We start from the raw sequence: 243199 nt of genomic DNA, 5'->3' as shown, positions 1-243199 counted from the left end.
TATTCAATCTTTTGCGGTTCATGTATCTCTATATATATAATATATTACACTCATGAACTCAACTAACCAGAGCGATATATAGCGCAGCCGTGGTACTATGTGAACAAGTAACTATTAGACTGCTTCTTGGCTTTCCAAGAAATTAAGGAATCGCCAATGAAAATGCACAAGCTAGCCAGTCGTGGACTTCCGAGAATCCAAGCAAGAAACTCCAATCAGTATCAGAAACACAAAATCCATGAAGCCTAAAAGTAAAACAAAAAAAAACCCGTACACAAATCTAACCAATGTGTACGAGTCTCCATAAGTTCAGGATAATTGACTTAATCTGTAGTTGTTTTCTGTAACTATAATCCTATCATTGTAAACTTTTTGGCTAAACGCAATTTTAAATAAATCAGTCTCCAGTCATAGAACCCGTCTTGTAAAGAGTTTTTGAATTTGAGCTGTTTACAATCAAAGGAAGGCAGCAATACATTTTCTTCAATTCAGCTTAAAGATTTGTCAAAGTGCGTATATCTCATTTCTATATTACAGCACGAGAAGCTTGAAAATTTCTGAAGCACAATCTCAGTTCATTTTTTATTCTACACACCAACTAACTAACAATTACAGATATCCTGATAGCAAACTTGTTTCAAGTCATCCAAATAAGATATTGGTAAGTCAGTGGAACCGATATGAACATATAGTAAAAATACCTGCCAATCAAAATGATATGAATGAGAACACTTATTTATTCATTCTCAGAGAACCCTATTAGCATAAAAACCATTACAACAACTACTGCTAGTCAAGTAATATCCATGCAGACTTGCAGTTACCCCATTGTTATACAATAAAAATAATATCTAGCAACACAAACCTGGCGCTTCAGAAATCCATTCTGTTGATTGGCTTCACTCAGCTTCTTCATAAGATTTGATCTTTCAGAATCAAGAAGTAATGCCTTTAACTGTTACGGAAGAAGAGCATTAGCAACAAGGTGACAGTGCCACCTACAAATCAAACTTACTGATCTAAAAGGGCTTCCTCAAGTAAATCCTCAGGTTCAGACTCCTCATCCTTAGAGCACTTCTTTGACTGTAGTGTCGATAATTCCTCCTCCAGGCTAACAGGGGTACAAAATACTCTCCAAGGGCCACGGTGAACGGAACCAAAATAAACACAGTTCAAAATTTTCAATCTTTTTGCATTCCATCCGATTGCATAGCCTTCAAATTTACCGGTCTTCCCAGTACTGAAAGGAATATTTTATTCTTTATTTATTTTGCTGAATTGATATTATTAATTTAAGATTTTAATTTTCTAGAATATAAAATCTTGTTTGATTTATTTTTAGATGATAAGATCTTGCTTGATTTAACTCTAGATATTATAAGATTTGTTTTTAATATGATTTTTATCTGTAAGATATATTATCTTTGTTTAAAAGAGTTTTATATCTGATGAAAATCTTGTTTTCATATTTTCTAGAAATCTCTTATGGAATTGATTTTAGATCAAACATTGGGTATAAATATGGAGTGCTTTACAGTCGTGGAAGAGCTTTTCGGTGTGAGTCTTTTAGTAAGGGTCTTCGGGAAGGTAGCAGAGGAGTTCTTGCATAGAAGAAAAATACGAAAGCCGAGCCTATTTTGATGAGAAGCTTTTGTGTGATCGGGTGATCACTTTGTGCAGCTGTTAAAGTTTTCGTGTGATATGTTGATCACTTTGCACAGCTGCTGGTGTTTTTTTTGAAGATTTTCGTGTGAAGAGTTTGTGTGATTGATTCACATAATCACCGTGTTGCTGATTGGTGTTAACGACACTCAACAACAACACGGCGTGAAGTGTTGGGTGAAGAGTGGTTTCGTTTGGTTTCAAGCAATACGATTTTTTGTTTCATACATCTAGTATTTACTTTGAGTTTTTGATGCATTTTAATTCCCTGGAAGTTGAAGGAATTTTGTTTTGTTATTTTCACTAATATTGTTTTGTGTAAACGATTTATTTTTAAGTCCATGAGACGTTGTACAAGTATTTTTATTTGTACATAATTTAAATCTGATATCTATTTATTCATGTTATACTTGTGTGTCAATTTGTGCACTCGTATTGACAACACATGAGCACAACACTAACTTCTGATATACATAATATGTTTATTTCATGTACTTTTATGATCAACATCGTCCTTTCACGTACTTATCCTAATAAGTTAGACAAAACCACCAATACATTCACAACGGACATAGACATTGACAAATAACCGACAAGCTCTATATGATGTAATCGGGTGCTGGTCACCCCATGTTCGATAAACCTTCGATATAGATATATATTTTCATATATAATATAAGGAATAGAATATGATTTCACCCCTAAGTTTCAAAAACTTTCCAGTGTTAATTTGAGCCTCAAATGAAATATTGGACGCCACAATTACGTGGGTGAATAACACTTTCTTTTTTTTTTCAAACAAGTCCCATCACGAACAGGCCGGAAACAATGGATGGATGCTTGAAATAAATTTACAGGACCTCAGGTGATAGCTGCAGATAGAGACTTGAATAAGTGTCCAACCCCATCTAATAAGAGCTAGCATCAACAGAAACGAAAGACAAAAAAATCCGGTATTAATTAAAGAATCACTGGTTAAAAATTGTTGCACGGAACTGCCGATTATACTGTAGCCCATAGTTAAAAAATATTCCTGGAAACCAATAATCAAATCACTAAAGATTATCATTCAAGGGTATTCGAGTAGGTGAACGTTCGAACAGTATTTTAAGATTTCAATTTCATTACCAACACTTTCTCGAGTGAGCATGTCGCACATAGCTTGCCCAATATGGTTTACTTGACTAGAGTGACTATCATGACAGTACGACGGTCTACCCAGCGCACATCGAAGAGTAGCGGCTGCAGATTCTCATGTCATAAAAAAAATTTGTTAAAGATTTTTATTTATTGAAATCCTTAATTATTCATCTCATGTTAGGTTACTGCCTTATTCGCACGAATTAGCACGACATTTGACCATGTAAATGATCATTCTCTTATAAAATTCATTTTAGTATGTTTTAATCACGCTTAAAAAATTATACTAATCCTTCAATTAATTGATCATCAACTACGACTATGTCAAATTTTAATAAACAGTGAATAGTGTACGCGTTGGTTGTGTTTTTTTTTTTTTTTGAAAACTATAAGTTCGATCTAATTTTAACATTCTTAAAAGAAAACCAAACTTAAATTTTGATCTAGTGAGTGACAAGGGCTCACCTCTCCTACTTAAGACACAACCACGTTTTAATGTTAATTACTAACTATTTTCATATAAGTTTAAGCCTATGAAAATAAATATTTATACAATTATCTATTCACAGTACCATAAACATATAAAATTCAACGTAGTGGGTAGACCGAACTTAGCATCAATAAATTTAACTAATTACTTTAATTAGTCAATACATGCTACAATTCACCTCCTTCGTCAAGTCAACTCTTACCCAGTATTTTTTTAAAAAATAAATTTAAAAATAAAATAAAATCGAATACACAACTAGCCAGTAAATATCGCCAATGCCAACTATTCTTCAAGTCAACCATCAAGCGGTATACATATAAGGGTTGACTTAAAGAATAGTTGGTTATATATATAGTTTTAATACTTATATTAGTATTGATGAAGTGACACTCACTTATTAGATGTTGATTTTTTCATTTTTTATTTTATTCAAGAAGTGCATGTTGCCTCACGTAAGTGTGTACGGTGCGTGTGCAATACATCAAAACTATATATATATATAAAAATCTGTCCAAATCGTACCGCGTGATATATATATATATATATATATATATATGTTTTGTTTGAAATATACTACATTTTCTAATTACGGGTTTTTTTAAAAATGTAAAATCTGAGTATCATGATGAAGAAAGATGTTGGTCATACTCAGTGTATATATTCTCTCCCTCTTTGACGCGCAAAGTCATAAATTGTTTGTAATAATTATAGAGAATTTGGACATTCTCTAGGTTGCTGTGTTAGTCAGCTTGTTCTTGTTTCTCTAAATTAAGGGTAAAAAGGAAAAAAACAAATTGGGTTTCATGGAAAAATTGTTGGGCTTGCTAAGGATTACTGTAATAAAAGGGATAAACCTCGCTAAAAGAGATGCCAGAAGCAGCGATCCGTACGTGATTATTAGGATGGGCAAGCAGGTACGGTTGTACAGGTTTTGAAATGTTTCCGGTGGATGGCATTAAATTTTCATATGTATATAATTCCGATTCATTTTCTCTCTCCCTTTGTGCAAAATCTTGAAGGCAAAAACACTGATTTTGTGCATCGTATATTGTTATCGATTATGATCAGAAACTAAAAACCCGTGTGGTGAAAAAGAATGTCAATCCTGAATGGAACGAAGAATTAACACTATCCATCGAAGACCCAAATATTCCAATCAAACTGGTACTATCATCTTAATTTAATTTCTTTGCACACTATCTATCTACAAGTACTTCTTTATATAAACTCGAAAACACGACCTTTTTACCTCATTAACTCTGCAGCTTTAACTCGTAAGTTTCCAACCAAACTTCCAAGAGGCAGCTCATGAGTTCGATCCCACGAATTACCGTCCCCGATTTTATTTTATTAAAAAAACAGATTGAGAATTAAAGTTTTTTTAAACTCATTGCAGCAAGTGTACGATAGAGATACATTCTCCTTTGACGACAAAATGGGGGATGCAGAATTGAGCATCAAAGCCTTTGTGGAAGCTATCAGAATGCGGCTGGAGAGTGTCCCCTGTGGAACCATAATCACAACCATCAAACCAAATAGAGAGAATTGCCTAGTGGAGGAGAGCTCCGTAATATGGGAAAATGGACGAGTTATCCAGCATATGTTTCTGAGACTTCGAAACGTCGAGTCTGGCGAAATCGAGCTCATGTTGAACTGGATCGACATTCCTGGCTCCAAACGTGTTTAGAGTTCGAATTGTTTTTGTGTGTAAGATCGATACATTTGAATATAAAATAAGCTCTTGTTTTGTTACTGTTGGATTAAAGGTGGGCTTCCCAACTGTTGGTGTTTCATCTACCATCTTTGTGTTGCAACTCTGCTGGTTTGCCCGTTGTATCCTGGGAAACAGACGTCCGCTGAATCCTCGGAGCACATACTGGAGGGGGCGAATCTGTTTTAAGGAAACTGTACAAGCTACAGGCCTCGGTTTGATTTAATTAAGCATTATTCTATTGTCTTCCTCAAGATACTGATTTGCTGGTTTTATACATTAGTTATACTCTACTGTGAACAGCACACTTGTTTGGTTTACTGCATATCAGTCCTGTTTTTCCATATAATTTTATCAACAAACTTAAAACAGATTTTACTCATTACGTGATTTAAAATTCAGATATGGCTACTGAATCCAGCGTGCAAAGGGAAACTAGTCATGTTGTCCCTACTGTGCCTACTCAAGTTGTCCCACGTGCTGCTGCGGTTACTGTCCCAGCCAGCCACGGTGAAAAGCCTGAGAAGTTCACTGGTGTGGATTTCAAGAGGTGGCAGCAGAAAATGTTGTTTTACTTGACAACACTGAACCTGGCTAGATTCCTATTCGAGGATGCTCCTAACCTGAAAGAGGGTGAGGAAGATGTTGAATCCGTCAGTGCACTGGAGGCTTGGAATCATTCTGATTTCCTATGCCGAAATTATGTGCTGAATGGATTGGCAGACTCGCTGTACAATGTGTACTGCGAAAAGAAGACATCCAAAGAGCTATGGGAATCCCTTGACAGAAAGTACAAAACCGAGAATGCCGGGGCCAAGAAGTTTCTTGTAAGCCGCTTTCTGGATTTTAAAATGGTGGATTCTAAGCCGGTTATCAGTCAAGTTCAAGAAATCCAAGTGATTCTTCACAAGATTCACGCCGAGGGGATGACGTTGAGCGAATCTTTCCAAGTGGCTTCAATAGTTGAGAAACTACCACCAGCTTGGAAGGATTTCAAAAACTACCTGAAACACAAGCGAAAGGAGATGAGCGTTGAAGAGCTCATTGTTAGACTTCGCATCGAGGAAGACAACAAGAGTTCGGAAAGACGATTGCTTTCTCCTGTTGCCGCTAAGGCAAATGTTGTCGAGCATGGCCAAAGCTCGAAAAAGAGAAACTTCTCTCCCTCCAACAAGAAGTTGAACCTCAGACCCAAAGGAGGTGTTTCAAAGAAGAAGTTCTTTGGAAAATGCTATAACTGTGATAGCATGGGTCACAAGGCATCTGAATGTAAGAAGCCAAAGAGAAACCGAGAGGTGAATATGGTGGAGAACATATCTTAAGAGGTTTCGAACATGAATCTCTGTGCTGTAATATCAGAAGTTAATCTGGTGGGTTCTAACCCAAGGGAGTGGTGGATCGACACTGATGCCACTCGCCATGTTTGCTCCGACAAGGAGATGTTTGCCACTCTTGAGGAATCTATGAATGGTGAAAAACTATTCATGGGAAATTCCGCCACTTCCGAGATCAAGGGACAAGGGAAAGTTGTCCTAAAGATGACATCTGGAAAAGAACTGACTTTGAACAAAGTGTTGTATGTGCCTGACATCCGCAAGAACTCGGTGTCAGGGTCGCTTCTGAACAAGCATGGTTTCCGCATTGTATTCGAGTCAGATAAGGTGGTTTTGTCGAAAAGTGGAATGTTTGTTGGCAAAGGTTATGTTTGTAATGGGTTATTCAAACTCAATGTTATGGCTGTTAAGTCTGTGATGAATAAAGTTAATACTTTTGCTTACTTGCTTGAGTCTTCTTGTTTATGGCATGGTAGACTTGGACACGTTAATTACGATACAATTCGTAGACTAATTAACATGAAAAGCATTCATGCATTCCAAATTGATAAACAACACAAATGTGAAACTTGTGTTGAGGCAAAACTAACAAGATCATCTTTTCGAACTATTGAAAGAAATAGTGTACCACTTGATCTAATTCACAGTGATATATGTGATCTAAAAGGTGTACAAACTCGTGGTGGAAATAAATACTTCATCACTTTTGTTGACGATAGCACAAAATTTTGTTAAGTGTATCTCCTCAAAAGTAAGGATGAAGCTATTGACAAATTTGTCCAATATAAGAGTGAAGTTGAAAACCAACTTAGCAAGAAAATTAAGGTGCTAAGAAGTGATCGTGGAGGTGAATATGAATCACCATTTGCTGAGTTTTGTGCTCAACACGGTATCAAACACGAAAGAACTGCACCTTATTCTCCTCAGCAAAATGGCATTGCAGAGAGAAAGAATCGCACATTGAAAGAAATGATGAATGCGTTATTATTAAGTTCTGGTTTACCACAGAACATGTGGGGGGAAGCTGTTCTAACAGCAAATTACCTTTTAAATAAGGTGCCCCAAAAGAAGCAAGATAAAAGTCCATACGAGTTATGGAAAGGTAGAAGTCCTTCTTACCAATACTTGCGAGTGTGAGGGTGTATTGCCAAGGTAGCAGTACCCACTCCAAAGAAAGTAAAGATAGGACCAAAAACTGTGGATTGCATTTTCATTGGATATGCTCAAAACAGTAGTGCATATCGTTTTCTTGTACATGAATTTCAAATACCTGATATTCACAAGAATACGATAATGGAATCAAGAAATGCTTCGTTCTTTGAACACATGTTTCCATGCAAATCAAAAGAAGAACCAAGTTCATCCAAAAGATTATATGAAACAAATGATGAAGAACAAGAGCTTGATCAAGACACAGAACCTAGACGCAGCAAGAGAGCTAGGACTGAGAAATCCTTTGGTCCGAATTTCATCAATTTCATGATAGAAAGTGAACCTCAAAGCTTCAAGGAAGCAATGAGTTCATCTGAGGGACCTCTATGGAAAGAGGCTATCAATTCCGAAATGAAATCCATTTTACAAAACCATACGTGAGAATTAGTAAATCTTCCTCGGGAAGCAAACCACTAGGCTGTAAATGGGTTTTCAAAAGAAAAATGAAATCAGATGGAACCATAGATAAGTATAAAGCCAGATTGGTAATTAAAGGTTACCATCAACGTGAAGGGCTTGATTACTTTGACACATATTCTCCTGTATCGAGAATAACCTCTATTCGTGTGATACTTGCGATTGCCGCCTTGCGGAATCTTGAAGTACACCAAATGGACGTAAAGACAGCTTTTCTAAATGGAGATTTAGAAGAGGAAGTTTACATGGAACAACCTGAGGGATTTTCTGCGACTGGGCAAGAAAATAAGGTTTGTAAACTGGTGAAGTCTCTGTATGGCTTAAAACAAGCACCAAAACAGTGGCACGAAAAATTTGATAAGGCCATTTTGGAAAGTGGATTTAAATTCAGTGATTGTGACAAATATGTATACATAAAAACCACTGAAAATGGATATGTCATTTTATGTCTTTACGTAGATGACATACTTATCATTGGTAGTAATGATAAAATGATCAAATCCACCAAGAAGTTATTGAACTCTAGATTTGACATGAAAGATTTTGGCTTAGCCGATGTAATCCTTGGAATTAAAATCCATAGAACATCAGAAGGGCTAATCCTAAGTCAGTCACATTATGTTGACAAAATACTTGAAAAGTTCAATAATGATGACTCTGCATTGGCTAGAACCCCGATAGATACCAATCAACATCTATCAAATAATCGAGGTGAAAGTATGTCTCAATTAGAATACTCTCGAGTCATTGGAAGTCTGATGTACTTAATGAGTTGTACAAGACCAGACATAGCCTATGCAGTAAGCAAATTGAGTAGATTCACGAGTAATCCAGGAGTTGAACACTGGAAAGCAATTATCAGATTGCTAAGATACTTAAGGTACACTCGTGATCATGGGCTGCACTATACCAGGTATCTCGCTTTTATTGAAGGATACAGTGATGCAAATTGGATATCTGATTTGCAAGTATCAAAATCTACAAGTGGATTTGTATTCACTTTAGGAGGTGCAGCAATTGCGTGGAAATCTTCTAAACAAACTGTAATAGCCAGATCCACAATGGAATCTGAGTTTATAGCTCTTGACAAGTGTGCTGAAGAGGCTGAGTGGCTGCGTCACTTCTTAGAAGATGTTCCAGGATGGGAAAAACCAGTGCCAGCTATATGCATACTGAAACGTCTACCGTTTTAAAAGTGCGGAAATATATTTTTTTTTAAAGCTCGCAATTACAAAATAACATTTAAAGTAATCGTATTTATTTGCCAATAAGAATAATGCAATTTAAAAATAACTAACGCCATCCAAAATCAACGAAAGCGTAACGTGTAAAAATCGTAATATCATCAACATATAAAAATGTGCAACACCTCTCAAAAGACGTGAATCAATATGCGGAAAAATAATGGTCCTCGGGTCGTGTCACCACGCATCCCGCCTGCCTACTCAGTCTTCGGCACCTCAGGTCCCCTGATCAAAATGCTCACCTGCATCACACACGCCTAGTGAGTCTAAAGACTCAACACACCTGTACCAGTAATAACAAGTACATATACGTAGCACACAGCAGTGAAAAATAGCATAATCAAAATACGTTTCATGAGCTTAAAAACATGAACATAAGCGTGTCGTGTAAAATCGTAACGTGTCAAAACATGTCTCATCATGTTATCATATCATATGCGTAACTGTGACCTGTCAAAACATGGTAATAGCATGTATCATCGTATCAGCATATACGTGTTAAAATCTTAATTTGAATTCCGTTCATTAGCTGTGACTTTCGTATCATCATGTCATCATGTCAGTCGATGGATCCATCTACGTGAAACCGCGGTACCCGGCGGTGGGGGACATCAGCGACACTCTCACCCGTCAACTGAGCCCGAGCCTATCATGTCATCATATCATGTCAATGGAAATACGATCGTCGGGCTCCCTCTGGGGCCTTCTCCCGTAAACGGGCTCTCTCCGGGGCCTTTTCCCTCACGATATCTCCAATCATATCATCGTGTCATCGTGTTAGTCACAACTAAATCACTTCCTTCAAAACGTGTCATCTGTCATCATATTCATCACTTAATAAAAACATGCATAAACGTAACTTTTCTTTTAAACCAAGCATGCACCGTATTTATCATAATTGCGTAAAAATCGTAAACATGATCCATGAAAATTTAAAATATCATAAATTTGTGCTCAGGGCGCTGCCACGACCAAAATCTCACTCCGAGTGCAAAATGACTATTTTGCCCTAGAAGCCCAAAAATTATCGTTTCAATCCTGGACTTCTAAAATTGACCCGAAGCTTACCAAACTCCTTAAAACAATGTCCCAAAACATATTTATAAGCGTTCCTAGACGTAACTCGAGCCCAATTCATCGCTTATCTAATTCGTTTAAAAACTCGATTCGGGGTTCCAATTTTAATACGAATCGATCCAAAATTTACCCAAATCTTCTACAACTTTTACCATATCCTAATAACACTTAATAGGCCCTAAAACACTGTCATTAGGCCCCCAAACCCACGGCTGAAATTTCCAGAACTAGCCAAAACTCTCGGTCCTATCTTATTGCACCACCTCATACACTCATTCTTTTCCAAACTCACGCCACTGCCCACACCTGACGTACCAGCCATGAACGACCTCCCCTTGACCACCTTGGGTCTCTACTTGACACACTAAACCCATGGTTCCAGCCCCATGCAAGCGGCTGTCTTCTAAAAATCGAGAAACAACAAAAGGCTCCTACTGTGACCAACCCGTCTCGCCTTGGCTTGATCGATCGTCCCGTCACTCCAGCATGGTTTGAGCTGTTCCAGACCTCAACTCAGACCCACCAGGGTCTGGTCCAGGGCTGGAGAAGGCCCTCGCACAGCTGGTGTAGCAGGAAGAATGGATCGCGCCATCTCACAACTCACACCCGATCGGCCCTCGTCTATTTCATCAAAACCCAACAAGCTGCGCACACCAGCACTTAAAACTTACCAACCAAGATCTGAACAGACCCTTAACATCATAATACAGCAGCTCCTTGCACCAAAAACCAGAAAAAACGTGAGCCACACTCATAGGAACGAGACCCACATAAAAACCGAAAAGATCTTTCATGGAAATGCTTAGATCGAAACATGTTATGCATGAACACCATAATCAGTATATAACACGGGTATGATGCAGAAAAAATGGTGCAAAGCGTGCCTGATGATTGAAGACAAGAATGATGCAAATGGAGACCCGAAGGAGTTTTCTTTGCAAACCCAAGCCAACCACCGGTGCTTTCAGCTGCTGGGTGAAAAACCCGAGGGTGATGAACTCTGAAAGTGGGGTGTCGGCTGCTAAGGGATTTAGGTTTAGGTTAATGAGTAATTAGGTAGTGATTAAATAGATAAATAGTAGGTGATGGTATTTAAATTATCAATTAAAGGTTTAAAATGCTAATTAAGCCCAATAGGCTTAAAAATGGGCCCATTAGTTCTAAACGCACTCCCGAAAATATTTCGTGATGCAAAGATATTGAAAATATTAGCCGAACTACTAAAAAGTCCCCCGATTCGATAAAATTTGCGTACCGTAAAAATTAAAGATTCTGCGGGTAAAAATACACAAAAATTCCCATTTTGAAAAATACACTTAAAAATGCTTTAGCTTTATTTATAAAAATAAATCGTGTAATAAAATAATTTTTCTGAAAATTCTCCGGTCTCCGATCCTCGTTCGAACGTGAAATGCACCTAGAAACTCTAATGCATGAACTTTAAAATTTCATTAATTAAATCCTATCTTGCATGAATTATGCATAAAATGCATAAAAATAATTAAACGTAAATTAATGAGATAAACAAGCATTTAATGCTTTAAAATAATTAAATAAAATACCAAAGAAATTTAATAACTTGCATGCACGTGGTTTACGTGAACCTTCAAATTTTCGGGACGTTACACATACATTGTGATAGCCAATCTGCGATTGGAAGGGCACAAAATAAAATGTATAATGGTAAGTCTAGGCATATACGTCGTAGACATAATACCATTAGACAACTACTCTCAACTGGAGTTATCTCTGTTGACTATGTAAAGTCAAAGGATAATATGGCGGATCCGCTAACCAAAGGGTTAAACAGAGAGTTAGTTGCGAAATCGTCAAGGGGAATGAGGCTCAAGCCTATAGAATAAATTGGTGCGAAGGAAAACCCAACTAAGATTTGGCCTTATCAATCACCCACACTTAAGCCTTTGTTTGTCCTCGAGCAAATCAGAGAATAAAAATATAATCGAGGAATACTCAATGATTCACCACAAAATTGACACAATCAACACTTTTCAACCTACTAAATTTCGTCACACTCAATCAAAAGATCACACTTTGAAAATCGTAAAATTCACTTTCGTTGCAACTTTAAAACTCAAGCATTCACTAGAAAATATCAAGATAATGAGACGTGTGTAGTGTGGAAGTCAAAACTCATATTCGTCAAAGGTGTTTTAGTTCAAGGAGTGCTCATATTTTCTGAATTTTTTTATTTTAAGAAACTCTCCATAAGCTTGTCTTTCATACCTTTCTCCACTAAATGTTGGAGGAATATGACCAGGTCAATAGGTCTTTTTAAGCTTATAACGTTAGGCCACGGCTCACGGCTACAATAAAGGTAGGGAATTCAAAATGAGAGAAAATAAACAAGTTAATCATATAGCGCACTCTTTTATCTCTTATCTTCCTTCCCTTATGGAATTTCATCATTCATCCACCTATCTTTTTCATCTTCCTTGTACTTTCATTCATATTCCCCCATATTTTCTTTCTCTTCCTCCAGTTTATTTTTTTCGATCTTCAACAACATTCCCTTTTAGGTTTTTCAATCATCACATCAATATTCCTCCTTCCTTTCTTTTTCATTATGTATCTTTTCATCAATCCCTTTCTCATTCTTCATGATTTTTTTCAAACTCCTCCAATTTTTCTTATCAATTATCAACACATGAGAGTTATTGAAAATTTTAAAGCGCTAAAGGGGTTTATTTCTCTCAAAATTAAGGTAGAGGAATATTGTATATGCTAAAATTGGGTAGTTGATGTGGGATTTTGAAGGAATACGAATGATGGCTAATTGTATGTCTTTGACACACTCCATTCGATTTATTATAGGCTCAAAATGGGGTACTAGGGATATAAATGATGCATTGGGTAGGCTCGAAAGGCTCAAACGGTCTAAGGATCGCCTAAATCATCCCTAAGTCATTCTCCTCCGTATTTTCGCCTCGAAAGATAATCAGACAAGTTCTAGATTGTTTCTTTTCTTTCTATTTTTTTTTCATGAGCTCGCCTCTTGCTAATTCACAATTAATTCATATAAGTATGACTCAAAGTGCATAGATGATGTCTCAAAACATGATACAAAACTAGTTTGTGCTCAAATCCTTCGGGTACAACTAAAGATCATCTCAATCAATTCTAGGTGTGATGTAATTTCTTGAGTGTTCAAAAATCTAGAAAGTCAATTAGTGTATCATGGAATCACAAGTGCAGTTTCTCAAAGAATAACCAGAAAAAATTTCATGCTCGAGGATTAAACATTGAAGCACATGCTAAGTGTAGGATTTATTATTTTCTTGATATTAGGTTTTTATTTAATTTTGTTGATTCTACGCATATTCATACGTTTAAAGTTTGTTTATTTATTTTCAGGGATTATCTTACTGTGCATGAGCCGTGTTAGAGGAGAGACAGAATTAGAGCCGTTTGATCCAGAGATTGAGAATACTTTTCGACGGAGACGTAGAGCACAAAGGGAGAAATCCTCAGACTTTGACGTGGAAGAACAATTAAAACAAGAGGAGAAAGTTGAAATAGCAGGGATTGAAGCAATGGAGAACGAGGAAGATGATCGCACTGTCTATGATCTTACTAGACAAGCTACTGGAGGTTATGGTTCTAGTATCACTCGCCCTACTGTGGAAGCAAATAATTTTGAGTTGAAGCCATCCATCATTCAAATGATACAATATCAAGTGAGATTTGGAGGATCGCAGACCGAGGATCCTAATGCACATCTGGAGGGATTTCTATCTATCTGTGACACAATCAAATTCAATGGAGTGAGCACGGATGCCATAAGATTGAGACTATTCCCTTTCTCTTTGCATGGTGAAGCAGCAGAATGGCTTAGAGATCTACCAGCTGGCTCTATTACTACATGGAATGGTTTGGTGGAAATGTTCATGAATCAATATTTTCCACCCACCAAGCTAGCACAACTGCGTATGGATATATCATCTTTTCGCCAGAAGGATGGGGAGACATTACATACAGCTTGGGGAAGATTTAGAAAGATGTTGAGGAGGTGTCCTCAACATGGTTTCTCTTCATCTGAACAAGTTCAGATTTTCTATAACGGAGTAGATCCTTCTGTGCGTTCCATGCTAGATGCAGCAGCCAATGGTAGCTTATACAGGAAGACTCCACGAGTTGCACTTGAAATAATTTCAAATATGGCTAAAAATAGTGCTGGTTGGACAGATATTAAACGAGAAAAGAAGGCTGTAGTTCTTGAAATGGATGTGTTGAATGCACTTACTGCTAAGTTTGATGGGTTGGCCCATCAATTCTCTCAGCTGAAATCAAATCAAGCAAATCAGGTCCAAGGAATAGTCATCGAGGAACAACCCATTTTTGATGAAGAAGCAGTGAATTTTGTGGGGAATCAATGGAGACAACAATCAAATCCATACAGTTCCACATACAATCCAGGATAGAAGCATCACCCTAATTTGTCTTGGAAGAATACGAAGAATTCCCTTAATTCAACACATATTCCTCCACTGCCCATTCCTCAACAAGTGAGACAACAAGGATTATTGGTACCTGCAGCACCTCCAGGATTCAAGCAAGAAGATCAACGACCAATTTATGAGGATTTTATGATGAAAACATATTGTGGGAATGGAGACGAGACTGCAGAATCATGATGCTATCTTACGAAGGTTGGATGCTAAAATGGGTCAAATAGCCAATCAATTAGCAAATCGACCCCTTGGAACACTACCAAGTGATACTGAGAAAAATCCGAAAGGAGTGAATGCAGTGAGTACAGTGATCAAGGCCGAGGAAGAGGAACCAAAGAGGCAGAATTCTACAGATATGGAGGCAAAGAATGATGGAGGAATGAAACCAAAAATGGAAGATGCTAAGGAACATAACACTCAGACTACACGGAAGACAGGTAAGAAAGGCAAGGAGTTTGATTCTAATGATAATATTGATATTAATACACTTCCTTTCCCTCAAAGAGCAAGGCAACTACAATTGGATCAACAATTTTCAAAATTTCTTGAAGTTTTTAAGAAATTGCACATAAATATTCCTTTTGTAGAGGCTTTGGCTCAAATGCCTTCTTATGCTAAATTCTTGAAAGATATTTTGACTAAAAAGAGGAAACTTGTTGATTTTGAAACTGTTAAGCTTTCTGAGGAATGTTCAGCTATTTTGCAAAATAAATTACCTCCAAAGCTTAAGGATCCAGGTAGTTTCTCCATTCCTTGCACTATAGGAAATTCTAATTTTAACAAGGCATTGTGTGATCTTGGTGCTAGCATAAATCTTATGCCTTATTCTTGTTTTGAGAAATTGGGGATTGGAGAAGTTAAACCAACCACTATTTTCCTTCAACTTGCTAATAGATCTATTAAATATCCTAGAGGGGTAATGGAGGATGTTTTGGTCAAGGTTGATAAATTTATATTTCCAGTTGACTTTGATATGCTAGACATGGAGGAGGATCGTGAGATCCCCCTAATTTTAGGTCGTCCTTTCTTAGCTACTGGAAGAGCTCTCATAGATGTGCAAAAAGGTGAGTTAGTTTTGAGGTTGAATGATGAGAAGGTAACTTTTAATGTTTTTCATAGTATGAAATATCCTGGATCTTCTGATTGTTATAGAATAGATGCTATTGATGATATTGTTGAGTGTAGTGTGCATGATACTTTGATTGAAGACCCACTGAAAAAGCTTTTGGTTAGCCCAAAGTCCACGGAATCCAGCAGAGAAGAAGTGGAGGAATGTATGAACTACTTGGAGGGATCAAAGCCTTTGCCAAGATCGGTGAATTCGAAGATTGGGGAGCTTGGACATATTCCAAAATCACTTAAACCTTCCATAGAAGAAGCCCCATTCCTCGAACTCAAACCACTTCCTCCTCATTTAAAATATTTATTTTTGAAGGAAGAAGATAAACTGCCAGTAATTGTTTCTTCTTCCTTGACATGTGATGAGGAAGATAAGCTCTTGAGAGTGCTGAAAGATCACATATATGCCATTGGATGGAGCATAGCTGACATCAAGGGAATAAATCCATCCATGTGCATGCACAAAATTTTAATGGAGAAGGAGCACTCTCCCACCACTCAACCTCAAAGGAGATTGAATCCAGCTATGCAAGAGGTCGTCAAAAAGGAGGTAATCAAACTCCTTGATGCAGGTATGATCTTTCCTATATCCGATAGCAAGTGGGTAAGTCCTGTGCATGTTGTTCCTAAGAAAGGGGGAATCACTGTTGTTGAAAATGAAAATAACGAATTAATCCCCACTAGAACTGTGACTGGGTGGCGTGTTTGTATTGATTATCACAAATTGAATGATGCCACAAGAAAAGATCACTTCCCTTTACCTTTTGTTGATCTAATGTTAGAGCGTTTGGCAGGTCATGCTTTCTATTGTTTTTTAGATGGTTATTCTGGATATATGCAAATCCCCATAGACCCCGAAGATCAAGATAAGACCACTTTTACTTGTCCCTATGGTACATTTGCTTATAAAAGAATGCCATTTGGTTTGTGTAATGCTCCCGCTACTTTTCAACGTTGTATGATGTCGATTTTTCATGATATGGTTGAAAAGCATATTGAGGTCTTCATGGATGACTTTTCTGTTTTTGGTTCTTCCTTCGACTCTTGTTTGATTAATTTGTCAAAAGTGCTAAAGAGATGTGAAGAAACGAATCTTGTACTTAACTGGGAGAAATGTCATTTCATGGTAAAGGAAGGAATTGTCCTTGGTCACAAAATTTCTGAAAAAGGTATTGAAGTGGATAGAGCTAAGGTAGAGATCATAGAAAAGCTTCCTTCTCCCACTAATGTCAAAGGAATTCGTAGCTTTATTGGGCATGCAGGTTTTTATAGGCGATTTATCAAGGATTTCTCGAGTATTACTAAGCATTTAACTAATTTTCTAATGAAAGATGTTCCTTTTGTTTTTTCTGAGGATTGTTTACAAGCTTTTCAGGTATTAAAGCAAAAGTTGACCACCACGCCAATCATTGTCGCACCAGATTGGAATCTACCTTTTGAACTCATGTGTGACGCAAGTGATATTGCTTTAGGGGCTGTTTTGGGGCAAAAGAGAGACAAATTCTTGCATGTAATCTACTATGCAAGCATGACACTTTCAGGAGCTCAATTGAACTACTCCACCACAGAAAAAGAGTTGCTGGCTGTTGTTTTTTCTTTGGACAAGTTTCGGCCATACCTTGTAGGGAGTAAAGTGATAGTCCACACGGATCATTCAGCTTTGAAGTATCTCTTAAACAAGAAGGATGCCAAGCCAAGATTGATAAGATGGATCCTTCTACTGCAAGAATTTGACATAGAGATCGTGGATCGCAAGGGGACTGAAAACCAAGTTGCTGATCATCTATCGAGATTGGAGAAGCCCAAGGAAGGTAAGTATGTAATTAGAGATGAATTCCCTGTTGCTGATCATCTATAGAGATTGGAGAAGCCCAAGGAAGGTAAGTATGTAATTAGAGATGAATTCCCTGACGAGAAACTTTATGGCATCTCTAATTTACCATGGTATGCTGATTTTGTCAATTATTTGTCATGCAAATTTATTCCTTCTCATCTTACATATCAGCAGAAAAAGAAGTTCTTTTCAGATTTAAAATATTATCTTTGGGAAGATCCTCTTTTGTTTAGAATTTGTGCAGATGGCATTATTCGTAGGTGTACTAAAAACTTGACCGACGATTTCTGTTAGGAATAAATCTAGCAAGCGGACTAGGTCAAGTTATAGTATTTGGAGATGAGTCCAGGTATCGTACCCACAGAGATCGATGTTTAATTACTAGAATATGAATTATTTTTCCTAATTTAGGCTAAATAAAGTTCAAATGATGGGAGAGATAGATTAATCAAAACTAAGTTAAACAATTTAAATAAATTAACTAAAGCAAAAAAAATCCAAATTATTAAACTAGACGAAAATTCAAATTATTTAAAAACGACTAAGGCGCACAACGGTACCGAGACAATTTATAATCTACGTGTCAAATTCATATTCAATAAATTAATTATATAATTCACGACGGAATTCCCAAAATTATTTATTAAACGATTCCTCGAATTAATAAACCTAATTAAATCTAACAGTCCAATTATTTCTAACTGAATTTAATTAGATTTAACCGCATTAGATTGCTGTGAAATTCCAGTTTTTCAACCTAAAGTCGCACACTGAAATCGAATACTATTTCTAGTCAATTTAACCATGTGTTGATTGATGTGTGAAGCAAATATTAATCTATCGCCTTCCGGTTTTAGATTAACCAACAAATATTCTATTTAATTGGCCAGATTAAAAGAACACGTGATAAACGACATCAATCAATGAATAAAATAAATAATCTAATTGAATTAAACTCAAAACATCAAAAAATAATATGTCTCGGCCCTATCATGGCCTTAGTCTATAAAAATCTACTCCATAAACTTAAAATAAAAGTGTAAGTCTCTGTTTAAAGTCAATGGAGAAAACATGATTAAGAAGGAATGGAAAGAGATTCTCTGTGATTTGTAGCGTGTGTGAGGAATTCCTCGCTGGTTTTGTCTTCCTTCTTCCTCCCTTCTTTTCTTTCTTCCGCGCTGTTCTGCTATTTCGTCTCCTTCTGTGCTTCTGTTATGGCAGCCCTCTGTACGCTTTTTTATCCCTCTTAATGGGCCTCTCCTTCTTTTCCTTTTTAAGCCCATGTCCAGTAAAGAAAGTGTAAATAAGATATTTATAAAGATTTACATAGATTTTTCCAAGATTTCAATATCATCAAGGAATAAAATATAAGAGTATTTAATTTCCTTTTTTCTGATATTTTGTTCCCTTTGAAATCTAGTAAATTTATATTCTCTATCAATTTAAACACTTTTCACTTTTTATTCAAATCTACAATTATTAATTAAATTAAGCACATAATTAGGGATAAAAAGTCTAGATAAGGGCAAATATTATCAAATCAAATCCCTAAAATCTTTGTAAGATTTGGCCTTATCACCAACCTACGCTGACTGGAGATCCCAAGAACTAGGTTCAATGGGACAACCTAATCGCACTAATTTGGAGAATCACTGTGGGAGTTATCCCTAGTCCATTCCTATTATGAAACAGTGAATGTTGAGGATAAGCTTACGGCTTTTAATGATTCTGATAAGAAGCAATATAGAATCACCTATGTGAGAGAGAAGTGAGGCCGCTTCGAAGGAATTGCAGGGATCAATTCTAGACCCTCTTGCAGAACCAGGCGTGTGTTCATGGCAAAAAAGAACACAATCATGAGAACTTAATAGTATCAGGGAGAGTCTTGTGTGAAGTATATCACCATTCACACAAACGGATGTACAGTTCAAAGACATCACGTCTACTGTCAACCAGTGAATTAATATGCTTTCACAAAGGAAGGTTCAAAGGGTGATACATACCTATCCTATGCAAGACTCAACTGTTGAACTTTATCAGTGGAATCCTTTCGTATAACTTTAAATTCCCATTCATGTGGGGGATTGTTGGATTAAAGGTGGGCTTTTAGGCTTATGGGCTTTCCATGTGAGTGAATGGAAATTTGGAAAGGTGGGTTTGTCCCACATTGAAAAAATGAAGTGGTATAGATAAGTTATATTGTGTTACACTTTATGAAGGTGTAACTATGATTGGACAAGAGGCTCTCTCTCGCGCACACAGGCGCAGGGGGGTGCAAATCATGGGACCGATTTGCAGTGGAAAAAAAGCCTGACTCGTGTGCAAGCGTACGAGCACGACTTGGGCGCATCGAATGTCGGACCGATCAAGGCAAAATTTGTCTAGCAGTCTATGCCATCTTTTGTTATTTTTTTTCAGTTGAGACCTTTCACATGCCCTTGAGATCTTTCGCATGGCATAACTGTTGGTGCTTCATCTCCCCAACTGTTGGTGTTTCATCTACCATCTTTCAGGCAACCTTTGGCCTTTCATATGGATGGTATTGACATGTATAAATAGGAGATGTGCTTAGCCAAGAAAGAAGAGAGAAAAAAAAACACCTGCAAATTCACTTTCCCTGCATTCTGTTTTCCATCTTGCTGTCGTTCTGCTGAATTTATGGTTCTGCTGAATTTCTGGTTCTGCTGAAATTCTGCTACAGTACTTATGCTACAGTACTTCTGCATTGTTCTGCTACAGTGCTTTTGCTTGTTCTGCTACAATACTGCTTCTGCTTGTTCTGCTTCTGCTCCGTCTACTGATAAAGTTCAGGTACTGATTTTGTTCGCTAGCATAGTGCTTTGTGCTGCAACTCTGCTGGTTTGCCCGTTGTATCCTGGGAAACAGACGTCCACTGAATCCTCGGAGCACATACTGGAGGGGGCGAATCTGTTTTAAGGAAATTGTACAAGCTACAGGCCTCGGTTTGATTTAATTAAGCATTATTCTATTGTTTTCCTCAAGATACTGATTTGCTGGTTTTATACATTAGTCATACTCTACTGTGAACAGCACGCTTGTTTGATTTACTGCATATCTGTCCTGTTTTTCCATATAATTTTATCAATAGTTACACCTCCTTTATTCTAAAAATAATAATTGAGGGTTCGCAATATGGCTAAATATTGATAGTGTAAAATGGCTAAAAAATTCACATCAAATAAATGAGTGTCACAGCTAGCCAGATGGAGCACCAACAGTCAAATCCAACATTCGACACACTCAGGTCGCGCTCGTACGCTTGCATACAAGTCAAGCCTTTTCCAGTGAAAATCGGGCCTTTGATTTGTATCCTACCTACGTCGGCACTCGAGAGACCCTTTTGATTAATCATTTTTTTGACTCGATCAATATAATTTTATATATTCTATTTTTATTTTATTACGTGGGACAACCCCACCATTCCCAATTTTCATTTACACGGATGAAAATTTCATTAACACACACTAATATATATATAATCCAATAAATTTTGTTTACCTTTTAATCTTTACTTCAAATTCTTCTCTACCTTCCTCGTATTCCTCGTATCAAAATTCCCAAACAAAGATTCCTAAACATTGAAGAAGAAAAGCAAACACAATGGAGAGCAGTAATGATCCCGAAAGAAAGAAGAGAGGTGTGGAGTAAAGAAGAAGATACGCACTTGAAGAAATGTGTTGAAATTTATGGAGAAGAGAGGTGGCATTTAGTTCCTCTCAGAGCAGGTAACTGATCAACTCATCATAACCAAATGTGTTTAGTTCTTTTGTCACGGTGCCCGACTTTGATAACATGTTATCATATGATGGGCATAAGCCCCGATATTGATGTTGGGTCCACATGACAAAATATCTCTTTTGGGTAGGAGCAGGAAAGAGGCGTCTGATATACCCTCGAGCGTAATTAGAAGGGTTGGAGAAGAGAGAGTGGGAGCTACGAACCATCGCAGTAGCCTTAACAATAACAGGAACGACACCTCTAGGCTTTGTTTTGTTTAAAGGGAATGTCCTCTACTGCCAAGATAAGATTTCGTTAGGTCTTATATCCTTTTGTTCCCTCTCCTGTCTCAGAAGTTTATAGGTTAAAATAAAAAACTAATGCAGATTTACGTGATGACTTCTGCAATTTTTTTAAAAAAAATTTTCAGACGGTTTAAAAACTACTTTTATTGTGATACGTTTGTTGGGTTTCATAATTTACAGGTGATACTCACGGGAAATTTAGGGTCTGCTCCCAGCAAGTGTCACTAGTACAGACGCAGGGTTTTGAAATGATCCTGAGCCTGAAATCACGAAAAAGACCGTTAAGAGGGGGCCAGGAGGGTGTCCTGGCGTAGCCCCTCCGACGCTCAAGTCAGTGACTGAGGATATATGGGGGGAGCAGCTAAGGGGGCTGCTGAAAACAATATATTGAATTTCATATCATACGCTCAAACCTGATATTTATAGGAGAATACCTGGGCCCTTGATGCGCCTGTCTTCCATTTGGGCTTGGGATGAGCCAGGGGTTTGGGCCGGATCTTGATGGGTTACCTGATCTGGATGGGTTCATCCTTGGGGTATCACCAGTCTCCCCCTCCCGAGTCGAACTGAATTGCAGGTTCGAAGTTCGATTAATTGTATTGTCCTCGGTATGCAACATGTGAGTTGTGCATTTTTGCTCTGCTGCTCACTAGTCTCCTCAAAATTTCCTTTGCGTTACATTCAACAATTCTCCTTTGCTTACACATCACCCCGCAAATCACCGCCCGCGCCAACCGCTCTAGCCACCTCGCCCAGCCAGCCTCTCCGCGCGCACGCCTTGCCCAGCCGCGCTCTCGCCCACACAACCCCGCCCTCGCCTGCTCCGACGCTCAGCAAGTCGAGTGCTCGTCCCATTTAAGAGCCCCGCGGGCTCGCCCAGCAGCCGCGAGCTCGCCCTGCACGCTCGCCCACCGCCTGCGTGCCATCTCGCCCCTCGCCCCTCGGCAGCCCTGCACACAATCTCGCCCAGCAGCGCCATCTCGCCCAGCAGCACGCGCGCTCGCCCATCGCACAGCAGCGCCATCTCGCCCCTCGCCCCTCGGTAGACCTGCACACCATCTCGCCCAGCAGCGCCATCTCGCTCCTCGCCCAGCACATAAGCTCGCCCAGCAGAATGCGCGCTCGCCCAGCATGCCGCGCGCCCGCCCTGCACGCTCGCCCAGCAGCGCCATCTCGCTCCTCTCCCAGCACATAAGCTCGCCCACACGAGCCTCGCCCCTGCAGCTCGCCCATCGCCAACGTTCGAGCTCGCCCTTGCCTGCTCGCCCTTCATCCGCCAGCTCGCCCCGACGCCCAAACATGCCCTCGCCCAAGCACGCCCCTTGCGAATGATTGTCTAATTTTCGCCCCCATCTTCAAGGTCCTCTACTAAGCTTTTGAAGAGAAATAGTTTCCACTTCCCCGTGCCCTTGACTCCTCTACTAAAATAGTTCATAGAAGGAAAATAAAATCAACACCTCCATCCTACACCTCCATCCTCTAACTCCTCTGCTAGGCGATGCCTTAGCAAAAAAATAAAATTCAACGCCCCCACCCTCTAACTCCTCTGCTAGGCGATGCCTTAGCAGAAAAATAAAATCAACACCCCCAACCTCTAACTCCTCTGCTAAGCCGGGCCTTAGCAGGAAAAATCAAACTCTCACCTTATCATCTCATAACTCATCTGCTAAACCGGGCCTTAGCAGGAAAATAAAATTCAACACCTCCACCCTCTAACTCCTTTGCTAGGCGATGCCTTAGCAGGAAAATAAAATCAACATCTCCACCCTCTAACTCCTCTGCTAAGCCGGGTCTTAGCAGGAAAAATCAAACTCTCACCTCATCATCTCATAACTCCTCTGCTAAGCCGGGCCTTAGCAGGAAAATAAAATCAACACCTCCACCCTCTAACTCCTCTGCTAAGCCGGGCCTTAGCAGGAAAAATCAAACTCTCACCTCATCATCTCGTAACTCCTCTACTAAGCCGGGCCTTAGCAGGAAAATAAAATCAACACCTCCACCCTCTAACTCCTCTGCTAAGCCGGGCCTTAGCAGGAAAATAAAATTCAACGCGCCCACCCTCTAACTCCTCTGCTAGGCGATGCCTTAGCAGGAAAATAAAATTCAACACCTCCACCCTCTAACTCCTCTGCTAGGTGATCCCTTAGCAGGAAAATAAAATTCAACACCTCCACCCTCTAACTCTTCTGCTAGGTGATACCTTAGCAGGAAAATAAAACTTCTCCTCATCCCCAACTCCGCTCACCCCTAACTCCTCTACTAGGTGATCCCTTAGCAGGAAAATAAAATTCAATACCTCCATCCTCTAACTCTTCTGCTAGGTGATACCTTAGCAGGAAAATAAAACTTCTCCTCATCCCCAACTCCGCTCACCCCCTAACTCCTCTGCTAGGCGACACCTTAGCAGGAAGATAAAGATTCTCGACCCTCACCCCTAACTCCTCTGCTAGGTGATGCCATAGAAGGAAAATAAAATTCAACGCGCCCACCCTCTAACTCCTCTGCTAGGCGATGCCTTAGTAGGAAAATAAAACTTCTCCTCATCCCCAACTCCGCTCACCCCCTAACTCCTCTGCTAGGCGACACCTTAGCAGGAAGATAAAGATTCTCGACCCTCACCCCCAACTCCTCTGCTAGGTGACGCCATAGAAGGAAAATAAAATTCAACGCGCCCACCCTCTAACTCCTCTGCTAGGCGATGTCTTAGCAGGAAAATAAAACTTCTCCTCATCCCCAACTCCGTTCACCCCCTAACTCCTCTGCTAGGCGACGCCATAGCAGGAAAATAAAATTCAACGCGCCCACCATCTAACTCCTCTGCTAGGCGATGCCTTAGCAGGAAAATAAAATTCAACGCCCCCACCCTCTAACTCCTCTGCTAGGTGACGCCTTAGCAGGAAAATAAAGTTCAACGCGCCCACCCTCTAACTCCTCTGCTAGGCGATGCCTTAGCAGGAAAATAAAACTTCTGCTCATCCCCAACTTCGCTCACCCCCTAACTCCTCTACTAGGCGACGCCATAGCAGGAAAATAAAATTCAACGCGCCCACCATCTAACTCCTCTGCTAGGCGATGCCTTAGCAGGAAAATAAAATTCAACGCCCTCACCCTCTAACTCCTCTGCTAGGTGACGCCTTAGCAGGAAAATAAAATTCAACGCGCCCACCCTCTAACTCCTCTGCTAGGCGATGCCTTAGCAGAAAAATAAAATTCAACCCCTCCACCCTCTAACTCCTCTGCTAGGAGATTCCTTAGCAGGAAAATAAAAATTCTTCTCTTCCACTCTGCTTTTCTCATCGCCGACTCTGCTCCTCTGCTAGGCGATGCCTTAGCACGAAAATAAATATCTCCCCCTCACCTTCTACTCCTCTGCTAGGCGATGCCTTAGCAGGAAAAATTTAACTTTTCTCCCCCCCCACTCTTCTCCTCTACTAGGCGCAGCCTAAGTAGGTAAAATAAAATTCATATAATCCTCATAATACAAGAACAACCACGAACTTAATATAAGAACTTGGCTTTGTTAAATATCAACTGATAACGTAAGACAAATTCAGGAACGAAATACATCAAAAATGAAGTAAAGATATTTTCTAAGGTGGTAAGCGTTCATATGCCTCTTTAGAGCCTTACCCAACGCATTCTCCAACTTTCCTCTCAGCTCCTCTTGTACCTCCACAGGACAAAGTTACCCATTTAGAAACTTCTCCGAATGACTCTACAACTGCAAGACTGAGCTCAAGCTTCCATGCGAATGCTCTTGATCTCTCTTTTCTTCTTCCTTCACGATTCTTTCATAACAACGATGTGCGAATTTTTGGTCCCCGCACAGGACTCCAACTCCTCTTCCCACAGGAAACTTAAGCTTCTGATGATAACTGGAAGCTACTGCTCTAAAATCCTTCAGAGCTGGTCGTCCTAGAATTCCACTATACGCTGACGGGGTATCTACTACAGTGAAGACTATCACCTTTGCTACCCGCCGAGGATCAGTCCCCAAGGATAGGGGAAGAACAATCTGACTCAAAGGCAAGATGACGTGTTCTGCAAACCCATACAGCGGGGTGGATACCGGCTCAAACTCAAATCCTCTCATCTTCAGTTGATCCAACGTGCTCTTGAACAAGACGTTCACGGAGCTTCCATTATCAATAAATATTCTCGCCACATCATAATTGGCAATGGTGGTCGTTACCACCAAGGCATCGTTATGTGGAGTCACAACGCCTCGGAGGTCTTCCGGCCCAAAGCTGATGACGGGGTCTTGTGGTAAGTCTGCAACCCTAGATATCTCAAAGTTCTCCAACCTTCTCCCATGTGCCTTCCTATCTCGCCCAGAGTCTCCAGTCAGTAGCACCCCCCGAGATCATATGAATCATTCCTCTCGTAGGGGGGTTATCCTCATTCATTCCCCTCCTCGGTTCGACGAGCTCCTGAGGGACATCTTGACATCGACATTCCCCTCTCTGCTCTCCGATCCTCTGATTTATCCATGGAGGGCCTTGACCACGCGTAGGGGGTGAGCGAGACCTTTGTCGACTCCTGAATGAGGATCCTTCTCGTCTATCCCGTGAAGGCAATCTAGCACTGCACCCAACCCTTCGCGACTTCTCCCACCTCCCCGCGGGCTCCCTCACCTCCATCACCTCGTCCCGACTCCTATCCAGGGGAACATGGGATGAGAATTGTCTTCTACTACTAGTTTGTCTTCCTCTCTTTCTGAAACGTCCTGCCATTTTTATTGCTTTAAAAGTACTAGAAAATTTTTTTTTTTTAAACCTCACTTAGCATCGGCCGAACCATAAAATATTTTGACATCATTTTAAAAATAACCATCCAACTGCTATTTAAAAATCCAAAGGAAAATATTTTAAAGCATAAAATTGTCAAACATTTTACCAAACCTAAAAAGCAATAATTTGAAAAAATAGTCCATACTAAACCTCTCAAAAATCTCTCAAATGCATAAATAAATAAATTTAAAATCTTTAACTTAAATCATAAAGCATAATGCGGAAAATGTAGCGCTGATCCTCGGGTTGTGTGCGCCTTCAGCCCAGTCAAATCACTCATCAAGTCCTCCCTCAATACCACCTGCATCCATCACACCTAGTGAGTCTAAAGACTCAACACACCATAATCTTTATAACGAGTAATACGTAATACAGTCAACATATAACGGTGAAAAATACTTGTACTTAAAATATCGTTTTCATGAAGATGCATAATCATAAACATTTTCGTAAACATTTTCATGATGCATAAAACATAAACATAAACATTTTCATAACATGCAAACATGAATTTCCTTTTCCTCAACATGACATAAAACCTTAAACATAATCATGAACATTTCCTTTTTTTTCCTTTGTTGAATTCAGATCGTTAATTGTGACTTTCCTCAACATGACATGACATAAAACCTTTAACATGATCATGAACATTTTCCTTTTCTTTTTCTCTTTTCTTTTGTTGAATTCCGATCGTTAATTGTGACTTTCCTGACATGACATGACATGACGATGGATCCATCTACATAAAACCACAGTACTGGGCGACGGGGACATCAGCGACACTCTCACCGGTCAACTGAGCCTTGGCCTAACATGATCGAATAGAAATACGATCGTCGGGGCTCCCTCTGGGGCCTTTTCCCATAAATAGGCTCCCTCTGGGGCCTTCTCCCCTCACGATATTCCCATTCTTACCTCAACCTCATAACCTCATATTCGTAATAATGGAAACACGATCGTCGGGCTCCCACTGGGACCATAACCCTCACGACGTCGCCATCATTAACGAATTAGTCACAATCACTTCACTTCCTTCAACATTTTTCATTCACATCACTTTATAAAAATCATGCATAACATAACATTTTATTTTTGAAACCAAGCATGCAACATGTCTTTTAAATGTCTTCCTTAAATCATAAAAATCAAATAGACATTTTAAAAATCATAATTTAATCATGAACATTTCATAAACATTTAAAATGACATTTTAACCTCAAAACATTTACAATAACATTTTGACATGTTAAATTATAAACATATAAAATTCCCTAAACATTTAAAATATCATTTTAACATATAAAATCCCATAAACATTTGAAATATCATTTTAACATAAAAAAAATTTCCATAAACATCCATAACTATAGCAAATAATCATATTAGCACATAAAACAGCATTCAGGGCACTGCCATGACGTTGAATAATTTCTAGGTGTAAAATGACCGTTTTACCCCTGGACGTATAATTTCCCGTTTTTGACTTTTTCTTAACTTCTTTGACTCTAACATGTCTCAAATAATTATTTAAGCCTACAAGAATTTTTCCATATTTTTATTTAGCTTAAATCAAGGACTTTTAATTTAATCTTTAAATAAGACGTATTAGCACGTTTTAATCCCGAATTAAACCAAACCTTAACATAAAATTCCCAAATTAAAAACTTAGACTTATAATAATTATTTAAGCTTAAATATAATTTTTCATAATTTTATAAAGCTCAAAACTAGGCGTTTCAATTAATACGTTAATTAGTGTTTCGTGAGACGATTAAATTCCGAATAATTCCAAAACTCGTTATTTTGATCCCAAATTTTAGACATAACCTTTTTATGATTTATTCTACCCTCCCAAGTCATGAGCCACCCCCGTGGATCCTTGGATTCGTTTTTAGTTCTTTAATTTCGAAATATGACACCTAAGGGAACCACCCGAGCCATCTCCCAAAATACTCGAGCCACGCCCGAGCCACCTCAAACCAAAACCTAGCCAACCCACCTAGGGACCCTACTGTGCAAGCCCAGCCCAAAAACATGAACCTAACCCACTCAACATGCCTACTGAACTTGAACCAATTCTGCACTCCCCTTGAACTCACGCTAGAAGACTCCTAGTCCTCCTAGGTCACCTCCAGCCGAGCCACCCCCGAGCCCAGCCGACCCTAACCTTCCCTAGACCACGCCTAAACCAAGCCCAGACCAACCCAAGTCCTTAAACCCATGTACGAAGCGCTGCAAGCCTGCTGCAGGAAGAGGCAAGGCTGCGCGTTCCCTTGCTACCCTGCTGTCCCCACGTTTTGCTCGAGCCAGCCGCGAGCCCACCACTCCAGCCCCTGGCCCGACCCCTTCCTATCCTCCTAGGACTATGATGGACCACCTAGCCCAGCCCCAAACCCCAGCCGCAGCCCCCAGAACAGCAGCTAATCGTGAGTTGCTTGGGGAGAGTCCCAACTTTCGTGGACTCTTCCCCAGCCTGAACCACGAGCCCTAGCCATGCTAGGACTCTTCCTAGGACCTATCCACGACCCTTAGGACCTAACCCCCAGATCTGGTCAAGCCCCTTGACCCCATGCATCAAAACCACACCCATGAAGACACACAACTCACGGCCCTTCTTGTCTAAACCCATCCTACGGTTCCAGCTTTCCTCTGCTCCTTGTTGCAGCGTTTTAGGGTGATTAAGGACTCCATAAAACATGTAAAAACATCCCTCAACCTATCCTAATCATGGCAGCCCCTAATCAACATAATATTCATGTTTTTGGAACAACAATTCACAAGTTTACCTCATGTACATGCAATATTTCGAAAATATTCATAAAAACCTCATGCTTTTCATTCAAATATAATTTAAACAATAATATGATGTGATGAACGAGAAAATGAGATGTATGACGTGCCTTTGCGTAATTAACGTACGAAAAACCCGTTGACGATCGCGAAGAACGGACGAGAACCGCGGCTTTACTCTCCCTAAGCTTCCACCGAATTTTTCCTTCAAAAATATAGTGTGTGCCGTGTGTTTTTCTTGCTTGGGAGAGTTTTGGTGTGCTTGAAAGTGTGTGGCCGATTTTGTGAGGGTTTTGGGGTGAGGTTTTACATATTAAATACATAAAAATCCACTAATTAGGCCTTAGGCCCTTTAACTATGATAATTAAGCCCATTAAGCCCATTAGTGCTTAAATTAAAATATTAAAAATAATTTGTTTAATAAAATTTGTGAATTTATTAGCCGGGTTGCCAAAACGTTCGAGTTTTTGTTAAAAATCCAACACCGATAAAAATTACGCCCCAGCGTATAAAATCACCTCGAAACCCATTATTTTCAAAAATATGAAAAACCATCAACCTTATTTTAAATAATTAAAATAATTATTTAATAAAAACATTTTACATTTACAGCCTTCAGTTCCCGTTCCTCGATCGTCACTTGAACATTCCTTAAAAATACCATTTTAATGCAACCATGTAGGAAAATATATTTTAAACATGCAAATATGCACAACATAATTAATTCATGCAATTAAAACATTTAATTAAAATACAGTAAAATTTAATAATTGCTTGCATGTGGTTCGCGTGGACCTTTAAATTTTCGGGGCGTTACAATCTCTCCCCCTTAAATTGAATTTCGTCCTCGAAATTCGCTTATCCTTAATAACCCAAAGTTTTGACTTAGTTCTAATATCCCACAAATCCACGCTTCTGCTGCGCTATTCTGATAAAATTTAAGTTCTAGAATGTCCTTACGTCTTCTTGATCCCAATTAATTTTACCTCTAAATCCTTATTTTGCAATTCGCAACTTAAAAGACCCATAATGACTTATGTTGTTACTAATATAACCTCGAATCACAACTTTTCTTACAATTCCCAATATTAAAAGACGGATGACCATCCTTATCGTATATTATTTTCCTTATTTTATACCCAAAATATTCATCAACTTAACAAATTTTAATCTTAAAATCCCAAACACATCCGCTAACGCTTAAATTTTTCAAACCTAATATCGATTCATCCTTAAAAACCCTTGATTAACATTCCTTATAACACTATATCTCAGATATCCCAAGTTTCCAAATATTCTTAAAAAGTCTAAATCCTCGAAATTCTTCTCATTTAAACCATTCAATATCGCTTATTGCTAAGTTCCCAAATTCCGTAATAATTACAAAATCAATTCTTAATTTCCTCAAAAATTATCCTAATTGATCCTTAATTTTGAAAATCCTACGATAAACCATAAGTTCTTGGCATTCTTAATTTTCTTCTACAGGTTTCCCATAATATAATTTCAATAATTTTAACTTATTTTCCCAAAAATCAATTCTTCTATTCAATCTTACTTTTCATCAACTTAAAATCCCGATTTATATATTTTCTCATTCCCAAAGTCGTTGTAATCCTCGAATAATTATTCCTTATGTCTAATCCCCAAAAATTAATTCGACTAGTAACCATGAATCATAAATATTTTCTTAGAAAATCTACGTGTCCCAAAGCATTTATAATATTCTCGATTATCTTATAGCCCAAAAATAGAACGTCAACACTAAAACCCAAATATCAAGATATTCTAATTCCACCACAAAACCAACATGCGTTGAAAAAAATAATTTTCTTATTTCATATCGTATCACGTATAAAAATTCTAATGCATATAAAACATATATCCTCGTAATGCTATTAAAAATGTGACGTGAACATATACTTCATGTAGTCTTGCAGGTAACAACATATAAATCATATAAAGCATGTAAACTTACAAGTTTGAGGCTTGACGACTGGTCTTCCCGACGCTGATGGTGGCACAACCCTTTACAGGACCTTTGCTCTGATACCAACTGAAATGTCCTGCCCTTTTTATTGCTTTAAAAGTACTAGAAATTTTTTTTTTTAACCTCACTTAGCGTCGGCCGAACCATAAAATATTTTGACATCATTTTAAAAATAACCATCCAACTGCTATTTAAAAATCCAAAAGAAAATATTTTAAAGCATAAAATGATGTCAAAAATATTTTATGGTTCGGCCGATGCTATGTGACGTTTAAAAAAAAAAATTCTAGTACTTTTAAAGCAATAAAAAGGGCACGACGTTTCACTTTCCCCCGCACCCCTCTTCCTTCCTCCTTTCTCCGCTCCCTCAACTCTACTTCCTCTGGGCCGGCTCTCCATCTTTCTGTACCGTTGGGCATCTTCCAAGTTTACATATTTCTCAGCTCGAGTCAACAAATCATCATAGCTCAACGGAGGCTTCTTGACCAGCGACTTGAAAAACTCACCTCCCCTCAGTCCTTGTGTGAAGGCACTTATCATGATGTCAAGGTTAGCCGCTGGTATTTCCAGCGCTGCACTGTTGAAACGCTGGACAAATTCTCACAAAGTTTCATTCTCTTGCTGTTTCATCACGAACAGGCTCAAATAATTTTTCTGGTGCCTCTTGCTGCTAGCAAGTCGGTGCAAGAAGGCAGCTGAGAAGTCCTCAAAAGAACGTATAGAGCTGGGCTGCAAAGTGTTAAACCACTGCTGGGCTGACCTCACCAACGTGCCCAGAAACACCCTGCACCTGACTCCATCCGAATATTGGTGCAACAGAGCCACATTCTCAAACCTCCCCAAGTGTTTCTCGGGGTCAGTATGTCCATCGTACTCTCCTACATTCGACTGTCGAAAATTTGGAGGAAGTCCTTCTTCTAAAATGGCTAGTGAAAAGGGACTTCCTCTCTTGGGTCCCGGCGCTCTGCTTCCCAACTGCTGCCTCAACATCTGTATTTCCTTCCACATTTCTCTCATCTCACCAATCTCCCCACTTTGGTGGGGCTGCGTCTCTTCAACCCTGCTCTGGTGGCCCTCAGCATTTTCCTCTTGCTCTTGGCGAGTGGCTTGCTCTTCAGCAAACATAGATTCTTGGTTCCTCTTCATAGCCTCATCCACTGTCCGAGTGATAAAGTGGCCCAACTGCTCCAGGGTCAAGTTCCCCACATTTTCATTAGGACGGGGTTGCTCGACCCTGTTATCTTGACGAGGCTGTTCTGTTCTCGCCTCCTGATGGGGTTGTTCCTGCCTTGCCTCGGCATGAGACTGTTCGGGTCCCCTCTGAGGACGCGATGATGCTGAGGTAGCTCTTCTACTCCTTCTCTTCCCTACCATCTCTACGTCTCAACTCAAATGTTCCCACAGACAGCGCCAAGTGATACTCACGGGAAATTTAGGGTCTGCTCCCAGCAAGTGTCACTAGTACAGACGCAGGGTTTTGAAATGATCCTGAGCCTGAAATCACGAAAAAGACCGTTAAGAGGGGGCCAGGAGGGTGTCCTGGCGTAGCCCCTCCGACGCTCAAGTCAGTGACTGAGGATATATGGGGGGAGCAGCTAAGGGTGCTGCTGAAAACAATATATTGAATTTCATATCATACGCTCAAACCTGGTATTTATAGGAGAATACCTGGGCCCTTGATGGGCCTGTCTTCCATTTGGGCTTGGGATGAGCCAGGGGTTTGGGCCGGATCTTGATGGGTTACCTGATCTGGATGGGTTCATCCTTGGGGTATCACCAAGGTTAAACAGATATAGAAAGAGTTGCAGATTGAGATGGGTAAATTATCCAGTCCAAATATTAAAAGGGGCTATTTTATAGCAGATGAAGTGGATCTTTTGGCAAGGCTTCATAAAATTTTAGGAAACAGGCAAGTAGTTACCCCAAAAAAGGATACCTGACACACGAGCTTGTAACATTAAAGAAAACATGGTTTCCGACAAACTTTTGTAATTTCAATATTTTAAATTGTACGAAAACTTGAACGTCAAGTACAGGTTTCAACCGATCTCCGATCAGCGACACTTATTTCACACCCAACAGTTTATGTAACAATGATAATTACATAAAACCCAAACCTCACAAGATATCACAACTAGTCAAGTCAAATAATAAGCCGCAGGAGCCATTCAACGAAGAGCCACAACAAAATTCACAGTGGTGTAGCAATGTTCTTGACACAGCAGATTAACAAACAAGATCAGTAATAGAATGACCCCATTTTTTTTTCGATTCAGCCTGAAAAATCACATGACGGAGATGATTGCCCCACTGATCCACCTGATGGTCGCGGTGGGGGTCACTTTATTCTCCATGGATTTTTGGAAATCATTAGGATTTGATGATGTTTAAATGTGTGAAATTATTTTCATTTACCTCCGATTATATGTGAACATGAATTCTTAATGTTTTTTTATTCATATTATTTAATTTTCACGTCAAAATTCTTTAATTAACCAGGTGGGGCAAAAAATTAAATAATAATTTCTTATGGCAAAAAAGTAATTATATTTGAATTTTCTTCTTGTTCATGCATGGCTGGAACATACGCAGACACCTTTAATGATAATTTATTTAATCATTCAATTATATTTGAATAACTAACTACATATACGGCAAATATTTATGTTTTAACTTATAATGCAAAATCGATGGCTTCTACAATCTTCATCTCATTCATTACGTCTTAAATTCAGTGTCCCACCATTATCAAAGTTTGAGCCCATCAATTTGACTAATTACTGATACTGATCAGCCAGCGCCAGTCCATCTTCTACGTGCAATATTGGTTTGGCTTGGTCCCCCCTATGCCCGCGGATCTACTAAGAAGATGACGTGTTATCTAATATTGTTGTCACGTCAATACTACAACGTCAAACGATTAAGATTAAAAAAAAACAAAAATAAAGAATGTTCGAGTACAATGTGATTTTCCCTAAACTAGTCATTTGGCTAATTTTTTATTTTTATGTTATACTTCTTTTTAGTAATTTATTTCGATCACTCATCACAAGTAGCATAATTGTATAAATGACGTCCGGATAGGACCACATAAAGAACTAGGTCCATAATGCATTAAGTTTCGTATCTGTCAACCTTTAAATGCTCCCTTGCCTGTGTCTTATTAAACTTCACAAATAAGGATTTCTTAAACATCGTAGAAGAAAAAAAACAAAACAAAATGGAGAGCAATAATCCTGAAGGAAAGAAGAGAGGTGCGTGGAGTAAAGAAGAAGATATGCTCTTGAAGAAATGTGTTGAAATTTATGGAGAAGGGAGGTGGCATCTAGTTCCTCGCAGAGCAGGTAATATTCAATCAACTCATCCTAGTTAACGTTGTTTATATCCGTATGTCTTTGCGTTTGGTCCTTTAATAAGTCATCAAAGTTTGGATTTTATTCACTTTTAGCTTTTTTCCATGACATGTACGTCCTCAGATAATGCTAACATAAGCCTCGATATTGTTGTTGTGTCCACATGGTTTTAGCACTCCGGGGAAATTAAATGGAATAATAGCTATAGACTAAGTTATTAGTTTAATATTAAATTTTGACAAATTACAATATCAAAATAAAAAACAAATGTCGATTTCCATTACAAGTTTTGAAATTTTTCTTTCCAAAATATTTGGAAATGTTGAAAAACAAAATCTGATTTTATTGTAATATGTTTTGTTTGATATCATAATTTACAGGGTTAAACAGATGTAGGAAGAGTTGCAGATTGAGATGGGTAAATTATTTGTCTCCGGATATCAAAAGGGGTTATTTTACCGCTGATGAGGTGGATCTTTTAACAAGGCTTCATAAGCTTTTAGGAAACAGGTAAGTAAGTTATCCCAAAACAAGACATTACCAAATACAGGAGCTTTTAACATTACTATATATAAGGTTTGAGAGTTTGAAATTTCTGGGTTTTTAATGATGAATTCCTCTCTAAATTTTATTGTTTTAAGAAAGAGTTCTTCTATATTTTTGTCGTTTTGCTTATCATTTCGTAGACATGAAGGATAGAAATACAAGGATTTTATGTATCATTTAATTTTGCTTATCGTTTTTGTGTGTGTTACTTTTAATGCAGATGGTCGTTGATTGCTGGTAGAATTCCGGGACGAACTGCGAACGATGTGAAGAATTTCTGGAACACCCACATCGTGAAGATCTCATCTACTCCGAAAACAAGTAAACTAGTTGAGAAAACAAAAATTGTCAAACCCAAACCTCACAAGCTGTCAAAACTAGCCATTTCGAATAACAATAAGCTGCAGCAGCCATTCAACGAAGAGCCACAAAAAAATTCACAATGGTGTAGCAATGTTCTCGACACAGCAGATCAAACAAACCAGATCAATGGAATAAGCCTGTTTTCGATTCAGAACGGGTTGTTTTCCGGCGGGGGAACGATTAAAAAATATCATGCCGGAGACATTAATTTCCCCACTCAAACAGATGGTGGCGATAGGGTGAGTGAATTCTCAGCGGGTTTTTTTAAATTTTTAGAATTTGATGATGTTTAATTGTGTAAAGTTTATCAGTTACTACTTCCGGCCGTAAAAGAAATGAAACCGGTTCAAATCCTCTCCTACAAATTATACCACACTTGACGCTTTAGATTTGCCTAGTACTTGTAATGGATGATGATTACTCATATATAATTATTGCACTTTGTTCCTATATTATGGTAAAATAGTATGTACTCCTTATGGAATTGTATTCAATATGGATTGTACAATAATAAAAAAATTATTGATCCCATTTAATTTTTTATTTCATTTATATAAATTACAATAATATAAGTAAAATTATTAAATTCAAGATTGTTGCTCTAAATAAATAGCACAATATAACCATAATTATATAATGTAATAAATTATATGATCTTTAAGTACTATATTGTCCTTAAAAAAATTTTATGTAATATTGTCCTTAATTGGATACCACTTTAACACCACAAATCGATCATATATCTGATTATTTTCAAAAGTAAATTTTTGGTCGTATCGAATAAAATTTAATTACGAGTAGATCTTTTGTGAGACAGTCTCACGAATCTTTATCTGTGAGACGGCTCAACCTTACCGATATTCACAATAAAAAGTAATATTTTTAAGTTTTAACATAAAAGTAATATTTTTTCATGGATAACCCAAATAAGAGATCCGTCTCACAAAATACGATCCATGAGACTGTCTCACATAAGTTTTTATCTTTGAACATATGTCATGTACCAAAGACGTGTTCAAGAAGAAGTTGATGGGATATTATTTTATATTGTATAATCTCTTGATCGAGCACACACAACACGTGCGTGCATTAATATTACCTTGCATATTCATTGTGATGTTAAGAACAAAAGTCATCGGTTCATATAATCAATAATCTATGTTATAAAAACGAAATATAATATTTTTCAGGAAAAAAATGAAATATAGTTTATTTAATGATTCGACGATCTTTTAATAACGTAACCAACTATATATACAATATACCAATTATAAGTCCAACGGCTAATATTTATGCATATTCACAACGAAAAATCAATAGTTTCTACAATCTTCATATGATCAATCATTATGTCCCACCAATATTAAAAGCCTCTCATTCAGAAAGAAATAAAAAGAAAAAAAAACATATTTCAATCAAATATTAATTGGCTCATCTTTTTAATATATATATATATATTAAAAAAAATCCATTACATTACTATTTTAGCCTTCTTTTACTCTCATTGTTTGGCTTGGCCCCGCATCCGCTGATCTACGAAAACTAGCTAGCTGTTTGGCCAGTTTTATTTTCACTACTTTATTTCGATCGGCCCACGTTGTTGCCACAATAGCCGCAAAGGAAGCCGACCTTATCTTTGTTATGAATTGTTTTCTCGTAACATTCAAGATATTGTTTGAACACTCGTATGATATTAAAAGAATAAACATACATAAGATGTTTAGTATATACCGCTAGTGAATTTTTCACTTAGCTCCAACTAAGCTGGTATAAGCGAACGTAGATCTTGTTGTAAATCTAACGTACGTTCTTCGAGTCTCCTTTCTTCAATCTTCAAATCAGGTCCACGACTGGATTAATTGTTCCTCTTCCAACTTGCACTTGAAAGTATAGAAGGATTTTACGTAGAGATTGATATGAAGTTGTCACGGCCCAGCCCACTTGTGATATTGTCCGCTTTGGCCCGAGAGCCTCACGGCTTTAAAACGCGTCACAAGGGGTTGCTACTCGCCCTAGGCGAAATCCCACATCGCTAAACAACGGGAGAGATGCTTGGCATTTAAATGAGCGAGTAGCAACCCCTTTTGACGCGTTTTAAAGCCGTGAGGCCCTCGGGCCAAAGCGGACAATATCACAAGTGGGCTGGGCCGTGACATAAGCTGACGAAAACAAGGAGAGTGAGAGGAGGTGGTTTTTTCGAAAATCCCTTGGCTTGGAGGCTAGGGTTTCGAAAATTGAGAGTGAATAATCACCTTAACCCTAAACATAATACACACATATATATAAACTTAGGGCCCTTTAATTAAATTAAATATTTAATGGGCTTAATCAATTAATTATTATAGTCCAATTAGTTTAATTAATTAATTAAACTTTTAAAGTCCAATTAAGAACCTTAATAATTTGTATGTTGGACTTGTACTCCTACAAGTCCATTATACATACACCCATTATCTTTAATTTAAATTCTTTATAAATTCAACATTTGAATTTAATGTTTAAATCATAAATTCAACTCCTTGAATTTATTATCTCAGTATTTATATAAATTAAACTCCTTGAATTTATTATCTCAAAGGGGACAAAATAATCCAGTACTTATGTGACCCTCAATGGTTCAGAGATACTGCTAGCCGTGGGTTCACAACTCTTTGTGATTCAGGACATAATCATTTATTCGGGCTTACTCTAATTTGCCTCATTTTATGTATCAACAATTGATCATGAGAATGTCAGAAATCATATTTCTGATTAAACACATCAAATCATGATAAAAGCGTCTAGTAGCATCGTCCCATGATTCCCTAGGTATCACTGATAGTGCCTGCAAGAACCAGTCGGTTATGATTAACGTACAGGAAGGTCCCTTCTTCTAATATATCCTGATCGAATCTGCAACCATTGGTTCATCGAGGGTTACATAAGAATCCGATGACTCTGTGACATATATTTGATAATAAATAGTGGTATCTCATATACAATTGGAGAATTCTTCCCTAACATACATCTTATACTCTGACCGAAATTCCATGCACTATTGTTTCATCAGATCACACAAGATATCAACACCCGTAGGCGAGCTGTGAATTCCCGACTACAATGCACTGGCTCCTACATGCGTCGCAACTGTACCCAATCTCGCCACCTGTTGACCCTTCTGGAGTCGGTAATCGAGTCAAAGCACAGCCCTAGCATATAAAGCATCAGTGTTGTCCCGGATCGTAGGGACTAATGGTGTACAATCATATCCACGGATTTATCCTATCGATGAATGATAACCACTTGGAAAGTCATAGGGAGGGTAGTTCGGTTTAATCATCATATGATTACCCATCTGCATGTTTGGACATCTCTATGCCCGGTACACAACATCACAGATGCTAGTCTCGAGCTCAAGTGACCTTTATCCATGTTTTAGGCAGCTGAATCGACTAGAAACGAATTTAGATTATACAGTGTTAACAAATGAGTTTCAACATCGAATTATGATTCATTTGTATTAAACTATAATCAAAGTCTTTATCTATGTTTATCACATGAGTATACATATAAAAAACTAACAAACCATGAAATAATGAATTATATTAAAATAAAAATTGTTTATTACAATTGAGTCAATAAATTCTCTAATCAACAGTTGGCTTACAAGGTATCTACTCTAACAATCTTGTCATATGATCCAAATTTAAGGCTTCCGCTGTGGTCTTCCGCAGAAAGTGCAAGAGAAAGAAGGCATTCTTAGCATATGGAATACAGATGATATTAGTAAGGTTATATATTTGAACCTAATTGTTTTTAGATCATAAAGTTTTCAATGAGAAGTATCGAGTCTTATGTTTGGATTATATTTAAAACATCAGATTAGTGAGGAAGAGATGTGTTTTTGACAAATGGGGAAGATCCCTATGATGATAACGTTGTTCGTAAGTTATGTCATCCAAATCTCAGATTATTCCTTGTCACTGAAGGTCAAGAAGGTTGCCGATATTATACAAAGGTGTGTTCCTATATCGTGATGATAAATAGTAATACACTTTCATGATATGATGTCATAAGTTTCGTGTTTAAATTTTAAAATACTAATGGTTAGATTTTGAGCCTAAATTATCATTTTTTTTCTTCCAAAATAGACACTGGGTACTTTTCTAGCTTTGTCGTGGATTTTTTTCCAGGAGTTGAGTGGAGGAGGTATAAAGGTGGAAAGTGTGGATAGCACCGGCGCTGGAGACGCTTTTGTAGCTGGAATCTTATCACAACTAGCTGCGGATACCTCATTGCTTCGGTAACGATAAACCAAAGTCTCTGCTCAAGTTGGTTTCGTGAATTTTCTCATTCAAATGACCAAACATACCGGTAGTTTTGTTTACATCTCCTGACGTGTCTGCATGAACAACTTCCCCCAACGGTATATTTCCTTGTATTCTGAATTATGTATGAAATTTGATTCAGTTATGTATTCATGGAAAAAAAGTGTGCAAGAGCGATCGAGTTGGTTCAGAATAAAAGAACTTTACGACCTCTTATTGCCATTTTCCCTTTTTTTTTTCCTCGGTAATAATTTGATTACAGTTTTAACCAAAAGTTGAGAGCTTTACCATTTTTGACTACGAGGCCACGACTTGTAAAATAACTGTAGGTATTATTATATTGTAATCGCAATAATTGATAAATCTCTGACATTTCTGCAATTACAAGGACTCCCGCAAGACCACGATGCCTGACACGGGGCACATGCAATCTTGAATCATCTGCACGACGGCATTGCATGCTCGCTAACATGGGATATGGAATAAGACAAACCTCATATAAATAAAATAGAAGAATCCATAGTCGAATCACTACATGTTATTCTGTAATAATCATCGTATCATAATGTGATATATGAGTTACGCCCCAAGATTTACTGATTCGTTGACCCTTGTCCTAAATACTTAGTTCGAGCCAGTCCCAGCCCTCGAAGTTGGCAAAAACAAATTAAATCGTGCCACTACTCTCAAAGCAAAGATAGAACAATGCAGAAGTATACAATCACATGATATCTAACTGAATCAGACTTATTGACCATTTCTTAGCACAAAGTTTCTCATGTCACCGGCAGTGGAAGTGACAATCGTCATCAAATTCGGCTCCTAGCATGGCTAATGAAAAATGATTGCTCATTTCATTCTTCATCCCCTGCATTTGAGAATTAAAATCAGATGCAGTGCTGTTATAACTTGTCAAAACAGCCTTCTTTCTGCTTAAACCAACTGATTTTTTTCCTGTCAGTAATTTGATAATCTCACGCATATCTGGCCTAAGAGATTCCTCATAGGTTATGCAAGCACTCGCAGCTTCAATTATTTGTGCTATCTGATTTGATTGCTCTCTCGTGAAGTTTAATCGTGGATCAAGCAACTTTTCCACCCCTCCTAGCTGCAACAGCGGCTTCGCCTACAAGGATGAAGGGACAGAATTTCCATTCATAAAGTTGTATTTTGCCACACCATACTCGAGTAAAAACCAGGAGCAACAATAGAGCAATGACGTACCCAAGAAACCAAATTTTCTTCTCCCCGTCCTCTTCTTGATTCAATAGGTTTCCGACCAGTTATTAGTTCCAACAGAACGACTCCAAAGGCATAAACATCGGTTTTATCAGATACTTTGCCATGCTGGAAGTATTCAGGAGCCAAGTACCTATAAAATTCGAGAAAAAAATGGTTCTTGTTTAGAATGGAACTAAGACAAATAATACTTGAAAGTTTTAGATGTCATACCCAAAAGTGCCTTTAACCGTTTTACAAAGGAATGGTACTGAACGCGCTGGAGTCCATGTGGCCAATCCAAAATCGCACAACTGCAGAAATAATCAAGAAAGTTGAAAACTAAGAAAAAAATGAATATAAAAAATCTCTGGTGACTAAAGGTACAAATGCGGATTCAAACCAAAAGGCGATCCAAGAAATGGGGTTTTCCCACACCTTTGGCTTCATTTTGGAGGATAGGACGATGTTTGAGGGTTTAATGTCCCTATGAACAACACATCTCTCTGTTCCATTATGCAAATACTCAATCGCCTCAGCAATTCCCACGGCTATCTTATACCTAACAGACCATTGAAGCGCAGGACAGCCCTTCCCTTCCGTATTCTTTTCTGCACACAGCATTACATCTTGAATCAACATAAACTTCATAAGACACAACATATGCTAATTCTTCTACAATAAAAATCAGGAAATAAAATGCAATCGATATGAAATTATACCGTGTAAAAATCGCTCCAAGCTTCCACCAGAAACATACTTGTAGACCAAAAACATGCCTTCCTCATCGTCAATACAAAATCCCAACAGGGAAACAATGTGAGGATTAAGTAAAGAACTAGCTATCATTAATTTCCTACAAAATGTCTTTGATGCCTCCTTGTCTTCTTTATCCAACCGCTTAATGGCGACTGAAGTTCTAAGAAATCCAACACTTCCTCTAAACACACAGCTCAATGCTCCTTTCCCTAAAACTCGTCCTACCCATACAAAAAATCACACATAATTGGAAATAACAAATCATTTAGACGCACAATTGTTATGGAAAAAACCAATTGAGTACCTTTGGAAAAGTTTCTCGAGGCACGGAGGATGTCAGAGTAGCTGAACCTTATTAAAGAGTGTGACACATGAGAAATACTCCTCTCCAATGACTCAATTCTCCTCCATTTTAACTCCCTAGTTTTAGAATCAGCCAACATGCCATTATCCAAATTCACCATCAAAACAGTAGCAGAACAGCTACTATTTACAGGCATTGATTCAAGCTCAATCTGAGAGCATAAACTGAATCTGAAAGAAGAGTGAACCGAGTGTGGCTCCTCTGCACCACAGCCACCAGGCCCAGCCAGCAACCAAGCCTTGTTGTGCTCCGAATTCTTGCTAGAGCTCCGCCGTCTTCGGCGCGGAATGACGCAAGCTAAACCAAAATCCCACATCATTTCTTAATGCAAAGACTCGAACTTCACTTCGTACTCATCAATTTCACAGTAGTCATGATCCACAATGGGGCTTATAGTCGGTGCAACCCGTAACTGAAAATTCCATTACGGATTACTTAACAACTATCCAAAAGCAGAAGCACGAAAATCCAGGAACTAAAAGGAGAGACTGGAAAAAGCAAAGGTGAAAAGAAAGAAAAAGAAAAGGTGATACCTTTGCTTCAAAGAAGAGGATGGATATTATAAATTTACTTCTCCAGTGAAAAAGGACGAGTCTTGGAATAATGGCTGCGCATGTGCATAAACAAATTAACTGCAAATTTTACTTATAAAATCAGAAGACCACTGGAAATCTGTAATATCTATGGAGCATTAATGTAATGCTTCGAAAGACACCAGCCCAAATATATGATGAATTAAATATTCTAGAGACAGGAGAAATTTGAGTGGCGTGAAGAGAAGAAAGCGGGGGGTGGGGGGTCAGATTCTTGGTGGTGTTAGTGAACAAGACAAACAAAACCCACTGCTTTTATGCATAAAATTTTTAACCCCCATGTCTCTTAAATCAATGTCCAACAATGATTAGTTAGGTGATTGAAACTTGGAATAGACAGTATCAAAATCATATAATCCAATTTCCATAATATTGTGGAGTATCAATAATTCAAAAAAACCTACAAAATCCGAATTTGTACTAATAATAATTTGATGAAATAATTAGAAGACTTGGAGAAGAACATGGACGATCGTGATTTGATAGATCGCCTGCGATCAATCCATTCAATTGAATTCACATAATTTGGACAAAATTTAATTATTAAGATTTTAGGAAAAGGGGGTATTTTAAAGTTAAATGAGGACTTTGGATTATGACTAAAGAATAATTTGATGTACCAAATATTAGCACGAAAATTTAATGATATAGTTTGGTGACCATCCAATTCCATAATTTCTTATCCCTAACAACCATAACCGACAGACGACATAGGATCTATTTGGTCTTCATCAATTTTGCTTATATCTGTTGGCCTCAATTTGGATGTCTTTGTCATGTTTATCAATTATTATATCATAGTTTGTGATTATTATTTATTACATTATATATACATATATACAAGTGTTGGGAAGAGACTTGGTTGCATGCCTTAATCTATTCTGTTGATGTGACTTCTGAATAAGTGGTCAGGGACGGAGCCACCTCAAAGGTTGGGGTGAGCTCCAGCCCAGTCTATATTTTAAGACCTAGTGAGAAATATGGATTGAGTTTTTTTTTAAAAAAAAAAATCTAGCATTGTATTTTCAATTTTTAGCTCAATTTTTAACCTATTTTCAGATGGTTTTCTTTCACAGTTGTCCCCCAAAATGGAAACAAGAGACTGGTTGGAAATTTCACGTAAAACCTGTTGTTCCCCCCATAACCTTCGTTTGCTCAGAGGTCAGGTTTGTTCACATCTCAATACTCTTCCAAAAATGTTCTCCTCACAGCCTAAGATTAAAATATTTTCTGGCTACGTCCTGACAGTGGAGGAATGATTGTTCAAGATGCTTGATAAGCTACAGGCACCGTGTATTGATAAGTTTTCTATGGTTGCATGGGCTATTTGGAAGCAAAGAAATAACAAAATCTGGAACTCTTCCCACGGTTCAGATCGGGATACAGTTGAGGCAGCCTTAATGTTTTGTTCGAGTTGATATCAATAAAGTCCCAGGCGATAGGTAGCAATCCCCAAGAATAATCTCAAATATGAGTTGTGGCAGATGCGACTTTTCCGAATGGGCCAGGGGCTACGGAGTTGGAAATGGTTTTACGGGATGATGCTAGTGCTTTTATTGGGTGCCGTTCTTAATATGCTTTTGTGTTTGAGTTCAATTTTATTATTTGTTCTTAAAAGTAAAAACAAATATGATCTCATGATTCAATTTTGTAAAACAAATATTTTATTTGAGACATTCATAAAAAAATATTATTTTTTATTCTAAATATGAATATAGTTGACTAAAAAAACTTACGAATGGGGTGTGTATTTTTGGGAAACAAATTTGTCGTATTTTAGATACGAAATTTGGTTCATGAGATACGCAGCAATAAATACATATTCCTCTTTCCCAAAAAAAAAAATTACTTCGAATAAATTAAAATCAGAGAATTTATTTCCAGACACAAAAAAATATTCACAAAATGAAAGTAAGAAAGAATATAATGAGGATATTTTGAGCACAAAATAAGGAAAAATAAATATATTTAAACATCGTTTTCAGCTTAAAGTGCAGAGTCCTCAGTCCAGTTCGTCTACCAACAGTATAAAAATGAAAAAAAATATAGTGGCCCTCAAGTTAAAAGCCACAAGATATGATATTTTCCAATATTTCTCCGATATACCTTGGTCTCCAAATAATTGCAAGAACCAACATAATTACCCTTTTGAGTAGAAAAGTTCCAGTGGAAAATGGATTATTAATCTGAGGTCCAGCCATTAACACAGCTACCCAATATTTCAAGAAAACCAAGTCGTACAAAATTTGGACAGACGTAAACTTATCAAGAATCATCCCACGTCACATAAATGCAACGATTATCATATTTGATCACACATCTTGTTTTGACGACCCAAGATTTGACAAGGTTGGACAAATTCCGAACCATAACACTTATTTCGATCAAAAATTCGTAATGGTAGGTCAAGGTTACCTTAAATGTAAGTAGAAATCTACTGAGGCAGTTTTACCAATTGATATGAACTTATTATGTCATTTAAGTTAAAGGCGAAGCTCCTTCTGCCAAATGAATAAAATAGGTGGATGGAAAGTGTAAGGAGAAAAAAAGCAGCAAGAAATACCATCATTTTCACATTCACGAGAATGTTCTCATATAGGAGGAGAAAAGCACTAAGAGAACACAAATAACCGCATCTAACCAACATCCATCATTAACAAGCTCGTACCTAACTAATGATATTTCCACTTCTGTAAAAGTTCTTCATAAACAAAAGTTTTGCCTACTTTTGATAGACTCTGTTTCAACTTCGTGAGCGTGGCCGAGTTTAACTTGATTCCTCTTTCCATCATGTCCTCAGCATACTTAACCGCCTCTGGAACCCGATTCAAATCTCTAAGCCCTGTCACCAACAAATTACCAGTTTCATCCAGATCGGTACTATAACTATCAGTCATACATCTCCACACCTTAATTCCCATATGGGGATCCCCTCCATCAATATAGGCCTTAACTGCTGCACTACAATCTTGGTGCAGAGGTACAAACTCATTCTTCACCATCTCTTTGAATATTGGGATAGCATTTCTTATCCTCCGGTGCTTGATTGTAAAGTGAAAAATTGAATTGTAAGTTTCCGAATCCGGAAATACCCCATAAAATACCATTTCGCCTAACAATTTTTCAGCCGATTCAAAATCCTTTAGATTACAGTACAGCAAGATTAACGATTTATACATTCCAATATCGGGTCGACAAATGTTTTTACCAACCATTTCCTCCCAAATCATTTTGGCCCCTTTCGAGTCACTCTTCCGGACACATTCATCAACAGCAAATTTAAGAAACTTTATTCCTGGATAACAAGCCCTATCCTTCATCGTGTCGAAAATTTTCAATACTTCACGCATCCCGTCAGCACCCTTGAGCAAAGTACACAAGAACGAATCATATGCAGCAATGTTCCTTGGATCCCATCCAATATCAACCACCATGTCGGAGAAAGTCTTCTTAGCTCTACCAACATCACTCTCATTCTCCAAACCCTCCAACAAAATGGCATAAGTTTCTGAATCAAACCTAATCTTGTCCTTCATAACATCCGCATAGTCCTTAGCCATTACAGTTTTCCCCTCCCTCGATATTGCACGCAGCAAGGAATTCAGAGCTGCGACATCCCTAGGCACACCATACTGATCCATGACTTCGAAGCTCAGAATAGCCTCCTGAACGCGAAGGGAAATAGCATAACTACTAAAAACTGACGCAAAAGTAGATAAAGACAGCAACATTTCTTTCCTCATTGATTTAATAGCATCCCACATCGCATCAAACAAACAATTCTTGCCTAAAATATCCACCACCAAGTTCCAAGAATAAGAGCTGTGCTTATCATTCAGTTGGAAACTGGACCACCTGAAAAATTTCACGGCAGGTCCAGGAAAGCCATAGGACAGTTTAAGCACCTCCTCCACATCCTGTTGAGAAACTCGAATGCAAGTATCTTCAAGAACCCTCTCCGCGGTGCCAGCAGGAGTATTAGCAATAATCTCACACAATATTTTCACCTTGGGAGGCAAAGTTGAAACTTCAGTGTAAGAAGTGAATTTCAAGCGCTTACCCGGAAAAGGGTGATGGGAATCGTGATGTGAGACGACGTGATTGCTCTCGATTGGGTAGTCAAGGGCTCTGGAAGAACGGTGGGTGTGTTTCTCGCTATGGTTGATCTTTGACGATGAAGAAGAAGAATCTTCATCGAGTGATCTTTTCCTCGCGTTCCTCATGGAATTTTCCAGTAATGGGGAAGAAGAAGAAGAGGTAATTGATGGATAAAGAGTGAACTTTTGGGAATTCGAACGATCGTCACAAGCCCTAATTTGGGTAAAATGAAGAAATGGCTTTCGAGCCCATCTCATATCGTGCATCGTTCTCAAATCTGTTAGATTTTTTTTTCCTCATTCCAATTATATAATTAAATTTTTGTATTTATTATTATCTTTAATTTAATTACTAAAACAGTCATTTGTTCAATTTTTTTATTTAGTATTATCTTTAATTTAATTACTAAAACAGTCATTTGATCAAAGAAAAAATTAAATTTACTTTTCCTACCGACAATTGCTATCTTATTTGGTGGGTTTTTTTTTTTATAATGGGTTAATATTTACACTTTATTTTGTGTTATTTATATTTTACTTCATTTATAAAATATGTATCAAATTTATTAATAAATATAATGAAAATAACAAAAAAAATTGTAAATATCAATTGTATTTAATATCATATGGGAATGGTCTATATTTGAGAAGGCGTGAATATCCTAAGTGCATTTAAATGCAAGATGGTTTCTCAGTTTTCTCTACTTATCTTTATATATATGTATGTGTTATTATTATTTTAAATTTAATAAAATAATACTAAACAATTAACACGAAATTATTTTCAATTTAGAAGAGTTGTTCAATTTAAAAGGGAAGTTTTGTTTAAATTTATTCCTATATAAAATATAAGTGACTTCAGGAGGTTTTTAATAGGGTAATCATGGAATTAAATATTTTTATATCCTTGGTTATTTTAAAGGTCTCATACTTAATAATATAGTATAAATATCGTACATTATTGTTTTATTTTGAAACCAGGATAATAGGAAGATTACATGTCCTCAAAAACAAGATCCCATAAAATGGCTACGAGAAATGAGATTCTATATACTCTTAGATATTACATCAATTTCTATCTAAAGATAGATATTTATCAATACTATATAAAATTCATTGATTTTTCAGCAACATTAAATGTGTCGATGAAGTGTCCGAATGAAAGTCTGAAATTTCTCAAGTCACTGATACTAGAAAAAAGGAGGAAAATGAAATTTGTGTGGGCAATCGGTCCAGTCCATTTACTATCGTCGGCCCATTAAATTTAAAAACTAAGTTGTTTTTCTAGATTATTTGTCAACAGACCAATCCAATATGGAATGCACTTTACAGAACTTGTGTGGATCATGGATGTCATGCGCAAAGATTGTAGTTACTTGGCACGATATTTAAGAATAACATAATCGACAAATAATAAGTTTCGTAGTTAAGTATAAATCAAAATCAATTTATTTTATAAATATCATAAAATATGATTGTATTTACAACATAAACCCTGAAAACGATAAAAATATGTAGAAGCGTTTACAACTTGAGTTAAAAAATTAAAATAAATTTCTTGATCCATTTTATTACCAGTTCCAAAACTGGTCTTGTTCACGTTCCTCGATTTCCTCTTCCGATTTATCTAGGGAAGATAAAGTAAATTGTGAGTGATATTATCACCATTTAGCAAGTGGGGGCCGTTCGAGCACATACATACCAAATACACATGATATTCAAAATAACATATCACACATAACATATTTCGTATAACATATATCATAAACATAAATGTAAGACAACGTATCATTTCCTACTTCAAGGTACAATGGTTTTATTACAGAGAAAGGGAAGCCAAGTGAGAGTTGGAAGAAAGAATGCCAGAACAATATCGTTACCTCTTCAAAGACCAAGTCAACTCAATTTGGAGGACGAAACATCCCATAAGAAAGGAGAGGTGTAAAACCCGTGAAATTTCAAAACTCGGTGTATTGTTTTTGTCCTCAAAATTTATACTAAGTTATAAAAAAAATTATGATTGTCAAAATTATCTAAAGTGATAGTGATAATTAAATATTTATGCACAAACAATCCAAGATATTCGAACTTTAAATGATATATATCTTAAATTTTAAATAAATACATATATATAAGTCAAATCAAATTTCATATATATTTAAAATTATATATCAAATCAAATAAAATCAAATTTTAATATGTGATGTATTTATTTAAACTTTAAGCTCCATTCCTCCGAATGAAAATATGCATTAAAATATGTTCATTTGCCTGTTATATTGGAATATATGGGGTCACAACTCACACGTCTAAGATATATATGTCTCATAAGTTGTTGGACAGAGGAAAACTAAGAGGCATGGGGCACCAAAGAATAGCTTTTTGCAGACATGAAAATACAAAGTGCCCAACAACTTACATACAGAATAATCAATATTTATGGTTTCACAAACTTTTAAGGCCAAAATATTCAAAAATTATTATTTGAAATATCCCTCAGAAATTATACAAAAAATTTTGATGACCCAAAATAATTACCACTTGGACAATACATCTCGTGCATGCCGATGACATAAAATGATTCGAACTAAAAACATTGATTAAGAGTGGTCACATAATGACTAATTAAATAATACTTCTAATTCACACGACTTCACGATACAATTAATTACATATGGCAGCGTATATCTTAATTATTAGTCTCTGATCAGGTGGATTAAGTGTCCATTTAAGCTATTTAAATAATTAATTACCTGCTAATTATTTATCATATATCGTACGTAACTCTTGAATCTTATATATATATATGCCGACAATATTGAAATTTATCAGGTAAATAATTATTGATTATATTTAATTATTTGGGGGATAAGGCGAAGTTAGTTTGATATAAATGAAGATGGGTTATTTTAATTGATTAATTGAATTAATGTGGAAGGAATTAATGCGTGACAAAGTCTCCAGGAGACAAGGGGAATTGAGTTGCTCGAACTCCAAAGCCAACTTTGATTTCCTCTATCTCCTATGTAATTATTGTCAAAACACATGTGGCTTAAGAATTTGTGTATTAAATTAAAATACTAGTTTTACTTGTACCGCAGTAGTGAAGCACCACATCAACTTGAAAATTTTGTAAATAATAATGATAAAAACTTGTGTGAGACCATATTACAGGTTGTATTTTGTGAGACGGATCTCTTATTTGGGTCGTCCATGAAAAGTTATTACTTTTTATGCTAATAGTATTACTTTTTATTGTGAATATCGGTAGGGTTAACTCGTTTCACAGATAAAGATTCGTGAGACCGTCTCACAAGATACCTACTCAACAATAATTCAATATATCTAGCTTATTTTAGTCGATAGCTGTGATTGATACAGAAATTAAAAATAAAATTTCTGTTTACTTTCACCAATTTTATGAAAGAAAAGTGTGTAATGGTTATCCAACGAGACTAGCTTGGAAATTAATTTATTAATGTTTAGGTAATAAATAAAATGAGTATTAACTTCGATTGATTTATTTAGGTTTCCAAGAAACTCTTTACAAACATATGTAGTTCCGAGACACACATAAATTGGTGGTGCATCACAAATATACGCACGCACGAATCACGATCACAAACATTGATGTTATATTAGAAGGTTGCTTAATTAGTATGTTTTAATTTACTATTCGGGATTAGAAATTGATGAGATGTTAGTATAAGAATAGTATATTCATTTTATATATTTAAAGGATACGATTTTGTAATTTTGTTATGTGTGATCGATATATTATTATAAGGCAAAAAATTGTGTGAGACGGTCTTACGGGACATATTTTGTGAAACAGATCTATTATTTAGGTCATCCATGAAAAAATATTACTTTTTATGCTAAGAATATTATTTTTATTGTGAATATCGGTAGGATTGACCCGTTTAACAGATAATGATTCGTGAGACCGCCTCACAAGACATCTATTTTTATTATAAATCTCATATATCCAAATCACTTTTGAATTATTTGTTGTAGTGAAAGAATACTACCATTTTGTCATTATGAATTCAACCGAGAAAAAAAGTTAATAAGAATATTTTTCACCTGAAATGTGTTTTTTTAAAATTAATTTTCCTCGTTTCTGAATATTTTGGGGAGAGAAATTTTGGCATATATGACTGTTTTATGATTTAACCTAATAAATTTTGGATTTATAAATATTATGATTTTAGTCATCTTAGCGGCACATTAATGACTTAAACGGCCGTTTATTTTTTCAAGTCAGAAATTCTAACTCATCTCTGTTCATCTGCATAATATTCAATGTATAGCCATGGATTAATAAATTTTGTCTAGGTTTTTATCATATTAAATAGGTCTACATATTTATTAGCAAAAATATAATAACCACGAAAAGATTGAAAAATAAAATTATTGTCACACACACATTAAATTAAAATTAACAAATTTCCTGTAAGTACGATAAAAAAAAATTGCAATTTTCCAATAAAAGCCACACATCATGTGCAGTTTCTTTATATACTAAATTAAATAATAATTCACATAAATTCCCGGTTCCCTCTACATGATATATAGAAAAACATGAAAAATAAATACTAATCTAGTATTAATATAGGGTTGAAGCCATCCTTGTCTTCTCTCTACAATCTTGAACCCTGCCAAACTTCCACTCTGCTTCATTAATTCCTTCTCAAAAGATTCATTCAATGGACAATGAGTCAACCTTGGCTACAATCCAAGCTAGTGCATTTTATGAACAATTCTTTTCTGGTCCGTCGTCAGAGGAGATTTTCATGTACGATGAGCACCGGAAGAGCTTTTCTCTTTGGCCTCAAAACCCAGAAAAGGCGTCCAGGCTTGAGAAGGATTTCACGATGAGCAGCCGTTCTTCAGTCATGTCCAGTCCAACTAACGGATTAGGGTTACAAGTCCCTGCTCACAATTTATATGAGGAGGGCCATTCTGTGACAGGTTTTAAGCCTGAGTTTTGTGACTTTATTCACAACGGAACGTTGCTTAACTTTGAGCTGAATAGGAATGTGACGCCGACAAATAATTTATATGCAAGAATGACGAGTAAAGAAGACGAATACAATGGTTGGATGAATTTTCCCATGTGCTTTTCCGTCGATAATATCCTGTCGGAAGCATCCAGCAGCCACCATGCTTCCGTGCCATTGATTGATCGAGAAAATGTAATTAACAAAGGGACTCAAGATCTGGGAAGGCAAGAAACAGGCAAAAAAAAGCGTCCAGCTATGGTAAATTAAATTAAATTTTTGAATAAATTTGATTATTTATTTATTTATTTTCCATATTGATGGATTTGTTGTTATAGGGAGACGGTGTGCAAGAACTTAAGAAACAATGTGTTGTTTCTTCAATAAAGACAAAATCGGAGTTAACTGCAAAGAAGGATCCGCTGAGTATCGCAGCCAAGGTTCAACTCTCAAAAAAAATTAAGGGAAAATATTTAGAGTATTTATTACTTTTCTCCGGACAGTGTAATGGCAAATTGTAATATCTATTATATACTATCAAAATCGATTAACCATTCTTTGTGTCAATATTATTCATGGTTATTTCGATCGGTTCCTATCATAGTCCCTTCATATATAACATTTTCGTTTCTTTGACATATATTTATGTTTTTATGTCCTCAAACTCAACTCCATCTAATCCTTGTACAGACAACGTTAAATATGTATGTAGTAGGTATAGTGTATTTATCTATAAGTACATATTTTTTATTAACCAAAACACTTCACATTTCAATAATCACAGCATGAACCAAATATTTATATTTTAATTAAAAACATTTTATTTTATAGAATCGAAGAGAACGGATCAGTGAGCGGCTTAAGGCGCTGCAGGAACTCGTTCCCAATGGGTCGAAGGTAAAAACTAAGGCATCGAAAAATTTGCTTCTTATTGCAGATCAGCAAAGTTTCTTGAAATTTTCTTTTATTAATAATTTGTCTTTTATTAATAATTTGTTTCTTACTTTTGATTAACTTCAATTTATATCCGTGGAGGTTGATTTGGTTACCATGCTAGAAAAAGCAATAAGCTACGTGAAGTTCCTACAGTTGCAAGTGAAGGTGTGTGTAATGCAATAAAATATAGTACATTTTTTCCCATTACATGAACAATGAAACTTCTATGTATCAATGCATGTAGGTTTTGGCAACTGATGAATTTTGGCCTTCACTAGGGGGAAAAGCTCCGGAGCTTTCTCAGGTAAAAGAAGCCATTGATGCCATTCTTAGATCTTCAAGAAATTAGGGAATAATGTACGAAGAAGACCACAAATTTAACAGCCTTCTCCATGAAACGATCGCATACTTAATAAATTACCTGATACCGTATATTTAGTTTGTCCAAAATATACAGTCAAATAAACTAGTCAATATTTGCTAGTTCATTCGGTGCATGACTGCATGTTATATCTCATGTTTAATGTATGGAAATTAACAAACTTGTTTTTTTTTAAAAAAGGTGAAGTTATTAAATGTATAAGTAGGACTGAAAGTTTGTTGTTTTACCAAAAATTATAACGGGTGTTAATGATGCAACTTAAATATTTTAAAACATACACGTTTCGATTGCTTTGCTCAATATAAACAATTATTGCACACCAAAAATCTCCCTCCTAATAATTGTACTCCTTGTAATCAATAAGAATTGAACCCGTGACTTTGGATTTGATGCCAATTATAGAATCAAGCATTTGTCGATTTACCACAAGTTATAATTAGTGGTAATAATGTAACTCAAAATTTTTAAACAGTACAACGGTACAAACGCCATATTTCCACTGATCCAGCTAACATGGAAAACTATTACAACATGTATTCAGTCGTTCATCTTTGCCCGCGCATGCATGTTAAATCCAACGAAAATCTATTCTTGAGATGAGTTTGTAATAATTAATCTTGTTTCAATGTTTTATATTAATCCTGCCGCATCGCGTATTCGGATACTATACATTGAAAATGAACGTGAAATTCACTCGGCCGAGTTTAGTTATTTCAAACAAATTAATATTTAATATCTATGATGCTAATCCATTGATCCGAACATACAGTACTAAAGTAACTAATTATATGTTCATTGACTTCATTTCAATAACTCGAAGCGCATTGATTGTTTGGATGATTTAAATCAATAAGTACTGTCAAGCAATATAATGAAAACGTGAATTGAAAAATTGACAAATAAGAAGACCAGATTATGTACGTCTGATCTAGAACGGTGTTAAAACATTGAATTTCCCGATTAATATAGTATTATATATATATATATATATATATATATATATATATATATATATCACCAATCATTGAATTCTTGTCATGTCGTGTGCATGCCGAATAATTGATGTCATTATTTTATGTTTCTTGAAACTAATTTTGATAAAATAATCGATCAGTCACATTATTTTCCCCGTCTTCTTTTTTTAAGTTTTCCGGTACTTCTCTTCCGTCTTAATATGTACCTATGTTGTTCATGTTTTTGTTTTTCAAATGTCCTAAATATATAATTCTATTTTTATATTTAATATGTTTTCCTTATCAATATAACTTTATTAATTATGTTTTGGAAAGATCTACAACAATTTCTTAAAGAGTAGGTCTCTTGTAACAGTCTTACGAATTTTTATTTGTGAGACGGGTCAACCCTACCGATATTCACAATAAAAAGTAATATTTTTTCATGGATGATTCAAATAAGATATTCGTCTCACAAATACGATCCGTGAGACCATCTCACACAAATTTTTGTCTTTCTTAAATGAATTCAATGGATACAATAAAAAATTTGTTTGTAAAACTTGCTTTTAAAATTTATAAATTATTTATTAATTTGAAAATAAGTACTTAGTTGGCTGTCACCGGCGACACGTAATTGCAGCGCACATCGTTATTTAATGCAAAAAAAATTAAAAAAAATCCCCTTTAATTAATTTTATTGTTCTCCATGCTGCCATGCCGCGTTGGCACGTGCAACGAGCTACGTGTGTAGTACATGCTTAAATTTTTTGAAACAAATCTTGGAGGAGAAAATAAATTAACCGACTGAAATTCTTTTGAAACGTGAATATTGTACATGTTCTCCATGCTGCGATACCACATTCCTCTAGGTATTTTGCGAAAAATCCTCGACGTTGATCACACGTGAAAGTAGATAGTTAACAGAGATATATTAAACTGAAATTCAAATAATTAAATTTTGTATATACAAAGAACAAGCATTTTGGTGTCGCAGACTCAATTTTATAACTAATTAAACTAGTTGATTAAGCACTGTTACCATCAATCTAAAGTGTACGAAAATGGATTCATTGAAGAAAATAGAAACATAACTCCACGGATCATGTAACCATATAATAATTAATACAACAAATTACATTATGTTTAATTTCATAATTTGAATTATTGTAAGTAAATTTTTTACATTAGAAGTTGAAGGACGACTGCACATCCCAACACAAGAATCACCCTTACTTCAATCGAATATTTTTGTGCGGCGTTTATTGAATATATCTTATTGAATGGATCGAGTGGATACAAACTTCCAGGAGGACCTGTCAAATAATGAAACCTCGGCGGAGGTGGTGGGGTTAACATGGTTGTGTATACGAACCTTGGAGGTGGTGGGCTAACGCATGGTGACGGTGGAGGAGGAGAAGCTGGTGGCGGTGGAGGTGGTATCTGCTGGCTGCATGGATTCACACAAGGGCACTCTCCACACTTGATGTTTCGATCAAGATTTTCATCCATCTTTGCAGAAACTGTGATCACCATATATGATTTGAAAATGAGAACAGTGATCAGTAATGTTTGTGTCCATTTATAGGGTTGCATTTAATTTCTGAACAGAAAAACTGTGTCAAGAAATTGTAAGAGGGAGAGAGGGGAGAGCTATTCAGGTACAGGTGGTGAATGAATGCGCATGAATTCTTTTGGCCTTTTTTGTCTGTGGGAGATTTGTTGGTTGCAAGTTCGAATCTCATACTCAATTGTATTAATGTATTTCAAATCCATGAATTTTAAATATATTCAAATGTTTTTTTTTCTTAGTCTTAGATAACCAATATCATAAACTTCGAATAAAATGAATTTCAAATTCACCTAATAATGAAACAATTAAAATTCATTCTACTTTATGTAAAAATAAGTAATAATGTATGCATTTAAGATTTCATCTATAAAATTATAATCTAGATTCATAGATTTCGAATTCATCTTCCTAAATACAATTGAGACACAATTGTAACAAACCTCTCCTCCACAAAAAATAAAATGAAAAGGAGGGTTAACCATCTCTAATAGCATGTTTTTCACTTGTTAGCTAGCCTTGGGTCAAGGGTTTTGTTAGGCTAGGTCACATTATGTGGCTTTAAACGGGATGGAGACGTGGGTATTGTATCAACGGAGGCTCGTCTTCCATGGTTAAATGAGAAAAGGAAGTGCATGCATGTGGTGGTTTAATTAAGTATGGGGACCTGTTACAACTTTCTATGGTTCTTGCAAGATCACCATACACCAGAAAGAAAAAAGAGGAAGAATAGATTCCCCTTTTTTCTAGTGGTGATCGAACATATTCTTTACGTATGGCCGGCCATCTTCATTTACAAATGTTGGATAAGAGTGTTATTTTCTCTTTAAGAATTAGGCAATTGGAAACTAGTTATTTCGACCATGTGTATTTTTTCATAAAATCTTCGATTCGATGCCTTTTATTTTTCTAACCTGTGTCAAACACAGATTGTGAAGCCAATTTTTTTTTTTTTTTTCGATGAATCCCGTACACGGAGACACATTAAACCTCCATGTAGATTGGCGGAATCACATATAAATAAACACAATTGACGGAATAACTGATCATAAATTTAAGTACTATTCCCTACCCTATAAAACCTGCCCGTTGCAACTCTAAAACAAATGATGGAAACTCAAACTCGTTAAGATAGTTTCGGTCTAATTAATCCATTTAATACTTGTTCTGATGATACGAATAACCATTCTGCCAACATATATAACAGATTCGGCCTATTAAACAATTCTTTTTCTACCACGGAAGAAATGATTTCGCCAACCCGGATGGCGGTTTCCTAAAATAACCACCGGGTACTTGTAAGTTGTAAACTGAAATTTTATCGAGTTAAGTATGAGGCACTAGCAAATGCCCACAAAATTATGATCCATGAACCATTAAACCAGTCGTATAAGTAAAAAATTAGTTACCATTCTTGCAATATTATTTGCTAACTTAGAGTTTAATTAAAGTTTTGAGCGAGATTACCATTATCACACTGAAACGTCTCTTATTTTTAACTTTAAAAATGTAAATAAATAATATTTAAAAAAATCAAATGCATAAAAATCTATAAATCGTCAACCACAAAATCGTACTTCAATTTTAAAATAATTCAACTACTAAAATTCAAAATAAAGCATAAAATCTTTAAATAAATAGTCCTCAAAATCTTTTACTTCAAACTTTAAATCTTAATATAATGAGGAAAATAAAGTCACAGAAGTGTACTCCCGAACTCAATCCACTCAAGCGTCATTACCTCCCTCAAAATCATCATCGCCTGCGACCAATCAAACCTAATGAATCTAATGACTCAGTACGTTTTAAACATACATAACAAATAATATATATACATGCACATGCAACTTTAAAATAATCTTTTAATAAAATAAGCTGACGTAAAAGCTCGTAATCATATATCATATCATAAATAATTAATTATAAATCTTTTCATCATCGTATATCATTTTTGGGTGAAATTTGATCTTTTAAAGTGACTATCTGTAATCATATTACCATATGGTCGACTGATCAGTCTTAGCTACACCAAGTACTTGGGGGCGGGGCGTTGGTAACTCTCGTCACTGGGCCGTGTCCAAATATTAAAATACGATAGTCGGGCTCTCTCTGAGGCCTTCTCTTGTAAACGAACTTTCTTTGGGGCCTTTTCCTTCGCGCTATCCTCAATCATATCTTTTTATGTCACAGTCAATTCACATCCTTCAAAATATTTTTTCTTTCCCTTTTATTTATAAAATATCGTATCCTTAAAAAATCGTAAAATAGCATTTTTCGACAAACATCATACAGCATTTGCATATATCATAAAAATATCATATTTTCATCGTAACCATTTTAAAATATCATTTAGCATGCATTATGATTCTTCGGGACTACCTTTTGAAATTTGATTTGAAATTTATAAATTCAAACGCTAACTTTACATTCATGATTTAACCAATCTCTCTTGCATGTCCTCTCTCATGTGTGCTGACTGCTGAAAGTACTTTATTAGTGTTTGGTCATCTAGAAATCATTTCATCTTTGAGGAAAAGGTGTTGTCGTTTAAGGATATTGTTTCCCAGGCTGCCAACATATGGTGACAATAATTTCTCAGTCAAAAGATGAAGCTGTAGATTGGGTTTTCTTCCTTCCAAAACCATTCCCACGTTTGGAGTGCACCTCCTCCGGGGACAGTTCAGATTAATTGTGATGTTGCGGTTCTTCAAGGAAGTCCTTACATCGGTGTGAGAATTGTTGTGCGGGATGATAATGGGTTTGTTCTTTCTGCTCAAACGACTAGATTACTTGGTGTTTTTTGGTTGATATGGTGGAGTTGCTGGCAATTCAAAAAAAGTAAATTCGCATATCTTTTTTTGTGACCAAATATCTATGTGAAAACAGATGCTTCTAATGTTGTGGCGTCCATCACTAATTCATCTCAATTTGCTATAGAAGTTCTCCTTGTTGCGTCGTGTACGAACATCTTTCGGGCTCTCGTCCACAGAGTTAAATAGCTGTATAGGTTTTTATCCTAAGTTTTTGGCCGCTTTGTGAATTATGACATTGAGGTCACAATATTATGCTATTGAACAGTAAAAAAAAAAAACGTTATTTTAAAATTTTGTTGTGTTTATTTTCGATATAATACGAATTTATTTAATTATTAAAAAAAAATCTAAAAATTATACACGATTGGGAGACGCTTGTGTAACGGCCTCCAATTAAAATATCTCTCCCTTGGACACATGAGTGAGACCGATAAGACGCGCAGTTTAGGTTTCTTGTCCGAACGCATACCTTCCTCCATTGCCCACGCCCAAAAGAATATTCCATTTCCACACCGCCGCCTTACTACCTATCCTCCGACAAAATCTTTCTCAAACAACGTAGCATGAAGCGCAAGAAGTGGTCCGAGCTGGAAGAACAAACTCTATTGTCAAAATATTCCGAGCTCCACAACTCCGGCACGCTATCCAAACTCAAGACCCGGGAGAAAAAATTCAAGCCGATTTCCGACCACGTTAACGCCCTGCACCATCTTCAGGATCCAATCACCTTCCCCTTCAAGTGGTCTTGGCGTGATGTATCAATCAAGGTGCAAAACATGCGGCACCAGTATCTAGGAGTGAAGCAGAAGATCAGAATCAATTCTAGCAACGAGTTCAATTGGGGTGATGGAGAAATTCACTGGGAAAATTTTTTGAAGTACAAGGAAGTGTTTGGAGACATAGAATTATCACCTGATACCGGTGTGATTGTGAAAGATGTTGCTAATGGGGGACACGTGAGGAAATTTGGGGAAGAGGGTGTTTCTGATTTTCTGGGATATGGGATTGAGAGTAGTGAGGATATTGAGGATGAAGATGAGCTGGATGAGGAGGAGGAGGAAGAAGAAGAAAGGGTTGATTTAGGGGCTAGTGATGAGGGTGAGGAAATGAGGAACGGATTAGGGAATCAAGATTTAGTTAAAGGTTTTAAGGGACAAAATTTAAAGATTGTGGGTGCTAAAGTTCTGGAGTTAAGGAATATGATTTGTAGGAGGGAAGAAAAGAGGAGGGACAGAGAGTGGAACAGAGAGGAAATGTTTATGGATAAGGAGACTTCTATGAAAGAGAGGTATATGAAGAGGGAGAAGAGGTTTAGGGAGAGGGAGGAGCAAATTTACAGAAATGATATGGAATTTAAAGATATTGCCATATCGTTGGCCAAGAGGGATTTCGAAAATAGGAGATTTTTGGAAAGGGAGTTTGATGAAGAGAAGAGGCGGAGGATGAAATGGGAGGAGAAGTGGGAGGAAGAAGAGATGAAATGGAGGGAAAGAATGGTTGAAATGCAAATGGAACATGAGAAACAGATTTTGCAAATACATGCTGATTTTTGCCAGAATCAAATGCAGATTCTTGGTGTAATGGCTAGGCTTGTATGCCAGTTCTTTGGGTCGACTAGTGATGGTTTGGGAGGTGGATTGGGGAGTATACCTATACCTCCACAGGTTTTGCAGAATTTGCAGCATCCTGGTGGGTTGGGTGATGGTGGGAAGCCAGATTCAACCTCGCCTTCTGAATTTTTGTAAACTCTAACCCTTTTTTATATGATTCTTGTAGTTGAGGCGAATGCTTAAATGATAAATACTGCAATATAAATGCCACACTGCTGCTGTATCGACACTGTTGTAAATCTTTGTTCTAGTAAATGAAAATTCTCTGATTAAACTCCTGCTTGTGGATGTAACTACTATTTTGAAATAATAGTTCTGTGCCCCTATCTGTCTTAGTTTCTGTTGTAGTGCTGTGCGATGGTTAATATGTGCTGGAAAGCAAACTACTCGTATAGTTTGTTTAGTCTTATATTTAGCTAAATAGCCCGTGGACATTGTCATATCTAGGTATACCCCCTTTCGTGCATGCATTTAAGCAGAAAGAATGCACGTACATGATTATTATACTTCAGAATCGTGGTGATAACTAGTTGATCTTAAATGCAAAGGGCGAGTTTGGTTTCTTGGCTTCGTTTAGAAATGGTGTAGTATAAAAATATCAATGGTTTCAAAGCATAGCAGGTAATCTATGTGGTCGCAGACCCTTTTGCTAGAGGTAGAAGATGTGACACCGGTGTGAAGTGCAGCAACTGATGCATCAGTGGCTGAGTGCGGCATTGAGCCTAACCTGACAATTATAGAGGTAATACTAGATCTTTTTCTAAATAAATATTTTGTATAGTTTGTACTATGATCTCTTTGAGTTTGTCCTACACTATCTTGCCATGGTTACTGTGATATTAGTAGTTAAATAGTTGGAGATAAAACTGGGCTACATCGACTCTACTGAGTAACGAGGAGATTTAGATGAGAAAGGTATAGATATGTACATGAGGCTTCAGCCGGATTTGTATGATATGAGTAAAAGAGTTCGAGAACGGTAAAGAGATGCTTGTTTCTTGGTGAATTCTATGGCCTATGTATCTCTTGTGATTTTTGTCGAATTTAATCCTAACTCAATGTACGACGAGGCTATCCTATATAATGTGAATTAGTTGTCAAGAAATCCATAACCATTTTATAATCGTGCTCTGTCTAATCACGAGGCAGTTCATCACTTCCTGACGCATTAGAAAGGGAGCCTGACTGTATTCTTCTACCAACTATTTCTAGAGGTTGAATTTAAACATTGAATAGCCAAATTTTTGTGGGAGAAAAAATTATCAATCGACAGGGTACCAATCAACGTCTAATTTCTTGGCGTATGATTCTTGCAATTCTGTACACCTTTGTCAGTATATTCGAAAAGGAGAAATAACTTGAAAACTAAACCAACAGAAACTCAACTTGCATGCTTGTTGAGCAGGACGATTCTTTCGACAAAATGGTACTGGATTTTGCACACCATTTTTCTCCCTTCACTGCAATGAAACTACCATTCCGCGAACCCGATTTCGAATTGGAACCCAATCACCTCAATGCTATTGCGCCTCCTCTTCTCTGCATCTTTGCAAACCAAGTTCAAGAACTCTTTCAGCCGCCTCCTCTTCATTCCGACTCTCTTCCATCAACTTCTCGATCTGGGACCTTGGCAACCTCATCTTAACCCGAACCGAGCCAGAATGCGAACACAAAATATCGGAGTTGGATCTTTCTCTCAACCATCATTCGTTTCAGCTGCTCTTCTGGACCACCCATATGCACTACAGATCTTGACCTTCTAGTTATGCCCATCGTTTCAAAAGGAAACTTGGGCATTTCCACTAGAAAATAAATCCTCCTCGGCTTGAGTTCCTCCTCCGGTTGTAACTTAGGAGCCCGGATTCCATACCTTTTCACGGACTCTGAGTCAAGCAGTACGGAACTCGGAGAATAATCTTTGAGCACATCCACGGCGGTTGCAGGCGTCTTTATCTTGAAAATCTCGCCGTCAATTTTCATTATCTTTGCCTTTTTCCTTCCTCCTATGTTGTTCCCCATGGTCCAACAACTCTGTGTCTGACAAAAATTTCAAGAAACAGGGTCCCGTTCACTGTTTTATAGCATGGATTACATGCTATATGTTTTGTGATAAAATGAATTATTTTTCTCGATGCAGATGATTTGGAACAAGTTTGATTAAATATATCTTCCCACTGAGATTAAATCATATGGTGACAATAATGTTATTAAAGTGGGAATATTAATGCCAGTGAGGATGATGTCTGCGTGCGCTGTGGCTATCGTCAATAAAAACGCATTTATTTATCCAACAATGGAAACCATCTTCATTTTTCATCAAAAATTAATTAGTGAAACTGAATTTACATGATAATTGAACTAATAATTCAAATTCAACTTTCCAAACCAAATTTACAGAAAAAAACAGTTTGTCAAATCTCAAATCCAAAATAATCAAACTTAAATATGTAAAAAAAATCACAAGTTTTTCCACTAAGCACCATCTATTATTTGTCGGATGTATTCAATTTAATTTACAAACATAACAAAAATTTCAATTAAAAAAAAAAGCATAACAAAATTTTAATCAAAATAATAGTAATATTTGATATCCAAAAAAACCAATTTGGATTTCATCATTTAATGTGATTTAATTGAGCTTCTTCTTTGCTTGCCGTGAGAACAAAAGGTAGACAGCAGGTGCGACTTTTCTTGATTTTGATGGCCACCCCAGAATTGAAGGAGTAAACATTAGTTTTTAAAGTATCTGATTTTTTTTAGATATTATTACACTGTCGATATTTTTATGAATAAGATGGTATAACTTGTCCATAATACCAGATCCTATCCAAAACTTGTCCGTAATACCAGATCCTATCCAAAACTTTTATGACAAAGCACATCAAAGGTCCATTAGACTAGAAGACTTTTGGCAGTTTGACAAACCCATGGTTCCACGTCGAGAAAATTGGGTCACAACTGATGATCGTGGAAGATAGGAGAACTGTTTGAAGAAGTCGGAACAAAAGCAAATATGAATGAGACGTTGAGACATTGGGTTCTTCAAAAAATAATTATTATACATATTAGCACTTTATGCATGCAATAATTCGAGTGTATGGATTCATAAAGTAATTAATTTTTAAAAAATATATTAAGTTTTTAATTATGATTAACAAATCATTTAGTTATTTTTGAATTTAATAAAATAGATTGTTATAATGATTTTTATTTGATAAAAAAATATGTTTTTGTCTTTCATTAAAATGACTAAGCTAGTTACTATATGATAGTATATATTATATATTAGATTTCTTTTTCAATTTATTTTCAAATGTGTTTAAAAAAAATAACAACCGAATTTAAACATAAAGCTATTATTATCTGACGAAAAATCATTAAAAAAATAAAAATAGTTTTATTTGAAAACGTTGGACTAACGAAAGTACATTTTTTCGTACGCAGTGATGCAATAACCTCAATTTCAAATCTTTGCTTTGAATTTGGCGTTAACTTCCCGGATCAATATCCCCAATCTCGCATTTCGGAGTCACGAATTTGACGGCAACCCGAGGGTCACATCAATTTCTTCATTTTGAGGTAATATTAATACTCGGTATTATATTGTTCTGTATTAGTTGTTCGACCTAGAGATATGCTCGTGGACTGGTAGTTATATGCATCTAATAATTGTTATTATTTTGCAGTTGATTGCTTTATGCTCAAGTTTCCACTGATTGCTGGATTTCCACCCAGACCAATCCGGTATCTTTCCGTTTCAGGTGAAATTTCTCTGTTTATGACAGCTGGTAGTGTTTTTGATCATGTATGTTCACAAATACTTTATCTTTAGGTTATTGTGATCATGGTTTTTGTTTTTGTTTTTTTTTTTTTTTTTGAATGATGAGATTAGGTCTGGAAGGAGCACAAAGCAGTGCGGGATGGCATCTCCACCCATTCTAGCTTTAGTCTTGCCGTCTGATACTGGTCGGGTTCTTTCTATCCAGTCTCACACTGTTCAGGTTTCTATTTCGGCCCTCATTTTTTTAATGATGTTTTACTGCTTGTTGGGGGCTATTGTTTTAGAGTTAAGATCTGATTTTGGCGACTGTAAAAGAGGGGTGTCTTAAGTATCTGTTCTGGGAGAAATATATGTTGGCGATGTGTTAGTGGTTTTAATCTGCATTTTTTGGCAGTGGTTTGCTATCATTTTTATTCGTATTCTTCCAGAAATGATGTTTGAAGATATTGGCTCCGTACCCTAGTCCTTATTGTGTTATTCTTTAACGTAGGGGTATGTGGGGAACAAATCAGCTGTCTTTCCTTTGCAGTTACTCGGCTATGATGTTGATCCAATCAATTCTGTACAGTTCTCAAACCATACAGGCATGCTACTTATACTACCTCATCAATGGTCTGACACCTGAAACATGGTGCAACAGCGTTTGTGAAGATGTGCGTGTTTGTGCTCGTCACTCAGACAACTGTTTCAGTGAACTTAAGTTTTTGCAGGTTATCCTACTTTCAAGGGTCAGGTTTTGAATGGAGATCAACTCTGGGATTTAGTAGAGGGCCTGGAAGCTAATAAATTATTGTATTATACACATCTATTGACAGGTTTCTTTATGCATATCAGTTTTATATTAACAACTGTTATTTTGTTCATAAAGAACTAGCTTAATTGTTCTTGTGTGACTTTGTATTTTAAACTGTGGAGGGTTCATTATTTAAGTTTACTCAAGATATAATTGACAGGAAATGGAATCTTGATATTATAAACTTCTCTCATTATATCATGTCCGTAGTTATCCCATTTGTTTGTTTCAAATTCTATATGAATCTTTAATTTGTTTCTGATAAGTTTTCAGTTCTCTGTATTTAACTTATCTTGTTTTAGTGTTTCATTTTGTTGTCTACTCTGCAATAATGTTCGCGTCAACAATTATTTGCGTATTGTAGGTTACATTGGTTCAGTTTCCTTCTTAAACACAGTACTAAAAGTTGTGGATAAACTTAGGTCTATCAACCCTGGACTCGTATTTGGTAAGTGAAAGGTACAAGCTGTTAAGTTTTTTTATTGTTCTAAGTACGACAAAAATTATTGACTCCTCGCTCTGCTGCAATGGGCATCTGCTATAATTATTAAAAATCCACAAGGCGTGCATCCAGGGTCAAGGGGTAGCGATGCCTCTGCCTTTGCTGTTAAGAGTCATGCCATGGCTCACATCTTTAATGCACACACCTTGGGCTTGCAGCATGCATCTTGGGGCACCTTAAAGGCTCAAGGTGCTTTTTAAGGATGCCTCACATGAGATGATTGTATATTTTAAATACGATCCAGTGCAACTCGTTTTTTCTTGAGCTCTGAAGAACATTTGTTGTATTACTGTTCAATGACTTGTGAATCATATATCAGATACCATAGGGCAAAATTTTCTTCCTATAGCCAAATTTACAAATATATTTATTAAACATGCATGCCCCAGCCACACTCCGAATCTCCGATAAGGTATACACCTTGGCTTGCTTTGAGCCTAGGCTCCATGAACATGTGCGGTGTAATACACATTGTGCCTTTATAACTATGGCATCGACTACTTTTTGCTGAATCATGGATGAGTCTGTGCTTTTCATTGTAATTTTTACCATCTATATTGGACTGGTGTCCATGGGGACTCTATACATTGGGTGTCATGATCATGACTCATAAGTTTCAATATAGATGTGGATTAGGTTTAGAAATAAAATTTGATTTGTTTAATGAACAGACCTTTGTTCTCAGTTTGTGATCCAGTGTTGGGTGATGAAGGAAAGCTTTACGTTCCACAAGAATTGGTATCTGTATATCGGGAGAAGGTATTCTTGTGGTCTAATTTGGAAGTAGATTTTTTAATTTGTAATTTACATCATAGTTATGAATTCCATCCAGGTATCAACCTGGTCATATGATATGCCGGTTCATCTTTCAGGTCAATTTATCGAATACCTGGATCTCAGATTCTGTAATTTAGTGTGAATTGATGATAAACTTAATAAATTAAAAGGATTAAATTTTTAGGTATGACTATCCAGTGACTTTTTGAGTAAATAACTTTTGTTTTGTTTGGGAAGTTGTTGAACTATTTCAAATGGAACACTTGAGGTGCAACTTTATTTTGTATTGCTTTTTGTTCCTTCAAGCGCAGAAGAAAAATGATATTTATGTTTTCATATTTCAACTTAGAAAATAGCCTCTCAATTTTGGCCAATATTAATATCAATCCAAGGAAATTGGACAGGCCAAGTTCTGATATCTGGTATTGATCTGACTAGGTGTCATGAAAAGTTGCAACTACTTCAACTTAAAGCGTCTATGTTCTAGATCATTTTGTCGTACTTTTTTTGTCATTTTTTCAACTTCCTTTTGATGCGTGGCCGAGCTTTTGCTTAACTTAATTTTACTATTACAAAGCACACATTGTCGTGTGAAGTTGATCATTTTTTGTAAAATGAACTTTGCCCTAGAGACTTAGCATGCTGTTCGTTAGATCTGAAATGGGTGACGCTCATATCTGTATGTATGTGGGAAAATTAGGAGGAGAAAGAAGATTCAGATCCTGTCAAATAAATAATCTATTTGACTTAAATTGCTATATCTTTTATTTAGTGGTAGGACATAGTAATGGAAACTTATTATGTTCTCTTTCTGGTTAGGTTGTCCCAGTCGCTTCAATGTTGACTCCCAACCAATTTGAGGCTGAACTCTTGACTGGTTTCAGGTACTAATTAATTGAGGCTTTTTAATAGAGTGTCTGCTAGTCTTCAGATTTCATCTGACTTACCATATTTAATGGGATGAAATTTTGTAACTGAAAAACTTGTGAAATGGAGTTTCTCAATTGCACACTTATTCGTGATAGAAGAACTAGTTATTCGTTAGCCGTGTGTGTGTCGACGGCTGAATATCAGGTCTGGATTGATGAACTGTGTTAGTTTTTGTTTCCCCCAGGTCTGTCTGGTCATTGAATTGTTCTCTTTTTTACTTCTCCATTGGTTATAATCAGGATTGTATCTGAACAAGATGGCAGAGAAGCTTGCAACATCCTTCATACTGCTGGACCTTCAAAGGTTCATATGTTTCTTAACTCTGAGAAAATTTAGTTTTTTGGGTTTTAAAGCATCAAGTCATTGCTTGGTTAATGGTAACTTTTATCAGCCAAGTCGAAATCTGCGGCTTGACTTAATAATATCAATTACGATATCTCAACATAATGTTGTATTCTAGGTCGTCATAACAAGCATCAATATAAACGGGAATCTTCTTCTGATTGGCAGTCATCAGAAAGAGAAGGTAAGGAGAAGTACAACTCTGGTTAAAAATTCTTTTTCTCGTCTGCACGCAAGACAAAATGGATGGAATAACTAGTTCCCTTACTTGTGCCCAAACTGCTGTTGTCTACAACTTGGTATGGTAATTCGCAGTTTGGTTTTTATGTGTGCGAATTTTTTTTATTCAGTTAAGCTTTGATGATGACAGGGTCAACCTCCTGCACAGTTCAGGATTTTGATTCCCAAGATTCCTGTTTATTTCACGGTATGCAGTTGAAACTTTCAAGTTTTCTTGATGAACCTTATTTTTCTCCTCTAGATTTCAATTTTTTTGTGAAAATGTTGTCGTTATTGATTTTTTTTCTTGAAATCTTCTTGCTCTCTCTACCTGTGCATTCCATGTGTGTGGTTTAAACCTGTGAGGAATCCCTATGCTGGTAAATTTTGTTTACAAAGCCCTCGAGCAATGGATCTTATTAGTTTGAGTGAAGAAGTATTAGAATTGGATAATTTTTTGAAAAAACAAAATGCTGATTTCATTTTAGGCCTCCTCGTGGGTACTTGCTTCTTTGTTTTGCTCACTAACTAATTTTTTTATTCTTATGTTGCTTGCAGGGAACTGGAGATCTAATGACTGCCCTGTTACTTGGATGGAGCAATGTAATGCTAGACGAAACTTAGCTTGGGTCTTTTGACTCATTTCATAGGCAGAATTGATTATTTTTTTTTCTCCTTATGCAGAAATATCCTGACAATCTTAACAAAGCAGCAGAGCTCTCCGTGTCAAGCTTGCAGGTAAGTTAGTACTTAATTGTGTAGGCATCATGCTATCGTTGTGCAACTAGGACCATTGTATTCTGGATGGAAAATATACATATATGTAGGTGAAAAGCTCAATACCGGTAGTGAACCACGAAGAAATTTAACAGGGTCTCAGTAGCTAGTATCTAAATCAGAAAGAATGAAAAATAATACAGAAAGAAAAGCATTGGCTGAGGTATACTCGTCTAAGATCTTTTCTGTGGTGCAGGCGCTTCTGGCTAGGACACTGAATGACTATAAAAGGGCTGGACATGATTGCGAGACTAGTAGTTTGGAGATTCGTCTGATTCAGAGTCAAGATGATATTCGCAACCCAAAAATCAATTACACAGCTGAGACATACAACTGAGATTATTCTCGCATTTTTCTGTGCTCATTGTTGATACTTATAATTTCAATATTTTTTTAATCCAGAAGGGAAGAATAATCCCCCTCTCAATTTTTATGGTGGCTTCATTTTCGCATACTTGAAATGCGAATAATAATATTCCAAAATTTACCCTCCAATTTATGTGCTACCAACTCATCGAACCCTTTGGCTGGTTTTATGTTTACCAAATTCTGAGAATGAAGCTATGGATTTCTATTTCATTTTCAATCTCTTTGGTGAAAATAATTCTCTCTCACTTTCATATCTTCTATATGATCATTAGTTTTAGGGAAAATTGTATTTTTAATCTTATATATTTATTTATTTTTAATTTTGGTTTTTTTGTTATTATATTTCAGTTTTATTCTTATATTTTTCGATTTTTGGCAATTTATGTCTTTTTTTAGTGGGAGTATTTACACAAGTTGGTGTTATTTTCGTTTCACATTGAAAAAAGGCTAAAATTAAGGAAAAAAAAAACTGTCAAGCTAGCATTAATGATTTATAACCACTTTTTACGGTATAAGCTCATTTTAGCTCCAAGTTATGTTTGGAGGAGTCTGTTTTCTTCTTAAGCATTGATTCGTAATGGGGCAAGGTTACGGATGGTTCGGGCCAACAAACAAAATTTGGAATCTTTGGTTGTCGTACATGCTCAATCCCGGTTTGGATAAGGCAGCAATATCTTCTTTGCGTAATATCGAGGGTGGAGGTTGGGATTTGGATATCTTAAAAGATTTGTTTTCAGAGAGTGATCAACCATTAATTCTATCTATCTCATTGAGTCTATCATGTAAGTGGTTTTTGCTCCTCAAAAAAAGATGGAAAAAAACAGGTTGCAAAGTACCAACTCCACAAGAAAGAGTGCACTAATCAGGCTCTGATATGTTCACATTATAGAGCAAGCATTTGGGTTATCGTCGCTGAAGAGATACATGATTCTTTCTACCCGATGAGTTGCATTTGGGGCTGCCACTGATGCCTGCACCAAGTTTCTTACGAAACCAGCCGGGGCCTTTTTGTCATATGCGTGAGATATGTAAGGATATTGAACAAGATTGTATGGAATATAAGGTCAGAATTCTGCCATTTTTCCTGTGTTTTTTACTCTTTTCAACGCTTTAATTGGATCGATGAAGCCCCTAACTGTTACCCGGTTCTGTGTACTGTTCACTTCCACAGTTTTCACCCCTAAAATACTTGCACCAATATAATTCAACAGGTTCAGACAAAATCTAACAAACATTTATTTCAACCTCTGTTTGGACATGTACTTTAAAAACATTTTAAGTGTTTTGTAACTGAAAAAATCTTAAATTATGTGTTTGAACAAGATTTTTGTAAACTTTTTTAAAAAGTAATTTTTAAAAAATGTTCTCTAAGCACAGTTTTAAAAAAAAAATTAATGTGTTTTTTGATATGTTTAGAATTGAAACCACCCACCCCCCAGTACATTTGCCTCTTGCCAAAGACTAATTAGTCGAATGACACCATGCATCCCTCGGTAGTACAAAAAACATATTTTGAAAAGTAGATCAGGCTCATACTTCCATCATCACTACATCTACCTCTCACATCTAAAGGTTGCTAGCATGTCTCTTCATTATGACATTAACATTAGCAAACATTCTACTAAACGAAGAAATTAGGCGGAGATAAATATAGTTACATTACTGTATGGAACACCTTCCAATCATGCGAAACAATGTCATAAATAGAGGAAGCATCAACTTTCCTGTCCAAACACTTAAAATTCTTGGACAGAATTGTTTCACTAGCCCATAGATGGTGTCTTAAGGAATGTACTAGGTAAAATATTCCCGTACGCAGCAGTGATGCAAAGGTCAGGCTCCAGAGCTCTAAAACTGGAAATAAAAGGTTCCTGCGTGGTCGTACCATGAATATACGAGTCCTTTAATTCAGAGTAATATAAATATGTAGGTTTCACATGTCACAAGAATCAAAATGCTTAATACAGAACTTTTGCCATCATGGATTTGGATTCCATTGTAAAAAGCGTATAATTCCCTCTTTTACTTCTTAATATCCTATTCCCAGATACACCAGTTATATTTCACCTTAAAATAAGAATCTTCAGGTTTTTCTAAATCTAAGAAATTACCTACACAGGTCGTAAGAATCGTAGCTACTAATTTTCGAGACCATTGACAGGTTCTCTCAAAAAATTATCAATAGTAACTACATAATACCAATTTATATCTAAATAATAAGTTGTGAGCGTTCAACTATAATTCAGAGCTACAAAAAAGAAATAACATGGAGACAGAGAAGTGATATAATAAATACTTAAAGAACATACATATCTCACCAGCTTTCACAGAGGTGAAAATAAAATCAGATGGGAAATTTCTGTCTAGAGCATGTTGTGCAACTGGAGAAGGCATCACCTTTCTACCCCTATCTCTTAGAGAAGGAGGCTGGGTGAAACTTGCTGCAATCTGAACCATTTCAAAATGTAGTTAATGTATTTACATCCGATATCTCCACGAAATGGTCATAGGACCAAGGTCACAATATAGTTAGACGATATTCTCTTCATATTGAGATCCTGTCCACAACTAGCTAATATATAGGGACACGTGAACATATCATGATGCATACAATATGGAACTTTGCAAAATTTCCAAAATTTGGGTAAAATGTTATACCATAAATCACATAGACCCACACATCTGGGTACGAAAAAAATGTGATTGTCGAACGGTGTTCAGGACTAACATTCAGTGCAGAAAACCTACTTATATTCTCCGTTAGTGGAGAACTCGACCACCATTTCCCCATAGATCTTCATAAAAAATTGTAGAAAATTAAGGAAAAGAGAGAATCTAAACAGCAGCCCTTCAAACGAATATGGGTAACTGAAATAAGGGATCTGGGGAAGAAGCAGCACCTAAAAGAGAGTCCAGAACACAAGCAGAGACCTGAAATGCATTTAATTAGCACCAATCAGTAGATTTATCCATCCACATTCAGTGGCAAGCAGGGAAGTCGCCAGCTAACATAAAAAAATTCAAACTTTGTCCATAATTTTTCCAAAAAACGCAAATTTTCACACACTGATATGCATTGAATCACCAAATTTAAAAGTGCATTGCGTAAATATCAAGATAAGAGTGGGGTGGTGCGTACCTGAGGGGAACTGAGAAAACGAGACACTTTTTGTGAGAATGAAAAACGGATGATGAAGACTCGGTGATTGTTGAGGGAGAAGACGCGGCGGCGCTGAAGCAGCAGAAGCGCCGGAGCATTTGAGAAGACGATAGCAGCATCGCTCAAGTAAAGGTGAAAATTTTACAGGTAAATAACTTATTAATTAGGGAAAGAAGGGATATTGCAACATAGTCCTTGACTATTTAATATTATTCAAATCAGTCAATAACTTACAATCTTTTGTCATATTAGTCCGTAACTTGTGTATATTATATATTACTAATTTATTTATAAACTTTAATTAATACGTGGTGGTTCTATATTATGATGAATTGGAGGATTATCTTGCGGATTCCACGTTTTATATAGACCAATCGGATATATATTCAAAAGTTCATGAACGTTTAAAGTTGTTACAAATATATTTTCATTTTGTCGGATAAAAACATCATAATAAATAAATATGCTTAAAGTCGAATTTTTGTAAAAAAAAACTCGATGAAAATACAATTTTGTAAAATTTCGATGGGAGTTTTTAAAGTATGCTTGACTTATTCAATATATTTCGTTGAAATTTTAAAATGCTTGTTTAGGTATGGTATCATTTTCGGTACTCGAGTTTTGGAACATAGCAAAAACTTGTGAGAGACGATTTTACGGGTCGTATTTTGTAAGACGAATATCTTATTTGAGTCATCCATGAAAAAATATTACTTTTTATGTTAAAAATATTACTTTTTATTGTGAATATCGGAAAGGTTGATCCAAACCTACTCTTGGAACATTGGGCGACTACCATATAAATCCTTTTATTTTGGATCTCACGTATCTTTCACTGCAATAGTTGAAATTCAAAATTGCACGATATTACAACCAAATATAAGAGCAAAGATGTGTCAAAATTGTTGAAACAAAAGAATTTCTCAACGTTTTCATCTTTCAAATATACCTTTCACATGCACCATTCCCTTTTCACTCAGTTGCAGCTCTTTTCTCATCTCCTCTACCTGTTGATCATCGCCTTGTACGATAACCTCCAACAGAGATCCATCATCGGCCACCGTCATTTTCACCTTGATCTGCTCCTTTCTCGATGCTCTTGTCCAATAATACGCACCTCTGTTCTATTAGTATGTATCAGTTTTTTCTAATTAAGGGATTTCATGTTCGACTCGAATAATGAGGGGAGTCTAGTGCACTTACGCAAGGGGACTCAGTATGGTAATCCAAAACCAATTGTTTCCTATGTCCGGAAACGTTATTGTAAGAACGAGGGCAACACTTGCTAGACTTATACAGGTACAGAAAGTAAGAAGAGCAGCTTGACCACGGTTTGGAGCCATCATTCCCTCGAATCTAAAAATGAACGATAATTTATTATATTTATAAACCAAGATGAATAACACAAAGAATTTGAGACAGATAAAATCCTTGCATTGCATGACAGAACTTGAAATAGTCTTCCTACGTGCCATTAATAACCATACAAACAAGAAAATTTTCAGATGGATGTGGGGTGAGTGACTTACACTATTGTTTCGCCCCGGTCCACCACTGAAAAACTATTTCGGGTAAAGAATGAAAGAATTTCTGCGGCCACTTGGTTAGGCGCCTTCTTCACCTCCCCTTCTCCAATAAATGTCTTCTGCACAACCTGAGCTTACAGCGAAGTCAAAAATACCATCCACCGAGCAAAATGTCGATCAAACTGGAATTTCATCCAGAAAATTAACAAAATTACAACATATTTTTAGCCTATTTGGTTATAGGGAACCCTTAAGAGTGATTTGCCTCTTTGCTAAAAACTAAAGCTGATACCATAAGAGCTCGAGTATTATGTTTCGATCCTTCTATTACATAAGCATACACAAGGGCCATGCGGAAAAGGAACAAGAAAATATGGTTACCTTAGATTTGACAGAACGTTTGATGAGGGACCACAGACCGGGAACTGAGATGATGAAGAGACCAAGAGAAGTATAGTAACTGGCCAATGAGTAACCAGAACTCTCCGCTAGCAAAAATAGAGACCGAGGGTCGTGAAGTTGCCCCACCATATATGAAGACGAAAGAGCATCATCAAGAGAGTAAGACATTCCAACCACAAGGTTCCTCTTCCTCATCGACATTCCACCATGTCCAAGCCATGATGGATGAATACGGTGCTGGTCTTAGGTTGAAAACGTGCAACGATGAGATATTGGAGAGATTAGTAGCGCCATATCTTATCACACAAAAGTAATAATGGACTCAATCAGTTCCGTTGAAATTTCTCGGTTCCATCAAAGGGCACCCCATTATTGTTTCTGAACGTCTGTCCCACCACTCCCCGCCTCCTGCCTGCTAGATTTCCATGGGGGAGAGTTATTTGTGGACTGAAAATTGTGCTATAGGACACAAGGTTATGGATGGGCAAGAAAGTCTTTCCAATTTCATTCTGAACATCACCGAGTAAGGAAGACGATATTAATATACCACCTCTCCTTGAGGATAGCTGCATCAGACGTGCAACATGTGGTCACGGGCCTGGTTGGGTTTATCTTTTCGGAAGGTTATTATTTTAATGTTACTTTTATATCATAAAAAATTCAACTTTATTATTTTGTGAAATATGTGAAATGTATTTTTAATTTGTTTTATTTTATAAATTATATTAAATTATAAATCACGTATATACGTTCGAAAAGTATATAATATATAAATTTTTGCATCAAGGTTAAATCAATTGTTTAAAGAAAGGAATTGAGGGTGCATAATGTTCTTTACAAATGAAGAAAAAGGAACAAATCCATAAAATTGGTTTTTTTTTTAATCACGAAATGTAAATATCACATATAATAAAACAAAAGATGGCATAGTTGCCCTTTTATTCGATGGGGGAAAAAGACAACAGAATAAGACCTACATATTCAAAAGGACAAACACATCCAACTTCATTTTGCAGAACACAAAGTTCAGACCCTTAAATATATGTTTATCAATACATAAAAAGTGTGTAATCAGTAGTAAATATGTTTACAGCACCTTAATTTAAACATTGGATATACATTGAAAGAGAATAAAATGCAGACAATGCATGCGTTTACTTTGCAAGACTCTGTATCATAAGTTCTATCTTGATCAGTCGGATTGAGGCAATGAAATCCTTTGGCATCAGGAACAACTTTTTTGCACGAGGCTGCACAACACATTTCGGCATGTTCTCTGCAACAGTTTTTACTCTGATCAAGCTCATTCCATCTTTTGCAGAAATATCGTACAAGAATGACCTCTTTGATGATGTTGGCGCAACACAGACTACACTCATTAAACTTCCAAGATAATCATTCGTATGATCAAGGACAAAAAGTATATTCTCATTTTTTCCTGAAGGAAAAGATACTGCTGACTGGTCTGCACTGTGATGCTAAATACTGTGTTGAATAAAAATTTCTTGCAAGCATGTGAATGCACAGTCGCAAAGTGCGTATACAGGCTATTGGATATGCTAACGTGGGTACATGAAAGATAAGGGCAATCACACGGGGCGTAAATGCATGTTTTCTCATGATCATGCTTCTTACTGTAATTTATTGTCTCCCCACACCCGTGCTGCTTGTTTATACATGCAATTTTGACCGATTCAAGAACCTTTTCTATGGCCCTGCACCGGCTGTACCCAATTGGCCTGCTACAAGTTCCACATTTGTTCTTCATCTTGATGCAGCACGATGGACATGATATATGCCCATTCTCACACTATATTAAATCAACACAAATTATCAGTTCTGCCAACTGCAAGTATAAAGATACTCACATTTATGAATCATTAGCGTGTGCAAGCTTTTAGAAGACCTACAAAGACTCGAGTTCTGAAAGCATGATAATTTGGGACAAACCTTGTAGAAAGTCTACACAAAATTTCACATTGCAGAAGTTGATGCAAAAATTGGGAAAACCGGAACAAATCAGAGTTTTGGACTTTCAAATGATAACAGACATTTCAAAGCCTTCAACAGGGAAAGAAGGTACACACCCAAAATGAATCATCTAGCTGGAGGAAAGAAGACACTCGTAATTTGATGAGACAAAAAGACAACATTTTCACATGAACATGCCAAGAAAATCAGTTGTCCAAATTCATCACTGAAAAGCTTTAGTAAGACAGTCTAAAAATGCAATGTTTCATATACAACAAGTGGGTGAGGGATGGAGTTGTCCCATTATAACTTCATTATATATCAGTCCAACATGAAGCAAAGGCACAAAACTCACAGGTGCAAGCCAAGATGGACGCCTTATTTTAAGCAAACAGAAGACTAAACACCATAGAGTATGGCTGCAATTTGGAACTTTTCTCTCAGTTTCGTGTTTTTTTCTCTTCTTTAGCTCATTCTTTGGTTTTATAAAAGATATGTGCCTTAATGTGGGGTAGCACGGTTTTGGACAAATACCCTTTCAACCATCTTGACAAGATCCTTGCAACGAGTGGAATTTAGTTCTAAAGCCAATAAAGACCTCAACATATTACACCGCTCGTATTGCTAAATAAGATCCAACCAAGTGAAATAATCAACTTCACGTTCACGGATAATAATCTCCCACAACACACTGGAAATAGTAATTCATCACCAGCCTTCACCAATAACTCTTAGTTACGATACTGATTCTAACTTGACTCAGATTGTTGCATATAATTTGAAAAAGCATAGAAACCATTTCAATTGCTCCGGCTCCAAAGCACCTTCAAAATATAAAAAGATTCCTAATAGTCATTCACGAATACAGATGATTCAATATGTTTTGGGGTAAAAATTGAACCTTTACAAAAAAAATAGATACACGGTTCATTGGTTTTTTTTCAATTTGGCCACTCGTCCGCTTCTCAGATCGTCACTGCATACATAAAAGAAACTAATTCCTTTTTTTTTTCAAAGCAAACGGACCCAGTACATATTCAATGGACAAAGAAACGATAAATTCTAAAAAGTAGAAAGCAAAAGAAGAAAAAGAAACCTGATAAACCGGAGGGCTGAGAGGCTCAAAACAGATGGGGCAATCCAGTACATCCGGGTCCGTTAGGGTTACGGTAACATGCGCCGGAGCATCTCCGCTCTGTTGATCTTGCACTTCTTCTTCTTCTTCTTCTTCTTCTACTTCTTCCTCATAATCATATTCCTCCTCCTCTCCTTCTTCATCTTCATCTGGTTCTTCTACCGGCGACAAACGATCCGACTCCATCTCGCTTTCCTCGTAGAAATCTATCGGTACTCGTCGTCGAGAGCAGGGAAAACGAAATGGGCTTTCACCGGAATCGGCAGTGGAGGTCCGAGGTTTCTTGGATGCGTGCCTCCGCTCGTCTCGCTCATCTTCATCGCCAGAAGCAGAAAACCTCGCCATCACTTACCTTGCACTGGAACACGACCATTAACATAATTAACGATTGTTTGAATTAAATTACACCACAATCATGGCTTCTACATTTTTCGATGAATTGAAGCGCAAAACAGTGTCAGTCTGGAATACTTATAAATTTCGCATTTACATGTATTTGAAGGAATTAATTGCAACTCACTACTTTTAATATTTATACGCATATTTTACTAAATTTGCTTGTATAGCTACTATAAATTTCGAAATATATACTACAATTAATATTACAACAAGATGCGAACAAATTCTGAAGTCCTCGTGTTTAGAGATGAGCATTCGGTCGGTTCAATTATCGACCGAACCGAATTAACCATAACCGAACCGAACCCAAATATTTAGCCATAACCGAACCAACCGAATTAATTTTCATAACCGATGAAAATCGAACCGAATTAACCGATTAGTTTTTTAAAAAAAAATTGTGATTTAATTTTAATTATATATGTAATTTTTCTTAAATACTACAATCTATACAAGTGCATAAAAACATAAAATCACATACATCACAAATGTATAAGTTTTGTTTGAACACAATTAATACATATTATATCGATTTTAAAATTTAAAATTAAAAAATATTTATTAAATAATAATATTTATTATATCGGTTAATTCGGTTAACCGATTTCAAAATTTTGAAAACCGTAACCGAACTTAATTAACCGATATAACCGAATTTTTTAAATTTGAAAATCGAATTTTTCGAAATAACCGAACCGAGTTTCAAAATTGACTCAATTTGATCGGTTAATTCGATTTAACAAAAATTTTACTCATCCGTACTTGTGTCCATTTCGCTGTATCTTTTTTCGAGACGTTTTGCATGCCTTTAAAGAAGATGATTTTTTATTTACATATTATTATATTAAAGGTGCGGGATTTGAATCTACAATCTCTCTTCTAAACGGGAAAATATCGAGTGCGTTTGGTTTCAAAAGATTTTTGCTTTAAAAGTTAATTTTAAGAGTGCTTTTTAAGTAAAAGTTGTGCTAATTTATGTTTGGATAAATAAACAAAAAAAATTTAATTAATAAAATATGTTTAGATAGATATCATTGAAGTGTTTTTCTAACTCATTAGTTGATATATATTTTTATATTATACTTGTAAACAAGTATAATATATAAATATAAATAATTAAGAATAATACGTTAAATTGATATCATATAACACTATGCATAAATACTGAAAATCTTAAAAACATAAAAACGATGGTTAATACTTACATTCCATTGACTATAAATTATTTATAAAAAAATTATATTTCAATGCTGATCTTGTATTGCAGTTATAATTTTGAATTGAGTAGTAAGAGAAAATGTGGACATTTTTTTATATTACTTTTCATCATCCTGTCTTGAACACTCCAATGTTCTTTCAATGACCATTGGAATTTTGGTGCCTATTTATATCATGGCGAAGCATTTACTGCCTTGCCGAGGACATGTATATATATAATGGTAATAGTTTAAGATTGTCCGAATAGTACAAAATACAAAACATACATGACAGTCCACAGAATATTAGGAAGAGGCGAAAATAAAACGTGACAAGGTTCAAAGGTGAAACCAACAATGACACTTCCTTGCTAAAAGAAACAAACCTTTTATTCCTCCTCACTTTCTGAATCGGCATTTTGGAGCCAATCAATGAAAGGTTTAGCATTCTTCCATAGAGCAGAGTCGCTGTTGCTTCCAGCGATTCCTTCGTCATACCACTGCATGATGTTTTCTTCATCAGAGATGTCAGCATCATACAGAACTTTCAAAACAAGGGCCACTTCCTTAGCTGCATATGGGTTTGGCTTGTTGCTGAATTCTTCAATAGCTCGTAGCAAAAGCAATTGTGAATTCTCATTGTGAGCAAAAGCAGCAGTAAGATAGCTTGTTTTCTTGGCAATCTCCTTCGCAGAGCCTTTATCAACACCCTCCAGGAGTGCCTCATACAGAGCAGTCATCACTTCCTGAGAAGAAGAGCCCGAAATTGTTCCTAAATAGGCTTGGAATTGGTTAGCATCCATTCCACTAATATTTTCTCTCATCCCCTCGACAAGTTTCTCATGATTTGTCTTCCCATTCTTGGTCTTAGTCTTATCCTTGGTGGCTAAAGCAGTTCTTGAACTATCATGTGCTCGATCAGTCGCCTTGGGCCTTTTCTCTTTTTCGTTGGTAGAAATCATCACCATGTCAGCTGTGGCAGAAGTAAGTTGCTCTATAATGCGTTGTTGAGCCGCTTCCATTGAAGTGTCAGTTTGCCACTGAATATCATCATCTTGGGCATCCTCTTCCTGCTGAGCAGTTAGGCTTCGAGGAGGTGAATTGTGTTCCTCATCCGAGCTTCCTACTTTCTTTCTGCTGGAGCTGTCGTTTGACCGCCCATCCTTTAAAGAACCTTTTTTCTTGGTGTCTTTCTTGAGCTTTTTCAGCTCCTCATCTGCAGCTTCACCTTCCTTGAGTCGCTCCTTCTCAGCCCTCCTTAGAGTTTTCTTGTCTTTTGACCCCTTCTTAGTTTCAGGAGGATTCTTTACTATGAAAGATGTGAGCTTGTCCCGCATGTCAACATCAGAAACAAAACCACAAGCCGCACATTTCAGTTGGATCATCTGATTTTTGGTAATTAGGATCTCGGTTTCAGGGTTTCCACAACCATAGCACTGCACGTACTTCTTGATGAAGATCTCTAGAAGACCAGCAAGCTTGGCAGTGTCGTGTGCTCCATTCACGAGGGAGGTCCCAGATTTTTCATCGAACTTAGATTGAGCTCCGAGTTCACAACCAAAATGTTTAGTGGTGTATGAAGCTGGCCTGGCCAAAGCCTTTGCGATGTCAACCATGTTAACAATGTTGGTTTTGATCCCATTTCCACGGCCCTCTATCTTGGTAATCATCTTGGGCATCTTATACCTATAGAAGGCATCGTCACTATTGCTGGCACCTATATTTTGCAAAGCCATCTTTGCTCTGGTACGATTTATTTTGACACAACACTCCTAATGTCAGAGATAACGAGTCTTGGGTTTCAGTGAAAAAGTATCCTCCAAAGATTTTTTAGCGTGAAATGACTGATCAGTTAAAACTCTGATGCAACCACACAGCTCCAAGTGTTCCAGAAACGACAAAAGATACATACAGCCGAAGATATTGCAAATGTGTGGGTTCTTTTTTTTTGATGTAGGACAATATTCTCCAAGCAACCCAACAAGTCCCAAGTAGAGAATGGCCTGTTCGGACATAAAAGAAGCTTCAGCTTTGACACACTGGAACCTGCAAAAGAGCGGAAGAACCTGAAAGAAACACAGAACCATGAATAAAGATGCTGTCGATTGAGGACAAAATTTAATTACATTTTCCAGGTCTGACAGCAAAATAATTGGCAAGGTACAAAACAGAAGATGGAGAAGTATCTTGGAAATAGAAGAGCATGCAGATTTAAATAAAATATTATCACTAGTAATCACTATGCAAGATACCTGATGGGTGGTAAAAAATTTCAGAATAAACCATTTCTAAAATTTACAAACACACAACTTCCCTTAGTTTTAATTATGGTTTCCTAGTTCACAAAAGTGGGGGAAATAAAGTTTAAAACTGCTTCAGGAAAAAAAATATCCTCTCACATGAGGCAGCAAAGTATCAGATACCAACAGCCCAAGCCCAACATATATACCTATACATATATGATATATGACAAACGAGCACAAAGATAATCGACTCATAAAATGAAGAGCTATCAGTAACATTGTTCCGAGGGAGTCGCATCACAAACTATCGGAACATTAGATGTACACATCTGGCTAATAACCACTTGATCGTATATGCTCCTGTGAACAATTTCTCATAACATTACAGAGAAACAAAATAACACTGCTTCGACAAATAAGTGATTGAAGGCAATCCACAGTTAAAACTCAGCTCAAAAACACCAGGAAAAGCTTGAATAAGTAAAATCCATGTTTCATATAAAAACTGAATTTATAAAATAATCCGTCCTTCCCAAAGCAACGACCACAACCATCTCTTGAAAAATCAAATTATATCTCAATCTCAAAGCCACAATATTTCCAATTAGACCCGCTCACAATCAAATAGAAACAGCTAGCATCGAGTAGCAAAATTTTCATTATAGATACATATATAGATTACGAGGGATGAGAGCTTGCTATCCAAAAGTAGACGAAACGGGGAATGAGAGGACTCGCCAATTGTACAAAATTCAGCTCCGTTTTTCAGAAAAACGGACACGATAACAAGTGCAGAGGTACAAAGAAGAAAGAATCGACAACTGCGCTCATGTCTAATTAGGGTTCTGAATGAGCGTTTATGTGGAGGTACTTGGAACATTTCTAGATGCCTCTGAAGCATTCACCATCCGGGCTGGGCCATGGACGGATATTGGCACACACAGTTGTCCCAAGAGTAGCACAATGAATTTATTGAAATTGGGCTTCAAGAATGGGCTCGCGATGACTATGGATGCTTGGATTTTGAACTAATCAATATTTTTTCAAGTCACATGTAAAACCAAACTCGACATTCAGTTAAGTTACGTTAGGTTGGAGGATAAAATTATGAAATAATTAAGAGAAAAATGATAAAAAGAATTAGTGAAGTAGAAATATAATATGTAATGATAAAATAATATTATGTTTGGTATGAGTGTTAAGAATGAGATAATTAAGAATCTTTTGATGAATTGACAAAATCGACGGCGGCGGCAGTTGGCAGTGGTCGGCGGGCGGCGGCGCTGGTCGGCGGCGGGAAGTGGTTATGAGTTTGGATATAGGAGAATGGTAAAATTGAAAAAATAGGATGAATTAAGAGTTGGATAAATAATCATTGGGGTGAGGAGTTGTTATTTTATTCCAGTTAATAAAACTTAATCATTTACATGATGAATTGATTTGGTTAAATAAAAATCCTACCAAACATTGGATTAGGTGGGTTAAAAAATTATAAACCCACCTAATCTCTCGTACCAAACCTAGCCTTATAGTTCACTTGAAGTTTGGAACGAGTTTTAATGCTCAGAAATCTTGAAATCACACTTGACAATAATTTATAGCTCACTTGAAGTTTAAAACGAGTTATGAGGTTCGAAAACTTGGACTCCGATGGTAGCAAAACTCTACCCAACTAAAAAAAAAAAAACGAAATTAATTCGATTTCCATACTATTTTTCATATTCAAAATCATATCGAAATTAAGTTTAAAACATCAATCTATATGCTTGTGTCATTAAAAAAAAATCGTTTTTTACATGATATTAGTTTGATACAAATAATCAACTTTTATATTATATCCATCTGTCATTTATAAAATATTACAAGACACCATGTTAAAATAAGAATTGAATCAAACATCGTACGAATTTCTTTTATAACTTTTCCCGAAATACGTCACCGATTGAGAGATACATAATGTTTCCTAATATTGTAATAATTCGTAAACATAATCCCCAAATGTCGTTAGGAGGGGGGAAATGTATCATGGAATGAAATTCTATATACGTTTATTCATCTTTTTATAGTGAAGAAATATGCAAATAAATTATTATAGTTAAATTTATAAAAGTAGTAAAATGATACTAACCAAAATAACAAAGATTAATATCTAAAACTCTCTTGGATAAAATGTCAAGTCAGTGAGTCAGGTTCGATTGGAGCCAGATCTATCCACGATAAGCATTCACCCAGCTAAGATCTATGAAATTGGACTAATTCTTATAAAAAATAATAATGAACTTAAAATCACACAAAATAATAATAATCATATGGTTTTATTATTATATGGAATTAGACATCAAAGTAACTTGCATATTAAATGTTTCTTTCAAATGCAGCTAGGAAATTTCCAATGTTCTTTAAATTCAAGTGATTTTAAAATAATATAAAATAAAGAAAAACCTTTCATATCTAAACAAACCTACATGCCCTCAGTTCAAAATCACGAGCACAATTCTTCTTCCGAAAGGATTTGCAAAAATTTTTTTAATTGATATACATAGTGAAGGACCAGGACAGAATTAACGATTAGATATTAATTTTGTGAGTGATTTTATTTAATCGAATTTGTGGCATAAGCGAAACCAGAACCATCGAAAAGGGAAAAAATAGGAAAAAATGTGAATAATAACTACGTTAAAGAAGCATTCAACCATGGTATGAACATAGTCAAAAGCAAGCAGATAAAGATCGAGCATTTCTTAGATGGGTTCAAGAAAAGTATGAATGTACACAAGAACAACAATTCCTACATCACCATCTATTCTACATCAGTCGCGTGCATACTTCAATTACCAGAACACCGTCTAATCCAAAGTAAGGTTGCCATTCCGCAAAGTAACTACTTGCAAGATTTCCACATTAACAAATATTGTTACAGACACAAGGTGGTATGTCCATGTAATAAGAAACATCTTTTTGCCCATAAAATTAGTCCCTTTAGAAATGCCACTGTGGCAACACACAATCCAACTGATCCTCCAAAGGTAAATGTTGGATATGAGCGAATATGGTCTATGTATTGGAATGGAGGAGGATCTTTACCTGTGTTTTGGTCTGCAATAGTGTTCGGTTCCTGAGAGGCACAGCTCTTCCTTTGATATCGTCAGCCTAAAGCAAATCATTTATAATTTCTTGAATGACAGCTGAACTTCTTTCGAGCGGCACAAGCAATGATACAATGTGTAGCAATTTAAAGGAATTATAAGGAGCAAACAAGGAATGATAAATGATTTGCTTGGAAGACAACTGAACTTCTTTCGAGCGGCGCAAGCAATGATAAAATGTGTAGCAATTTAAAGTAACTGCGAGCTGTATTTTTGAGTTGCATCGAGATCATTAGATCCTTCTCTTAGAGTTAAATCACTGTGAACCCCCTGGATTCTATAAAGTGGAATTTTTAAGTTATATTTATATAAAATATCATCTAAGAAGATGGTAAATTACTATTGGTCAGCGGTAAACTAATACTACATCACCAAGGTATAAGTGAGTGTAGACGTGTTAACACCTAGCCAAGTATATATAATTATCTCTACTGGTTCAGTCTAAAGAGTACATGATACTCACAGGAAATTTAGGGTCCGATTCCAGCAAGCGTCACTAATACAGACACAGGGTTTTGAAATTGTCATGAGTCTGAAATCACGAAGAAGACCGTTAGAAGGGGGCCAGGAGGGTGTCCTGGCGTAGCCCCTCCGACGCTCAAGTCAGTGACTGAAGATATATGGGAAGAGCAGCTAAGGGTGCTGCTGAAAACAATATAATCATCTTTTTATCATACGCTCAAACCTGGTATTTATAGGAGAATACATGGGCTTGTCATGGCCAGTCACCTGTGGGCCTTAGAGATGGGCCGGGAGTTTGGGCCGGATCTTGATGGGTTCATCCGCCCCGAGATGCATGGCATGAACATCGGCAATGTTCTTAAAAATTCAATAATTAAATAAACCAAGAACACTAAGCCTAAACAACATTTTTATTCCAAAGTAGAATTTATTCAACGAATTCATTGTCTTACAAACCAATGACAAAAGAACAAATCTAATGTTCAACTTATTCAAAAACAAAGGATTATAAATTTTCTAGCCATTATAACATTTTGTTATCACTAGATCATATCTTTAGAAACTTATTCACAAGTAGATCTAAAACATAAAACAATCAATGTCAAATATCTGGCTTAACTCCCCAGATTGGATCATAATATCTGGCTTAACTCCCCAGACTGGATCATATTTATCTGGCTTAACTCCCCAGATTGGATCATGAATGTCTGGCTTAACTCCCCAGACTGGATCATAAGTGTCTAGTTTACCCTACTAGACAAGGTCACAAACAAGATCAAGACATCAACGAAAATATTTGTTGAAAATGATCAACATGCAATACATCATATATTCAAACTTAAAATATCATGAAGATAAATATTATAACATATCAGGAAAATATACGTTCCACTTACAATCTTTCGCTAGTATTGAAATTAAGGTTGACTCCAAGAGAACTTGAGAGAGAGTTGAGAGTTGAGAGAATTATATTTTTTTAACGTAGTGTATTCTGAGAAAAGTGAAGGGTTATAAGTTTTATATACCTAGGACAAAGTTGGGCCAAAGTTATAATTGGGCTCAAGGGCTTGGGCCTCACATCCCTCTTTCCTTATAAGAAGTTTCGAGGACGAAACTTGGTTCCGAGAAATCTGCAAAGAGGTATGGGTAGAGTTGGCGCATCCTCTCCTCTAGCTCCCACGTGGCTTCTCGAGCTGTATGGTTTGACCATTGGACCTTGACATAAGGGATGGTTCTTCGCCTCAGGACTTGATCTTTCGAGTCCACGATTCGGATTGGGACTTCCTCATACACTAGATCTTCATTTAGTTTCCCTTCATTCACTGAGGGTTCTGCCTCCAGAATGTGGGATGGGTCTGATATATATCTTCTTAATTGTGACACATGGAAAACATTGTGAACCCTTGAAAGATTTGGGGGTAAAGCTAATCGGTATGCAAGTGTACCGACCTTGTCTAGAATTTCAAAAGGACCCACGTATCTTGGACTCAGCTTACCGGTTTTGTCAAATCTTGAGACTCTTCGCATTGGTGAAACCTTTAAGTATGCTTTTTCGCCAACTTGAAAATCTAAGGGTCGTCTCTTCGTGTCGGCCCAACTTTTTTGTCGATCTTGGGCTGCTTTGAGGCGTTCCTTGATTATTGAAACCTTCTCTATAGTGATTTGGATCAACTCTGGTCCCGTGACTGCTTTTTCTCCAACTTCATCCCAATATAATGGTGACCGACACTTTCGGCCGTACAGAGCCTCGTACGGTGCCATGCCGATGCTACTGTGGTAACTATTGTTGTAGGCGAATTCAATGAGGGGTAGGTTCTTGCTCCAGTTGACACTGAAATCTAGTGCGCAGGCTCTCAGCATGTCTTCCAATGTCTGAATGGTTCTTTCAGTCTGTCCGTCCGTCTGAGGATGATAGGCAGTGCTAAGTGTCACCTTCGTGCCCATTGCTTGTTGGAAGCTCCTCCAAAATTTTGCTGCGAACTTTGGATCTCTGTCAGATAAGATGCTGACTGGGACGCCATGAAGTCTTACTATGTTGTCCATGTAGAGGGTTGCTAGCTTGTCCAGGTTGTAGTTCATGCGTACGGGTAGGAAGTGGGCAGATTTAGTCAATCTATCCACTATCACCCAAATTGCGTCATGCCCTTGATTTACCTTCGGTAGTCCCACCACGAAGTCCATGAATATATGTTCCCACTTCCATTCTGGAATTATCAAGGGTTGTAGAAGCCCTCCCGGTCACTGATGTTCCGCTTTAACCTGCTGGCATACCAAACACCGCGCAACAAATTCTGCCACATCTTTCTTCATACCATTCCACCAAAAATTTTGTTTCAAGTCTTTATACATCTTAGTACTACCAGGATGTACCGAAAATTTCGATTTGTGTTCCTCTGACATCAATTCTCGTCGAAGATGCAAATGTTGCTTTGAGAAATTGTTAAGCAAAACCAGTTTCATGGTCCTGATGGGAAATTAGGATTTAGTATGAGAAAAGAAAATTGAGATTAGAGTTTATGTGAAATGATCAATTGGAATTTTGATTTTTATCTTTTAAGATAATATTTTTGAGGTTTACTTAAAGTTGACCGTATTTGGTTATAGTTTGACTTTTGGGGATTTTATATTACTACAAACATTGGAAAAGGAAACAATAATAATTGGAATCCAGCTTATGCATTACATGGTTGATATAAAATTTAAGAAATGATTTTTGGGATTTATATTGGATTGATTATGAGACTAGTCTTTATATTAAATGTTCAATAGAAAAGTTGATATTGATTTTTGGATTTCAGTTAGAGTTACATTATTGGGCTACATTTGGATTTCAAAAGGTTTTTATTTGGGTTTTCCTTTCTCATTAGACAAATAGTTTATCAAATGATGATTATGAGATATGCGACTATTGGGTTACAGTAAGTTTTTGTAGAATCAATGATTCTAATAATTATGGTTCAATAGAAGTTATATCATTGGATGCAGTAATAGAAGTAATAATAAGAAATTATGATGTTACAAGTATAATTGAAAGTATAAGTAAGTCAAAACTTTAGTTATTAAGATGTCTGACAAGAATAACTGGGATATGATTTAGGAATTTTAAACGATTTTCTAATCATACTGAAAGGAAGCCACGCGAGATAAAGAATGCGAGAAGAATATTCTTATCATTCAAAGATCAAGCCAACCCAAGTTTCGAGGACGAAACTTTCCATAAGGTGGGAGGGATGTGAAACCCCGATTTTTTTTCAGAAGATAAGAATTTTTATTATAAGCCTAATTTTGGGATAAACCAATATCTAAGATTTGATATTATACTGATACCAGATAAAGATCTAATATTTGATATGATATTGATACCACATAAAGATATAAGATTTGATATGATATTGATACCAGATAAAGATATAAGATTTGATATGATAATTATCCTAGATTTAAAGTTTGATTCAAATTTTAAACACAAGTATAAAACACGATCAGGATAGCAGCCAACCCCTATAAATAGGAGGACCCTCCCATTCAAATTTTACACCTCAATTTTCGAATTTCTCTCCATTATTTTCGAAATTCTTCCCCAAAAATTCTGCACGAGTCATCAAAATTATGTCCAAGTTCAGAAATTCATTTCTCTCGCTCGGGTACTCGGAATCCGATCTCCACCGTTCAGAATGTTCTTCCATATGTTTGGAACAACATATCCAAATTTCGGCCCAAACAGCATACCTGGGGTATCCCTGGTGATACCCCATGGATGAACCCATCAAATCCGGCCCAAACTCCCGGCCCATCTCTAAGGCCCACAGGTGACTGGCCCATGACAAGCCCAGGTATTCTCCTATAAATACCAGGTTTGAGCGTATGATAAAAAGATGATTATATTGTTTTCAGCAGCACCCTTAGCTGCTCCCCCCATATATCCTCAGTCACTGACTTGAGCGTCGGAGGGGCTACGCCAGGACACCCTCCTGGCCCCCTTCTAACGGTCTTCTTTGTGATTTCAGGCTCAGGACAATTTCAAAACCCTGTGTCTGTACTAATGACGCTTGCTGGAATCGGACCCTAAATTTACCGTGAGTATCAGTACAGAATCCTTTCAGTTTCTCGAGTTCAATGTCACCATAAAATAATGCAATCACAGCAATAAAAAGGACCAGTATTTTCATATTCTGCATATACTATCAAAAGAAACATGCCCAAAAGAAGTGGTAGATATTTCTTAAAAAATTCAAATATAGCTGTTCAAGTTATATACTTATATATAACAGCAAGCAGAATGGCTAATTGCTGTCATCTATCCATACCCCTTCTTAGCAAGCTCCTAGAGAAGCAAACCATTACCAGTCCCAACATCCAGAACACTCCAGCTAGACAAGTCCTTTTCAGACTGCCCAGCAATCAAATGATTTTTATTATTATGATTTTGCAAGTGACACTGAGACATTTCAAGACATAAGTTTTTAGTCCAGGAAGCAACTTTTTCAATTACATCAGCTCCAAACCTACAATACGAGGTGTTGCAGAATATTGTTTAGAAGAATGCACAGGAAACATGAGGAGAAAATAAAGAAGCTCAGCATCATGTAATTATATTCCCTCTTCAGTGTTATAATTTAGTGCTTCCTCTTATGGGCCAAGATAATTTTAAGATTCACGGGGTGGTAAATCCTAATTTCTAGACTATATAACCACAGGAAAACTTGGTGGAAAAACTTCAGAATCAATTGGTACACTGCATCACATCAATACATAATAAAGTGAACAGATAACCAAGAAGAGATAGCATGATTTTTTAACAGTTACAAGGTCCCATCATTTCTTCCAGAACCTTTTAAATGAAAAACACGGAGGGAAGGATGAGACATCACCCTGGAGCTTCTAAGTGATTGCCCGAAGTCAAAATAAATACACAAAAGCGAGTTCGAACGCGGTAATCCATCCATGTCACCGTAGTCTTCATAAACAAAGCTCAATACTTTGAAGTATTTTTCAGGTCCTTGTCGAAGGTTACCGAATGACTTATCAGCACAAACTCCCAAAAATAATCACCTTGTATCCTCTTCCACGAGATAAACAGAAATCAGAGGCAATCAAGTTGAACGTACTCAACAACAAACATAAGACAACAAAACATGCAAATGTTTAAGTTCATATCTACCAAACTTCACCAGTATGGCCATGTTCCCGAAAATTCACCAATTCATCCGCATATGTGGCATCCCAATAACTTTGAAAGCCCAGCATTGAAGGAACTGCGTCCGGATCTGATTCATCTTTATCATAACTGCTCATCAAAAGATTGAAAATTTTCAATCCCAGAATTGAAGATCAACAACAAAAAGACATCCTGATATGAAATCACAGCAGCAAAAATTTAATTTTACCACCAGCTAGTTTAGGAACCCTCTGTTTACTATACACTAATAGTTTCTACTTTACCATGCACCAAATCCACTTGTCTGTTATCATAGTAAATCATAATCGATCTATGAATAAGTTCGTAGAATAAATCCCCCAGGGAAGTAACTCGATTCTAAAGGATACCAACAACTAAATTCAAGTCTTTAAAGAAGAAGGGAAGTATTTCCGAGCAAATATTTTTTTCCCGAAAAAACCATGCAAATGACAAAATAGACTAATGAGCCGGTAAATCTATAAACGTAATTTAGCCCGATCTTCTTTGTTTCAGGTTCCTGTATTTCTCCCGCTACATCCTCCCTTATCAAGCATAGATCAATTCTACACAAAAAAAACAAAATTGTGGGTATGAGAGAGGACTTGTAGTCAGAGGAGGCTCGAAAAGAAGCGGCAGAGAGGGCCTCGGCGGCGTCCACGTGACGCTGGGCGTCATCGAGAGTGCTACCATAGTCGCTCTTGATGGACCAGGAGTCTGCCGCAACAGAACGGTCGTCGTCGGATATCAGATCAATAGCTGCCACCTGCCGCGACATCTGTGATGCATCCGAGTCCTCCGTCTGAAACCTTCTTCAATTCTAGAAATTAAGTTGATCATGTTTTGACTAAAGAAACTGTTCCCATATATGATATGTAAGAAAGGGTCCATGTTAGAAAGGGTCATTTTCTCTTCTACTTCAATTTTCTCTGGAATTATTTGGGATTTGGTTTAATATAATTATCTTGGTTATTAAAAAAAAAAAGAGAAGGAAGACTAGTGCTATATAGGTAGAAATGAGGGGCATTTGTGTTATTTAATCTCATTTCATTAGGCTTTGGACCCTTCACCACCATCAGGGTTTAGCTTCGCTGCTGCACTCACAAGTACTCCAATAACATTCAATGGCCGTCTCGCACTTGCCGCTTCCACTTCTTTTCGAACCCACAGAAACCTTCTTCAATTCTACTTCCTTCTTCATTCAATCCACTTCTTTGCTTCCAATAGTTCTGTCTTCTTCTTCTTCGAGGAAGATTAAACTCCGTAATATTCCACTCTCCCCCAAGTTTTTGAGGCCCTCGGTCAAAGGTAGGTGGTTTATAAAACCATATGGAAATATGATTTTATCTGATTGATCGTGCTGAATTGCTAGCCCAACCCAGAGACGTAGTTGGAGCTCGAGTGCACGCGGGGGGCGAGGGGGAGATTAATTCTTGAAAAAAAATGCTAACTAAAAACTGGAATTTTGAAACTTGGGTGAGCGCGAACCAGCCCAGCATCTACCTGGGTCCTCAGGCGCTGAATGGTGAAGGAGTCTCCTGTTTATTTTTATATTTATAAATTAGGCACCTTTTGTTTTCTGTTAATTTCTTGAGTTTCTTGATGCAGCATTGCTGTGTTTTAGTCACTATCAACTTTTCATGATATTTGCATTGCTGTTCGGGGATTTCGATCCACTTTATCTGCTACCTCGATTATCTGGTTTTGTTGATGTGTGAAACCCAACCGCACTCAAATAAAATTTGATGTTCTCTTTCAGTAAAGTCAAAACCAGAGGAATCTGAAGCCAGTCTTGAAGCAAATACGTTTACCGAGTTCAAGCAGTTGCTCCTGCCTGTTATAGATCGTAACCCTCGCCTCTCTGAGGGTACAAAGCAGGTTTTTCTATTGGTTTATGTTTCTCAAGCTAGAAGGGTTTTAACATTTTTTTCTGTTAATATTTTTGGTGGTTCTTACTCCACTTTGATGCTAGTGAGTTGCTATGACGCCATTTCTCAGATTGCATTCTTGGATTATTGGAGTCATTTGGCATCAGAAAACAACATGGATTTTTTTTTTTTGGCTTTTCAAATGTCCATTCTTTTTTCATTATTGTTTGATAGGCCACGGCTACCACTGCTGCTTTGGCAAAGAAATATGGGGCTGAGATTACAGTTATAGGTATAAACTTTGTTCTTCCTCCATAATTTTTTATATTCAAATTTCATGGAATCTGAGCTAGAAGGGTAAAACTTGCACATGATAAACTAAGATTCTAGAAATCTAGAGTTCTATGTATTTTGCAGTCATTGATGAAAAGGAGAAGGAATCACTCTCAGAACATGATACTCAGCTGGCCAGCATTCGATGGCATTTATCTGAAGGTGGGTTTGTGCGCGAATAATGTTATCTAGAACTACATGTCCTAAACTTGTTTGGTACTTGCTAATGAATGTTGGTGAGTCTACATGTGCTACCTCACAGACATGCCTCACTGAACTCGTGATCACTAAATGGATTTCAATAGTAATTATTTCTTCCATGTACTCACGATTTTGTATAAACTATCTGGGAAGCTCATTCTGTTGCATAAAATGAATTTTTGAGAGACATCACAAAAACAAACGCTCAAGCAATTCCCCTTGCAGCTATCAAAAAACTGCATACGTGGGAACCTGTTCTTGATTGTTTATATTTTATGCACAGGTGGCTACCAAGAATTCAAGCTGTTGGAGCGACTTGGGGATGGAAACAAGCCAACAGCTATTCTTGGAGAGGTTGCTGATGAGATGAACATGGATCTTGTTGTTATGAGTATGGAGGCCATCCATTCCAAACATATAGATGCAAACTTGTTGGTTGAGTTCATTCCTTGCCCTGTGTTACTTTTGCCACTATGATCAAGGAGAGTACAGTCGCTTCACTCGAAAGCGTTCCCTTTATTTGTTTTAAACATATGGGTTCAATCGATCTTCCGATTCGAAAATGTGCTGAACTGGTATTTTTCCATCACTCTAAACCCCCTGCCTCAAATATATCACGTACACTGCTTTAAAATGTTATTCTTGTGTGTGGTTAGGGGAATGCACAAATACAAACCGCAGAAGTAAGATGATGTTTGAATGAAATGACGCTAATTGATGGTTTCTTGAGTAAATATGCTGTCGATTATGTTTTTTTTTTTTTAAAAAATATTTTAACAGCAACCGCAAGTGACTCCAACCAGAAACTTGGGGTCTTAGATGGTATTTTCATTAAAGACGGGTTATTTTGGCCACTGAAGTTTGAATCAACGAGAATATCCATCGTTTGTAATCCGAGTGAAAATCATTTGCGTAATTCCGTTTGCTTGATAAATGAATCAATATTTGTCAACGTTGTGCATTTTATTTAGTTACAATGAAGAAAATATTAAACTATGCGTGTTTTACATATTTATCACAACAGGAGGGAATGTACGTTCTTGGATGTGTATGGACAACTGCGAGAGATAACGTATTAAGTGGGCTGATCCAGAAAATGGAGCAAGCGTTGACGATTTTATGGGTCTCAAGAAGAGGGATGATAAAACTTATATTTTAGAAAAATAATGCACATAAAATTTAAAATTTGTTTATTCTACCACGCATAAATGCACCCAGTATTGCGTGAACATTTTCAACCAAGAAAACAAGTATAACATGAATCAACAGATGTACGTAAACCCACCAAAAATTCGATTGCCTTACTCTCATTGATCATCGCGGTGTAGTTGCTGCAATGAGGCGCTCCTGCTCGGTAAGAGAGTGGCGGAAGTGGCAGCGGTGATCATACGCGCAGACATCGCCCGTGAGCACCTTTCGGCAAACCTCAGTTTTGTATCGTGGATGCCTGATCACTGGCCTCAATTCGTTGATTCCGTGGGCGAATCGGCAGTTCTCCCCGTATGGACAGGTGCCAGTCTCCTGCCATTTGTCACACAGCTCGGTTTTGAACATGCCTTGGCTGTACACATCGAATTCCAGTGCTTCTTCTTCCTTTTTCGACAATGGTACATACACTCTTTGCTGCTCCGATCCAGAGAAAATTCATGGTTATATAATACATGAGAAGAGAATTGAGATAAAAATCATGTGCGGTGTAGCCAAACCAACAAAAAGAAACGAGCAGATGTATTTTAGATTTTATGATAGTCGCTAGAAAATTTATTGGTAGGCAGTGCTCAAGATTTAAAGAAGCAAGAGATCAAGATTAGTGAAAAAGAATACATTCACTTATTGGCGCCTTCCACATGTAAATATATTGTTAGATGTCGTGGGATTGAGTTCTTGAGAATTGGCAAGTTCATATTCTTACCAAAGTATTAAAGCTCAATCCTACTGTTACGTTTCGGATTGTCCTCGTAGATCACTCGCTAATATCTTGTAAATTTCACTGTGTTCATTTTTGAGCGTGAAATACATGTTAGATGCTCACGTCAATTAAATTAAGTTTTTAAAGTTTTATATACGACGAACTTACTTTTGGGATAAAATCATAGCCAAATCCATAATTTTTAACACTAGCGAAAAACCATTCGCACTTTTTTACAACTACATCGCTCTCCTTTTTCATGTTTTATGTCAAAATACGAACAAAAAATGATTTAAAGTTGAAAAATGCTCATAGACAATTTTATGATAATGAACATCAGATTGCATTATCAGGTATAGACACAATCGATCATTTCAATAATTATTTGTATTAGAAAATTAAATTCCCGCCTTATTTGATTTTGAAACTTTGGTGCAGAAATAATACATCAAGCAGTTGATCACATCACTGAAAGTTTAGAGATGAAGCAGACTCACTGATTCTGGAATAGATTGACTTGCTGGTTTTCGACGGGTTGTCTCCGTACCGGAGCAATGATTTATCTTCAGATAACCAGTAGAACGCACAGAAATGCTCTGTGGAAGAGCCACTCTTTCTGTATTCTTCCGCTCGACACGATTATATTCAGAAAGAGCTTGAGGAGAGGCAATGTGAGAAGCACGCGGAGCTGCGGAGGGGGAACCGACGTTGAGGCGGTTGAATTCACAGAGAAAGCGATCGCAAGAGAAGAGTACAGCTACACGGTTAGTGAGATCGGCGTTGGAGAGGCGGAGAGCATCATTCTCCAGACGTAGTGAGTCAGCTTCCGCGATGGAATCGTGAAGCTGAGCGAGGCAGAGTGTATAACGGTTGTAAAGCTGCTGATACTCGAGAATGCTGCCGGAACTGAAGCCTTTCGTGTCAGCGGGAACGCCGTCTCCGTCGAAAGAGGCGGTGTCGGAAGTAGAATTCAAAGAGCAGTTCTGAAATAGCGCGGAATAGGATGATGCATTGGAGTTCATGCAGGTGGGCGACAAAGGTAAAACAAACGGATTGCACCACGAGAAATGTATCGGCGCCGCAAAAGCCGAGGAGGCCGCGGATGACTTCTCGTCGGCGTCGGCGAAATCATCGTTGGCACAACTCTTCTTCTGCATGTCTACAGCAATCTTGCAATCAGAAATCGCCTGGTGAAACCCCAAATTGAGAGGGAAACTATGGACAGGCGGGGGAATATATATATCATAAGCATTTGAAAGAAATTATCAGGTGCATCAGGGTATAGGGTAAGACTGGGAAGAATCAAACCGTTGAACTGTTTCCATCAGGATACATCATTATATTCAGCGAGAATACTTGTATGCAATTGCTGGAAGTGGAAGCATTTCAACAAAAAAGGTGGCGGGGAGATTTTAGTGAAATATGTTTGTGCTTCGCTCCAGTTCTAGGCGTTGTTTGTACTATTAATTAGGGCTGCAAGCAAAACCGAACGAGGAATTGTTCAATGGAATCGAGTTTGCCGACGAGCATCACAAGACCAAAAAACGTATATCTAATATGTGGATGTTACCTTAGTGAAAGCTCACAGAAAGCGTAAATTTTATTTCCTGCTGTTAAATAACTAGAAACATTTTTCTAGATACAAATTAGTGAATAATTTGTTGATGAATTATAATCCATCATACACCAGACAAATATGTAAATTATTTAAATGCATGCAATGAAAAGTTATGTCCCTTCCCTAATGACTAATGTGGGGAGATGTCGTTGCTGCCAATTAACGTTGCATGCACGTATGGGAAGGTGGAGGAGGTGTGTTGTCAAACAAAAGGTTGGATTAGTTAAAAATATGATATTTTATCTAACGATTGTGAAGTTGATGGAATAATGCTTTCTTAAGCATCTCAAGCAAAACCCCAACCCTTCAATCATGTCATCTCGCCGCTATTGTCGCCTATTTGCCACAGCTTTAACTAATTCAATTTTTATAGGGACAAACTTTTCAAATTCTATCATACATTAATTTATTCTGCACTATATATATTTCAAGTAAAAGAAGTACCTCGGACTGATTGTATCCAATTTCGTATCTGTAACTATATGTAAGGGTGGGCATTCGGGTGGGAGAATTTGGATTCCAACCCAAACCGAGCCCGAACGAGTAGCTAGTTCGGGTATTTTTTAGCTAGGTAAACCATATTGTTTTGGATTCAGGTATAAAAATATAAAACCCGAAACCGGAAAATCTCGACCTTTGCACATACCTATACTATATATATCAATATATAGTAGGGGCTTGTGATGCACTAAGCTTGTAGTGTACTTTACCATCTTGTTGCATTCACTTTGTTCAACACATGGCTATATTAAAAGCTATCTCCCAACGATAATTACTTAATTTATGAATTTTTATACCGATTTAATTAATAAAAATAGTATTTTAGCCTACTTATCCATTAATCAAGATAGGAACACTGTATATAGTGTTTGGTAAAGTGGGTTTCAAATTAATTAAATTGGATTCTCAATCACACGTATTGATTAATTCTCTATTTGAAATTAATTAATACCAAAAAAATCTTCATCTATATTATTTATTAAACTTTAAATCTCTTCACTCATGACTAATTTTCATTATCGAATTTTTTATAAAACATATGTATCGCGTGTGACATGATCCGCTGGTTTTAATAAAGCATTAGTGTTTGATTTGGACTGTTTTGAAGTCAAAGATTTTATATTTCTTTTTTAAAACGTAATAATTCTTTATTTAATTTCTATGTTCCATCTCTATGTATATTGGCTGAGAGAGAAGCAGGAAAAAAACAATTTCCATCTTACGTCTACGTATTGACTTTGTAGGAGAATTAAAACAATATTTAATGCAAAATCACATCCCCACTATTCACGGCGCTTCAAGTTTCAACTATTATTATTAAAATTCCAGCGTTGAATATTGAATTGTTGCTGCTTTCGAGAAGGTGGTAATTACTAAGAAAGGAGCAATACGCAAAATCGAGAAGATTGTGAACAAAACAAAATAATTTCAAAGAAGTTGAATATAAGTATTTGAATTACTACATATAATAGCTTAAAAAATATTTTAAAATTGAAGCAGCAACTCAAAAGCCACATTTTTTTGTAAGATAAAATTTGCACGTTATTTATGGAGGAGAAATTATTCTAAAAAATTTAAAACTTTTTAGTTGAATATTATTTTAACGATACATTTGGTAGAACAATAGTTTCCAGCTCCTATAAATATGTTATTGATTTTAAATGTGCTGGACGTTATTTTTGGAAATTATTTCCATATGGAAGCCCCTTCTCAGGTTATGTTTGGGATTGTTCTGCATAGTGTCCCAAAATTAATTTTGTGATTCCCACTAATAAACAAAGAAAACGAGTATGACTTTTAATTTGTGACATGGTCTCACATATTTTTTATGTAAGACGGGTCGATCCAATTCATATTTAGAGAGAAATTTAATATTTTTAGCATAAAAAAGAATATTTTTTCATTGGTCGGGTTGGATAAAAGATTCGTATAGACTCGTGAACTGTCTCACAAGAGTTTATGATAAACAAAAATACAATAAATATTTGTGTGTGTGGGATCATTTTAGTCATTTTATTTTGAAAATACAAATTTCTATAATGTTGTTTTGAGCACTAAATTTGGTATAACCATTAAGAAACAAAATAATTGATATCTTAATTAATTAGTGGAGAAATGAAATGAAATAGGTCTTCTTCGATATGACATCAGGGATCTATATATATAAGATAAGTCGAGTACTTAGCTAATATCAACAGTAAAAAATGATATTTTTGATATAAAAAACAATACTTTTTAATTAGTTTGATTAGATCGAATATCGGTCTGACAAAATTGATACGTGTATGATAATCTCATCAAAGTTTTTTTAACAAACTAATTGTAATATGACCTCTTCATAATTCAATAATGGGTACGTGCCTGGCCCTTAAACCTAATTGTCTTAGATCATCATTACAAAAATAATGGTTGTATTATCATATTTTGAAGCTAAAACTTTTAATAAGAGTTCCACAAGATAGGATTCACTTATTTAACTTGCAGGATATATAAGGTATCATTTTCTTATAATACATTTTCTTTTCGTCACATATATTTAAGTTTGTGCATATTTTACAACTATTAAAAAAATTATTGGAAACCTACTTTTTTTAAAAAAAATCAATTCTTCGTTTATTTGATATGATAAAAAATGGTGAAAGTAATTAATATATTTAGTAATAGAAATATATCGGCAAAAAAATAAAAATAGATTATATATGACGTTAAAAGCGACAGTTGGCGAATGAAACTTTGAAATATCACGTGGAAGATGAAGGAAGGTTGTCTTTTTATTTGAATGGAAATTTACGCAATGATTTTTACAAGGTTTGATCAACTTCCATTCGTAAATGGAAATGAGAAACTAAAAGGAGAAGAAAATTTAAAATTGAGCCCACGCATAAAGTAAAAAATTATGGTAGCCCATGCAATTCAAGGGAAGACACCATAGACTTATAAATCTCAAGGACGAGTCTATTCTCGAACTCACTTCTTGAGTGACTAACGGGGGCGCCGCGAGCTTTAGGGATTCTCTTCTCGCCGAACACGTTCCCGGAGTTGGCCGTGTTGGAGCTGTTGGCCAATCTCAGCATCGTGTTAACGTAGGCGTTCTTTAATCTCCACCACAGTTTCAAAGGGGAGACGAGCCTGATCAACCGCAGCTTCGGGGCGATTCTCATCTTCCATGAGCGCTTCGAGTTCGACCTGAGTCGCACGATCTTCAAGCTTCGTTTTGTTGGTGACAATCGGTTGTATCCCCTCCTCCTCCCCTGTTGCTTTCCATCGAATGAGATTATCTCCATTGCTCGAAAACTTTGTGTGTGTGTGTGGAGAGGGGGTGTGGAGTTTGGTGCTGATTTATTTATATGGGAGAATTCAAGGCGCAATGGTACGAGGATCGGGGTCCGGGGGGGGGGGGGGGGGGGGGGGGGGGTGGTTGTGGAGAGAAAATTATAATTGATTTGAAAATTGTAATTTGAAATTGTCCAAATGGGATTAATCGATTAATTAAAGACAGGTAAGAGCAAAATATTTATTATTTTAAAAAGAAAAATGTGAATCGAAGAATAAAATAGCTAGCAAAGTCAGTCAATTTACGTGCTAGACTTCAAATTAATTACTTTTTCTGTTTGTCTTGTCGTCTTACTACAATTTTTTTTTGTTATATTGACTTGGAACGTATTAAACAATAAGATATTCATTGTTTCTAGAAGAGATAATAATTTTTAGAAATACCCTTTGAAAAGCAAAGTCTGTTAATGAAATTTTTGAATAATTTTATATTTAAAATAAAGAAATTATATTAATTAAAGTCAGTATTTCCTTTTCACTTGCTTTTAAAGCTTCAATCCACGCCAGTGATGCCACAATTTTCTTAGTAATTTCCTTGGCTCCTAGCTCCTACGTGGTCAAGACAAAACTTTTATTTTTTATACTCGTGGTAGCGTGTACCTATTTGGGTTCTAAAACGTCGGATTTTTAGGTTCATGAGTCCGGAGATGCGCGTGTCTATTTGTTGGTACTGCTACTGTCTAATATTCCTTAGAGATCGATTTTACACTTTCTGGCTTTGTCCCCAAGTAGAAACAATATTATCCGTTAAGATCTGATGTCATTCTTTTACGACTCACTTAGTCAACCAAATCAAGTTGCGTAACGTACGCACGAGAACTTCTCAGGAGGTCAATCATCTCATTATTATTCTCACTCATACACATTTAACTCAATACTTACCGTACACATTTACCTGATGATTACTTTGCTTAAAGTAGAATCGAAATAATGGTAGCATCATGACCTAATTAGATAGGATGAGTATAAGCTTGTGACAATGCCACTGTACAAATTGTAGTGTAAAATGCTAACATGATATGTTATTAATGATGATAGTGTTAAAACTTTCATTGTTTTTTAAGATGTTTAAAGGTTCATTTTATGGATATATGTTGTTGAATATACACTATTTCGTATCATTTTGTTTACAATATATAATTATTTCATTTCATCAATTATCCGTTTATAAATCTATTCATATGTTTACGTATTAATATTATTTAATTTTAAATTATTTAAACGTTTTAATAATTAACTCATTAATTTATATTTATATTTAATTAATTTATATTTATTTATATTAATAAATTATTAAAAGTAAATTAAATAGTATGCATGAAAATCACACTTTGAAAAATACCTAGAGCCCTGATTCGTCCCTCAATTTAAGCTACCTGCATTTCTTTCATTCTTAGTTCTGATAAAATAAACAGTGAACGGAAATAAGGTCGCAAACTTAAAGAACACAGTGATCGGAGCACAACCAATTTGGCTATTTTATTTCATAGGAAAATAAATTCAACATTTTGGGATGGTGACGCCGCACGCGGCTGCAACTTTTGGGGTGTTGGGTGACTTAATATAAGGAGCGAGGGTTGGATCCTTGATGTAGGTGCAGAGGCACGGCACCTGCTCTCTTAGCTTCACACAACACTCGGCCGATGGTACGCCAGAGCCTACTATTGCCGCCAGGCACGGGCGGAGCTCTGTCACGTTGCAGACTACGGCAGTTGTTTCCTTTGCTCCGCAGACCAGAGCCACCAGTAGGCACCAGAAAGCAACATTGGAAGCAGATTTCTTCATTTTCAGGGTTGCAAGGGAAAATTTTGGAGGTGTCGCAGGATCGTAGCTAGGGTTTGCTTGAAAATTTTGTGGTTGTGGGTGGACATAATGTGTAAAATTTATAGGACTTTGATTTCTGTTGTTTGGTAAGTGAATCATTACTTACTTGATATTATTATATTCTATTATACTAGTATCTTGTGTCATGGCACGTATTTTGAAATAATTATCTAGATAATTTTTATTATTTCAAATTAATGATTTTTTTAATAATTTTTTTATTAAGAATTATATCTAAAAATTTAATAATATTGATAGATAACTATAAATAAATATTTTATAAATTTAAATGATTTTTGAAAATAGATAAGATATAGTAGATATAAATAAATTACAAATTTAATAAAATAAATTTTTATTATTTTTTATTAAACAAAATTTAGTAAAATACTCATCAATAAACACTCATAATATCAAAATTATATATATATATATATATATATAAATGAAACCAATGAGCAGCCTTTCATAGAATATGGCCGGTTTCCAGATTTTACATAATCTTGTTTTAGGTTTATGAGCTGGTCTCCTGTATAACTTTCTCATGGACCTATATTCGTAAATTAGTCGATCTGATCATATGTATACATATAATAAAAAATAATATTTTTTTAGATATAACAATAAATTTTCTCCCAAACAAAAATATATAAACAATTTACTTTCGACATAAAAAGTAATACTCCTCACACAATCAATGTATATTGTATGATATTTCTTCACACTATAACTAATAAAAAAATATAATTTTCATTGCTCGGTTGGAGATTCGCACAAAATTGGACAATGTCACAATTACTAGATCTTTTTAAGTTTATTACATTTGATTTTTTTACACCAGACATCTACTTAAGCAAAATAATTCAAACCTTATATATATTAGTTTGAGAACGTATTATCAACATATAATTATCATATTTTAAAATTATTGTTTATTATAGTAACTAAGTTAGAAATATTTAATGATATAAGTATTATAAAATAAATTACTTTTATAATTAGTACAAAATTATTATTGGAATTTAAGTTTTAGAAATTTTAAACTAATTATTGATATTAGAAATATATATGAGCACTCGATGATTGAACGCTAAAAAATTTCATACATATTAAAAAAATTTAGCGTTAAAAAGATTATATTAAAATTTAAAACTTTAAAAAAGTTTTTATAATTGTTTTTTTTATATTATGAACGATATGAATTTAGATGTATTATCAGTTTGGTTAACCACTAGAACTGAAATCGAAAAATCGGTTTGATCCGAAAACCGAACCATTAATTTGATTTGATGTTTTAAGTTTTTCGGATTTTCGGATTTTGGTTCAGTTCATTTTTTTAGCTTTGTTTTCAAAACCAAACAAAAATTTTTTTTTTGTTTTTTAAATCATTTTTAAAATTTTAGAATCATTTTTATTTATTTTATTAAAAATAAATATGAATAAATAAAAAATTAAAATAAATAGAAATTGAGTTAAACCGAAAAACAAAAAATATTTCGATTTTTAACATAACAAAACCATAAGTTTGGTTTGATTTTTGGTTCGGCTCGGTTAACCGAATTTTCAATCGATTCGCGGTAAACCTTTCAAAATTTCAATCTCAATGTTTATTTTCTGTTTATATATGCTATTACTGTTTTACATTATGCTTTTGTAAAATAATTTGTGATGATTTCGAAAATGTAAGGAAAAATGTTTTTTATTTATGAATATATAAACTGATTTGGAAATTATATATTACTGAGACTTGTTATGTTGTTTTGCAATTATATGATTGTGAGACAACATCAGTATCATACGCTCCGGTCTCGGGACGTGACAATGATTTTGTAAGGTCCGAGATGTTATCAATTTTATGAGACTCCGAAAAGAAAATATTATTGATGACAATTTGTAATTAAGTGAAAAATACTTGATTTAAATTTGATGGCAATTTCGTAATTATTGAGGGCTGAATTGCAAATAGTGAAGAATTCAGGGGCTAAAGTGCAATATTGGATTGAGTGGGACATTTCTCACCACCATGCACTTTGATATATATAAATGTCCAATTTCTTTCATTTCTTCAGCCAAGAAACCGAGAGTTGTCCCTGTAAATCCTTGAAGTTTTCTTACACGTTAGAAAATTGATTTTGCCACATTCGATTATCAGAATTTGAATCCGGACACAGTTCTGTACTCCTCTCGCTACGAGCTACAACTGGACGTAAGTTTTATTGAGTTCTGCTATCATTTGAAAATATGATGTTGTAGGAATTTGATATGATTCATATATGGTGTTTTGGATATGTTAAACATCGTAGAATCGAAGTCAGATCGAAGAACAGATTGATTATAGAATTGTTATGAATTTCTGATTATATGGACTGAAAACCGGACAGATTTAGATTATTGATTGATTACAGATTGTATCGGATATGTGTTATGATTTGTAATTGATATTTGTTGATATGTTATTTACGGGGATATTGAGATTGTGCTGTTATGTCGATGATTTGAATTAAATTCAGATTAATCAGATCCAGTATTGAATTGAGAATGTAATGTTGATATTATTATTCTCGATACGTCATTTCAGATTTACAGAGACAGTCTTGAGTTCAGAACTTCCGTTTCTTCAGATCGAGATTACGAACGAAAGGTATAAGTCAATGTGGTATTGGGAGATCGACTCAAGTAGGATATACTTGGGTTTCCCGAAATCACATACTTATTGTTATTATATGCATTGATTTGATTATTATATGCTGTTCTATTGATTTATAGGAAGCATGTAATAGATGAGTATTAGACGAGTGATCTTGTGACAGAAGTGCCTGATAGTGGTGGGATCGCCACGGGCACATTGCACGATGTCACAAGATAGTGTGTTGGCGATTGTGCCACAGTCTGTGACGGATAGGTCAAGACACTGGATGTTTGGTTATATCGACGTGGATAGAATTGAAGTTCTTCTATTACTGTTGGTCGATATAGGAATGCCAACGTCTGGAAACCGCGATCCCTAGACTAGGATTGAGTCTAGTCTGAGTCGTGGAGTCACGAGCATTGTCGACAGTTTTATATTGATTATGTTTCAGATTTTGATACATATTGCTGTTATCTGTCCATGCTTTTATGTTTATCATATGATTGCATGTTCGTTGATTTATACTGGGATTATATTCTCACCGGAATTATCCGGCTGTTGTCGTGTTTGTATGTGTGCATGACAACAGGTGGGACATGATCAGGGTCGAGGAGATGACGAGAGATCATGAATAGAGTGGAGACCACGGACTTTGACGTTGCGGTAGATAGGGTTTGGACACGTGATAGCTAGTTGTTGAACCTGAGTTTTGAATGATTGTATATAGTACCAAACTTGTGCTTGAATACTGATATGTATATTAAAATGATTTCCATTACGTTCCGCGTTTAAAAAAAATTTAGACCCTGTTTATTATAATTGATTAAATTGTCCTAATGACGATTATGAACTTGATTAGCGTCCGGGTCCCCACAGATTTATAAATTGGTTGGCTAAATTTTGAACTACCAAACTAATTGAAAATCAATTGTGTGATTGTTAAACAATAGTACTTGATGTACCACGCTTTGGTACGAAGGAGTGATATTCAGTCGAATGAACATCCTCAGATATGATTATAATTTAGAAATTCAAATTTCATACGAAGATAAAGAAATATTTAATTGGTATGGTATATATAGATAAAATGTGAATTTACTCAAATCGGTTTAATGACATTTTTTATTAAATAAAAATAAAATTTTGTAATTTGAGGAAAAAGAGTATTTTTGGTTTATCAAAAATCAGTCAAGACAACAATTACTTACTATAAGCTCATCAACTTTAATAATATAGTATAATATAGATACAATAAATATATCACCAAAACATATGAAGTCAGTTTTGATAAATTTGTAATTTTAATCTTTTAAATTGTTTTGTGTTAGATTTTAGTCTCGTAATTTAATTTCTCAAATTTAGTTTTAATACGCTTCTTAGAAATCAATGTTTTTCTATGTTACTCGTGTGATGAGAATAAAGTCGATATTACATATATAATATAAACTTAATTACTTTTTTTTAGATAAAATAGAGGGAAAAAGCTACTTTTTTTTTTCTTCCTATTTTGAATATTGTGTGACATTTTTCTTTACTTTTCTCCATTATTTTTCCTTATAAGCATTTAGATGTTAATTCATTTTCGCTACATAAGTCACATATAATAAATCGATTTTCCAAATAAACAATATTTGATGGGGTTTACTGACTTACAGTGAAAAAGTTCAAAAAAACTCATTAACTTGTATAATTTGGGGTTTTGTTCCAGTAACTTGACAAATTTTGTTTTTCATGCACCAACTTTTAATTTCGAACTGTTTTGGTCCAATTGCTGACGTGCTTCGAGATACATCATCATTTTCGGCCTCACTTCAGTATTTTTTGATGTCACGCTAGCACTTTGCAACATAGGAATAAAATAAAAAATTAAAAAAATCAAAGTACTACATCAAATGTAACTTTGAATACTAAATGGACAAAAACACAAAACATAAAAAATCTAGTGAACCAAAAATATAGGTCAACTTCCATAAAAATGTGATAGGTCCGTATGATTTAATGATATTGAAATAGGTGGAGAAACACTCACAGTATAACATAGATTAACCCAACCTGGATTACTTTGAGTCAGGGATCTAATTTTCTAAGTATAATTATGGGTCTAATACATTCTTACCACACATAATTTTTTTTCTTAGTTGAATTTATATTTAAATTTTATAAAATTAAAGAATATGATTGATTATATAAACTATGTAGATATATATTTATGTGTTAAGATCAAACACTTATGACTAGGCAAAAAATTAGAGTTGTTATCCAAAGCCAAATTTTATTTCATTATACTTGTAGCAGCGCAGAATATACATACTTGGATGCTAATAAGTCGAGTTGTTAGGCCCATGAGTCTGGTGAGGTGTGTGTCTATCTACTGGTGCTGTTTAATATCACTTTGATATCAGTCTTACAATTTCTCTATTGTCCGACATTTCCCCAGCATAGATAGTATTGCCTATTAAGATCTAGCGTCACTCTTTTACTGTTCACCTAATCAACCAGATTGGGGTAACGTCAGCAGCTTGACACACGAAAAATTACCTCATCATAGTATTGTTCTAACTCGTGAACGCTTAACCCAATGTTATATAAGATATTTCAAAGAGGAATGTTATTTATATACACTCCAACTATCATTTTGTTAAATAATATGACCAAATGCCCCGACCTAATAATTTAAGTTGTAAATGCACTCATATTAGGCGGGCCTTAATAAATGCTTTTCCATATAATATAATCTAACAACAAAAATATATATATTTCTTCACTTATTTTGTATCGTCAATTATTTTTTAAACATACTTAATATCTTGTTAATGTTTTTAACGTAATATGCATAATTTTATAATTATTAATTAGCACAAGTTTAAAATGTACTCTCAGTCTCATATTTTCTATTTTCCATAAAATATTCTTGCGTTTCAAAACTAATTTTTTTTAAATTTTAATTTAGTCTAATTCATAATAATTAGTTTCTATGATCGTTAAAAAAATTCATTTACGTATACGTGTTTACATTTAAAATCAAAATAACACACACGTATATATCTTATGGTCGTCACAAAAAATTATTTAGTTGTTTTGAAATTATATAACTTACTAGTCGGGTACATAGATTCAACAAGTCGGGTATGGAACACTACAGGCAGCTAAAAAATTTCTTTCTATTTGGTGAGGCAAGATAAGGAGCAAATAAGGGATTCTTGATGTAGCCGCAAAGGACATGGCACCTTCTCCTTCAGCGTTGAACATCACTCCGGGATTGGAGGAGCGCCATCAAATATCTCCCCAATGCATGGGCCGACGCTACAAGAAAAACTTATAAAGACAACGGATAAAATATGTTGTCTATGTGAAAAAAAAGCGTTGTCATAAGCAGTATTGTTAAAAGCCAGCTCAAAGACAACGGACAAAAGACTAACAGTTTTTATCCATCGCCGACATTTCTTGTATTCCGAAGACTAGCACCGCCGTTAGACACCAGAAAGCAATAGTTACAGCCGACTTGTTCATTTTCGGGCAGGCAGAAATTAAAATAGAGGGCATATATATTCCGTAGGTACTGGGTAGGGCTTCAATGTTTGTGTGATGGGAATGAAGAAATGGAGTGGCATTTATAGGTGTGGGCGGTAGCAAAGGTCTGGAGAGATTTATTTTCCAGGCTGTATCCATATAATTTGTTGCCAAATATAAGTTGGATAATATATTTTTAAATATATATAATATAAGTTGGATAAATATATTGTGATTTATTTGCAGGGATTTTTGAAAAATTGTATTTAAAAAATAAAATACTTTTTTAATTAAAACCACATAATGCAACGTGTTTTTAGAATGAATAAATTCTATTAGAAATATGAGCACCCGGTGATTGAACACTAAAAAATTATTTTTTTTTAGTCCCTCGATTTAAGCTACCTGCATTTCTTTCATTCTCAGTTCTGATAAAATATTTTTGAACGGAATAAGTTCGTAAAGTTAAAAGATCACAGTGATCGAAGCACAACCACTTTGGCTATTTTATTTCATAGGAAAATATTTCAACATGTTGGCATGGTGACGCCGCACGCGGCTACGACTTTGGGGAAGTTGGGTAACTTAAAATAACCCCCGACGACTGGATCCTTGATGTAGATGCAGAGGCACGGCACCTGCTCTCTAAGCTTCACGCAACAATCGGCCGATGGTGCGCCGGTGCCTACTATTTCCGGCATGCACGGGCCGAGCTCAACCAGGAGGCAGTCGGCGGCAGTTGTTTCCTTTGCTCCGCAGACCAGCGCCACCATTAGGCACCAGAAAGCAACATTGGCAACAGATTTCTTCATTTTCAGGCTTGCAAGGGAAAAGTATCGTAACTAGGATTTCAGTGAAGCTTGAAAATTTTGTGGTTGACATAACGTGAAATTTATAGGACTTTATTTTTGTTGTTTGGTAAGTGAATCATTACTTACTAGATATTATTAAAAATTTAATAATATTAATAGATAACAATAAATTGATACTTTTCTAAATTTAAAGAATTTTGAAAGTGAATAAGTTAAGATGGATATGGATAAGTTACAAGTTTACTAAAATGGTTTTTTTATGATATTTAATTAAATAAAAATTTGGTATTTTTTATAATTTGATATGGGTATTTTCGGTACTTAAAAATAGTATACAAAAGACATGAAAGTTAATTAGGCTTAGACCATAACGCTTCATAGTATAGACAGATATAATAGATAGTGATAAATATATGTATGTAGTGATAAATATTTATATTATCGATGAAACCGAAGAGCGTCCTTTCATAGAATTCGGGGTCCAGATTTTAAAAATCTTGTTTTAAATTTATTAGCTGATCTCATGTGCAATTGTTACATGGATTTATATCCGTTTGACCGGTTGATTCGATTCATTTCTAAAGTGAAAAATAATAATTTCGACATTAAAGTAATATTTTTGCACTCAAATTAACATATATTACACCATATACTTTTGACTTGAAAAAATAATATTTTTCATTCAAATCAATATATATTGCACAATTTTTTTCATAATATAATTCACAAATATGATATATTTGCAGTGATAAATAATATTTTGGATAAAAAAGTCTAGATTGTAATTTTGTTAGACGAATCATCGATATAATTTACACTTTTAGACTTTTCCCATTTAACCCTATATATTCCTTGTTTCTTTTCAATGCCTAGTTTCGTAGCTAAGCATAGTCTAGCATGTCCCCTTACAAGAAGTTGAACCACAAACACAAAACAAGAGGAACTAATTGAGGACTAGCTAAAAATAAAAAATAAGAATCTTTGGATGAGAAACATTCTTTAGGAAATTGTTTGACATACCCATGAATTAACCTTATTATAAATTCTAATATTCGGTGCATTGAGTTCGACGTTCATCTTTCTACATAAAAAACTCATAAAAGTGGAAATATTTTTAAGGAAAAACTTTTGAATAACTGAGTATTTTCTCATCTATTGGTCTATGATTTGATTGATATGGAGTTGTTTTAAATTTTTAAATAAATATGGCCACTGATCTCTCAACAATATTGCCTAGTGTTCTCTTATTGTCTCCCGGCGAAGAGTTTGCAAGAACAAATTTGTGGATTTTGTGTGTATAAATCCACACTCTTAACCTTCTTTTCTCATAGATATCTTTCCATATTTTGTATCAGAATTACCTCATTTCATTTCCTCTGCAGTATCTCCTCAAATATTCTTTTCAAATTTTAAGCAATAAAATAAAACATTTAGGGGATGTATTTTTCTAGAATTTTGAAAAGTATTTCCTCGATAAATAAATTAGTGAACGTGTGTGGCTGGCCGCAAGGCGATGAGTTTTCGGGATATAATTTTCTTGGCTAGGTATGCATGTTATTTCCCCAGTTTAGGAGTATCTTTTCATGGCCTGACGGTTTTAACGCGCAAGACACAAGGAGTTTTGTAAAAGAAGCTGGCACAGAGGCTAGTGGCATTCAGAACCTTCTTGAGTACTCTAGCATTCTCTTGAAGACAATGAAATGTTCTATAGAGGCTGAGAAGAACTTTGAAGGATCTAGGTCCAAGCGGAAAGACCTAGATCAATGTGGACAAGTCATGGAGGTTCTAAGTTCATGCGGAAGGACCTAGAAATTGTGGACAATTCTTGAACATTCTAGGCCTGTGTAGAAGGATCTAAAGTTATGGAAAATGTTAGGTCTAGAAGTCTCCTGAGCAATCAGGAAGGAAGTAGAGACTTGGAGGAAGATTTAGACAATTTTAAAACACTCTTGTATATGTTGGATATATATATAACAAGTTCTAGCATTCTCTGTGGTAGAGTAGTGTGGAAAATTCTAGAACATATGAAACTTGTACATATAGATGTAGGACTCCATTTAATTTGTAAGGCAACAAATTCTTTCTTCATTCAACCAAGTGTGTACTTTCTCTCTCTACAAATTATCCAACTCATTTTTGTTTGTTTATATACTTAACCACCCAAGATCATTCTTATGGCTGATTTTCTAGTAGTTGCAAAGGCGAAGTCGAGGGGAAAATGTCGCATGTGTACATAGAAGGGCTACGTCTGTGACACTCTATTGCATGAATATACCCTGCCACTTGTTTAAATTGTTTGACCTATGCATGAATTAACCTTATTATAAATTCTAAAATTCGACGCATCGAGTTCGACATTCATTTTTCTACATAAAAAAAACCCATAAAAATGGAGATATCTTTAAGGAAAAACTTTTGAATAACGGACTCTTTTCATTCATCTCTTGGTCTATGATTTGATTGATATAGAGTTGTTTAAATTTTTAAATACAGATGGCCATTGATCTCTCAAAAATATTGTCTCGTGTTCTTATTGTCTCCGGACGAAGCGTTCTCAAGAATAAATTTGTGGATTTTGTGGGTATGAATCCAAACTCTTAACCTTCCTTTCTCATGACTGGGTTTTTTTTTTTTAAATCAATAGATTCTTTTATTAAAAAACAAAGAAAAAGAAAAGGGTAACACATACTCTCATACTCGAGGAAGAATTAATCCTATTGTTTTACGCGAATATTCATAAAAATGGTGTACACGAAAATTACTTAATCGTGATTTTGTAAAGGATCGCAAGTTCTGAATGTGGCTTGTGGGGGTACTCTTTATCAAGATATTGATAAAGAATTGACAAAAGAGGGTCTTGAAAAACAGAGTGGTGTATATGGATTATGATTATTATGATGGGAACCGACATCTAATTAGTATTTTATAGAACACGCCTTTGCATAAGTGGTTTCGGGATTTTTTGGGAAAAATGAGAGAATGGAGATTTTGGTTAATAGTTATCATCATCAAGGGGTCAAGAGATTGGCTCAAAGATTTGTTCCCATGGCATACGCACGAGATAGCTTGATTGAAGGATTTTATGATCCAGATGTGTATAATCTGAAAGAGGCAAAATTTATAATTAGATTTCAGTTTTATCCAGAGAGGATGAGACGTCCGGATTTCGATAAGTTCGATTACTCCGAATGCTATGTTGCTTATAAGGTGATCAATTGATTTCTTAACGTATATCGATCTAAACAATCATGGAAAATAATACGCAAGTTTAATTTTATATTGGGAATTTTACTAAAGTTCAGCAAAGCAGTTGTTGCCTATCCGAAAAAGATGAATAATGTACAAGTGTGCCAAATTTGAGGAAGCTCGACAAAGACTTGGAGAATATGAGAAAGATTATAGTTAGGAGTTTTTTTTATTGCAAGAAACATATATGAAGGTGATCATAAAAAAAATTCTTCTAAAGAATCCGAACGGGAGGCTGGTGTTGCATTTTTAGAGGTATCAATGCAGCATAGTCCACTTATTTTTATAATTGTACAGATCCACACATCTTGATCTAGTTTGTGCTAGTACATTGTATGTTGTTTCAAGTTCATTAACGGCTTTTGGATTGGAATCTAGTAAATAATGCAAAACAATTAAGTTTGTAAATGAAAAAATGAAATTGATTTCCTTGACATCACATAAACTTAGATTATAATGAAACGATTATCCTAAATTTTCTTATAAGGCGGCAGGACTCCTATAGTTCGATCATAAAAAGCATATGTTTGTTTTAGGATTTTTAAAAGTGTAGTTGTTAGTATCTCAGTATAGATGGGTTAAAAAGGTGTACATATAAACATATTTGAAATTCGAAAAGAGAGACATTATCCATCTATATATCTATACGTGTGTGTTTCATATTCATATCTGGAAGGCCAAGGATATTAACTTACCTTGCTATTGTTTCTTGAATGTTGCAGTTCAATATATCTTTGAGTCTACAACAAGAGACTAGATTAAAGCAGATGGGTGCAACTGTGAGGAATGCATCATCATACTTGGAGAGACCGTAAGTGAATGCAGAGAAAGAGAAATTAGCACGAAATGTGTTGGGGAAAATGTCAGTAGAACAGTTATCGGATCTCATGTCAGTTTTATTACATGATAGGGAAGATTTGCTTTGAAACTTTAGAGAGAAAAATTCTAGAAATAGTCAGCAAACTCTAAACTCGATAGGTTTAAATAACTTTGCGTGTGTTGTTTCTCGACGGTTTCATGCATCATTTGTTATGTTTCTGGCAAGAAATGGTAAGAAAAATGAGTTCGTTGTTCTATCAAAATAGTGAGTTTGTATTGAACCTAGATAAATTTAACATATATCGTCATGATGGATAAAATACGGTATTAGGCATTCACGCAGTCAAAATTGTAGTTAGCAGTTGTTTCATTACGTGTGCAGGTCCTGCTTCATATACGATATAGTACACTCACTGTTCTCTCTTAAATTGTGTTGCTTTCTGTTTAACAGGATTACAATATTTTTACATGCCAAAGTACAAGTGCTACAATCTTTCAATAGCAGTCGGATATAAACCATGAAATGCTTAAACCATCGATCACCAAGTGTCACACAATATTTTTTCTAGTTTCAATGCATCTTCTTTCAGTTTTAACCCACGAAAACGAACAATACTCAACATGCGGCCACCAATTCAACTGTAAGATTATCAGATGATTAAACAACAAAAATTATTAAATTTTGGGCATGAAACACCCTTATCAAATCATCAAGATCAACGGTCCAGAAAGTAACTCAGAAACACAGTGCTGGAATATCGAGGGCTGCTCTAGCACGCCCTGGCCACTTTGGTTCCCTGAGGAAGGGCATATAGAGAGAGGTGAATTTTGGTACACGATTTCCGGTACTGCGTTATAAGAGTGATGTTTCCTATCAGCTACAGTTGTTTTATGATTTTCGGTGATGGAACAAGGATTCAAGATAACAGCGTAAACTGGAGAAAGAAAGAAGTACGTTGGATTTGGGAGGGAGATGATGGTACGATGTTGCAGCCTGTGCATGAGTTACCTGTGCACAACCTTGCACGTATTTAACATATTTTTCTCTCATATTTCCACAAACGTTGTAGAGATCCGAAAACGAGACAAAACAGAGTAAGCATCCGTTCAAACAATTGATTCATGGTATGTAACTCTTAAGAATTAAAAGTAATTAACATGTTACTCCACAATATCCATCTATAATAATTGGAATATGCATGTATATACACATATTATTAATGCAATAAATATAAAATTATAAATCAATGAAGCTAGACTTAGTTGTTAACGTACATGTTGAAAAGTCTTTTTTCACGAGCGAACACACCTAACTCCAGATATGCCAGCTTAGTGCTCGTCATCAATTATGAATGATACTGTCTTCCTCTTCAGAATTTATATATTTTCACTCAAACAAGATACATTTAGTCAACGTCCTACCTACCCACATAGCTAGAAGATATGGACGTGCCTTCTTAAATTATTCACTATTTTCATTTGTATTATTAATTAAGTATTATGAGCTTCGTTATGTTTGTTTTTTTTATATAGATATTCTCAACCGATTAATTCAATTTATTGACGAAAAACCTTTTTGATCAAATATATTTTTTATTAGGGAACCTGGAACTTTAAGCAAGGGAGATTCTGATGTCTCTTTTTTGTATTAGATATCTTGAATATTAATTAAGCCATAGATTGATAGATAATGACATATTGTTGTTGACACTCAATTTTCGAAATCATGCATATCCGTAACACTTCTACCATTTCTTCCAATAATAATTGACTTGCAAAGTAGTAGGTGAACGATTTTTTTTTTTCTTAAATCATTATTTAATGTCATTTACCAAGGCCATGGTTTTATACGACGGAGTTGCTTGAGTAAGTGTCCAATCTCCACTTTTCCGTTTTAATCACTCTCTTGAATTAAGACCCAACTTCCTACCTATTGTCAAGTCCTTTCCATATGATTAAACTCTTCTTTTAATCTTAAATAACCCATCTTCCATTTTTTCCCAACAAATTTTCTCGAAATGAACGCTGATCACTGGATTTCTAGGTTCCTTCGTCTTGTATTAGCAGTAAAATTATTTGTTATAATATTCCAAGCCCCCAGTGGATCTAGCGATCCCCAAAAGCTCTACAAGTCATGCAGCAACACTTTCAACTGTGGCAGTACAATCAACGGAATCGGCTACCCTTTCCGGGATATTCAAGATCCTCCCTACTGCGGCCACCCGAGTTTCATCCTCAGCTGTGATCCCCAAAGCAACGTAACAAGAATCAACCTCATAGACACAATCATGTATCAGGTTCTGGAAATAAATCAAACCGCTCAAATCATGAGAGTCGTGAGAGACGACATCGTGGTGGAAACTTGCCCAGAACAGATGGTCAACACCACTTTAGACTACACCGTCTTTGATTATGCATCCATGTATACAAACTACACGTTCTTGTATGGTTGCCCGGCCTGGAAATATCCAGGTTTGAACCCTCTTTCTTGTTGGAGCGGTGGGTTGATTGACGGTGATTTAATAAACGTGTATCTGTTGCCCGGAAACCTGGGCCCTGGAAAGTGTAATGCTAGCGTCGTAGTTCCAGGGCCTGGAAAGGGGGACGTTGGGAATGGGAATTCAACAGGTTTGGTTGATGTACTCCGAGTGGGATTTGAGATTAAGTGGGAACTTGATAGCAAAGCTTGTCTTGCGTGTACTGAATCTAATGGAAGATGTGGATTCAATTTCGAAAATAATCAAACGGACTGCATTTGCTCTGGTCCTCCATATCTGGCCGACACTTGCAAAATATTTGCTAATGAATCGGCCCCTATTCCCGAATCGTCTCCGCCCCCGTTTCCGGGTACGCATAATGCTTCCTTCTTACTCGGAATTACATATGTTTTACTGCATCTTAATAAATTGCAATCACTTCATTTCATTGCAAAAAATTATGAGCGATATTATATAATACAGCTTTTCTACCGTTAACACCAAGAATTTTGAAGCAACTCTAATCAAGATACATGTTTTTTGTTGGTTCTGTATCTGTTAGTTTTATCCGGAATACTTGGTAAAAAGTCAGAAGCGGTGGTCTAGTCGTCTGGTTTATATTAGTAAATAGTAAACGTCAGCTTAGTCCACCGATCATGATCATCAAAATTGGACCCATGTGCACAAAAAATCAATATGGTAAATAAATGTGTTTCGATCTGATATTCTTTCCAAATCTTGGATATATTTCAAGTAAGAATCGAGAAAAAAATCCACAATTCCGCTGAGTTCTAAATCATTCGTCCTCAGCTTCATCGACCGTCTCGATATACCCAGAGTATTTGTACAATTTTGATTTTATGGTGAAAAATAATTGTCTTAGAATAAAATTAATTTTGAACATAGGTTTGTCGCAAAAATAGGGTTGGCTCTATTAACACACATGTGGGCTAACATTGCCTTCTTCCTTATTCTACCTAAGTCAACCAAATATTCAACCTTCCAAATTCGTCCCCTTTATTTACAGTAAACATGATAATGCCTCCGACACCTCATCCCTTTCCACTTCCACCAAATGCTTCCCTTTCCTCTTTTCATCACACTGGCCGCGAGTTCACGGCGGTGCATTCCCAGGAAGGAAGTCGCCGCCACATTCCCCGACTGCGACCGCACCTTCTCATCTTCTCATGCGGCACCATCACCAACGTAACCTACCCTTTCACCGGTGGAGACCGCCCCTCCTACTGCGGCCTTCCTGAATTCTCATTCACCTGTTCGATCGCCGAGATGACGCATGATTCACTCGTTTGTACACTATTACCTGCCCTTCGGAATTCCGCAACACCACCCTCAATTCTTCGTTGGTCTCTTACGACGGTGTTCAAAATGAAGATATTAGTTTGTTCTATGGATGCAACACTAGCGGGAGGCAGATGTCAGTGACACCGACCAATCTTTTCCAGTACAATCCAGTGGCTTCAGTTTCACCGATGCGTATTATATCATTGGTCCGTTACCAACCGACCCGGTTTTGAGGATTCTATACTGTAACGTGAGTATTATAGTGCCTGTTTTTGAGGGATTTTGGCAATCTGCTGTCAAGTTTGCAGCTGACGCTTGGGAAGGCATTAACGGAAGGTTTTGGTGTGAATTATGTCGACCCGTATGAGAAGTGATGCTATGAGTGCAGTAGATTAGGCGGGAGATGCGGTTCGATTCGGGTTTGGTCCAGCCCGTTTGTATTTGTGGAGATATGCCTTGTCCTTTTGCTGTAACACTTACTCCAGAAGCTAATCCAAATGCTTCTGAAGGTAATACCGACTTTTGTCATGCAACGTTTTGAGCCACGAATTTAGCCACGACAACTTACGTGCCTTGCTTTCTCGGTTTCTCGTATGATGTTGTCGGGAAAAAAAAAATTTCGGAGAAAATTTTATCGGTAATTTTCTTTTGCCTTAATGGTGAATTATATCATCTGATCATTTTAACTAAGCTTTCGGGGATTGTTACTGCAGGAAATAGCTCTTCGAAGAAAATGGGATTGATTATTGGTATGATCTTCATTAATAGAACAAAATTCTATCCACTTTCGTAAAATGCATTACACTTCAAGTTTTGATTTGATGTTCTTTCTTTGTGCTGATCCAGGTCTGGCCCTAACTGGTTCACTTCTTACTTGTTTTGGTTCCGGATTTTTTATTTTCTGCTGTAAACAGAGGCGTAAAAAGCAGATTGCGACCACAAATGTTGACAAAATGAGCAAGCATATTGCCGCCCTTTCCCTGAGCAAAGGTCCGTTATTTCCCAGTTCGATGAATTTCAGTAAAAGCATCCCTTCATATCCATCTTTGAAATCTGAACTGGGTCGGGGAAGCACATATTTCGGGGCACATGTTTTCGCCTATGCTGAACTGGAAGAAGCTACAAATAACTTTGATCCTTCTAGGGAACTTGGAGATGGTGGATTCGGCACTGTATATTATGGTATATACACACGAGCCTTTTTTTATTCCCTTTCGACGTTGTTAATTCAGCCCACGGTTATCTAAGATGAGATCTTCTTCTTTTTTATTCGAAACAGGGGTGCTAGCTGATGGTCGTGCTGTTGCAGTTAAGCGTTTATATGAAAACAATGTCAGACGAGTGGAGCAATTCATGAATGAAGTCGAAATTCTGACCCGCTTGAGGCACGAAAACCTTGTGATGCTTTATGGATGCACGTCCAGGCGCAGCCGAGAGCTAATACTAGTGTATGAGTACATCCAAAATGGAACAGTGGCTGATCATCTTCATGGGAAACGAGCAAAATCAGGCTTGCTATCTTGGCCACTTCGGCTGAGAATAGCCATTGAAACTGCTGAAGCGCTCACGTATCTTCACAAAGCTGACATCATCCATCGTGATGTTAAAACCAACAACGTTCTTCTAGACCATGATTTTCACGTAAAAGTTGCTGATTTTGGGCTGTCAAGATTGTTTCCCACGGATGTCACCCATGTATCGACGGCCCCACAGGGAACTCCTGGCTATGTCGATCCCGAGTACTACCAGTGTTACCAACTCACGGAAAAAAGTGACGTGTATAGCCTTGGGGTGATGTTAGTCGAGCTTATATCATCTTTACAGGCCGTGGACACAAACAGACACCGACAAGATATCAATTTATCAAACATGGCTATCAACAAGATCCAGGACCGAACGTTGCATGAGTTGGTGGATCCAAATCTTGGTTTTGACACGAATAGTACAGTGCGAAGAATGGTTACATCGGTCGCGGAATTAGCTTTTCGATGCTTGCAACACGAAAGTCATGTGAGACCCTCTATGGAAGATGTTCTTGAGGTTCTCAGAGGGATTCAGAAAGAGGATCTGAATGTAAACAAGGCAGAAGTAGTCGACATTTTGGTGGATGAAGATGCTAGACTGCTCAACGTCATAGTGGACCCTCTATCGCCGGAGTCGGTTGCTGCCAACAAATGGGGAAGTAGCAGCTCTACACCTAATTCTAGTGGCTGAACTTATCCATTTATCCGCTTGGTGTTTAAGCCACAGAGAGATGACTTCACCAAACTCGTTAAGATGTGATCTCGTACGCGGTAAAAATTTCATCAAATTCCATGTATTTAAATGTTATAATCCCTCCGTCCCGGCTTGTATGTGTTTTACACATATTAAGAAAGTTCTTGGGGAAATAAATGTTATCAAATAATTTCCCATTTTAGCCTTATTTAGTGAAAACTTTAATAAGATAAAAAATTATGCAAATAGTTAATGACTCCAAAATTTTCCACCGTCTAATATGATAAAAAATATATATATATGGCATGGACATTTAATTTTTTTTTTTACCATATTTTAACATAAATGAGGACATCTAACCAAGAAGAATGGTGGGCTTTCTATTTGCATTTTCAAAATTAAATGAACAAATTAATAATTAAAAAAGTAAATTAAATAGGAAAAGATTGGTAAAAGAATAGGAAAAATAATACTAAATATAGCAATTTGACTATATAATTGAGACGAATGAAAAAATAAATGGTAGTCTGCACGAGTGGGACGGAAAGAATATGTTTTTGTTTAAAAATTGCATGGTTTGAACCATAAGTTCCAAGGGAATGTACATAGCTTAAGTTATGTGGCTGAGTAGTTTTTCCCCAACAATATTTGGAGCTAAAATTGGTATGGAAAATTTGTATGATTTATTTATTAATGTCTGTTTTCAAGATTTTTTTCGGCTTTTATTCTTTAAAATTCACGTGTGGTTAAAAAAATGACACCTAAAGTAGAGTCTAATTAATAAAGGTGCGACTATCGTACAAAATAAAGAAATCGATTAAAACACGAGCGAGGGTTTTACTCACCCAACCCCGAACCCCCGGCTGATGCCACGTGTAAGAATATTAGAGGAAGTGGATCGAAGCACCGAATAAAGCGAAAAAGAGCCTCGGCCTGTTTCCAGGTACTGATTTTAAAGTCCCCCCCTCTTCTCTTCGAACCTACACAGAATAATTCTCACTCACACGATAATAAGATCTTGCTAAATGGTAATCTGATTTCATTTGTTGATCCACAGAAACCGAGATTGAAGGATATATATATATATATAATATATATATGGCCACTTTTCAGAAATTCAAGCTCTTAGTAGCGGCACAGTGTGCGGTTGCTGGGAGCCCCAATAGAAGCCCAACCACCAGCCCAGTAATCCACCTCCGAAGGAAGAAAACCCTTCGAATGCTGCTCGGTGGGAGAACCCTTCCGGATGAGGCTTCTCCTGATAGTGATGAAGGGATCTCGCCGGAGATGGAGTTGTCCGCCAGGCACAAGCTCAAGGATTTATTCAGGTCATCACCGCCGGAATTCGTAGAGAGGGCCTCGGAGAATCATGTTCTGGAAAGGTTGTTGACGACCAGCACCGTTTCCGACGGCGGCGTCAGGGGGACTGGGTACCGGCCGCTTTCGTCCACGTTTCGGCAGCGGTTGATGAGGAGAGCGTGGCGGCCGGCGCTCGTCGCCATACCTGAGCAGTACGAACATTAAAAATTTGCTGTCCTATTCTTCTACTATGTTTGTCTTTGGACTCCATAATTTCAATCATAAATTAATTATTTGTTGGACTCTCTAATACTACATTTTCCTTCCAAATTATAGGATTACTTCTGTTATGTAGTTACATACATTTAAAAAAAAAACAATATGAATTGATTTGATTTAATTAAATAATTGATATCAATCGACTAAATTGAATTTTGGGGTGGTAAATTTTTTATTAACAGTAGTCTTTCTCGGATAAATCGATTTGGTTAAGAGTAGGTGAGACGGTCTCACGAATCTTTATCTGTGACACGGGTCAATTCCACTGATATTCACAATAAAAAATAATACTCTTAGCATAACATGTAATATTTTTCATGGATGACCCAAATAAGATATTTGTCTCACAAAATACGACACATGAGATCGTCTCACAAAAATCAATAGCTGAAAGATGATTTTAGAATTTTGAAGATGTTAGTTGGCCAGTCGGGAGTTATATATAGAGATTTGGACAATTTGTTTTTTGAGCTAGTTTTTGGGATTAAATTAGGTCAACTCTGAATCTTAACATGATATCAGATATCAGTTTTATCGTTATGTGTTAAATTGTCCATAGTTGGGTCATTTGTAAATTTTACATTTCAGTATTCATTCCTGATCATGAAGGTCCCATATAGGTGTAATAAAATTTTTGAAAGTTGTATAATATATACTTGGACAATCCTCTTTCTTTAATTTAGTTTTTTGAGTTGAGTTAAGAAAGAACATCGAATTCCATATGATTTGAACTTTAAACTTTGATCTCCATAAAAAAAAAATATTAAAAAAAAGTGAAAACTTAGAGGGCAAAGAACATCCTTTTGACCAGCAGAAAAGAAGCATGAAAGCAAGGAAAAAGATATAGAATATTAAAGTAATATTGACCTTTTAGAAATTCCCCATGAGATTTGATTATGACAAAATGTGTACTATTTTAGGAAGTAAAATATAATTAAACGATGCAAGTTTTGCGGTTTACAAGCAGAAGCAAACAAAACTAATTAGAGAGTGTTTGAAGGAATTTTTAAAAAATATTTATAATTTTAAATGAGAAGAAAAACTTCGATGTGTCTGAGAATGTCAGTTTTTGCTTCAACTTTTAAGTTTTAACCAAAAGTTAAAAGCAAGATTGATATGGTTTTTTTCTATTTTTTTGTTAATAATTTAAATTTTCAATTTGACTTTTGTATTTTTAAAAATTTATCATATTTTGCCATTGTTCTTAATTTTTATAAATATTTTTGTATTTTTTTTGTAAAATAGTAAATTTTATTTATATATCAGTTTTTAAGAGATTTGAATGAAACTCATAAAGTTCCAATCTTATTATATTACAGTCATTTATTTTTTAAAAAATATTTTTCATTTTTTTATAATTTGTTTTTCCAAATTTTTTTACCATATTTTTGTGCATTTATACAATTATTTTCATGTATTTTTTATTAATCATATATAAATTTTCAAACATTTATGTTATAAAAAGATAAATTAATTTTAATACAAAATATTCAAAATGTAATAATAATTATATAAATACAATGTTAATTGCGTGAGTATCAAAATTTAGATAATTAAAAAGATAAATGATGTATACATTAAGAATATGATTGTCATTTCACTCAAAATTAAATTTCTCCAAACACTTCAATTTTAGCTTATATTATCTTTAAACTTTTATTTTCACATTATCTATTTTTTCTTCTCACCCACTTCTAAATAATCTCTAGAAAAATCACTTAAAAATTAGCTCTCCCAAACAATTTTTGATTATTTTGAAGTTTTTAGTAATTTTAATAATGTTATAGTTTCGATCTTATTTTTCGCAAATAAAAGTAAAGCAATTGTGGTGTTTATGTGAATAAATGAGATGTTTATTATTTGATGAAAAATAAGTGAAATAGACATTGGTTAAATTTATATGAATATAAAACCAAACCTACAAAGTTTGTTCCGTACCCAAACTCATAGTCATGGACAGACCCTACTGCCAACCCTTTGGGTTGACCAGTCAATTACTTCTGACTGTGGCTAACCATACGTATATATTTATGTATGTAAAGAGGAAGAGATTAGATTGCCTCGAATAAATTCTGGATACTGTGGTGCACGACATGAAATTCACAAAGTTAATTTAATAAAAAATATTTAGGCTTTATAAAATATGTTTTTTTTAAAAAAATTATCATTTTATCGATCAATTTATATTTTTAGTTTACTTGTGTACAATTTTTCGAATATAATCATTTTTCATCATAATATTGACGAGATAATAACATTATTGACGTATTTTATGACATGACTCGTGACATTCTGATGAAAAAAATAATGAAATTTTAAAAAATATAAATTAGTATATTAACATTGTAAATTTACAAATACATAACGAAAAAAGTGTACATTGAATCAAAATTATACTTGTAATTTTAATAATTATGAACTCTTTCGTCCTAAATGGAAGTGAGATAAGTTTTGGTGATTTTTATTATGATTTAATTATATCAAGTCAATAAATAGATCAAAAGAACACATCAACATATAAAATGTAGGAATAAACATATAAATTTTAGATATTTTTTACTATAAAAAGTATCAATTAAATGACATTTATGTGTCTTTAGGGTTTTATTTTGTTTAAAAATTTCATACGCTCAAATACTTAAAATTTAGAAGGTCAATTTAAACAAAAGTGAACTTCAAATTTTATCTAAAAAAACTTAGGTCTAATCATGTTTAATCAAAATTTTTTGCGCTTAATGTGTTAAAACGTTAGGTTTGATCGTTTTTTTCTCTGTGTTTTTGCTCAAAGCAAAGTTTTTTCTTCACGCGTCGCATTTAATCCGCGTATTTTAGAATACTACTGTTAAGTAGTGTATTTTAAGAAATGACTTTGATAAAAAAATAAATAAAATAAAATATGTGGAACATAGTTTACAAAAACGAGGTCATAATTTTGCACAAAATGACAAGCCAAATTTCAATTTTACATGGTTGCTTACACGACAACAATCAAGCATAGTAGAAATCGACACAGGAGGCTAGGTAGAAAATACATTGAAACGTGAGACAACTCACTCTAAGAAACTCCACAAAATAACACTGTAAATTCGTGAAAAGGGGTGCTTCCTCATAAAGGGGGTCGCAATAACCAGACCCGGACGACTTCGCAAATCCATGTACTGAGGGTTGATGCCTGCCCAATGCCAGAAAACACGAACCAAGTAGAATTCAATACACTCAACATTGGTATAATTTCTTGAACGAACTATCAATCGACGTAACAAAAGTATCAAGTTTTGATATAAATATCAGCAATACAACAAGCCTGAGCATCCAATATATATGTATTAATACGAAATATAATAATTTTATCTATTCTTCTCCCGTACCTTGATGTGTGCAGCAATTTTTTTTTTCTTTTTTTGGGTCCAAACAAAACTAAGCATATTTTCTGAAATAAAACCAAACATTGCGATTATTTCAACAATTTGGCTTTAAATTCTTGAAGAGAGTACGGAATCCTTATCCAACAATGGCTGGTTCAGATAATTTTCATTGGAAGCTATTTTTCAAGTACATTTTGCTCTACCGACTATCTGTTCATCTCAACAAGGTGGCCACTAATCGCACAGTAGTGAAAAAATGCATGGCCCAAAACTCAATCATGAAAAATGCATCAAAGGTCAACTTGTAGCTGAAAAAGATTGAATATATGTCGTGACTTGTTTCAAGAACATCTAAACCCCTCCCTTCCGAGCATCTACCAAGCTTAAATTTACATACATAGCACAATCACTGTCATACAACCCAATGATGCACACAATAAATAGACAAGTACATAGAGAACTAATACCCCTTATATTAGATTTTCTTGGCCTCATCTTCCATTGGATCACGAAGAGTTCCGAACATCCAGTCCATCCATATCGTGTAGTGGCCATAGTTGTGACGATAAGTGGTGTGATGAATTGTGTGGTACCCTGCGCCCATCACAGGCCATAATTTCCCATGTATGCAGTCATGAATATTTGCAGTCCATATGGCCTCGATGAATAAAAGTGCTATGTGTGTTGTGAAATGCACTGGTATTAAAAAGAGAGCTATGACGTGAGGTACCGCCTGTAATATCCCATCGAGCGGGTGGAAAGCCAGACCTATTCCAAACAAAGTGAGAATATGCATCCGCTTGATGAATAATTGTTAATTTCCAAGGAGAAACTCGTGTACTCACGTTCAACAGAGATCAGAGGGAAAATTGTTAAAATGACAATATATTTTTTAATAAAATTAACTTAAGCTGTTTTTATGTCAAAGGCTCAAATTCAGTTCCCATAAAAGCTAGTTATTTTGACACAGAGAGCATTGCCGATCTTCAAAACTTGTGTAATTTCCCTAAGACCAAAGTTGGAGAGGCATAACTTCTAACCAAAATTGCAAAGAAATAAATTACACACGATATTTGCATAACTTGAGTGTGGCTATTTCATTACATACTAGGAGATGTAAAAGATAATATAAATAAGAACTTACCAGCAAAGGGAGAAAGTGTATTTTGCTTGTTATAAATGTGATGAGTGGCATGAAGATACTTATAGAGCGGTTTTATGTCATGTAACTCCCTGTGCATCCAATAAATCCCAAACTCCACGATTACTAGATAGATAATCATATAGTAAAGGTAAGGAATCCAACCAATGTCACTTATCCTCGAATAACACTTTGTCCATCCATGTTCAATCATGTATTCAGATATTGTCGGAAGAGCACAGTACCATGGCATGGCTTTCATGGCAACTCCTATCTGCAAAAGCATGGCTTTTTTCGAAGGAATGGCATCTGCAAACAAACAGGTTATCATGGACATGTATTCCTTAAACCAAGTAAAATTTAAGTATTAATATACTAGCATCAAGATTGGTTCCAAAAAATTGGGTGGAAATGAGGAGGGACGATCTACTGTAATTGCAGGGTGAAACATGGATTCAAAGAAAAACTTCTAATAAAATCTCGAATTATTTTACAAGCAAAAGGTGTGTCATGCTGACCCAGATAAGATCTGCCCCTTGATTTCTATGTTTCACAAGTAATCTCACATAGTCAATGAACGTGACTTTGTATGAGAGTTAAATTTAGTTCTATGCACATAAGAAAGAGGAAGCAATTGACATGATAGACGCTATAGTAATTTAGAGAACCTTAAGAACCTGACTTAAAATAACTTCAAAAAACAGGGACTACGAACGAGATTTACCATAATTGCAGGGTGAAACCTGGATTCTTAGAAAACTTCAAATAAAATCTCAAAAATATTTTACATTTTAAAGGGTGTTTCACGTTTACCTGGATAAGATCTACCCCTTCAACTCTTCTTTCATAACTAATCTTACAAATCCGATTAATTACATCATAACTTTATTCAGTTCTATGGGCATAAGAAAGTGGAAGCAATTGACATGATAGACAATATAGAAATTTGGAGAAACCTTCAGAACCTGGCTCTCTCTCTTACGCCTGTAAATCCCCATTACAGACCTCCGAGATAGAACATGAAGAGACAAACCTTTACTTTCCGTCATTTACCAGTGATACGTTTGATAATAAGTACTATGAGATAGTTAAACATTGGGACAGCCAACTGGAACATGGGACATGTTTCATCAATGAAAATACAATGGAATAGAGTACATGCTCCCGACATCTTTCTGGTTAAGTGACAGTATCAACAAATAAAGAAACTATTCATGTCACTTGATAAACTTGATGCAGAGAATGATCCTGGTTTCGCTTTATCATCTCAATATACGATTCAAAAATTTAACAAGATTTATGATACAGATAAGGCCAGTAAGAGAACGAAATCCAGTAGTTACAAAACAATCCAAATAACCTTGTCAATCGAAAACATGTGTTTACTACTGTGTAGCAGAAAAGATTCAGGAATTTAATTAAAAATGACAGTTGACGATCATATCTGTCAGATCAAAATTTAAGCAGCAAAAATGAAACCGAATAGAACTACATTGGCATCAGATTCGACAAAGGACATAAATCACCATTAAAGCACAAAATGGGCACAAGCTTTAAACACCAAAATAAAAAAAACCTATATAAAATAGAAACGATTGATGTTTGGTAAGGTAGACTAACAAAAGCGAATAAAAAAATACAGAAACCAAAAAAGAAAATCCCATCAAAAAATTAGAACAAGGGTAAAACTGAAAAATACCTTTAGGAACATAAACATTGCGCTTCAAGTGGTAGATATAGAAACACCACAAAATTCCAGAGATAAAATAAAGCAAAGTGCCTCCAATGTAGTTCCGTAGCCACCCTCTGTAGAAGTGAGGGAGTGCAGAGGACCACTTCTCCGGAAGCATCGAACCCAATACGATGTCATTGTACCATGAAGTTTCCTCCACGAATAACTTCAAGTAATCTTCCTCCATCAGACCTCGCTTCCAGCACCGGCAATTTGAGTCCTGGCCGCCGGCGGAGATTCTTTTGCTGGGTAAAATGACACGGACAGGGACAGTGCCAACTATTAACTAATATTATAATTATAATAATGAGAAAAGTTATATGGTGTTATTGTTTTTGTACAGATACTTGTGACTTGTGAGATTCTCATGTTTTACTGTGCCAGAGCAAAATACTTTATGCCAGATCACAATCTTGACTAATCTCCTTTTTGCCCTCTGAAATATTCAATCGTTTTCTACAAAAGATTCTAGACATTAGTAAAGTTGGCTGAGCATGATTCACAAACTTTGATTAAATTTTATTATTCACTTATTTTAATACACGAAAATTATTTATATTGTGAAAATATTAAAGAAATATAATTATTATCCATATTCCTCTATAATAAGATCATCTTATAATTAGGGTATAATAGTATCAAGTTCAGATCGCTTATATTTAATTATGATGATGTGTTTTTGAGGAAGAAATCGAAGACTTTATTTGAAATTAAAGCACAAAAATATATTTGACAATTACAAAAAATTTCAAATCTTTCAATTTAATTTTGAGTTCAGATTAATACAATATATTTGAGATAGTGGATATGTAATCAAATCGGTCAAATATATCAATTCAAACATAATCTACGATAGATTTCTAATTCGTTAACTTGTTTTGATAGAAAAAATTCAAGTAAAATTTAAATTTGTCACATATCTAATTATACAATTTCAATTATATTTGTAATAAATTTCAGATATTATACTGAATATGAATATCATTTGAAATTCATCCCACAAAAACTTCTCAAATCAAATTATTACCTCTGAAATAGATTATGACCTCATTGAATATGTTCTGAACGACTATAAACTCGTCCGTAAATGTGTTATAATCGAACTCATGATTATTGATCAAATATCAACTTACTCAATCAATTCGAACACCGTTTGCAATAAACACATCAAACTTGAATCAACATCGGGAAGCTCCAGATCGAAGTTGAAATTCTAACATCTCAAGTTCGATCATCTGGTTTGAACCCACGATGTAATTTTATATTATTTTTAATATTATTAGAATTATTATTTTATATTAAATTCTCTTGAAAATTAAATGGTTTGACAGCTAATTTTATATAAATAAATTTAAAATAGAATGATGAAGTTTGATTTATAAGCACAAAAATTTGTAGCTTATATTCAAGTTAGGGCCTTCACTTGAATGCTCTTACAGACCACCGAGATCAAGTTATCAGATATATTGGGTAAGAGACATATTACCATAAGGTCGAACAAATATGTCTTCCTCCACCATGTCAACATATTACTCAGATAGCTGGAGTCAGAGCACGCTCGATTTCTTCCAAAGATCGGCCCTTTGTTTCCACAACATTACCAGCTATGTACATGACTGCTAGAAGACAAACGGACGCCCGTGCTGATTCCGAACTTACTTACAACGCTCAAAAAGTACAGGCCGATCACGAAATTTGATCGAGTTGATAACAACAGATTCAATTAACTTGCTTTAAATATTAAGAAATATGTGTGAATTCTCCATCCAATGTTCTTGCTTGAGAAAGCATTTATATGATAACACTCGTTATTAGGTTAAAGTAATTATACTTACTACACTTGCAACCATTTAAACTACAAAATTTCCTCATTCCCACTCCCATGTAAAGTCTAAAACTCTTTAATATCCATCTCAAGTGGTGCACAAATTTATTCGGGAAACAAGTGATATCGAATGTAAAGAGAAAACCTAGAGGTGCAGAAAGTTGGTGGTGGACAAATTAAGTAGATTTTTTACCCAATGCATGCCCAAAGACAATGTCACTGCTTTGGCTCTGATCCTAAAGGCAAAGATCTCTGGAAGTAGCAGAGCAGGTACTGGACCGGCGCCAAGAGAAAAGGAGAGTACATAACTGCAGAAAGTGACAAACAATACGATACTATTAAAGACAGCCAATCCTACAAAGATGGAAAATGAAACTGAACCTGAACTATGGACATATACAACTTACAGAACAGTGCCAAGGACAGCAAGTGTCCCAGAATAAGATGCCAGAGCGTTCCAAGTGAAGGTCAGGAAGAGTAGCAGCATAGAAGCAGCCTTTGAAAACAAACAAATTGGTTAACCATGCATAGTGATTATGATAACCACAAAGGAAAAAACTCAATCCACAGTAAATAGGCACAGTGGGTTAGATAGAGGTTTGAAGTCCCCTTGAAATCGAAAATGCTTTTCTAAAAATTTAAGCTTTCATCTGAAGATGAAAAGCTATCTAGACTGATGGCATACAATGAAATGTCACATTGATGCTTCATAACACTACAAATTGCTGATTTTATAAGATCAAATTCCGGAAAAAAGCGTCCTACCTCGTAAATAAAAATCTATATACCTATAAAAGTGTGGATAGTAGAAAAGTTTTCTCATTGTGAACGGACATTATTACCCTTCACATGTTTACTTATTTTCATTATTAGGTAACATATGTTGTAATTTCACTATTTATTCCATTAATTAATAATTAATATTAATTAACCATATTTTATGATTATTATTTTGTGTTTTTGACTTTCTTCTCCATGTTCTTAAATGTTTGAGCTAATTTTAAATAAACATACTATTAAATTTACTTAATATTAATATCAATTATTTTTTTCAAATTTTAATAATTTTCGTTCTAAATTTAATCTATATACCTATTTTAAATGTTTGAGCTAATTTTAAATAAACATACTACTAAATTTACTTAATATTAATATCAATTATTTTTTTCAAATTTTAATAATTTTCGTTCTAAATTTAATCTATATACCTATTTTTCTACTATCCACACTTTTATAGGTATATAGATTATTTTGTGTTTTTGACTTTCTTCTCCATGTTCTTAAATGTGTGAGCTAATTTTAAATAAACATACTATTAAATTTACTTAATATTAATATCAATTATTTTTTTCAAATTTTAATAATTTTCGTTCTAAATTTAATATTGATAAATGAAGAAACAAAAAAATTAAAATAATCAGTATTATTTTTAAACTAAATAAAATGAATTGAATTGAAAATAAAATTATATTTAATCAAAATTTTAAATTTATTTTGTCAAACTATTAATTTTTAAATGCATGAACAAATATAATATTTTATAAACCTAAATTGTGAATATAAATAATATTAATAAAAAAAATAAATTTGAATCAGAATTACATATAAAAGTGAGGTCGAAGAATCGTTCATCCACATACATTGGATGATATGATACTAGAAAAATATTGTTGTACAGTTGATAAAATGAGAAAGAAATATGTAGAAAATCAATCAATTTTTTCATTAGTTTTTTTATTGTTTTTAATTAACAAAAAAAGAGGAAAAATTTGAAAAAGTTAAGCACAATATAAATCTAATGTATTGATAGCCTTTTAATAATAATCAATTGAATTGGAAAATATTATTATACTTAAGTAATTATATTTTATTCTAATTCAAATTTAGTAACTTTTTAATGTCCAATATATATAGAATTCATCAGTAGAGTACATGATTTTATTTTTCAAACGATAATAAGAAAAAAAAGAACCTTAAAATAGAAATATATAATGAAAACGAATTCAAATTTTCTGTTAATAGCTTCTTTTTCAATTGGGAAAGGACATAATTATCATTTACATGCTTACTTATTTTCATTATTAAGTAACATATGTGGTAGTTTCACATTTAGTCTATTAATTAATAACTAATACTAATTAACCACGTTTTATAGTTATGATTTTGTGATTTTGACTTTCTTCCCTTATCTTTCTTTCATTCTAATAATATTTAATTAAGTCATATTTCATTAAAAAAATTTATTTAATTATTATTATATACATATAAATGTGTGGATGATAGAAAATTTTTCTAATTGTTGTAAATAAAGTTGAGTTATATTCATATTTTAATTTATATGTAGCAAATAAGTCATGTCCATGTTTTTAAATGTTTGAGCTACTTTTTAAAAAAAACATACTATTAAATTTACTTAATATTAATATCAATTATTTTTTCCATTTTAATAACTTTCTTGAACTTTCATTTAAATTCTAAATTAAATTAATTATGTTATTTATTGTTCTATTTCACTATCATTTGAATTCAATGAATTATTAAAAATAAATTTTAATATAATTAGATTTAAAAAGGAATTCAAAAAATTATATATATAAAGGACTCATGATAAAGTATCTGAGTGCTTTGAACGAAGAGTCATTCAAATAAATTCTAAATTAAATATTGACAAATGAAAAAATTAAAAATTAAAATAATCATTATTACTTTTAAATTAAATACAAAATTTGAATTGAAAATAAAATTATATTTAATCAAAATTTTAAATTTATTTTGTCAAAATATTTTAATTTCTAAATGCATGAACAAATATAATATATTATAAATCTAAATTTAATTGTGAATTTAAATAATATTAATAAAAAATTAATAAATTTGAATAAGAAGTACCTATAAAAGTGTGGACAAATGAATCGTTCATCCACATACATCGGATGATGTGATGCTAGAAAAATATTGTTGTACAATTGCTAAAATGAGAAAAAAAATATGTAGAAAATCAATCAATTTTTTCATAAGTCTTTTCCCACTAATTTTGATAATAAATAAAATAAATTGAATGATTAATTGTTTTAATTACTCTCATAGATTCTATTTTATTTAAGTCTCCTCATATTTATATATTATCAAATAGTACTCAATCATAACAATAATGTCATGACATTTTATGTGTATTTGTAGTGTTATTTACATACAAGTATATAATGACAATTATATTGACAAAAAGGTAAGCACACATTAAATAAAAAATATCAACAAACACTTAATTTGAAAAAAAAAATAAAAATTTGAGCTTATTCACAAATTTTATCACAATTGATACTTTTTCAGCTTATTTTTCTAAAAAAAAAAAAAATCAATGACGATATCTATTATATGTTGAAAAAAAAGTAGAGTCAAATGGTACATAGATAAAATTATTATAAAATTGTTTTAAAAAATGACACAAATGAGTCAAAAAGAGTAAGAGCAAGATGTTCCTACAAATAATTATTAGTATAACGTTAACATAACTAAATTGGAAGTTATGTTGGTGTAGAGTAAGTCTCTTGTGAGAATGTCTTACGATTTTTATATGTGAGGCGAGTCAACCGTACCGATATTCACAATAAAAATTAATATTCTTAGAATAAAACTTAAAATGAAAAATTGTTGTCATATGTTCTTAATTATTCCAAATTATAAGTAAGTACTATTTTAGATTTTCAAGATGTAATTTTTACATTTTAGGAACATATTTATCAATTAATTGATATAATGAGTAGATAAATATCAACATCATATACTAAAATGTTTTCTTCCACTCTTATATTGTTTAATTAATTAAAATATATTCATATAATTCTATTTACACTCTTATATTGCTTAATCAATTCAAATCATTTCACATCATTGTATTTGTATTGTTATTTTAGTTCAATTTAGTACTTAATCTGATAAATCATTATTCCAAATTCTTATAATTTGTTTTTATCTATCTTTTTCCGAACGAAATGTTGTTTCATGGATTTGATCACGTTATGCACTATTAATTTATTTTTTAGTTATTTAGAATATGGGTTCACGTGCATCGTGCGGATGCACGTGCTTTTTTGCTAGTACAGCTAAAAGAGCTGATAATTCAACAGGTATAAAAATAACTGTCAGTGGCAAAACAAGCCAGTACTTCAAGATAAGGCATTGTTCTAAATGATGTTTTGGTGGAGTATATTCCTCTTGATTAAAGTATGTCTTCACCTGTCGCGAGGAACATCATCCTTTTTGTCTTTGAGACTTCAGACATTAAATTTAGTTAACAAGATTATACCTCTTACTATCAAGTATCCAAAATATAAATCTTACCATCCCAGAAAAGCTTATAAGCAGAAGACTTTTTCTTCCTTGTTTGTCCATCAATGAAGATGCAATAGTTGTGCCTAACAAACGATTGGAATCATGTGAGGCAACATCCTTGCTAGGCAAATATAAACACACAACTCCCAAAACCTCTAAAATAAAACTAACCAAACACATTTGCCGCTCCAACCAGAGATCTAGCAGCAACATCAGAAGCAATTCCAGCGCTGCGGAACACAGCTGTTGAATAATAAACAACTGCATTTATTCCAGCAAGCTGCTGCAGCAAGAAGAGAGATGCACCGACACAGACAACTGCAAAAGAACATGAAAAAGTATCATTTTCAAGGAGATACTATATATGTTCCAACAAAAGCTCACAACAAATTGGAAAAAAAGAAACCAGAATATGGTCATCCATTAACAGTTAAATTGATATTTAAGAGTGTGTTGAACCACAGAAAATTCAAACAAAATTTGAAAGTCCCCATTTATGATGCATATATTTTCTATAACGAGCACGACAAGCACCAACAACAAGAAAGGAGCATAAACTACTTTATCATTGAAAGAATGAATATTAAACAGAAAAAAGCAGGGATCCGCATTAAGGGAGGGTTTACAAACTCTGAACACAAGTAATTCTTTACTTTTCATTTAAAGAATCACTTTTTTTTAGAGATCGCAAACACTCCCTAAATTAACTGGATTATATGTCTCAGTACACTCAAACTGTTGCATTAGCCAACTCCTACATATGATACATATATCCAAGGAGAGTAAGCCATAGCACATAGGAGAGAGAAGAATACAAGAAGATCGACGAGTCGATGAAACCAGAGTTGATACGTGGTAAGTTCACCAGATAAGTAGTCTTGACACTTTCAGCCATTGTTTTTCATTTTTTGAGTGAGAACATTCAAGAAGAACTAAGGTCTGAACATATCTAAACTTCTTATAGCTGATGTTCGAGTGGAATTTCATGTATAACAAATTTTGGATGCGTGGATTCTTTGTGAAGTGTTGACTTATCATTTTTGCAGGACAAACAACCAACAAAGTCAACATAAAGCGGGATAGTTTTTCTCTAAACTTTCTTCTTCCCCACAAATGAAAGTTCATCAACATATGCATCCTTTAAATGCCTGTGAGGTCAGGAAACCATGGTGATGATAGTCGACAGATAAATGCACTCTTAATAAATGTTGATGAGGTCAGGATACGACTTGTTAACAAAAGATATACAGTTTCGATATCGACGGCTAAAAAGATCAAACCATCCAGCTTCTGGTTCAGAGGAACCTCGACTGGCAGCATCCAAGTCACTCATAACCTCAGCAACTCTTTCTTTTCCATAAAGCATTCTAATGGATGTTTCTGCTTGAAAAATTTTTCCTTGCTGTATAGAACGGAAAGGTCATCATCAAGTATCACTTAACTTGAAGAACGAATCAGATACATTAAAAATTCACAAAAAAAAAAATAACGAAATATATATGTTGATGTGAAGTCTCTCTATAATGAAGTTACGAACCTGGTACAACCATCGTGGACTTTCAGGAGAAAATGCCATTCCGAGGGCCAATAATATAGATGGAACAAGCGCAACACCAAACATTGTCCTCCACCTGATACAGTGATCAGATGCTTGGTAAGATGATAATCAGGTAACATAAGTGCAGGTTAAAATACGAAAAAAAAAATTAATGATAGAAGACCAAAATCATGATAACATTATATAGAATCTTTAGGCTTGTACTCAATATGAACAAAATTATTCACTCTCTCTATGCAGACACTCCATTATATTATAATATAACAATGAAAATAAATCAAAAATCTTCTTTTGCTACCTTACATTATAAATCTAATAATTAACAACTTTCACTCACTCAAAACAAAATAAAACCAGCTATACTTGAAGGCTCGTGAGCAATAAAATATGAAAACATAAGACAGTTATACAAGAAACTAATGTAGGTTCTCAAACTTGATTTACATAAAAGATGCCACTTCATTATTAACTCTAAGGCGATTACATGAAAAAATAAATAAGACTATTTCCAACATGAACGACCATATGCATTTCAAGAATCCTTGATGTACTTTGGAAAGTAATATGTGTGATCATCCAGCTTCCATACAAAAGAATTTAAATGAGAAAATACCACAAAGGATTCCCTGCCAAAGGTAATCCAGCAACCAAAGCTGCAAGAATCCCAACACATATAAACAGTTGGTTGACAGACCCAAGTGTACCACGAACTTCGGCAGGTGAAATCTAGTCGCAGAAAACAGGGTCAGAAGAAGAACAGAATGCATTTAAGTATGAAAGAAAGTGAAAAGGTGAGAAACAAATGTACCTCAGATATATAAAGTGGGACAATAGCAGATGATATGCCAATCCCAATTCCAGCTAGCAAACGCCCAATTATCATAGCTTCTATACTTTGAGCTGTGGCACTGTAAATATCGAAGGCAGTTTAGGCACTGTTATTCTAATTACTTTATCAAATGAAAAAACATCCCCCATCCCAACTACTCACCAAAGGAATGCTTCAATTGTAAGTGGGATTGCATCCAACTGGAAGGTCTTTGTTCGACCAAATTTATCAGCCACCGAACCCCCAGTAAATGAACCAACAGTGGCACCGGCAAGAAGAGTGCTAACAACCCAGCCTACATAAAAAACATTGGTATAAAAGTTTAATTTATCAATCAAATAATGATGGGCACGGCAAAAGTATTAAAAAAAGTAACTATTAGACAAAATAATTACGGCTTTCAAAGCTAAATACAAATCAAATGTTTCCAGAAAAACTTGTGCCAAGACATAGAATAGAAAGTAAAGGACCAAAGGAGTTTCTCAAACAATAAGGTCAAAACTATGTGAGATTATATCCACCTAAAGATCACATTTAGAAGGAGACCTGAATTATCAATATTGAGAATATGAAGGGAAATTCCTCTCATTTCTTTAACAAAGAAATGTGCTTGCTTCTTGCTACGCATGCAAGAAAAATTTTGTGTTGGCAGACTTTCATGGTCAATTTGGCAAACAAAAAACCACAACATAGCTTTGAGTAATAGTTCTGTTTGCTATCCAATAAATACTTGGCGATTGGCCATGGAATAAACTACTCGCTAAAGGCTTCATGTTTTTGCTCTGTTATCCTCGTAGTATGCGAGTTTCTGAATTTCAAATATATGGGCAAGATTCTGTCTGATTTCGTCTCGAGTTAATTTTCTATTTGCTATAAAATGCAAATATACCTAAACATTAAGAGTTACGTCAAGCGCAACTTGCCTTTTAAGACGGCATTTTCAGCAATCCCAAGGTCCTTAGCGAGGTATTCTAAAGCTCCATTAACAACCCTGAACAAGAGTGTGTGTTTGTGTGGGTAGTACGTAAGTAAATAAGCTTCAGAACTATAATAGAAAAGCAAGTTAATCAGCATCCAACAACTGAAGTGAATTTCTCCTGATCTAACATTCTAACTAAAAGTCAAGTACTCTTAGACATCACATTTTCAAAGAAGGAAAGGCGAAAAAAATAGCATACCCTAGGTGGTACCCAAAAAGAATGGCTCCCAAACAAGCAACGCCAACATATGGAAGCACTGATCCAGATGATTTCACATGGATTTTGACAGGTGCGACATCCTCAACATCTCCTTCTGACGCCAGACAGGATATACGATAAATTTTCATAGATTTAGTATATGATTGTCCGCAAAAATAAGCTTAGACTTTCACACAGCATCATAAGACCAAAAAACAAATTATGTGAAATATTTTAAAAAAGATAATGAGAACATATACTGATTAAAAATATATTGATAATAATTATACGTTAACAACCTCGGCACATCTTTGCTAATGTATATCATATGGAACTTAACAATAGTGATTACATTATAATTTATAACTAACAAAGATTAAGTGCTCCGACTTTTCATCCCCATAAAATCTCAGTTGACCGGAAGCATCAGCTGGTATTAAAATGCCAACTTTCAACAAATAAAAAGTCAACAGTTGGGAATTAACAGTGATGTCACTAGGCACAGTGAAATAAAGTAAGACGTGGAAAATCCATTCTATCACCGCATCATAAATATTCAGCGCACCAAGTTAATCGTATGGTGCCCTGCATATGTAATAATAAAGAAAATATTCCAATTCCTCCACACAAAAAAAAGGTATCAAATTCCCCTACTGACTATATTTCTTCGAATTAATGAAAACAACAGGCGATTTACTAAAATACAGACCAGAAGCTTGAGCTCTGACTGATCTGAACTTGGTCGATGATCCAAACACGTAATCAGCACTTCCTTTCACTCCCAGTGAAGCCGAACTGATCCTAAATCCGAAGCAACTAGTCCGCTTACTCATCGGAAGTCGAGTTTGAATTCCAGAGAAAGCCGAGTCCTTTTTTCCGTAATCACTCACTCCCAAAAAAGGCCAACGGTTTTGGAGGCCAAAGCCCGATTTAATGGAAGCTTGCATATTCCACGCGACCTGTCAACGCTTTGATTAGGACGATCGAAAAAAGTCAACAAAACAGTAACTAATCAGAGCGAAAACGCACGCTACACGAATCGAACCAAGTAAAACCACACCGAACATACCTGAATCATCCCACAAAAAATCATATCAAATTACTCTTACCAGTGTTTATCTCGAATGAATGGCGGATGAGCTTCGGGAGTGTCCGTGCCTGCGGAGAATGACAAGTGAGAAGAAGGGAAGAGAACAACCATGACTGACTGACTGACTGCTCACTCGTTAGTAACGAAAGTGGTGGAGATTATTTCAAACTTCTGTTTTCGTATTTATGTGTCTGTCCATTTATTTTGGTCGATCGCCAACGAATGCCACCATTTTATATTTTAATTGTTTTTTTAGAGCATTAAACTATAAAAAGAATTTCAATTTCAAACTATTCCCACAACTTTTATGCTTCCCATTTACCATCGTGACCCCCTTGAAGAAATTTCTTTCACCCAAAGAAACGTGTCCCCGGAAATGGGAACATTTTTCGAGCTCCAAACCTGCTAAACCCTCCCCGGTATTTAAATTAAATAATAATAATAAGAAGAAAATAAGCATAAGTTCAGCAATTAGAGAGCTCCACACATACGGGGGCAGTTTAAAATCGAGTACAAATAAAAAGCAAAAGAATTTTCGAGAGAACAGAAAGGTATCGAAATTGCTGACATAATGGAAGGTCTAAAGCAGATTGTATTTATAATTTAACACTCGCTTGAGTTACTGTAAATAGACAATGGCGTGGCATCTGAGTCTGATCAACCAAATCCAACAAAGGTTAAAGTTAAAGAAAACCAGCTTTTCTGACAATTCCCCAACACCTTTCCAGACTATCAATAATTATTGGCTCAACTCCATTTCCCAACTGTTTTGTATTAGTTTTAAGGTAATTTGCATCTTAGGATGGATCGAACTAAGTAGACAAGTACTTGAAATTTTTTACCAAAGGATGCTCTTAGTTATCTTCGATAATTTTTCGAAAGCTTGATCCGCTTCATTCGAAATGAGTTTCAATCAAAATCAACTTGGTTGCAGCTGGTTGGTGTCATGTTCCCTATTGAACATAACAATTTGACGATGATAGGGAAGGGAAATAGTCATCCTGTCAAAATAGACGAATTCTTAAATATATCTCTGACACAAAATCAAGCTGATTGGAAAAGATGCGAATATTCAAACGAACATGACAAAGAAAAAAATAAAAATTAAAGCACCACAGCACAATCTTGAAATCAAAATTCACTGGTCTCTCCCCACCATTTCTGTAAGCATGTGGGAGAGATTGAATAATGGCAATCCAGTCGACCCCATCAACACATTTTCTTCAAATTCCCATTATCATTACCTTGTTACAGTCTGACACCAGTTTTGTTTAATCAAAATAGTGAAAAATCAAGCAGATGTTAATGATTATACTTCTTCTTGATCTTGTCTTTTCCGCCGGAAAAGATGGACCCCAAACCGAAAAGATTTGCGTGAGGAACGTTCAAAACTGGGTTGATCTTGATCCCCCCGTTGTTGTACCGATGATTCGTCCTCCTCAATGGCGGCCTATGGTAGGTATTTGAAGCAGCAGCAGACGGAAGTTGGGATTGTTTTTGATGACTGTTTGTGGAGTTCTTGAAGAAATTCTGCCTCTGGTTATTCGATAGTGACGCGCGTTTCGAGCTCGCAGTTGAGCCTGTGGAATTGCTGCGGGATAAAAGCGGCAGCGGGCAAAGGGTCCGCGCGTAGCCACTGCCGCAGTTTAAGCTGGTGCTTCGCTTGAAGCTCCAGAATGATGATTTCTTCTCGTCAGACTCTGGATTTGGGTACTGTCTTGCTTCGTGGGTAGATGTGTTTTTGTTGGTTTTGTGAGAAGGCTGAGATGGTTGCGGGGGAGGAAATGCTGGTACCGGCGGGTGAGGTGGTCGGTCACAGGCTGTTCTCGGTGGGGCTAGTTTTTTCTTGATCTCGATCGGGAGGATCTTTCCCTCGAAGAAAAGCTCGTCGGCGGAGGATGATTCTTGATCGAAGTATTCGCGAAAAACGCAGAAATCAAATTCGATGCTGGATGAAGAACCGGATCGAATGTCTCGTTCGATCGGTACGATGTCTGTCTGGGAAAGATCATGTGAGAAAGAGATCCGAGGACTCATCCCCAGGCTGGGGCTGTCGGGGAAAACTTCAATCGCCATTATTATCGGGCCTGATCAAGACAGCTCATTTTTTTCTTTCAAACTGAAATTAAAAGCATAAAAGATTCCAGACCCAAGGAACACAACGAGTGAACAATGTTTGCAACTTTGCATGGAACTTGGAACGATTCTTGGAATTAGAGAAGAAGGCGAGAGATTTGCTTGAAGTAATTAAATGATGGACGGTCGAGAGTAAAAATGGGCGACTTCTTCTAGAATAATTCAGTGTGTAGAAGAAGATTTGAGCGACTTGGGGAGATGAAATGGGGAGTATTTGTGGAGACAGATTAAAAAATTTGAGGATTGGGAAAGGGACTAATCAAGTTAATCAATTATCAAGTTAATTTTCACGTAGTTTAATAAGAACTAATTCATTAATTTCTCTATTCAGTGTTTATCAATTATCATCTCTATTATTTCTTAAACAACAATGAGTTGATCATAAAAGCTTAGCATAAATGCCTCACATACACAAAACAGTTGATCCAAACTATACAAAATCATATTAGTTAAAAAATACTCAAATTTTCATTTCAAATTTCTGACAATATTTTCGAAATTTTTGCTCATTAAAAAATGTCCAAATTTTATAGCTTCTAAATCCATATCCATTCTAATATTCCCCGGCAACAGTACGTACACATACTTAAACTGCTTTAATGGGTGTGTAATCCGCATATTCCCTTTGTCTGGATGGCTGTGTCTATCAAATATTTAATTTTTTGGGAAATTACTATAAAATATTCGACATCATTATACATACATATATATATATATATAAATATATGCATGTATGTTTGATGGTTATGGTGATACTTAAAGAAATGAAAGGAAAGGAGACATGGGTTTTGGACAAATTATATGTTTAGGATTAGGACAGAATTATGGGACGTAATAGAGACACATATGTTGTAATACAAACCAAAATAAATTCTACGTCATCATTTGCCTCTTATTTGTCAAGAAGCACACCATGTGAACCGTATTAGATGAGGAAAGTCGAGGTTTGTGGATGCAACTTAGAAACAAAGGATGTGTATTATTTCGGCATGCATGGTGTTATTTGAGTCGGTACTACTCTACTAGTAGTACTTGTTACGTTCCGAGTGATTGTAATTACGAGTTTCATCGACATTAAAAAAGAAGATTATGATTGCAAGCGTACATGAGGAGGATCAATCTTCTGAAATAAAATACAAACTTTGATCTTTCATTGTATTTTCTTGCAAAATTATATATAGAATCTTCTAGGGCAAAGCATTAATTCTTATCTATAAACCTTTTTTGTAACATCCTTTTCGGATTCGTTTCTTTACAATGCCTATGTCCACTTACCCAAGTGACCAAACAATTAGTCACTCATAACTTCATTTTCACATCTTCGGATTCATTGTCGCTATCCGATGGCAGATCCGCTGAGTAGGAGAAATCGCCGCTCTCAATATAATATTTTTTCTCTAGGTTATTTTCTTGAGATGTCGAGAAGTTTGATTTATCCTCATTCACATAATTTTTTTTTATATATTATATATTTTTTCTAAAATATGAAGTTCTAGGTCACTAATTAAAATTCACTTTCAAAAAAGAATTATGCAAAATTATAAAATACAACATCCAAAGATAGCCTAAGTCGCCTTTCGATTTCTCCCCGTCGCTGTCTCAATAGCCTTTAATGTGCATCGATACCCTCCTCCTTTTTATCATCGATTTGTTGGTCCATCAAACTTTAATTTAGATATGACAATTTAATGCCTTTCATTGGTGAATTAATTATTAATAATATGGGTTGCATTCATGTTGCATGCTGACTTCTTTATTACTTATTTAGAGTTAATAAATCTAACATACTTCTTTCGGTTTCGATATTGTTAGATTGTAAGTATATAACTATTATAGTATTAGCCGCTAGTTTTTGTATTTACAAGTGTCGAGCCGGAGTTTGAGAAGCTTAACCACATTGCTAGCTTTCTCACACCCGATCTTTCGAGCAGGATCATATTAGTGCCTAGTCGGACGTTGTCTGGTTGGTGCAAACTTTTTTTTTAGTGCAAATGTACTTCTAATTGGAATTCACAAAGTTCATAGCATATATTTTCTGAAGATCTTTTTAACAAATCATGCACAAGATATGAAGTTATCGGAAAATCAAATTGTCCTTCAACAAGAATGAGAATTGTTGTAATATTATCTCTCTTCAAAACAATTTTTCGAGCCTTTTTAGTTTTCATATTTGGCTAGATGCCAATAATCATATAATGGAGTGTACGATGAAAGAGGAAATGATAGATACATAACTATTTTGACATTAGAGAAAGAAAAGGTTGAACGTTACTAAATATTTGAACGTCGGAGACCGTTCAACTGGATAAGAGAGATTTTGCTAGCGTTAAAAACACGGAACTTCACAAAGAACACTCTGAGCAATAATCATTTAAACTCTCAAGCTTTCTCTATCAAGATTTCGAGCACACTTATATGTCATATCGTCAAACCGCTCACAAGCCCTAGCTTTCAAGTTTCATCATATTGTTGAGAATCAACTAGGGCTACTTTCAACTTCTCAGTCCTTTCTTTGAAGTCTAACTACCGAGACTTGTTAAACTTTTGAATCAAAGTATTCCTACAATCAAAATTTTTATTATTTTTTAAGTTGTACCAAGAGTTTTAATTTAAATAAGAGATAAATCTTAAATTAAAGCGAGTTGTTACATGTTCAAAGTCTTCTTAGTTTATTTCTTTCTAAATAGAATGAGCCTTCAAACTTCCATAAATTGTTTGTGTTATTTTATTTCTTGCATTTTATATAAGAGTATGTCTCTTGTGAGACGGTCTCACGAATCTTTATCTGTGAGACGTGTCAACCCTACCAATATTCACAATAAAAAAGTAATACTCTTAGCATAAAAAAGTAATACTTTTTCATGGATGACTCAAATAAAATATCCGTCTCACAAAATACAACTCGTGAGATCGTCTCACACAAATTTTTGCCTTTCTATGATCCATTTTGTCTTGTCATATCTTTTTAATTACTTGAATATATTTTTCACTAGATCCAGCCAAACTTTTTCGCTCCTTGAAACACCTCTCAAAGTGATTCAGTGACATCTAGCCAATCCAGAAAAATACTTATACAGCCAGTAACCATTAATTCCGGTTTGAGAACTATCTCGAATAAAAGAAAATTTCAAAAAAAATTATCCACTCTTTCTAAACTCTAAACTCGATCTTAACATATATTTTCTAAATATTTTTTAGAAATATAAAAATAAATTGTCTCTAATTTGTTTATTAATCATATCTTTAAATAATAATAAATAATTGTCGGCAGCATTATCCGAAATAAATAATTAAGGATCGTGACAATGACTACGACTATGACCATGCATGACTATGACTATGGCCAGATGCACTCATAGTTTGTTATTAAAGAACCAACTAAAATAATGAAAATAAATTTGCATTAACTTGTATTATTATCAATCTAATATGATATTTTAACTAATGAAGAAAATATCCGTTGTATCATTCAATAAAAAATACTATTAGAATCTATTTGTATAAACTTATTATCACCTACTTATAACTATCATTTTATTTTCATAAAAACTCATGTTAAATCGTTCACATATCAATTTTGTTAAACGAATTTTCTAATCGATCCGATCTATGAAAAATATTATTTTTATGTTAATAATATTATTTTTGTTTAGATTGAATTGATTCGTAGATATGTGAGATCGTATCACAAAAGATAAATTTTTTTTTACCCGTGTCAAGGATCTATTCCATTAAATCGTCTCATAATAAATCAATTTTTTTATTTTAAAAAAACTATAATTTTAATCATAATTAATAACTTAAATATTTATATAAAAAAGGTAAATATGTCAAAAATCATGCACGTGAATCATGGTTATGGAGTGCGTGGATGCTAGTATAAAATATTCAAAGTAGTGATTATTTCGACTCACGCTTCGTGAATTGATCTCTCATGATAACTACTATGGAATGATTGCCAGCCATAAAGAAGAAAAATATATGCTTTTTTTCTTGTGTAAATCAATAAAGTTAGCTTGAAGTTTTGTGTATACTATAAACCACCTTTTTCTCGAGTCACTTATCTATAGTGATTTATAAACCAACTTATCTATAAATACACGTATCGCGTGTGCTGAATAGGCTAATAAAAAAAAATTTGTATTTACATCACATAAAAAAGTCGAAGGGAAATTATGTGATTGGAAAAAATTGCACAGTGTGTTTGTTGAGACAGATTGTAGAGTATAGAGTTTAATAAGTTACTTAAATCACAACATAAAATATATTAAAAATTATGGAAACAATTTCTTTGTTTTGGATGTATAATGATTTTCGAATGTTTGTTTGTTAGAACCTAGAACGTGTCTCGTGTTCACAGTTTTTTCTGTCTTTAAGCCAGAGTTTATATGGGTAGTAAAAGCCCATTATATTACATTGAAGCCCAAAAAACATATCCACAAAAAGCCCGACCTTTTTTGTCCTTTTCATTTTCCAACAGAGACCAATTCTACAATTAACGACAGTCGACAAAGGCCTGTTTGGCCACGCAAAAATAGCGATTGGAATCAATCAATGCCATACCAATCAGCACTCGTCGTGCCAGTGAGGACACCAACTCCGTTCCTCATTACTAGGAAATTTTCAAATATGAGAGTTCCTAAAATTGCAAGAAAGCGAGTTTTCTCTGCGTTAACTTGGTCTCCTCCAACTGTGCTCTTGGATTCCACCTCAAAAAGTCTTCTCCTTTATTCAAGATTTTTTATTCTCTTTTTTGTTCTCTCTTTTTAAATTTCGCATCTTTTATTGAGATTTATAGAGAGAATGGATGACTCCGAACTGGGAACTGAAGAATTGCTGTGACCGTGATCAAAAAGTGTTCCTTATTAGCATTGGTGTTTTCACTGTTGCTATTCTTGCTGTAAGCTTTTTGGCCTCCTTTATCCTGCTTGTTTTTGTTGTTTTACGACCCTTTCTAGTACCCATTTTTATGTTCTTGTTGCTTTTGGAATGTTGACTCAGAGTAGAAAGCTTTGTGCAATGTGTATGTTCATCTATTCTTTAAACCCGATTTCTGTATTGCTTATGTTTCGAGCATTCCGCTGAAGTTGATTGCTTATTTTGCGGTGTGTGCAACTCTTTCTTCCGTTCTTTAATGGGGTTCTATGACTTCTATCTTAGTGGCGTTTGTAAGCGGTTGGAAACTGATTTAAATACAATATAGTGATAATAAACAGCGACGGATCCCTAAAATGCAACTTTTGATCTTCCTACTTCGTAAATATGAATTTCAGACGATGTCCATGAAGTAATGAAATATTGGACGGATTGACATAAAGGAGATCTTTAATAAAAAAATATCGTTCATTGATCAAAAGACCTTAAAACAACTAAGCAGGACCATCTTTTGTAAATTTGTTGTTGAACTTGTCTGAATTTGTTCTGGTTAAATAATAAACTTGAACATGGTTTCAAACTCGTGAGCTTATTATTGAATTCCACTTATCACTTATGATTTGCTAGATTACACAAAAATGATGAACACATGTACCGAAAGCTCCCATCTCAATCATGACTTTTGTTTAATCTCTTGAAGTGTTTTTCTTTGATTGGCTTATCAATAAATTCACCAATGTAGGCTGTGTTAAACTTAGGAAAAGCAGCTCCTATTTGGAAATGCAGAACTTTTACATTGTCATACTTCTCGTGATCTATATCTTAATATTCATCCCTTTAATTTTCTATTCTTGTTTCATTTATTCTATATATCCTGACAGTTATGGAGGACATTTATTCTGACACCCTTTAAGCTCATTACTGTGTTTCTACATGAAGCCAGCCATGCAATTGCATGTAAACTTACTTGTGGTGAGGTAGAAATCTCTTCTCTCTTTTTTCCCTCTATGTGCATACTTAAAAACACGATTTTATTGTGTTGAATTGGAAGTACCCTTATACAGTTGCCACTCTTTTATATATGCTCCCGCTCCCGATAGTATGCTGGTGATAACCTTTTGACTTGTTAATTGCTAATTTGTAGGCCTGATTATTTTGGTTTGTTTATGTACTATAATTTTTTCTTTTAATCAATTCCATTTTGATCTTTTACGATGGCTGGCACAGCTTTCTGTGACCTGTTAAACAATTGGTTTTCTAGTTGCTGGACTCAACAGAAGTCTCAAATATGTCATTCTTTCAAGCTTTATAGAATTGTTCTGTTTGATAACATAATCATACCGAATTTCATTTTATATTAATTACAATTTGTATACTACTTGTTCTGTTCTATATCTAATGATAAAAAATTTCAAATTTTCTCATGTATCAAGCTTGGTGTGAAATGAGATTTCTGATATTCTCTTTCCATTCTCCTCTTCCACACAGGTGGAAGGTATCCAAGTTCATGCAAATGAAGGTGGCGTGACTCAAACACGTGGTGGTGTATATTGGTTGATCTTGCCGGCTGGATGTTAGACATTTTTCTTTTTTCTTTCCTTTTTTCGAAAATGCTTCTTTTGGTGTTAATACATCGAATAGTTCTGATAATCTTGTACTCTTCTCTATTAACACCAATATATTCGATAATTTTTGGTTACTTTTTCTCTGTTGTAGATCTTGGCTCATCATTTTGGGGTATGCTTCTTATACTTGCTTCAACAAATCTTCTCACGGCAAGGATTGCTGCTGGTTGTCTTATTCTTTCTCTTCTTATTGTGCTCTTCATTGCTAAAAATGTAAGAATTCTTTAATTAGAAGTCTCTCATATTTAGTGTTCCTTTTTTTTACAGTAGGCATTCTTGATTTTTTTTTTGGGGTGTAAATGGGGTCTACTAGTGTGTATATTCTTCCGCTTTTATGTCTGCTATCTTACTTCTAGTCTATTGTGAACAGTGGACACTCCGAGGACTCTGTGTTGGTGAGTTTCTTCACCATCTCATAGCATTTGACACGTAATAACTTATCTAGGTATTAAATAAAACTAACATCTGCATAATGTCCTCACCAGGATTTATCGTATTTATTGCTATTATTTGGGTTCTTCAAGAAACAACTAAAGCTCGTATCCTTCGCTACATTATACTCTTCATTGGTATAGGCTTATCCATGTTATACTTCTAGTGTTTAATTCAACTTCATTTTATCATATTGTTACAGTGATTATGCATTTTTTTTTTGTCTGAATGGCAGGTGTAATGAATAGTTTGTTTTCAGTCTATGGTACTAACTCCACTTAACATTAAAATTTAGTAAGACAATGACACTGAGCACAAAGCAAAATGACCATATTTTATGATGCAGATATATACGATGACTTGATATCTCGAAGGGTTCACTCAAGTGATGCTGAGAAGTTTGCAGAACTTTGCCCCTGCCCCTGTAACGGAGTTGCGTGGGGGGTGATTTGGTATGAATTTGTATAGAAAAACTTGGAATGTTTGATGTGGAAATATTCTGGCATGATGTGAAAATAAAAACTTAGTAATCAACTGGAATGCTCTTGCAGGGGAATGATATCCTTTATATTTCTCTGTGGATCCATATATCTTGGACTCGTCATCTTGTCTTGAGGTAATATCTCTTTTGTTGTTTTTCTTTTGTATCATATTTTATACTGAGTTAATTGAATGACCACAACTCACAGAGGACATAAAGTGTATTTTCCCTTTGATAAAATATGAGCAAAACCTTCCATGCATGTCATTTTAACATAAAGAAACATGAACATCTATTCATAACTTGGATTTTCATTTTCCTTTGTAGTGAATTAAGCGCGCACATGTACACAGCGCCATCTTCTTTGATTGTCGAGGCCGTATTCTTCTTGCAGCTTTCGTTGACAATACTTGCATATGTCCTCAGGGTACATTCTCAGAGCCGGAGGATTTTGTTCTCTCTTATTATTCGTGTCATTTGTTTAGGTCATTGTTTCAGGTAAAATATATATCAGATCCATTTTTTTGGCCTGTAGGCGTGCCAGCATGCACCATTGGTGGCCTCATTATTGAATAACAGGATATTCATTTGTTAAATTTTTGTAACAATAGTAAATGATTAGGCTCTATAGCTTTCTGCTTTGGACTCGATGGCTGAAATAATTAATCTGTTGTGATGCTTAATGCAAGTCGCGTTCAGACAAAAGATCACACTTGTTTTATAGCGTTGCTTCCCTCCATCCTTGCGAAATTAGAGGCTGGAACTTGGGTCAGACTTTGTTTTAAAAATCTAATATTTGATTTTTCTCCTAAACATTTCACGTGATGCATTATATATACATAATATATATTTGATGTCTTGTATGAAAATGGAAACATTTCGAGACGTTGTAAACATTCTTCAGTAAGTTTGTCATCATTATGCTAACATTTGAACTTCCTAATCTTCATGAATTTCAGTAGTTACATTTCAGAATTGTCTTAAACCATCACCAATGCAATTCTCATATAATCAAAACATGTATGCGGATAAATTATGCCAAACAACCGTAATGCAACGAGATTAAAGTCTTTACACAAGGACCTACCTGCTCTTAACCGAATAAGACTGAATTGTTTCGAATGAGTTACAGGAAAAATGGGTATGATTCAGAGAAAACAATATTTATTGCTCTCAAAACTTCGAACATGTAAAAAACAAAGATAAAATATAAAACAAAATAAGTGAATCTGGAAAAGGTAGGTTTCAAGCCTCTGTTATTGGAAATTCAAAGACCACATCTTTCCCTGAGAGTTTCCTGTAGACCCCAGAGAACGTTTCGAGCTTATTCTCTGTGTCATTCTTTGCTTTAGGATCCAAGAAAATCTACAATGAGCAGAAACAAAATAAGACCAGTAGCATCTGCAGAGAATTATAGACACAACCACACATATAAGGAACAGTAATCACCTTCATTATCTTAGAACCATCAAGTCTGTATCTGACTCGTTTTCCGACAATCTCAGCGGGATAAACTATGTCCTCAAGCATGGCTTCATGAACACTGGTAAGTGTTCGGGTACGAGGCCTTTGGACGGCAGAACCCTTCTTAGGCGGGTGCACTATCCTCCTTGTGGCGATGAGAACAACCTCCTGAGAAAGCAAAGCAAAATGAAAATAAAAAATCATGGAAGCAAGTATTTGCAAGCACTTGCCAAGCAAATAATGCAGTATATCGTCAAATGATTTTTTCATGTCAAGATGATCAAATTCCAAGCTAAAAATTATTTAAGGCACAAACTATTATCCTACTATTTGCCTAATATGCTTTGTTTATGTCTTACTGAACAAAAAACCATATGGAACTCTATGAATATTTAATGGTGTACAAGGTAAATAATTCATCCGGCATCCCTGTTACCTTTCCACTGAACTTCTTCTCAAGTTCTCTCACCAATCTCGGATGAATCTTGCGGAAAGCTTTCCGCAATCGATAAGGGACATGGATCACAACAGCCTTCTTGCTTCCAGAAACATCAATTTGCCTACAGAACATGAATTAATATACATAAGTATACCTCACAAGCTCACACGAATGGAATATGGTAAAAAGGTGGCACAGGAGCACCTACAAGGCAGAGTTGATGTAGAGGTCTTTCAAGTCACTCTTAATCTCTTGGTTTGTATTTTCCAAATCAAACAGAGCCTGGGTATCCAATAACAAAACTCAAACATGACGAAATATATTGTTAAATGCAGAACGACGGAACCCGTACATAAGCATGTTTAAGGTAAAGACCTGAGCAACATTCTCCTCAAATTCAGTGGGCTCAGCGTCCCTGTCTTTGTGAATCTTTTGAGAGGCAGTGAACATATTCTTGACAGAACCTCTGCGGAATGAAAATATGCAGTCTAATTTCAAGTTTAAAACGCTATTTAAGTTAAAACTAACACAAGTTTCATTGTTGTTTACAGGGCATGAACCAACTCATTGTTTTAAAGACGACTTTGGCACAGAACTGTCAGACAGAAAATAACACGATATTTTCAATAGATTGTAAGCGCAGTAACACGATAATGATATATATTATCCAAATTTCCTTTATACAAAATCTACAAGTCAATTGTTTCAAAAATTACAAAGAAACAAACGACGAAACAATCTCTTGTGTCCATTATCAAAAACATAACCAAATACAAAATATCAGAACGGGAACACAAGACGTTGAGCCAAATAACACTCTGCACAAAGTGTATAACACATTAATAAAAAAACAAACAATCAAGAACTTCCAAACAACATATTAAATTCCGGACAACTCAAACTTTATCATATTTACTAATTTCCATAGATTTCGTTATACATAAATGAATCCATACGAAATGCATGTAACAATTGTACCTCCACAGGAGCTCAACGACGGGCTGAATGTGGATCCCAAGACTCAGCGCCGGAGATTTCACAAGAGAAGACGAAGCTAGGGGCAAAGGAAATTTTTAAGTATGGCGAAAACCCTAGTTATGGATGGGTTGGGTTAGAAAAATTAATCAGGCCCTTAAAAAGCCCAATAAGGCCTCTTTAAAAAATTTAAGCCCACATGAAAAAACCAATATCGAAGGCCCATTTTCTTCTCACCCCCAACCTCGATTGAAGTCACTTACTCCTCTACCGACCTCTGTAGCAGTAAAATCGGTGATGTCTCCTAATCAAGTTCTCGAAAATCGGAGCTCTGCGAATCCCGCCACTTTTAGGTCAGTCTATCTTCTTTTGTTTATCGTTGATCAAGGGTGGTTCTTTGCAAGGAAATTAAGTTCAGCAGCTGATTGAAATTGCAGAATGATATGGATTCGAATCATGTGGTTTCCCCTTTTTTTGTTTCACTTGTTGGCCAGGAGGTCTGAAAAGGTTGAGGCTTTTTTTATGCACTAAACAGTGTTTATTGATCTTCATTGACTAGCAGCCTAGCTGTTTTGCTGTTGCCTTTAGTTGTGCAGTTCAACGGGCATGTTTTAGTCCCGTCCTCGTTTGGGAATAATATGCTTCGGACTACCTAAACTCTGAAATTATATGGCACTAGTCTTTCCAAGTTGCAGGAAATAATTGCTGGATGTTGATTTTGGGGTATTTGGTATTTTGATTCCTATAATGTTGTAAAAGAAGTAGTCGAATTAGATGTTTCAGGGGGAGACTGGGTTGCAAAAAGTTTGTCTGCCCATAGCTGAATGTGTTAAACTGGAGTTTCTGTTGCCAATACACCGACTGAGAAACTAATCTGATGATGAAGTTATCTCGACTTGTCAAAAGATATAGTTAAGAACTAAAGATGACTAACACGATGTGCAATAGATATTAGACAGTACCTGAATAATTTTTTTTGCTCGTCTCAATCTCTCATTTTGTTGATCTGAAGATGTTTGTATGTAGGCAGAAGATGTTTGTATGTAGGCAAACTCCCTTGCGGATATTATATATTCTTGGTAACTTCATGAGAATATGGTCATTATACACTCTGTACACCTATTAATCACAAACGGGTGCTTCGGTCTTGTTGTTTGTCTTCAGCTGTCTTGTTCCATCATCCCTTCTGTTTTTACTGTTGCAAAAACCTTGGAAGGGCACACCACTTTCTGATACTCAGGTCTTCATCGTGCATTCTGCTTTATTTTTTATACTTTTTTTTTCTCGCTGCTGCTAATTGGAACAAGAAATAAATTTGCTACAAATTTCTTGGCTAACATGGTTTTGCGTATTAATTGTGCCTTCTGTAATAAATGGGGGTGTTACAGCCCTATACTTCATCTTATGGGGAAAGGGTCTCTGAAATCTTGTGGTCCTCTCAGGTCTAACTTACAAATCGAGAATTTCTACATGCTCTATTATTTTCTTGAATTAAAAATTGAAACATGATCTACAAAGAATGAAGAATTGACCAGCTGTACGTTGTGAACAAAAGGAAATTTAAACCGAGCAGTTGTGATTCTTTACAAATCACTTTAGCGTTTTGATTTAGTTTTCAGAATATTTTTTTAGGCTATATTTTTATTCTTAATTTTTGTTTGTTGATGTCCAAAAGTGCACTTGAAAATTTTTGATATGTTTTTTTTAATTATTATTATTTAAACAAGTTAGAGAGCATATTCTTCTGCAGGTTGTTGCTTGAGTAGAATGTGGTATACTTCCGCCACAATTTAGGGGGAAAAAACTACTGACATGTAACTAGCTGAGTTAAACTTGATACAGATTTTGCATGTTGTGAAAAATCCTAGTACAAGATAAATATTCTGTATTAATACTCTGCATGACATGGTTTGTAAAGGTTTCCCTTTCGGACAAGCTGTGGATTTGGATATGTAAACATTCCAAATTCGCAGTTTATCGCTATCTCATTTGTTTTGTATCTCAATGTGATTTGAAAATTTTGACCACATATGTTGACAATTCTCCTGTGATTTAACTTTTTATAAGATAATGTTCTTTAATTTGCTTTATTACATTTGTTAACATGTGGAGAGCCAAAACCATCGAAACAAAGAAGCTGTTTTAGATGTGACTTTTGGGTTGTCATAAATTTCACCTTGTAATCTATCAGCCACATTGGTGTGGGAGTATGGGGGACGTGATTGATTCCAAAGTAGAAGTGGTTCAAAAACAAAAAGTTTTGATTTCCCTTTCCCCAGTATAAGCTTGCAATCTAAATTTTCAGTGTGACCTAAAGGATGCCCTTTAAACATAGCAAGAGGACCTCTCACTACATTTCTAGTTTTGAGATTGAATGGATATGACCCAGCTTCCACCTTATTTTTTATTTATAGAAATTACTTCTCCATTTCATTTAGCTTCACAATCACATTAATGTATGCTTATTATCTCAGGGCCATATTGGCTGAGTATTCTGGTGCTGTTCTTGGAGTATTATCCGCGGTTTTGTATGGGAGGAGAGGCCATCTCTGGGAAAAAGGTACTGTCTTTATTGGTGATAAACATGAATCCTACACGTCAATGGGCCATTATATCTTTACCTGTTCTACTCATGAACTCATTGGTAGTAGAAGCTTCAGTGTTTTTCATTTGGCTTCAGACTTCAGGATTTGCGTTAAGTCTACATTCCAATACTTGATATTGATGAAGACATGTAGTACAGAGATTTCCTTGCGGATGCAGTTTGAGACAGTCATTAATCTACATGTTTGATTTACCACACCATCATGGTTGTCACAATTAGCATGGTCTGCATCTGATGTTTATTGCTCAATATCATTAATTTATAACTAGAGGAATAAATTTTATCAGATTTTAATGTTTCATAAAGAAATTTGATATTATGTTACTTCTTTGCATGTTATTCTAACTAATAGAAATTTCTTCTACCTTGTCAGATCGGTGGCCTCTTTACGATATTCGCATAATTCTACCTCCTATCTCAAGGATGGGCCTCGGCCTCTTATACTCACCTGAATATCCTTTTATAATTGACCTATGATCAATCGTGAATGTTTTATATTTTGGAATAATGCTAAGTAGTTTTTAAACTTCTGTTTGTGCTTCAGAACTCGGTTAAATAGTTAGTGGTGAACTTAACCAGAAATACCAGTCTTTGATAATTCAGAGGCAGAGGTTGAACGAGAAGTGGCTGTAGGACTTAAGGACATGCTAATACCGATTTTGCTGGAATTTTATCAACATTGAGAAGGGTGATTGCAAGACGTGTCTCACTTAAGGTGCTGATGTTTCTCTGTCACCTGATATAACCTCTCTTTCGAATCTGCATACAATTCAAAGCAAGAAGAAGAGCAGGAGCTAATGTTGGTATTTTCCTTTCTATGATTCCAGAATCAACTTAAAAGGCGGCTTCATGCCATAACTATTACTTCTGCCACCTGTTTTATGTTCCCGATTGCCACGTGGGACTTGATATCGGTGAGTTTTACTATCATACTTTTCTTTGATCCAATTGCTCTCATTTATTAACTACTTCATCTTATCTGTGTGTGCCTGTTGAGAATGTTTCAGGGATCAACCAGCATAGAGTTACCTTTTTCTGCCTGGACCTTTTCTAGCGCTATTCTTTTTGGAATTATCTTGATATTTTATGTGGACAGTATCGCGGAGGAGAGGTATTCCTGGTAGCTTCTAATATTTACTGCAATTTTTACTATAAAATGGAAATACCAGCCCTTGTTGATTTTTGTCAATTCTGTCTGATGTATCAAATACCTGGTTACAAGGATCCTTTGTGGACAAATTCATCCCGAGCCTCATATCATTAATAGTTTCTTATCCAAATTTATGGTCCTTTTTTATTATTATTGTGCCATACATTAATCATTGTTTGGGAGCTTTTACTGCAGTTTATATTAATACGAGTGAATCTATATATATCTGCCTTATGTTGTTTACGGATAGAGTAGATAACTGTGTGGTGTGGTTCTTGTCTCTAAACCCCCACCCCCTTCCCCGTGTAAAAACCACCTACTTCCATTAATAATTTTTTCTTCTTCTATTGTCTTATCCATTGACAAAGTAAGCATCATGTCGTTTTTGCACTATACCTTTATTTTGTATTGTTTTTATTTAATTAAATATTGCAAGTTTTCCAATATGTATCAGGGCATGGCATATTGATAGCAATGGTGCATTTGCAGATTGTTTATGGTGTTCTCATCTCCAAGGCATTTAATGGTAACAGGTGTATGTATCATTATCATGGAAATCGTGTACAAGATGGACTTCTCCCTGCTTGGTTTTTTACTTTGCGTTGCCATGTTGAGCTTCGGTATGAACAATTAGAATCCTTTAGTTTTTAGAATTTAGCACAAAATTGTCTATTTAGATATTTAGGTAAATAGATAGCAGCTTGGCCCTCCAATTGCAACTTAAGATTGACATAATGGCATGTTGGCATCATTTCCTATTTTCTTGCAAGTAAAATCATTAATATGATCCCAACAAACAGGTGCAGGAAACAGCCCATGGAAAGATTAGAGACGTTCTAGCAATGCTCGTCAAGCCAAGTTATGATATCACCAAAAACTTTAAGTATCATCTCATCTGGCTCGCCTTCAAGAAGAGAATGATAGACATCATCATACAGGTTGAGTTTCTTGTCTAAACTGCTCGCCTTATTGTACAATGCTTCACTCACAGATGGATCAGTTAAATGTAAGGCTGGAAATTCAGATTCCATGTTATACATTCTTCAACATTGAAGTCCATCCCCCTTTATTGTGTCTTACGAGTAGTTCACTGATTGAATCAGACATTATTTGATGTAATTCAGTACCTTCTCCAGTTGGTGTTCTATCTCTCGTGTTGTCCTCAGCAATTCCACGGCTGTTCGTAGCCGAGGTTTATGCTTGTAAGCAATGACGTTATAGGCTGTCTGAATCAAGAACAAAACACGAGAATCTCATCGTTCTCATAAGTAGTTGGCTCTGCAATTCCACTTCGTACAGGATAAAAAATTTAATTTCTTTTAGGCTCTACATATTCAGGTCACGTTTTATTTTATTTTATACTTTTGGATGGTAAAGAGAAGACGCTTCATAAAACAATTACATTATTCAACTCAAAGGCTGAAATATACAAAAAATTGCCCAAAAGTCCACAGTTGGCATTTTCCAATTCTTCTCTCTTAATATTGAATACAACTCCTTGCACGGAATGGAAAATTATCCCAGAGACGAAAGCACTAATCACAAGAAAACTCTATCTAATATTTATTACCATTTTGATAACCTTAGCAGATATTAATATATTATAATCATGTCATAAGATAAATTTGATTCTAATATCTGAACATGTGAACTTAACATGTCATCACATTCTCTTTGAGAATAAAAAAGTAAAAGCTAAAGCTAAAATCAACCACAACTCACTTAACCTCAAGTGTGCTTTCCATTAGCATTCTATTGTGATTATATTTTTCCTTCAAATTCACATCGGAATTCAAATTTCAATTTCCTCGACTATCATAAACTTGTAACTTAGTTCAAGGAAAATGGCCTACTTGTTCTCTCTTCCTCGCATCTTGGAATGCCATCTCAGCCAAATCCTTCCGCGGAACCAGCTTCTGTTTTGGAAGTAATTTTGAGACTCCAATTAGAATTTGAGTTACTAGCCAGGGAGGGACCATGTCATCTGCAATCTAGAGAAAAGTTTCCATAACGAACAGACAAAGTTCAATTGGTACACTTTGTAAGAAATAAAATGCACAGAGTACCTTACACATAGGTGCAACAAGAACTGCACCGCTCCACAAATCGGGCTGTTTGAGGTGCACTTTAAGCGCAACTGCTCCCCCCATAGATTGTCCAAAAAGAAAACTTGGCAATGAACTGAAGTTTGGATTCCCTGCACCAACAATCACCTTAATACAACTGGAAAAGTATACCCGTACACCTTAAAATACATTCATGGTACTTGAACAATTCTCTCTTTCTCTCTCACTCAGTATCTGTGAGTTATCAATTTTTAAAATAGCTCGAGCTAACAGGAGGTGGCACAATCATTAGCTTTGTATTTTAACAACGAGATTTTAGAAAAAGTCGTAACTAACATGGTATCAAAAGAAGTAAATCACATGTTATATCAGAAAGTAGCTAATAGAATTCAAGCGCATTACAAAGTATGGTTACTTTGGAATTATTTACATAATTTACAATGACAGAGGTGACTTGGAAGTTAGTTACAGGTTTAAATGATTTCCTACTGGACAAATCTTATATTTTCATTAAAACATTGGCACATCCATGCGGCCGTTAGGTTCATGCCCAATCATCATTCCTTTCTTTATTTGCCATGAGAAACCCATTAGGGATGTGCGCACTCATTTCCGTGCTCAAGCATAACACAGCAGTAGAGATTGTTAAAATCCTAAAGCAAAATAAGATAGTTCACCTAACGACAGACCTTTCACCTTTGAATAATGCTCAATTACATCATCCACGAGCCTGTCAAAGCTTGGAATATAGCCATGTAGACCTTCTGACAGACCAAATCCAGGGTAGTCCAGTGCGAAAACTCCAAAACCAGAAGATGCTAGCTTTCTGGCAATTCCTGTAAACATTGTATAAAAGCAATAAGTTCAGCTTTACTCAAGAAATAAGTTTGCGATATTAGCAGTTGTATGAGATTCATGCCTTCAAAGAAAAATGTGCAAGTATCTCCATAACCATGACAAAAACAAACCACAGCTTTTGGGGAACCACTTTCTGGAAGCCAACTTTTTGAAAACATCTCCAATCCCCTAGAGTTCACTTCAAGTGACTGAAAATAAAATAATAATAAGTATTTGATAATCCAGTACTAGTACAAGGTGAAAAAGTCAACAAGATATTCGGCAAATGGAGGCAAAAGTTGAACCCTAGCATGATGGACAGTGCAGGATAAATCAATGTTACCCAAAAAAGAGTTGGCCAATGGGAAATACCAAGGCATATTCTTGAAGGTACAAGGGGTCAGCTAAAATAAAAATCCACCAAGTAAGAAATCTAGAGGTGTGTTATCCATGGAAAAGTGGAGAGAGGGAGCGATGGAAAGGTTGAAACCTTAGAATTTCTTTAATATATTTGAAATGAGAACAAACAAATTGGAAAATAATTACCTCGTTCATCGAGAGGGAGCGATGGAAAGGTTGAAACCTTAGAATTTCTTTAATATATTTGAAATGAGAACAAACAAATTGGAAAATAATTACCTCGTTCATCTTCAATCTTCCATGTGGCATCTGCAAGACAAGTTAAGTCAAGTGTTATACAAAATCTCAATTTCAAGTCCATAAAAATCAATTATTCGAGAACGATAAGACTTAGGTGTAAACTAAAGATTAAGTCCCAGAAAAATAATAGACATACTTATCTTTCAAAAGCATTCGAAAACAAGCTAGGACCGACTTGGAGCTGATGATGTTGCTCTAGCGATATAATCATCAAATCAGACCAGGAAGAAAGATTGATTCCAGATACTCGAAATAATTTACCTAAAATTATCCTCTCATATTCACAACCAATTTACGTTAGCAATGATTACTCTCGCATGATATCGCGATCTTACTGCCTTTTTATCGTTCTTTTCTGCCAGATTTTCACTTCTTACGAAAACGACAATTTCTTTCTTATCTATACACATGGTGCGGATTCAGCCTAAAATAACTGGAGATACTACAGAAAAAATGACAGAATAAATATTAAACGTAATAAAACATCTGGGGGGATTCATACACAACCATGAGATCAGTCCCAGTAGTCATTTCACATGTACGCAAGCAGCACAAGTAGCTAGTATAACCTTCAAGTATTTTAACTATGGCAGCAAAATAAATCTCCTAGCATTAATTGACCAACAGAAAGTAGCCTAAAAGTAACATATCAGAATCTTAGACTCGACTAATTTTATCATATGTTAAAAATATCCATCAACTAAATCTTAGCATAACCAAATTAAAAACGTGCTAAACTAGGAAATCATTTGCATGAGACAACAATATTAAACAGGAAAGATGAAGCCCTTATGCCTTCCCCGTGACGACAGGGTGGATCCAGGATTTCCAGGGTGGGGCTAAGGAAGTGGCAGCTCAGCGGCATTAGAGGCGGAAACTTGATTTTTTTAAAAAATTATATATAATTCCAATTTATTTATTTTTATCTGTGTGGGGAAATCGGTCCCACTCCCATACGGTAAAAATTCCATCTTTAGCTTAAACTCTAGCACAGATCAAACCAAATCGATAAGATATCTAAGACCAACCACTATCATTCAATTTTCGACAACAAAAACGAAGGAAGAAAAACGTAAACTTTAATTCAACCATGATTGCTATATCCCATGAAAACACGAGCAGGAAATTACCAAATACCTTGAATAAGATATGATCTATGGAGAGCTGAATGTGCATGAATGCCTCGCGAGCCCGGCGCCTGGGTCCCACCATGTCCATGTCAGCATCCAATATCTTCTGCAACTCCTCATCCACACCCACAAACTTTACGGTTTTTCCCATTACTTTCAAAGCTCTATCACTCTTCGCAGGCAAAATCTTGGCATTCAATTCTTGTCCATATCAAGAACCCACGAAGACTTGAAGAAATAGGAAATCAACGAAAAATGAAAAGAGAATTGTAGGAGTTGGATTTTGCTTGTACCATTAAAAGCGTGTGTACTGTAAATTCTTGAGGAACCCAGTGCCATGTGTTTGAGGTAAGTGAATGGATATGATGACCGAGTCGTAGATGAGGAGTTGTGGGAAGCAAGAGTGTGATGACTTGGACTTTTCAATGGGATACAATAACTCATTAAATTCAATACTTTCATTAATTTATTAATTGTAAAAGAGAGAGATTCATATAGATAAATCATTGTTATTTTATAAAAATTATATTTTTAAATAATATGATGGTTTTTGCTATATCGATCATATTTGATCTTCGAATACTTTGAGTTGCTCTAATACAATTTAACTTATTACTTGAGGCCAAGATCACATATTTTTGACTAATTTCAATTATTCTCAAATTTCATCTCGCTGTCTAATTGAAATATCTAATTATTGAAAGATAAATGTGTAATTTGACGTCACAAATGATCAAAATTGTAAAAGAAACAAATATAATATATTAAAATGACGATTTTCTCTTCTCCCGTCAATCAAACTTTAGTGTTGATATTTTTTGTATTTTGATCAAGAGAGTGACAATCGTGAACATGAATTTCATTAATAATTTACTATCGATGATGAATAAAAAACAAACCTACCAACAGAAGTAGATCGCAAAATGGGATCCATGTGTTTGGTAAATCAGGTGTGGGCTTCGATGTTTGAAATTACTATTATTGGGACAGGCCTAAAATTAAGGAAAACTCGAAACATAAATCTCACAACCGCAACCTACCAGCAGAAGTAGAGCCCAAAATGTTAGGTAAATCATGTTTGGGCTACAATATTAGTAATTACAAATGTTGGGTCAGCCACTTCATGTATGCTCCCACGTCCTACCCAATTACATTCTTATTAATACTAGTATTTAACCCGTGCAATGCACGAGATGATAATATTAAAAATTCGTGAAAAATAAATAGATATTTAAATTGAAAAAATAATATAATTATAAAAATAAAATAAAAACTATTTTTTCGCTAATTTTAAAAAACTTTCTTAAATACAACGCATGTCGATTAATTTTTTTGACTAAAAATGAGTATATCAAAATTTTAGATTATGTTAGCCTAAGGCAAGGACATGATGCTTATCGTGTTTAGTGTATTGATGTCGACCACCAACCTTAATACATATTTAATTCTTTAATTTTCGAGAACTTGTATATTATTAGTTTTAACATGTGATAAAAAAATATTTTTAAATCACATTCAATAAAATTAATGAGAAATATTTTTTAAAAAATTCGTTAATTTCGTCTAAATCCACGTTCTCAAACAATTTTGCGACATGACACGTGAGACACATTTGATGATAACAATAATTGTTTCGTCAATATCTTTATCCAAATGTGTTGTGATTTTATTTACAAAATCTGTTCAAAATATACATAACAGCCTATTATTCCGAAAGAAAAATGAAACATGTGATCATAAATAAAATTATGTATAAATCAAAAAAGTTATTTTATTAATATTTACTATGTGTATTCAAAAACAATGTCAATAAATTTTATAAGGTGTCTTCTAATAAGATGCTTACTTTCTTTAGAATTGGTTTAATCATTTTCATTATGGGACATTTTATACTATCGGTATCGATATGTGAACTTTGTAATATAGAAGAAAATTATCACATTAGTAATACGTAATAATTAAAATTTTGTACAAATAATATTTTTTACTTCTCGATCATGAAAGAAAGATTTCAAACTTAATGTCTCGTCGTTCTCGTTGTTTTCATATGTAGGTAGTTCATAACAACGAACAAATCTAAGTTTAAACGAACATTACATCTGGGAAGGATTCAACTCACATATGGGGTTGAAAAAGGAGTCATTTCAGAATTCAATTTTGGAGTAGATAAATTTAGTAAGATAAATAGAATAAAATTGGTTTCTAATATAATATGCAATAATGCATTATTTATAATTTAAAATTCAAATAAGACATCCCAATGGACAAAATTGAAGTGATCATTTATTGCAGTATACATATATCAATATTCATGATAAATATTTCCTTTTCAGAAATGACATTTTGACAGAAAATTACTATTTTTGATAAAAACTCTGATTTTATATATATATATATATATATATATATATATATATATATATATATTGTCGTCGTTGTTGTTGTTATTATTATTATTATATTAAAGGTCGAGTTGTAAAGCATTAGAGACATCCGAATCGGTAAAATAGATGTATGTTTGACTAGTGATCGTGAAATTCAATTTTCATGCCGACATTTTAATCCAGTCCATCTAAATATAAAATCTTGGATCCGTACCTGGACCATAGTTATCCAAGAATCACGATGAGAGGGATAAAAATTCACATTTCCCCCTTTCCATCGGATATAACATGGAATCCACTTTTTATATATCGAAATGTCATATCAAAGATTTTTTAATTGAGTTGACGTTTTTGTATCATGGGTTAGAAAAAAGATCTAGTCTAGATATGCATTCCTCGGATTAGTTATTTGCAAATGAAGTGATTTGATGTCACTATAATACTTTGGATATGTTGTTTTTTTTCCCCTCGATAACCATGCCTAAGGGTACTGAGCAAATTAATAACTTTGTGTTTTTCAAGTAAATTTTCACAAAAAACAGTGGTGAAATCATCTTAAATTTCGATTTTGTGACACAGACCTTTCATCCGATCCGAATAATAATAAAAATCATTTTTATATTAAAAAATTATTTTTACTCTAATTATAGATCGAATCGATCTGTCTCATTAATATAAATTCATAAAACCATGACATAATCGTAAATATTTAATTGATGTCTTGTAAGCAATAATTAGCAATTATAATAGATCGAATCGATCTGTCTCATTAATATAAATTCATAAAACCATGACATAATCGTAAATATTTAATTGATGTCTTGTAAGCAATAATTAGCAATTATAATAATATACATATATATGCTTAAAAAGCACATGTATAGTGGATATAATTTCATATATACATATATATGCTTAAAAAGCACATGCACGACAAAGAAATAGTGGCAGCGGTTTTAGCAGTAAGTACATGACTTGTGGTTTCAAGCTCATAGATTTTTCACATGCAATTTTTAGAAAATTTAAAGAAAACATATATGGTTTTTAAAATTTGACCCATTTTGGTATTGGTCAAGGGAGGATGGAGTTGAGACGAGCTGATCAATATGTGTAATTCTTTCATATTCTAACAAAATTAGCGATGAAATTGATCAGTAGCTCGAATTTAAGTCGAGTTTTTACGTACGTACCATGTCATCCACGTTCTAGTCCATTCACGAGTCACAGATCGGCTCGCCTCCACTTTTGATCTCATTCCACACAAAAACTTCAAAGAATATATAATATTGTCGATCTTGTTTAATTTGTCAACGTACCCACATTTCAAAACCATGTCACCATCAGTATCCACAACTCAATCTGCTCCACCACACACATTACCAGTCACTTCAATGGTGCGACCTCTCTTTTTGCATGGCAACAGGGAACTACACTTGCTTTAAGCAAGATGGCCCCTGAGAACCAAAATGGATAGAAAAAAATTTCGGGTGACGTTCAAAAATGATTTTTTTTTAAAAAAAAGTTCTGATTCAAGAATTTATCTTAAAATTTAATAATGGGAATTTGATTTAGCTGTAATCTTAAATACTCTAGCTATTTCTTTTACATTGGTTTGATTGATTGGTTGCATATTTAAAAATTAAAGTAATTATCGTAATCTTTTGCTTTTGTTGTTTTCGTTTAGTGGAAGCGGAGACGCGGTTCAGTTTTTTCCAAAAGCAAATTATTAGAGCTTGCATGCTGTGGCTTTATCAGAAAGCACTGAAATTTTCCTTAGACTAATGGAAGAGTCGCCCTTCCTGTCTGATCGATCAAGACAGTCCCCAGCCGTCGATTTTTTTTGTGTTCAGTCCTGGGTACTTTTTTAGTATCACATTTCCACATGAAGTGTACCACATTTTGTATGACATAGTACCACAATTTTGTGGGTAGGAAGTGAACCCAAAGAAATGTTTTGATTGGGGATTTTTCAACTTTCCCTTTATATATCCACAACATTTTTTCGTATACTCCAAATTCTAAATGCATTACTAATTATTCTCCTATCTATCTTTATTTGAAATATAAAAATATTATCGGACCATCCCTCTCAAATGTTTTGAGTTCTCGTGAGAATGTGATATCTATCTTGGTACCTGAGCTTTAGATTCAAAATCTCTAAAATGTACCATTATGTTCGTGTTTTGTTAAATTGATCTTGATTACTGTTTATTTTTGGACCTCTACATTTCCTAGTTTTTGCCTATCAACTTGCACTTTTTTTAAAAGAAAAAAACCGGAGTTTACGGTCAAATGCATTAATACAACTATGTAATGTAATATATTAGGTTAGAAATAACATCGACTTGCTTTATATTAGTGTTGCAACTTTAAAATATAACTCGATCAGATATTGCTTCGTACGTATACGCTTGCATGCTTTATTAAATGAAAAAAGTGAAATCACTGTTCTATCGATCAATTGAGATCAAGATTTTTGTGCTCAGATGCCTCTACTTACACTTTCCGGCGGCATCGATTGGTTTTCTAAATTAGGAGGTGTTGTACTTATTTCATCGTCTCGGACATGTATGATGTTTTATCGTTATTTGTGCTACGTTAGCTTAGTCTCTTTTGATTCGCTCAGGTGTGTCTGGTGCCTGGTATATTTGTATTCAGACACTTTTGATCTATGAATTTATTTTTACAAATAAAAATAAATAAATTGAGTTCAATTGGGCAGCTTAAATGTAGAAAGTGGAGTAAACAGGCCTTTGGCTGTGCATACATATATATATATATATATATATATATATATATTTTGGGTTTCGGCGAGCAATTATTTGCACCTCTGTGCGTTTGTAGGGGTACAGATAAACGGTCGCATTATGAAACATTTGCAGATTTTAAATGTTAGTTTTTATAAAAAGAATTGAGATCTTAAAATGAATTTACGTACACACGCTCATCATACGTACTTTTTTGTTTTTAATGATCCACAATTCCACATTTGTCATTTGCAGCCACATCTTTCCTCAGGGAATGGGCTCCTGCAAACAAAATTTATTAATCCTTTGTACAAGTTCTTGCAACGAATGAGTTATTATTGCTGGCGAATGCTCGAAATTTTGATATTTGATCTGTAATATGATTTGAAATATTCGAGTTGAATAGCCATTAATATTTATAACTTTTTACAAAGTGTTAGATCTTATAATTATTAGATCAGCTAAATAATATCTTTATCGAAATATGATAACGATTTAAGATATTTATATTATAATGATATCATCAACTTTAATTATTTCATAGTTTTAATGCTCAATGAATATTGGAACTGCATGAATCCCTATTTGTATTGGCCTACAATATTTTAATGCTGAACGGGGACGAAATGTTCATTGATTTGACAAATTAACAGATATGAAATTTACTTAAATTCGTTTCATTAATTATTTTGGAAGAAAATTGTCTTTTTTTATGGGTGGGGGTTAACAAATGATGATCATTAATTTAAATTAAATAATTTCATTTGCACTAAAAGTTGATTATCAAACGTCTATTAAATTTGGGGGATGAAAGCTTTAGTGGGTGGGTTGTACTTCGTAGTAAAGGTGAATGAAACGATTAATATTAATAATTTTAGTGCTCTTATTTTAATGAAACACTAGATGTTTAACTGTTAGTTTAATATTATTTATATTAAACGACACGATTTTGTTGTTTTAAAAGCCATTGATTATGGATATTGCAGCTACTAAAGTTTTGGATCCAAGTCACTCACCTTTAGGGTTTGGTAAAAAGGTGTAGAGAGAGTGTGTGTGTGTACTTTATTTTTTTATGTATAACTGTGGATTGATGGATTTGGAAGTTTTGATTTCACATCTGATATTTCATGGATGTGTCCATTACTCTTGGCTCATCCCTAGTCCAAATGAAAGACAGACCCATCAAGAGATCATGTATTCTCCTATAAATATCAAGTTCGGGTGTATAACTTGGGGATTCAATATATTATTTTTCAACAGCACCCTTAGCCGCTCCCCCCTTATATCATCAGTCTCTGACTTGAGCGTCGGAGGGGCTACGCCGGGACATCCTCCCGACCCCCTTCTAACGGTCTTCTTCATGCTTTCAGGTTCAGGAAAAATTGGAAGCCTGCGTCTTGACTAGTATCACTTGCTGAAATCAGATTCTAAATTTTCCGTTAATATCAACATGGATCATATCAAATTTCTTTACTTATTTTAATATAATATAGTCGAGCGAAATTCATTCCTCAAATCTTTTCTTATATCAATTTTTTAAATCCAAATTTATAATATTAGTCTATTCAAATGTAACTTTTGCTTGTATCTATGCCGATGTATTTGACATTTATCCATTGCGGTTGTTGCGTTCAAAACAATGGCAAGAAATTTAAAGACCATACTTGTGGCCTCATGTATTTTTTATATGGAATTTTAAATCTACTCTTTAGACATGTAATTCCGAATTCGTGAATTTTTGATATTTTGATTTAAAAATCTCGTCCAAACATTAATCCATTAATCCAAACACATCCTTATTATCTCAATTTTACACAAAATGTGAAAATATTTCCATTTGACAAGATTATTTTTTTTTTATGAATTTGGTAAGATTAATTTTTATTAATATAGTTTATGTCTTCCTAGGTTCCGGAGTGGCGGGGCCGCATGCGAGCTTACCCATTCGGCAGCGTATAAAAAATTTAGCCAATGAATAACTTGACTATTAAGTATTCATATAAAATTATTTACTAGAGTAAAGAAAAGTTGAGGGATAATTAATTTGATTTTTTTAAAAAAAATTATATAAAATTATTTATTAGAGTAAAGAAAATGGAAAAACATGGTGACGGGATTACTTCACAAATTTTAGGTTTTATCAACTCGAAGGTAGAATTGATGGAAATCCATGCGAAAATAAATAAAATGACTAAATTAGACATTTTATATAATTTTTTATGTATTTATTATGTGAGAGTTAATTTTGAAAGTTCACTTAAATATACCAAAAGTAGTTATTATAATACCAATTTGTCTATTAAATAGTAATAGATACATTTGGTTATTTATGATAATTATTTTATTTTATTTTATTTTCCATCAGCTTCCACTTGTGCAAGTTATATATTAATGTTTAATAACAATAGCAATAATTTTATAAGCTAGTAATTAACTTATAATAATTGTCATAAGATAACTTATTTTGTGTTCGTGGGTGTTTAATATTTGATTCATCTGTGTGCCGTTTAACATTTTATTTAATTAATGCACCAATTTGAATATAGTTTATATAAAGAAAACCTAAATACATCCATTGGTAGGTTAATGCATTTAATTTAATGGAGTACTATATATGTGGATATTCTTTAATTCATCTTTGATTGAAGTATGAAATATATTTTTCTAATATCTTATAGTTACATATAATATGAATAAATTTCGGAGTTTTGAAAATACATGACATAAGCATGGTTTGCCGACTATTGTATTAGGTCAGAAGTTTTTCCAATACATACCGAATAGTAACGGCTACAAATTCTCATATCATAAAAAATAAAATAAATTAAAACAAGACAAGAATACAAGGATGAACAATACACGAAGAGACTAGTGCTAAAAAAAATATAGCTTCAATAAATATATTCAACACGACTCTTCAACATCCACTAGAATCTTTTTGTTACAATTAAAGCTCCTAATTGATTAAGTTCGATTATTAATTATTAAGCATTTGTTGCTACACTTTAATTTGTTTTGACTCATCATATTCAATGTATAGAAGAATAAAGTGACAAGTGGGAAATATGCATATTCAAATGGTTAAATACTACTTAAATAGTAAAGACAAATTAAGATGCTAACTAATTCCGATTAAACTGCAATTAGTGCGTGTTTCTGTCTTCCACTTTGACACATTCTTTTATATATATATATATATATATATCGAATTTGTTACCCTGCACACAGGTGTGCAGGGTATCATAGCACCGCCTACGTGGCGGTGCATGATTAGTCAGCCTTTTTTTTAAAAAAACAAAACAAAAAATTTTGTGTGGTTGTGGGCGTGCCACGTAGGCAGACGCCCACATGTGTGCAGGAAAAGAGTGTGCAGGATATCATTGCTCATATAATATATATATATATATATATATATATATATATATATATATATATATATATATATATATATATATATATTTGTCTGTAGGTATTCAAAGGGATTAGATTAAATAGTGCTTATATATTTAATTTTATGATAGTTTTGAATCAAACTATTTGGATATTTACCCCATAAATTGAGCTCAGTAGAGATGGTCATTATATTTCTTTAACAAAAATTCTCAAATTTTATTTCTAATTTCTTAAAAAAATTAAATTTGTATTTCATTTTTCCTTAAAGTGTAATTACACATAAATATTGTAATACAGCTTAATTCTTTCATCATTGCCAAAAGTTATGATTCTGAATGTATCCTACCTAATCTTTATGAAAGAATGGGGATAAAAAAGAAGTTGGTAGTCGAATTAAAACAGTATCGAGTATGAGTGGTTTAACAAATTGTCATCAGGTGTGAGGCCATATAAAGTGGTTAGATCCAATGGTTGATTCAATGACTATAAGTGAATTACAATATATATTTTGGACCTGCATTGTAGAGTCATTAGATCATGCGGACTTCACATGATGGTAGTGCCGGTGCCTATGCACAACACTATATATATCCAAGCACATATATTTTTTCATATGATACAATGCATTGACTCACGTGAAAAAATACACGTGATTCTTTTATAACTATTGCATAAATACTCGAGTTATTGCCTAAGGGCATGGTTGAATAAATAATTAACAGGTGGGTAAATGGGTTAACTAATTAGTGATAATTGGGATGTCATAAAATATACTTTGATCCAGTACAATTTCTCGAGGATAAAATACAACATTCAGTGCAATATATTTCGAAAGTTAATCTGCCGATATTGGCAAAACAGAAACATTCATAATCAAATTAGAGGTGTACATAAATCGATCAAATCTCTCTCAAGTCGTGGTTCAATTGAAATTATTTGGACTTTATATTTTTTATGAAGTTTAAGTCCAGCATGAGTAGCTCAAGTATGTTCAAGTCAAGTTGGAGAACCATTTTCCATTATCTTAAAAGACTATTATTTTGATTGTCTATCTCTCTCGTTTGAGTGAAGTGACATAAACCTTTCTTTTTTGAGAAAAAACTTATAAGTTCGAACCCATGTAAAAACAAAAAATCTCACACCCCACCCTGATATTATAATAAAAAAACGAAAAAAACAATATCATTAATCTATATGATGATATAAATAAAATATATAGATATATCTAAAAGCTAGAGAAGATAACCTCCTTTTCGACCCACGACTTTGTATTTATGCAAATTTTTTAACTGATTTATGTGGGCATTTTGCACTTATCCAAAATATAGACAACTCAATCATATACTTCCGTAGAGGACATCTTTCCAACTTAAATGAATAACAAATTAAATATGTATGACCAGATACAAGAAATTACTTAACTAAGAGCAAGCAAATTAAAGATATATATATATATATATATATTGTTTATTATTAATAAAATGGGGTAAGTTCGTCTGTCTCAAAACGTTTACATATGGATAAACTATTCAAAGTGCTTTTATTATTATTATTATTATTTATTAATTGTGGAGTCACACCTTATAATCAAATCACTCCATCTCTATCTCCGCATGTATATAGTGACAAAACAAAACCATTATACTAATGCTCTTCAATCTCAACCTTAAAAACCCCAAAACCAAAAGAGAAAAAAAAATTTTATCTCAACGCAAAATTTTCACGCACTTAAGGGTGTCAAACGGACTTGAACCCCATACTTTGGTTTTATCGTGAGAACAACCACCGGAGCGTGACGATAACTTTCCGATATATCAAAACTGAATCTCGTGATCAACATGGCTAATATGATCTTGGCTTCCATCAGGGCAAAAGATTGGCCTACACAATTTCTCGGACCGGCGGCAAAAGGAATGAAATGTCGACCCGAGGCGAACGATTTCGACACGAATCTAGCGGGATTGAACTCGTTCACATCTTTGCCCCATATCTCTTCACTGTGATGAATGGCAAGCATTGGGATCCATATTGAAAGACCCTTTGGGATGTGGAGATCACCTAGCTTGATGTCTTCAAATGCCATTCTTGGAAGTACTGACGCTGGTGGATACAACCTAAGTGATTCATTTATCACCATGTTTAACTGCAATTGGGAAAAAAAGGAAAAAATAAAATTATTAGCCGGCATTTTAATAAATCTTTGTTGACCAAAATCCACATTTTTCAAGAAAAAGAAAGAAAGAGTGATGATATTGTATATGCTATCCAATACGTACGTACCCCAAAAAATAATAATAAATATCATAAAAAGTAGCTCTCTTTACCTAAAATATTACAGTTGCAAACAATCAAAAATTGCAGATTTTTTAATGCATTGTGTCGTTTATGGTGGTGGAGTTGGAGGGTCACAAACGAAGAATGATATATAGCTCTTCTTGAATTATTTTATATTCATACAAATTCATTTATATATGTTTTTGTACCTCTTAATTTTTTTTACTTTTAATATCGTTATTCCACTATAAAAAACTTTTGAATTATTTTATACACAGTTCTATTTAAAAGGTTTTTGATCCTGTAATTCAAAATTTTTGATTCATGAATCACGCACAAAATTTGTAAGAAATCAGTCCTCACCATATAATAAAGATATAGGAGTATATTTTTACTATATATATAATTTAAAACAATTGCCAGTGAGTTAAGCGATTATAGAAATCCAGCTCATGTGATGCAAATGTTTGTTGCGACATGCATACGAACGATAATATATTTATTATATTACAAGCTCGGCAAAGAAAATTATTATATTATATAGTTATTTGGATGGGATGATTGGACAAAAAATTTAAAATAAGGATTTTTGGAATTTTCAGGTGTTTTTAACCATTGATCATATATAATCACAAGTTCGGATTTTGACTTTGTCAAGAATTCATGTACTCACATTAAATTATTTGACTTTGTCAAGAATTCATGTGTTAGTGCATATCATATTAAGATTTTAAATTTTATTATCAATCACCATTAAAATAAAATAATTTCAAACTAATTATAAAAACTGTGTCCATGTTTTTAAAAGAAACAAGAAATGGGAAAAAAAATAAGGTGCGTGCAGTACTCACCAAAGTAAGTTTCGAGAGCTGATCGACAAGACGGCGCAGCACCGCCACTGCCGCAGCAGACTTGGCTGACCTCCGCGCGCACTTTCTCCTGCCAATCCCGATTACTCGCCAGCAACATCACTGTCCAAGTTAGCAACAGAGCTGTGGTCTCATGCCCAGCAAAAAAGAAAGTCTTGCACTCATCCATTATTACTTGTAAGTTCAAACTGAACCCGTTACTCCTCTTCTTCTGCATCTCGTTAAGCAAAATTCCCAGCAAATCATTCCCGTGAGACATGCTTCGCCCTATTTCTACGCAGTCTTTTCTACTCTGTATTATCTCCATTAACAGCCTTTCCACCTCCATTTTCAGTGATTTTATTTCTCTGTTGTATTTGCTTGGAAAAAACCTGTATACAGGCATTTTTAAAAAACCCTTGTACTTTCAAAAGAAAATATGAAAAATTTGTTGTTTGAATATGATAGATGCGTACCGGCTTCCAGGGAAGCACAAATGGCGGCTTGCTTGAGCACAAAGATGCTGCAAAACTGTTAACAGATGAAATATTTGCTTCCCCTTTTCATAGTTGCAATCAAATTCAGTCCTTCGAAATGATCTCAGCCGTTAGTCGGCTCATGTATTCGCCTATTTCAAATTCTGTTCGGCCATTCTTTACTTCATTCTCCAGTGACTGCAGCATCTGTTTGGTGCATTCCACCATGTATACTGCATAGCTCTGCCCACAATTTTTTGAACTAAATACTTTGATATTGACATTTCTTGACATACTATTCACGAATATATATAAACATGTATACCTTTAGCTTGTCTCCCATGAATGCTGGTGCCACAATGTGTCGTTGATGGTACCAATCGTCCCCATTCGCCATCAACAAACCATGCCCGATAAAATGCTTAGAGCCCTGTTGTTGCAGCCATGATTTCCCGGAAATTGTGCTGTATTTAGATAAAAGTTCTTTGATAAGTTCGGTTTCGGTTAAGCACATCCTGGGCTCAATTCCGTTCCAATATATAAATCTCTTCCCTACAAAAATTTGCACCATCAGGAATCTTGATCATATACAAAACACAACCCTGTCTGTATATGTAATATGCTCTATAAATGAAGTACTTACCGTATGACTTGGACCAAGAAACGAAATGAGGAAGGAGACGTCCCACGATATCATGGTTGATCGAGTCCATGTCGTGGGAGGTTGATTTCGCCACCAAAGAAGCCATCTCCAAGATGTTGCCAACCAGGAATCGGGGTTTTGGGCCGTGCACTCCCTGTTTTTCCATTATTTTCCTGATTCTTTTCGGGGTTATGTAGTAACATGATATAGTTTCATAAACAACTTTTAGGAGGAAATAGAGGCATGATATGAATATGGCCATGAAAACCACCAATTCCATGGTGGAAGATGGATTAAAAACACAGAGACGATGGGAGAAACTCTCTGTAATTTGTGCGCCAAGCGAAAGAATGAGGATGGGTGTGGGGGTTTGTTTTTGAGTTTCTGTTTGGTGTCAATGGAGTGCGGGGAAGTGTGTGTATTTATAGTGCCAATTATATGATATGGGCACTTAAAGCTAACTTGTTTAATGAAAACTTTGAGAGACATGATCACTATATAATTTTCTTTTTGCTACCAACTCTTACGTATCAGTTCGGATACATAAAGAATTATAAGGGTAAACATTTTTATCATGTAACGATATTCTAAAATTTAGAACGAAATATTGAATTTAAGATACAATTATAACAAACATATCTCCCACTAAAAAATAATACATAACTACGTGGACAACATACAATTTGCATGTGAAGAAAGACAATAACTAATTGTTTTCAAACAGGAGAGACAGAGATTCATAATTCGATCTTGTTGCAGCACTGTGCGGCTCTCTTATTAGCATCTAAATTTTTTTATTTAAAAAAAATATATATCATGCTACTGTAAATACAAATTACATACAATATATTAAAGTTTTAAAAACATAAGAGACTGTAATTCTATTTGGACAAATATTTTAAAATTATTTTTAGTATTTTATAAGTGAAAAAAACTTATAGTATGTGTTTGGATAAGTTTTTGAAAATTATTTGTAAAAATGTGTTCTTCAATTATAGTTTATAAAGAATAATTGAGAAATGTTTTTTTTAATATTTTTAGAAATTAAGAAAATGATAAGAATCAAAATATATTATTTTTTAACTGTAAAAACATTTTTATACAATAGTTGTCTAAACATGAATTTTTTCTTAAAACAACTTTTAAAACATTTTCTAAATTTCTGTAAAAAATATTTTTATAAAAAAATATTTTGTAAGTACTTTTCCAAACGACCTGAAATGTATAATTCAAATTTTTTAAAAAAATACATTTTAATATTTTAAGGGATGATTAATCATTATTCATCGTTAAAATTAATAATTGTAAAGTAGTGAGAACATATCTACACTCTCCTAAAGATGGGCTCGTAGGTTCGATTTCAAAATCTTTCGTAACCCAGTAGTACATCTGGGGAAGGCCCATATTCGTGTTGAGCCCAATGAAAAGTTTTTTTAAATAAAGCACTATGATAAAATGACAAAGAACACAATAAAAAATACGTTTTTTTTTTATAAATAAACATTGTATTTTTATAAAAATTTCTATGAGATCGTCTCACAAATTAATTTTGTAAGATGATTTTCTACTAGACATGTCTTATGAAATTGTATTTTGTTTTATGTCAAAAATTTTACTATTCATTTAAGCTCGTGAGAGACAGTTTCCTATTATATTTATTCAAGAGGAAAACATAAAATACTTAAATTATTTTTAAAATTTGTAGTTGGATAATGGAGTCATGCAGCCTACCAGGCTAAGAAAAAAAGTTATCGTTTACGAATCAGATTTCATTGAGCCGTATTTACTTATATTAAATTTAATCGATTTCGTCCAGAATTTTGGGTTTTCTCCCAGGACAATGGCGTTTTCTCTTCTATTTATTTATTATTATTATTAGCGGGTCGTTGGACACTATTTACGTGTGTTGCGTAAAAAAATAAAAATAAAGTATTTATTTAAAATAATTGAAATAAATGTATACATATTTGAAATTAAAATGAAACGAGATAAAATAAAATATAAAAAAATATTACATAGTTTTTGATACCCTAAAGATGAGCCCATCCAAATCAAGCTCACGTCGGATCATGGGTCCCGACCCATCCCTGGCCAAGGTAGAAGGCCCATGACAAGCCCATATATTATCCTGTAAATATCAGGTTTGAGTGTCCAACTCATTCGTATTCACTATATTATTTTTCAGCAGCACCCTTAACTGCTCTCCACTTATATGTTCAGTCTCTGACTTGAGCGTCAGAGGGGTTACGCCGGGACACCCTTCCGGACCCCTTCTAACAGTTTTTTTTCATGATTTCATGCTCAGGACAAATTCGAAGTCTGCGTCTGGACTAGTGTCACTTGCTGTAATCAGATTTTAAATTTTCAGTGAGTATCAGTTTTGAAATTTGATTTATTGATTTTATACATTAATTATGAAATATATAGAAAATATATTAAATTTAATTATTAGAATAAATTTATAAATGTTAATAAAAATATTATATTTTTCTTTAAAAATATAATATTTTTAATGAATTTGAAGAATATTTAAATTTATAATTTATATTTATTAAACTCGTTTAAGTTTGATAAAATCTTTAATAAATTTGTAACATATGAATATATTCGTTAAATAAAATTCAATCTCACTTGGATCCAAAACGCCCAACGTTGGATTCTTGAAAAACGATATGAATTGTATTTTTATATATATTATAACATTTATTTTTATAAAAAATATATACAAAGAATTTTATTTTTATATTATTTTATTACTCTAATACAGACAGTAGCATACGAATGATTTTGTACTCAGTTAAATATTTATATTATTTGAATGAATTTTTTTAAAGTAATAAATTATTAGACAGTAGCATACGAATGATTTTGTATTCAGTTAAATATTTATATTATTTGAATGAATTTTTTTAAAGTAATAAATTATTAATTTGTCGATTAAATTATATTTTTCTTAACTTTAATTAACCTAAATTTTTAATAAAATAATAATAGATATCATAAATCATTGTTTTTAATTTTAATTTTTTGAAACACCCAGGTTTTCTCATATTTTCTTACCGTCTTTTATTCAATTCACACGTGTCGATCGTTTATTGCGTGTTACAATACCAATTAGTCACCGCTTTGTAATACAATAATTATCACCTCTTCTATATAAACTGTAGCTGTAGCAGTAACCGCTGCTGTTAAAGCGCTGGCGTGTGCTTGAAGATTTTTTGCCTACCCTTTTCATATAAACTCACGTAAATATATTCGGCGCCGGCGGCGACCGGTGATCGAAGGTGCCGTTTCTGGAATCGTACAGACGTATTGGAAGGTGGAAGATGAAGATTTTCGTGAAGACTTTGAAGGGAACCCACTTCGAGATCGAAGTGAAACCCGAAGATACCGTATGGATTTATCTTCTTCCTATCTGTCGCTCTGAGATACATAAATTAGTTCACACATGTTTGTCTGTGTGATTTCCGCTTGAATTCTTTTAGATTTTGTTATTGGAGAGCAATTAGGGTTCTTAATTGGGTCATTTTCCTTTTTTAAAAAAGGAATTAGCGGCGTAGGTTTTTTAATGGTTGTGATGGAAATCGGTATTAATGTTCTTTTCTCTTTATGTATTTAAGTTAATTTTGCACTGGGATTTGTTTTTGAGTTTGAATGTTGGTTTCGATATGAGGCTACCTAGATTGTGCACTCTATGTGAGGGGGATATATTCTCGAGAATTCTATAAATCATTCAATTGAAAGGTGTGGTAAATCGTGTTTGATCAGAGGTGATCTTAACTCATGGCGTTTGAGATTGTATGTTCAAGGTGCTTATCAAGCGTCCGCTACTTTATTGGGGACGGAATAAGCTGGTGGTAATTTCCCAATTTGTGTTGGTTGCTTCTGCAGTAATTTAAAAGCAGCTCAATTTTTTAGTAATCTATTATAAGATGGGCATATTTTATATGGAGATGGGCAAGAATGCAGTTACATTCATCAATAGGATCAAATTGTTTCAGATATGGATTTTCAATCTAATACCTTTCTTATAGCCAAGAATTTGAACACTTTTATTGCTCGTTGCAAAAAGTTTTCTGGATAATTTCTCATGGAATTATGATCAGTTGCTCCAATTCTATGGGGGGTAAGGTTAAACTGTAAATTTGGTATTGGTTTTTATTTTGTCGTGTGTAAGTAGTATTTGTCATTACTCACTTTCTTGTGTATATATGGGGGTAAGGTTAAACTGTAAATTTGGTATTGGTTTTTATTTTGTCGTGTGTAAGTAGTATTTGTCATTACTCACTTTCTTGTGTATATTGTTTCTGGACTAATATTAATCCACTTTTCACATTTTCTAATTCATCGCACTAAAAATCAAATATCAATCATTGCTAGCTATGGCCTTGCTGTCTGATTGTGAATAAACGAATATTTAATTTGGGACATGATAGAGTTTCTCAGTATAACTGGTATGTTTTTTCCCTTGTTTGACATATGTACGTTGTCCGTATATTCATATAGTTATCTGCTCTTCAGGTGGGGGATGTGAAGAAAAATATTGAGAAAATTCAGGGTTCTGACATCTATCCAGCTTCTCAACAGATGCTTATTCATCAAGGGAAAGTTCTTAAGGATGACACTACACTGGAAGAGAACAAAGTTGCTGAAAAAACTTTTGTGGTAATTATGTTGACCAAGGTAATTGTCATCCTATCCTCTACAGAAGTTCTGTAGCTAATACCTAATTACTCTTTAGAGAAGATCTATTGCTAATACCTAATTACTCTTTTTAGTTTCTGTCGCCTGCAAAATGCAGATACTAGAGTGCATCTTAACGCCAAAGAAAAAGCAAATTTTATTTATTATTGACCATACGTGCATGTGGAAATTTTGTAGAACAAGGCATCATCAAGTGGAGCCTCAACCACATCTGCTGCACCAGCAAGCACAGTGAGTTTATCCATCTTTATTTTTGCGGTTTTGCCCTGTTTTGTCTTAGCATAATTTAAGAAACATTTTTGCATATTCGAAGTTAATTATTTTATCATGATGGATCTATTTAGACATTTTGTATATCAAGAAATTGCATCCTCTTTTAGCTTGCCAATTTTTCACGTGCTTGTGGATTTGTTTTTTGGTAGTATTTAAATGTTGAACTAATTATTCAAGGGTAAGTGGGATGATCATGAGTAGATGTTCTAGGGATTTTGTCTCAACATGCTTCCATGATTTGATCTTGTTAGCAACCATTGTAGAAAATGAAGTCTGGAAACCGACATACCCTGACATCACACGAAGACCATCAAACATAAAGTCAGAAAAAAGTAAAAAACACAAAAAAATATTCAATGAAAACCCTGCAGTAGTTCCAAAATTTTGGAAGCATACAGTATATGTTGCCTCTCTATTGAGGGTATCAGGATGGTAAGTTGTCGGTGAACTTGTAATCAGTAAACCATGGTTCATCAAAGCTAACTAAAATAATATTATGTAACTCCTGAGCAAGCAGATGCAGTTGGAATGAATGCATAGAAGGTGAAGGCATCTATAAAATAAACATCGCCATAATGGGAAAAACCTAATGAATCTGTATCATGTAAGATCTCCAGTCAGCTTAAATCAACAGCTGTACTTGCTAAATTTTGCAATATTTATATCTATGTTTTGTTTAAATTCTGAGTGGTGGTGACATTTGTCTGCGCATGTTCTAGAATTTACTTCCAAATTTAGGTGTATGACATGTTTAGAATGTCGAATTTGTTGATATATATTGTTCGGTTATTTTTTCTCTTTGTAGGGCCAAACTGCAAGTAATACACCTCCTTCAACTCAGCCAATGGCAGCAGCCCTGACACCAGCTGTTGCACCGTTAGTTCATATTGTTCTTTTAGATTTCAGCAATGCACCAATAACAAATTATTTTCTACTTCAAGATTCCAATAAATAATTTCTGTTTCATGCATTTGCAGTCCACAATCAGCTCCAGAGTCCGCTCCTGTTCCTGCATCTACCACTGCTTTGGAGTAAACTGATCTGTTTATTATGTGTGATATTGGTTCGATATTTACTGCCAGACTTTTCATTACAAAGAGACATTTTTCTGTTAAAACAGCTCGATGACAGATGTCTATGGTCAAGCAGCTTCAAATCTAGTTGCTGGAAGTAACTTGGAGGGTACTGTTCAACATATTCTTGATATGGGCGGTGGAAGTTGGGATAGAGACACAGTTGTTCGTGCGCTCCGTGCAGCTTTTAATAATCCTGAGAGGGCTGTTGAATACCTCTATTCTGTCAGTTTCCACAATTCTTGTTCATTTTACCCTGTTTCCTCCTCTTATTATGTCCCAATTTTTTAGTACGTGGTGAGAGATTATTGCATTTTTTATTTGCAAAAAATGGCAGTGAGTTAAAATGAAATTACTACATTTCTGTGATTTGTTTTAAATTAATATTCTGTGCATCTTATATCATGTTTATAATTGTTTGAGAAAAAATGTCACCTCAGGGTATTCCAGAGCAAGCAGAACTTGCTCCTGCAGCTCAACCGCCTACTGGTGGGATGCCTGTGAATACTTCAGCCCAAGCTACACAGCCAGTTGTACCTCCAGGTGGACCTAATGCAAATCCTTTGGATCTTTTTCCTCAGGTAGTAATTTGTTACTCTTAGATTTCATATGATATTTTTTGGAGAGAACAAGAAAAAATATTACCTTAAGAAAAACAGAGACTAGTAATTGTATCTTTCTGTTATCAGGGCCTCCCCAATATGGGCTCCAATGCAAGTACCGGGAGCCTAGATTTTCTACGCAACAGTCAACAGGTACTGGTGCTTTTCTAGGCATTTTTCTATTAGAATAGAAATTGAACGATGGTTTGATCTTGTTTTCTTCTTTTTATTGTTCTCAGTTTCAAACACTGCGAGCCATGGTGCAAGCCAATCCTCAAATATTGCAGGTTCTTAAATTACACCATTTAGGCCATCTTCAACCCAAAACTCTATTTTAAAGCAACTCTATTTTAAAATTGTGCAGTTTCTGCACCAAATACAATATCCATCTCCAACCCATCTACTTCAAATCTTACTCTAAAAAGAATATTCTCGGAATACTCTTTTTTATTTTTTTTATTAATTATAAAATGTATACTTTTTAAATTTAATGATATAATTATAATTATATTTGATATAATTAATATTATATTTTATTAATAATTGTGACTCATGTGGGTCGAGATGAGTGGGTCGAGCTCTTCACTCTTTTTTTTTTAAATTTTATAGTGAAGAGCTCGACCCACTCTTCTTCTTTTTTTAAAAAAAATATTTTAAAGTGAGTGACCCACTCACTTTTTATTTTAAGAAGAGTGGAGAGCTCGATCCACTCTTCTTTTTTTTTTTTCCAATTTTTTTTAATTTTTTTTTTTGAAAAAAAAAAAAGAAAACTCCTCTGCGCCAATTTGGCGCAGAGGCAGAGGGAAATGGAGCTGCACTATTTTGCAAAATAGCGCAGTTGGAGGAAACCCCAACATACGCTATTTTGATGTTGTGGTTGGAAATGCCCTTAAGTTATACAGATACTGGTTGTAAATGTTAATTCTCTAATATCACCTCTAAGGCTTTTGATTGTATCTTTCCTTGTGTGCAGCCTATGCTTCAAGAGCTTGGAAAACAAAATCCACAACTAGTGAGAATGATTCAAGAGCATCAGGCTGACTTTCTACGCCTCATTAATGAACCTGTCGAGGGGGAAGGGTGAGGAAACTTGATTTAATTTACTTTTTACATTCTCTACGTTAATATTTCAACCTTTCAAAGGGGAAGGGTGAGATTTACCTATATGAGTACTAACTTTCTGATTCTCTTATGAGCTCTGGTTATGACATTTGATGTTTCTAGGAACATATTAGGACAATTTGCTGAAGCAATGCCACAGGCCATCACTGTCACACCGGAAGAGCGGGAAGCAATTGAACGGGTGAGTTTTTTCTTATTCAATTAGAGTTCGTCTGTCACATCACATGTGTTTTGATGTAACCATGTAATCCATCTCATTATTTGGTTACTACACTTGGATTTCAATTCATTTCTTACGACTAGATAGTTTATCTTAAACTCGCACATTGATGGGATATATCTTATATCTCCTTATCATGCTCTCTAGTATAGTTTTGCTGACTGACTTTAAGTAAATTCGGCAACAATTTACCACACCCGTGTGTTCTTAGATAAGTGAATTTGAAATGAAACGAATTGCTTAATTTGCGAATCTTTGCGTGAGGCCAATGTTGTGGATTTTCCTTTTTTTTTCCCTTATGCATTGGGGGTGGGGCTATTTTCGTATTTCAGTTACATACTTGAAATGCAATAATTTTTCTGTTGCTATGTTATCGACAGTGACTTTTACTCATTTTTGGCATCGCTACTTGCAGCTTGAAGCTATGGGTTTTGATCGGGCTTTGGTATTAGAAGTATTCTTTGCGTGCAACAAGAATGAGGAGTTGGCTGCTAACTACTTGTTAGATCATATGCATGAGTTTGATGAGTGAAATTTGTCTTCTCGACTTGCCGTTTAACATCTCTTTCTTGCAATATGGATTTTTTTTTTTAAATTTGGATGAATACTAAGAGTTTCCTAATATTTATGGTATAAAATCTTCTTGTATTGCAAATTTATTACGCAGAGTCGATATTTTCTTTTATGAAAACATCTGCAATGAATTTAGAGAAACTCTTTGTAAGTTCATTTTGGGTCAACTTAAATGGCATGCAGAAACTCAGATGTGGCAGCAGCACAAGAATGAATGGTTTGGGAGACGATATTATTGTTAGATAAAGATATGCAAAAAATCAAAATAGAAAATATGACAATAATAAGAAAGTAAAAAGAAATATTAAGTAGCCGATAATATTGACGCCTCCCTTCAGCAAAACAACATCAAAAACCATAAACTCAAGATCTGCTGGCCAATCATCACCAAATTCTGTGATTTGAAACACATTGGTTAAGGTAACGGATCAGGCTTGGATTGGCTGGCGTGCTCTATTGTGGAGACAACCAAAGAATAATTTTTTGACAATGAAAGCCCCTCTTGCCCACAGTCAATAGAATTGTCACGACCATTGATATCCGTGCCGTCCTCGTGGACGTCTTCTCGAGATAGCTCATCACGACCAATTGCAATTTCGGTGGATTGAGGTTCGGACAAGCCTTGCTTGTTACAGTGGGAACTTCCAGTGTTACGTCTATCAGATGGATCACGGCAGATTTCTTTAATTTCTGTATCAATAGCATCTGATAAAAGCTGATTGTTCTCATTGCCCGGGGACGTCACTGTGGTCTCGAATTCGTCTTGAACTTGATCAGACAGAATATTGCAGAACTCTGGGCTATCTGAATTGCTGGGCTCGATGTTATCACTCAGTTGATAGAAATTGAAAGATTCATTATCACGGCTACTGCCTTCTTCAGTAACATGGTGTTCTACCATCTGATTGCTTTTATCTGCTCCTTCATTAAGATCTTGATCTTCAGCAATGAGATTCTCCTTGTTGCCACAAGACGGAGAAGTTGAGTCTCCGATACTATTATCTGAGCAAGAGGTACCTCTTTCTTCCGCAGGAGCAGTTCCATTTCTCGAGGCAGGAAATGACTGGAATGTATCCCAATCATCATCTTCTTCGACGGTACTGTTACTATCAGATTCCTCTGTGGAATCCTTTGGAGGGGCCAACTGAAGGGAACTGTTGGTTTCGTTTTGCTCTGTCCGTGAAGGTAACTTGATTACCAAAGGTGCTCCAGAGGATTCGGCCGGTTTTGGGATCTGGTATTGCGTAACAGAAGCGCGGATGATGTCCTGAAAGCATTGGATTGAAATCGGAATCCCAAATTTTAATGCAGGAGATTAGAAAGGAGAGCTCAAATCTTGAATTCCCGGAGCATGGAATTGAAATCAGAAAAAATTTAAATTTGGAGATTCCAAACAAGAAACAAAGTGGTGCAATAATACCTAGAAACTCAGTAAATTATCATGCACTCGGAAAAAATAACACGCACACAATATTTAATGTACCAACGAACCATTATTTTATAGATAAAGTTGTCTTGAAGCTTAAGCCGATTAGACTATGAAATCAAGTCATTCACGCCAAGAGAGCTCATACAAATAACTGTAAAAATGGAGGAAAACATAAGGATATCAACAGTAATAGCAACAAGAACAATTAGGAATCAGACATTTATTTTTACAGGGTACTTCTCATTCATTGATCAAAGACGATTCTCATGAAAGATGAGTACAGGAGGCAAGCTACTCAGCACTTGGCACACTTGTTAACTGGCACTAAATTGTTTAATAATCTAAGTTTCTCCTCCCTCAATACACGTATCCCTTTTCAAACCTATGTGAACTGATGATTCTAGGATTGCAACACTGTGGAGACAACCAAAATATTTTGACTCATTCCAAGAATACCAAAGCCTGAATAATAAAGCAAGAAAAGAACCTGAAGCTGCTGTCTTTGTGTGGTGGGCATTGCCAATAAAATCTCCTTGACAGAAACTGCTGAACTAGGAATTTGTGCAAGTTGTGAAACAATTTTTATAGATACGCTTTGTAAATCATGAACTTGCTGTAATTAAAATTGACGATTAGCTTAGATAAAGACGAAAATAAATATTAAGCATGCAGTGTATGCCAATGGGATTACCTGAGACAGAGAACCATCTGATATTGAAAAAACTTTGAGAATAGCTTCCAAAAGCAGGTTTATTACACCCTTCTGATGATCACAACCCTTTGACAGGGTATGCAGAAGCGTTAAGATTTTCAGACATTCTCCAGCAATAGCAACTGCTTCTCTTTCAACGTGTTTCTGCAATCAAAATCAAATTACTGGGCACATAAGGTGATGTCAAAATGAGATTTTAAGTTTTGCCAAATGAAATTATCACCTCCAATACATTCTGAATTATGATCAACAAATCTCCAACAAGCTCACCAACAAAAAAGATTAAGAAAGTGTTGGACGCTGCACCAATCCCTTTCTGTAATATGACTTTCACTACCTGCAGACCAACTGCTTGAATCTGCACACATAACTTCAGAGTTTCATATTTGAAAGTGAATGCCTCGACCAAAAAGAAAAACTCTGAATTTGACCACCTGTATGTCAGAATCAGCAAGCATGGCCTGGATACATTGAATGCTGTGATGCAGCATTCTGAACAACACAGGGTTACTTTCTAGGCTAACTCCAGAACCTTCAAAAACAAAAGCTAGAGAAGCAAGTGAAAAAACTTGTTCCACAGAAAAGGCAAGCTTCAAGTACAGAATTTTGCGCAAGTGGAAGCTCTTATTTTCCAATTGATGAATTGCATCAATGCAATCATTTGTGAACTTAGCAGTAGCACATAGACAAGCTTTGATTATTGATGCCAAGTGGGTAATGCCATCGGCCACAGGTTCAGATTTTTCTGCAATCAAAGAATCATCAACCCAATCCATTACTCAATGAAACGTAATGGATCACCGATAAATTCACATTCTGATGGAGTTGATTCTTCTCAAATTGAAATTTTATTTGAATTTTATCATATTTTTTACCATAATCAACTATTGAAATTTAAAGTCTAAACAATGTTCAGCTATGTAGTAAAGGAATTATAATTTAAAGGTTGAACTTTGTAAGAGATTAAATCCTGCAAATGAATATATGCTAGATAGTATTTAATTATTACACAAAACGCCAAGGGGCAACTAGCAAATTCACTTCTTTAATTCTTTCCGTATTTTGATAAACACAAACACCACAAGCTTCAATCCCAAACGCAAATAATGTAAATGGAACCGTTTATACCAATCTCCCTCTTTTCCTGATAAAAACTGCCATTTAGAATCGACAATATTCTGACATAAGTTGAAAAAAATGAAACATTAAGATATAAATTTTAATTTTGTATATTTAGCCTCAAACACAGTAAATTCTGAGCTTGTGGTTGCATCATTGTTAATTTTAAGTTGCAGTTTCTCATTTCAGAAATTGGTAAACATTCGTGGAAGCCTTAAACGAAAACCAGCACATTAATTTGGAACAGATGTTATTGCTTATAATTGGCCTGCAACATAGGTCAAAGATTTCAAGTTTCTAATAGTAACAATAAACATCCATTTATCATTTATCCGATTATTTCAGTGTAAATGATGACTGTATTTTTATGGTCTTTGCCATATCTACTTCCCGTATATGACCCGTATTGCAAGAAAATTTGTAAACAATAATATATATATATATATATATATATATATATATATATATAAGATCTCGTTAACAAGCTGGAAATAAACAATAGGATGCATTGGTGCTTGTGAAGTCTACTCCTACAAACTCACCATGTCCCTTTGGTAAAGAAATGATAAACTTGACAAAGTCAAATATTCTTGCAAGGTATAACTCATTTGATGCTTCTCCAATGCACTTGAAACCAATCAAGAGAAAAGGCAACAATAGTTTTAACCGCATCTGCACAAACAAACAATTTATAATGCTAGTAACCAAAGGAATTCTGAATTCAAACACTGCATGAGATGATATAATCCAATGCATCAACATTAAAATAACAAACATAGAACAATATGGCAGACGATATAAGGAAAAATAATTATCTTATTTTTTATTCTTTAAAGTCATGGATTAGCACACGTTATATAGATCAAATGAGTAAATCAAATCCCACTAAATTTGGGAAATATTCTTCACATCTAGCTGATTTAGTGGCCAATCAAGATTAGCAACAACAGAGAGAATAACTCGAACTGTATTGAGTTTTGCCACCAGAGAGAGTTTCTGTGTAGTCAACTCCATATGTATGGGTGAAGCCTTTGGCAACCAACCGTGCTTTATACCGTTCCAGAGATCCATCAGAATTGTATTTTGGGGAAAATACAAACTTACACCCGATAACAGATTTCTCACTTGGTAGGTCAGCCTTCTCCAAGGTAGAGTTTTTTTCTAGAGCTTTCATCTCCTCATAAATCGTTTCTCTCCATTCAGGGATCTCTATAGCTTCTTGTACATTCTTAGGAATACTTATGGCATCTAACTGAGAGACAATCGAACAATAGGAAGATGGTTTTTTTTATAAGAGACAAAGTTTGAGATTGGGTGTTTTGTGCATAATCGAGTATCTTTTCTCAGGCAATGGGAAGATCAATGTTGCTTTCAAGAGTGGTCGAGGCATCATTCTAAGTTTCAAGATCTAGTCCATAAGTTGACTCATGGCATTGTTGAATGACAGGGTCTCCCCCTTTCTTGCACCCTTCTTCCTTGTATAAATCAATCATTTAAACTGTTTCTCACTGTCTCCATTGTTGTGTCAGATTGATTAAAATTTGAAATTTCATAGTTTCCTAGTTCTACATTAAAATCAGACTCGGTTAAGTGGTCATCTTCACTATCTCTAGATTGCCCCTGAAGATGAGGCGTGTAGAAGGACTTGCCTTCAATGAATGTTATATCCATGAAGATAAAAAAATTGATAACATGATCAAAACACTTGTACCCCCGTTGGTTTGCAAGATACCCAACAAAGATACATTTTCGTGTCTTTGGGTCTAGTTTCGAGACACGGGATACCAGGATCAAAGTTATGAACAAATGCTAGACTGCCAAATATTTTCAGAGGGATTTTAGTCAGAAGTCATGTATTGGGGAAATTTTTTGGAAAAATATTCACAGGAGATTGAAAATTCAAAATCTTAGATGGTGGTCTATTTATCAAATAGGTGGCTGTTAGAACTGCTTCTCCCCAAAGATAATAGGCACTGTAGTTTCAAAACTATTTGCTCGAGTAACTTCAAGGATATGTCTGTTTTTTTGTTCAGCTACGCCATTTTGTTGAGGTGTACGGAGACAAGAGCTTTGGTGAATGAGCTCTTCCTCTTGAAAAACATTGCCAAATATATTGTTAAAATATTCCCGTCCATTATCATTCCAAAATTTTTTTATCCTAGTGTGGAATTGAGTTTGAATCATTTGGAAAAAAATTTGAAATGTGACCCATGCTTCAGACTTATCTTTCAAAAGGAAAATCCAAGTCAGACTTGCATGATCATCAATGATAGTAATTGTTTTTACTTTGCATGAGCCCCAAACATCACTATGAATCATTGTAAATGGCGTGGACTTTTTCAAAGGTTGACATGAAAAAGAAGCCCGATGATTTTGATTGGGTAACTCACAATATTCACAATGCAAAGTAAAAAGATTTTTATTGATAAACAACTTGGAAACACTTTTTTCAAATAAATAAAGTTCGGATGACCTAACCGACCATGCCATAATAAAATATCATCCACACTTGAATAGGAAACAGAATTGAGACACTCGTCTGAATCACGTCTGCCAAGGAAGGATTCGGCAGTAAGAAATTAAAGTCCACCATCTTGTTTAGCATTGACAATCATCATCCCCGAGGCCAAATACTGAATTCACAATGAGAGGACAAAAATATGACTCGACACGTAAGATTAATGGTGAGTTTGCTGATTGACAAGAGATTATACGATAACGTTTAACACATTGGTAAGAGTTAAAATAACAACAGTTCATTTCTCTGCAAGCCACGGGCGATTTTAACTTTTATATACGAGGAGAACAATTGCAATGAACCTGTCATATGATCTGTTACTCCGGAATCTAGAATCCAGACACCGTTAGTTATCGAATTTGCAATATTTGCACAAGGATAAATATCTGTCTGGGCCAAGGAACATGAGGGCTTGGATTTATCACGTCTAGAATCAAACAATTGGAATAGCTGCTCTAACTGATCCTTTGTGAAGGGAAACTGAGGAGGGCGAGGGAACTCCAGAATCTTCACCACCACTTGAAAAGCTCGACCATCGGTATTTGATCTGTTGGTGCCAAATTTTTTCTTAAGATGGGCTGGTTTCCCATGTATTCTCCAGCATGTTCTATAGTGTGCCATGTCTTTTTGCACTTCTCGCAAAATGGTCTCCCATCAAAACCCGTATCTCAACTCACAAGGGCTGAACCTTCAGACTCCATGGTGTGTTCGGAATGTTCCAGCATGACTTGGCGTCAAGTTTCTTCACGCCGGAACTCGGAAAACACCTCCCAAAGGCTAGTCAGAGGTTTTCGCTCCAAGTACACGTCCTCGAACCTCATCCAGATCCTTGTTTAATCCCACAAGAAAGACAAACATCCTATGTCAGTCTAGTTTTGCCTTGTAGTGGGTACAGTTCTTGCTACTCTCCCACTCATCTGCATCGAGGAGGTCCAATTCCTACCATAGAACTATCAACTTGTTATAGTAAGTTGTGACATCATTGTTACTTGTTGCATCTGCCACAGCCGAGTATTTAGCTCGTACATTTGAGATTAGTTTTCAGAATCGGATTAGTTTTCTCGGACAGACTCCCAAACTTCACGAGTCGTGGGTAAGAACATGAATAGTTTACCGATTGCATGCTCCATCGAGTTGATCAACAATATCGTGACCAATGAATTCTCAGATTTAGGGATGGCAACTTTCCCCACGGGTGTGGAGCCCCGCGGAGAAAAACCGAAACTGAGATGGGGATCCCCGATTTTTTCGGGTCCGGGGATTTTTTTAAATCCCCGATGTAGTTCGGGCGGGTATGTGATTACTATCCTCATCCCCGAACCCGCCTCGAAAATAATATCAATAATAAAATAATAGTATTATTAGTATCAATAATATAATAATAATATTATTTTTTAAAATATTAATATTAATATTAACACTAATAATAATAGATAATAATAAGTTTTGGTTTGAGAAAATTTCTAAACTCGTCATCGTTTTGCCATATTAATATTTTTGAAACGGAGATGGGGGCGGGGATGGGAAGTTGATCCCCGAAGTTTCGGGTTTGGGGATTCCCCGAACCCGAAAAAGCGAGGATCAGGACGGGTATGGGGGTGGGGATGGAATTCGGAGACGAGGATGGGGATGGCAAACCCGCCCCCGCCTCGTCCCATTGTCATCCCTACTCGGATTGCCACTACTTGTATCTTGTATCTCGGATCAGTCGAACCCGGGACTTTCACTTCGCCGTTCAAGAAATCTAGCTTTCTTTTTCCATCAATAACAAGCCGGATTGATTGTGCCCACTCCAAGTAATTCTTCTCATTCAATTTGTGAATCATTATTTGAAGGGAAGAATTTGGAGGCGTGACATGCGATTGGGTTCCACCATCGCTGCTTGAACTGGCGCGCCTTCACTACTAGAACCAGCGCCGACCATGGCTGCTTTGAAATTCATGCCCGATTTTAACCTAGATGCTCAGAAACCATACAGAACAATATGACAGATAATATAAAGAAAAATAATTCTATTATTTCTTATTCTTTAAAATAATGAATTAATACACTTTATATAGATCAAAAAAGTAAAATCAAATCCCACTAAATCTGGGAAATATCATATCATACCGATAATATAGGATCCTAGTTCAAAATTGAGCCTATCAAATTCTAACTACTCGACACAAAATATTTACTCAAAGACTGTCTACGAGGTACTTGTCATGAACCAGCATAAATGATTTAACATACCTGAGGTTCAGCGCGTTCTAATAGTGTGGAAGCTGTGATAAGCGGGACAGAAATAATGGTCTCCCAGCTTGATGAATAACAGGAATTAGTATCATTACTGAAATTAAAGTAAAATCAGATTTTTTATCAGCCATTGAATCTTCTATATAGCATCGATTCCTATATAGCATCTCCAGGAAAAGAAATTACGAGATTCAGGTACCTAAGTAAAATCTTGAACAAAGAAGTCAAACAGAGTTCTGATGTCAAATATGCAAAGTTCTCTTCTTCAAGAAAATCTTTCGGGCATTTCCGAATAACCTGCTAAGGCCAGTCAAAGAAACGAGGGATTAAAATCAGAAGAAGCCTACCAAAAGTCCCACCACTACAACAATAACATGTTCTAAATTATCCAGCTACCTCCTGTTTGTTCTCACAATAAGCTGTTAAACAGTCTATAAAAGTTTCAATTTGAAGGAAAAAGAGATCACTAATGTGCATAAGCAATTGTGACCACATACATAAAATTCTACATGCTCAAGCTCAAGACATGAGAATCAGGCACTAGCTTCTCCCTAATGGCAAGAAAAGATGAGCTTACTTGAGATTGTGCTCAAATAACAATATAATAGGTATTCTCCCCACTTTGTTGACATTGACTGATAAATGCTAAATTTATATTCTGTGTTCATTTTTTAGGAGTAGTATGCATCTTTTGTTCGAGCTGGGTTAACTGACCAAAATAATAAATATTAAAACAAACAAAATCCAATCACCTGTAGAAAGATAGAGAATCCAAGACTATCCCATGCATCTTCCCTGAAAATTAAGTACAAAAAGACCTGCATCCATATCACACTTACAGATGAATAAAGGTTTTGACATGGACAGCCTTCCAAGAGAATATAAGAAGCGACAAAATAACCAGGTTCTAATATAACAGAAAACAGTCCACCCAATTGTCCTCTCTATCCGAAAATAAGACCGGGAACCCCTGAATGCAAAAACTAGAAACAACCAAGGATGCAATTGTTTTTGAACATATGTACACTAGCCCACCTGACAGTAATGGAAAAAGTCTAAACAAGAGAGAATTCTTATTCAATTGAGAATACCTAATGTTTGGGGGCGACAACTCTTGCTCAGCACGATCAAATCTTGACGTTTGGGTTGTTACAAGGTTAGTTGTACAATTATCCATAACTACAATTTTTTTAATGAAGGGCAAGCACAAGATTGATTGGTATTATAGTCAAGGTCGCGCATTTCATTCTCAAGTTGGTGCAATTATTAGGAAGGTGATTGTTGGGGAACAACATTTGTCCCTGCTAGGAAAGCAATCATAACATAATATTTAGTCTGCCGTATGATTTTAAAATATTTAAGTTGTACCATTATCATTTTAAAATGGTAAGCAATCGATACTACAATATGTGATTCAGACAATATCTACATGTCCGATTCTCATAACTTGCAAGATAGTGTAATTATTAGGAGAGACATTGTTGAGAATGGTTAATTGTCCCTGTTAAGAAAGTGTTTGAAACATGACACTTAGACTATAGTACGGTTTAAAAAGACTTAACTTTTCAGCTTAGACTACAATACAGATTAAAAGATTTAACTTTTGATAAAGCGGAAAATGTTCAATATTATTGTTGGTATTAAAGTGTCGCATACTCGATTACTATTAGTTGCAAGTTGGTATAATTATTGAGAAGGAAATGGGGAGCGACAATTGCTCCATCTAGGAGAGCGGTTTAAACATGGTGCTTGGGCTGCTCCACGATATAAAATATTTGAGTTATACCGTTATCCAAGTTATAATTATCGGTAATTCGCTCGATCCCATATTCATACTACAGATATAGCACATTGTAGATTTAAATGTCAGCTGGTGTAAAATAGAAATCTGGCATCTATGCATACCTCTAATAATTCTTTACAAGCATCCATGGTGAGAAACCCCGCTGCGAAAAATCTTTCGGTGATCATGAATTGAAAAACGGGGAAGAATATGTCATATAGTTTCGAGCGTTGAGAATTTGAACCATCAACTGGGATGTCATTTTTGAACTTGGATGTGACGCAATATACTGGTATTATATAATTATTAAGGGTAACATCTTGCTCCTGAAATAAAATCATAAGTAAAAACCCCCACAGAAAATCAAATTCATCTTTTCTCAGCTCAACCATGCTGTATCTGGAAATTGGAATATCCTTTGATTTTTCACTTGCTGCAGATCGGTTCACATTTGAATTCGCAGGTACTGCATCCAACACCAGTGCTTGAAGAATCACTGGCCATGCTTCTTCTAAGCATGGTTGTAACTCATTTGAAACAACTGGTGTTTGAATTCCATCAAGGAATGGTTTCCACTGTTGTCACAGAAACAAGGACAGAAAATTCAATAACAAGGGTTATAATTTTTTTTCCTGCAGACTTTTCTTCCAGTGAAGCAGGCTGGATAAGGAAAGAAGGAAAGTCTCCAAATACCAAGCTTACACTTTCCAAATGTAGATGGAAGCGAACAAAGCAGTAGTCGTTCAAGAGAGAGAGCCAATATGTCCCTAGAATGCTAGAACTCTTTGAAAATAATGGAAGTAGTGCTAGATATTCATCGGGAATTTCATCACCCTGTTTCCTTAAGAAAGCAAACATATAGCATTTGAGAGATGCGTGAACCGTCAGCAGCCTTATTTTGATCTGAAATTTATTGAAAAAGAAAAAAAAATGAGCATCTAGCAGAGGCACCTTCACGTTTAATCATTAAAGATTTGCTTCAAAGTTGATCGTGCCATGGATATTTTAATAGTCAACTCTCACAAAGACAGCTATCAAGATTTATACAAGTATACCTTGCATGAGACCCATTCGGCATAGGAGGGATAGTAAAGGCCATTAAAGTCATCCAAAGGACGTGCAATCAATGAAAATATTCTCTTGACGGCAACTTGATCTCGACTAATAATCCCACTTGTAAGCATCTGGACATTACACGCCACAGCATATAAATCAATAAATGTGAATTCACTTCAGTAAACAAAAGAAAAAATATTGCTGCATTTACACCTTTGTTGCTAGCTGAAGCCCGGCTTCAAGTAGGATTGGGCCCGACAATGAGTCCAATGCACTTCGGACTGCAGATACCAATTGGGCCTGGGTGATTCGATTTTAATCAGTCAACCACTAACAAAGATGTATATTGTGCTGTGGAATAACCACAGCGACTCAAACAAAAAATATATGGGAAGACTGTCATAATTACAAAATTGAGATTTATGGGGAAAATTTTGCATGGAAAAGAAAAGTTAAACCTGATATTGTTCCAGAAGGACGTGGTCTGGAAGATCAGGGTCCAGAGATGCTGCAAACTAATAACCCACAAAAACAAATTAATTTTATGATAATAATTGTTGAAATGCAGCATAAACTTGGCTGATATAATTCTGAATTTAGAAAGAGCCATCATTAACAATGAAAATAGGAGCATGACTAATAATCAAAAGGGGTATGAACTTGGTCAAAGTTGTTTTAAATTTACTTAAAATTACCCTTAGCAATGAAAATAGGAGTATGACATTTAAGCAGAAAGGGGTAGAATGCCAACCAAGACATCAGGAATTTAAACTTGCAAACAAGCAACGTATCGTTTACTTGATTTTGAGAAGCATTTGGATGACATTCATATCAGAAACAAGTGTGCAACCATTTGGCCTCCATTTGGAGACATTTAGCAGTGGAATATCAAAATAACTGGATGCCACTGGGTTGCCAAACTCCCAATGCACAGCCAACTATGCAATTAAGTGAAGAAGCTTAAATATCGTGCCCAGAGCTACAGGGTGCAAATAATTGTAACATTAATAAATATCCACACTTTTTAGTCAAAATAAAGCCAGTTTTTTTCTCCAACTAAATCATTCTCCTCGAAGATTCAAATATTAAAAGCTTAAAAAATCTTGCATTGTAAAACGAATAATGCGCATATAGAGGTAAGAAACATAAAATGCAGCATGAAGTGTAATGTGCCTAGTTTTAATTAACCATCTCATATCAGAAAGTCCAAGAAACGATAGAGGCTTCTAAAGAATAACCTTGTCCATGACCGTGCATAGAAGTGACACACCAATTGGCTGCATTTTTTCAAACTGAATGGTGCTTATCTGTAAAATTGATGCGGTGAATATCAACAATCTAAGCATAAAATATCCAGAAATTTTAAGCACAGTTATGCAATGGTTTTACATCCATCACCTGGTAAGCAAGAGAAATGAGCTCTTGCAATTGAAGAACCAGCCAGTCTCTGGAAAGTGGTCCTTTAGCAGTTTGCTGTCTTGCCAATAACAGGTCAAAGTGAGCAGGATTTTCACCAACTGCATGCGGAAGATGATTCAGGCACCTGATTCCAAGCATGTTTAAGGATGGTATATCAGTCAAAGGACGTTACATTATCACAAAGAATAAAAGGCTGCTGTGTACAAAATGAGTAGAACACTCTAATCATGATTTATCAGTCATACAATGTAACACCATCAACAATGTAAAATCGTCAAAATGCATAGACGGCAGCCGCAGGGTAAAGTCTCTGAACTTTTTTATCACCATGTTGCAATCTTTGTTGTTTATGTTTATTATACACTTTATAAATAACACTTAGGATCTTCGGTTTCTTCAAAAACCTAAAAGTTGGAACATTATTTGTCACAGGTGAATTACTGATTAAAATCAAGGAGATAATACATCCACTCCCCCAGGTTTGATCCAATAGAATTAGGACGTAATTTTAAAATCAAATTCTACTGAGCCCGCAATATATTTGTTCAATGGTTTGAAATGCTAATGGTCATAATTTTCTTCATTCTCGGAGCATAATAACAGTGAATCAAAGAATGCAGCAATTAATCCTCTTGACTTCATTTACAGTTTCAAATTCAGAGTATGGACATCCCATTCTTTCAAATATACTAATGGGACTCGGTTCAGGGAAGAGGAATAATGAATCTAAATAAGATTTTTGCTGACATTAGAAAACACTAGAAACAAATCAGTCAGGAAATCTCAAAAGGCTAACACATGACAGTATATTTTCAATGCTATCACTACCTAATCATGCCAACCTTTAATCGACTTGAAGCAAGAAAAATCAGCAAAGTGAAACAACATTCAGTGACTAAGATGAAAGAAAATAGCTTAATCAATTATATAAAAGGCTGGGTCACATACTCAGCAGCAAAAACTCTTGTTCGATATCTGAGGTGCTTATCTCTATTAAAGTTGAGACTGGTGGTGTATTCCACACCGTAACTTGGAATTGGCGAATTTTTGGAGCTAGAGACCATGTTCTCATCATCTTCGCCAAAATTCAAGCTTTTCTCACCATCCAGCACAATCGAAGAATTCACCAAATTGTTGCTAGTGCTTGTTGCATTACGTCTCGATGATGTAGAAAGAATCTAAATGAATTTGATAAAAATATTGTTTTCATCACATAATTTTAGAGATTTTTATCTAGTTTGTTGTGTCAGGCATCCATTTTCTATCGCACAAACAAATTGCAATATCAGTATTCTAGTAGGTGAAACTAACCATGTTGCGGCATATCGATAGCCACTGGGATGATCTTGAGGGGCATGAAGCATAAAGCAGTCTCATAATAGTGGTGCGCGCTAACTGTCCAATCCTGTGAAAATGTAAGAGAGAGAAATAATTCTAAATTATGATAGTGACAGAGTGTGACAATTAAACAGAACCATAAACCTCAGAAAGCCTAGGTACATATCTCAGGGTGGCTATAGTTTCAATTGGGCCAAGAAAAAAGTTAATAATCACATTCCAATTACAAGAGTAAAATGGACACTGTTCTTATCCAGTGCTCAGCAATTTCAATTTACTTTCTTAAATTCATGTTTCATTGAATAGGCATCAAGGGATTCCAATCCATATATCAGAAGAAGCATCCCATCCTCAACGACAACAAAAAAAATGTAAGGATAGAGGTGCCTTGATAAAGCCAAATAATCATCAAAGATATTCACGGAACTATACAAAGGAAAAACATTATAACCTCATTTCTATAAAAGGAACGATAGCCAAAGGCATGAAAAATGAACGCTTCAGTGCCCAATAATGTGCACCAAATGTTAACCAATATTATACACGATGCTTGATAAAACTTACTCTGTATTAGTCTCTTCATCCAGCATGTGAAACAAGGTTTCTTCTATTTGTTCATCGATGATGGAAATCTGTAACATGGTCATCAGCATATGCTACTAAATTGTATTCAAACCTTGGAAAACATCATTTAAGCCTCACATCATATTCTTTATTTCAACATACAGCTTTTGTGGGCCAAGAAAGTGTATCCATATAATTAACTTCGCAAAATTTGGTAGCTATCAGTATGTAGATATGCTATTTTGTTAATGTCCTTTCAAAATCGTTTCAATGATACTACAAGAATGAAGTTTCAAAAAAGCAAGGGGGAGAAGCGTGCATCTTTCCACCGCTTCAATACAAAATGTAACAAAGATGGTCATAAAAAATAGTATCTGCTACTAACCGGGTCTTTTTCAATGAGGTGTCGTAGAGTGGACAAAGCTAGATGTCTAAGAGTTGGCTGCCACAATGACAAAGTCTTTTAGAAGCAGTATATGAATCCATCAAACCCTTTGAAGGAGCAATAAATGATTATTACTTGTCGAGAGATCAGAGTTGGGAGGAGAGTTTGCACATGGCAATGCACAGAAACTGCCTGTGGTGCAAAAAGAACAAGCTGTTGTGTAAAACGTACACTCCTGTCCAGATGAGAAGAAAAGGTGGAAATAAACAACTGGTCAGTTAAGATTCAGCACAGATAGTTCACAGCTCAATCAACTCCAAGTGACAGCTTAACCGACAACATGACACAGAAAAGCCATAATGTTCAGATCCACTGCCAATAAACTATAAAGTAGATTAAATCATTTTTCTTTTTAAAAACAAACACGATAGTAAATAAATAGTTATGTAGACATACTCGAGAAGTGTTGCCGTTTCTTGGCAGGAGCTGATCTCTGCAATGGCCGACTATGCAAAAAACATCATTTAGGTGAAACTTAGTAATCCAATAGACAAAGTGGAAGGACATGTCTGAATAGAATAAATATATATCTTAAAAGGTATAGAGAATATACCAAAAAGGCAGTCAATAATTTTCAAAGTAATCACTCAAAAGTCAAAATTCACATCTTAGGAATATGAAAAAACAAACCTTACAGCGCGAGAAGAAAATGCTATCGGGGGAAAGTTCAGGACCTATAACAGCAACAATAGCATTTATGAGGCAGCCCACAGCTTGCTGCAGGTCAACTAAACCACTCTCCTCTGACAAGAGGATCTCCATAGCAAGGCCAAGTGTTGTCTGCAATAATAAAACACAAATATAAAAATCTGATGAATGTGACTCAAATTCAAACCCAATTGTTTCGCATCCTAAAGATAGCTTCAACACAAAATCAGCAGTCTTGTTTAACAGTTCCAAGTGTAGGATTCCAAAGCAGAACGCTATGTACCCAAACAGTAGCTCAAGAACATAGAACATCACACCAGAAGTAAATACGACACTATCAAGAGGAGTCTGCATTCATATGCCCATTCCTTATATATTTACTAAATCAATGAAAAAATCATGAAAGGTATGAGAAGCAAACACCGTTTATCAAATGCCAATATTTACGATATTAATTAAAAACACTAGCGGATTTGGCTTGCTAATATCCCATTTAAAAGCTTACACAGTTGACACCAACTGCCCAATCAAAAACCACCAAATTTCAAAACCTATATGGAATGCTTTATTCAGGTCAGTCATACAATATGCCTAAAGTAAAAATATTTACTGTGTTGAAGATATTTATATGGAAAAATCACTTTCAGTAATAAAACTTGCAACCATTGGTTGAATGTATCATTCCAGTTCGAATGGATTACTTAACACCTCGAGAAGATGAGTTTGAACCCGAAGGAAGCTGCAAACCGTTTGTCCCAAAAATGAAACATTTAAAAATTAAGTCCACTTTTGATTCAATCATTAGGAGATTTCATAATCTATTTGAATAATTTCTTGTTTTTGGTCAAATTACAGCAGCATAAATATAAAAAATACAAACTAAAAAATATGTATAAGAAGGAAGGTCTCCATGCTCATTTATACCTGTACGTGTGTTACGTAAGACAAACCAGCAGCTTCAATGGTCAAAATAAGTGCGTGCAAGGACCATATCTGTAGACTAGATACTGGACTTTTGGCAAGTGAAGAGACAACATTCACGGTGGTTGGGACTAAACTCGACAAGGCCATGCCTCCTGCACTGCAAACAATAATGATAAAAGGATATCATCTATTATGTTGACCGAGTGGAAGACTATTTATCACAGAAGTTGCTAAAGCAGAACAAACAAGAGAGACACATTGACCACTATAACTTACCAATTACAATTCCAAAGAAAATGACATATACCTTGGTTAAGGATATGGCAGGACGTCTAAATTAAAGTTGAACAGGTCAACTATTGTTTACAGCAATCCCTCTGTTTCACTGTTTTTAATTCCTTGACTACGCCAATTTAATATGTTAACTTCTAAGTTTGAAATCAAAAGCAACTTTGTCAAGAATTTGACCCATACATTTACAACGAATGTGAACACCTTGATGTTTGAGTTTCATAATATTTGTGCAGATGCTATTGAAGTAAACTGAACATTCAATGATAAGGACTTGAGAACCAGGTTAGGTTTTAACCCAAGGTATGATATAAGTGTGTATGGTGGTAATCCATTCTTCTGGGCCCGGAAGCAAGGCCAGCTTAGGCAAAAACCAAGGAACTTTTAGACTTTCTAAATCTCTAACTACTTCATGGTAAGTCGGTAAGAGGCACAGACCCTGTTCACACAAGCAAATGCAGGTATATCTTCATCAAAATTTTCATAGTTACCTGCGATGAATGCAGCCAAGAGCTAGAGAAATTGATCCGGTATAGTTGGAATCTTCAACGCTGGTTACATCACCAAGAAGTAGTTTCGTCTGTTCACAAAATCTAGTAAAAATCATGACATAGATGCTCCATGAGAAATATGAAAGACCATGGCAGAAAAGAGTAAGGGGAAGGCTAAAAGAAAATATCAGGAGTGAAAATGAGTAAGAAGAGACATGGTAAAACAATAAATTTGGAATGTCCAGATTGCATCTATAAGAAGTAATAGAAGAAAGAGAGGTCTGTAAGGAAACGGCAGATTCAGGAGGCAAGAATGAACTTTAAAATCTAGTCCAGATTGTATGTGGAGCGACTACTTCATAAGCATCAAATCAGCAGCTACCAAATAGACATTAAATCAGATCCAACTGTACAGACAACTACTAAAGGTGAATAAATTCTCAAATGAAACTAAAAAAAGGGCAGTAAAGAAATACCATCGAATAACTGAGATACAAATTTGACATTATGACTTGGGCATTGATAAATTATTGTAAGTCTCCATAATACTTGCCAAAAAAACTAAATATAACATCTTTACAAGAATTAGAAGTACAATCCGGAAAAAGATGAAAGAGGAATCAACAAACACATTACTATGTGAAACTACTACACATGCGAACCAATCAAATTTAACTCACCAATCTGGCAGTGAATATATCATTTCCTAGCCTTGCTAACAAGCCAAGCCCTTCTGCTGACGCTCTACGTTGTGATGCACAAATATCAACTTCAGCTAGAATACTCTGTCATGATTATTGGGTTAATCTCCACCAAAAAAAGAGGGATCGAATATCTGAAAAATTTACACTAAAAGAAGCAGCATAACCTGAAAAATAGCCTGAGCTGCACTTAGTATCTCCATTCCCAAGGGTTCAGGACGTAGAGCAAGCAATGTCTGGAAGACAAGCATAGTCCACATACGAAGTGTTATAATGCAAAAAAATGAAGGTTGTAATAATGGTCATCATATTGCTATATAACCTTCAGCCCAGCTAGCAACCCAACACATATATTGGTAATGCTGGCCATGTGCCAAATTTGTTTTTTCCCAGCTTTCAAGCATTGATCCATCATGCCAATAAATTTGAGCATCCCGTTACTATCCTGTGAGAATTCCAACAAATAAACACAACAATCAGCCCTTTCTAACTAGACTGGCACACATGAATTCAAACACAAAACTCACAATGAATTAAACTCTCAATAATTTAACTTACCTGAAAAGCAAACATAGTTCCGAAACAGAGGAGCATTTGATTCACCAACATCTTGCTTATAGTCTCAGGCTTCATGATCATTTACATGTAACCACATCAGCGAGTCAATAAAAATGAAATTTGACGAGTCATCAACCTAGGCGGTAATTAGATCCTCAATGAATTGGCAATGCACTTTTACCTGAGGAAAACTAGGAAGCTCATTCTCCCATACACAAGTCAATACGCCGTCTTTTCCTCCTAGAAATGAACGTAGCTCGTCTTCAAACCAATCCCTGCAAAAGCATAAATGGCAAGTACAAAATGAAGAGGGCTGGAAAAAAGACTTCATACGTCTTAGAAAAATGGTATGAATCCTGAGATTAGAATGGAGTAGGAGCATCTGTCCAAAAGATAAATTCAGAAAAAATGTATGAGGGCGAAGATTAGACCTTCCAGGAGTCCAAGGGCCCAACCATGCGTCTCTCTTGTCTAATAACGTCATCAAACAGGAGCTTTCCTCGCATTTAGAAGCTTCCCTGTTTCGTGCTCCAATATAAAAACCATATAAGATTAAATTAGTTTAAGAAACAATCAAATCTGTGCTGCAAACTAAATTTATAAAAAGAAGCAAAATGCCAGCATGACAATGCAAAAAGGGGAAACTGAGCATAGATATTAATCAATTGAAATTACCTAAAGGGCGTAGTACATATTTGAATGATATGACCATGGTCACTTTTATATAAAGATGGATCTGAGAGGGCTTGATATGTTAGCAACACCCGGATGATAAACAAGCCCATTAAAGGTTTAGTGCCCGGTCGTTCATTGTCCACTACCTGTGATATGTAGGACAATGCCCTAATCCATACAAACCAAAAATCAAATTGTCAATAGAAGTTCCTAGATGGGACAAAGAAAATCGTAGCTAATAGGATACCAAAATAAAGATGAAATTTTCCAGAAGTATTATACCGATTTAGATATAAAAGAACTGGCTGGAGTAAAATTCTTCTGTTTATGGCGTCAGAAGCAACAAAACATTTTATAAATGAAGTGAGCGCATCCATGGCAGCAGACCACATGCTGTAGAGGAAAAGTTACTCTATAACCAAAAAATTGATATTTACAAGTAAAAATTAACAATTGAGGTAGAGATGAAAAAGTTGCAGAACAAAGAAGACTACAGCATAATAGAAATATAAGCTGTGATGAGGGACATTGAAAGAAATACATATTCCAAGTTATATGCAAATTAAACCTACATCTTGAGTTTAAAGATATCAAGTTATGCAGAAGCATTCTATGTTACCAAAGGCCAACGTACCAGATGGAACTAAAATACTGCTCAAAATATGCTAGTCAAAAAACAACTCAAAACTATTTGACTAAATATGAGGATTAAGTGTGAAGAATGAAGAGAAAGCTTCGATTAAGGCAAAACATGAGAAAAACAGTCAACCAAAGTTTAACCACATTAAGCGCAAAAAATATGATTAAGCCTTTATCTTCTAAAAAAATAAGTTAACTTTTAATTTTTTTTTAAAAAATTTAAATTAACTTTTATTATTTTGTTGATAAAAAATAACTTCTAAATTTTAAATATTTGATAATATAATTTTTTTTAAACGAAAACCATTAAAGCCATCGAAATATTCTTTAATAGTTACTTTTTAAAGTAAATAATTTCTACGATTTATTCATTTATTCTTAAATTATGTATGCTTATGTGTACTTTAATATTTTAATTGACTTGATATAATTAAAATAATAGTAAAAAACTAAAAAAGTTTTTCACACTTAATCTTATACTCTCTCTTAAACTTGTAAAACTTGAATCTTAACCTTAATGCTACGTCATGCTTCGCAATTTCTAGAATCTTACTATATACTCTCTCTAAAGTAAAGATTGTGAATGACAAGAGTTCACTGCCGTATAGCTGGTATTAGATAAAGTTACTTGCTGGCCATTGTTTGCCATTAAAATGTGCTAAAGCCACCTCACAGCCCTCATATACGAATCAGATTTTCATTCTAAGAGTCTTGCATAAATTTCACCATTATTACATAGTTTTCATATATTTTTAATCCATTCATTCCCTCTATAGAAATACAAAGACCAGAGAATCAGTCAAGAGTGTTCGGGACCTTCAACTCAATAGTTACTGCAGTAGTTATAGCACAAAATATATGAGAATAAATTTTTTATCACATCCTAAGTGGTACACAATATTAGGTCAACGATTCTGTTTCTCTGATCGCGTAAATGATTCAGGCCCCAACCTAGTTCTTTGATTGCTTGAGTGCTACACACCAAAGGCTTCCTCATGGAACACAACACATCCAATGTTGAAGCATCTCAAACCATGAGGTGAGAATACCCAAGGTAAAAGATGAAGCAATAATATACATCATTAAACTCACCATATTTCTGATGCGAGATCTTGGGATTGATTTATGTGTTGTCTAGGATTCCGACTAAATGTCGGAGCCCATAAGGAAAGGATATCAAAAACCTGGTCTTGAAGCTCCTGCAACCATCGAACTACAACCTTTGAGACAGAATTTCCACTTACAACTACAAAAGTAGATCAGCAAGCATTGACCTCCATTGACATTGATGACAGGAGTGAAGACAGAATTGTCCATCCAGCCTCTTTTTCAACAGCAGCTGCTGCAGGGTTCCGGCTGGATTCCATCAGCAGCTTCTTGCAAACATCAAGTACAGAACTGGGCAATCTACATCAACCACATACCACAACAAGTAAGAGATGTAAAAGGCAAAACGGTTATTTATGAATGGATTCGTCTCGTTTTTTTCAAGTTGACATCATCTTAGAAGACTTGTACAACTTCCACTTAGCAGATGAAAGATGAGCCAATGAACTCTAGAAGTGGACATCATGACGAAGGAAGCAAGTTACAATGTAACAAAGTATGCCAACACATTCATTACACTATCTTACAGCACCTTGGCGCACAATGGTAGTAATTAAAGCATAAGAGAGGAGAAACATTTGAAGAACCAAGACTCAACCTGGCTGGATATCCTAAATGTAACTTCCGAGAAATTGACACAAGTGAAGCCAAAACTGCAGCTTGCCCATGTAGAGACCCAAGCTCCTCTTTGAAATTAGATGCCTGGAAATTATTGGAGGTCATTGAGTACATCATCATGACCAACACAATTACCAGACCCCACCAAACTGGGGAAAATGGTAGTTTGAGCCCCAAAAAAAAATAGAACAAAGGCAAAGTAATTCCACATTTCATGTTTTCGTCAATAGCTTATTGCAAACATTTCTTATGTAAATAACAGATAGGTGGTTAAAAAATCATGCAGTAGTGTCCAGTCATTCCAAAATGAAGAAAATTTAGTTCAATGCCATCAATATTAATCTTAAGCTTTTAACATGTAGATCACTCCAAATTACCAACTATAGTGCTTGATTAATACGTGTATCACATCTCGTCAAAGTATAATGTTTAATTACTTTTCCTTGAATAAGTTGCAATATAATATCACATTCCAATGGATGGTAACTCATCCCTAAAGTAAATTGTCGAGGCTTCAATGTTATTGACCAAATATGGTAAACTAGGCTACAATCAATAATTTTCCGTTTCTTCCTTAACAACCCTACATCAACTCGGTATAAGGTCAGTTTTGGATACATAAGTCATAACATATCCAAAAAATAAATAAATCGCTTATTTAATCTTATTTTTTCTTAGAGTTTTTCTCAAAAACAAAACAGCTTTGATGTTTGGATAAAGCAATGAAAATGAGTTTTTTTTTTTAAACGAGAGGTTGAAGAAGAAGTTCAGAAACCATATTTTCCAACTTCAGGAAAAGAGCTTTTTGAAGCACTTTTTATTAAAACTTCTCTATTCCAGTGCCATCATAACATAAGCAAATATATCAAACGTGAGTACCAAAATATTGAATTTACGATTCCAAGAAGTTATAGGGCATGCAGGACCTATTCAAATTCAAAGTATCTACCAGACAAAGGGCAAAGTGAGGAGGTGAAGTAAAAGTGAAAAAATGAAGTAAAAGGACATCCAACATGTATTTATGAACACAACTGAGAGCACTGGGCCATGTTTCTATTCAGCGACCTCATTAACTTCACCACAATCTAGTACAAATTCAGTTTCATCAGTGCAGCCTTGAGAACACTCTATATTCATCTCAGTTAAAACTATAATATCATTTCTCTTTTAGTGTTGATTTTCAATTGTGATTTCACTCCCTATTTGGATCAAATTTACTCACTCGATCTTAAAAAACACCTGCTCGTACTGCATCTCCCTTTATGATTCAAGTTCACTTACAAAAGTTAGAACATCAATTCTAAACGAGTTGCGTGTGGGAATAGTGAACTGCGTTATCAAAAATAACAGATGAGAATTCCAAAATGACAGCAGGAAAGTTGCAAGTTCCAAGAAGCCATAGAACATATAGTGAACACAGGGATGGTAAATTTTACCTTCTCAAAGGCAACATTTTCTCTGGCTGCACAAAGCATCGTCATGGCATAAGAAATCAAGCCGCCAACACAGGAGGGGTCAACCTCAGCCAGAGCACGAAGAGTTAAGGCAGCTTCAACTCTTACCTACAAAAAATTTTGTTTGTCATGAATTCATGATTGAAGAACTAGATACATCAAGAGAAAGTACAGAGAGCACCTAAGATGGAAACTACAGAGCACTTAAATATATAATAAATTTTATTTGTAAAACTTCGAAGTTAAAGCGAAAATAATTTCTTCCTAACCAAAATATAATCACTGATAAGGGGATGAAAAGAAAGATATTGTCACCATATGCGTCGAAAATAGAACCAAAATTATAATTGAATCACATAAACAAAAGATGCGACGAGCACCCATTAAAGTAAAAGATGTTCAGTACAACGAGCAAATACATAGGTTGTTTATATCCCAGAGGAAACACAAACAAGTAAAAATAGAATGTCATTCTCTCCATTCCCTTCAACTGATAGCATTCCAGCATAATAAAATCCAACAGCACTTAAGACCTTCAGTCCTATTACATATTTGCATCCATAATCAAAGATAAGCACAACATGCATTTGTTTCAAGTTATTCAGCTCCAGCTCAACCACAACTTGTCTGCATCGAGGCTGTACTAATATTTCATCCACAACCTCTCATGATGTGCAGCTACTCATAGAATTCAAATTATTCTATTTATGGAGTTAGCAAAACTCCAAATGCTTAATACACCAGCAAAACCTATTTCCATCTCATACAACCAAAATTAAGTAAATCTAATACAAACACCAGTGAAGAATTATCTTAGTCAGTAGTAAAGGGCAAAAGCTAACTATAACAAATAGGGCAGTTCCAAGATTTTTTAGTTGATTGAGAAGCTTCTACAAACAAACTCAAGGCGGTTTGATACAATATCCAACTAGCTAAAGATCGATCAAACCTGTCACTTCCAATGCTGCGTTTAAAAAGAAAGGAAATCTACATCAGGACATAGTCCATTGATTACCTCTCCAGTGAAGAACAAATTATTGTTCTGGTCTATTAACTACTGTGGATCAATTCAAATTTTTTTTTTTGAGCAAAGGATCAATTCATTTTGGTCACTTGAAAACGGTGATAATAAGAAGATACTGAAAATGTCAAAGTTTTCAGGAATAAAAATCAAAATTACACTTAAAGCTCAAGGAAAATAACGTTAAAATAAGCTTGTTAGTGGTGAATGGCGGAAACATTAATAACATATTGCCATGTAGTACTCTATAAAGACGCATAACTGTAAAAACACAGGTATAACGAGGACCAAAGAAAAATAACCATCTAAAAAAGCTTACCAGCGGGGAATAATGGGAAAGAGCTGCAACAACCGTGTCATCAAGAACTTCCTTGAACTCAAGTGGAACCTGCAGTTCAACATATTAAAGAATTTATCTTAGCAAAACTCTAATACAATTAGCATTATGTCAAAAACGCATATTAAGCTTGTTTAATTTAAAGAAATTGCTCAAAGTCAACTGTAAAGGAAAAAAAGGTGCACCGCCTAAATAGAGAGCACAAAGTCATTGCAAGAGAAGGGAGTAGACAAAGATGCGGTGGCCAAAACAATCAGTATGCAAGATTAATTAAAAAAATCAATCATAGAGAAGCTACAAAAAAAAGAGCCAAAAAAAGCACATCACCTCTCCCAATGTTTTTAAAACATAAGAAAGAGTTCTTAAAGTGGCGACTCGCATGGAAGGTGTGAAATCAGGTGACTGAAGCTGCAGAATATAACATGGTCAGTTTCCAAGTATGAGACCAACATTATAAGTATCCCACAAATAATACAATAGTGTGGTTCACATAACAAACCTGCTTGCCAAGAAAAACCAAAAAGCCTCTCTGAGTAGGTTCAGTCATTTGATCAGTCACACCTATTCGCAGAACATACAGTACACATGCCTTCAAATTAACAAGAGAAAAATCAAGATCCTGTTAGGAATATAATCCACCAAAAAGAGATGCCAATTAAAATTTGTGATACAATAAACAAAGCTTGAGCTAAGCAAGACATGCAACTCAATCTGTAGACTGCAATGCGCGATTGACAAAAGTAATGTTTCTGAAACGTTAACAAGTAGACAAAGTTGTGTACATGTTCATATCTTTTTTTGATAGGAAACATAATATTATATATAATGAAAGATTCTTAATACAATAATAGCGGATGAGTGGTCCGCAAGATACAAGAGCAAAACATTTTCGTCAAACCATTACAAACTTCCAATCTCTAACAACATCTGATATCGAAAGATGATTAAGCCCTTTGATTCTTGTCATTGTAGTCGCAACTCTGAACTTAATGATCTCCCATAATTCGCTTGCGCTGGCGTTATTATTGTTGAAAATTCTGTTATTCTTCTCTATCCATATGGTCCAAAATGTGAGCTGAACTATGACATACCATAAAGTACTAGCTCTGCTCCGTGAAAAGAAACCCGGGTCGATAATGAACATGTCTCTTGCCCTCTGTGGAAACACCCATTGACATCCGATCTCTTGCATAACCATACTCCATAAACATCGTGAGTAGGAACAGTGCATCAACATATGATCCTGCGTCTCTTCGTTGTTTTGGCATAGCGTGCACCATTAAAGGCTTAATGCGCAAGTTGGCCATCTTCTTTGCACCGAATCTGATGTAGGAACTTTACACAGCGCCACAGTCCATGAAAAAATCTGGACCTTTTGTGGGACAGGAACTTTCCATATATGATCATGATAAGGAAAAACAGGAAAGTTTTGGATAGGAAAGAAAGAGTCGTAAAAAGATTTGACGGAGAACAAACCCGTTGACTCCCCCAACCAAACCCTGTAATCCTCCAGACCTAACTGAACCCTGACCGAATCTAACACACCTGATAGAATAGCAAACTCTCCCGTCTCTAAATCATTGAGATCTCTCCTAAAACACACATCCCACCTAAAAGATTGTCTACCTTCTACACTGACCACCTCTAAGAAGCATTGAATAGGTTTGTTTGACAGTGTATAGATTCTGAACAAAGAAGGAAAACGTTCTTTGAAAGAAGGACCCACTCCCCCCCAAACATCCTCCCAAAACCGAACGAAGTTGCCCCCTCTCAAGACCGAACCCCACATAAGATGAATTGCCGTGAAAGTACGAGAAATGAATTTCCAGGGGCTTCTGAAAGTAGCATTCGTGGCCAATCCCAAATCCCACCCGTTGTCTTGAAGACCGTAAATGCTTTGAATCACATTTTTCCACAAAGTCCCCTTCTCCTTTGATCCTCTCCACCACCATTTTCCAAGTAATGCTTTATTCCTCAAAACTATATTCCCCAAACCCAGCCCTCCTCGCTCCCTCGGTTTGCAAACTTTGCAACCATCCAACCACATGACATTTATTATCTCCGTCCATACCATCCCAAAGGAAATCTCGCATCATTTTTTCCATTTTTTTGGCCACCTTGCTTGGAACCCTAAACAAAGACATGTAGTAGGAAGGCATTGCGCTAAGTACTAATTTTATAAGTGTAAGCCGGCTCCCTTTTAACAAATACGCTTTCTTCCAACTCGCTAATTTTTTCAACATCTTGGATAGTACCGGTTCCCAAAATTCGAAGGTCATAGGCTTACCTCCCAGTGGTACCCCGAGATACTTGATTGGCCAAACGTCATTCTTACAACCAATGGCTTGCGCCAAGTCAACCACTTCCTCGTTCTCGAAGTTAATCCCCAAAATGACACTTTTTTGAAAGTTAATCTTCAACCCGGACTTATTCCCGAAAAGTTTGATTATTTCCACAAGAGCCATCACTTGCCTCTTTGTTTGTATCAAAAACAATGAATCATCCGCGAATTGAATATGTGAAATTTCGATTTTTCCTTTTCCAACCACAAGTCCTCTCACCTCATCCCTAATCTTAGCCTTGTCTATCATCCTCCCCAAAACATCCACAACCAAATTAAAAAGAAAATGGGATAAAGGATCCCCTTGTCTAATTCCTCTTTCTCCTTTGAACTTTCCCCTCGGCTTATCATTGATAAAAATTGAGAACGAAACATTAGACACACGCCCTCGTATCCACTTCCTCCATCTATCTCCAAACCCTTTCTTATGTAACACAAAATCGAGAAATCTCCAATCGACGTTATCGTACGCCTTTTCCATATCAATCTTTAGCACCCAACCTTTCTTTTTCTTTTTGCGATATTCCTCAACCACGTCGTTAGCAACGAGACAACAATCCAAAATTTGTCTCCCTTTTATAAATGCACATTGGTTCTCGGCGATCGTACTCCTTAAAACTTTTTTAATTATGTTGGTCAATACTTTGGCTAATATCTTGTACAAACTTGTTGTCAAGCTTATGGGCCGAAAATCAATGACCTTAATCGCATCATGCTTCTTAGGAATGAGACAGATATATGTTTCATTTGTGATGCCATTTACCACTCCTCCTTCAAAAAATTCAACGAAGACTTTCATCAGATCCTCCTTAACTACTTCCCAATTCTTTTGGAAGAATGCTAAGGTAATCCGTCTGGTCCTGGAGCTTTGTTCCCATCACTCTCAAACACAGCTTTTTTGACTTCAATTTCCGAGAAGGGAATCTCCAGTTCCTCTGCTTCAGACCTATCCAAAAGGCACCATTCCAACCCATCCAAACCATCCCCATCCCCCTCTGATCTCCTGTAAAGGTGTGTAAAATATTTAACAATGTTTTCCTCAATCTGTGTCTCATCCACAATTACAGACCCATCCTCCAACTCCACCTTATCTATAATCGACTTATTCTTTCTGTTAGTTAACAAAGAGTGGAAAAATTTTGAATTTTGATTGCCTTCCCTCAACCATCTTAATTTTGCTTTTTGACTTTCCATTTGAAATCTTTTGAATGTAACATTTTCCAGCTCACATCTCGACTCCCTTCTTTCCATCTGTAAAGATTCAGACCACAATCCATTGCTTTCTAACTCATCGAGATGTTTAATCCTAGAACTCAGCTCTGCAATTCTAACATCCACATTACCAAAGACTTCTTTGTTCCATTTCATCAAATCACTTTTCAACTTTTTGAGCTTAGACATAAACTTGTAGCTTTCCCACCCTTGAAAAACCCTTTCATTCCACCAAATCTGCACGAGTTCTTTGAAATTGTGATGTGACAACCAAACATTCTCGAATCGGAATGGAGATGGCCCCCATTTCGACTTAGTGGTATCAAAGAGCACCGGGCAATGATCCGATGTAATCCTTGGAAGCACTGTTTGTCTGAAATGAGGGAATATGTCCCTCCATCCATTGGTGACAAGAAATCTGTCTAAACGGCAACAAATTGGTGAAGCCCTGAAATTTGACCACGTGTATTTTGCATTCAGAAGGGGAGGTTCATGCAGTCCCAAATCCCCTATCAAACTGTCAAAGCAAAACATACTCGTGGGGGAAGAAAGACTGTTCATTTTTTCTCCTGTATTCCTTACTACGTTAAAATCACCACCCAGGCACCAGTTGTCCTCACAGATAACACTCAAACCTGCCAATTCATCCCAAAATCTCTCCCTCTCTCTTGGTTTAACAGGACCCACCACTTGATTGTATCATTGACCATAATTTGAATAGAGACCGAAAATTCCCCTACCAAGTTGTCACTTACCACCACTACCCTCGGATCCCACATCACTAGTATACCTCCCGCACGGCCTTCCGAAGGCAAGTAGACCCAATCCACAAATCTATACTTCCACAACCTAGCCACTAACATTTAAACCATCTAAAATTATCCCAAGTTTCCATGAATCAATAACCTCAAATTTATCAAAACTTTGCAAGAATATCTCATACAGGCTATTCTACCACGATAATAAGCACTCTCAATCGCTGAGTTTTTTTGGCCTTATCTTTGCAAGAAAATGGAGCACAATTCAAATAAAATGTGGCACACACTACCTGATCAAATTCTATGTGCTTTAACAAGTAGCCTCTTTTTTTCCAAACATAAGTTTATTCCTATGTGAATCTATGAAGAACGTAAAAATTGTTCTTTATGGACATATTTCACAAGACCGGAGAATCCATGAGACAAACTGCCATATATTTCCAACTTTTTCCCAGTCAATATATTTAACGTTTGGAATTTATCAACCTTATATAAATTTAAACCTTCTATATGAATCTCTTGCCTTCAACTGTGCATGAAATTATTCCAATAATAATATTTAAAATCACTTGAATCATATTTAACAGTTTCGCGCTAAATCATTGAATTTCTTTGACATCTTTTTTTACCGTAGTTTAAGTTTTAATTTATATCTCATCCAACTTCATCGCAATATATTTTCCATTGTACACATACCATCTTACGCCTATACTCCTAAGTTTATTGATAACTGTTATCACCACAACGTAATCTTTATATTCATTTTGTAATTCAATTTATTTTAGTGTGTCAGCTAAATTGTATAATCATGTACTTGAATCCAAGTACTACTAAATTGACAACGGACTTGCTCGGTCTTAATTTTTCTCGACACAATACCACTTTGTGAGTGGGAATAATCCAAGACATGATATCCTTCATGTGTTCAATCTTCCTATTCTTTTTTTTTTTGGATAGAAAACTAAATTTATTATAATATTTGATGTTACACCAATTGCGCGGATGAGTAATCCGCAACAACGTTAGAAGAAAACTAACTTAGAACACAACTATATGACATCATCACACAATTCTCAATAAGCACAACTCTATGACATCATCACACAATATTCACGACCAAGCAAATTTCCAGTCCCTAACTAAATACGAAATGTATAAATGATTGTACTCTTGCAAGTTTGTTGTCCAAGATGCGACTCCGAATTTTATTCTCTCTCATACTTGATTGACGGACTCCAAAACATCTTCAAATATTCTTCTATTCATTTCCAACCATAGGGACCAAAATGTATAGTGAATTATCAAATACCAGAAGTTGCTGAACTTTTTCTGTATGGAACACCCGGAATCCGAATAAAAAAGATCTTTAGCTTGCCTCGGAAAGGCCCATTGAAATCCCAGCTCTTTTAGAACTCTCAACCAAATACCTCTAGAAAATGAGCAATGCAGAAGTATATGATCTTGATTCTCCTCATGCTTTCGACATAAGCAACACCAGTGCGGGCTCAAAACACAATCCTTCCGCCTTCTTTGCACTGAATCGCACGTAGGCAACTTCCCCAAGACCACGATCCACGAGAAAATCTTAATCTTTTGTGGGACTTGTACTTTCCAGATATTATGAAAAAAACCGAATAAAGGGAAATTGGAAATAGGGAAGAAGGAGTTATAAAAAGAACTAACAGAGAACAACCCTAAAGGATCCCCCAACCAAACTCTATAATCCTCAATCCCCATCTGCAATCTGACACTCTCTAAGACTCCCAACAGATTAGTGAACTCCCCTAACTCACCCTCAGTAAGATCTCTTCTTTTTTTTTTTTTTTTGATAGAAAACTAATTTTATTATAATACTTGGGTAGTACAATTTGTGCGTGGATGAGCATTCCACGACAACATTACAGCAACATTAACTTGAAAATACACCAGAAATACAAGTTGACATAGTCTTCATGACCAAATAAATTTCAAGTCCCCTCACTAAATCTGAAATGCATAAATTGTTGAACTTTTGAAAGGTAGTTGTCCAAGATGCGACTCTAAATTTGATGTTTTCCCACACTTGGTCAACAGAGTCCGATTCTTCTTCAAAAATTCTGCGATTTCTCTCCAACCAAATGGACCAATATATGCCGTGAATGATCATGTACCAGAATTCGCTGTATTTTTTGTTGAATGTGCACCCCGAATTCAAATGAAGAGATCTTTAGCACGCCTCGGCATCACCCATTGTATTCCCAGCTCGTTGCAAACTTTAATCCAAATCCTTGTGGTGAAGGAGCAGTGTAGAAGTATATGATCTTGATTCTCCTCGTGCTCTCGACACAAGCAACACCACTGCGGTCTTAAAACACAATTCTTCCACCTTCTTTGCACTGAATCACACGTAGGCAACTTCCCCAAGGCCACGATCCACAAGAAAATCTTAATCTTTTGTGGGACATGTACATTCCAAATGGTATTAAAGAAATCGAAAAATGGAAAGTTGGAAATAGGGAAGAAAGAGCAATAAAAAGAACTAACAGAGAACAAACCTGAAGGGTCCCCTCTCCAAACTCTAACATCCTCGGTACCCATCTCTAATCTGATACTCTCTAAGGCTCGAAACAAATTAGTGAACTCAAGAAACTCATCCTCGCTAAGATCTCTTCTACATCTGACATCCCAAATGGTAGAAAGACTACCCCCACTATTGACAACATCAATGAAATGACAAATCGGTTTGTTGGTAGAAGTACAAATATGAAACAAAGATGGAAATCTTATTTTAAACGAGTTATCTCCCTCCCAGACATCCTCCCAAAAACGAATGATATTCCCCTGATAAGTTGATGAAAAGCCTGGTAAGACCGAGAAAAACACTTCCAAGGGCTTCTAAATGTCGCCTTCTCCGCCAACCCCAGGTCCCACTTGTTTTCCTGTATCCCATATAAACTCTGAATAATTTTTTTCCACAACGACCAAGAAGAGCCTTATTCCTGAGACAAACATTCCCCAATCCCAACCCTCCTTTTTCCTTTGGTTTACAAACTTGTTTCCATCCGACGACATGGCAATGGTTTTCCCCGTCACCACCATCCCACAAAAAATCTCTCATCATTTTTTCCATTTTACCAGCAACCTTTATTGGCACATTGAAAAGGGACATGAAATAGGATGGCATCGCACAAAGCACGGCCTTTATCAAAGTGAAACGGCCTCCTCTCGATAGAAATGATTTTTTCCAACTTGCTAGTTTCTTTGACATTTTCGAGAGCACGGATTCCCAGAACTCCATCTTAGTTGGTTTACCTCCCAGCGGTAGCCCAAGATATTTAATAGGCCAACTATCTTTTTTGCACCCAACACTTTCTGCCAAATCATCTACTTCCTCTTCCGAACAATTCAATCCAAGCACAACACTTTTGCCCAAATTTATTTTCAACCCAGAGTTGTTGCCAAACAATTTTATAATATTCAGTATTGCCAACACATCATTTTTTGATTTCGCGAAAAATAGAATATCATCCGCAAACTGTAAATGCGTCATTTCAATTTTTTCTTTCCCTACTTCGAGACCCCTGACCTCATGATCTGCCCTTGCCTTGTCCACCATTTTCCCCAACCCATCGACGACTAAGTTGAATAAGAACGGTGATAATGGATCCCCCTATCTGAGACCTCTCTCCTCTTTTAACTTTCCTTGCGGCTTTCCATTAATAAAGATTGAGAAAGACACATTAGAAACACATCCCCTGATCCACCTTCTCCATCTCTCATCGAATCCCTTTTTCTCCAACATGAAATCTAAAAATCGCCAGTCTACGTTGTCATACGCCTTTTCCAAATCAATTTTGAGCACCCATCCTTTTTTTTTCTTTCGTCGATATTCTTCCACAACTTCATTCGCAATAAGGCAACAATCAAGTATTTGTCTTCCTTTAATAAAAGCACACTGGTTCTCCGCAATGGTGTTACACACGACTCTCTTCAATCTACTTATCAAGACCTTAGCCATGAGATTTACCTGTTTTGGCACCACCCTAGTAAGTTGATGAAAAGCCTGGTAAGACCGAGAGATGAACTACCAAGGACTTCTGAATGTCGCTTTCTCCGCCAACCCCAAGTCCCACCCGTTTTCCTGTATCCCATAGATGCTCTTAATAACTTTTTTCCACAACGACCCCCTTTCCACCGAACATCTCCACCACCATTTACCAAGAAAAGCCTTATTCCTGAGACATATATTCCCCAATCCTAAACATCCTTTATCCTTTGGTTTACTGATAGGCTCATAATAATTTGTATTTTTATTGTCATATCTCTCATTGTTACCACTACCAACGTGCTTAATTGACACATTTCTGTGTGATTTTATTGTAGAAGGAAGTTTTCTGCTCTTGAAGACTTGAAGCAGGAAAATACAGAAGTGGTTTTTGGACAAGGCGTGAGCACGTCTTGTGACTACTCTTCAACTGCCTAGTGAGAATCAATGAATTTTCATATGAAGAATAAATACAAGATATAGAGTTTTTCCATAAAAAAAAACTCTATATTCTTAGTGGATATTTTCTAATATCTTTAAGATTTTAGTGATTAGATTTTATTTTAGATTATTGGGTTTTTATACTCTTGGACCCACTTTTCCTTTTTGGCTACACAGAACTCAAGTTAAGGGGCAGCAAATAAGATCTACATAACAAACAAAATCCTCCAATCCAAAAAAATAGAGACTCATGTGAAGGAGGCCAAAAAAAAAACAATCAAAAAAGGAGATCTCAAAATATCCTCCCACAAAAAACGCACATTAGAAGAAACAAGAGGAGGAAAAGAAGCTCTCCTTTTTTTTTTTTGATAAGAAACTATTTTATTAATATCAAATATTAACGTTTACAAAGCGTAGTGGACGAGCGATCCACAATCCACGACGTGAAAAGTAAACTAGGATCAAATCAAGAACAAATAAAACACCAATCCCTAACAAGATCTGTTAATAATAAATGCTGAAACGAGGGTATGGTTAGTGTCCATCTCGCCACTCTGATTCTGATTGTCTCCCACAAATTCTCTGAAGGCTCTTCTAAGTCGTTGAAAATTCTGTTGTTGCGCTCCAACCAAACCGACCAAAATAAGCAATGCACAATAATGCTCCAAAAGTGTCCAAGGCCCTTGCCCTTTAGGTAACCGTGGTCCATAACGAACATGTCTCTTGAATGGAGCGGAAAGGTCCATTGAAATCCCAAATGTTCCATGACCTTGATCCAAATACGTCTTGTGAAAGAGCAATGAATCAATAGATGATCTTGATTTTATTCATCATTTTTACACAAAACGCACCAGTGAGGACAAATAGAGTAAGTCGGATTCCTTTTCTGCACTTTGTCACTAGTTTGTAGTTTGTCCAACGCAACAATCCAGGAGAACACTCTCACCTTTTGAGGGATCGGTACTTTCCAAATTTTGGCAATGAAGAGGAAAGATGGAGTAGGTAAATGGGTAAAAAAGGAAGAAAAGAGAGAGTTAACGGAGAAAAGACCCGAAGAGTCCTCTAACCAAACCCTGACATCCCTTACCCCGACACTCAAAGATACTGAATGTAGAATCCCAGAAAGAGATGTGAATTCTGCCAACTCGATATTGTTCAACCCTCTTCTGAAGCGCAAATCCCACTGAACAACATAAGGACCTAGACTATCAGAGACAGAGTAAAAATGATTGACTGGTTTATTAGTGGACACGGATAGAAGAAATAGACGAGGAAAACATTCTTTAAAGCAACACAAACCCACCCATCTATCCTCCCAAAACCGAAAAAAATTCCCACCCTTGAGCACCGAGCCAATCAACTGCTGACAAAGTGGATGGGTCCGAGAGATATACTTCCACGGGCTTCTAAACGTTGAGTTTCTTGTGACTCTTAAATCCCAACCATTGTCTTGAAGCCCGTAAATACTTCCCACAACTCTTTTCCACAAAGAACTATCCTCGACCGCGCATCTCCACCACCATTTCCCGAGTAATGCCTTATTCCTTAACCGGATGTTACCTAATCCTAAACCTCCTTTGTCTTTCGGTTTGCATACCTGTGTCCAGTTAATAACGTGACAATGCGACTCCCCATCAGGTCCATCCCACAAGAAATTCCTCATCAATGTTTCCATTTGCTTTGCCACCCGGTTTGGGACCATGAATAAAGACATAAAGTAAGTAGGTAGAGCACTTAACACTGACTGAATCAGTGTTAATCTACCACCTCTAGATAGGAATGCCTTTTTCCAACTTGCCAACTTCAAGGACATCTTGGAAACTACCGGTCCCCAAAATTCCAATTTAGATGGGTTTCCTCCCAAAGGTGCTCCGAGGTATTTAATAGGCCATTTTTCTGTCTTGCATCCAACTGCCGTAGCCACGCCCTCAACTACACCATCCGATTGATTCAAGCCAAGCAAGGAACTCTTTTCAAAATTAATTTTCAGCCCCGATTTTTCAGGAGATATTTTTACTATTTCAATTTATCACTGTGAGGCTTTTTTTGCTTCAATTTAATATTCGTGTTTTGTTCAAGTATTTGTTGATTTATATTTAATTCTATGAAAGTTGTATCTCGGTTAATCTGACAATTTAATTCGATATATAATTTTCTATTGTTATCCATGAATTCAGTAATCCGTAATTGTCATGAACGATTGGTACATGAGTAACGATAGATTAGGTGTGTTGTGCTATCATAGCATATTTAATCTAAATAAATCAACGAAACTCGATCTATCAATTGCAGCTATCTCGGTCGTTAGATTTTAGGATTAACTGTTTTCACAAAACGAAAAAATATTATTTTTAATTAACATGGAACGCTACGTGCCCAGTTAATTATTGATAAGTTTTGACTGGATGCTGTTTTTGGTCAATTAAATTAGGAAAACACAAGGATTTTAGCGGCTATCCCTACAATTCTAAGGTTAATTGATTGGAACAACTTGAATAAATTATTTGTTTGCCGATTAATAGTGATATAATTAAATAGTAGAACTCTCTTGAATCAGATCTTTCTCATATTAAATTCTCATTTTATTCTAGTTGATTAATTATAATTTTAATTTATTATTTTCCTTTCTTGGATAAATTTAGTTAGTATTTTATTTAATTCATATAACAAAATCCCCCTTTATTTACATTTTGCTCGAAAGAAATAAATCTCACGTTCCCTGTGGATTCGACCCTGCTCATCATTACACTAATTTTATTTAGATAGTAGGAATTTAATTTTGGTGGGTCAACAACGACAGCACACCATTTACACACCTGCTTCCATCTGACCACATGGCAGTGATTCTCCCCATCATCACCATTCCATTCTTGTAGCCACCCTAATTGGAACTTTGAAAAGGGACATGAAATAAGATGGCATCGCACAAAGCACGGCCTTTATCAAAGTAAGGCGTCCCCCCCTCGAAAGGAACAACTTTTTCCAACTTACTAATTTCTTGGACATTTTCGAAAGCACAGGTTCCCAGAATTCCACTTTTGTGGGATTACCTCACAACTGGTACCCCAAGATACTTAATAGGCCATCTCTCTTTTTTGCACCCAAAAGTTATCGCCATATCATCGACTTCCTCTTCCGAACAATTCAATCCCAACACAACACTTTTACCCAGATTAATTTTCAACCCTGAATTGGTGCCAAACAGTTTGAGTATGTCCACTACTGCCAACACATCCTTTTGTGATTTTGTGAAGAACAGAGTATCATCCGCAAACTGTAAATGCGAGATTTCGATTTTTTCTTTCCCTACTTCGAGCCCCCTTACTTCATTAACTACCCTTGCCTTATCCACCATCCTCCCCAACCCATCGATGACTAAATTGAATAGAAACGGTGATAGTGGATCCCCTTGTCTTAATATTATCTCCCCTTTTATTTTCCTATTCTAAACAACTGGAATATTGTTCACTCAATCCCAACATATCATCTCATGGTTCATTCAGATCAATTGATTTTGGATCAAATCAAAAGTAACTAGGACTTTCCACATATGAGAAGCACCTTTGTGCATTTTCTACTTGATATATTAGTAATAAATGCCATAACTTAGAGGTAAGAAATTATCGAAAAAACAACCCAGATTTCTATCAGCTCATAGCTAGAATCCTATCACTGGAATTCAAACAATTAAAACTTAAACCAATTGAGGAGATCATTGCACCCGAACAATATTTTAGTGTCCAGTAATTAACTTTTATGGTGTTGTATGTTAATAATACAATGCTTTAACAATTTAACTTAATGTTTTCCTAAGTTAATCAAGATGGTGCTTTATTAAGTTGTACCAAACTTCTAGTTTCACGGTCTGGGTAAGCTACCGACAGCGGAGGTGATGCAAAAAAAGTGACCCTCAATTGCTATGAGTCCCAATTGGTGTGTGTTGTGTAGGAATGAAGTGGAAACGCAGGATCATATGCTAATTCATTGTGTATTCACGAACGGCTTGTGGACTGGAGCTTTGAAAGAACTGGAATTGGTTTGGGTGGTGCCTAAGTCAATGACTGATTTATTCGCTATGGATCTAGGACAACTAACAGGTATGAGGGGAAGAATTTTTTAGCAAGTGGTGGTGCAAGGCATATGCTGGACAGTATGGCTAGAAATAAATCGAAGAATTTTTGAAGATAAGGAGGACAATAGATATCAGTGTTGGGATAAAGTCAAGACAAAAGTTGCTATGTGGATCTACACTCATGATAAATTTAAGAACGTGTCGATTTTAAATATTTAGAAAGATTGGGTTTATGTGTATCATTGATACAGGTTTGATATTATGTAATTCATGTTGTTAGTGGACAACTAGTCCACTGTTGTAACGAACTCTTATCATATCATTAATAAAATATTGTTCCTTATTAACAAAAAACCTTCTAGTTTCACATTGCTCATGCAGTTTTTCAAGGGGAGAGCCATTGAGAAGAGCCACTCTGGGACATCTATAGTTATTGTGCGGAAATTAATAACACTAAACCACGTTTTCATCTTTCTACTGCTACTTCGACTATTTCTACTGCTACCCTATTACAAATACTTTTATTTTATAAGAAACGATCATATTTTATATATAAATACTTATATATATATAAATCATGTAATGATTACAAAAAGAGGATAAGATATCCGCACACAGAGCCCCTAAAACTCAAGACACATCAGCAATATATTAATTTCCAATCTCTAAATAAGCCTATAATCGAGAGCATAGCATAACTCTTCATGCCTCCTAATCCACAAAGAAACCCACAACTTGATCTTTTCCCAACACATTACACTATATCTTCGAAAATTCTCTTGTTCCTTTCTAGCCAAACATACCAGCAAATATAATGAACCACCACCATCCAATGCACTCTCTCTCTCCTACCAAGGTCGCGCCCTAGATCAGCCACAAATAAATCCTTTGTTGTCCTCGGAGCTACCCAAACCAGACTCATCTCCTTCAGAGCTCTATGCCAAAGGCATCTCGTGAATGGCAATGAATACAAATGTGGTCTTATGTCTCCACCTCATGCCGACATAGCACACACCAACTTGGGCAGTGATAACAAATACTTAATACATTGTTATGCAAATATGTTCATGGCAAAAAAGATGAAAATAAACTACATGTTACTAACAGAAGGTTGTGTTAACAAAGTTGAAAATAAAGTAGATGTTACTAACAGAAGGTTATGTTTGAGTTGCATATGTGAAAATATAACTGGTATACAAAAGGATTTGATAAAGATACCAGTGCTTGAGCATCAGTCGATGTATCTGAGCGAAGCATATCCATAACATGCAGAGCATAGTCTTGCAGTTCACTGTCTGGGTGAAAATACTTCAAACAAATAACCTGCAGACAAAATTTCAAACAGCTGCAAATGTGATATCATCCAACATGAAGATTTTATAATACTTTAACGGATGCTCGGTTTCACATTATCCCACGTCACTATGCAACATATGCTTCCCAATTGCTTTCACGTGATAATAATTTAGTTTTATATGTTTTCAATCACTATTTGTTTAACTAAATCAGAATTATTATTTCCACCAAACCTTAAAAAATATAGAGTGAGGCAGTTATCAAAGCCTTTGTCCCTTTGATTTTCGATATTTTGCCTGGAGGAGATTTCATTACACTTGAAGAAATAGTAAGAAGTTGGAATTGAAATTGCTCTCTGATGGAATTTAGATGTCAAAATATCCAGCCGCCCATTTGTAATCTACGGTAGATTTCAGTACACTTGAAACAAAAGAGAAATAGAGTTAGTTTAATAATGTCACGACGGATCTCGACTATGGATACAGATGAAGTGATTAAGATAGAGTTCAAAGCGTTCTCACTCTGGATGGTTAACGGAGGCTCTGCCATTCGGTGGTCTGAAAGAACAAGGAATGCGAGTTATATCTTGGATTTGGATCGAGAAGAGGCCGGTTGGTTCATTTCAAAATTAAGGAGTTTCGTTCACAGTCCTCAGTCAATGTCGGATTTCTATCGGTTTAGGGGCAGAAATGCGATTGTAATACTACAACGTTTTGTCAATAGGAGGGGCCGATTTCTAGAGATCTCAAGATTTAATTTGCAGGGAAGGAAACAGATAATAATTGTGCCAAGCGGATTAAACTCTTTAGGGTGGACAAGGATTTTAAACTTATTCATTCAGCTACTGTCGGGGAAATCTCAGAGGTTGGAACAAGCTAAAGCTGATTTATGGACAAGCCCCAATTAGAGGTACACGACCTCAACAGGCAGTGAAGAATAATGAAAGGGACAATCGTCAAAAGATGCATAGAAGCACACAGGTATTGGTCAGGAATGGAATTGAAAGGAATTGGAAGGAAGCCCTCATTGTTACTAGAGGAAGAGTCAATGTATCTTGGGAGCAGATTGAATCGGTATTAGGCAATGACGTCAAGAGGAGGATCAAATTATTTCCGTTTCAAGATAACAAAGCAGTATGGTGGCCTTCGCAACCGAAGGAATTCTCTTATTACCTTCATTTGAGAAGAGGATTCTTTGATAATGGAGTGTCTTTAGACTTTGAGGAATGGAGGCCAGACATTAACTCATCGGATACGGTATACAAGTGTTGTAATAGCTGGATTAGGATATCCAGTTTACCTTGGAATTTATGGACACATGATAACTTTAAAGCCATTGGGGATCGATGCGGGGGTTTGGTGGAGATCAGTGATGATACATTATCTTTCAGAGATTAAGGAACAAAAGACGGATTTATACCAAATTAAATTTTTCGATTAATTTGAATGGGGACAGGGCAGAGTTGTTAATTTCAGTTGCATCCTTCGATCTAAAGGCGTATGAGACTTATGCAAAACAGACATACGCACAGGTTGTGATCAATGGCAAGCGGACTGCGGCAGTGTGGGGCAATTCCAATATTCACAGGATTAGGGAAGAAAATGGGAAGTCTACAAGCTGCAACGAGGGAAAGACGGTAGAAGAGCAGAGGGTTTTACCACAGATTAGAGCAGAAGATATGAACTCAAAAAGATGCTCTCCGGCAGTAAAACTGATGGGTAGTAAGGTGGAAAAATTTTTAAAAAGAATCGTACCGAAAGAAATCAAGAATTTCAGACCATCTCCAGTACACTCTGCTTCAACAAAGGACTATTCGGACAGGGATGCACAAAAAGATGGATCAGTACCTGGAATTTGAATGCCTCCTTATGTACATACCTATTGCAGAAGAACTAACTTATCAACTAAGGAAGATGCGGAAGTCAGCGATCCCAAGGGAAGGTTGAAGGCCGTCGAACTGAATGAGGAGGAATTTCGCGAGCTTCGAGGAGCAGATTTTGATGATAAAGAAGATTTTAACTTCGATGATCCACAAGAAGATTTCATGAATGACGGGTTTGATTCTTCAGAATCCGGCAGCCACACATCATCGCATTCGGAATCTAGGGAAAATACCAATAAAGAGGATATGGACATTAAAGGGCTGTTCTCACAGGAGGAAGAACACTTCACCAAAGAGCCATCCTTCCTTGAAAACACTAAACCCTTAGTGGGTAAGGTACTATCGTGTTTCCATCCATCGAGTCTTAATCATTCTTTTTCACTCCACGCTTTTTTTCCTTCTTCTTTTTCTGCTATGGGGTTTTCAAGTGGGTTAGTAAGGGGGGTGCAATCAGGCATGCATGACAAGTCGTGTTCCGAGATAGATGCTTCGAAAGGGACTACAAGTGGAGTTCAACACAAAGGCCGTAACGAAAATGAGGGAGGTGGATCCTGAATACAAACCGAAAGGAAAAGACCAAAAGGCTACGGGCATTTCGAGCAGAGAACTTGACAGATTGAAGTGAGGTATCAATTATGAAAAAGGATCGAGTTCGAGAGGGTCACACCAGTTTTTATGAAGATTTGTTCTTGGAATATTAGGGGGGGAGGATCATCGAGAAGGAGAGAACTTGTACGTAGGGTTATTCGTAAAGAAAATCCGGACATTGTCGTGGTTTTAGAAACTAAGAAAGTTATGGTGGATTGTCGCTTCATTGCAAGTTTATGGAAATCAAGATTTGTGGATTGGGTGAGTTTACCGGCGGATGGGAGATCGGGAGGTATTACAGTCATGTGGGATCCTAGAGTTGTCTTCGTAAGTGATAATCTGATCGGGGATTTTACAGCCTCTATTGAAATTAAGATGCAGGATGAGATCAGCTGGTGGTTCACAGCGGTGTATGGCCATTGTAAGCCAAGACATAGAGAATTTTTTTGGGATGAGCTTGCGGGCTTGAAATCCATATGTGGGGATAAGTGGTGTGTCGGGGAAGACTTTAATGTGGTTAGAAATCTTACCGAAAAAATGAATAGCCACTCAGTTACCACAAGTATGGTTTGTTTTGATAGCTTGATCGAGGAACTAGATCTACACGACCCTCCGTTATTGAACGCAAAGTACACTTGGTCAAACTTCAGGGTGAACCCAATTTGCTGTAGACTGGACAGGTTTCTTTTTTCAGGGGGATGGAAAGACATCTTCCCAACGTTCAGACAAACCGTGTTGCCAAGAATTACTTCGGATCATTACCCAATTTTGTTGGACACCACAAAGTTGAAATGGGGTCTTACCCCGTTCAGATTCGAGAATGCGTGGTTGTTGCATCCCAAGTTCAAAGAATCGGTCAAGGCATGGTGGAATAGATGCATTTCTAATGGGTGGGAAGGATATAAGTTCATGAGAAAACTCAAACAAATTAAATCTGAGGTTAACAAATGGAACATCGAGATTTTTGGTGATGTAAACCTCAGAATTTCGGAGCTGGAAAGTTCGATTAAGCAGTTGAATGTGAGAGAGGCGGGGGGCAATTGGTCCCAAAGTTTACAAGAGCAGAGAAGGGAAGCGCGATGCGAATTGCAAACTCTGGCCATTCGAAAACGGCAAATTGAGAGCCAAAAAGCGAAATTGAAGTGGCTAAAAGATGGGGATCAAAATTCAAAGTTTTTCCATTCTTTATTGAATAACTGAAGGAATAGAGCAATGATAGACAAGATAGAGTTGGAGGATGGGTCATTGAGCGTCGAAGAACAAGAAATTGAGAACAAAATTGTTGGTTTTTACAAAAATTTAAACAAAAAATCAGAAGGAGAGGGATTGGGTCTCGAAGGGCTAGAGTGGGATCCAATAGATTCGGTTGATGCTGAACGGCTGGAAATGCCTTTTTCGGAGGAAGAGATACAAGGAGCGGTGTTGGAATGCGATGGATCAAAAGCTCCGGGGCCGGATGGTTTTACAATGGCATTCTATCAAAAGAATTGGGAAACAATTAAAGCCGATCTTATTAAGGTGTTCGCTGATTTCTTCGAGGGAGGAATTGTAAATGGAATTACGAACAAAACATACATATGCCTTATACCGAAGAAGAAAGAAGCGATGAAGATCAAAGATTTTAGACCGATAAGTTTGATAACGAGTTTGTATAAAATCATGGCAAAAGTACTGACGAATAGACTAAAAACAGTGATGAGGAAAACAATGGCGGAAAATCAATTTGCTTTCATTAAAGGAAGACAAATAATTGATTGTTGCCTCATTGCCAATGAAGTTGTAGAAGAGCATAGAAGGGAAAAAAAAGGTTGGATAATGAAAGTTGATTTGGAGAAAGCCTACGACAATGTCGATTGGAGATTTTTAGAAATTGTGCTTCAAAAGAAAGGATTTGGCGAGAGATGGAGGAGGTGGATAAAAGGGTGCGTCTCAAATGTTTCATTTTCCATCTTAATCAATGGAAAACCGAGGGGGAAGTTTAAAGAGGAAAGAGGGCTCCGACAAGGAGATCCTTTATCCCCCTTCCTCTTTAATCTAGTGATCGATGGGTTAGGGAGGTTGATGGATAAGGCGAAGGCAGCAAATGTTGTGAGAGGTCTTGCGGTTGGAAGGGATAACATATCGCACATTCAATTCGCGGATGACACATTGTTTCTTACCCAATCAAAGATACACATGTTGGAGGTGGTCGAACTTTTAAAACTGTTCTGCAGCAGATCTGGAATGAAGATTAACTTTGATAAAAGTGTTGTTCTAGGAATGAACTACTCGGATGAGGAAGTTGAGGGATTGGCTTCGGAAATTGGGTGCAAGAAAGAGCAATGGCCGATTACGTACTTGGGTGCACCGTTGAGGGAATCCAAATAAGATGGAATTTTGGGCACCTGTGGTGTCAAAAATGTCGAAAAAGTTAGCAAGTTGGAAGAAGTCATTTCTATCGAGAGGGGGTCGCTTGACATTGATAAAAGCGGTTCTCAGCGCAATGCCAACCTACTATATGTCTCTTTTCAAGGTACCGGTTTGCGTGGCTAAGATTATGGAAAATATGATGAGGGACTTTCTATGGGATGGGGCCGATGGGGAGATGCATTGCCACGTTGTTAGTTGGGAACAAGTGTGCAAGCCGAAAGATAAGGGAGGTCTCGGATTGGGTAACATTCGCTTAAGAAATAAGGCTCTATTAGGAAAATGGTGGTGGAGGTGCGCGGTAGAAAAAGACTCTTTATGGAAAAAAGTTTTGGGAAGCATCTACGGGAATGAAGAAAATGGGTGGGATGTAAGGTTGGCCAGGACATCGACTTTGAGAAGCCTTTGGAAGTTCATCTCTAGCTCTCACACGACTTGTCATCAGATGATTGGTACGGTGCTAAAGGGGGGAAACATTTTAAGATTCTGGGAGGATAGGTGGGTAGGTGAGATGCCATTCAGAGAGTGTTTTCCGCGTCTGTTCCGCCTCTCTTCGTGTACCAACAAGCCAATTAACCAGTTTTATTCGAGTAATGATAGTCAGGGTCAGTCTAGCTTTCAGTGGGACGTTAGGTTTAGAAGAGGGTTAAATACTTTCGAGTTGGAAGAGTGCAGTAACCTATTAGGAGTCTTAGATTCCGTTACATTGTCTGTGGGTACTATGGATACTCGTGTTTGGTTGGGGGATTCTTCCGGAGTCTTTTCCGTTTCATCTTTTTATTCATCATTCTTTCCAGTACGCACTTTTCCAATTTTCCCACAATACACTAACATTTGGCAAGTACCGCTACCACAAAAGGTAAAAGTGTTTTCTTGGATTGTGGCTTTGGGGAAATTGCAGACTTGCGATGAAATACAGAGAAGAAGGCCGGGCATAATTTTAAGTCCCCAGTGGTGCTGCTTATGCAAGAGAAGCGGGGAGAATCAGGACCACCTACTGCTGCACTGTGCTTTCACGACTACAATATGGATCAAAGTCATGCAGCATTTGGGCTTCCAATGGACTTTCCCTTGTAGATCGAGGGACATGCTGCTTATGGATCAGGAATTCCTTAAGGGGAAGGGTCTAACGGAATTCTGGTACGTAGTGATTCAGTGTATTTTCTAGTCAATCTGGATAGAACACAATAACAGAATTTTCAGCGATAAAGAGGATTCGGAGGAAGAAATATGGGAGAAGATCAAGTTCAGAGTGGCGACTTGGACGCTCAACATAACGCAGTTTCACAATATGTGAATATCGGACCTAGTTAGGGATTGGAATTTTATTTGTTCCTAGTGCTAGGGCTGTTTTTTATCACGGTTATGTTTTGTGGATCGCTCATCCACTTGTTTTGTAAACTTTAAATCTACTATATTAAATCACAGTTTCTTATAAAAAAAAAGAGAAATAGAAGTTGACGTTGCTATCAGATGGTTTTCGGATATCACATATAGACAGCATACTCTGAACATCCTTTGTGATCACTTCCTTGGTTAGAATCAGCTATTTTGAAAATTTTCGGTCATGACTTATAAACCACCACATGGCTTAGATTCCAATAAATTTGTAAAGATCACATCTAGGGGTGAGCAAAAACCAAACCAAACCCCAAGCTGATAATCCAAACCACAGTTTGGTATGGTTAATATCTATCACAGTATGAATCGGTTTTAAAATCAATCACACCGGAAAAAGTTTTGTTTAAAGTTTAGATTCCAAATCAAACCGATTTTATACACATAAAATATTGTATCATGGACTTTGTTAAAAACTCGAGTTACTAAGATTTTTTAAATTACAAAACATGGTTTGTTGTAATTGATTTTGCTTTTTTTAAAAAAAAATATTTATTTTCTTTTCTACTTTTTAAGAGATGTTTGTCGATATAGGTTATAACGGATGAATGTGAAGTTTTTTTGAAGCTAAAGTAAATCATTTTGAGGATTTATATTTTTTATACTAAATTTGTAATGTCATATGCTACAGGGTCAAATGCTTTTAATGACTATATGTATATCGATGCTTGTTTATTTATGATAGCTAAATCAAAGTTTAAAATGGGTCATCCAAATTATAATTTTTGATCAAAAGAGAAATATTTGATCCTATGCGTAACAACCATTTGAAAAGGAATTAAATCTCTATCACACAACGACACTTGACACTTGGAGTTTATTTAACATGAAAATGATCACATATTTTCACGCACAATTCGAAAAATATCTGACTGGAATTAATATATCTTTTATGTTGTAATAAAGGGTTTGTAAATCAAGTTAAGCTCACTAGCTACCAACCTGTAAAAAGCAAACCCACGATAAGGAGAGGCCAACTCGTATGTCCTTCGAACGAGGTCCAGTAACTGCAAGTTACAATTGGTCATAAACATATAAGCGAAAATAAAATTTAGACTTCAGCAAATAAAGAAATGTAAATACAGAAGCAATCACTAAATAATATTAACATATTGCCAGACTTGAAGATTCAAAAAGACCAATACATGAATTTTTTTATTAGAACAACGGGATTTTAATAAGCAGACACTTTTTTTATAGGAAACAATATTATATTAAATAATTAAAAACTATTAATCACAAGAAGCGGACAAGTGATCCGCACAGAAAAAATGAAAAACATAAGCCTTGATCATATTAAAATAAGCAGGTTCTTATTATTATGATCAAACTATTGATTGTTCTTTTGGGGAGGGGGTAAAAATTTTTGAGATGTGGTGGTTCACTGTTTGAGTTGGTCCGTGTGAATGGAGCGGAATAGGAAGATCTTTGAAGATCAAGAAGACTCGACCTAGGAGTGTTGTGACAAGATTAAATTCAGGGTTTCATGCTAGAGTTGAGAAATGTAGAGTTCAAATCGTTCTCGGTCTCATATTTGTATCGGAATTGAGGTCTGTATTATATTAATCTATTTTGACTATGGATCTCACTTCGTTTTATGTGGACCTCTGGTTCACTTTTTGTAATTAATTTTATCAATCAATATAATATTGTTTCTGATAAAAAAACTATTGAGTGTTCTTTTCTTCCAAGACCACCATGTTTCCTACTGTCTTAGTACCAAAAGAAATTTGGCTACCAGCAAATTCACAACCATCACCTCAAATATTAGATATTCCAACAAAAGGCAACCTTGACCAGAAATAACCACATATTTGCCAAGGCAGTGGAAGCATATCGGGAAGCTAATTTGCTAGAGATGTATACATAGCGCCCTAACGACTAAATATTTCAATGTCCATAAAATATCCTCATGTTTTTTACCGATTCTTTAAAATCTAGCCCAGACTCACAGTTGGACCACAACCTCATCTTGCCTTCATTCCTAGATAGCCTAGACCTAAAACCTGACAAGTTCGCCCCCAGCGCAGTTTTCGAAAATCTATAGGTGTCTGTACCTTTTATAAATGGAATGCATAAGTGCTTCTGCAAGCCACCTTCAAGTTTCTTGGGAGCGACATGACTTTTTCCTCGTGGTTGCACCTAACATATGAATGATAAAAAAACAGAGAGGTGCGAGATAGAACCAAGTTGAGAACAACGATTCATACCTGTGCATCAGGATTCATTCCAAGAGCCAGCAATGCTCCTAAAGCTTCGGCAAAAGCATCCCTTACAGATTTCACCGGATCCTCAAGGGCCTACAACAAATAGACTTTATCGCTTCCTATCTACAGAAAGAATCAATACTAATAAGATAAATAAAGAGAGAACATGATAACAACAGAACCTTTACACAAAGAGACAAACAGTTCTCAAGTTCTCCAAGTCCTATTCCCGGTCCACCAATATTTGCAAATGCCTTGAGGCATTTTGCAGCAGCTATTCTGACACTAAAAGATTTATCTACAACTCCTATCCGTGTAATCGCACGAAAGGCCTCTGTATAAGCTGCAGAATTAGCACTCCCACCAGAACCTTCCAAAGCATTGCGAAGCATGTGCAAGGCCTCTTGTCTCACAAAATCCTAGAGCACCCAGCAGTTAGGTAGGATATTCATGGCTATTTAATGAAATTCATATTGAGAATAAATAATAACACTTTATATCATGTGACACATTTCAGTTGAAACAAATCGGAGAAGCATCACAAATAAAGCTTTCAATATCTAAACTCTGTAATTAATTATGAAACACATTGAAATTTGCAAGAAAAGAAAAAAATAATTTTCTGACGAGTCATTTCATTATTCATTCTCCCTAACTGTGTGCAGGAACTGTTATAAGGAAACGAGGCAACTTAAATCAGATTCATCTCAGTGCCTGAGTTTTTTAATGTTTGTCAACCCGTTTAAAGAAATAAAATGTGGCTTCATTGCAGAAACGAGGAGAATGAAAAGGCTTCATTGCATAAATTTTCGCATTTAAGGATTTGGACCAGTTTGATAAGAAAAATGATGCTGACCAAGGTGTAGAAAGTATCAGAGTATGACCAACATTTTCTTCCTAAAGAGGAAACAAATCACGGACAATAAATAAACTAACGTTGTGCGACGACTTTACGTCAGGCCCAGATTCTAAATGTACAATTCCGCAGCCTCAGATTTTAAACCAAAGGATTTTAGAACTTCTAAAATTTTAAAAAAATGTAATTACATCACAATTTAATTGCACAGTGTCAAAAAAGTAAAAGATGAAAAGAGGTTAACATTACTCCAAACTTTTGTTTTGAATAATATCGACAGAATTTGAGGGCCAATTGAACGCAGAAAATTTAAACAATGTATGTTCTTAAATAATGCCAGAAGGAAGGAAAACATTATTTCCTGTAAGAAGTAACAAAAAAGGAAATATTTTATAAGAAACATAAATAATATTACTGAAAATGCAAGAATTAAGGAAACCCAGCACTGAGATAATCAATTTTACACCCCCTAATGTAAGCAACTGTTCACTGCAGAGATTCGCAGGGAAGAGAGAGTGTAAAGAGGGAGCAACGTGTAAAAGAGAAAACATGCTTTTAGTCAAAAAATTCCAAATCTACATTACACCATCTAACTCTACATAAATGACATAACAAGTCAGGTTTCAATCCTGAGTTTAATTAAGAGATAGAAAGGTTCACTCACTGTGATGTCCTTGAAAATAATTCTTGATTGACATAAATTGTTCAACAAAATTCCAATGTCGGTTCTATCCTATAAGACATAAAAAAATCATTTTCGTTTGAAATTTCTCACATCTATCATCTATGGAAGATCGAAAGGTGACAGGCTAGTGTTGAAAAGGCTTCAGTCTTCACCACAAAAATCCTTGAACCACATACAACTCAAACAAAACTTTATTTTATTTTCTTTTCTTGGAGAGGTGCACAGAGGAGAGGAATTCTTCCGCATTCTCTAGCTTCAACAACCTTGTGTTGCCGAAAGAAAACAAAAAGAACTTGTATATGTCACATGAGTAAGGCATACATATATGCTTCAAACGTGACAGATCAAACAAATCTATGCAGGTTTTGTTACCCTGTGTTTCCAGAGCAACAAATATTGACTACTCAATGTCAATATAAAGCATAAAACAGCTACTTTTCTTCCACGTTAGATAAAATGGATGATGTTATAGGAAAGAAAGTTAAAAACTACTTGATTAAAAAGGGATTTAAAAAATACCTCACTAAATTTTAGAAGCTTTACAACAATATTAGTTGTTTCAAGAAATCCAGAAACAATCCGTCTTCCAAAGCAGCGATACAATTCTCCCAAGCATTGGGCAGCACCTACACCAGTATCCAGAAAATGACAATAATGAACACTTCCCCCAAATACTATTACCCAATTTTACAATCAAAACATATTTGGCATAACAACAATGCCTTTTCATAAAAATGTAAAGAACATATCATCGACCATATGTTCCCCCAGCGGCCAGCCTGCTATAAAATGATTATTCTCAGGGTCGGGATGCTGTTTTCAACATTTGTGCTGGATGATGGGGCAGAGTGAAACTACAAAAAATCAGCGCAAGAACAGGCAATCCAGTGTGGCTACAAGATATTGCTTTTTCGGGGGAAAATAATAGTTTCTGAATGCAGGATACAGGATGTTGGATTCTACACACCAGCTACCTATGAATGGTCTAAGAAAAGAAAGAAACTAGCAAGGAGTTCAGAAAGCCAAGGCCATAACTCATGCATAACCACGAGCCCATAACAGTAACAGTGCATTAATGATTCCAGTAGGGTCATATTAGTGCATCAGAGTAAGGGTTAGCAGAGAAACCAAACCACAAGTTTGAATCGGTTTTATAATTAACCAAACCAAAAAAATTGGTTTGGATTCAAAGTAGAGATAAAAAAAAAACAAATTCAAACCAAGCAGACCATATTTTGGGCCCTGAAAATCTATTCATAATGATAATTAAGCAAAAAATGAAACCTAAAAAGAATTTAGAAAATTTATTCATAAGTATAATTTATTAATGATAATATCATTGTCACGCGTTACATTATTAAATGCTTTAATGTTTAAATGTGTACTGATATTTGTTTACTTACAATATCTAGTTTATAAATTTCAAATTTTATTTTAAATAATCAAAACATTTCATGTGAAAATCCATCATCCAAATCGAGCCGAAACAAAAATCTAAGTCCAGTTTTGTTTGTTTTCTAATTTTTAATTTGCTATTTAGTAAGACCGATAAACTTGGTTTGGTTTGAGTTTCTATCAAAACCCTAATTAACCGGTATTTGCTCACCCCTATATTAAAAGCACAACTTAACGACATGATGTATCAAAAAGTTTGAAAAAATAATGGCCTCACTGCAATAAATCAATCATCTCTCAGATATGTTCTGACTTGTCTATATAACAAATAACAAGAAAAAATTCATTATGGGTAAAAAACAAATTTGGTACTAACCAGAAACTTTTTGAGCCTCACTCTTCTTTCCATCAGAAAGAAAACCCTGCAGGCTGCTTGCTCTAGAGTATATTGAAATCCCATCACCCTTCGAGATTATCTTTGCCATTGCCACTGATGCCAAATGTCGCACTGGCCTACGAGCTCCAAGCACAAGTAGAGTATACAGAGTGTCCTCACATTTCCTTTGCCAAAGCAGTATAGATTCCTGAAATGTTGGAACCTATGATCAGATGTCTGAAGCCCTCAATTTCACAAGCACCAAAAATAAGAGAATTTAACCCCTACAACATGAGAAGTGCTGGGAAATAATAGATTGAAATAAAAAGGACAACATTAAAAATGATTTAAAAGGGTATTGATACAGAATGTTTTGATCAAGATAGACCAAACACCTCAAAAACAATTTATTTCTCAAAAATTAAAACCCTTCTGGTTTTACAATCATGCACCCGACCACCGGCCAAGATGTCATAAAAAAGAAACCTACAACTTGAGATTCCAGCAATGTTAATACTATAACTCTATTACAAGCTGTATGCAATTCATTATAATTTTCTTTTAATATCAACAAGTACCTAAGATTTATCTCATTGAATTTCACGCTGAAACAGATGCATTTTTTTCTTCAACAACTCAAAAACGACACAAACGCAAGACAAAGACCGTAATAAAGCTAAGATTTTTTTAAAAAAAACAAAAAAAAAAAAAAGAGGACCTTTTTAGGCCAATTAGGTACCGAAATTTCTCAAAAAAAAAAAGCAGGAAGAGAAGTAGGCAACACCACATTGAGCACAAAACTTAAATAAGCTAAGAGGTGATCAAAAACAACCTTGGGCTCCTCTTCAATTGCCGATATTAGATCAGACAAAAGATCAAAACAGAGAAGTGGGTCCGGAGGCTTATGAGCGGCAGAAGCCACGATCGATTCGAGCTGCGCTACCAGCACTCCGAATCTTGACAAAGGCACGTTCTCTCTCACGAAATTTTTCGCCATAGCCTTGCTCATATGCGAGATGTATTGGCGTCTGCCACACTGAGGAAAATATGAGGAGAGAACAGAAATGCTTTGTCTTCTTTCTGGGAATTGCACTATATCTCAGCTATACTGCTCGTCTTTTTTTCGGCGATGGATTCTTGGAAGAGAGCTTATGTTTATTGACACTTCTCGCAACTTTTATAATACATGTGATTTATCTAAAAAATGGACATAAAATAATGATTAATGATTCAAGAAAATACAATTATAATAAGAAAAAACTATATTTCGAGTTCGAGAGTTGGAAAAAATATTTAATTAAATTTTTATTAAGCTGTTTACAGGGAGCACATAGGATCGATGCTCTCATATACCCGTTTTTTTTCTCAATTGTGCTTTTGGGATTGTTGGAAAATTAATTTAAATTGAGATTAATTGCTCTAATTTGCTTGTTTGAAATGGAAATTTAACACTAGTCATTGGATTTGAAAATTTTGTAATTTTTCGTTGAACTCCATAATCTGAGAGATTTTGAATTAAAGAATAAAAATATAACTTCCTATTAATATATTAATAACTTTAAATATTATTGTTTTCCAAGGAAAAAAATTGCATGAAATATGCTATTTAATTTTCAATCTCATCAAATATCAATGTAGAATGTAGATTTCTCAAATATATATATATTATATATATATATATATAACTCCTACTTTCGAGTACAGATTTTAGGCATTATTTTGTCGAACAAACTAAACTCAAATGCTTAAAGGAGTGTTTACTTCCTGTGGAATTATGTATTCTTTCTTCATTTTGTTCTTATTATTGTTATATTGGGCCTCAGCCCAATATTGCAGCCCACATAGTAAATCATGGGAGAAAATGCCCAAGTCAGTATATATTACATATAGCCCGTGAAGAAAAAGAACTCGACAACCTACTTCAATTTCAAAACACATTTCATTTATAAAAAAAATAAATATAAAAATAGAACCCCAATATTTTAGATTCACTATTTATGACGTAATTTATTATTGCTCAATTATGCCTTAAGGTTCATTTCAAAAGAAGGGCAGAGAATGATAGGATGTCTGGAATATTTTCAAAAGAAAGAGGCATAGGTAATACAATATTTCATTGTGTAGCACTCAAAATCTCTGTCTCGGTATGTTTTTTCATATGAAATGAAATCAAACGTCAATCAAGATTCTTGAAATGTACTTATCTTGTATATAAATTTCTACTAAATTGTTTTTCAAGTATATAAAAATATTGTAGCATGGCGAAGATAAATTAAATGCGAGAAAACTTTCTTAATTTCTTATGAGAAAACTATGAATTGAAAGTGGCCGTAACCATGTGCAGTAGCTAAAGCTTATGGTTCTTGCAACCGTATAAATAAATTAATGTATGGATTAAAAGCTATAATTATACTTAGTTAATGCTAGGAAATGAAGGAACTGTGTAATGCCGCATGTCAAACTTAATTCCACGTATAGTAATTTTGATCGTTAATTAAGGGGATTAAGGAATAATATCGCACATAGAATATATACATTATTTGGAATTAAAAGTTATTTTCATGTTAAGATAATGAGACAGTGGAAAGAAATTTTGAGTAAATAATTTGAAGTGTTGGTGTAACAAGACAAAAATACAACGATTTCTTTGTGAATAAAGACGACATCGGGAATATGAGTGTAATTCGTGAAACTCACGTTTGACGTACGTTTCCTTCAACTGAAAATGATTCTTTCTCAATCAATACATGCATACTTCCACAGAACTCTCACGTTTAATTGCCTCTTCTTCCGGTCTTCGCGTGCATCAATTTTCCCATGATCTCCTCTCGTCTCAATTTTCCTTCAATTGAAAATCTTCTTTTGCCGTCAAAGCATCAAGGGGTTAAGGCTAAGGAGAAGTTCTACAGAATAACATTGTCTGCTATATATCTTATTTCAGGTACGTACTAAAAGCATTATATATTTTTGTTGCTACAAAAGTGAAAGTGAAACTCACTCTGCATTGATCTGGTCTCGAGAACATTTTCAAAGAGGCCTGAATTAGCTTTTTGTTGAAATGATTACTATACATGTATATATATGCATGCATGATTCTTTGTAATATATAAGTGAACTTTGACTAGCTACTTAAGGTGTTTCATATATACATGTATATGTGTGTGTATACGTATATATAGTCTTCTTCTGCTACTTCCTAATTATTTACAATTTATTTAATGTTTATCTTATTTATTTATTAACAACATACGCAATGAGACTACTAAGTAGTATTTATCATGTTTCTCCTTGTAAACTTTGTAATTCCTGATTTCCTTTTCATTTGATTAGGTGCTTATAAACTTTTTACTTCCTTATTTCATTTCCCATGTGACAGTCGACTTTGAGAGAAGATAAATCAACCATGAGTGGCTCCTCAGACAATCTTCACATCTTTATTCTCTCCAGTCCCGGAGTCGGACATCTCATCCCGGTTCAACTCCTAGCCGAACGCCTCGCCACCCAACACAACGTCAAAACCACCATTCTCGCAGTCACAACCAGCAGTTCTCCGTTGGAATCCAGCCTCCTGAAGCTTCCAACTGAAGAGGGACTCGTCGAAACAGTGGAGCTTCCCCTTGGTGACATCTCACGCCTCATAAATCCTTCTATACAAGTTGCCACAACACTGTGCATGATGCTCCGGGAAGCTTTGCCATTAATCCGCTCAGCCATCGCCTCCATGGACCGCAAGCCGGACGCCTTGATTGTAGATCTTTTCGGGACCGAAGCGCTGCCGATTGCCTTGGAGTATAAACTGCCCAAGTATGTCTATGTTCCCTCTAATGCATGGTATACTGCGTTGACTGTATACTGTCCGGTTCTTGACGGAGAAATCAAAGGTCAATATGTTGATGAGCAGGATTACTTGAAAATTCCGGGCTGCAAACCGATTCGACCGGTGGATGTGGTAGACCCGATGCTAAACCGGGATGATCAGCAGTATGTAGAGTATCTGAGACGGGGGAAAGAATACACTTTATTTGATGGGATTTTGTTGAACTCTTGGGAAGATTTGGAGTCTAAAACCCTCGAGGCTTTTAGGGAAAATGAAGCGTTGAGGTCTGTGATGACCAACCCCGTTTACCCTATCGGTCCTTTGACGAGAACCATCGAACCGAACGTGTTGGAAAATGGCTTCATGGCTTGGCTAGACAAACAACCTAATCAAAGTGTTTTATTTGTATCATTCGGAAGTGGTGGGGTGCTATCAACTGAGCAAATGACCGAGTTGGCTTGGGGGCTGGAGATGAGCCAACAGCAGTTCATTTGGGTGGTGCGAAGTCCGACCTATGGCCGTGTGGACGATGCATTTTTCACTAGAGACTATGGGTCGGAATGGTCTCCGAGCTTTTTGCCTCCGGGGTTCTTAACCCGAACCCAAAATATAGGAGTGTTGGTCCCATTGTGGGGACAACAAGTCAAAATCCTGAGCCATCCATCGATCGGAGGATTCTTGTCGCATTGCGGGTGGAACTCGACGTTGGAAAGCATAGTTAGTGGGGTGCCGATGATAGCGTGGCCGCTATATGCCGAGCAAAAGTTGAACGCCGCCATGTTGACAGAGGAGCTTGGGGTGGCATTGCGGCCGGAGGAGTTGCCCACAAGGAAAGTGGTGGGGAGGGAAGAGATAGAGAAATTGGTGAGAACGTTAATTCAGGGGGAAGATGGAAAAGTGATGAGGGATAAGGTTAAAAGGTTGAAAATTAGTGCTGCCAGCGCTCTAAGCGAACTCAGTGGCTCGTCATACAAATCCATGTGCCAGATTCTCTCCAACATCAGTAACAAGAGATCAGCTCGAATGATGAAAAAATTTGTGTTTTAATATTTATTCAAGTTTGAGTGCATGCGAGGAGAAAAATACTGTGTGGCATGCATGATTTTATTTGGTCGTCTAGTTATCTATCTTGTTATTATGATGAGTAGTAAGTGGCTCCTGTGCCCAAATAAGCCAAATTAATCGTCAATATTTTATGTGAATATTGCGATTCTCGATTTACTGAGTCATGCACGAAATTCAGACATATAATGTTCAGATCCATAAATTCCAGTGAGGAGATTATCCATTAAAGTTGAGAATGACTTAAATCTTTTCTCATGAAAATGTTCGTTGAGCTGTCACTGTCATGCATTTTAGATGCATCGGTGATGGGAGCATAATTAGTCAAAAGCGGCATATCGAAAATTGTGAGAATTGAGACACTCGGTACATAAACTATTGCGTTGGAGCTCCATTAGAGCTCCTCTTCCTCAGTTGAGAGGCATTCCAAATCGAAGCAATATAAAAATATCTTAAATTAGAGAGAGTAAAGTATCATGGGGTTATATTTTGGGATTGAGATTGTGAGAGACTGTGTGTTTTGTATACACTTGTAATATTTTCATATAATAAATATTTTCAGTAGCTCCGTGAATGTAGTCTATATTGTGTGAATCACATAAATTTTTGTGTTCTTGTTAATTATTTTTAATTCCGCATTTTTTTGATATTATATAATCATCATATTCGCTATCATCTCGGCATAATCCTCAACAACTGTTACCAAGGCCTTATTGTAAAATTTCTTAGAATTCTAAGTATGCTTTGTGTTTGTAGCTTTGTCCGATTTTTACCAATATCATCTGATTCGATGTTTTTCCTGAAATAAATACTGATCCAAACATTATTAATTCTGCAATAAATAAAGATTCGGAGAAGGATTTTATTTATTAATGGGAAAAAACTGAAAAGTTTTATATACCAACTTGAACAAATTGGTTATCAAACGAATTATCCAGATGAGAAATTTTATTTAAGCCTGAGTATGTCTTTAAATCTCTATTCACGGAAACTTGTAGTTTTGTATATGGTGGTGACCTTTGTATAGACAATGAAACTTCTAATGAAATTAAATAAACATATCCCATTTTAGTATACTGTTTAGGAACTAAATTTGGTATCTCAAATACATTAAATGATCATGTTTGCAAATGCTTTTTGCTAACTTTGTGGGGGGAAAAATTCACAATCACTTTTTTTCATTTGCAAACTTTATGAAGGAAAAATGCATAATCCTTTTTTTAAAGTATTTACGAACTCTGTCATAATCCTTCTCCAACATGGGAGAGTGTGAACACCCAACCCCGTATCTTCTAAAAATATATATGTTTTATATCATTTGGGCTTTTTAAGTGCTAGAAAGACTATCGGGCTTTTGATACAGTTAAAGTTTGTGTTGCTATATCATTTGAATGAGTTGTAATTTGCAAGGTTACCGAAATATTTCGAACTAATAATTAAAGAAATTTCCGATCCAGTCCACAAATATTCTTTCCAAAGCTTTGTTGGTGATTCATATTAAAAAAATGAGGGTGTCTTTGGATTTGATAGATTCATATCGGATTAGTGAATTTAATATATAAATTTCGGATGACTTTTATTAAGATATAAAATTTTCGAAATCTATCAAGAATCAATCTTAAAATAAGAGGAGATCGAATTTTAAATTCAGAACACACATTCTTGAAATTTAAAAGGGAAACATTTTCCTTGCATATTTTCTACATGCAAAACCTGTTATATTTGACATAGGTAGATTTTGTTAATGTTTAAAAAAAAATATTAAGAACTTTTCTTTTACACGTTTAGAATAATCCAAATAGAATTGGAATTGGGAACTCAATATTGAAATAAGTAGCTCATGCATATATTCTTTCTCGCGCGATTAAAGTATGTAAAGAATAGTTGACACCACTATTAAAGTGTTAACCCACAAAAAAGCTTCATTTTCACCACTTTTTTTCGGATCTAGTACACCTGAAAGATCCTCCAACAATTTATTTATATTTTCACTTTTTTTTTTGTTCAGAGTTATTATAATTGAATCTCGAATTTAAGATATAATATCAAATTTGTGATTTTGGTATCAGATTAATTGTAAATCATCTGCCAAATAAATTTTATCATACTATAATGAAAAATTCATTATATTATATATCCTAAACACATGACCTCTGGCTGTTTGTTTCATTCTCTAGATTAATCTTCTACTGCGTACATACGTTCACATATATTTTATTTTGCACATCTTTCTATTTAATATCACTCATAAATTTGAATTTTCAATCATATTTTATCTCTATATTTCCTAATGTGAAATAACATCATTATTCATTAACCCGAGTTTTTTTTTTTTTTAAATGCACTTGTCTTATAAGTTTCTATTACATTGTTTCTCAAGTCACGAAGTTGGTTTCGGAAATGTATTTATATTTATTATTATAAATTAAAGGTCGCATGTTGAATATAAATTAAATTACTTTCTACCTAAAAAACTTTGAATTGAAAGTGGTAACCATGTGCAACTAAAGCTTTTATATATATATTAATTCGGAACCGTATTAATAAATTAATGAAGAAATTTAAAATCTATAATGTTATGAAATGAAGGAACAATATAATGCCACATATCAAACAGAGTATCTTTCCACGTATTGTAATTTTGATCCTTAATTAATGGTTAATTAAAAACTCTATTATAAAGTGTAGATTCCTTGATTTGTAATTTTGTAGAATATATATATATATATATATATATATATATATATATATATATATACACACCACATTAATTATAATTATGGGGAAATATATTATATGCCATATCGATACTTTTTCATTTGTATATCTGTATAGGTGTCAATGTAGGTCTAAGTCTAACAATTTGTTTAGCATTAATCTTTTTCAATTAATCAAGATAATTAAATTATATTAACCTAATTGGTTCTTCCATCATCGGATAACGTCAAACTACATCCTCAAGTTTTAATTATTTAATTTACGGTCACTAATTTTGCTCCTCTCGAAGAACATCGATTCCTAACAAGTAAACTCCTAAATAGAATATGGATCCTTTTTGATTTTTTTTTAAAAAAACTAATCGAGAGAAGATTTAACGATAAGACTTTGTCTCAAACTCGAGATATTCGTCAAACTAATTAACAAACGGATGATTATGATTTAGGGCAGGGAGAAGGCAGGCCAGCAGGGGACAAATGGATTAAGGCTACGAATGCCTAAACGCCTGAATTAAGGCGTAATATAAGGGTCGTTGAATTCTAAGCATTGAAAAAATATTTATTTTGTCCATCATCGTGCTGACGTGGTCCACTATATATATATATATATATATATATAAGGTGATGGCAAACAAATGAGAAATTCTGTGTTTAAACATTTATACAGTAATGAACACTATAATTTCGTAATTTTAGGATCGAAAACAGTGTGCTATAAATAGTGGTGATTATATTTAAACAATTTTTACTTACAAACCAGATTTGTTGTCTTGCTCAATCTAGCAACTAAAGTGAACAATTGATGACTTCAACTTAATTACCTGTTTTGATATATTTATCAAAAAGTTAGAAAGTTGTTTTCTTCCCCCAAACTTATTATGTAGATAATCAAATTAATCAAATCTATATTTCCTATGATTCAATTACTAAAAATATATATATATATTTTTTTAAAAAGAGAAAGATTGAAATCACCAAAATATTTGCATCTATAGAAAACATATGTTTATATATAAATCATGCTGCTTTATACTTTGTTAACCAACCATTTTATTATGCTAGTCGTGGCACAGGTCTTGTTAAAATAAATGTACGGACGGAACAATAAAGAGGCGGAGATAAAGGCCTGTTTGAAATTCTGATTTTGAAAGCAATCCACTCCGAAGGGGACACATATTAGAAAATAAAATATATACAAATAATAATATAAATTATTTAATTTTCTATTGTTTCCTGCCAAGTCCTTCGTTGGAATGACACCTAAAAGCCGGTTTTATTACCCAAAAAAAAAATCATAAAGAAACTTTGAACTTGTATATTTTTATAATTTAATTTAATAATTAATTTAATGGTGCAATTAAATGAAAATAAAGAGAAAAAGAATCATTGAATACTCTATTAATTAATTTGAGTGATAAAAAAATGGAAAAGCTAATCCCTATTAGCTGTTTAAGCATCAACGAGCTAAGTTGGGAGATGGGGAAACAGAAGCTTGGTTTGTCGGGATAAACATGACACCCACTAATTCAATTCAATTAATACATATTTCATGTTCATTAACTAGGGCTCTTTCTTCTTTTTTTAATGAAAAAAGAAAAAAAGAAGAAGAAGCAGCAATTTGATCAAAGTTAAAGTTACGTGAAAGAATATTATATGTTATATTGTGATATCTAGCTAGTCATAATTACCGAAACCACTACGAGTCAAAAATGTTATTCAAAGACCAATTAGGTGTGATCTATCTAGGGCGCTCTTGAAAACTAAATGGCCCTTCTCTCCAAAAATTTTGCCTTCGAAATTTACCTATGTGTGATGATAATAATTTTCGAGTACCCTCGCTTCCCACACATGTAAAAAATATCGGCAAAAACTTGTGTGAGACAGTCTACATGTCGTATTTTGTGAGACGGATATCTTATTTGGGTATCCATGAAAAAATATTACTTTTTATGCTAAGAGTATTACTTTTTATTATGAATATCGGTAGGGTTGACTCGTCTCACAGATAAAGATTCGTGAGACCGTCTTATAAGAAATCTACTCAAAAATATTTTGCGGAGAACTTTATAGTCCGTGGGAATTAGTGAGACATACACATCCCCCATCGATTGGCACACACAAATTATGTTGCCTCCATGCGCTTGATAAATATTTGATTCATACTCGAAGTTATCGATCTAAAATATGTTTGAAGTTCTTTCCGAGTCGAACTCGATCTCAAATTATTTAGTTCGCGAGTCTTAATATTTTATTAATATAATACAACTATATATTAAAGATATAATACTTTTCGAGTCTTTAAGAAATTTCGAGCTTTTTATTGTTCAAGAAATATGTTTGAATATTTTGAGCCAAACTCGAACCAAGAGCTCGAACTCAAACATTCTTAATTTTATTCTTAAATTTTATTAATATTCAACTCGGTTTGATTCGTTTATCTCTACATGCATATCATGTGCACATTGCTCATCAAAAAAACTTAAATTGGAATTTTCGCTCTCTCCTTTTTGGAGCGCTAGACTGTGACTAATTCCCCTTCCCCAAAACAGTCCCAATAATGTGGATCCAATATGAACGTGGTCAGCTATCATTCATTGGATGCAAAAATATATGGATAATGTTAAGTAATCAAGCCATATTTGAATTCAAAGCACACCATTTTGGAATTCAACAACATAATTAACACATGTGTTGATTAGTCAAAAATAATGAGCTAAGGCATGAGGTTTTATTTTTTGTTTTTTCCCTAAACTTCACCTATAAATACCCATCCATTCTTCATTTCAAAAATCACACCAAAACACAAAATCATCTCATCTACAATCATAAGTGTAGAAGTGAGATAAATGATTTAGTGTGAGATTTCTTAAGGAGTTTTTATCCTTGGAAGGAATAGGATTGGTGGAGAGAAAGTGAGTGTTAAAATCAGAGTGTTCTGAGTGAAATACTTTGTATTCTCAATTCTTTTGTCTTCTTTGTTATTAATAAAGAAGTGATCTCCTTGAGAGGTTTAAAGTGGACGTAGCCCAATCTTGGGGTGAACCACTATAAATATTGGTGTCCATCTTATTCAATTGTTGATATCACTTATGATGTTCCGCTGCGATGTTACCTCGTTTATTTCCCTGATATCCCAACAACTGGTATCAGAGCCAGGTTCTCAAATACTATAGGAAGTCCTCGTATGCTCTGTGGTTGCAGTTTAGTCTGAACTTCCACATCAGAAAAGGCTTTCTAGACAGTATTAGGGAAGTGGTTCTTTTGTGTTCAGGCTTTGACGATTATTCGTTGGTAGCATTCACAAAAGATGGAGGTACGCACAAGCAAGATGATTAGCCTTAATGGCTCTAATTATCAACTTTGGAAAAGTAAGATGAAAGATCTTCTATTCGTCACCAAGATGCACATATCGGTGTTCAGCGAGTCTAAACCAGATGATAAATCAGATGCTGAATGGAACTTCGAGCACGAGCAAGTCTGCGGGTACATCCGACAATTTGTCGATGACAACGTCTATAATCACATCTCTAACGAGACACATGCTCGTACGCTTTGGAAAAAGTTGGAGACACTATATGCCTCCAAAAGTGGCAACAACAAATTGTTCTATTTGAGCAAGCTTGTCCAGGTTCGATACAAAGAAGGAACTTTGGTCGCAGATCATCTGAACGAGATTCAAGGATTCGTGGAGCAGTTATCAAGTATGAGCATAAAACTTGATGACGAGGTGATAGCTCTGATTGTGCTAGCTTCATTGCCAGAGTCTTGGGAGACTCTGAAGGTATCACTCACGAACACAGCACCGGGAGGAGCCGTGAGTATGAACTTCATCAAGAGTGGCATCTTGAATGAAGAGATGAGGCGGAGATCTCAAGGATCCTCTACCTCACAGTCAGATGTTTTGGCTGCTGAGTCAAGGGAAAGAAACAAGATCAAGAAAAACACAAATCAGAAGCCATGAAGAAGCAAGTACACAGGGAGATATGCCAACATAAAATGTTATCGCTGTGGAGAAAACGGACATATTAAAAAATATTGTCGGCAACCGAAAAACAAACATGAAACCGACGATGAGCAAACAAACGCCATTGATGAATTCAATGTTGTTCACGAGCTAGAGCAGGAGTCCGTAAATTTGGCAACTCAATTAACTAGTTGGGTGATCGATAGTGGAGCAACAGTCCACGTCACATCTCGAAAAGAATGCTTTACATCCTACACACAAGGGGACTTTGGTGTGGTGAGAATGGGGAATAACGACTTATCCAGAGTCGTGGGAAAAGGAGATGTGAGCTTGACTACCGTGGATGGCTCTACACTGATCCTGAAAGACGTCAGGCATGTGCCAGATATGCGCCTGAGTATGATATCAGTCGAAAGACTCGATGAAGAAGGTTTCTGTACAACCTTCCGAAATGGGGTATGTAAGATTTCAAGAGGATCACTTGTGGTGACAAAATGATTAAAGATGTCAAAGCTATATGTAGTTCAGGAAAATCATTCTGAAGGAGTGAACTACGCAGGGGAAGAAAACTCAACAGAGTTGTGGCACCGACGTCTTGGTCACATAAGTGAAAAGAATCTTACACGCCTTGTGAGCAAGCAAGTTCTGCCCGGTATAAAGCAAGTTCATATGAAACAATGCACAAATTGCTTAGCCGGAAAGCAAAACAGGATATCATTCAAAATTTCACCTCCTAGCAGAGCCGATAAAATACTAGATCTGATGCACTCAGATCTATGTGGTCCGATGCCATTGTCGCTTAGAGGAGCCAGGTACTGGGTAACTTTCATCGATGATCATTCTCAAAAAATTTGGGTGTTGACACTCAAAACCAAGGACCAAGTTGCGGAAACATTCAACAATTTTCTAAACTTGGTTGAACGACAAACATCCATTAAACTCAAATGTATTCGAACGGATAATGGAGGAGAATACATTGGAACCTTTGATGAGATATGCAAAAGGAACGGAATCAGACATCAAACAACACCACCAAAGACACCACAACTCAACGGATTAGCTGAGAGGATGAATTGAACTTTGGCAGAAAGAGTCATAAGCATGCTCTCACATGCAAAGCTGACTAATGAATTTTGGGGTGAGGCCGTGGTTGCTGCTGCATATATATTGAATCGTTCACCTTGTGTTCCTCTCAATTATGATGTCCCGGAGCAGGTGTGGCAAGGCAAAGAAGTTTCCTATAATCATTTGCGGGTATTTGGCTGTGTTGCTTATGTTCATATACCAAAGGATGAAAGACAGAAGTTGGATGTCAAAACAAGAAAGTGCATATTTATAGGCTATGGCGAGGATCAACTTGGTTACAAGTTTTATAATACATATCTCAAAAAGCCTATAAGAAGTCGTGATGCCATATTTCAGGAGAATGAATTCTTGGAGACTGCGGAAAAGGAGAATTCTGGATCTGAACAAGATCTGGAATGGTGGCCTTCAACAATAAATCCACAACCGGTTGAAGATGAAGAATTGCAGAATGATCATGAAGATGATGATGAGATCCGTGTTCACAGTGAACCACCAGCAGAAAGTTCTCGTGGTACAATGACCACACGTTCTGGAAGAGAAGTGCGACCCTCAACCAGATATTCCTCAAATGAATATATCCTGCTAACTGACGGGGGAGAACCAGAGAGCTTCGAGGAAGCTATTACCAGTGAACACAAAGATAAGTGGATGGAGGCTATGCAAGAAGAAATGCAATCATTGCATGATAATGAGACATTTGAGCTGGTGAAATTGCCGAAAGGCAAGAAAGCTTTGAAGAATAAGTGGGTGTTCAGATTGAAGCACGAAGAACACAGTAGTCAACCAAGATTCAAAGCTAGGATTGTCGTCAAAGGTTTCAGACAGAAACACGGGGTCGACTTTGACGTATTATTTTCACCTGTGGTGAAGATGACATCCATTCGGATTGTGCTAGGGTTAGCAACTGAGCTTGATCTGGAGGTGGAACAAATGGATGTCAAGACCGCATTCCTTCATGGGGATTTGGAGGAAGAAATCTACATGGAGCAACCAGAGGGGTTTGAATAGAAGGGGAAAGAGGACCTCATGTGCAGATTAAAGAAGAGTTTGTACGGTCTCAAGCAAGCACCAAGACAGTGGTACAAGAAGTTTGAATCGGTGATAACTCAACAGGGATTCAAGAAAACCACTGCAGACCATTGTGTGTTTGTCAAAGATACCTCTGTTGATGATTTGATGGTGCTTCTACTCTATGTAGATGATATGTTGATTGTTGGCAAAGATGTTTCTGAAATCAAAGGCCTAAAGAAGCAACTAAGCAAGACTTTTTCTATGAAAGACTTGGGGCCAGCAAAAAAAATTATTGGCATGAAAATCCATCGAGACAGGTATGCCAAGAAGACCTGGTTGTCGCAGGAAAAGTATATTGAGAAGGTACTTCAGAGGTTCAACATGGACCAGGCCAAAGCGATTGGATGTCCTCTTGCCAACCACTTCAAGTTGAACTCAAAGCAGAGTCCTATTACAGAGGATGAGGAAGAAGAAATGAAAAGTGTTCCATATGCTTCAGCTGTTGGAAGTCTGATGTATGCCATGGTATGTACTCGGCCGGATTTAGCTCATTCAGTAGGTGTAGTGAGTAGATTCCTTTCAAAACCGGGAAAGGAACATTGGGCTGCAGTAAAATGGATATTCAGATATTTACGTGGAACCTCTAAATATAGATTGAGTTTTGGAGGATCCAGACTTGAGCTTGTAGGCTAAACAGATGCAGATATGGCAGGAGATGTTGACTCCCGAAAATCCACATTAGGATACCTGATTACATTTGCAGGGGGAGTTGTGTCATGGCAGTCAAAGTTGCAAAAGTGTGTAGCATTATCAACCACTGAAGCAGAGTTCATTGCAGCAACTGAGGCATGCAAGGAAATGTTATGGATGAAAGGGTTTTTGGAGGAATTAAGTTTTGTGCAAGATCAATACAAGTTGTTCTGTGACAGTCAGAGTGCAATTCATCTTGGAAAGAATCCTTCAATGCATTCAAGATCAAAGCATATTGATGTTCGTTATCATTGGATACGAGATGTATTGGGGAAGAAGTTGTTGAAGCTTGAGAAGATTCACACGGATGAAAATGGATCTGATATGATGACCAAGACATT

General features: G+C 35.4%; 23 protein-coding genes, 1 long non-coding RNA gene and 5 pseudogenes across 36 annotated transcripts; 13 read left to right on the top strand and 16 right to left on the bottom strand.

Annotated features, from left to right (window-relative positions):
- Positions 1-3944: 3944 nt before the first annotated feature.
- LOC142522662 (protein C2-DOMAIN ABA-RELATED 4-like) lies at positions 3945-5044 on the top strand. The gene is made up of 3 exons (XM_075626183.1): positions 3945-4206; positions 4361-4456; positions 4689-5044. Exons 1-3 carry the CDS (start codon positions 4096-4098, stop codon positions 4977-4979), a joined length of 498 nt encoding a protein of 165 aa, XP_075482298.1. The 5' UTR covers positions 3945-4095; the 3' UTR covers positions 4980-5044.
- Positions 5045-21328: 16284 nt separating this feature from the next.
- LOC142523322 (transcription factor MYB1-like) lies at positions 21329-36114 on the top strand. 2 transcript variants are annotated; one of them, XM_075627075.1, is made up of 3 exons: positions 21329-21455; positions 35057-35186; positions 35443-36114. In XM_075627075.1, the coding sequence occupies exons 1-3, from the start codon at positions 21344-21346 to the stop codon at positions 35876-35878; spliced, it is 678 nt and encodes a 225-aa protein (XP_075483190.1). In that variant the 5' UTR covers positions 21329-21343; the 3' UTR covers positions 35879-36114. The 2 variants fall into 2 exon arrangements, with proteins under 2 accessions (XP_075483190.1, XP_075483189.1); XM_075627074.1 differs by lacking the exon at positions 21329-21455 and adding an exon at positions 34444-34667.
- A 4256-nt stretch (positions 36115-40370) lies between these two features.
- LOC142523271 (pto-interacting protein 1-like) lies at positions 40371-43041 on the bottom strand. Its single transcript, XM_075627009.1, has 7 exons — positions 42767-43041; positions 42174-42645; positions 41833-42090; positions 41549-41721; positions 41345-41424; positions 41117-41264; positions 40371-41018 (listed from the first exon to the last, which is right to left on the bottom strand). Exons 2-7 carry the CDS (start codon positions 42550-42552, stop codon positions 40674-40676), a joined length of 1383 nt encoding a protein of 460 aa, XP_075483124.1. The 5' UTR covers positions 42553-42645; positions 42767-43041; the 3' UTR covers positions 40371-40673.
- Positions 43042-45371: 2330 nt separating this feature from the next.
- Positions 45372-47199, bottom strand: LOC142522891 (pentatricopeptide repeat-containing protein At3g61360-like). Its single transcript, XM_075626468.1, has one exon. The coding sequence runs from the start codon at positions 47188-47190 to the stop codon at positions 45499-45501; it is 1692 nt and encodes a 563-aa protein (XP_075482583.1). The 5' UTR covers positions 47191-47199; the 3' UTR covers positions 45372-45498.
- Positions 47200-51632: 4433 nt separating this feature from the next.
- LOC142522114 (putative transcription factor bHLH086) lies at positions 51633-53211 on the top strand. The gene is made up of 5 exons (XM_075625267.1): positions 51633-52187; positions 52265-52366; positions 52758-52823; positions 52962-53027; positions 53107-53211. The coding sequence occupies exons 1-5, from the start codon at positions 51633-51635 to the stop codon at positions 53209-53211; spliced, it is 894 nt and encodes a 297-aa protein (XP_075481382.1).
- Positions 53212-61831: 8620 nt separating this feature from the next.
- LOC142522113 (uncharacterized protein At1g66480-like) lies at positions 61832-62209 on the bottom strand. Its single transcript, XM_075625266.1, has one exon. It carries the CDS (start codon positions 62207-62209, stop codon positions 61832-61834), a length of 378 nt encoding a protein of 125 aa, XP_075481381.1.
- A 1384-nt stretch (positions 62210-63593) lies between these two features.
- LOC142522350 (pyridoxal kinase-like) lies at positions 63594-69759 on the top strand. Of its 3 annotated transcripts, XR_012814462.1 has the most exons (15): positions 63594-63769; positions 63877-63951; positions 64083-64191; positions 64462-64555; positions 64682-64786; positions 65129-65212; positions 65952-66025; positions 66863-66927; positions 67213-67276; positions 67434-67499; positions 67686-67742; positions 68093-68137; positions 68219-68272; positions 68508-69462; positions 69570-69759. XR_012814462.1 is itself a non-coding variant. In XM_075625677.1 (14 exons), exons 3-14 carry the CDS (start codon positions 64111-64113, stop codon positions 68646-68648), a joined length of 930 nt encoding a protein of 309 aa, XP_075481792.1. In that variant the 5' UTR covers positions 63594-63769; positions 63877-63951; positions 64083-64110; the 3' UTR covers positions 68649-69759. The 3 variants fall into 3 exon arrangements, 2 of the variants coding, with proteins under 2 accessions (XP_075481792.1, XP_075481793.1); XM_075625677.1 differs by having other exon boundaries at positions 68508-69759; XM_075625678.1 differs by having other exon boundaries at positions 63594-63785; positions 68508-69759.
- A 147-nt stretch (positions 69760-69906) lies between these two features.
- LOC142522352 (uncharacterized) lies at positions 69907-72586 on the bottom strand. The gene is made up of 3 exons (XR_012814463.1): positions 71820-72586; positions 70999-71611; positions 69907-70551 (listed from the first exon to the last, which is right to left on the bottom strand). It is a non-coding gene; the product is annotated as an uncharacterized LOC142522352 (long non-coding RNA).
- A 47-nt stretch (positions 72587-72633) lies between these two features.
- LOC142522351 (protein COFACTOR ASSEMBLY OF COMPLEX C SUBUNIT B CCB1, chloroplastic-like) lies at positions 72634-74273 on the bottom strand. Its single transcript, XM_075625679.1, has 4 exons — positions 73748-74273; positions 73370-73494; positions 73044-73196; positions 72634-72959 (listed from the first exon to the last, which is right to left on the bottom strand). The coding sequence occupies exons 1-4, from the start codon at positions 73967-73969 to the stop codon at positions 72773-72775; spliced, it is 687 nt and encodes a 228-aa protein (XP_075481794.1). The 5' UTR covers positions 73970-74273; the 3' UTR covers positions 72634-72772.
- On the bottom strand, positions 73997-77409 carry LOC142522349 (E3 ubiquitin-protein ligase SINA-like 7). The gene is given in 4 exon segments (XM_075625676.1): positions 73997-74334; positions 74927-75200; positions 75203-75578; positions 76836-77409. Coding segments are annotated over 4 exon segments (1062 nt in total). The 5' UTR covers positions 77220-77409; the 3' UTR covers positions 73997-74306.
- Positions 77410-78699: 1290 nt separating this feature from the next.
- Positions 78700-81604, bottom strand: LOC142522198 (eukaryotic translation initiation factor 5-like). Of its 2 annotated transcripts, none has more exons than XM_075625373.1 (2): positions 81395-81604; positions 78700-80535 (listed from the first exon to the last, which is right to left on the bottom strand). In XM_075625373.1, the coding sequence occupies exon 2, from the start codon at positions 80203-80205 to the stop codon at positions 78859-78861; it is 1347 nt and encodes a 448-aa protein (XP_075481488.1). In that variant the 5' UTR covers positions 80206-80535; positions 81395-81604; the 3' UTR covers positions 78700-78858. The 2 variants fall into 2 exon arrangements, with proteins under 2 accessions (XP_075481488.1, XP_075481487.1); XM_075625372.1 differs by having other exon boundaries at positions 81451-81602.
- A 1832-nt stretch (positions 81605-83436) lies between these two features.
- Positions 83437-90399, bottom strand: LOC142522324 (uncharacterized). Of its 4 annotated transcripts, XM_075625628.1 has the most exons (3): positions 90102-90399; positions 89482-89607; positions 83437-88825 (listed from the first exon to the last, which is right to left on the bottom strand). In XM_075625628.1, exons 1-3 carry the CDS (start codon positions 90272-90274, stop codon positions 88645-88647), a joined length of 480 nt encoding a protein of 159 aa, XP_075481743.1. In that variant the 5' UTR covers positions 90275-90399; the 3' UTR covers positions 83437-88644. The 4 variants fall into 4 exon arrangements, 1 of the variants encoding a protein (XP_075481743.1); XR_012814453.1 differs by having other exon boundaries at positions 88686-88825; positions 89192-90244; XR_012814454.1 differs by lacking the exon at positions 83437-88825 and adding an exon at positions 88832-89382 and having other exon boundaries at positions 89482-90244.
- A 134-nt stretch (positions 90400-90533) lies between these two features.
- Positions 90534-92752, top strand: LOC142522323 (uncharacterized). The gene is made up of 5 exons (XM_075625627.1): positions 90534-90804; positions 91256-91374; positions 91599-91656; positions 91782-91859; positions 92182-92752. The coding sequence occupies exons 1-5, from the start codon at positions 90621-90623 to the stop codon at positions 92373-92375; spliced, it is 633 nt and encodes a 210-aa protein (XP_075481742.1). The 5' UTR covers positions 90534-90620; the 3' UTR covers positions 92376-92752.
- Positions 92753-92922: 170 nt separating this feature from the next.
- Positions 92923-95339, bottom strand: LOC142522322 (zinc finger CCCH domain-containing protein 15-like). The gene is made up of 2 exons (XM_075625626.1): positions 94305-95339; positions 92923-93521 (listed from the first exon to the last, which is right to left on the bottom strand). The coding sequence occupies exons 1-2, from the start codon at positions 94962-94964 to the stop codon at positions 93213-93215; spliced, it is 969 nt and encodes a 322-aa protein (XP_075481741.1). The 5' UTR covers positions 94965-95339; the 3' UTR covers positions 92923-93212.
- Positions 95340-109084: 13745 nt separating this feature from the next.
- On the top strand, positions 109085-111748 carry LOC142522112 (putative glutamine amidotransferase GAT1_2.1; annotated as a pseudogene).
- A 1709-nt stretch (positions 111749-113457) lies between these two features.
- LOC142523036 (LEAF RUST 10 DISEASE-RESISTANCE LOCUS RECEPTOR-LIKE PROTEIN KINASE-like 1.4) lies at positions 113458-117789 on the top strand. Its single transcript, XM_075626677.1, has 4 exons — positions 113458-114445; positions 116091-116126; positions 116224-116559; positions 116657-117789. The coding sequence occupies exons 1-4, from the start codon at positions 113617-113619 to the stop codon at positions 117589-117591; spliced, it is 2136 nt and encodes a 711-aa protein (XP_075482792.1). The 5' UTR covers positions 113458-113616; the 3' UTR covers positions 117592-117789.
- Positions 114452-116013, top strand: LOC142523037 (uncharacterized; annotated as a pseudogene).
- Positions 117790-118469: 680 nt separating the features above from the next.
- LOC142522914 (uncharacterized) lies at positions 118470-119128 on the top strand. Its single transcript, XM_075626497.1, has one exon. The coding sequence runs from the start codon at positions 118693-118695 to the stop codon at positions 119116-119118; it is 426 nt and encodes a 141-aa protein (XP_075482612.1). The 5' UTR covers positions 118470-118692; the 3' UTR covers positions 119119-119128.
- Positions 119129-122062: 2934 nt separating this feature from the next.
- On the bottom strand, positions 122063-125713 carry LOC142522654 (delta(7)-sterol-C5(6)-desaturase). Of its 2 annotated transcripts, XM_075626176.1 has the most exons (4): positions 125378-125713; positions 123682-123987; positions 123005-123305; positions 122063-122344 (listed from the first exon to the last, which is right to left on the bottom strand). In XM_075626176.1, the coding sequence occupies exons 1-3, from the start codon at positions 125595-125597 to the stop codon at positions 123013-123015; spliced, it is 819 nt and encodes a 272-aa protein (XP_075482291.1). In that variant the 5' UTR covers positions 125598-125713; the 3' UTR covers positions 122063-122344; positions 123005-123012. The 2 variants fall into 2 exon arrangements, with proteins under 2 accessions (XP_075482291.1, XP_075482290.1); XM_075626175.1 differs by lacking the exon at positions 122063-122344 and having other exon boundaries at positions 122787-123305.
- Positions 125714-126775: 1062 nt separating this feature from the next.
- Positions 126776-136249, bottom strand: LOC142522419 (plastidic glucose transporter 4-like; annotated as a pseudogene).
- A 1275-nt stretch (positions 136250-137524) lies between these two features.
- On the bottom strand, positions 137525-138298 carry LOC142522111 (uncharacterized). The gene has a single exon (XM_075625264.1). The coding sequence runs from the start codon at positions 138296-138298 to the stop codon at positions 137525-137527; it is 774 nt and encodes a 257-aa protein (XP_075481379.1).
- A 4563-nt stretch (positions 138299-142861) lies between these two features.
- Positions 142862-146412, top strand: LOC142522572 (uncharacterized). Its single transcript, XM_075626034.1, has 11 exons — positions 142862-143075; positions 143157-143258; positions 144115-144210; positions 144722-144806; positions 144950-145071; positions 145229-145253; positions 145344-145427; positions 145526-145555; positions 145637-145742; positions 145842-145906; positions 146099-146412. Exons 2-10 carry the CDS (start codon positions 143166-143168, stop codon positions 145903-145905), a joined length of 705 nt encoding a protein of 234 aa, XP_075482149.1. The 5' UTR covers positions 142862-143075; positions 143157-143165; the 3' UTR covers position 145906; positions 146099-146412.
- A 429-nt stretch (positions 146413-146841) lies between these two features.
- On the bottom strand, positions 146842-148741 carry LOC142522573 (small ribosomal subunit protein eS7-like). Its single transcript, XM_075626035.1, has 6 exons — positions 148653-148741; positions 148050-148140; positions 147883-147956; positions 147672-147795; positions 147221-147403; positions 146842-147136 (listed from the first exon to the last, which is right to left on the bottom strand). Exons 2-6 carry the CDS (start codon positions 148122-148124, stop codon positions 147017-147019), a joined length of 576 nt encoding a protein of 191 aa, XP_075482150.1. The 5' UTR covers positions 148125-148140; positions 148653-148741; the 3' UTR covers positions 146842-147016.
- A 2362-nt stretch (positions 148742-151103) lies between these two features.
- Positions 151104-153343, top strand: LOC142522109 (uncharacterized; annotated as a pseudogene).
- A 149-nt stretch (positions 153344-153492) lies between these two features.
- On the bottom strand, positions 153493-157538 carry LOC142522570 (caffeoylshikimate esterase-like). Of its 2 annotated transcripts, none has more exons than XM_075626032.1 (8): positions 157391-157538; positions 157105-157298; positions 155947-155976; positions 155390-155516; positions 155148-155306; positions 154471-154601; positions 154258-154395; positions 153493-153630 (listed from the first exon to the last, which is right to left on the bottom strand). In XM_075626032.1, exons 1-8 carry the CDS (start codon positions 157434-157436, stop codon positions 153511-153513), a joined length of 945 nt encoding a protein of 314 aa, XP_075482147.1. In that variant the 5' UTR covers positions 157437-157538; the 3' UTR covers positions 153493-153510. The 2 variants fall into 2 exon arrangements, with proteins under 2 accessions (XP_075482147.1, XP_075482148.1); XM_075626033.1 differs by having other exon boundaries at positions 155160-155306; positions 157391-157536.
- Positions 157539-167113: 9575 nt separating this feature from the next.
- Positions 167114-170294, bottom strand: LOC142522568 (cytokinin hydroxylase-like; annotated as a pseudogene).
- A 2743-nt stretch (positions 170295-173037) lies between these two features.
- On the top strand, positions 173038-178515 carry LOC142523417 (ubiquitin receptor RAD23c-like). Its single transcript, XM_075627203.1, has 12 exons — positions 173038-173254; positions 174384-174545; positions 174744-174797; positions 175645-175715; positions 175817-175870; positions 175960-176137; positions 176353-176493; positions 176602-176667; positions 176754-176801; positions 177488-177594; positions 177739-177817; positions 178272-178515. The coding sequence occupies exons 1-12, from the start codon at positions 173189-173191 to the stop codon at positions 178386-178388; spliced, it is 1143 nt and encodes a 380-aa protein (XP_075483318.1). The 5' UTR covers positions 173038-173188; the 3' UTR covers positions 178389-178515.
- Positions 178516-178695: 180 nt separating this feature from the next.
- Positions 178696-229615, bottom strand: LOC142523416 (protein SWEETIE-like). 3 transcript variants are annotated; one of them, XM_075627200.1, is made up of 48 exons: positions 229284-229615; positions 228452-228659; positions 227200-227306; positions 225322-225558; positions 225143-225232; positions 224990-225074; positions 223875-223939; positions 216581-216685; positions 203014-203103; positions 202842-202922; positions 202497-202565; positions 201139-201264; positions 199683-199786; positions 199252-199384; positions 199070-199176; positions 197621-197731; positions 197339-197506; positions 197095-197181; positions 196845-196938; positions 196664-196732; positions 196428-196550; positions 196273-196341; positions 196085-196189; positions 195405-195493; positions 194623-194779; positions 193681-193830; positions 193447-193496; positions 193126-193225; positions 192991-193047; positions 192606-192673; positions 192015-192108; positions 191652-191881; positions 190683-190827; positions 190523-190591; positions 189743-189799; positions 189498-189584; positions 189284-189412; positions 188931-189131; positions 188351-188803; positions 187198-187263; positions 186645-186742; positions 186443-186545; positions 182232-182361; positions 181005-181315; positions 180794-180928; positions 180550-180714; positions 180346-180471; positions 178696-179696 (listed from the first exon to the last, which is right to left on the bottom strand). In XM_075627200.1, the coding sequence occupies exons 1-48, from the start codon at positions 229458-229460 to the stop codon at positions 178845-178847; spliced, it is 6732 nt and encodes a 2243-aa protein (XP_075483315.1). In that variant the 5' UTR covers positions 229461-229615; the 3' UTR covers positions 178696-178844. The 3 variants fall into 3 exon arrangements, with proteins under 3 accessions (XP_075483315.1, XP_075483317.1, XP_075483316.1); XM_075627202.1 differs by having other exon boundaries at positions 186443-186509; XM_075627201.1 differs by having other exon boundaries at positions 186443-186539; positions 229284-229614.
- A 1636-nt stretch (positions 229616-231251) lies between these two features.
- On the top strand, positions 231252-233489 carry LOC142522708 (anthocyanidin 3-O-glucosyltransferase 5-like). 2 transcript variants are annotated; one of them, XM_075626246.1, is made up of 2 exons: positions 231252-231392; positions 231828-233489. In XM_075626246.1, exon 2 carries the CDS (start codon positions 231855-231857, stop codon positions 233313-233315), a length of 1461 nt encoding a protein of 486 aa, XP_075482361.1. In that variant the 5' UTR covers positions 231252-231392; positions 231828-231854; the 3' UTR covers positions 233316-233489. The 2 variants fall into 2 exon arrangements, with proteins under 2 accessions (XP_075482361.1, XP_075482360.1); XM_075626245.1 differs by having other exon boundaries at positions 231273-231392; positions 231782-233489.
- Positions 233490-243199: the final 9710 nt, after the last annotated feature.

This window comes from Primulina tabacum, chromosome 13 (genome assembly GCF_025594145.1).
Source record: "Primulina tabacum isolate GXHZ01 chromosome 13, ASM2559414v2, whole genome shotgun sequence".
Classification (NCBI taxonomy): domain Eukaryota; kingdom Viridiplantae; phylum Streptophyta; class Magnoliopsida; order Lamiales; family Gesneriaceae; genus Primulina; species Primulina tabacum.
The sequence above is the reverse complement of the archived record's forward strand: the minus strand, read 5'-3'. Positions and strand labels throughout refer to the sequence as shown.

What these genes read in the sequence shown, in the direction of transcription:
- LOC142522662 (XM_075626183.1), top strand. Translation starts at nt 4,096, where the DNA reads ATGGAAAAATTGTTGGGCTTGCTAAGGATTACTGTAATAAAAGGGATA. An exon ending in TTATTAGGATGGGCAAGCAG is followed by an intron (nt 4,207 to 4,360) that starts GTACGGTTGTAC and finishes GATTATGATCAG; the next exon opens with AAACTAAAAACCCGTGTGGT. An exon ending in CAAATATTCCAATCAAACTG is followed by an intron (nt 4,457 to 4,688) that starts GTACTATCATCT and finishes AACTCATTGCAG; the next exon opens with CAAGTGTACGATAGAGATAC.
- LOC142523322 (XM_075627074.1), top strand. Translation starts at nt 34,544, where the DNA reads ATGGAGAGCAATAATCCTGAAGGAAAGAAGAGAGGTGCGTGGAGTAAA. An exon ending in TCTAGTTCCTCGCAGAGCAG is followed by an intron (nt 34,668 to 35,056) that starts GTAATATTCAAT and finishes CATAATTTACAG; the next exon opens with GGTTAAACAGATGTAGGAAG. An exon ending in CATAAGCTTTTAGGAAACAG is followed by an intron (nt 35,187 to 35,442) that starts GTAAGTAAGTTA and finishes CTTTTAATGCAG; the next exon opens with ATGGTCGTTGATTGCTGGTA.
- LOC142523271 (XM_075627009.1), bottom strand. Translation starts at nt 42,552, where the DNA reads ATGATGTGGGATTTTGGTTTAGCTTGCGTCATTCCGCGCCGAAGACGG. An exon ending in CCTCCAAAATGAAGCCAAAG is followed by an intron (nt 41,425 to 41,548) that starts GTGTGGGAAAAC and finishes TTATTTCTGCAG; the next exon opens with TTGTGCGATTTTGGATTGGC. An exon ending in ACGGTTAAAGGCACTTTTGG is followed by an intron (nt 41,265 to 41,344) that starts GTATGACATCTA and finishes CGAATTTTATAG; the next exon opens with GTACTTGGCTCCTGAATACT.
- LOC142522891 (XM_075626468.1), bottom strand. Translation starts at nt 47,190, where the DNA reads ATGCACGATATGAGATGGGCTCGAAAGCCATTTCTTCATTTTACCCAA.
- LOC142522114 (XM_075625267.1), top strand. Translation starts at nt 51,633, where the DNA reads ATGGACAATGAGTCAACCTTGGCTACAATCCAAGCTAGTGCATTTTAT. An exon ending in AAAAAAAGCGTCCAGCTATG is followed by an intron (nt 52,188 to 52,264) that starts GTAAATTAAATT and finishes TTGTTGTTATAG; the next exon opens with GGAGACGGTGTGCAAGAACT. An exon ending in TCGTTCCCAATGGGTCGAAG is followed by an intron (nt 52,824 to 52,961) that starts GTAAAAACTAAG and finishes ATATCCGTGGAG; the next exon opens with GTTGATTTGGTTACCATGCT.
- LOC142522113 (XM_075625266.1), bottom strand. Translation starts at nt 62,209, where the DNA reads ATGGGGAACAACATAGGAGGAAGGAAAAAGGCAAAGATAATGAAAATT.
- LOC142522350 (XM_075625677.1), top strand. Translation starts at nt 64,111, where the DNA reads ATGGCATCTCCACCCATTCTAGCTTTAGTCTTGCCGTCTGATACTGGT. An exon ending in TCCAGTCTCACACTGTTCAG is followed by an intron (nt 64,192 to 64,461) that starts GTTTCTATTTCG and finishes TCTTTAACGTAG; the next exon opens with GGGTATGTGGGGAACAAATC. An exon ending in TCTCCGTGTCAAGCTTGCAG is followed by an intron (nt 68,273 to 68,507) that starts GTAAGTTAGTAC and finishes TCTGTGGTGCAG; the next exon opens with GCGCTTCTGGCTAGGACACT.
- LOC142522351 (XM_075625679.1), bottom strand. Translation starts at nt 73,969, where the DNA reads ATGTCGATGAGGAAGAGGAACCTTGTGGTTGGAATGTCTTACTCTCTT. An exon ending in GACCGGGGCGAAACAATAGT is followed by an intron (nt 73,197 to 73,369) that starts GTAAGTCACTCA and finishes GTTCATTTTTAG; the next exon opens with ATTCGAGGGAATGATGGCTC. An exon ending in ACCATACTGAGTCCCCTTGC is followed by an intron (nt 72,960 to 73,043) that starts GTAAGTGCACTA and finishes CTAATAGAACAG; the next exon opens with AGGTGCGTATTATTGGACAA.
- LOC142522198 (XM_075625373.1), bottom strand. Translation starts at nt 80,205, where the DNA reads ATGGCTTTGCAAAATATAGGTGCCAGCAATAGTGACGATGCCTTCTAT.
- LOC142522324 (XM_075625628.1), bottom strand. Translation starts at nt 90,274, where the DNA reads ATGTCGCGGCAGGTGGCAGCTATTGATCTGATATCCGACGACGACCGT. An exon ending in CGAGCCTCCTCTGACTACAA is followed by an intron (nt 89,608 to 90,101) that starts GTCCTCTCTCAT and finishes TTTGATGAGCAG; the next exon opens with TTATGATAAAGATGAATCAG. An exon ending in GGCCATACTGGTGAAGTTTG is followed by an intron (nt 88,826 to 89,481) that starts GTAGATATGAAC and finishes CTCGTATTGTAG; the next exon opens with GTTTGGAGCTGATGTAATTG.
- LOC142522323 (XM_075625627.1), top strand. Translation starts at nt 90,621, where the DNA reads ATGGCCGTCTCGCACTTGCCGCTTCCACTTCTTTTCGAACCCACAGAA. An exon ending in GGCTGAGATTACAGTTATAG is followed by an intron (nt 91,657 to 91,781) that starts GTATAAACTTTG and finishes TGTATTTTGCAG; the next exon opens with TCATTGATGAAAAGGAGAAG. An exon ending in TCGATGGCATTTATCTGAAG is followed by an intron (nt 91,860 to 92,181) that starts GTGGGTTTGTGC and finishes TTTTATGCACAG; the next exon opens with GTGGCTACCAAGAATTCAAG.
- LOC142522322 (XM_075625626.1), bottom strand. Translation starts at nt 94,964, where the DNA reads ATGCAGAAGAAGAGTTGTGCCAACGATGATTTCGCCGACGCCGACGAG. An exon ending in GTCAATCTATTCCAGAATCA is followed by an intron (nt 93,522 to 94,304) that starts GTGAGTCTGCTT and finishes GGATCGGAGCAG; the next exon opens with CAAAGAGTGTATGTACCATT.
- LOC142523036 (XM_075626677.1), top strand. Translation starts at nt 113,617, where the DNA reads ATGAACGCTGATCACTGGATTTCTAGGTTCCTTCGTCTTGTATTAGCA. An exon ending in GTCTCCGCCCCCGTTTCCGG is followed by an intron (nt 114,446 to 116,090) that starts GTACGCATAATG and finishes TTGTTACTGCAG; the next exon opens with GAAATAGCTCTTCGAAGAAA. An exon ending in GAAAATGGGATTGATTATTG is followed by an intron (nt 116,127 to 116,223) that starts GTATGATCTTCA and finishes GTGCTGATCCAG; the next exon opens with GTCTGGCCCTAACTGGTTCA.
- LOC142522914 (XM_075626497.1), top strand. Translation starts at nt 118,693, where the DNA reads ATGGCCACTTTTCAGAAATTCAAGCTCTTAGTAGCGGCACAGTGTGCG.
- LOC142522654 (XM_075626176.1), bottom strand. Translation starts at nt 125,597, where the DNA reads ATGGAGGAAGATTACTTGAAGTTATTCGTGGAGGAAACTTCATGGTAC. An exon ending in CAATGTTTATGTTCCTAAAG is followed by an intron (nt 123,988 to 125,377) that starts GTATTTTTCAGT and finishes GTTTGTTTGCAG; the next exon opens with ATGCCATTCCTTCGAAAAAA. An exon ending in TACACTTTCTCCCTTTGCTG is followed by an intron (nt 123,306 to 123,681) that starts GTAAGTTCTTAT and finishes TGTTTGGAATAG; the next exon opens with GTCTGGCTTTCCACCCGCTC.
- LOC142522111 (XM_075625264.1), bottom strand. Translation starts at nt 138,298, where the DNA reads ATGGCGATTGAAGTTTTCCCCGACAGCCCCAGCCTGGGGATGAGTCCT.
- LOC142522572 (XM_075626034.1), top strand. Translation starts at nt 143,166, where the DNA reads ATGACTCCGAACTGGGAACTGAAGAATTGCTGTGACCGTGATCAAAAA. An exon ending in GTTGATCTTGCCGGCTGGAT is followed by an intron (nt 144,807 to 144,949) that starts GTTAGACATTTT and finishes TCTCTGTTGTAG; the next exon opens with ATCTTGGCTCATCATTTTGG. An exon ending in TAGTTTGTTTTCAGTCTATG is followed by an intron (nt 145,556 to 145,636) that starts GTACTAACTCCA and finishes TTTATGATGCAG; the next exon opens with ATATATACGATGACTTGATA.
- LOC142522573 (XM_075626035.1), bottom strand. Translation starts at nt 148,124, where the DNA reads ATGTTCACTGCCTCTCAAAAGATTCACAAAGACAGGGACGCTGAGCCC. An exon ending in AGAAGAAGTTCAGTGGAAAG is followed by an intron (nt 147,404 to 147,671) that starts GTAACAGGGATG and finishes TTGCTTTCTCAG; the next exon opens with GAGGTTGTTCTCATCGCCAC. An exon ending in ATGGTTCTAAGATAATGAAG is followed by an intron (nt 147,137 to 147,220) that starts GTGATTACTGTT and finishes TGCTCATTGTAG; the next exon opens with ATTTTCTTGGATCCTAAAGC.
- LOC142522570 (XM_075626032.1), bottom strand. Translation starts at nt 157,436, where the DNA reads ATGGCACTGGGTTCCTCAAGAATTTACAGTACACACGCTTTTAATG. An exon ending in TTGCACATTTTTCTTTGAAG is followed by an intron (nt 155,307 to 155,389) that starts GCATGAATCTCA and finishes CAATGTTTACAG; the next exon opens with GAATTGCCAGAAAGCTAGCA. An exon ending in TTGTTGCACCTATGTGTAAG is followed by an intron (nt 154,396 to 154,470) that starts GTACTCTGTGCA and finishes ACTTTTCTCTAG; the next exon opens with ATTGCAGATGACATGGTCCC.
- LOC142523417 (XM_075627203.1), top strand. Translation starts at nt 173,189, where the DNA reads ATGAAGATTTTCGTGAAGACTTTGAAGGGAACCCACTTCGAGATCGAA. An exon ending in CTGCTGCACCAGCAAGCACA is followed by an intron (nt 174,798 to 175,644) that starts GTGAGTTTATCC and finishes TTCTCTTTGTAG; the next exon opens with GGCCAAACTGCAAGTAATAC. An exon ending in CTGTTGAATACCTCTATTCT is followed by an intron (nt 176,138 to 176,352) that starts GTCAGTTTCCAC and finishes ATGTCACCTCAG; the next exon opens with GGTATTCCAGAGCAAGCAGA.
- LOC142523416 (XM_075627200.1), bottom strand. Translation starts at nt 229,460, where the DNA reads ATGAGCAAGGCTATGGCGAAAAATTTCGTGAGAGAGAACGTGCCTTTG. An exon ending in GGCTTCAGCTAGCAACAAAG is followed by an intron (nt 189,413 to 189,497) that starts GTGTAAATGCAG and finishes TGTAATGTCCAG; the next exon opens with ATGCTTACAAGTGGGATTAT. An exon ending in TTGTTCAAGATTTTACTTAG is followed by an intron (nt 186,546 to 186,644) that starts GTACCTGAATCT and finishes ATTTTACTTTAA; the next exon opens with TTTCAGTAATGATACTAATT.
- LOC142522708 (XM_075626246.1), top strand. Translation starts at nt 231,855, where the DNA reads ATGAGTGGCTCCTCAGACAATCTTCACATCTTTATTCTCTCCAGTCCC.